This window comes from Falco punctatus (assembly GCF_963210335.1).
Source record: "Falco punctatus genome assembly, chromosome: Z".
In the NCBI taxonomy this organism is placed as follows: domain Eukaryota; kingdom Metazoa; phylum Chordata; class Aves; order Falconiformes; family Falconidae; genus Falco; species Falco punctatus.
The window spans coordinates 54,860,514-55,146,333 of record NC_137586.1 but is presented as its reverse complement, the minus strand read 5'-3'; the positions used below and the strand labels follow the sequence as shown (position 1 = coordinate 55,146,333).

At 42.5% G+C, this 285,820-nt stretch overlaps 3 protein-coding genes across 7 annotated transcripts; 1 reads left to right on the top strand and 2 right to left on the bottom strand.

Moving 5' to 3' along the window:
• Positions 1–4,692: 4,692 nt before the first annotated feature.
• Positions 4,693–74,983, top strand: LOC308056858 (neuronal acetylcholine receptor subunit alpha-7-like). Its single transcript, XM_080372731.1, has 10 exons — positions 4,693–5,772; positions 26,721–26,860; positions 42,225–42,269; positions 43,972–44,081; positions 46,521–46,600; positions 49,110–49,277; positions 51,316–51,510; positions 52,811–52,897; positions 66,560–66,669; positions 71,835–74,983. Exons 1-10 carry the CDS (start codon positions 5,694–5,696, stop codon positions 72,354–72,356), a joined length of 1,536 nt encoding a protein of 511 aa, XP_080228857.1. The 5' UTR covers positions 4,693–5,693; the 3' UTR covers positions 72,357–74,983.
• A 42,469-nt stretch (positions 74,984–117,452) lies between these two features.
• Positions 117,453–166,681, bottom strand: LOC308056864 (uncharacterized protein). Of its 2 annotated transcripts, none has more exons than XR_013925002.1 (6): positions 159,545–166,681; positions 157,746–157,849; positions 126,911–126,998; positions 126,276–126,448; positions 124,316–124,453; positions 117,453–122,993 (listed from the first exon to the last, which is right to left on the bottom strand). XR_013925002.1 is itself a non-coding variant. In XM_080372749.1 (6 exons), exons 1-6 carry the CDS (start codon positions 159,582–159,584, stop codon positions 124,430–124,432), a joined length of 507 nt encoding a protein of 168 aa, XP_080228875.1. In that variant the 5' UTR covers positions 159,585–166,681; the 3' UTR covers positions 117,453–124,429. The 2 variants fall into 2 exon arrangements, 1 of the variants encoding a protein (XP_080228875.1); XM_080372749.1 differs by adding an exon at positions 159,025–159,102 and having other exon boundaries at positions 117,453–124,453.
• Positions 166,682–169,867: 3,186 nt separating this feature from the next.
• On the bottom strand, positions 169,868–262,539 carry TRABD2A (TraB domain containing 2A). Of its 4 annotated transcripts, none has more exons than XM_080371747.1 (7): positions 262,168–262,539; positions 253,838–254,398; positions 209,913–210,059; positions 207,571–207,745; positions 192,643–192,733; positions 187,067–187,327; positions 169,868–183,539 (listed from the first exon to the last, which is right to left on the bottom strand). In XM_080371747.1, the coding sequence occupies exons 1-7, from the start codon at positions 262,270–262,272 to the stop codon at positions 183,359–183,361; spliced, it is 1,521 nt and encodes a 506-aa protein (XP_080227873.1). In that variant the 5' UTR covers positions 262,273–262,539; the 3' UTR covers positions 169,868–183,358. The 4 variants fall into 4 exon arrangements, 3 of the variants coding, with proteins under 3 accessions (XP_080227873.1, XP_080227874.1, XP_080227875.1); XM_080371748.1 differs by having other exon boundaries at positions 187,067–187,324; XR_013924818.1 differs by lacking the exon at positions 169,868–183,539 and having other exon boundaries at positions 187,195–187,324; positions 192,089–192,733.
• Between the last annotated feature and the right edge of the window lie 23,281 nt (positions 262,540–285,820).

The following is a 285,820-nucleotide window of genomic DNA, read 5'->3' as shown; positions in this document are numbered from 1 at the left end:
TGCAGCCCTTGGCCGGTGAGGCCAGGCAGCGTGGCGCCTGGGGCCACCGCGGCTGTGTGCTGCACTTTGGGACACTGTGTCCCTTTCCCGCAGGTCAGCGGAGAGCAGGGATGCTCCCGGGCGATGCCACGTGGGCAGGACAGCCAGGGCTGGACTCCCGGTGACAGAGCCCCTGCCGCCGCCTCGGCCGGGCACGGCGCCCTGTCCCTGAGAGCCCCCCGCGCGCCCCGCACCCACTGCGCGCCCACCAGCTGGCACCTACGTACCCTGCAGGCCTCGGGCCTTGGGATGGGGAGGAGAGTTGGAAAAAAAGGTAAAACCTGTTGGTTGGGGTAACAGTTTAATAGAAATTAAAATTATTATCAATAACAGTCATGAGAAGGGAGAAGAGAGAAATAAAACCCAATAAAAACAAGCGATGCACAGTACAATAGCTCACCACCCACTGACCAATGGCCAACCCGTCCCGGGCATCGATATGTGACACCTTCTGGCCAACTCCTCCCAGTTTATATACTGAGCATCACGTTCTGTGGTATGGAATACCTCTTGGCTACTTTGGGCTGCCTGTCCTTGCTCTGCTCCCTCCTGGCTTCTTAGCAGCTCCTTGCTACCAGAGCATGGGAAACTGAGCAGTCCTTAGCTTAGGGTAAGCACTACTTAACGACAACTAAAACTTCAGTGTTTTATCAGCGTTGTTCTACTAAACCCAAACCTCAGCATGGTACCAGCTACCAGGAAGAAAATTAACTCTAACCCAGGCAAAACCAAGACAGTGGGAAAGAACAAGATCGCCCCAGTCAGCTACCAAATGATGGCAGAATTCAACCTCAATTGCTTTTGTGACTTCTACCACGTTTCCTCTGTCAAATGTAGTAGTTCACCAAACATATTTTTTGGCTGCAGAAATTTGTTTAGAAAGCAAAACAGAACAAGCAAGTAGTCAAACACGCGACACCTCCCCTCCCTTCCAAATTTGGAAGAGTCTCTTGAAAGCTGTTGAACCAAATGAAGAAAGTGGTTTTCTGACATTGCAACATCTAGAAGTTGTTGCATTCTGTCATGTTAAGCAGGTAGGTTTTATCAAACCTTCTATATTTGATCAGCCTGTCAGTTTCCCAAGAAAGACAAGACCTTTGTGCCCGACCACCCTGCCTGCTCCCTGCGTTCTGACAGCCCACCGTATCGGAGGGTGATTCAACCAACCTGTGCAGGGACCCCTATGGACAGTGTCACCAAGTCAGATCCCTTACAACTACTCAAATCTCTGAAGATTTATACAAAGTGAACTTCAGCTGAAGATTTTTATTATACAAAATGCAAGTTTGTGGCAGAATAAGGTTCAAAGATTGCTGGTGATAATATACTGACTGCAAAGCAAGCTTAAAGCAATACAACTGGCATGAGTTAGTAACAGAATAAAGTTCTGACCCAGTAGGCATCCCTATGCGGGAGAAGACAGATTCACCCTGTTGACTGATTGCAGAAGTTACGATGGAGTTTTCCGTAACTTTTCCCCTCCTTTGCTTACTTCTTGTACTTCATAGTACCTTGCATACTCATTATCATACATAGGATCAGTTACCAGTTTCTCACTTCTAATGTAAATTAGTACGTATCCTCAGACAGCGCTACTGAAGTTTTTCACTACACATGCTCTCCAAGTGGGGTTTTGCCCTCTTTGGGGGGAGCTATTTGAGTTGGAGGTCACGATCTTCCACTACCACAATTACCTTTGTCCTATTTTCACCTTACCAGCTTGGCCAGAACTTTCTCACTTGGAGGCTTTTTTTCTGCATAATTTAGGTAACAATGTTCTTTTCCCCGCACCTATTCCTTGTCTCCCTTGATTAGAAGTCCTTTCATTCATCAATTTTCACGACTTTAGAGGGTAGGTCAGCTCTACCTAACCTTTGTGCAAGAAGTTTGATAATTCCGGAGTGTAGACAACAACCCCACTCCCATTTGGACTTATATCAGTCCAAAACCAGTTCATTTTCTTTTACATTTAGGTGAAGCTTGAGTGACTCTAGTGGTACATATTTTTGTTACTAATTGCTGTCATATGCTCAGTGAGGTGTGGGAGTACCTCGGAAGCAGGTAACTTTGGGATGCAGGTGTGCATTAGTATTGCAATGAGATCATCTCATCCAAGGAAAGCAATTTCTTCACAAGTGTTGGCTCAGGAGTGGACATTTTCTCATGTTATCAGCTGTGTGGTATCATCAAGTTCCCATTCCTACAGGGAGTACAACAGAGGCTGGCCACAGTGTCTCCACTCCACTGCACCCTCCATTACTCCTATCAGTATGTGCTAAGATGACAGGGCGTGTTGCTTAATGAGCCGTGGTAAAGTAGATTTTGTGCATGTCAACCATCCTGAAAGCGATAACTGTATTTTACCCTAAAAAGCTTTCTGTAATACTACACTTCTACTGTGTCCCAGTTTTCTCTAATTCCCCCCCCAAGTCATTTTCCTACACACACTTGGAAGCCTTTCCCACATTTCTCACTGGCAGCGCATTCTCTTCCTGGACTTCCCAGGGCACCCCTTCAGAGGCTTGTGACAGTCATGCTTAGGGTTGTGGCCACTCAGGTGGGCAGTGCTATCTCCAAGCGATGGACTGTGATGTCCCCGAGCGATGGACAGTGACTGATGGATTCCGATGTCAGCAAGGGATGGATTGTGACCATGTGTCCTTCAATGCTTATGTACGTGCTCTGAGTCTCACCCAGCTGGCTCATGCCTGCACTCCAGCTGAGCAAGTACAAAAGGTTTGGAATGTCATGGAAGGCTGATGTTTGGTGCTGGCGCTATATTTGGGCAGTTGTTCACTGCAACTCCCGGTGCCCGATCCCAGAGCCATCAGAGATTTCCCCTGGCCTTGCCAGGTTCAGGCAGCTGGGGCACCCAGGAGGCATGTTTGCAGCAGCTGTGTGGGTATGTCTCACCCTGGAGTGGGGAGCTGGACAGGTTTCCTTCTTGAGGGACCTGGGCATTTCTTCCATCCCTTCATTGGGCAAGCCAATAATTGTGGCCTCTTCCTTCTCTAGTGTGACACTGGCTGCTGCAGCAGCAGTGAAAGGGAGCAGCTTGTCATCCCCCGCTCCCCCCAGTCCTCTGCAATGCATGGAGAGCATGGCCACGGAGCTGGAGCACCACTGTTCAATATACCTGGACAGTTGGGAGGAAGCCTGCTACATGATGCCATGCCTCCAACAATTCTGCTACACCTGCATCCTGTGGTTGGCTGAGAGCAAGCCCAAGTGCTCCCTCTGCAAGGGGAGGGTGGACCTCCATCATACACTCAGTGCAGGAAGATGACGACTTTGAGGAGCACGTCATCTCATCACCTGTGGCACCATCAGTCATCATCCATCTGACACGAGTAGCTCCCAAACACACAGCTTCCCACAGCCTCCATCACACTGTAGCACCTTGCCCAGCAGCCATGGGACCACTGCCTGGGGCTCCAGTGGTTGACTTCCATGTCTATGTCTGGGCATCCCTCTTCTGTGACTACCTCGCTGTCCTCCATCCCCTGCTGCCCTGGTTGTGACAGGGGCTGGGGCAGCTCTTTGAGGATGCCCAGGAAGCAGCAGCAGCACAGAGCCTTGTCACATCCAGCCTGAAGAACTTTGGTCTGGATGGGGAGGCTCTGTTCTGGCTGCTGCGGGACACCCTAGGCAGACACATGAGGAGCTTCATGTGCCAGCTGATTGACACCTTTGTGGACTGGTGCAGTGGGGATGACCGACGTTTGATGGGCTGGGGGGCATGCCTGTGCTGCTGAGGAGTGGGAGGGCAGCCCTACAGCTTCCCCCAGCCCTGCTGCCTCTCAAGGGGGGTCTCCTGCCCCCAGCCCAGCCCTTCGTGGGGGTCTCCAGGCAGCCCCCAGTCTGCCCCCATTCCCACTCACAGGGAGGAAGAACTGTCACAGAAGAACCCAGAGGAAGATGTGCCAGGGCCCTCCATGCACAGCTGTGGCAGCAAACGTACACATGGGGGACCATGGCGAGCTCTGAAAAGGAGAGCCAGCAGCTCCAAAAACCCTTCCCAGCCCCTGAGGAAGCCACACCATCATCAGTGACACTGGGAGCATGCCTCAGGGGCCAGCTAAACCACGGCCAGGCTGCAGCTGGTGCATACACCAGCCCCTTGTGGTCCTGGCCCCTCAAAATTATTGTTTTATAAAAGAAAATGAGAACACAAAAATGCAGAAAAAACCTCAGTATTATTAATAATGCCAGTGGCATTGCTATTGCCACCTGTGTGACTTTCACCCCCTTTTTCTTCAAGCTACAGCTGCCTTTTCCTCACCATGTCTGTAGGGCCCCACAGCTGCTGGGGTGAGCCTGATGGGAGTGGGGTGTGGCGATGCAGCCCCTGGCCAGGAGGGTTGGGATGTTGATCCTGATGGGTCCTTCTGCATGTGCCATGTACTATATTTTGTTGTTCCCCCAAAAGCAAGTGCTGCCCAGCACCAGCTCTGCATCTCTGCAACGGGTCCCAGGGCTTGGTTCAGCTGGGGAGTCCCCAGGGCCAGTCCATGCCTCATCGCCCATCACCCCAAAGCTATCATCCTCCTCAGTGCACCCTCTGCTCCCATGTCCTGCGGCTCTGCCCTCCTACCACCCTGTACCGCTGGATGCAGCCTCGCTGTGGTGGTGTACAAATCCCTCCTGCACAGTCACAAGTTGGTGCTGCTCTGTGTGTCGCCCCTGGGTTGCACCCTGGCAAGGGAGGAGCCCCAGAAAGTTCAACAAGGGGAAGTGCAAAGTCCTGCACCTGTTTTCAGTGAAAGAGAAGTAGGTGAGTGTGCACAACAGGCAAAACAGTAAAAAAATGGCCTAGATGATCAATGTCATGAAATGTATTCAAGCCTTTGCCTTGCCTTTGTCTGGCTGGTGAATAAAATGAAGAGGAAGACGAGCTGTCCCGGGGGAGCCAGCGTGTGTGCAAAATCCCTCAGTGGGGTGCCAGCAGCCAGCCAGCCAGCAGCTGGGGAAGAGGGCACTCGGGGCGGTTCCCATCCCTCCGGTGGAAGCGACTGCGAGAAGGGGTGCATCGACAAGGATAGGAGACTGGCTAGTTTCACCTTCCCCAGCTTTTGCACTACCGAATCTCTCCAGCCACCTCTGCTGGAAGAGAGGGCAGGTGCGCGGCGGAGGGACCATGCCACAGGTGCTTGCTGCAAGTTGCGCTGGCAGTGGCAGCTGAGAGAGCAGAGAGGGACGCAGACTCGTTTTGCTGGGAAACAGCTCTAGAGGCACTAGAGTGCAAGCACTGGAAGCGCTGCAGACGTGCTGTCTCGAGTTAGGTACAATCTGTGGGGATGTGGAAATCATCTCCTAGGCAGTGCGCTCCCCCTCCTTGCAGTGCGCACACAACTGTGTGCAGGGATCTCTAGCATTTGCTTCTGACCAAGAAAAAGCTCAGAGTTCCTGTGAATGTGAGTCCCAATCAAAGTAACCAGCCCCTTAGTGTTTGGATTTACTGACCCAGCACTGAGCTGATTTGGCTCCTGGGGGCTGGAGAAGCACACGAGAAAATGCACATCACCTTCCTTGTGGGAAGCTGGTTTGATGCCTAATTACAGTAACTGCTAAATCCATCAGTTATTCCAGGTTGTCTCCAAGACTTCATCCTCTTTCACCCTCTGCTGAGGAAGGATAGCCAGCCTATTTTGAGAATGCTCACAGAAAAGTGCTTGGGATTTGTTTATTCTGGACTATACCTCTGGGCATCCTTGTTCCTGTCTTTCTTTAAAGGTAAGCTTATCTGTGGTTGTCCAGCTTTTTGGAGTTTTTATTTGATTTTATATTATTTTCTGTAAACACTAGTCACATTCTACCTCAACTCTTATTTTCAGAAGGACTTGTATGTGCTTGTAGTTTAAACTTTGTTAGAGGCCGGTGCCGGTCCCACTGAGTTTTGTGATCAATTTGAGTAAGTTTGTGGATCTTACAGTGCTGAGCACCTTCTTTTAAGAAATGAAAAGCTGCTATTTTTTTTTAAATAAAAAGTGAGACATTTGCACTTTCAGAAATGAATTGAAATGATTGTTTTTTTAAAAAAAAAAAAAGTTCTGGCATTCCTTTGAAAATTTAACCTATCCATGAATTTTCGTGAAATGGGAAATTATAACACCAGGCTGGAAAGGATGGCTGTGAGAACCCTGTAGGTGTGAGGGTGAAATGGTGTCGTTCTAAAAAGAGAAATAACCAGGAGATTCTTGACTTTCTATGCAACATCTGGGAAGATTTATAGCTGCATAAATTTATGGATTTACTATTACTGGTTTGGTTTTCTCTTCTAACTTTCAGTATGTTTAATAAGAATCCCTCCAGACAGTGATGTGTCTAAGTGGGAAAAATTTAATAGAAGTAATAATGGGCTTCTGTAGTCTCAGGTGTCACTTGTGACCAAGTTATCTTCTGAAGTTTCAGCATGTTACAAACAAGCGTAGGAACAGTGTGATTCTTCCAAAACATGGAGGATTGCAAGGCTAATAATAAATAATTTTTAAATGAGAAGGTAGGTTGAAATAGCCAGAGTTCTGAAAGATGTTCAGGATTCTACACAAAATGTACTTTTATTGGTCCCTAACAGCTGAAACACACATGCCTGCAGCAACTAAAAATTCTAAACCTGATATTGCAGGTGTGAGGGACCATGTCGTGTTACTCATTGTTTATGCATAGAGAAATAAGAATTGTCTTTTTAAAACAGGGGAAGCGGTCTGCATATTTCAGAAGCACAGAGGCATAGAAAACTTGCATGTAGGTGATGCTGCACTGGACTATTCATGCCATGCAGATAATTCCTCATTACTTTATCCGAATCTGCAAAACATCCATGCATTTCATTACTACAGCTCTACGTTTCAGCTGCCTAATGTAGCAATGGTATTGCAGAAAAATGTTTCCCCACCTTGCTAAATTAAGAACGTTGCTACCTTCTTTTGTAAGACGTTTCTGTGCTACCTCAGGAGCTGAATGAACAGGCAGCTGATGGCAGCTAGTTATAACTCACTTTGTGTGCGGTCCCATTTTGAGCAGTTGTGTGTCATGTAAATACTTCCTTTTAAATACAGAGTAATCACTAATTCGTCAGGGGGACACTTAGTTTCTCTGAGCTGCACCTGAAGACACAAACTGCTTTTGTAAATAATTCAGAGGATTTTTTTGTTAGGTGCTTTTACCAGCAGTGTAAAAGTATGCACTTTTATAGACAACTGCTAAAGCAGAATAAAATGAACATCTGATTAATGTGTTCTGTATTTGACCTCTGCTTTTTTGATAGGGTGGGTTTTTTTGTTTTCCTTTTTGAAGAAAAGGGGGAAAAAAAGAAAAGAAAAGGCTGGGAATTGTGCAGCTGGGGCAAAACAGAAAAAAGTCAAGATAATCTTAGCATGTTATCAGTAGCAGAATCTTTTAACAGTAAGCTCCACATGAACTCCCCCAGGATTCTTCAGTGCACCCACATGGAAGTCACAGCAAGTCCATCATAACTAACATCACTCTCACATAGTGCTGAGTTGTTTCAACAGAATTCATGGCAATTTCTCAACTACTTCATACTCATGCAGGCTGTTTGACAGGAAAGTTGTGACAAGGACTAGGCAAAAAAAAAAAAAAAAAAAAATTTAAAAACTTGGTCATTTTTTCCAGTCCTTTCCACAAAACAATTCTCTGGAAAGCTGCCGGGTGGAGAAGGATCTGGGGGTGCTGGTTGATGGCTGTCTGAACACAAGCCAGCAGTGTGCCCAGGTGACCAAGAAGACCACCAGCATCCTGGCTTGGATCCAAAACAGTGTGGCCAGCAGGACAAAGACAGTGATGGTCCCCCTGCAGTAGGCACTGATGAGGCTGCACCTCAAATACTGTGTTCAGTTTTGGGCCCCTCACTTCAACAGGGATGTAGAGGTGCTGGAGCGTGTCCAAAGAAGAGAAGGATGATGAAGCTGGTGAAGGGTCTGGAGCACAAGTCTTATGAGGGGCAGCTGAGGGGCCTGGGGTTGTCTATTCTGGAGAAAAGGAGCCTTGGGGGGGACCTTATTGCTCTCTACAGCTACCTGAAAGAAGGATGTAGGCAGGTGGGGGCTGGTCTCTTTTCCCAGATAACGAGTGACAGGACAAGAGGAAATGACCTCAAGTTACACCAGGGGAGGTTTAGATTGGATATTAAGAAAAATATTTTTCACTGAAAGAGTGTTGAAGGCTACCTAGGGAAGTGGTAGAGTCACCATCCCTGGAGGTGTTTAAAAAGTGCATAGATGCAGTACTTAGGGACATGGTTTATTGATGGACTTGGAAGTCCTGAGTTAGTGGTTGGACGTGATCTTAAAAGGTCTTTTCCAGCCTAAATGATTTTATGATTCTACAACTTTTTGCTTCAACTTGACTCCACTTACACTACTGCTAGGAGCTCTGATAGACATGGCATTCATGTTAAGTCATTGCAGCCCTCCTTCCTGAAAAGCCAGGAGCTAGTGATGCTTTCTTGAGACATGGGCCCTAGGGAAAATCAGGAAACTGGTTCTCAACCTCCTTGGATGCCAGATGAAATCCCTTAGAGCCAGATGTTGCTTCCCAGCCAAGTGCAATCCTTGAAGGAAAACCTGGAGGATGGAAGTACCCTACGAGTCCTAGCAGCTACATACCAGCCTCAGGTGGAGTGACTTGAAAACCCTGACCCAGGGAGAGGTTGGGAGGGAAGGATCAGACCCACCTCTGCTATTTTTTCCAAACATTGTGTAGCCTGGGAGCCAGGGTGAAGGTGACCCTGCAAGGGAGTTCTCCTCCTGAGAAACATGTCCCAGTGACCACATGGGCACCCAGACTGTCTGAGGCGTGTTACCTTCACCTCAGTGCACAACCATTGAAACCTGCTGAGGTTTGAACATCCAGGGAAGTTGAACATGCACTTTGCTAGTCTCCAGTCAACACATGCATTCTAATTACTGTGCTTTTGTGTCCTTTTTTTAAATGCCACATATACCACACAAAGCAGAGCTGTCAATTTCTTAGTTTCTTTGCTCTGTGCAGCTTGACATCAGGGAAATACTCTGGCCATTGGGCTTTGAAAAGCCCAGCAAAGGCAAAGGCAGGCTGAGGACAGAGCCCCTCCTCTGCAGTCCAGTGGAAATGTAAGTACTTTGCAGTATGGGCAAAATCCTATGGCAGGGGATGCTGTGAGCAAACTAACCAGCTAAAAGTTGTAAATTATGAAATAACTCAGCCTGACTTGGCATACCCAGCTGGTGCAAAGCAGCTTTTCTTTGGCTTACACACAATACAGAGTTGAATTCCTGCACTACATTAATTTCATGCTTTCTTGCAGCTTTGCTGATTTGGATGAGCTCTAGTGATCACATCAGAACACAACTGGTGATCTCTAGGAGCAAATTCTTACAAAGATGCTGCTCTTGGTTCACTTCCATGCAAGCAGGTGCTGTTTCAGCAGCAGCAGTAGCATTGGCAACACAGTCTCAAAAGGCCAAATTCTGCTGCCAAGCTACAGTTTCCCTAATGTGAGCTAGTTAGACTTGAGGTGACACAAATTTAGAGATCTGTGTAGCAGCAAGAATCAAAGTTGGTACTTAAATACCTACACATGGAGTCTAAACTTCAGGCCTCAGCTGTGTGGGACTGATGGAACTGCAGTGAGCTGTATTAATAAAACTGGTTTACTCCAAAGAGACACTGTTGAATTGATGTGACAAGTTCTGTGCCTTAATATGGTGCAATGTAGTGTCATTGGTAATTTAGGTGGTTGGTGACGGATTTCTACCTTAAGATCTCATAAATGTTACTGAACTAGAACCAGATGTTAAAGTCAGATCATTTAGAATCTTTCATACTCTTAATTTGAGGTCTGAAGGTTGCATTCACCTCAGTCCCCCACATTCTTTATGTTGATGCTCTGAGTTGTATCATCCCACTGAGCGATACACAGTTTCAAAGATAACAATGCAGCAGATTCAGGTTTAAAATAAAAAAGATACGAGGAAATCTTTTGATTGTACAAGTGGGTCTTTTCTTCCACATTGGCCAAAAAGATGTCACACATGTACCTTGCAGAGATGGGAAATTAGTGCCAGATCCCTGCCATTAGTATAATATCTGGTAACACAGACAACAGAGGCTGGTTACTCTGGATGCTGAGAGTACGTTAAGGCATCACATACACATGGAGTCAGATGGGACTGAATGTACTTGTCATAGTACATGTCTGTTTATAGATGTCACTCTGTTCTATGTTAAAGAACACTACTGTAGAAACATGTGTCTACACATTTAAGACATGCACGCAGAGTCCTAGGCAAATCTCTGAGATTATTTCCTGTGAATTGCTGTCTGCTGCAGTAACTTGCTGTACATGCTTGCCTCTTGAGATTGACTTTTCAGTTCAGTGAACCAGACCTCATGTTCACTAATCCATGTGCGTTCACTGGGCTGCGCTGTATCACCACAGGCACATCTGCAGCTGTGGAGCTGGCCCACGCTAGTGAAAAGTCACCAGGCCTCAGGAAAGCTGGAGGTATTTCCATGTACATTTGCTGATAGTGATCTGGGCTAATTCTTCTGTTAGCTCTCCTCAAATCTCACTAGAAAACATGGAAAGGTTCAGAAAGGGCACCTAGGCCCTGATGTCACCAAAGTCTATTATATGATCCTGTTGGTATAGCACTCTGCATGTAGGAAGGGATCCAGAAGCAGATAGAGTGCACAAGAAAACAGCATCCATCTGGTCCTTGGGATGATGCCAGATGGTGCTTTGGGAGCCTTCAGCTTTGCAGGGGGTCTTCTGATGGTCTCGGAGAAGAAGTTCCTGTTCCAGGCACAGGATTCATGTCCTAAAGACAGCTGCAGACCTTTTTTCTCCCTCTGGTTGATTTTCCTAAGACATGTAGAGGAGAACATGAGTTAACGATGGCAATGCGTATTGGACAATTTTGTTAGCAACTACAAACTTTTCCAAGCAGTGAAAAAGGTATTTTATGTCTCTGTGGTGCAGTGAGAACAGTGAACAGCAGCATTCCTTCTCACACCTGCATGATGAAGTAACTCTTTCCAGAGTCTTAAGAATGAGTTATGTGAGTCACAAACCAGGAAATGCTTCCACCTGAACATGATGGCTGTGATTTTCAAGGGAATGCATGTACCCAAATACCGTTCCATTTCACTGTACATCCTGAACAATGGGTTAGTGCAGAATTTTGTTTCTATGTCTCAACAAGGAGGGAGATATAAAGCCTCTCCAGCTCTAGGGTGTGATTAAAGTAGATCAAAACCCTTTGCAACACTCCAGACATGGTTGTTTGAGGATGCCTGCTGCCTAGAGATCCTGCATAATCTTGTTAAGAAAGAGAGCAAATCTGCCTGAGACAGGTAGAGCTAGCACTGGCAATCAGTAGCATCCATGGCAATGAAAAAGGTAGACAGGTGTTTATTGCTGTTTTGGGACACATGCCTGAGCAAATATGGCTTGAAGAGAGAATTTCGCTTATCAAGTCCTTTCTGCATTGAGCAAAGTAGCTGATAACAAGGCTGAGACCAGAACTAGATGATAAGTTATTTGGAAATAACAATCTTCCCACCTGGGGCTTGCAATTAAGTCAGTAAATTGCAAGGGAAAGAGATCTTGTAGTCAGCATGGGTACTTATGCATGTCAACAGTGATGTGCAGGTGACTCTGTCCTGCCTTACTCTCAGTTGGCTGTGCTCAGTTAGGGAAGCTGTGGTTACCAGAGTGCTGAAACAGATGTCTGCAATCCTTCTAACCTTCCAGAAATGCATGTCTTCAGTACATATTGCATTCCAGAATGTTGCAGAGAAAGCCACAGTCCTCATTTCTGTCCTTAATGCAACATAGATTTGGACAGAAAAAGGACTTAAAGGGAAGGGGCAGGCTTGAGGAGATCTCATTTCACATTAGCGCCTCAAACAGCCTAAAGCCATTTTGCAGATTGGGCTGACAAGACTGTACGCTGTGTTTGCTGAAGCTCAGCTGTGGCTACATGGTAAAGAATCTCTGGTCACTCCAGAGATTTCCAGATCAGAGATCTCCACCATGCCAAGAAAGAAAATTAAGTTGTAAACTGGCAAAGATACGTGTGTGGCAGCTGAGGCGAGAGAGACTATCTGATCCATACAGATTCATAGACTGATAGAATATTTTGGCTGTCAGGGACCTCCACAGTATGCCCAGTCCAACCCATCTTCTCAGAGCAGGGACAGCTCTATCAGGTTGCTGCTTGGGCAGTCAAGCTGGGATGATCTCCAAAGACAGTGGTCTCCCCTACAGTAAGTACCCCTCAGAGAAAAAAAGGCTCCCCTGATACCCTGGCAATACCCCATGGTGCAACTTGTATCTGGTTAGTGCTGTCCCTGCGCACCTCCCAGAAGAGTCTGGCTTCTTCATTACAGAACCCTTCCTCGTGGCAGCTGAAGGCAGCCAAAAGACCTCCCCCTTGCTTCCTTGTCACCAAGGTGATCAAAGGCATGTCTCTCCAACTCTCATCAGACATGCTGTGCTCCAGCAGCTTGCTGTCCTAGTGGCCCCCACTCGACTCACTCCACAGGGTCAGTGTACGTCTTGTGCCACACTGGGGAGGCTTTATTCGGAACAGAGCTGTGTGTCATGCGGTGAGTCTCACTGATGTTGAGAGTAGGCTGTTTGTAGAGAAGGATGCTGTTTAGTGTTTTCATTACCTCTGAGTCAGTACACTGGGGAAAAAAACCCGAAGTTGGAGGTCATATAATGATGCAGAAAATACGTTCCATAATTCTTAGCCATCTTGTGCTGTTTTTGAAGAACTTCCGCACCTTGAGTCTGAAAAGTGGCAGAGCAGGTCATGACAAATGATGGAGTACATTCCCTTGAATATTGTGCCAGTTTAGAAAAGTCGTTGACAAACTGAAGTCCAGCTTCAACAGCTATAACAATAGAAAGAGGAGATAAAAAATTAAACAAATAGATGTTAGATGGTTTGCAGTTGTCACTGTTTCAAGTGGCAAATAGGCAGCAACTTTGAATTAGCCGTTCTTGTTCAGGCTTCACACACAATTAATAAAAGGCAACTGGACAGTTTCAAGAGCTCTAAGCAAAAGATTTACCTTTCTAATATAGCCAAACAGCTATCCTGCAGTATACTTTCTTTGGCAGCATTTCATTCAAGGTATAAGCCTTCTAATGTGGTCTCCAAAGATATTAGGATTCCCAGTTTCCATTTACTTTAAAATTCAAATTTGTTGGATTGGTATCTCAGCCCAAGTGCTTCAGCCATCGTCAGGTCTACTTAGGTGATCGACATTGCCTGGCAATGATAGTGACAAGGCGGGATGATGGAGAAAGGCTAGATCGAATGGGAACAGGTCTGTGGGTAGAAGGGGAAACATCCTTCTCCAGAGGAGGCCTTTTTCCAAGTGGGCAAATCCTTTCCCCTTTGGGTCAAAATGTTCTAGCAACTCAGGAAGTCTATATGCTGGGGAATACAAGAGGGTCGGCCAGACAGCACAGGGCCACTTTCCGTTTTCAGGATAGCTTTGGTGTCTCTGAGACCAAGCACCCTGCATCTGCAGGCATTGCTACTGTATCACAAGATGACAGTCATACTCCACTTGGACACGCGGGGCACCGGTTTTGTTTTAATTTTGTTTTGTTTGCACTGACATAATTCAGGAGCATTAGACTGAAGTTACCAAAGCTTTAAATCAACAAAGTAAGACAAATCAGGCTCCCCAGATCACCATTGTCTGGAAGTACCTCATTTTCAATGCAGCTAATTTCTGCTCTTAGTCAGGATCAGTGACTCAGGCAATGCAGGTTTGGCTGGCAGGGTGCAGCAAGGAGAGCCGTTTATTTCATATCCCCACTAATCCAAACAAACGCAGGACTCGAGCCCTGTACCTGAGGGAAAGACAGTAGCATGTAGCATTCTGAAAACAGAGAGATCAAAGCTAACCAATGCTCAGGTGTCACTGAGACCTTGTGGTATTCGGTCTGGGGAAAAAACCCAGCTGTAAACTTCATGATACAGACCATGCTCAGCCACTTTATATGCACATAGGCAAATCCAGGCTGAATCAGCCAAAACAAAGCACTTCTTACAATTTCAAGTGTTCTAGGTCAGATCTCCACAGATCACAAGTCTGATTTGCTCAGAGCCAGTCGCTTGCCTCATCAAGACAGTATTAGAAGCAGGTTTTGTCTTCAGTGTGAAATAAATTCAGACTCTCTGCTGAGCATTTACAGTTCCTTTTGTCTTTGAAGACCTGGACCACCAAAGCCTCAGACTTCTCTCCCTTGGGAAAAGTACCTTAATACTAGCCACTTCTGTTGCCAAAACCTCCAAAATATCATCAGCTACCTAGCAGCAAAGCATTTTTCACAGAAACAGGCAGCAAGTTCTACCTGGCCTAGTGAAAGCTCAGCAGGGCTGAAACTCATCTATGGATGTTTTATGTAAGTTTTGCTTTTTGTGGAAGTTTTGCTTCTCAAGTGGGAAACTGTTTCAGATTCAGGAACATGTATGTTCATCTTGACACCCAACCTCAAGTCTTGAGACCCTGACAAGTGGCAGCTCTGATTCAGCGTTGGTGGGGCCAGGAGTGAAGGCAGACAAACCCTGACACGTACATAAGTAGTCCCCAGGGAGCGCAAGCAGCCTGAAGCATGGCAACCAGAGCAAGCAAACAGGGCATGGTGCGGCAGTTTGTGCAGGAAGGGCTGGTAGACTGGTGGAGACACTCTACCATCACTGAGACAAATGCACCAGATGGACACATCACAAGAAGCAGAGGCTTCCCTACCTGCTTGCCACCAGGCAGATGGAGAAGTCCTAAGTGATGGGGAAGAATGGAAACAGGTCCCTGCTCGGGGCAGTAGGTTCCCAACCTGCTTCACCTTCCCAGGTACCCCTATACAATAGGTGTATGGCTCTGGAACTTGAAAGCCAGGAAAATGATGACGTGGGTGAAAGCCTGTCCAGGTGGAAGGAGATGCCTCGGCAGAGTCAGTCAACCCCACAACAGCTCTGCTAAGAAGAAAAGCAAGGTAGTTGTCATCAGTGACTCCACACTGAGGGGAACTGAGGGCCCAATGTCCTGACCAGATCCAACCCACAGGGAAGTCTGCTGCCTCCCTGGGGACCAAGTTACTAGAAAACTCCCTTGTTTGGTGGAGCCCTCTGATTACTACCTATTGCTGGTCTTCCAAGTGGGCAATGATGAAGTCCAAACAAGAAGTCTGTGGGTAATCAAGAGAGACCTCAGGGACCTGGGGTGACTGGTTGGGGGATCAGGAACACACCTAGTGTTTTCTTCTGTCCTGCCAGTTGCAGGAATGATGGGGCACGTAATTGGAAGGTCACACAGATAAATACCTGGCTCTGGGCCTGATGTCAATGGTTAAATCTCAGTTTTTCTGATCATGGGTCAGTCTACATGGCACCAAGCCTGCTGGCAATAGATGGGGTTCACCTGTATCAGAGGTGGAAAAGGACCCTGGGTAAGGAATTAGCAGGGCTCTTTGAGAGAGCTTTAAACTAGGTTTGAAAGGGGAAGGAAATTAAAACCAAACTTGTTAGAGATGAGACTGAGGGTAGCATGCCAGGGTTGGAGGTGAGCTTGATAGCACAGCTGAAGAGCATTTATGCCAGTGCCTGAAGCACGGGCTACAAACAGGAGGAGCTGGAAGCCGTTGTGCAGCAGGAAGACTGTGATGTAGTCACCATCATGGTGGGGTAATTCGCATGACTGGCATACTGCAACGGAGGGCTACAAACCCTTCAGAAAGGATAGGCAAGGAAGGAGAAGTGGTGGGGTAGCCCTGTGTATCAGCGAGTGTTTCAACTGCCTAGAGCTGAATGATGGTGACAGCAGGTGAGTGTTTATGGGTGAGAATCAGGAGGAGGGCCAACAAGGCGAATATCCTGGTGGGAGTCTGTTATAGACCACCCAACTAGGATGAAGAGACAGATTAAGTACTCTGCAAGCAGTTGGGAGAAGTCTCAAGTTTGCTAGCCTGTGTGCTCATGGAAGACTTCAACCTACTGAATGTCTGCTGGAAATACAAGACAATGGAGGGGGAACAGTGTAGAAGGTTCCTGGAGTTTGTGGAAGATACCTTGCTGACACAGCTGGTCAGTGAGCTAACTAGAGGAGATGCCCTGCTGGACCTGCTGTTTACAAACAGGGAAGGTCTGATGGGTGATATAGTGGTTGGAGGATATCTTGGGCATAGCGATCATGAGATGATAAAGGTTTTGATTCTCAGAGGAATAAGGAGAGGGCCAGCAGAATCTGGAGGGGTGACTTTGGTCTGTTTAAGAGCCTGGTCAACAGACTCCCTTGGGAGATAGCTCTGAAGGAGTCCATGGAGGCTGGACATTCTTAAGGCAGGTAGTCTTAAATAAAGGCACAGGAGGAGGCTGTCCCCATGTGCTGAAACACAAGCTGGTGGGGTAGAAGAGTGGCCTGGCTGAACAGAGAGTTTTTGCTGGAGCTCATGGAAAAAAAGGAGAGTTTACCACCTTCGGAAAAAGGGGCAGGCAACTCAGGGGGACTATAAGGATGTCATGAGGATATGCAGGGAGAAGATTAGGGAGGTGAAAGCCCAGCTAGAATTCAAGCTGGCCATTGCCATAAGAGATAACAGACCCCCTGTTTTTACAAATACATAAGAAACAAAAGGAGGGCCGAGGATAATCTCCATCCTTTATTGGATGTGACAGGGAACGTTGCCACAAAGGATGAGGAGGAGTCTGAGGTACTTCCCTCTGGGTACTCAGCCCCCTGAGCTGGAAGACAGGGACAAGGAGCAGAATGAAGTTCCCACAGTCCAGAAGGAAACAGTCACTCACCTGCTGCTCCCATAGACATAGACAGAAGTCTATGGGGCTGGATGGGATCCACCTGAGGGTGCTGAGGGAGCTGGTGGAGGAGCTCACCAAGCTGGTTGCCATCATTCATCAATAGTCCTGGCCAAATGGAAAGGTCCCAGAAGCCTGGAGGTTGGTCAGTGTGCTGCCCATCTATGAGGAGACAGGGAGGAGGATCCAGGGAACTACAGGACTGTCAGTCTGACCTCAGTGCTGAGGAAGGTTATGGGGCAGATCATCCTGAGCACCATCATGCAGGACAACTGGGGGATCAGGCCCATCCAGTGTGGGTTCATGAAAGGCAGTTCCTGCTTGACAAACCTGATCTCCTTCTATGCAAGGTGACCTGCCTAGTGATCGAGGGAAACATTTGTGCCTTGCCTGTGCCTTGCAGCCCATGCTGCTCTCACTTTCTTCACAAGCAGCAGCTAAGGCTTGAGCACTGCAGAAAGAAGGCAGAAGGAGTCATCACTAGCCTTGCCTATTGTATCCTAGGTACATTTGTTGCTTAAGCATTGCTATGCAAGTACAGCTGGCAGGCTGACAAGGCAAAAGTCCATTGCTCAGGAAACTAGCCATCTCTGGGATCATAACAATTGCTACTGGCCAGCACTGCAGAAGGGGAAGGGGAAAGAATAACTGCAACATCTTTGGCCACACTGGGTGGTTCATTTCCACAATATTACTCTCTGTAACTTTTCCACTCCAGCATGTCCTCTGCATTGCCCAGAGAAGTTAAACAATATCACTGCTGCTTCGATAACCACACACTGAGGCAATGGTTTTGAGGCAAGATCCTTCCCTCGCATTTTTTCATAGTTCAAAGGAATGAGCTTTCTCTGCCTAGTAAAGGCATGTATGTGACTAAGGAATAGCACCTGGGAGGGCTAAGTTGGGGGTTTTGTCTTTGCTTTCTTCATGTCTTGGGGACAAAATTACTTCTCTTTCTCTTACTAGAAGATTCACATATCTTCCTTCTCTTCTAGGGTCCTGCTGATCCTGATGTGGGCTTCTTTCTAATTATATTATGACATTTCCAGGGTGGAAAATAGAGCCTGATGATTTTACTGCAGCCTCTATATCACTGCTATTTTCTGCACTGGGTTTAGGAAAAACACCTCCCTTCCCACCTATCATCTTCTCAGCCCTAACCAGACTTGCCTATCTGTTTCCACTGAAATTGTTATTACACCTGTCTGTTCATATATGGCTTTCTCAGATCTGAACTCTCCACATGTGCCTGGCATGATGTTGGGTGCACTTCTGGTGGGGAGGTGCAGATTGCCTGTGACCCTTTCCAGAGCCATCTGTGAATGCTGTGGAGACTGGCATGGCTACCTCACTGACAGCTCTTGGTTAGTCAAGTCCACAGTGCTTTCCCAGGTGATTTCCCTTAGTTTACTGGTTTGGGTGCTGAGACATGTAGAAGTGAAGGGATGTGACAAGCTGCTCTGCAAGCCAGTGGGAGCTGGGAGCCCAGAAGCCCAGTCTGGTACACTGATGACGATATATCGTCAAGGGCAACAGGTACAAACTGCAACACAAGAAGTTCCACCTGAATTTGAGGAACAATTTCTTTACTTTGAGAGTGACAGAGCACTGAAACAGGCTGCCCATAGAGGTTGTGGAGGCTCCTTCTCTGGTGACATTCAAAACCTGCCTGGACATGACTGTGGAAGCTGCTCAAGATGAACCTGGTTTAGCAGGAGGTTGGAAGTGACATCCTCCAGATGTCACTTCCCATCCTGACCAGTCTGTGATTCTGTGGTTGCCCATATCTGACATCTGTCATACAATTTTGTTTCTTTCCATTGGCTTCTGTTACTGCCTCTCCCCATAAATCCCAGGATGGCTGGCAAGGGTCACCTTCAGACAGCCACAGCTCTCTGTAACATAGGAGAGTCACCCTTTTCACCACTGCACCAACTCCCTCCTTCTGTGCTCCTTCCACATGTAGTATTACAGTAACTAAAGTTATATTGCATGGAGCTAATGTAAACTAGCATTACACTAAAAATACAGTCTTTTCCCTTTCTGCCTGTAGCCAGTTGTGTTTCTCACCAGCAGCAATGAGGCAGTTCAAAGAACTATCAAACATTTGAGAGATATCCCACTGTAAATATCTTAATGTGTGAGTCTTCACCTTGCACATATATCTCAGCTTCTGAAATATCTGCACCAAGCCAGCAGGACCAAAAATATAATCCCATCCTTTCATTATGTAATGGCCTATTTTAGCATGCTGTCATGTGCCTTAAATCTTTGAGATGAAACCTTTCCTAGCATACCCTTTAATACCCATCTTTGCTGGGAGCTCTTTATCTGCTATGAAAGAACAGAAATGACCGATATCAGGAAGATTAGATCCTTTTTGCCTAGGAAAACATGACAATTCTCACATTCTTCTGGGTATCTAATGAGTTTGGTGTGTAAGATGCAGAAACAATCTGCACAGTGAGAGCCAAAGATTAGAGTCAAAGTTTACCCGCAAGGGAAGTAGATTAAAAAGAGGTTTTAAATGAGAGCTATATTCAAATACACAACATGCAAACACACACACACAGTCACAGATGCACACAGTGTAGAGGCAGCTGATGTGGTTCCATTGTTTCTTATGTGAGTACTCTTCCCTGAAGATGTGACACCATGCACTTTAAATCAAAGGACATTGAAAGAAATAATGCATTTGCAGCCACAGATAAAAGCAACAGTGCTGCACGTAAGAAAACCAGATGGGACACATCTGTGTCTCTGGGGATTAAGTGACATATGGCAATGACATGCTATATGTTTCTCAGAAATCTGAAAAATATACAAAATAAGGTGTTTTGTTTTCTATATAGCTACCAATGCATCAGAACATGCCACATTTTTGTAAGTGTTCTTGCTGTTCCAATTCTTTATATTGATGAAGTTGCCTGTGAAACAACCTGCTTTTTTTCTGATACAATTCCTGTTACAACCCCTATAATGCCTAATTGCATATAGTGTGTGTGTTTGTCTTCCTGTGATCATTCTATTTGCTTTCCTAAATAAATAGCTAAAAATTCTTGTAAGAGTACAGTGATAAACTAAAAAGAAAATAAATTATAGAAGAGGTGCTCTGGCAGAAGAGTCTGCAAGCTGTCAGGAAAATACTTGGAAGTTCTAGGATTTAAGTTTGTTAGTCGTAGATTTTCCTGATGGTATTTTGCTCTGTAAATATTCCAATTGTAACTAGATTGTATACAATCATTACACAACAAAATACAACAATACCTCTCAGTGTAATGACACTGTTTTTCAAAACAATCCAGAACTCAAATCAATTTCTTTTAGGAAACAGTAAAACAAACAAACAAATGAAAAAATCAAAACAGAGGAAATGTGGCAAACAGTACAAAGAGAAAAAAATTACATAGGTGTGGTGGAAAACCTGTAGAAGGTACAAGGGGAGTGAATAAATACCACAACCACAATATCATGGCAGTTTAGGACTTTTTATGAACTAGCAGGGGGCAAAATATTTAAAAGCGATGTGATGAACGAGGAATATGCTGTTGATTTTAATTTACTCTGCTCTGCAAAGAAGTTGTATATGCAAGCAATTCTAGGAAATGTTTTTGAGAAGGGAAGAAAAAAAGGCATGCTTTGAAATTCAGAGACATTAGCATGCGTAAGTGTGAATATAAAGTGATAGGGGAAAAAGATGATACTTTGTCTGAAAAACATTGGTCCTTTGGGTACCATAATCTTGTGTGAATATAGTAATAACTTGTGAGTAAAGTCTCAGGCCTCTGCCAAAAGAAATGAGCAACAGCTAGAAAACATTCAGCTAGCAGCTGGCCCAACAGGAAGTTCAAATATTATGAAGATAAAACCAGGGAATGCTATGAATCAGAGGTGGAATGGTCAATAAATACAGGTACTGTGGCTGAAAACCTCATGGAAATCCATGTCCTTCCACCTATCCTCTTGCCAATATTTCATTATTATTCTTTACTGTGTACAGCAAGTCAGAATGTGGCCCACACCAGGGATGCTCCATCAAGGTGCTGACCACTTTTGGAGCAAAACTGGGGAACTGGCAAGGGCTGGACTCTTGCCTTGTAGCTGAAGGAGCTTTGTGTGCAAAACAGGGCAGGAGGATCAACAGCCAAGACGAGACATGGCAGCACAGCTCCTAGGAAAGGAGGGAGCATCTGGCCTTCCTGGGGATGGCATATGGACAGTATGGCCAGACCTAACTGCAGTTTTGACAGCCATTCCTACCAGAAAATGCTGAACAGCCTCCAGCCCCGTCAGGCACTTCCCCAGATCTTAAACCAAACCCACAGAAGAAACAGGGAGTATTATGGTGAAACAGTGGGGAGGATGGGATGACAAGCATGGAAGAGGCAATCCACGCCCAGAGGATCCCACCTGTACAGAGAAGGCGGATTTGCTGTCAGCCTGCAGCCATATGCCTAGAGGCCTATGTCTCCTCAACAGGCCAAGTAAAATTGTAAAGGAACAAACCAGTGCAACCAGGGAAACCATACACAGCACGCAAAGGAAGGAGGAAGGGCTTTGCTAGTTTTAGTCAGGTTTCTTTTTCTCCTTTTCCTTTTCCTTTTCCTTCTCCTTTTTTTCTTTTTTTCCCTTTTTCTTTTTCTCTTTTTTTTTCTTTCACTTTTGCTTTTGCTCTTGGTCTTTCAATTTATTTATATATTTGTTTCTTTATTTTTCTCTTTCGTTTTTTTCCTACCCAGAAGTTTGGAATATTTATTTTATTTTTAACTTTGCAGCCAGAGCAGAAATCTGAGTTACACCAAGATCAGTGTGACTTAGGTCACTGTGAAACATGCAAGCTGATGAGGCAGCTCTCCTTGCCATCACTGGCACTAGGACATGTCTAGGAGTTCAGTCTGAGCTTGAGCTTGGGCATGCATAGCTGCTGACTTGGACCTGACATCAGCCAGTATCAGCTTGATCTAATTTAATTGCAGTGTTGCAGAGAATTCAAACCCCTTTACAGATACCATGAAGGCTCACAGTCAGTATGAGACACCATCGGTGCAAGTTTCGTCAGAGGTGCCTCTCCCTCTAGCTGTGAATCCACACTTTGTTCATATACATGGATGCAGTTATTAACTTGCTTCTAGGCCTGGTCTGCAATTGCTTTTTTTAATACACAACCATCCCATGTTTCAGTCCTAGTCTCTCAGCCTAGCCTGTCTGGCTTTTGCAACATGTCTGTGTTTAATAAAAAGGATGAAATCTCACATGGAGACTACGTGTGAAAGACAGAGCTCAGACTGTCAGCTAGCAGCAAGATGACTTGCTTTATTTCTTGCTGAAATAATTCAAGGCAAGCATGTCGTAGGGGAATAAAGGAGGTAAAGGACAGCTCTTTAGATACATTTCAGAAGTAAGCTCATAGGGCAGCGGCTATCTTCTGTTTTCTTGCTACAGGTTCTTCCTTCACATCATGGGGCTCCCTGATCCAGCACAGAAGATACCATGCAGTATTGCCCTGCCAGAGGAGTTCCCTGGTCTCACAGCAATGCATTTGGAGGGACCCACATTTTCTTGTATCTCCTGTTAGAGGAGGTAGCGTTCTGCAATAGAGACATAGCTTGGCAGGTTACCTTGTTATGCAGTTCTCAGGAATTCCATCCTAGAAAGAAAGATTAAATTCAACTACAGCATGTATTCCCAAAAGATTGCTATCAGTTTCTAGGTCATGTTTAATCAGTGGACTTCTTGCTGACTTCTTTGCACATGCAGAACCATCGAGGAGATTCAGAGAGGTATTTAAAAGCTGAGTGTAGGCCATGGATACTCTGTTGTCCATAGGGTTCTTCACAAAACCACCAGGGGACTGGTTGCCTTGTGCCTCTCAGTTGCCTGTAAACTCCAGGAGCAGTTTGGGGAATCATTTCAGATTATTTGGTGAGTAAAGATTGAGGGATAGTCTAGCCTTTGGTTTAGTAACTCTATGCTCTCCTTTGTACCGAGGAGTCCAGAACTAGTCCCAGCACTCCAGGTGTGTCTCACTGGTGCTGAGTAGAGAGGAGGGATCACTTCTGACCTACTGGTAAGGCTCTGCCTGATGCAGCTGAGGATGCTGGTGGCCTTTGCTGCAAGGCTGCATTACTGGTTTATGGCCAGCTTGGTGTCTATAAGGACCCCCAGAGCTTTTGTGCCAGCCTGGTCTCCAGCCAGTGAGCCCCCAGCCTACCCTGGTGCCTTGGATTACTCCTCCTCAGGTGCAGGACTTTTCACTTCATTTCATTGAACTTCATGAGGCTCCTGTCTGCCATTTCTCCAGTTTCTCAAAATCCCTCTGAATGGCAAAAACCCAATGTGATATATCAGCAACTCCACCCAGTTTTGTACCATCAGAAAACTTGCTGAGGGTGCACTCTGTCCCATCATTCATAACAATCTTAAACAGCATTGGCCACAGTGCTGTAGCCCTGGAGTACTCCACCACTGGCTGACCTTCAGCTGGACTTTGTGCTGCTGACTGCAACCCTCTGAGCCTGACAGTTCAGCCACTTTTCATCCAATCCACCTTACTGTTCACTTATCTAGCCTGTAAGGCATAGACAAATGTCTATTAGGATGTTCTCAGAGATGGTGTCAAAAGCCTTGCTGAACTTGACATAAACACCATACACTGCTCTTCCCTCAAGTTTTAATGAGAGTGTATGTTTTCCTACTGCTTCAGAGATAATTCAGAAACAAGGGGGACACTGCCTAAGACAGTGGAAGGTAAGCGGCTGTCTGTTGCTCGAACATCCTTTATCTAGAAAGTTTCATACCCTTTGCCAGTTACTTGCACTTCCTGTAACATACACAGACAAGTAATTCTGGCATTGCTTTTGGGAGACTGACCTGGCAATCTTAAATATTGACAGCCAGCTTCCAGCCTAGTTTAAAAGATGAAACAGTGACACTGCTTTTGGTTAGATTTCTGTGACTCAGTTGTAGGCGATGGTAAAGCTTATTCTACCACTGCTCCTGAGAGTTCTAGGCTTCCCCATCACCAGCAAACACTCCATTTAGCAGACAGACATGTAGTGTCACAAAGCATTAGCACAAGCATTGGAGGGAAAAAAAGCAGAAACCTCTTTGGAGTATAAAGCATTAAGTATTTAAAGATTAGAATTTAAAGAAAAAGTCTATGAAACTACAAGCCTGATTTGTCACTCACCTCAGCACCTTCACCAAAGCACCTGTAGCAGAGAGATGGCAGTGTGATTAGATTAGCCAGGTCTTTGTGCTACCAACAGCTGCCATGATTATTTGCCAGGACACCCCAATGTCTCCACTGCTTCTGAATCTATGTAATTTTGCAAGAAAAACCATGAAGCACAAAAACATGTGGTCACCAGTGCCAACTCAGCAGGCTAAAAGTAGATCAGCTAAGGCTATGCTAACAAGTTGGGATACAAGAGGTTGCAAAGTAATAAGATTAAATCACAGAGGGGAAAGTTGAAGAAAGGATAGAAAAAACAGGTGCAAAATTGCTGTACTGGGCTACTTCAGCTCACAAAGTTTGTCAGGGAAAGGGGCCTGGCTTCAGCGTGGTTGGAGCACACAGTACAAAGATAGCTTTCTGAAGCATACAGCAAAGGGTTATGTTCACATCTCTGCAAGTCAGACCTCTCTTTGGGGGGCTGCTTTAATGCACCGTGACAGAGATGGTACCAGGGCACTCTAGCAGCCCAGCCAACTTTCAGAGACTGGTGAAGGGCACTTTTCCCTTGTAAAAGCTGAGGCAGCCAGTTTAAAAGAAAGGTTAAAGGCAAATATTACATAAGTACTCAAGATGAGACCAGTAGTGCAGGCAGTCATTCCTTCCCTAAAGCACAGGAACATGGGGAGATGCTGGTGGAAGGGTGGGTGGGTGAGTGAAAGGACAGAAAATTTGCTCAAAACACAGAAGCTCTCCCTGCAGAACAATGTGTAGTGATTTTTCACTGGTTTCCTTTCCACAGAAGGATCTTACAGGGGAGTCAGGGTCTGCCGAGGCACTGGAAAGCAAGTACTAAGACCATAACAGAGGATTAAGTCATTGCCTTACACAGAAGCTTACTTAAGATGGTGAAGGAGAGAAACTGTGGCCACAGCTTGTCTTTACTGATGGTGAAAACATAGCATCCAATATTGACATGTCATCAAGGGCTATTGGAGCAGCACATAGAGCAGCTGCTCCTCTGGATCCCCATGATCATGTAAGGTATTACACAAAGGCAGAGAGGGCAGAGAGGGCCCATGAAAAGGATGTGTTGGTGTAACTTACCAAAATAAAAAAGAATACTTCTCATTCACCAGGCACTGTGTACTGGAGAGCTACAAAGCTTCCTTTAGTATCAGGAAAAACGAAGATAACATGAATTAAACAGACTTATAAACTGTTTATAAACTAGATTTATTATTAGCTTTAAAAGGCATGGCTGCTCTGTTGGAGAACAGTTTGTTCCAGGCTTGCAAGGTTTGCTGAGCACTGGAAGAATGTCAGGAAGGCAGAGCTGGTTGTTATGATTTGTTTACGTTGTCAAAAAGATATTCATCATAACCACTGTCAAAGGAGTCCTCTTCTCAACGTGCAGAGCTCTACTCAAGAGTTAAAAAAAATCACACACAGAGACCGGGAGCTGCCATGGATAAAAAAATGCTTCAGTCCAAAGTAATAATAATTTAAAGTGCAGATTCCCTGCCAGGGACTGGATTTCTACAGTTCAGGGAATACGCACTCATGCTGACAGGACTGATTTGGCCTCAGGGAACCTGCAGCCCATGACCCTCTGTTAGATGCAGCCTTTAGGTAGAGCTTAGGCTGCCACTGGCCAGAACACCAACACCTACACTGTTAGGGGACACCTAAGTTCCTGGGCAGTGTGTCACAACAAAGTGCTCACCTTCCCATGGGAAGAGACCCAAGCCATCACTGCTGTCCTGCCTCATCTGTGGTTGTTGTGGCAAGAAAACCTGGTCATGCAGGTTAGATGGATGCTCTCCATACTCACCCCAAAGCTGGTGAACAGGGACATTTGGCAATTTAAGCATAGACTGAAATTCTGCTAGTCTTTAACATGCTCAAGTGTTCACATAACAGCTACTGTGTTAAGCTGTTCCCAGAGGAAGCTGAGTAAAGCATGTAACACGAGAAATTCAGTATCATTGTACATACCTGTGAAATACTCTGGCCTTCATATCACCACCTCATTAGGTGTTAACAAAGTGTGCTGCCATCAGAAGGAAAAAAGGCAAGGGAAGTAATCCAAAGCCTGGAAAGACTCTCACACAAAACTGAAGAGGGTATGAAGAAAGCTTGTTACTGTTTTGTGGGCACAGATAAGGGCCTGATACATCATCTTCAAGAATAAGAATAGCTGTTACTCATGCTGGGTAAACACACAGTATGTCCAAGTAATAGCAGTGCTGGCTTAGAGCAGCCAGTCTTTAGGAAATAAGAACAAGCAAATAAAAGTGCTCTGACTGGCTTCCAGGAAGCTGTCTGGTGGTTTTGGAGTCACATCTTCACTGACCATGAGCAGGAGAGATGCCAAGGGAGGGGGCACATTAGAGCCCCAAAGGTGGTGCAGTAGTTTTCTGAGTGTTAGTAATGAGAGTGTTAGTAGTTAATGTTTTTTTTTTAAGAGTTCATCACTCAGGTATGCAGAAAAGTTGTGTCTGTTGCACCCATGTGCAGAATTTTGGGGATTTTTTGGGGAACTACTTTTAAATTACAAGTAGTAATTTAGTTAAACCAGTTAAAAGGGGGTTTTCAACAAAACAGCAAGCAATGGGGACAGTGTGACCAGCCCAAATGACAGATGCCTTCTTTCTTTTCTCTAGTTTCTCAGCAGGGCGAAAGCCAGAGACGCTTGTACGGAGAACTACTGAGGAACTACAATCGTCTTGAACGACCAGTAGTGAATGATTCCCAGCCCATTGTAGTTGAGCTCCAGCTTTCTTTGCTGCAGATAATTGATGTGGTAAGTTACTTGCTGTTCTGTTCTCTGCCGTGCTCATTCAGCATAACAAATCTGATCTCTGTGTAGGGCCCATACTTTTCCTCTTAATCAAGCTATGAGAGATGAAAGCAGACTGTCTTTGGCTAAGGATCCTCCCTAATAGCTGGAGTACATACTTTGATACTTTGGAGGAGTCAATATCCTCCTAAAAGCACAGCCATCTCTGATACAAGATGAGCTGCAAGGAGATTAATTATGTACAGTTTTTTCCATTTGTTTTAAACAGAAAAAAGAATTCAATACCTTAGAAGCCATGTGTTACTACAAATTGTTAATGATACATTCTTCTCAGCTATGCAGAATGTAATAATTGAAGACCATGTGCAGCATTCAAGGCTAGTATCACTGCACTTATACTTTTTCATTAGACATTACAATGACATTGGCCTCTTCTCCCATCATGTCTTTACCATGCACTGCAGTTGAAGAAGCCTGCCCTGGGATGAGGTTAGAAACATATAAAAAGAAAATCTAGAGGCACAGCCCTCTGTCTTGACTGCAACATACTTTTTCAGAATTGGAGATTTGACCCATGGAACATTTTAACATAATAATCCAAATCTGTGGATTCTGTATGATAAACCATGATATATATATATATATATATAAATTCTTTCATCTACATGGGAAAAACAAACCAGGAGAACAATTATGACCACCTTCACGCTGTCCACACAGCAAACAGCTGAACCTGTTGGTGCTCCTTTCTTCATCTTCCCGTTTCTATAGTCACTATTATGAGCTGGTTTCCAATACACCATAACTGTCACGGAGGCAGCAAGGAGTAGAGACAGAAATGTACAAACTCTGTGCAGCTGTAAATCAATTTGACAGAGGCCTCAAATATCTGAACTTTCTAAAGCTCTCAATCTTTCTGAAGAGGAATAGTGCACCAGGTGCTCTCCCTGAAGGGGTAAGCAGGACCCTGAAAACCTAGTCCCCCAGCATCATGCTGTACATGTGGCAGGTCCAGCCAGTTGTGCTGCTGCTGAAGGCAGACAGCAGCCATTCAGGCAGGGTAAGCAGCTTTCTGTTTTGAAATGTTAACCACTGCATTGAGCTGTAAGAGAGGAGATCAGTGCTCTCAAATAAAGTCACTCATTCACGGCAGGAGTTCACAGTCTTCATGAATGAAAGAGCAGAGAAATCCTCCAGCTAATTTCAAGTAAATTTCAGCAAGCAATTCCAGGTTTAGTAGAGGCATCTTAGCTCTGAAGGTCTTGCTCCAGCTCTTCTTTTTCTGATGGTATTTTCTTGCAGTAGTCTGGAGGTTGAGGGTGGTAAAGGGGACTTTTAGCCTTAGGGCTGTGGCTGTACATTTTCAAAGTCAGTCAGTCAGGAGGAGTTACATAAAAGATTTTTCAGTTGGGAATATGAAACCCATCCTTTCAGGAAATCAGCATTTCTTTAAGCACTTTACCTACATTATGTCAATGTGTATTACAACGAATTTAATTCCAGTCTTCCCTTTTGATTGTTCACAATAGGAAATGATCATACATATGAGAAACAAAGCTTTGCTTCCCTCCATCCCTGCACACACTACAGATGCTAGAAGTTAATCAGCTCAGAGTGTTACTGACTTGTCCCAATCTCATGGTCTTGCAAACTGCAGTCATGGGGTTTTTAAAAAAGATCCAGAGTCACCTGAAGTGTTTATCTTGTGTGATATAAAAAGATGTTCGCCCATCTGGGGAGGGACAGAAGATCCCTTGGCAGCTGAGGCCCTGCAGTAGAGGGGTCACTGTGGCATCAACAAGTGGCTAAACCAACTGCCCTGAAAATCCACTAAACACAGCTCCCTCGAGTCCCTAAATCAGGAAGCAATGCAGGAATCTGCCAGCAGCAAGCAAGTCATGAGCATGGGCACAGCTCCTCTGCCTCCACGGCTGGCTGGACAGACTGCAGCATATGGATGCTCCAGCTGCTGAAGAAAATGTCTGTTTAAAAGGAGGGTGTTCTTAAACACACTGATAGCTCCAGTGATGTAAAGAGTAGCAGGCAAGGTAAAAAGAAGAAGTAACCTCTATTAGCTGACACACCATGAGGCAAATCAAACAGGTCTATCTCTGATCACTCAGAGGGAGGCTGGGGATGAGCAGATTCTGCCTTGTCAGCTGCCCTGCCTATACAAGACAAAGCAATTTGTGCACAATTGCTTCTTGCTCAGGGGAGAGAATAGACAGCATCACAGTCTTGGCAATGGTGTATGCACTAACAAAGCACAAAGCTGCTCTTTTCTAGGACTTGTGTGTCCAGCGTGCACCATTATGATAACAGAGCAGGGTGCTATGCAAGGTCCCAGCCTGAGGCAACTTCATGCACCATGCTCCCTGGGGAGGAAAGAAGGATGCTCTTCTCAGGGGATTATGATGTGCCAAGGCATACAACAGTGCTGCTGCACTCACTGGAATGCTTTGCAAGTAGCCACTGCAAAGAACATGGGACAGTGGACCCTGGACTGGTGTCCCTGGGGAGGAAATAATGTAAAGAAGATGAAAACAAGTCTCCTGTTCTATTGTTGCATGGAAAGAAGAAGGGATCTACCTCTGATACTCACAGAAACTCATTCCTTACCCTTGCCAAGACCTGGCATCATATCATATGATATCATTTCTACCTGGTACAGGTTCCATGACATGCCTCCATAAGGCTGTTCCTACACATACTGTATTATAACATAACGAAATTTAAACTCATCTTCCACAGCCAGCCCGGTGAGAACAGCTTTGATGACAATCTAGATTCACTTTGCTACATAAAGAGGAAAAGCCACTCTGATGTCCCTGTGGTTTGCCAAGTAGTAGTGACAAGTGACTACTTAAAATCTCACATCCATTCAAAGAAACTTTCAAAACATGACTACATTAGATTTGGTTTTCTGCTCGTATGAGCATGTATTTGCCTGCACAGGATATGTGTGGGTTTTAGAGCTCAAATACAGCCATCACACCCAAAGCCATGAAAAACATGTTCTCTGCTTGTTGCAGTAGTAGTAGACAAATATAAGTGAAGGCCTTCTTGTCATTAGGGTTAAGACTTTTTCCAGAATTATTCTACTTCATTACAGCCAAAGCAGGCCTCTTACATCCAGGAAATAAATGAGCAGAGAGAGGGATAGTTACACCCCCAGTTCAGCAGCAGGGCTCAGTTCGCTTTGTCTTGTCCTCTGTGTGCAAGGACATCTTCATGCTGGGCTGTTGTATGTGTGTGCAGTTTCTGAGGGTCCCTTTTGCCTGGAGCCTGTCCTCCACCCTTCCCTGGCAGAAGCCAAGTACTCCCCGTGCATCAGCAGGGCATCTGGATAGCGATCTCTCCCACAGAGCACTGTCAGGCCCTGCCAAGCCCTGCCAGCCCAAGCAAATCTTTAAGGGTCTTCATGTGGAAGCACTGGTGAGGTATTTAAAAGAAAAACCAACCCACAGTCTTTATTTTCCAGTTTTATTTCTGCTAGTGATACTATTTAACGTTATCTTTGGGTCAGTGTGTGAGAACCACTGCAACAATAGTGTCACTGCACTTGGTGGTCCACAGGAATAGCTTGTTTTATTAGCTTCCTAAGCTGAGTGTTCCTTCAAACTGCAGTTTTAAATGTATGACCAGAAAAAGAAACAAGCAGTCAATCGGTAGAAGAGTATGAAGAAGAAAATCAGACCAGAAATGTATCACACTTCAAAAAAAAAAAATAAAAAACAAACCTCTGAAGAGCCTAATTTCAAGCAGAGTGATACAAGATGGTCGCACAATGCTGCAAGAGATAATAAATGCCTCAAAATCCCCTTCCAAAAACTAACACACCTCTGAGATTTACAGTAACTACTGCATTGTTGGCTTTCAGAGGGTGTACGCTGCTAAGCACAGTCATTAGCCTTGTGCAAGAAGGAGGCTCTAGCTGCCACACTATCACTGACAATGTTGTCTTCTGCAAAGCCACCTCAGGGGTCTGGCTGTTCAGCTGTTTGCATGTGGTGAAGTCCCGTAGTGCTTTTCTCCTCCATGTTCACCCTTCCAGCTGCCACTGACCTAGAAAACCACCCCAGAACTGTCAGGTTGCCTGAGTACATAATGCCACATGGTTGTTCAGGTCCTCTTGTGGAAATTTCCTCCTGTTTCAGAGGGCATAATGACTAGAAAAAGGGGCTGTGAGTGCCTAGTGGGAAGCCACAAAAATGCTGAAAAAACTCCCAGCTACCCATGAGTCATTCTGCACTTCCAGGAGCCAAAAAATACCTGATTTTATTGTATTGAGGGCTGCAAACCCAAACCAAATGCTATATCTGGAAAATTCAGTGTGTACTGTTTTGATTTGATTGAACTGTATGTAAAATGATTGTACATCCTGGTGACAGCAAGATCATCCCAAACCTGATCCCATGATTGCAAACAGTCTCACTTCCACTGCAGATTTTGTGGCTGCAGTGTGTCTAAGCACTTGACATGTTTCGAAAGCAGCAAGACAAGGTAACTGAAGAGTTTAGTGGGGCAACAAAGAATGAGGATTCAGGCTTTCACCTGAAAACTGTCTGTGCCTTGCTGTGCAAGGAAACTAAGGGAAGAGCTTTTCACAGCTTTCTCTGAGCACTCAGATGCAGTCATTACCACTATAAGAAGCATAGTAGCTTAGCAGCACAGCAATATTTATCTTCTCTACCAGGAACTATCAAACTGTTGGAGTTAAGCTTTAGCTTGCACTGGTTTTCCCCTAAATCAGAAACTGCAGCCCTGAAGGTGCTGGGTTTGCTGGGTTGGGTTTTTTCTTTTTTTTCTTTTTTTTCTTTTTTTTTTTTTTTAAATTATTATTATTTTGGGTTTGTTTGGCCTGCTTTTTAGGAAGTATTTGGTGAGAGAACAACTTACAGATGTAGCCATCTCTTCAAATCAGAGATGCCCTCATCAGCCTACTCAGTTCCCAGGTGATCTGCTCCTCAGTTAGCAGGACGCTCAAATTCAATCCCCAAGAACTTGTGTGTGACAAGTCTTTCCTGGAGAGTTCTCAATTTGAGTGAGAATTACCAAAGCTAAAGGCTGGCTGTCAGTAGGCTTTGTGCCATAAGGTGAAGGTGAGAAGGCAGGAGGAAGGTGAGTGCCCAGCCCTGTGCTACCTTCTGTCTGACACAGCCCTCGTAGTATCAGTTTCTTCACAAAATCTGTCAGATGTGAATGCTTTTAGCGGTTGATTTCCTTGCTTTTAAGTGCTTTTGTTTCATTGGGTGCAATATAGAGAAGGGCTTTGTTAAACTCCATGAACTTGTGAAAACAAGTCTGCTTTCTCCTCTGAAAATGTGCTTATTCGTTCCAACAAACATTAATGTAGTGCAGGCACTGTTTCCCCCTTTGTGAGGTGTGACTGAAGGCAGGGCTGTGAGCAGGCTAGCCTGGCAGTGGTCCTGCTAGCCAGGCAGAGCAGGGTAGTAGCCAGCCACACTGGTCCTGGGTGCTGTCCCAGGGGCAAGCCAGGCCATTGGCCTCCTAACCAGTCCATCCCCTAGGAAAGAGGCTTTCTGAGGCTGGTTTTGCAGGTGAATTGAACAGCTAGAAAGTTCAAGGGTTAAATTTCTAGCTTTGACTCCCCTCTCCCTTCCTAAACTGACTTTACAGCGCTAGGTCACCCCCTCCCACCCTTCATCCCACCACCATCACATGTCCAAATCTCTGTACTGTGTGTTACGTAGCAAACCTAGATCAATAGACAAGTGCTTCAAGGAAACAAATATAAATACGCCAGTACATACAAGCACCTGTTCACGTATTATTCCCAATATAGTATTAGTATTCACTAGATTAAACCATAATCCTGATAGTACATCCTGTACAAATCTTTCATGGATAGATAACTTCAACAATGTAAGCATAAACATTCAAGACTGAAACAGAGTACACGAAAGCTAGAAAAGTAGTAAGGTTAGGATTATGAAGCAGATATTGTGAACTTTATTAAATTCTGAAACACTGACAAGTGCTAGAGAGAGAAAGTGACTCTTTGAACCCTTCCAGATTAAACTACCTTTCTTTTTCCTCTCCTAGTAATGTCTTAGCATTTATCTGTGGGCCTCCTGCACAGCCTTTGCAAGCTCTTTACTCTGTTTCTCCTTGAATAGACCTACACTACCAAACCATGTATCTTTCCAGAAGGTTTTTTATCCACCAGAAATTTCAGTCGCATCTTGCAAGAGCAAATTCAGTGAGACCAGAGCAGTAAGATTGATGCAAAATGGCGTAACTGAAAAGGAAAACAGACCGGACATAATTATAAAAGCTGAAAATCAGTAATAGGTGATTATGAATAATAGTCATTATAATTCCAGGCAGAAAAAGTTGCTAAAGCAACAGATTCCTTAAGGTTAAGTCCCAATCTCTCTCTCTCCTGGTCATAAAACTCACTTAAGTGTGACCAATTTTGAACTCTGGGAAGAAAAAAATAAATAAATTGGCCTCTTCATTAGCATGGAAGGAGCTTGAAAAGTGGGAAAGCCAGTGCTAATTGAGCAATGAATTATTATTTTGGCTGCCTTCTAAGTGCCAGTCATTATCAAAATGTAATTTGCACTATATCAGTTAAACAGGTGACACATGAGTTTGCTAGCACAATGAGGTTAGTCACCATGGGTATTCAGCTGCCTGTCTAATACTACTTTGTCCACACAGTTGCATGAAGCATTTTGATGAAATCTTAATTATCTGAATTTTACTTGCAGCTTTTATTCATTGGCTTTCACCTGGCTTCAGGCTAAGAGCAGAGAGGGCTCACTCAGTGAGCAGCAGTTCAGTAGTTTGTTTTCTCTCAGCATGGTTCCACAAGCTTTACTTGGTGGACGTGGCTCTTACAAAAGAATGGCTGCTTTTCTTCTGAGATTTTCAGTGTGGTCATCCAGCTTGGGTATTTCACGATGACTAAACAATTTTCTGCCTGCCTGGTGAAAAGACTGTACTATGCTGCTTGAAGATGTGGGAATTTAGGTCTTGAGCCTATGGATATTCCTTAATCTTGGGTAGTTAATTTGACCCATCAAGGATTTTTAAGAGCGTATAGTACTTTTACATCAGCTCCCCAAGGGGCACAGGAGCAAAATTTATGTAAAGTGAGATATTCCTGATTATCAGTCAGGAACTTAATAGCAGTGACAGGGAAAGAAAGTCATCCTTTCGGAGAAGCACTCAGCTGCTTGAAATTGAAAATATTTTCCACATCTCTTTTCAGGACAGTCAGCAGGGTCCCCAGAATTCAGAGTCTTCTCCTGGCCATGCCTCACTGTTGTCAGGGGACTGTGGAAGCCGGCATGAGGCAGGGGCACTGCAAATGGTCGTGTTCCTAAAGCCACCAGTTGTAATAAAGCAATTAAACAAAAGCCATTGTTGTGGCCTTGAACCTAGTATTTATTAGTTTCTCAGTGTTTGGAAGGTTAGCATTTTAACACTGTGTTCTCTGAGTGTAACTCCTGAGAGACGGTGTCTTCAGCTCCTCAGTAAAACCTTTCCCCCCATTTTCCATCCCTGATTACCAGCTCTAAGAGCATACTTGAGTTTTGGAACAGGCTATGTCCCCTTACTTTGCTGTGCTGTCACAGCAGCATGCAAACAGAGGAAGTAAAAGCAAAGGCAGCCTTGCAGATAGCCCGAGTATGAGTCTCTGATAAGTACTCAGGGTTGACCTGTTTGGGGCCTTTCTCAACCCTCCTCCCACAGCTTTCCCTGTGGTTTCAAATGCTGAAAAAGACAATGAATAATGAAAAGCCTGGAATAACAATTCCTGTCTTGTCCTGTTTATTGAAACGCCTGCTAACTGTGCACAAAACACATGGAAGGCTATTTCAGGATGAGGTATCCACCCTGGAGAATATACAGATCACCTACATACTATGTGTGGATGATTTGGGATTTTAATGGAGGACTGACTGCTTTTGGATGGTGACATAACATTCTTTCCCCCAGGAGCCAAGCATGCATGTCAGTTCATCCAAGCAGTCAGAGAGCAGTGCTGTGCTGGAGAGCCATGTGAGGCCCTCTGACCCTGCTCCTGGGGTTTCCATGAGAAGCATCTGTGAAACAGTTGGACAAAACTGGTGGCTTCACTACCGCCAGGACGCTGTAGCAGTGTGGGGACAGGGAGTACCTTGAATTCGCAGGTCTTTGTTGAAGGGCTTGAGGTCAAACAGCCTCCAAACCAGTGCTGGAGTCTATAATGTGACACACTTTGCAACACTCCTGATTTTCAGGCACTGCTGAGAAGCTGCATCTTGGGAAAAAAATAGTTTCCTAAGGCAGGTACCCACAGCCCTGGGCTGTAGTTGAAGGTCATGTCACATATGCAGGACAAGAACAAATCTGCCTTTTTTCTAGGCAGTGGCAGTGTAAATTGGAAAGTGTGGGCAGGTAAGGCACAAATCTGTAGGCTTGGCAGACGCTCAGTCACTGGTTGTGTGTGTGAGTAGGAAGGCTGCCTCTTCTGATACCATATTGGCAGCAGAAAATGTCATTTCTGCCCTTGTTCCTTCTTCCTGCTCTTGCCTTTGGGGACCGCAGGTGAAGTACTTCCTGCAGCGGCTTTTGCATCCAGGCCTTTGCATTTGACATCTGTACCAAAGCAGCTGGTTGGTCTCTGATGTACAGGGAGCCAAGGTCTTCACAAAAAACACCTTTCATGGACTTGCTGGCCATGCATTATGTTTTCTGAGGAACAGAACTGGTATCCCTGCATTTGCAGGCTGTTCTCACACACTCCTGTTTGAATGCTGTGCCTCTTCCAGTACAGGATTCCCTTAGGCTCTCCACTTTCAGCACGTGATTACTCCTGGCTCCAGGAATTTGCAAGAGGAAGAGTGTGATCTGACAGTGGTCAGACCCTCCAACTACACAGCTCCTGCTAAGAAAGCAAGTGTGCACAGGGCTGCTGTAGGCAGCAGGTAAGGGTGCAATGACACTCCACCCAGAATGCTTTTCTGGGGAGAAGAACACTGTGAGTGGTCAGAGGCTGTGGGACCAGGCAGCCTCATGCTGCTACCTAGTGCAAATACCAAAGGCAACTTGCACTGCTTGACCACAGTGAAAAGACACATGCATCTCCAAGACAGGAAAGGGACCAAGAAAAGCATGACAGAAGGAGAAGCCAGTGGCAACAGAGGAGAACGTGGCTCAACCTTAGGTGAAAAACACTTAGCAGACATCACCTCCAACCATCCATGGGAGAAAAAGCCCAAGAACAAAATGAGAAAAGCAGGAGGACTTGAGTGTTCAGCTATGAGCTAACAATATTCCTCTTGGCTTGACAATAGTGGGCTGACTGCTTCTCTGTCCTGATGGTCAAAGAAATGCTCAGCAGGCACTGGTGAATGTTTGTTCATCCTTTGTTATTCTAACGTGGTTTTGTATCTCTCCCCAACCAGTCACCTAGACTCTAGGCCATCCCCTCTTGATTCCCATCTTCCTCCTGAGGGTGCTTTGTTAAAGGTATTGAGATTAAGTACTTACACTTCAGGTATCACCTCAAAGTTGATATTACCATGGCAACATTTATTCCAACTTTTTAATGAGACCCCTGAAATATGCAGGCTGTCCAGCAATGCTTGCTGAATGTTGCCAAGGCAACCTGAATTTTCCTCAAAGTGGTTTTGTGAGACTTCAACCATACAGGGCATTTAAGCTGAGTTTTAGTTAATCAGCTGAAGGTTGTGGGCAGATGGGTGTTTCAGCGTTGGAAAGGATTGCCTGCTGCAGTTGTAGACTGAACGTACAAGCATTTGAAAGCCTCATGAGTTCCTTTTGATACCCTGGAGCAAAATCCTGTGTGGAGACCAATGCCTCAGGTAACAAAACCTTCCAAGCCTCCCTGTCAATGTCTCTTGACCACATCCCTCCTCCTGTTCAGGCATAAAAACAGTGAAAAAGAAAAAGAAGAAAAAAGAGAAAGAAGAAAAGAAAGGGGAAAAGAAAAGAAAAGAAAGGGGAAAAGAAAAAAGAAAAGAAAAGAGAAAAGAAAAGAAAAGAAAAGAAAAGAAAAGAAAAGAAAAGAAAAGAAAAGGAAAGTAAAAAGAAAAGAAAGAAAAGAAAAGAGAAAAGAAAAGAAAAGAATAAAATAAAATAACAGAAAAGAAAAGAAAGAAAAGAATAGAAAAGGAAAGAAAAGAAAAGGAAAAATAAAAGAAAAGAAAAAAGAAAGAAAAGAATAGAAAAGGAAAGAAAAGAAAAGGAAAAATAAAATAAAAGAAAAGAAAAGAAAAGGAAAGAAAAGAAAAGAGCAAAGGAAAAGAAAAGAAAAAAAAGAAATGAGAAAATAAATGAGTAGAAGTAGCTGTGTATGGCCTTTGGTGACCTCTAAGAGTTACCTGTTCAATTTGAGATTTTTCTAATCAGAGCCTTGCAATAAATCAATGGCTGACTCAACTCCCAGTTCTGTGGCAATGTGAGAGGGCAAGGATTAATGATACCTGCAAGTCACCTGTTAACAAATGCCTTGCTACAGAGATGACACGTTACCATGTGATGTGATTGCTGAACCAGGGAAGGGATTTGGTTTTTTTGTCCATGAGCTGTGACCCAGCTAATTATGTGGCTGAGGGCAGTTACATTTTATTTAGATGTTGGCCTGGCAAGGGAGAATCTACTGGTGAGCAGTGGTGCAAAAGGCAAGCAGACTTACCCACGTTTTGTAAATTTTGGATTGAGAGCAGGGAAAAGAAAACTAAACTAAAACATTCACATGTCACAGCATGTGCACTGGAACAAACCAAACTAACTCTGTTGCTCTCCATGGGTCAAAGGCGGCTGTAGGAATAAGCAGACAACCAGGGCAAAGGATTAACTGACGTCAGGCTGGAGTTAAGAGAAGGGAGAAAGTGACCCAGATAAAGACAGGAAGGATTTAGAGGACAATTGTTCACTAACTAGTGACCACAGCATTAGCTTTTCCAGCATTTTTTAATACCAGAAGCACACTCATTTGTCTGAGCTGAGCATTTGCAGGCCAGGGGAACTGCCAGGGCAGCGCTGGAGAAGTATTTCTAGGGGATGGTCATCTCCAGGCTCCCTTGGGACCTTAGCAGGACTGCTTTGGTTGCTTTACTGCAGGGAGAGCCAGAAGCTGAGGGCAAGCCAAACATGGAGGGAAGGTCATCCCCAAGGCTGACAGTGCCAGGTGAGATAGAAATCTTGCACAGGGAAAACAGTGTAATAGATTATTCAGTTGTTTTTTTTTTTCCTAGGAGGAAAGGAATCCTCCTTAAAAACCCTCTGCACAAACCAATGTCACACCATGAGGGAGCCACCTGCAGTACTTCCCAAGTCAAGAGTTAGCTTTTACTTGGGCAAAGCAGTACTGGCCAGTAACCTCTTGGGACACAATAAGGCACACACTCTCATGGTTGTCTGTAAATATCTTTGTAACAGACAAGTACATTCCCTCCTGTGCCCAGGTATCTCAGAGATGCACACAGTCCACAGGTCTTGGTGAAGACAGCAGGATCTGTGATTCCTCTGCAGTTCTGGCAACAAGTCCACTCCAAAGGCCAGACTGTTTCCTTACAGGTTACAAAGCTATACGGCTCAGTAAATCATCATACTTGCAGAGATGGAGAGCTCCATAAACACCTTTGTCCTTAAAAACCTCTTGCTCTAACAGGGTAAGGATCCAGGCTCTAGACTGCCACAGCCCTCACCTCCTGGGCAGCCCCAGCAGGCACTCTTCCCCGGTCAGGCTCCTCAGGGTCTTTCTTTAGAAGGGGCTTAGCAAGAGAGCTACACCTGGACCAATGCCTGCCTAGTGTAAAGTGAGCTTTGCTGCTTCTGTAAGCCAGGCAATTCTGGCAAACTTAGATCCTTGTTTGGGAAACTTTCTATTCCATCCTGTGATAAGAAGGACCCATCAGGCTGCATCTGTTGATCAATGCTGAATACAGAAATAACATTTTCTGCGCTTTGCTGTCATAAAGCCAAACACCCTTTGAAAGCTCAGCAGCCTGAAGGCAAGGATGAGAATAGACTGAATAGCCATGAAAACATCCTGAAGTGACACCCCCCCCCCCGCCCCAGGCAGAAAAAGGCATAAGTAGCCCAACACCCTAGTTAGACTCTGTGCTCTTGCTGACTGCTGTTATCAAAAGGCAAGACAAGGAAGACCATGCAGGGCATGATTACACTGTATATAAACTTGTGAAAACTCTATCAGACAAACTTTCCTCTGACTGCAAAAGAAATCTGAGAAGCTGCACAAACACAGTCAGTACAGTAGCTCTGTGAGGAGGAGGCAAAACATACCAAAGATAATAAATTTAATGCTACCTGAAATACATGGCTGATGAATGGCTTGGAGCCAAAGCTGATTACCAAGGTCATTGGCATCTGACTGAACCTGGAGCTCACAGAAGTGTGACAAGGGAGCAGGTAAGGGCAACAGACAGTTTTATGCAATACAGAAGTCAGCCCTAGATGTCTTCTTTTACAGTCTGTGAAGTACAAACTTGCTATGCCTGACAAAAGGGAGTTTCATTGTCAATCCAGAGCCACACATGAAAGGCATCTTACAGGAAGCATCTCCCCATGCAGCAAACCCATAGGCCTTCCAGATCTACATCACATTTTCATGCATCCCCCTGTGTCTCTCAGGTAGCCAACAAAAAGAGGAAGATCCTCTCCCTGCCTCCTGTAGGTGCAATGTAGATGGGGAAAATTATTCATTTTTGCACAGGAAAGGAATTGCCTAACTGTTGCAGCCCATTTTTGGTCATGGTGTTCAGGCTTCTATAGCAGTACGCAGAAAGACTTTGCAAGGAGGACATGTGCAACTAACAACTATAAAGCAATTATTGATTGGCTAGCAACACAAAATACTGCTAGGATTTAATGAGCAACTCAGACAAGCATCATGCTCACTGTCCCTAGAAGACACCTGAGGAGTCATTGGTGGCCAGAAAGGCATCAGTCAGATAGGGAAGGGCTGGCCTCTGAGGATCTCTGAGACACAGACTCCGTGTTGCTGGGTTGCTTTAATTTCCCAGGTCAGTTGATGGAGATAATTCTGATGACCCCGTCAATTACCAGCTCTGGTATTTTTCACTTAAGGATTTTATCTTTGTCCTACTTTCACCTTTCCAAGTTGGTGTTTATCCCTTTGAATCCTTCAGGATATAAATAAGTACTGAAAAAAAAAAATTAGGATCACAGTGAATCAGAAAGCCGATGCTATTTGAGGACTGTGGGTTACCTTGTGGTTTTGGAGACAAGGCTTTTTAGATGTTGAGCACCAATGAAAAGTAGAAGTGGCATGGACTCAAGTAAAGCAGACGAGGTGGCAGTGAGATAGATATTTGGCATGGAGGACAACAGTAAGCACACGCTAACTCATCTTCTACGTTAAGGCCATGCACAACCATAGAGGGCTGGCATGGCCAGGGTACTCCATAGGGTTTAAATGCCTACCATTTAAATAGACCATAGAGCAGTCTATGATTGCAACATTTCCCACCCCAAACGCTGCAGACAACCATACGCAATTCTTAGGACATGAACACACACAAAGACACATGAATAGGTACCTCAGCCATCCAGCGGAGCTGGGCACTGGCACCATGTGGTTGTCATCATGAGACTGGGTAGTACTTGATCAGGGGAGAGCCTGAGTCTGGACCTGTAAGTAGGCAGTAGAGATTCTCCTTAGAAATTCTCAGCCAACATATCATCTTGCATCCTGGTGAGGCTCCGTCTGGCTGTTCTTACAGCATACTCACCATGAGTGCACCCTGTTGCTGCCTCCACATTCTCACACTTCAGTGTCGTATCCTGAGGTTTGATCACTGCAGTCCAGCAGTGATGGATTGCAGCTCAAATGGTTTGCTGCAGAGTTTCACAGCAGCTTTGTGTGATGCTAAAACACACCTCTGTCCCTCAGAGATCTCTTTATCTTCCTTGTAATGTAGCTCATCTCTGGTCTCTGCATAGTTCTGTGTTTATCCTTGGCTATAGAAGAATGGAAAGAAAACAATCAAATAACATTTTTTCCTCTAGTTAAAGAAGAGTAGTGTTTCAGGAGTGCAAATCATAGTTTATTTCAACTTATCTGTAGGAAGGGGAGTCAAGTCAATACACCACAGGGTGGCAACCCAGGAGAAAACAGGTTGAAAGTATTTTCACTTTGCGGTGTACAAGTGAACCACCTGGGCCAGGCCATAGCTGTGCTTTCCACAATCTGCCCAAAAGAGCTGAGCTGAATCAGAACTGTTGCTTTGTGGTATGCCTCTTGGCCAAGAACGTGGTTTTCTCAGAGAGTGGCTGCATTGATCAGGCCTGTCCCCAGCTACAGCATCAAAACCGAACTTCAGGACACACCTCAGTGAGAGCTGGAGTGGTCTCTGGAGAGGTAAGGGTTGCACACAGGTCATGTTCTGAGAGGGAAGAAACACCTCCCCATGGTGTGGAGACAGCTGGGCATATGGTGAGCCAGCCCCACTGAGTACCCCAGCCTTAGCTCCAGGGGTGTGTGGAGCCTGTGGTGGTGTTTGGAGCTGTGCCAGGCAGGGGTGTGGGTCTGGGTCTCTGCATCACAGTAACTGCAGCCCTGCTTCTCCATCACCACTGTGGCAGCAGCACTGCAGGGTCTGCACCTGCAGGCTAATTGCAGCAAACTGGGCACCCTGTGGCTCCCCAATGCACTTGGGAAACCAGGTGGGTGACAGCCTTTTTGTTTCTGTTTCGAGCCAGAGCTGCTTCCCCCGGGGCCTCTATATGCAGGTGTCTGAACCTACGGACTCCTGCTCTGTGCAGGTGCCCCATGAGCTCCATCTCAGGCAGCATTTGTGTCCTTTTGCCGTGTTCTATCTTGTGCCCATTGCCAGCCCTTCCTTCCCTTTCAGCCTGAACTTGGCTAACACTGACACTCAGAGTAATAGCACTTCCAGCACCACTCCACCATTGTTTTGCAGTGGCAGCAAATACAAAATAAAATCTCTCTGACTGCTGCATGATGTGTGGGACTGAAAATCATCTTGTTTTGACCAGCTAACTAGAAAGAAAAACTTGTGCTTCTGGTAAGCAGTGTGATTGTCCCCAGCAAAATAAGAGCTATATATTACTTTTACTTCTATTGTTGATCAGGTATGATGAATGCAGGAGGTCTGTAGGTTTAAAAGATAGAAAAGAGCCATTATTATCTGGGCCATATAATGCAGTTCAGTGGTTTTGCACTGAGGTCACAATCTACTCCATAAAGTTTGTGTTTATTTAGCCCAAGGTTCTAAGTTTTCTAAAAGGAACAGAAACTCCCACCTGTAATCAAACTGTACTTTGAGTCTCATACTTTTTTTTTTTTCCTCCTCCCTTTGCTTTCCCCTTTTATTCAAAGGATGAGAAGAATCAGGTATTGATCACAAATGCTTGGCTGCAGATGGTGAGTAACCTGTGTCAATAAAGAAAAACCCCCTTTCTAATAGCAAACTATTGAATGTTATTTCTTAGCTGAAAAGCAAGATTAATGTCTTTTTACTTGTCTAAAATATGAAAAAGGCAGGCATTTTAAGTCCCTTGAAATTTCTCTAACATTGAAAATTAAATGCAGGAGACTACATTAGTCCTTTCGCAGACCTGTTGACCTTTGGATGGTGAAACCAACTGCATTGTTAGGTCAGTGGATGTAGGGATATAGTAACAATGGGCCAAAGTTAGGGTCCCACATAGCTGAAGGAGAGATTCTTTAGGGGGCTCAAGGCCCCCTCCAAAGCCAGTGAAGGGGACTTTTTGAGAAGGAGCCAGACACTCAGTAAGACCTGGGCACCCTGCACTCACAGCTTCTGGGAAAATCCCCACCTCTGTCTGAAATGGAGAGCCAGGGGTGCAGGACCATGTAGGGCAGGGCACAAAGATCTGCAGCACTTGACACCAAACAGAAGTGATGCAGTCGTGCTGGACCTTGTGGAAACTGCTTGGGTTGGGTGGTGGGGTAGCCGGGGACCACAAACAGCCCTCTGCTGGCAGTGCCCAGGCACATCATTGCCTTCCCTTGCACTTTCCAAACTTCACCCATAAATGTTCCTCCTCACTTTTCTGCAGCCTTCTCCACCTGAGGAGTGACCTGGGCATGCAGAATAAGCAAAACTGATCTCCACTGAGGGCTTTTGGGGGAGGAGTTTCCCATCAGGTCTGCTGCTGCCTGTGTATGCTGAGAGATATGGTCTTTTCTTAAGGCACATAAACCAATCTCCTTGATGGCTTGTGCTCAGTAAAGATGCAGCTCTGGAGGGAAAAACCTGTGAGACACTTGAACGATTGAACTGATTCTTCTCTGACTTTAAAGTAATCAAGCACTATCTCATATTAATGGGTGCAACTGAACAAGCTGCTTCTTCCTCAGCTACCCGCTACGATTTGCAGCAGAATGAGTTGTTTTTAATTGTAAAAACTAACCCAGACCCACCTATAGGACTACAGGATTGTTAAGTCAGAGCTTCTGGGTGTCATGACCCTTGCGGAAGTGTTCTTCAGTTACTGCACCATGAACTGTTCCCCTTGGAGCACTCCCATAGAGCTTTGCTGTATGCTGTATGCTGTGCCCACACCTTTCTTGAATTAACTGTTTTGTCTTGAGGTTGAGGAGTGGGGATCAGAAACAACCCCTTGGGATATAAAGTTCATTTACCTGCCTCTCATAGCAAGGTGATTATTAAAAGACTCACCCATCCTTGTAACAGATAAAATTATTTCCACCAAAGAGAGATTCTCAGACTATGGTCCTTGTTCCACTGATGATACTCAAGCCATTCAAACCACCTCAGATGAGAACCAGGGTGCCTCGTGGAGGTACCTATTGCCAGCCTTCTTGTCAGCCCACCAGAAAAGGTTTGAGATGCCTGGATTCAGGCCACAAGATGGAGAGGTTAAACACTACATTAAGATACAACTCACAGCATTCGGTTGTCATACTGTGGAATCCCCAGTACATATGCCAACCTTTCTTAAGAATAAAAGCCAAGCGCTAAACTACTATCATACTACTGCTATTGAATGGGCAAAATCCATTCTGTTCCCATAGTATTCCAGACAACTTAGGTGACTTTTACCAGCTCATTTAATCTGATGTATATGTTTGCCAACAGTACTGGGTTGATGTTTACTTGTCTTGGGACCAGTATGAATACCCAGGGGTGCAGAACCTGCGATTTCCAGCTGACCAGATTTGGGTACCAGACATTCTTCTGTATAACAGGTAAGCAAGATGTGCAACAGTCGTTGGGAGCCTAGAACTAAAGCATTAGATACTGGAAATCAGCCACACTTCACTGATATTCTGGGGCTATCGCTGCCATCTGAGGGTTTGGCTCTTACCCTTGAAACAATAACAATGAAGCAAACAAGTGCCAGCTAATAGATTTTTCTAACAGCCAATCTAAGTCTTCCTGGCTGTAGATCTGCAGATGTCTTATTTAACTTCTCCCAATGATGTAGAGGGAAAATAATCCATATCCTCATTACTGTTACCTTTGCTGTCCTGAAGAATTATTACCATGTCTCTGCCATAGTGTTCCTGCCTGAACTAAACAAATAGATTTTCTTCTCACTTTCTTTATCACTCATATTTTAGTGATATTTTAGACACTCTTTTCATCATTTCTCTGCTCTTCTCTCAGGGAAAGCTCTCTAAAATGTTTTCCTCTTCCAGAGCTGAATCCAGGTCTCTAGCCAGCACTTCTGCAATGTTAAATGGAGTGGAAACTCTCTAGACAGATGTTTGCTTAATGCTTTCCAGGAGGATGGTGGTTTGGTTTTACTCTGACTAACATCTTAGTTTTGGACTTATTTTTTGATCTATCACAAACCCTAGATGTTTTACTTCAGCCTTGCGGTCTTCCTAGGTCACTGATCCGTCTTTCTCTGACAGTTTTAAGGGTAATACTTTCTAATCAACCAAACTGAATTTCATTCTGTTGGTTTCCCCAGATCACCAAGATCCATTTTCCATTCCAAGACCTCACTACAAGATATCAAAAGGAGGCTTGGAGTGACCTGGATTGTCTAAGTGTTCTTTGCCTCAGCGTCAGTCTTCACAGTCTCTTTATTCCTTTTTCAGTCTCTAGAAAGCAGGCTTATAGCCTGGTCCATATTACTGTAGTTTGTTCATACGAACATGACGTGACAAAGGGTTTCTGATTTTCAGATGTATTACCTGCCTCCTATTATTCGGTCAGTAAGAAAATTAGACTGATTTGATGTAGTTGGCCCTTGACAAATCTGTGCCAGCTGTTCTTACCTCATTATCTTTGAAGTTAGGCTGATATGTCTATAATTTCACCTTTAAAAGAAAAAAAATCAGCATTCTCTTTGATCTTCCCCAATTCACTGAGCTCTTCCTGTTCTCCATGAGTGCTCTCAGATAATTGTTAATGCTTCAGAGGGTATTTCGGCCAGTTCCTTCAGTTCTCAAGAGTAAATTTCATCAGCCCTGCCAAGTGAAATCTGCCTTATCCACACTTCTTTAACCTGTTCCTCTCCTATTCTGTCCTGGGCTCCTGCCACTGTGGGAGAAATGGTTGTAGTGAGTTAATTGTTTGTGAAGAGTGAAGCACAGACAGTGTAGGATACTACAGCTCTCTGTACAGTGTTGTTTCTTTTCCTTCCACAGCAAGTAATGGATCTATCTGGTTCTTTGTCTTTTCCTTGTTTCCTCGCATTTATAAAAAAACTTTCTTGCTGCCTTTTATGTCTTCTGAGTTACTAGTCATTCTACATTTCTCCTTTTCAATTTTATCCCCTTTGTTTTGTGCTGAGGACAATACTGAGGACAGAAGACACAGACATGAATAAAGAACAGGTCCCAGGAGGAACAGACAGTCTGAATTTTCCACATCCGGTTGTGAAGCAGGGTGTCTAAGATGGTGTAGTCATGCAACATAGACCTGCACATATCCATACCAGGCAAAGCTCTACAGCATCTGCCAGGGGAACCCTCCATAGTTAATCTTTTCCCAAGACACCCTCTGGAGAAAGCTTCTGGGCCTGCTCCCTTGAAGAATTCTTGTTCTTACCTGCTTGTAACTCCCTTATTTTTCTCAGAATTGCTGAAATCCTAAAGAAATTATCTTTTTTTTTATCCTTTTCACCTAGTTTCTGCTCTTAGAGTTTCAATGAGTGCCCTTCTACAAGCCCCAAAATCTAAAACAGCTTCTCCTCAGTGCCTGCCTCCATTGCTTGAAGCAAACCTTTGGCCTCTCTACATCCTATGAGACTGCAGAACTGTTGCCTCAGGCCACCATTACTCTTACAACAGAGATTTGGGTAACAGATAACTTGATTTATACTGTGAGCTGCCTGATTCTGACAGCAGCCCCAGACTTTCTGGTCTTTGGGTACAGCTACTGTGACACTTGTTCTTTTCACTTCTGTCTTTACTCTGAGAGACCCAACAGCTCTGCCTCTCACTTCTTTGAGGACATTGCAGCATGCAACCGGCATGCCTGGGTGCAGGCCAACAGTGTCTATTGGAAGCTGAGATACCAGTCAAGGGTGGACTCTTCACCCAGGTGTAGGACCTTAACTCAGACGTTCTGTGCATTAAATTTAGACATAATTATTTTTATGTTGACAGTTACTACATCTTAACTCAAACATCAGCTTACTTTTTCTTTGTTTTGTTTATACTGTGTTATAGTGCGGATGAAAGATTTGATGCGACATTTCACACAAATGTGCTGGTGAATTACTCCGGATCCTGCCAATATATTCCTCCAGGTAGGGCACAGAGAACATATGTTTGCTTTAAGTCAAATAAGTCAAGCAGTTTTCCTTCATGAATGAAACCAAGGTGTTTAGAAGCAGTCTGTGGAAATTTTGCAAGCTGTGTAATTATGGTACAGAACCACTGAAATAATTTAGGTCCAGTCGTGTATTTCCACTTCCACTTCACAAACTAATACATTACTCTCCTGAGCAGTTTGCTCAGAATATTCAGAGGCCCAGCTGAGGTGTTGTCTAAAGCAAAGTGTCGTGTGCCCTCACATCATGTTTCATCTGCAATCCAATTAGCTCTTTCCTGAGGGTGGAGAGCTGTGTGGCTACAGCTGAGAAACCCTGAAACCCTGAGATCAGCATTCCCTCTGCAGTGAACCCTCCTTGCCAGGCTGAAGCCAGGTGGAAAGACAGAGACCAGTCTCAGACAGCCAGACCCAAGCCTCAGACAGTTCTCCATCTGTATGGCTGATTGTGTCTGTAGGGCCCAGCAGCCAGGACCTACCAGCAAATACACTGGCTATCCCCACAGTCACTCACTGTGGTGGACAAGAAATGCCCAAACTTTGTGTCATAGCTGCTGGCAGATTGACCCCAAGCAATTTCACAGGACCCACCAGGGAACAAATGGATCTTCCCTGGTGGCTGGTCCTCTGTTGAGACCCCTTAAAGCATCCCTGTGGTTTCACTGGGACAGAGCCATGGGTAGGTTGGTCTCCAGGGAGCAACATGGGACAGGAATAAAAATGGCATGTACCAGAGTAGAGCCTTCTCCATCCCTCCAGGTAGGGAGGAGATGCAGAGGGTGCCTATATGGACAGATCTGGTGTCACACCCATCTCTTGGTGAGCTATGAACTCCATGGTGAAGAACTGGTTACTTAAGAACCCAAGGAAAGAAGAAAGAGAGAAGAAGTAATAAGGGAAACCTGCTGTGTAAAGCACAGGAAGTCCTTTGTTACAGGGATATAACTGCTGCCAGACAACTTTTCAAAATTTTAGAAGGAAATGTTGATTATCAGACTACTGACTGGCAACAAAGGCTCGCAGAAGCAGCTAGATTAGTCAAGACACTGGAAAACATGAAAGAGTGGAAAAGGTGGTATTTCCAAAGCTTCATTAAAGTTTTATTTCCCATGACTCTGAGAGCAGGCTGTACTCAGTGCTGCTCTCCATTAGAAAAAAAAAAGATAGGTGGAGGCAGAGAGAAAAAGGACAAGCAGGGGACAGCTGTCTGCTGTTAAAGAAAACAGCAGAGCCAAGATTTAGGAGAAACTACGAGAAAAGCCTCCACATAGCCCATCCAGAAATGGCCATGACAGTGGGAATCAGACCTGCCAGAACATAATGGGACAACAAAGGGAACCCAGATGCCCCAGAGCAGCAGTTTGTGCAGGGGCATGGTCCTGCACCCATGGTTATGTGACAGTGCCCTTAGCCTTCGTAGTGGCTGGGAAAGGCAGTAATCAAGGATCTCCGTCTGGGGGATTCTATCTTCAAAAGGCATGGCTCAAGAACTTACTGGAAAACGTTAAACTCTTCTCAGTTAGGTGACTCAGAGCTGGGTTTCACATTAGCACACAGAAACTGTTACTGCAAACTGGTAGGCTAAGTGCACCACTGGAGATAATTTTCCAGTAAAGCAGAAGCTGTCCTGCTTCACATGGTGCCTCTGAACCGGCCAGCATGCAGTGAGCTGGCGAGGTAAGGTGAAGGCTGCAAAGCTGCAGACCCACAGGGGTGAGGGTTTGCAGGGATGACCTCTGTTCTTTGCCACCAGCTGCAGGTGACACAGCCTGTGCAGATCATCTTCCCTCCTCTCCAAGCCCTCCACGCTGCTGGACAGCTGGGGAAGAAAGTTTGGAGCATCCATTAATGTTGGTGGTTTTTTTTTTCTTCTCTCAGCAGAATAACAAAAAAATAATTAGTTTGCAACAACATACAAATGTTATGTGCCTAAAATGCTTAAAATGTCACATGAAATAATGATGGTGGACTAGACACATCCAGAGTAAAAATTCAAGGCCCCAGTTAACATGCAGAAGATAAAGGCAAGCACAGAGCGAGGTTTAGCATAACAACGTATTTTCAAAGGACGGCGGGTCTAATGCAGGGCCTGACAAGGAACTCCTTTCAGAGTGTGTCACAGTACTTCCAGCCACAGAGCATAGATATCTAAGTACTCTACGCTCCTGTCAGGCTCTGCAGCGCTGCATGTGATCTGCTAGGGCCAACCTAGGAGATGGGTTGGGCTGCTCCAGGATGGCCAGAGTGTCCTGGGAAACCTATCTCAAGGATGCAGTTAAAGAGAGAGGAATCTTCACTGGTGTCCCAGAAAGGGAGGTTACTCCACTCATAGCAGCATCTTCCACCTGCACTACTGACTTGTTTACACCATGACCACACCACACAGACTTTTGGAGAAGAAAGTTGGTTGCGATCAATTGGACAAATAAAGATAGAGATGAATTGCACTTTGCCCATGCTTGGTTCTCACTGATTTCTATCCACAGGCATTTTGAAGAGCACATGTTACATTGATGTCCGCTGGTTCCCCTTTGATGTGCAGAAGTGTGATTTGAAGTTTGGCTCCTGGACTCACAGTGGCTGGTTGATTGACCTGCAGATGCTCGAGGCTGATATTTCCAACTACATCTCAAATGGAGAATGGGATTTAGTGGGTAAATTGGCTGGCCTAAAAATTTTCACTACTCTAGTTTTCAAAGGCAAATCCCAAATATATAGAAATGATCAATCCTACTGGAACACAAAATACAGACATTTCCGATGTAAGGGGCAGAAAAAAGAATAAGAAAAGAAAGAAAAAAATTACACCTCAGAGACAATCTTTCAGCTGCATTCATTGAACTGTGTCTGAAAACACTGTGTTCTGAAGCAATTGCCTGCAATTGGGTACATAAATGAAATCTACTAGTCCTGATGCATCTGAGCGGTTTGTCAGTGCTAAACTTGGATGTGTCTCATGTAGGTGCATGGAACACCACTGTCACATCTCCTCTAACATGTCAGCCAACAATTGGTGTAAAACCCACTATTTCAGTAAAAGTGGAATGAGCTTTTACAGAGATTATTATCTCTCAACCCAGCAAACCATCTAAGTGTCTACCAGTTCATAATAACTGCAATTCAGTATGTTTCTATTCCCTTCTGTGCTTTGGAAAATGTATTTTTTAAAAAGGAATCTATGCTCAGAACCAGTTATCTGGAGTGGGCTTGTAGTGAGTTATTTTGAGCTTATGTAGCTGTAGCAGAAGCAATGCTATGAAACTTGATAGACCATCCTAAGGAGAGCTTGCAAAAGGAACATTTCATCTTCTAGTCTGGATATGCAGACAAGGAAATAACTCTCACTGACCAAGTGCATGCAGTGGTTTTATCATTCAGGGCATCTGAGAAAGAGTATAATAATAAACATAGTCAGTATTCAGTTCCATGAGAAGCTGAAGGACTCTATAGGGAAGTCCTCCTAAAGTCTGTCCATTTCAGAGCACTCTTGACTTTCCAGTGGTCCTTTATAGTAGTTTTTGCTGCCCAGTAACTTTGTATATCTGATTAAGAGCCTGGCCTGTGGTTTAACTGCCTTCAGCCCTGGCCAGAGGTGGGCAAAACAGGCCTTTATGTAGCTCATACAGCAGAGACCTGAAGTAACACCTCAGAAAAGTCACGGCCATATCCTTTATGGAGATTTTGAAGGCTCTTGTCAAAACATACACATTATCACATTTCTGTCATGTGCACAGAAAGAAATAAAGAGGTGAGCAATGGTGGCATGAAAAATACAAGGTGTTGAGTTCTTCTAGTTCCCCTGACATTTCCTGTGCTGCTGCAGTGCCTGCCACACAGCATCTCACGCAGTCTAGTGCAGCTGGGTCACCATGGGCAACCCTGCAGTACAGCTATATTGGGCAACTACGTCTCTTAACCTTCAGATATGACAAGCTTTAAGCTTAACTTGACATCCCTTTTGAAAATTAAGCCATATCCTGTTTGTTTTTCCTGACAAAACAAAGCAAATGTGTATAAGAGAATGACAGAAAGATAAGAACAGGTGGCACTTTCACACATAAAATCTGCTGTGTGGGCTAGTAAACATGACATCTGTTTGTCACCATTCCCTGGATGCAGGAAGGCAGAATACATGTTTTACTGAGTTAATCTTTGGCCACTGCCTGCAAATCTTTTCTTGTTGATGTTAGGATGCTCAGAACTGTTTTGATCTGGCCCAGATGAGCTTTTGTGGCTAAGCCAGGTTCTAATCACTCAGAAGGCATGAAAATAACCCCTAGAAAACACAGAAGATGGACTGGGAACAGCAGGCATCTTGCACTGCTGCCTCAGACCTCGCTGAAGACACTAGCACAGGAAGAGTTACCTTGCCTCTTTTAACCCTGTAGTGATGTATTTCAGGTTTCAGATGACACTGAACTGAGGCACATTGTCCTTTGTCCCCTTTAATCTATTAATCCACATGAGCATCATAGGTCACAAGTGCTAGAAAATGGCTTTTGCCTGGTAACTGATTTGGGGGTGTCTTTTCTCCTCTATCAATTGCCACAGGACACCTCAAAGCACTCTTCAAGGCACAGTATGTGGTGGAGACACCACACTGGCTCATAAACCATCAGTTCTTGGCCTATTCCAAGGGGGTACCTGGGAGTCCTGCACTTCTTCCCACTGCTCTGATCTCCTTCTCTGTAGGTGTCCCAGGAAAGAGAAATGAGATGTACTATGAATGCTGTAAAGAACCATACCCAGATGTGACATACACCATCACAATGCGCCGACGCACCCTCTATTATGGCTTGAACCTACTCATTCCCTGCGTTCTCATTTCTGGCTTGGCACTGCTTGTTTTCCTTTTGCCAGCTGATTCAGGGGAGAAGATTTCTTTAGGTAAGTGCTTAAAGAACTCATTTATTTTGAAAGCATTTCCTATAAAATGGAAAATAATCATCTTATAGTGCTTGATGAATAAGTACTTCCCTGGAGGAGCAATAGAAGACTTACTTGGTTGCAGAGACCAGAGTAACAGCTTTCTGTAAGGCATTCACACATCCTGTGCTAAACACGTCTAAAATCTTTTGGATTTTACCTGGGATGAGGCAGAACTTGTCACTGGCACAGGCGGCAGTGATAGTACTCTGTCACCCGTGTTCTGTTTTTCTAGTATGTCTTGATGATGTTCACAGCTGATTAACTCTGCTTTTTAGATAGGACATACTAAGACACAGAGAGTGAAAGGCTTGAGCACTATCAGCTGGACACTGGATTTGCACCTTCCAAATTCAGCTTCCAAACTACCAAACCATGAATCCCCCATGAACACAAAACAGTGACAGCCAAGGAAAGGCTAAATGAGAGTTACTGTTGTGGTGTCGATAAAGACAGCAGGGGTGCTTCCAAGAGAAGACAGGAGAGAACTGGAAGTACACAAGACTGTCCCAAGTGAGACTATAAGGGTGTGCACAATTTGCACAATTCCAATGACAATAGAGACCTTTAAGTCACATGGAGTGCCCTCAGTGTTAGCAAAACCATCGAGGATCTAAGGAGTCTGTCTTACAAGAAGTAAAACACAGGCTATGAGGGATACAATTGCTGTCTATGAAAGACAGGATGGAGACAAGGAAAGCAGTTATTTGAGCCGAAGTACAATGTTGACACAAAAGTAGAAGGTAATGCTCCTGCATTGACCGTGGTGATTCCTCAGCACCAGGGCAGTTAGGTTTGGTAACAGTCTTTCCAGATAGGACAAAGAGCTTCTTCTAAAACAGGCTGCAGGTCTGTAGAGGGTGTTACATAATATGCAATAGCCAAAAACTATACTTATGTGTCTGCAAGTCTGTCCTAGCCCTTAAGAACCATCTGGTCTTTGTTTGTGCTATGCTTTGGAAAAGGAATATAGTTCACCAGCTCTTCAAGCTTCATTTAACTCAGCAGGAATGATCTCTCCATTACTTTAAGAGGAGCAAGAGTCTGGGTGTAGTGGAGAAAAGTGAAAAGGCACCAGATAAAGTTGCATCCAAAAATGCTTTCGCTTCATGGAAGTTCTCATCTGCACTGGCAGACATGAAGTTATAGGTTTGGCTCAGCTGTAGACTAGGACAAGGTTATGTTGAACAGCAAAGAAATCAGAGAGGCAGCTGCAGAGTTCATGTTCCTCATCCTTGTCCTCAATGTTCACTCCCTGCAGGTATCACTGTCCTGCTTTCCCTGACAGTATTCATGCTGCTTGTGGCAGAGATCATGCCTGCAACCTCCGACTCAGTCCCACTAATAGGTAAGTTGATTTTCTCTGCTCTGTGCACAACGTATGATGTTCACAGCTGATTAACTCTGCTTTTCAGATAGGACGTACTAAGACACAGAGAGTGAAAGGCTTGAGCACTATCAGCTGGACACTGGATTTGCACCTTCCAAATTCAGCTTCCAAACTACCAAACCATGAATCCCCCATGAACACAAAGCGGTGACAGCCAAGGAAAGGCTAAATGAGAGTTACTGTTGTGGTGTCGATAAAGACAGCTGGTTGATTTTCTCTTCTCTATGCACAATGTATGAGGCTTCTCAAGAATTGTTCAAAGCTTATTTAAGGACTAACTCTCTTTGTTACTGTAGTTTCGCATTTCAGTGATGGCAGCAGTAAACCTCTGTCTGGAGTTTACTGTTTGCATATATGAAAAGAGCATACATGAGGGCTGGAAACTGGATAAGCTGGTAACTGCCATGATTGAGGGGACATGGAACAAACACAACATGGAGGTTTGAGTAGGCAAAGCACAAAGCCAACACCATCAGTGCACAGGCATGAGAGGCATACTGGAATAGTACTCAGCGCTGGCTCTGTATTCATTGAGTCTGTCCATAAAGCCCCTTCAACAGCACTTTGGGTGAAACTGCGCACAGAAAGCTTTTAAAGATCTCAGTGCTGCTGTCTGGAGAAAATTCATCTTCTTCTGCACCACTCACCCTCCCTGCTGTTATGCATCTCTTCCCCACTTGCCCCCTTTTCCTCCTCTTCTCTCTACCTGAACAGCAACTCAGGATACTACAGTCATAATTCAAACATATCACTAGAGCATTTTAACATGTGCTATGAGACAGATTATCATCTTGGGAACGTGGGCCAGACAAGCATTGTTACATCCTCTGTTTTCATAGGACCATCCATGTACCTTGATCATATGAGGCCTCAGTTTCTCAGCTGTGGACTAGAGAAATCTTTATTCCCTGACCTCACAGCAGGCTAGAGAAAACAAACCTGTTCTGGTTTACAAAATAAAGAGCTATGAACACCACAAGAAACCTCAGAACCTGTTTAATTATAATCTCCTGAGCTAAGGTCTATCTTTGAATACAAATCATGACTGAAGTACTCATAACAGACAGTAGAAACAAACACAATTTTCAACAATATATCTAGGTGCTGATGGAAGGTGTACCTCACCATTATGTATATAATTAAAACCTTGAACAAGTTGTATCATGAATAGGAAAAAAGAGCATTTACTCAGACAACCTCATTATCTCACTTCAAGGATTAAAACCTCAGACCTAACTCTGGGGTGACTATGCAGCAGTAAGGGCAACAACACCCATAGGCAAGAGTTTCTGAAAACCTCCAAATAACTTGGACATCTTGAAAGTCAACAGGACTCTTGCCTCTAAGTCATACAATTTCTACTTACTATAGCACAGCATAGTGAACATCACATATCAGAAGGTGAGGGGCAGTGGTGCTGGGGAACGCTGTTGCATTAGATCCTTCTTCTCCAGTTGAATATTGGCTCAACTATTAGGACCTCACAGATCTTTTCACTCTTTTTGGACCACAGACTCATGGAGGTGATAAAGGAGTCTTTTCTCACAAGTATGCCTCATTGACAGCATGTATTGTTGCAAGTTTTTTCCAAATGCCCAAATAATTAGAGCGTACCAAATGTATTAGAAATGCACCTCCCAAAGTTGTCATGTAGGTCAAACACAGTCTGTTTCTTTCATCTGTTCATTAGACAAATTTTATATTGTGAAACTGTAAAAGAATAATCCTTGCACATGGATGCTTTGTAACACCCTAGAGACTGGCTTCAGGTATCCAGATGAGGGATGTCTAAAACAGTCCTGTGGCTACTGTCATCTGACACTTCCCTGTTACAGCCCAAAACCAAACTGAACCGTGACAAACTGGGGTGCACTCAGGCTGCATGCTCTGAAACTCAACCATCCCCATGCAATGGAATCTCTTTTTTCACAGGATCACAAGACAGTCCAGGTTGGAAAACACCTCAGGAAAACTGCATCAAAAGCCTTGCCAAAGTTGGCATAAATGACATCTGCTGCTCTCCCTCTGTCTGCAAATAGTACTGTTTCATTATAGAAGGCAGTCATGTTGGTCAGACGTGATTTATCCCTGATAAATGTGGGCTGGCTGTTCCCAGTGCCCACCTTCTCCCTCATGTGTTCAGAAATGTTCCCCAAAGGCTTACTCCCTGATTTATGCAGGGACCAAAGTCAGAATGACAGGGCTGTAGTTCTTCAAACTGTCCTTTTGGACTTTCTTGAAGATGGGCACAATAACTGTCTTTCTCCAGTTGTACGGGTTCTTACCCCATCCCCACGGCTTTGCATGATTTCCTTGGAGCTCTTGGGGTCACCTGGCTGTCCCAAGGACTTGGTCAGGTTCAGATCTCACAGTCAATCCCTGACTCCACCCTCTTCCACTGCTCATTGTTTTCCTCCTCCTTGAATCATGTAAGCACAGACACATATGATGGCAAAAACTGAGGCAAAGAACACACTGTCTTGGCCTTATCTCTGTCCACTGTCACTAGTTCATCCTCCCCATTCAGCAGCAAAACCATCTTTTCCTTTTTCAGCTTTTTACTGTTCGTGTAAGTAGTAAAAACTCTTCCAGTTGCCCTTGTCTCCTTTGGCAGTCTCAAGAGCTTCAACATTCCCAACACCAACCCTAATGCCCAGGCAATGCTTCTGAATTTTCCTTTTGTGACCTGACCCTGCTTCCCACATCTCCCCATCTTTTGCATTGGAGATCCTGGCTTAGATGTGCTTATCTCATGTATTTGCTTATTTCTCTGAGTAACAGGAGGGACTTCTATTGCACTTGGAGGCTGCTGACTTTAAGCTCTTGCAGTTTTCTTGTGCAGCTTTATCTTTTGGAGCTTTCTCCAGTCAGATCCCAGCTACTACTTCCCTCAAATATGAGAAGTCTTTTCCCCTGCAGTCCAAGGTCTATACTCTGCTGTTCTCTTTCCTCACTCTCTTCATGGTCTTGAACACCGTAGTTTCATAATAACTATAGCCTAGGCTGCCACTGATTATCATGTTCCCAACCAGTTCTTCCTTGATAGTGAAGAGCAGAGCAAGCTGTGCACCACCCCTGGTTGGCCTGTACTGGTATCAAGAAGTTATCACTGACATCCTTCAGAAATCCCCTTGACTGCTTGCATTACTCTGTGTTGCCTTTTCAGCAGATATTAGGAGGTCCAAGTCCCCTGTGACAACCAGGATCTGTGATACAGAGGCTTCCCTGAGTTGCTTTAAGGCAACCCTTATCCACTCTGTTTGGGTGGTCTCTAAGGCACCCCCACCACAGCATCATTTTCATTGGCCTCTTCACTCAGCCTGTCCCACAAGCTCTCCAGGAGCTCTCATCCATCCCACAGAGAAGTCCCTCATATCCAAGCATCTCCTTCACATAAAGAGCAATGTTGTCTTTGCTGTCTGTTCCCCCTGGAGAACTTGTACCTATACATCAGAGTCTTTCAGTAGTGAGAGATGTCCCTTCACATCTCAGTTGTCCCAGCAACATTATTGTTTCATGACAACTTGTAGAGCTCCAGTTGCTCCTGCATATTTTCCAGACTTCATGCATTTGCTGACTCTGGAGGTGAGTCCCTCCACCTTGTTTCACTGTTCCTGAGGTCTGGCCACACAACATCACTTCCTTTCCACTCTTGTCCACCATTTCTCTGTTTAAATTTGGGTCATAATCTCCGTTAGACAGTATTCCTAGTTTAAAGCCTTGCTCCTAACTCCTTGCTCTGCTCTGAATAGGCAGGGAAAGACTGCTCACCCATCTGGCTTCTGCACCCAAACAGCCCTTGTTCAATAAGTGCTCAAAGCTAGGGTTGTGGTTTTACATGATCTTGAGGTCTGAAAACCTTACCCTTGCTCTAACAGGGTAGCACAGCATAATCTCTCCACAGTGATCTTATAGGTGATCCCAAATGGGATATTTTAGCTGCTGAACTGGATATACCACGTCATGATCACAGTTCAGTGTGATCTCTGATCCAGTTGAAAATCCTCAGAAATAAGCATGAGAAAAAGGAGGATGCTTAGACATCTTGTTCAACATTTGAAGAAGCAGCATGGTCAGTGCCAGGTTACATGAACAAACAAACCTTCTAAAGCATGTGGTTTGAGAAGGACACAAGTAATTTGATCTTGAAGAAGAAAGATCCATTGCTGGTCTGCAGAAAAGCCACTGTCACTGGTCTTCATGAATGTGGGAGCAAAGATGCTCTGAAAACATGACACACACTTTAAAAATCTACATTATATTGTTAGTGTCTTCATTTTTAAAAACAAACATGCATCCACACCTGCCTGGATCAAGATGAACACTCCCAGCCTTTGCTAGGACGAAACCACTAGCACTTAACATGCTGTACCCCCTACATTTCCCTGCCTTCTGACCACAGCTTTAACTACTGAACTGTAATAACATAGGAAATTCTCACAGCTGCTGTTTGAAGTGTCTTTGTTGAGGGATCAAAGGAAAGCTGGTCTAATATGACACCAAGAAAAGAACTATCTTCTGAGGTCTTGTATACTTGCAAAGAAGTACATGATTCTATGAAGAAATGTGGAATTCATATCTCAATTCTTGTTAGTTGATGTGACTCTCCTTTGACCTCAACTTATGTTTGCAATAAATGAAGCACCACTCAGCCTAAATAATCACAAGGAGGCAAGTGGAGCAAGACACTTACCTTTTTCTACCTCTCTGCAAAGTGACTCGCCACTTTCTTGGTATGTTCTCTGCATTCTCTGTCTGTCTGTAAAGCTGCTCAGAGCAGAGGATCTCTAACTCCACACATCCATCTTCCTCACACAATGGACTTCCATTTCTATGTAGCCTGCCTACCCATTGCTGTGTTAATACACATTAAAAACAAGAAGCCGACTTCTTTTATGTCAGAGCAAGTGTCAAAGCTTGGCCTAGAAATTAGCAGTAGGCTGCGCAGCATCTTTGAACATAAGGACCCAGCTGCTGCTTTACATTGTGGGGTGGTGGGTAGAGCTTTCCTTTCCACAGTGAGCCAGCTCCTTTCTGCATCAAGAATTGTGCCAGTTGGACAGGCTGGGTTACTACATTTGCCCTCTACTATTACTCAGATTTCTGGGGCTTGCATTCACACCAGTAACTAGCCACTCCTTGGCCAGCAGCGTGTCTCGTCCTGTCCTCCAGGGGGAACAAGGTATTTTCAAAGCCCATTTTTCAGCAGCATGCATATGTACAAAGCAAGGCACCACAGTCTTTCAGAAGCTGAATCCTGCCCTTCTGCAAACTCATCTGCAATGCCAAAGAAAGGAGAAGTCTGGGAACCAGAGCAAAGATGTTTGTGTTTCTGTTTAAAACATTAACCATCCATAGCAACAGAAACCAGCTCAGCCATTTAGATCGAAAGCATTAACATCCCATGACATCTACAAACACAACAGTTTGGCCAGAATCCAACACAATTTGACTGTATGAACAAGGCTTTTTTCACTACAGGGTCCTGGAGGTCCCTCCTGGCACTTAAAATCTCTTGGGTATAGCTCCTAAAAGACTTTCAGATCATGACTATACAGCCGTGTCCTAAACTTACCCTTCCTAGTATAGCTTAATCATGCCTCACAGGAAACGTGTCTGGCTGCACTTGTGATCTGACTTACTTTTAATTTCTGTCCTTAAAGATACTTTTATCAAGAGTCTATGTAAGTAGACAGCTGGAGTTTATTACTTGAGGAAAGGATATACAGAAGTGCAGAGAACTCCAGATGTGTTGCACACCTGAAATTACTGGTCTAAGTGCACTAATCACTGGCTAAAATCATAAAGTCTGTATGATACAGCTCAGGTAGATGACAAAAATTATTCTTTCTGCTTCTAAAATCCTATGCAATTTTGCACAGATTTGTCTTGCACTATAAATGCCAGTAATTTCATTGGAATTCCATGCACCTTCCTGTCCCTACCACATATCACCATCGCTCCCTGTCTAGTGCATTATGTGAGAAGGGGTGCCCATGTCCGTGATTTCCTGGTTCAGTGACCAAACTCAAATTAAACAAACACTGTTATTTCAGTTACAGCTTTTCCACAAGCTCAGGTCCTGCCTCTTGAAACTAAAGGCTTACGTAATTTATCTGAGAACTGCATTTGAGGATTGTAGATGTCAACTGGAAGCATTTTATTTTATTTCTGTAAAGACAATGTGATCCAAGTAAATGGCATTGGATAATAAGATCTGGTTTTGGTGAAGATTTTATGACCATTTCTGAAGAAAGGATGAGTTCCTTCCTTAGGCAATAGACATAAGCCTGAATTCTTTTTTTTAAAGAGCACTGTGCCTCCCTGTTTACAGTCTTCGTATCTCTGACCTGTTTCATTAAACTGTATTTTCCATTTGAAAGCAACCTTGTAATTAAGGCTAGGAAATCATGCATTAAGAAGTCACTAAGGAACAAGTTCCCCTAAGACAAAACAAATTCCGAACTGTAACTCTTCCTCTTCATGACTAACGTTTGACTAGAGACTCCTTAGGGTGGTTGTGCTTACCCATCCAGTGGTACCTGATAAAGCAGTGACCAGAATCTCATTCATCTTGCACTACTGTAGGAACGTCTGCAAAAATCAATGTCTCAGTACAAGCTGCTAGTTTGGACTCAGAGACTTAAAAAAAATTCAGTTCCTAATGCAAAGTTTGGTTACTACCGAAACCAGCTAGTTTTTCAGAAATACAGAGCAGTCCACAGCCCATGTTAAAGTCAGACATGGTCAAAAGCCATTGCTCTGGGAAATTGAGAGCAACACAGTTGTGAGCATAACCAGCATAGCTTCCTGAATTGTCTTTCTCCCTGCCTGCAATATCATCTCCAGAGGGGGAAATCATTAGGGGCCACATGGCACTGAAAAGTTTAGAGCTGTCCCCACTTTTCCCTCTCCTTCTGTGATCCCTGCTGCTTCCAGCACCAGATAGAAAACATCATTAAGGCCCCAGCTCCAGTAACCAGCAGGTTCACTTCTCGTTCCACTCTGCAGTGATACACAGGCTGTGGTGTAATTCCTCCCCCCAACTTCACCCACCTTATAGTTACCTCAGGTTTACTGTGCTGCAGTCCCACCGCTGTAAGAACAGGGTGATACCATGCAGAGACAGACCCTAAAAGGCTTACTTTGGAAACCCCACCCAGCTCTTTACTCTCATATTGGTCCAAACCTACTGCAGTCTTTAAGTTCACCCCCAGGTAGCATAAAAAATAGTCACACAGAGAAACTGCTAGGAGCACCTGCAGCAGAACGCTTTCAGCTTGAGATCAAAGCTGCAGTAAGCTCTGAGTTGGCTGCTGCTGCTCCACCCCAGCCAGCGCTCCGAGGAAGTATCACTTTCAAGGTACTTTGTCAAAGCAGAGAAGGCACACTTCTGCCCAAAATCCAAATCTTGAAACGGAATGTTCAGACCTTTCCAGACAGTCAGATGGTTTGTTTCTTCCATAAACATCTTTTACAGCTGGAAATTCAAGGCGTCCCTTTAATCATTTCTTACTTTTTCCCATGCCCAAATAACTGCAAAGTGCTGCAAATCATTATTTCGTTCCAGCTCTGTCCAAAATAACACTATTGGTTTTGGATCAAGAATCTGTATTTTGCTCTAGAAGGAGTTTTATAGTAGAAAGTCTGAAACACCTGGAAGCTGGCACGTGCAGAGTGTGTTTGAAAGGGGAACAAGGGGCTCATGAATATGAGGAGCTGTCACTTCCTATGATTAACATCTACATGGTGTTTGACACCTTGGCTGGATCTATCAAATCTGCACAATAAAAATGAAGTTATCTTCACCTCCAGAAAACAATATTGCATTTCTCCTTTTCTTCTTTTGCTGAGCTCCTCTGCTTACTTCTTTAAAAAACACTGCTTAGGGGTCTACTATTATGACTTATTTTCAGCTGTGCCCCTCCTTGCCAGTCTTTATCATGCCCACATTATTTCAGTACAAATGGTTTGACGCCGTGAGTAAGTATGTTTGCAGCAGATGCTTCAGGTGATTTCTTGCAGTTAGTTGTACAGCAAACAAAGCTGCAAACTACTAAGACAAGGAAGCAATGTGGTGCTTTGCCACCTCCAGGAGTTACAGATTGTTTTAAGTGATGAGCATTAGGCATTGTGGTTCTGACTAGAGAGAGAAAATGAGATTAATCTCCTGTTACATTTTCTATCATCTGCCAGTGTGTTCTCAGCTGCTGCCACTTCACTTTATCTTTCTTTTGATTTTGTGGAGTGCTTTTCCCACCTCCCTTTCATGGTCTGCCTAGTACCTTGTTGGTGCCAGAACCCTACTCAGCCTCTTCTATGAAACAGAAATTCTCATTCACAGCAGCTCTTACAGTTTCATGCCTTGTGATCAATGATGCTTTTACCAAAGCCACGAGTCTTGAATGTTTTTCTTTACTTAAAAAAAAAAAAAAAAAAAAGAGAACAGTTAGAACAGTTTTACTTTTCAAACACCCAGTTCTATTCTTCAAAAGCATATGGGAGAAGACTTTGAAAATGCTGCAAAAACACTGCTCCTGTGTCCTCTACAAGTACCATAACCAAAAGGTAGACACAGCAATTAATCCTAAAGTCTCTCTTTTTAAAGACATTTTGTGTTTATGAGGGACCAACTGGACTGAGATGGTCTTTGCTTTATACTGTCAGTAAAAGCTAATGAATGGCACGAGGTGTCCTAGCTACATCAAATCTTGGCAATGGTGGAAATTTTTTACCTTTCTATGTCCTCTTGGGTCTTTGTTTGCTGTCTGTGTACGACACTAAATCAATCAGCAAGGAAATCTTTCCTCCACCTTTTGGTTTCCCTGGTCTCTGAGAAACTCTGCCACCACCTGTGTAGACTGCAATAGTGTCTCTCCAGCACCAGCTCTGGTCCCTGCCACAGCAGAAAAGAAGAGGGTGGTTGAAAGCCCCTCCAGTCGTGTCCGAGGTTTTCAGCATCCTCCACAGGCTTCAGTTCATTGCCCTGGCCCATTTCCACAAGGAGGAGCAGTGAATATCTCATTCTGTGCGTGCTCTGAGACATTTCTCCCATTTTCTAAGAGCTCACCAGAAACGTAGCACTCAGAATGACTGAAATGACCTGACTTAGAACAGTTCTAAACTCGGTCATCACTTCACATGCAGAACCTGACATTTCTTACAAAGACGGAATACAAACAGGAACACCAATTGGAGTTACCCAACTTGATCACTATATGTCAGCATGACACTGTCCTCCTTCCCCCAGTATTTCATAGGAACAACAAGACCGTAACTGGTCACAATGGAGAAACTCTGCCTTTTCTACGATTAACTCTGTTGACAAATCTGGATAATACACTGCTTTCTCAGTCAGTGTTCAGTGATAAAATCGACAAGGCAAAACATCCATCTGGAATCATCTTGCTCCTCTCAGAGTTTCTGTTTCATTTACCCTGCTCCTAATCAGTCCATAAAGTTAATCCAGTTCCACAGAAACAGCAAATCTTCCAAAACATCTCTAGAATAATCCAAAGGTGCTCCTCTAACATCAGATAACAGTACAGAAGGTCCAAAAATGGTACTGGATGTGTCTCAAGTTATGAATTGCAAGTCATTGCCATCCTTTTGATATAGGTGACATTAAAGGATGCTTACAAGAAAATAATAGCTATTGTCACTGATGTTTAAAAAAATACTTTCTAGCTTTCTGTGGTTGTATTAAATCTATACTTGCTATGACAACAGCACCTGGTCATCTTCTGACAGTGCTGAGACAGAAGCTGACAACTCCCAGATGTTAAAACAGCTGCCAGGTACTGTGTTACATAATACCTCCTTTGGCAAAGAAAAGGAAGAAAATCTATTGTAGAAGCACAAATACTTCATACTACATGAAAGAGATCAACCAAGCATCCGAAACAGATTTTGCATTCACACACAACTGCTGAAGAAAGCAGAAAACAGGTCTGAAAAACATACGAGAGCACGTAGCGGTGAACTGTGCAGACCTCAGTATCCCTGGGGAATGTCACTGCGTCAGTCAGGGATACTGAGGGCTTCCAATCCAAACACATATCTTCTGCTCCCATTTCCTGGCCTGTGGCAGCTGTCCAGGGCAGAGTGCAAATAAGCCAGTTCCCCTCTGGAAGGGGTCATGTTGCTTCCAAGCTGTGCCCCAGAGCTGCTGACATACAGCAGCCAGGCCCCTGCTCTTCCAATTGCACGCCGTTTTGGGATTGCTCTTCCTGACACTGCCTGTGGTGAAGTGATTTGTTAAAGCCTCCAAGCTGACCCATCCACACCAGGGACCACGTAGTAACCAGGAGTTCTTGAGCAAGATACAGAGAGATGCTTAATGAGAGTTGCTGAGCATTTTCCTTCTGCAATGTAAGTGAAAGGGGCTGAGCTTCTTTGTAAAATCAGATTTGCATTTACTCCTGGCAACGGACACAGGTAGGGGTAGGACTCTGTGGGAGTCCTGTTTGCATAAGTGCTGTAGGCTTTAGGATAGACCCTAAAATACTGGCAAAACCAGTCTGGTGGCTGGGCTGTGACTGCCACCTGGGAGACCAAAACTCTGTTCTTACTCCACTGCTTGTCTCCCATGCCACATCCTGCAGGAGAGCTTGCTATTTCTGTGCTCAGCAGCATCAGGTTTAGATTGGATATTAGGAAAAACTTCTTCACTGAAAAGGTGGTCAAACATTGGAATGGGCTGCCCAGGGATGTGGTGGTATTGCCATCCCTACATCCCTGTTCAAAAAATGTGTAGATATGGTTAGAGGTATGGTTTAGTGATGAACTTGGCAATCCTAGGTTGACAGTTAGACTTGATTATCTTAAAGGTCTTTTCCAACCTAATTGATTCTTGATCAGTGGAGGCCCAGGAACAGAGCTCTCTAATTTAAGGCTGTGTGGACCTTGGGTAGGGTGAGTAAAGACTGCAGTCCCATGGCTTCAAGTGTCACCCTTTCAAGAATAGCAAGGAAAGCTTGATCCTACCAGCAGCTAGGCTCCTCTTCTCACAGGGTTCCTGAAGAAGGTCAAGTCATGGTCATATCAGAGCAGGTGCTAGAGGTGAAAAGGGACAGCATCCTTTGCAGCTTTCACCAGATGATGGGTTTGATCTGGCTGGTGTGAGGTCTGAAGACTGCCAGGAGCAGAGATGCAAGCCAGCAGACTGGAGGACTATTAAGCCATGCTTTTAGGGAGGTGCGTGGGAGACAGCACAGAAGTCTTCCCCACCAGTTCTCCTGGCTATTGCAGTAGGACCATGTTTTTCTGCTACTGGGAAAGACAGGATGTAGGATTATGTCCTGGAAGGAAAGATCAGAAAATACTGAGTGGGTATGGGTATTGTTTCAGAGCCAGGACCATTTTGCCTCATGAACGTACCTACTCAGTTTTGGGGCCTTTTCTTCCCTTACAAGTGAATCATGACTGAACCCCAGCCCAGCTAGTTCTTGGCCATCCCTGCCTGTGGCTCAGCCCCACTGCAGTGTCTGGATTGTGGCTCTGCCCCAGTGCAAGGTCTGGGTTGTAGGCAGAGTCATGTTCCCAATCAGAGACCTGCGGGCAGAAGATCTAGCAATTCCTTTTTGAACAATGGCTATTATACCTACCTTGCCTTGCTACAGGAAAGGAGGCGATAGCCTTTATCAAATCTCCAACCACAGATGTGAAGGCTAATGTGACAGATGTGCCAGCTGTTGCTACTTCCTTCCTCTCCTTTCACTCCTGGTTCCTTGGGGCTGGCAAAATTCAGCCCTAGAGCAGGTCCGGGCTGCACCAGGGCTTTGAGACTTTCTTACCCTGAAATGAATACAGCACCTGCACCTGCCTGGGCTGTGTACATCTACCTGCCAGTTCTCATTTCACAGATATCTTGTGACATTTGACTGCCTGACACTGACAATAGGGCTAACATACCATGCCCTATTTCCTCTATCATTACTTTCCAGCTGAAAACTTCACTGTATCTTAAACAGAAACCCCCTCATCCCTAAATGCAGGTGATGCACACCCAGCCATCTTCCTTGCCTGTCACCAAGTAAAAACATGAACCACATTTCTTTATGGGTCCACAGGTCCACTACCATTCCTGATCTGTTCCTGAGAGAACTGTTTTCCCTGTTTACTAGCAGGTCTCCACGGTCATTTCCTGACCTCTGTTCCTGGGTTTAAAGCATAAAAAACTGGGAGTGTGAATTCCCCTGCTAATCATTTGCTGGGATCTTGAGCCAGATAATACCAAGTTGTTTCCAAGTTCAACTGGGAGACTAAAATTCCAAGGATCTGTAAAAAATCCTAGCTAAAGCCATTTTAAATGGACCACTTCAGGCCTTTGAAGTCTGGTAGCATCAAAATGCATAGAATTTATGTAAGTTATTTAGTTACTTATGGCAATAATTAAATCAGTGATGTCAACACTGCTGTGTTTCTGTTACGTGGGGCATACATGAATCAGACCACCCGGCTTCCCTGAAACCTGAGTTCCTGGTTCACTCTGCTTCTGCCTGGCTTTTGGCTCTCTTCTCTCATGAGTAAGTGCAACAGAGGCCTTTCAAGTCACCTCACCCTCAGGACTCTTCTTTTAATCCAGCTGCATAATTCATTTTGCCACAGAAAGCCATGCCCACCCCTTGAAGCAATCGCAGCATTGGTTTCAGGGAGGCCTGAGAACCTCATTATTATGAACAAGCTTTTTGCCACTGAGGCAGTGGGAATTGGTATTAACAAACGGAGCCGGAACAAAACTTGCCTTGGAGCTTGCATTGTATTTTTGACTTAGCCTGCAAAATGCAGGAGGGAAGGCTGGGGATAGGAGGAGGCTGCAGCCTGGGGCAGTGTCACCTGCTCCCCCACACCACCCCATTGTATCAGCCAACAGCTCTGCTCCCTGGTATTTTGCCACAGCAGCCTTCAAATGTCATTAACCATGTGGATAATTCTGCTTTACACTCCAGTGCATCAACTACACTCCTGCCATGAGGAGGCTGTACTGCCACTTAGGAGATACCATTTCAAGTCTCAGTTCTGGCTTTGAAGATCTTGATTGCTTTCCTACATGGCAGGCTTAAATTTAGCACTCAGCAAGGATGTAGTGTGCTTTCATAGGAGTGAAAAGAAGTGGTCTTGAGGGCCAAGGAGGGTGCTGAAAAACATGCTTAACCCTTTGTGATTAGTGGAGAGGCGAGGGAGGGGATCTGCTGACACTTTCAGGGGGGGTCCAGTGACACCATGAAGACAGCATTTCCCTCCGGCACATCTGCTGGTACAGTAGGGCAGCCCAGGACTGGGGATGCTAGTGTTCAGTGAGTCTGGTTAGCTCATGTCTTTGCCATCCTGGCACCAGGCAGGGAGCTGATCCTTCGCAGTGGGGCCTACATTCCTTTCTGGGAACAAAAGCAAAGCAGGTTATGCCTTTCACTGGTTCTAGCCCTTCCCTCACTGGAGAAGAGGGAGCTGAGCAGATACACAGAAAACCTCAAAGGCCTTAAGTGCTCCAGAGCAGAAAAGAGAATGTTTGGATGTGATGTAGTCCTTCTCAAATGCAGATCTCAAGGCAAGGCCAAGGAATTTTATTTGCCTGTTTGTTTTTTTCTTCTTCTAACCAAGTCCTGCTTTTACTTGCAGCTCAGTATTTCGCTAGCATCATGGTCATCGTTGGTCTGTCAGTGGTGGTAACAGTGCTGGTTCTGCAGTTTCACCATCATGACCCGCAAGCTGGAAAGATGCCCAAATGGGTAAGCAGCTTTGGTGGTAAATATTCAACAGCCTACTGAAAGAAAAAAATAATCCAAAAGCTGTAGTAAGCTATTTATAGGTGAGGGACAGAAGTTGCTCTCCATTAATCTGAAGAGTCAGCTATGCACAGCACGTTTGATACTCACATATGCTTTTGGAGGGAAAGAACAAACATGCTACATTTGGTTGTCCATTAAAAACCGTATCTGTTACTTGGGTTTGGGGTGTTATTGGAGTAGTTTAGTCATGGCAGAGCAATCCTGCCCAGCACTCCCTTTGCAAGTGCTACTCCTGTGGGCATCACCTTTGATTTCTTTTCCTGCAGACACCAGTACTGATAAAATCTGACATTTCAGACCCCTAAACAAACACTGGTCTCTACTGGGCAGATTTTCTGCCTTGTTCCCTTACAGAGGTTCTCATTGCAGTTTGTGACAGAGCTATAATCTCCCAAAACAAAGACAGGAAGGGAACCCAATCTACTTCTGTCTTGCAACTATGAGCTGGCTCCCTGAGTTGCTGGAACATCAGGAACCCTAATACTTTAGTGTAGTAGGGGTGTTGCCTGCTGAACCCAGCTATGCTTGTCACAGCTTTGAGCTCACTGCTACTGCAGCACCAGCAGAAACAGAAAGGCAATGCTATTGGGCTCAGCGTGACTGTACTAAGGAGACTCCTGGAGTTCCCTGGCTTGGAATTCTGCCTTCTGCTAAAGCCACATCCACTTGCCTGTGAGGAAAACCAATCACGTCTACTGCCATCTGATCAGTTCTCAGTGCATTAGCATGTGGACCCTCTTTTCTCTGCAGCAGCAGCCTGTTAGCCCAGTGAGGTCTAGCACCAACACCAGCTGGCTTTCAGGAAGAATATGTTTTCAAGCTAAGAGAAAACAATGTTGTCTTTTCCTCTCCTTTTCCTAAGATCAGATTTTAGAATAGGCAAGGTATGTTTTGTATTTGCAAAAAGAAAAGGAATGAAAGCAGAAGCAGATACAAATAGTTACAGTCAAGTATCTACCTACTCTAGTTTCACAGAAGTCTGATTGTACAGCAACCTCTGGTATCTCATTCACCACATTTGTCATGATAGACAATTATCCTGACATGATATTGAATATCACATGGTTACCAATGTCAGCCTGAGTACAGAGCAGCTTTCTAATTTAACATCTCTACAAATAAACTGCAGCATAAATGCAAAAAAAAAAATAAATCCAGTAGCAATTAAGCATACTAACAATTATTTATAAAGTTCTGTATCATTTAAAATCATCTTACTTTTAAGCCAACAGAACACATGAGTTCTGAATGAATGTGCATGTAAGCAAGACCTGAGGCCACAGATCTGGGTAAATATGCTTCTCATATCTACATGGACAGGGTATGCAGCAGCATAACAGCCCCCATGGACAATTTTATCATTTTTTCTGCTTTTCAAGGAGCCTAGACACAATGGCTCACATTAAATCTGCTCACAGGCCCTGCAAGTCAGCTTTTGCTCTGATCGTCTCTCGCTCTCTTGGCTGGAAAAACAGCATGCAATGAATTGCACTGTTGAGGAACCTTGTTCAATGGCCTGGCAGCTGAACAGGCATACATTAAAAAAATTCCACCAGGAAGCAAAAAACTGTGGAAGCACAGATGATAGGCTGTGAAAGCTGTAGACAAGGCAAACTGACAGGGCTGAGAGATGTCAAGAGAAAAAGGGTGAATGCCAAGTGTGTAGAGGAGAGAATGACCCCACAAAAGCGGGCATTAGTTCTCTGCAAGGACAAGGCTCAGTCATTAGGATTCATGGCAAAGTCTCCATTTTTATTTCTTTTTCTTGTCTACCTATGACAGGCATTTCTTACAGAGACAACCTGAAAGGTTTTTGCACAATGAAACCCAGGAATCTAAGATGGCCATCTGCAGAAATAAAGACACGGCTTACCTGGAATTTGTTCTCTGCAGTTCCAGTCCCAGCAGATACTCCCTACGTCTGTCTACTTACTCCCCACACCCTCCTCATCCTGGCAGAGCCAGACATCAGTTAATTGCAAAGCTCTAACCCTGATTAATTGGATATCGTTAGAGGATTGTTCTCACCTCCTGCTTAAATGGATTTAGCTGCAGGAGATTGTTGTAGGGGAAGGTATTGGCTTGTGGGGGAGCAGCTCCAGACCTAGAAGATTTGACTGATCGTGTTGCCTAAATACCTGCTTCCTAAGCTATTTACAGTTGAGCAGCTTCTTTTCGCTCCCTGCCTCTCGAGGGATCTGTCCTTGGCTTTTGAACCAGAAAAGGGAGATGTGTATGTTAGTATTTAGCCTCTTTGTAGGTGCTTACTTCTCCCCTTTACTGCTCAGAATTGTGCCTTCCTTTCTATTAAACTTTGATGACTTACTAAAGCCAACTTTTTCCAAGAGAGGAGTCTAAGTACAAGGTGTTCAGTCAGGGCAATTGTTGGCTACTCAGCTGCTAAGTGAGAGTGCTGGTTACTCGACACATTTCATAATGTGTGCTGAGCTAGCATGGAAAAGAGTGCTACAGGGCACGCAGCTGAGGATCACTGGTACCTCTGCTGACAACTAAGACTGTTGTATAGGTGAGAGACATGGAGAGACCAAACACAGAGAGGAGAAAGGGTTTTGCAGGAAAAGGCAAGAGCACTCTGTCTCTTTGCTGTTCCTAGACCAGGTTTGTTAGGTTTCAGGCTTTTCTTTTGATATGCTTTAAACCTGGGCATGCACAGATTTGCTTGGGTGCTGGTGCCCCTCAGCAGGAGAGCTTTAGTTGGGAGACTCTCCCCTCTGGACTAGGCCAGGCAGGTGGCTGTGATGGGATCTAGAAATACAGCTGTATTATGGTTAGGGGAGGAACTTCATGGAGAGGGCCACAGCAAGTTTAGGCTGTTGGCCTCTGAGGACAGCTGTATCTGTGTCCTTCCTTCATAGAAAACTGTATATGATAATGGAGGTGAGAACATAGATTCATGCCATCGTGCCCAGGCTCTTATCCCACAGTCCTTATACAGCAGCTGTCTCCTAAATTAATTGGTGTGACAAGAACAGGTTGATGCCTCTGTGTCTGTGTTTTCAAGGAAATACGGCATTTGGAAGTACAAGCAAATTAAAAAGCTGTGTTGCTGACTTCTGCGTATTTATTTTTCAATGGGAAATGGGTTTGGCTCTGTTTATAAATGTAAGTCCCCTAAGGAGTAAACACTTTGTCTTGTAAGAAGAAGTAGCATTGCTATAGAATAGGACTTTTTCACCTCATATCTCCTTCTAAGGAGCTAAGGCAGACATACTAACATTTTCTAATAAGAAAGTTTGTCTGGCTTAGTATTTTGGAATTTCACAGTACTGGAGAGTTAATTTATCTCTTTCCTTTGCCACTGACACTGTGGAAACATTGCTAGCAATTAAGATCTTTATTTTGTTCCATGATGTTCCATTTTGTGTCCATAAGAAGTCAGACAACATTGTAATTAAGTAAGTTCAATTAAATGCAAGATTGATTTTTATTTAGGCTGCTACATTATAATTTTCTATTTGTCTGTGGTGACCATGGAGGAAATAATGAAATATTTAAAGACCCCAGTGGAAGCAGAATAATATGAATCACAGGAAAACAGTCTTTCAGGATGAACAATAAAAGATTCATTAGTGGGAGAAAAGCAGAAAGACTCACAGAAAATGGCATGGGGTTGTGACCCAGAAGAATTCATGCTGCAGAATTTAACAATTGTGTAACCATCTTCCGCTGGTCATTGTTGCTGGCTTTTACTATTATAATTCCCAATTGTGGTAATTAATGCCTCTCTTTTCTGAAATTATGCTTGTCATTACAGCAGCAACCCAAAGTGCTAGCTGTAATTTTCCCATCCCTGCATCTGTACTGTAAAAATACAGGAGAAAACTCATCCTTCCTCTGAAACAATTTTCGAGGCAAAGTGGGGTCCTGAGTCAAGCCTGACTGTGGCAGGATCACATAGGGAGTCCTGGGCCAAGGCTCAGAAGTGAAACCACAGGTCACATCTGTTCTCTCCTGGACATCAGATTATTTGACTTGCAAGCAGAATGATAAAATCATTAAGGACCCCACCTCTCTTCTGGAAGGAACTCTGAGAAGCATGTTGCAAATTTCCATTTTGTATACATAATACCTGAAGGACCTTATAATTACAAGATTTTACTGTTAGTTTGCTGCCCTTTAGACAAGATGTTACTGATTTTGCAGCCTTTTTACTGCCTTTCACAGCAAACAATGTTAGCAATAGGAGTCATAGCAGGCTTGGATTTCAGACAAGACATCTGAAGATCAATTCACCGGGAAGAAATGCTGGATGCAGTCTCTGGAATTAGCTCATTTGCTGATCTTGACAAGAAACATAAGGGGCACAATCTGCCATGTGCAGGTTAGAGCACTTTCATGATGCACCAGAGCAGTTGTACACCAGAGCACAGAGAAATGACAGCAGTCAATAGTAGCCTTTAGATTTGGAACTGCCCAATTTAATTTTTCACCATAATAATTCCATTTAATATATTCTATATAATAATTTACTATTCTTCTTTTGAAAAAAGGCCTGCTGTATTATGTGGCTGAACTCTTCAAAAAGTATTAAAATGGCTTTCAAATTAGAAAATAACCAGCAACCAAGGCTATTTAATTAGACTTAAACAACAGAAATGCAGATGGGGAATGCGCTAAAACCAGCTCTTTGTTGTATAGGTTTTTTGTCATCAGAATCTAAACATTGCCCCCCCCATATATTTGAGTCTATCTCTTTCCATACTATCTGAGATATAGTTGAAAACAATGCAGCAAATTTTGTGCCCTTTGCTCAATTGCAGAGATCTGGGTTTGTTTGCTAAAGATATGACTTCAAGAATAATTTTGTAAGATTTTACAATGCTTTTGCTTTTGCTTTCTAAGCTAAGTGGGCATTGAACACCTGTGTTCAAGACATATTCAAAAAAAGGTCATCCTTGGAAACAAGCCAGATGAAAAAAAAAAAAAAAAAAAGGAAAAAATTGAAAGACATAGCTGGTGAACACAGAAAGCAGTCAGTATTTCTAAAGAACCGTATAGAATAACTGTATTAGTCACACAAGTTTTCAAAAACTTTTTGAATGCAGTAAAGTTCCCTTTTTTCTATCATGATCACTTTCTTTCAGGTTCGTGTCATCCTGCTGAATTGGTGTGCTTGGTTCTTACGAATGAAAAAACCTGGGGAAAACATAAAGCCCCTTTCCTGCAAATATAGCTATCCCAAGCACCACCTGAGCATAAACAGCATGGAGATGAGTGTCCTGCCTGGGCACCAGTCCAGCAATGGCAACACGATCTATAGCTACCATGCGATGGATCATCCATGCTGCCCTCAGAAGAATGATCTGGGTAGCAAGAGCGGAAAGATTACTTGCCCTTTACCGGAAGATACTGAGCTTGTTCAAAAGACAGCTTTAATGGATACTGTTCCAGTTATTGTGAAGATCCTGGAGGAAGTTCAGTTCATAGCAATGCGCTTCAGGAAACAAGATGAGGGTGAAGAGGTCTGCAGTGAGTGGAAGTTTGCAGCTGCTGTCATAGACAGATTATGCCTGGTTGCGTTTACCCTTTTTGCCATCATTTGCACATTTACAATACTCATGTCTGCTCCAAATTTTATAGAAGCTGTTTCAAAGGATTTTGCATAAGGTTTTCAAAATGAGCATGATAATTTAAAAGTGAGTATTGCCAGTAATTTTGCTAGATAATTTAACTCAAATAGAGAAGTGTACTTATATGTGCTAACATACACAGAAGGGGATGAAAATAATTTCAGGAGGTAATTATTCCTGATGTTAGTGATTGTAGTTACTGAATAGTAAATATATTGAGCTCTGTTACTTACTTCATAGACTAGTACCACATGTGATTATGTCATGATCTGTGACAAGTGATAGACAAGAATTCAGATCTACAATATATTTATTACGTTAACACTAGTATTAATGTTACTATGAATTTGTGAATGTTTAGATATTGTTAATAATTTAAATGATCACTGATTACTATAAGCTTTACAGAATTCTGTTTTCAGTATATTTGTTTTCTCATTTTTATTTAGTGTGGCTGTGACATTCACTTCTCAGATTTGATGGACATATATTCACAGTCTTATGATTCTGTGTATTGTATTGACAAAAATAAACTATCATGATGTTAACTCTTACTAGTATGGTGACTGGAGTGTTTTCTCAGTAAATATATTAAAAGAATGAATTTTCCCCAGACTATTACTTCTTTTTTAATTTTTTTAATTAGAAAATGTTGGTTGTGAGGTTGGGGAGAAATTCATTCTCCATGCTGACAGTCATATAGATCATTAACAGTGCCTTCTTAGCTCTCCTGCTGCTTAACTGTTGCTGTCATCTTGAAACTCTACTTAATTTGAAATATCTCTGATCTCTTGGGACATGGTTACAACTTAATACTGTGTGTACTACTCTGTATAATCAGGGAAACAATTTCGGGTCTGCATAATCTGTAGGAAATTTGCACTGATTTCACTGGGCTCAGATTTCATATGTAGTCTACACCACCAAAGTAGTAGTTTTTGAAAATCCTGCGAGTACTGTCCCCTTTCCAACTTAGGCACTGTGGCTTTGTTAAAAGGAGTGTGTAACAGACGAATGTAATTTTGCTAAATTTCAATGTAGCAATGTTAACTATTAATTTGCTGTCCATACATGCTCTAATATATTATCTATATATTAGTGAAAAATAATCCAATTATACCACTTCCCTGGAAGATAAGGGGGAAGAAAGCATTATTCTCAATAGCAGATTCGTTCCAGTCACTACTGTGTGTAGGAATGACATCTCTGTTGGAGTGATTTGTTTTGCCTACTGGTCACAGCAGAGCTACAAAAGGATGTGGGCTGATGTAGACACCTTTCCTCTCTGGGATAACACAGCACTTCTCTAAGTGTTCACTGAAAGGGAACAACAACCTATTACCCTCTCTGCTTGACTTTCAACTTCCCATTCTTACAGTGTTAGTGTACCAAAATCAACATTTCCCACTTCTTTGAGATGGGACCCTTCCCACCATCACTGTTGGAGAGAAACAAGCATATCACAGCTCTATTACTTGACGGAAAGTGTTTCCATCTAAAAGGTGATGGTGAAACTGGTAGTTCTACAGACTGACGGAATATGCAACAATTTCTTTTAGGATAAGGTGCTTGAACTTTTCCAGTACTGTGCTTCATTAGGTGGTGATGGCTCCCTTTAAACAGATTATTTTATTGCATTTTATTACATTCACTGTAATGTGTGTTAGCTCTGTAGCTATAAGATTAGACCATCACACCAATGGATTTATGATACTGCTTGGAGTTATGTTCAACAAAACACTTAGAAGCTATTGGAGGTCATGACTACAGTGGCCTGTTTTGTATTTCACTTAGCTTTTGTGCTTCTTGCAGTTACTTCAGTTCTGGGTGCAGCTCAAAAGGGTAACTGGTTTATAGTAAAAGCCTCTACTGAAAATTCTGTACATATTTCTGAGAGATACTGTTTTCCTTCGCAGAAGCATTAGTGCTCTAAATGGCTTTTGCTGTGCCTGCAGGAGAAAACTCCCATGATCTCTACTTCTTTCTCCTGCTCATTTTGCTGCTTCTACTTTAAAAAATTGCCTTGCTGAGGTACAGCATGCAATGCCAGAGGGCTTTGTCTAATAGAAAAATCTAACTGAACAGCAGAACTGGTCTGGGGGTTTGGGTTAGTGATACTAGGCCCTGCTCTTGGACAGCAGCTGAAATGCTCATTGTATTTTATTGCTTTAGTTATGGGGACAACCAATAGATAAAAAAAAAAGTTTAAATACCCAGTTATTTTTGCAGCTTGTGAGGCAGGGTGCTGAATGAACTTCAGAACACTTTTTCAAAGACAAGTAATATTTTTGCTTGAAAATCTTCATTTTTGAAATTAATGTCCAGTGACAGGGTGGAAAAAGGTAAAAGCTAATGTTAAAGCACACAGTCACAATAACTTAGTATCCTAATGCAAAGCATGTATCCTTACATGTAACACAGAGTTGTTGTATAAGAGTATTTTTAACTGGTTGCATATATCTTAAGATCAAAAGGAGGATGGAAGCTACAGCAGAATATTATTTCAATCACTTTTTTATTTTATAACAGCCAGTGGAAATAAACCCCCTCCATTTATAGATTATTACCTTATACTGTTAGACTACCAGGTCAAGGTTGTCTCTTATAAAGATGACCTAAAACTCAAATTGTGTTAGTGGTATGTAGTTTACAAATCTTTAGACTGAAACTACTGGCTGCTTACTTTTTCAGATGACAAAGTAAGGCAGATCCTTTTGATATCCAGTTGCCACTTGATCTTTTGGAAGGTAATAACATTGTTACCACAAAATCTGTAGAATGACATAGTGTAAAATGGCACAGTCAAATGGTTACTGTACATGCAGAACACTGCAGAATAAAGTGTGAATGCATTTTTCGGAGAATTACATAAAGATTGATACATCATCTATATATTTTAATTCACAGCTCTTCATGGCATTACTAGTTAGTGTTTCAGAGTATCTGTAAAGGTATTACAGAATTCTAAAAGAAGGAAAAATTCCTAAATCAATTACAGAGGATAAATGGCAACAAGAAAGCAACACTTAATGTCCTTCACAAAATTCAGTTACTTAAACATGCATGAAGAGTCACTGTTGTACCTTCCATGGGTAATGCAGGAACATGGTAGTAAAGGTCCTTGTCCACTTGCTCTTGCTGAGGAGTACCTTATCTCCCAGAAGGCACAGTAGTTTTCTGATCTGGAGATATTTGGCATAAGAAGATGAGAGTCTGCCCTTATTTATTGATCAAACATGAAGAACTGTTGATATCATTAAACGTAACTTTAACTTTGACCCATGGGTTACCATTTCTTTTTGAAGCATCTTAACTATCTTGATTCAAATATCTAGATATACCTGAAAATATGTGTTTTCCATTCCAGTTAGAACATTTTAGTCACCCTTGAAAGTTTGCTATTTTATCTGCCACCATAAGAAGTACAGCTGTGTAACCTCCAAGAGTGAATATCAAGTGTGTATTTATTACAGTAAAGCTACACAGTTCTTTCATTCAACAGCGTTTTAGTAGTGGCTATAATAAAGAAGTAGAGGATCATGAGCTAAAACCATTTTATTCCTCTAAATTATCATGTGCCCTGGGTAAGCGAATGGTATAAAATCAGAAAAATGTTAATGAAGAACAGGACTAATCTGGGATTTTAGACAATAAAAGTGTAAAATACTGTGAAATCCCCACAGAAATAAAGAGGTGAAACCAGCTTAAATCCCTTTCTTTTTGTGAGGCTCCTCTTGGCAGAACTTGGAAGAAAAATTTGAAACTCTATAAAACACTTGGTGAGATTATATCTGGGTTAAGAGGCTGGGCTAAAGCGGTGATCATTTGGCTGGCAGACTTCCTTTTCCCAGAATTATATATCCAGTTTGGAATTATAAGCAAAACAAGGGTTTCTTAGTCTTTTTTTTTTTTTCTTTTTTTGTCTTTTTTTTTTTTTTTCCTTTGATGACATGCAGACTAAGGGAGAAAGGACACAAAACATATGAAACTCAAGATTTCAGTTTAATAAGAAAGAGTATGCTCAGAAAACTGGCTCCCTTCCTTTCTTGCTGAATGAACTGGAGGCTGCTAGGGATTTACTTACACAGATTTTGCACAGACAAGAGCAGAAGTGTCTTTTGACATTATTTGATACCGCAGCTGTAAAAGCTAGACTCCATCACAACTGTTTTCTGTCACCAGATAATGGTCTTCAGATTTCTAATCTCAGTTCCTTATCAAGTCTGTTGAATCATAGAAACCACACCATCTTTCCTCTGTCCCAGTATGGGAGGAAGAGCAACTGAGTCTTAAGTGTTTTGAACAGACGCTTAACCTTAAACATCCAATAACAGAGATTTCAGATTCCCTAATGTATCGTTGACATATTTTATCACTGCTTGTTAATCTCTAGCATATAAATGAATCTACTAGACTCAACCACTTAAAAAAACACCTTTCATATGAGAAGGCAAAATTTCAGGATCATTAGCTAACTCGGTATCTTTATTCTTTATGGTGATAATCGCGGTCATTTTCAGCAGTCGTAATGATCAGAAGTCCTAATGATCATCTGTTATGACACAGTTATTTTAATACTGGCAAGCTCTTGATCATGTCACAGATACAATTTTGGAAGAAAAAACTTCCTAGTACTTCAATACATAGCCAATTCCTTTTGTGAACAGAAACCTTGGAGTTGCTACACAGGCTATCAGCGTCTTGTCCCTGTAGATTTTCAGTTAATATAAGAAATCGGTGAAGACCTTCCCAAGTAAAATGTAGTTTTGACACAGACCAGACAGACTTGTCTGATTAAAGGAAAAGAATTGACAAGACAAGTGTGTTCAAACAAAAATAAATGTCAATACATTTAGAATGTAGGAAAAGGACAGAATACTAGCAAAAAACATGCAGTCATTCTGATGATAAACTCTAAAAAGAGCTATTATTGCAGGAAAGAGAACTGAAAAAGATTAGCATTTTCAGGGGCATGCTTATCTCATACAAGCATTATATTTTCCTGGGTTTTTAAATCCATTTATCAGAGAAAGGGAGATTTAAATTTCAGACTAAGGACAGGAATATGGCAGTGTGGCTTTAGGAGTATCTATTTTCTTATATAGAAAGTTATTTTTATTGAAATAATTCGATGGTTATACAACATCCAGAAAGGGAATGTATACACAACACAGTACAGTGAGATGTCCGCTGAGTTCTAAGGAAAATAAATTTTAAGATCATATTTGTGACGTTCTTGACATGACATTGCACTCCAGAATTTTCAAGCACAATCACTATTTGTACTCAGTGATAGAACATATTTAATAAGGGGAAGGTATGCTTAGGAATCCAAATACCCTTTGACTGTCTACAACCGTCAGAGTTACAGCTGTATATTCAGCTATTTTTTCAAGAACTGTATCTTTTTTAACTTTTAAAAAACCGACAAACAACATTTTTTTCATCACAAATTTCATGTCAAAAAAAGGCATGAAAAGGCCCTTTTTTCTAATTAAAAAAAGCATGAAAAGCAAAAGAAAAAAAAAAAAGAAAAGGTGATCTTGTAATGTTTTGTGAAACTTTTTTGGGAAAAAAAATTAGATTGAGGGTATTTCAGGTACAGCATTCTGAAATCTATGAAGTACAGATTATAGTGCACACTGATGTAACCTTAACTCTGCCTCCATGCAGCAAGGCCTGAAAGCAACTTTAACACTACTCCCATCCGTTTGTATTCTACCTGTCCTAATGCTCAAACCTGAATGCTGTACTAATGCATTCATACTTAGAAAAGCACTTCCTATAACGTGATGCAGTAAATTCTGAATTTCACTTATATCTCACCTTGTTGCTGACAAGACTTATGTGCAGCTCCCAGTACAGCTCACACAGGAGATGTCTTTAATGGAGAGGATGGGGGTTTCACATAGACTTTTGCCTTTTATCACATGCTTGGTGCTTGAAAAGATTCATGACCTCACAGATCACTTTGTATCCCATTGGTTCTGTTAAGCTATTGGGATCAATTTCTTCTCTATTTAATGTAGCTATACCACCAGCGTATGTAGTTAGTATACTTACAAATAATCCTTGTTAACTATCACCAACTCTAAAGCAGCACTGATAAGGTTTAACATATCTTAATAGTGTGCTTCTTTGATTTTACCCCTTTCAGTTTCATTAAAACCAGTACTACAAGAAAAGCATACAGCCCCAGTCCTTTCGCCAAGTTTGGATGATTTGCTTAGACTATCAGGGAAAACAGATCTTGAAACCAAATGATCTGCATCCTTCCCAGTGCTTCTGAAAAGCCTAACGAGTAGTCAGCTGATCCGAAGTGGACACTCCCAGCACCTTGGGCTCCTCAGAGCAGTGTACAGCAGTGACTTCTGTCACAATGCCCAGAGATGTAACACCAGTGAAACAGCTAACCTGTTTTGAGAGAGAGTTCTAGTATCTTTATTTCTACATAATAAAGACATTTCCTTTGGAAACACTTATAGCATGGTTTTCATTCAGCATCCTAGGAAAGGTTTGGATTTGATCTTCTGTGCATTCAAAAAGTTCATTTTACGGCTGAAATAACTAAATATTTTGAACAGAAAAATGGAATTTCAAAGAAATGTTTACCTGTCATTGACAGTGTGCCTGCTGTGGCCCCAGTTATAGAACACTGAATGGTATAGCTGTGGACTGGCTTCATAGTTCCTCTGTGGTTCAGAATGGATCCCTGGTATGCCTAGGCAAGGCATCTCCTGTAACCATTTCTTCATCATTCCAAGGACTTGCAGTCAAAATCATCCCATTAACCAATACACCATCTTCAGGACATGACCACTGACACAAATATCAAAAAGTAAAAACAATCAGTAAAATGTCACAGACCAAAACAAAACAAAACAAAAAAAAATCCACTCAGCATAAAATACTGAAGTTCATGAAGGAAGGAAAGAGGTCAAAACCACAGAAAACCTAAAAATAGATTAAATAGATTTACCAACATTATGCTAAATTTAATTTTCATTTGAAATTATTCTGATTAAAAACTTCCATCAGTTTTTATGAGCTCTAAAGAAGACATATGATCTGGAACTAAGAATTAATTTTTAATTGATTAGCACTGTCAGATTTATTTTATTAAGAAAAACTTTTCCTTAATAATTCTGGTAGCAAATGTCGAAAGTACCTCCAAAACCTGCAGATGCCTATTTTTCCTGAGAAAACACTCTTCTTGATTTCTATGCAAAAAGCCAAAATTTTTCATTTTAAAATCAATGGAAGAATGGTGCAGAATGGCCTTTACATCTGTGGAGTCTGTCAGGCCATGAGGACTATCAAAACGGCAGCTGCTGACTCCCTTTTTCCTCTTAGCCAGGGGCAGTGGAAAGGAGATGCCCTGTCAAAAGAATCATACAGACAGCTAGCACCCATGACCCAGAACTCTAAGGCAAACAAATATATTTCCATATAGGGTGCTGGGGTTTTTGTCTGGGTTTTTTTTTTTTTTTTCTCTTTTACCTGTCAAAAATCCTTATTGAAAAGAAAAGCTAGAGCACAAGAAAAAAATTGGGTGACCTTTTTTTTTGATCCAAGACTATAAAACCTGGGTGTTTTAGTTAATGTTAGTTGTGAAGTTTAACACTGTATACTTAAATCATACTTGCTAAATGTGGAAGTCCATGGGTAGGTTCAGCCCATCCGAAGCATTTTTGAAATAGCCATAGTGGGGTGGATGACAGACCCTTCTATCCCAGTATCCAGCTTCCAAGAGTACCAATAATGCCTATGATCTGACTATGCCTCCTAAATCGAAATTTGTTTCTACAGCTTTGCAGCGAATAGTCCTTAATGAATTAACAGGCCACATAGTGTGTGTTAAGAAGTATTGAGACTATAAAACATGTTTATGGCTAATGTGAACAGTTCTGCGTATGACCAGAGTATTTTAATAATGCATTTTCTCAGCACAACATTTTTTACCAGATCTGAAAGCTTCCAGTTTTATAATCATGTGCAAAAAAAACCTCATTGCAAAAGTGTGCCAGATCTTACATAGCCAAGGCACGTGATAATCAGAAAGAAGTGGAAGTGAGAAAAGGGAAATTTCTACATTAGTGATAAGGTGGGCAAGATCCCGAAGAGAAGCTGATGTTTTAGGATTGTGTAGCGTATGTAATCCCAAGCACTTGCCCAGCTCCAAATCTACCATTTGAAATGCCCTATCTGTCAAAGTCTCTTGGGTATCCTTTGAAGGTGTGTCCACTGCATACTACCACTCTAGAAAATCTCTCTGCTAAATTCTTGCTGCTGTTGAATTTAAAATTAATGTGCTCTGGGATTAAGTGACCCGGCATATATGTATCATCAGCAGAAAAGACTACAGGAGTTTCAGGTTCTCAGCAGGGGATGCTTGAAAGGCAAGTAGTGCTTGTGGTAATGAGGATGACAGCTAGAGACTTGGGTCTCTCTAAGGATCTTAAAGTGACATCAACGTAAACTGGGATGCTGATGCCAGAAACCTGCTAGACCATGTGCCTGGGAAAGCGCCATAAAGCCCATGTTACTGAAAGAGGAAAGGGCAGGTGAAGGGAACGACCTGGTCTCAGAGACTGGTGCAGTGCAATGACCTGGAAGGCTCAAGCTGTGGAGGTGAGGACTGCCACATGTGTCACAAAGGCTGTGCTTCAGTATGTTCTTCCCACTGCCTAGAGGTCTTTGCCTTGGAGTATAGCAGCAGATTGAAACCAAGTGTCCAGAAACAGACTTGGTAATAACATGGTAATAACAAACAGCAGAGTTTTCAGTGGGTGGACTGCATGAATTTTAGATTTTAATTCCAAATTACCTTTGAATAAATGACTACACAGCAAATTTGGGCCAGTGTCTTCTTTCCTATTTCTGAGCAGCTCTCATAGTTAAAGTAGAAAGAAATCAAATTCAGAATGAAATTCCTGTACCATCTAGAAACACTGTCCTGAGGACAAGATCTTGTACCCAGGTTCCTAAAGGCTTCAAAGGTTCTTCTGCACTGGCCCACAGATCAGGAACTCATTTTTTAGGAAATGACTGTAGATATTACCTGTCTTTTCTGACATAACCACAAAATCAGCAATAATTTTTTTGAGGGTTTCCAAAAAGCTTTAAAACCAAGATTTAGAAGCGTTGTCACAAAATCAGAAGTGGACCACTTATCATTTATTCATAGTTATGTTTTTGTAATGGTTGCTTCTACAGGGTAAGAATAACATGCTTTTTATGCAGAAAACAGTCTCAGCGTGTATTTGGGTACTTGTAGGAGGATGTCAGTAGCAAGAAGCAGCCAGATTTACACCATGGACAACTAAGATTGCCATGCGAAAATCTGATTTTTTTGAAAACTGAATCAATGATAAGCATCTGCAAAGCACTGAAGATTCCTCTGAAGTTGGCAGACTTCAGTAGTGAGAGAAATGGACACCTATTTTATAAGGAGAAATTTATTTTCCTCCGTTCCTGGGGATGTGTGTCAGGGCCTGTAGCTCATCTGCACATAAAAAAGACTAATTGATCTTCTAAAACTGGATGAGACAAAAAAATCAATGTACATTTGTTCATGCTTTTCTTTAATGGGTGAGCAGTAAGCACTGTGGTTGATTAGACAGCAACAAATAGGTTCTTTCATTTTAGACAAGTTTTGGTATAACAATACTATTTAGTGGCTTTCGTCACTACTTTTATTATTAATTTTGGACATGAGCTTCCTTCCCATAAGCACATCAAAACAGCTTGGCTTTTATCTCATTGACACAATAGTTATAGGTTTTTGCAGCTCAATGGCCATATGTTTTCTACCACATATTAGTAGAATCTTCTTGTCAAGATGAGAAAGGGCTTTGCTCTCAGACTGGCTGGGAGTTCATCTCTGTTGAGATATGTTTTTTCCAGATGGCACAACTGAAGTCCGTCTGATGGAATTCCCAAACAAAGAAATGTGACAAGTGAAACAGGAGATTTAGCCAGTGGCAGAACAAGCTGTTCAGGGTTCAGTGTTCATCATGGGCAGCATCTTGCTGTACTACTCACCTATTTTGAAGGGAAGAGGGCAAATAAGTTATTACACCTTTGCAGAAGTGCAACATATTAACTCCTTTATAGTAAGAACTCCCTGGTGTTCTCCTAACATTTTCCTCTGCAACAGGAAGAAATCTCACTTGGCACTCTGTTTTGGGCTCAGAGCTAAGATTATGGCAGGTACCTGACAAGGGAGTACTAATTTGCTGCACAATTAACATCTTAAGAATAGGGTGCATCTACTGAATATTTAGCAGTGGTTCACCGTGCTCACAAACCACTGCACCTACCAAGGCAGTGACAGGCTCCCCTGGCTGACATCAGAATTTATTCATAACCAAGTTCAACACTAGCATCACTGAGTATCTGTAAACCTTCTACGGACAAAAGGTGAATGTTTTCATCTGGGCAGCAAATTCTTCTCCCCACAACATACACAAAAGTAGAATATATTTCTTCTTCTCTGACTGCAGTGTAGGATTTGGTGCTGGCTTATGGGCTGCTCTGTTGAGACTTAGCATGGAGAAGGTAACTAAGAAAGACTCTACCATGGTGACCTGTGGTGAAGTTCTAATGGGGATGGACATTTCCTGATGGATGGACCCAGAGATGTCTGATACAGATGGACTGACAAAAAAGAAAAAAACCCACCAAAACATGAACATCCTCTCTCACACACACATACACACAGCTTTCTACACTGTGATAGACTTCACTAGAGAACTGCAGCTGTGAAATGTGTATGGAGACATAGGTGCCAAACTTTCAGCTGATCATGTACTTGTGATGACTGTAATTTCCAGGTAAAGACATGCAGACATGGGAGACTGTGCTGTCTATATGCAAGGCAGAATTAGACCTGCTTCAGTAAAACCACTGCGATTGTCAAGTTACTTTTGTCTACCGACTGAAGGAATGACAAAGGAGTGAGTGATTTGCACAGTGAGAAGCACTGAAGCTCACAATACCGGCCAGTTTATTCCTGTACTTTTATGTTCCAAGAAACATTAACGGCACATCTTCTTCTCTATGATTCTTACCAATTGCATGGATGTAATGAAATCCTGCTGGTTTTGTTGCTTACAAGCAGCATTGCTAAAATAGCTTTGAGATTAAGGAGGACTAGCCACCAAATTACAAACACACCTTGAGTGATATGTGGGTCATTGCTTTCCCTTCTCAAGGGCATCAGAAGGGTGGTTTCAATTACAGAGTTCCAGCCATGTGCCTACATTCACTCCTCAGTATTTAAATGCAGATTGTCTTTGTTTTGAATGGTTTTCAGAACCTTTGCTTTCCACAGATCTAAACTAATGGTTCAAGTGCTTGGACCTCCAAAAAAAAGTACTAGATCTAATGTACAGTTTTGTACAGAAAGACTCAACTTGAATTTGCAACTTATGCAAGCTCACATTAATAAAATTAACTCAGAACATTCAGTGAGTCATTGCAAAGCACAATTGAAAAGGTTGTGTAATATGCAAGCAGTAGACTGAAATCTTGCTGTACTTGCTATAGAAACTGGGAGCTCTTGGTATCTGTTGGACATTGAAGTTGCAAAGACAATGAGTTCAAATGACCACTGTCAGCAGCAAGCTCTGTATAATAGCAGAGTAATACAAAAGCATCTTCTACTTTCCATTTTGCTTTTCTTCTATTTCAGAGACACAGTAAAAATAAGAGATACCCTAAATATTCAAAGAGTACCCTTAAAGAAATAATCCCATAAACTTGAGTGCAATTCAGATTTTCATTATAGCAGTATATGGTAGTAAAAATTTCTAAGAAGTATTTAATGAAAATTATTAACCCTGTGGTGAAGGCTAGCTGGGAATAATCAAATCTAACAATCATTATTTGCAGCTCAAAACCCAAACTTACAGAGTCTCCAGAGTCTCCAAAGTATGACACCTATAGCAGCTGTCACCTGGTGCAAAATGAGCTACTTGAGTGCCATAATTGGAACAGTTCTTGTAGATTTTTGCACCAATCCAACCTCCTGGCCAAGCACAGTGGCTAGTAGCTCATAGGACCCTCCTTTCCACCATACAAGGAGAACAACTGATGGAATGCCAAACTATCTTCCTCCCAGCTTCACTGTGCCCCTGAATGTCTGCTCACTATCTGTGTGCAGAATCCCTGCAGGCAGCAGGGACCTGTTTCCCACGAGGCTGTTGAAAGCTATGTTGCTTTAGGGAGGAACAATCTTTGCTGAGAGATATTGATCTCTCTTGTATCATGTACAATAAGACAAAACCCCACCCAAACTAGATCTCTCATGCTGTGTCAGCCAATTAAGCAGCAGCCTATGGAATCATATCCATTTATTTCAGTGGAGGATCTGGCCACTCTTGTATTGCATTTAACACTTCACAAGTTACACAGTGACCAGAGAACTGGCTTTGAAAAAGTATTCTATAGCTAAAGGATAAAGCTGAGTGAAGTTTCCTAAAGGTGTTCTAAAATCAATGTTTTTCATAATTTCCTAAGCAGAAAACATTGAATGGTTAAGATTACACTCTTTCAAATGTATTACAAAACAGATACAAATTAAACCCCTTCAAAACTATGGTAAAGCAAATAATAGTATTCCTATAGGCAAACAGGTACAAGTGTTCATGAGAAAAACATGGAACGAGAATGACTGTATCTGACTTGTGCATTGACTGCATGACATTGACGGCAGTGCTTGCCTGGGAAAAGAAAGCAGTATTTTTAAATGGACTTGGCAGCCTTAATTAGTTAGAAAAATCATCTCTACTGCTCAAATAAATTTTCATTATGAGGTATTGTAGGAACAATATACATCTTTTGTTCCACTAGGGAAAATACCATTATTTTCTGGCAAACAGCTATTATTACACATTCACTTAGCTTTTACATTAATTAATTTTCTAAAAATTTTAACACATCACTGAAATGCGTAAGTCTCACAGCTGTTTATATGCTCACCCTGGAAGCATGAACTATCCTGGTGAAATGTTTTGCCTGCCTCCATTTACACTACAATACTGAAGAGGCCTGGTGGTTGCCAGCATCTAGTCCCACTGAATTCAGTGGAAATTGTTCCACTGGCTTGCCTGAATCCAGCACAGAGACTCTCACCATTGTACCATAAAATGTCCAGGGCTTGATCTGGCCCCAGGTGTCCATTCCCCTTCTGTCTTCCCATATAGTTCGTGAACCCATCAAAAAGTAGCTTCTGGAAAACAGAAGAGGGATGAGCTCAGCTAGAGAAGGGCTTGAACCTAATTTCATATACTTCTTTTTTCTAAGAACCATTTTCTCAAATGCAAGGAGGCTTTTCTGGTTAAAGAAACTGAAGAAACCCCAAAATTGGTGCTTAACAAACTGAATTTACCATGCATTGAAATTCTCTTCTGGTGCTTTTCTAAGTTGTGATCTGTTGCTGACTATGTATTCCCTGTTGTGCCCATATGAGCAGCAGGTTAGCAGGAACAACTTCCATGGATTAACCGTGAATTATGATCAGGAGGGGTTTTTCCCTCTTTGCATTCAAAGCACAGAAAATTTTCATGAGTATTAGAAGCTTTAGCTTTTTATGTTACATGTCTCTTTTGTATTTCATTCAGTAAGACTGGCATCACCACAAGTACGTGTTTGTTAAAAGTGAGTTTATTAAAGACTGAACCAACTTTCGCTCTTTTTAACCAACAATTTTTACATTACAGAACAGCAGCACTAGAGAAGGATAGAAGTGATGCTGTCATACTAGGAAGTTTAGACAAAATGGTGCTAGCAAGCAGTTGAAAAATTGTGTCACTGCTTTTTCCTGATCCTTTTGCTGTTGTTCATGGCTGCAACTCAAGGATTATTATAATTAAAGTATTTATATCTTTACACTGGATAGAGGCAGAGAAATAGAAAACAGGATCTTTCAGAGCACTTTTCATGAGAAGCCTCATCTCATCTTTTCTTTTTTTCTTTGTTCATAAGAAATACTTCCACGGAATACTTGGGATTATGATCTTATTTACATGGCTCACTTCAAAATTCAGTTCTGTTATTCTGCACCAACTTTCTACTTGCTCTCAGCTATTTAGTAAAAGAATAACTACACAAGAAAAATATACTTCTTAAACCTCATTCCTGGGAATTAATATACAATATATTTTTAATTCTGCACAGGATCTATTCCATTGAATTCTAGACTATGAATACTATTTAAATTCAAGATAGATGCTTAAAATTAGATTACAGTGTTTATTAATACTTTATGCTGATCATTCTAAAGACAATTTTCACTGTTTCAGACATAAAGAAGCTTATTCTTCTCAGTATGTTTCTAATTTTGCTATTAAAATCCTTACGTATATTCCTGAATAAGACTTTTAAACATAAGGAAATGAGTTAAAAATTTATTACTTTTACTTAATTTTCTTAGTACTAGATGTTATGAAATCCTTGTTTCAAGCCCAGAGGAACAAAGTTCATTAAGTATTGTGTTCTTTATCTTCCCTATTTTCTAGAGGAAGGGATTTCTTTTATTTTCCTAGTACTCCAGTTTATTGCTCCAGAAGTCTAAGTTTACAATTACGATTATACCACAGACACAAACTGGAGCTTTTCCCCAAACAGAGAGCTATGAGGCCAGTAAATTGACTTGGTTCAAAAACTGCTTCTAAAACTTGAAATTGATACCATTTTCATAAAGGGACCGATGTGTTTTGTTGTCTGATAGATTTAGAACAGAAATTTAAAGAAATGGAAATTTTGTAGAAACCGACAGATTTCTACACTTCTATACTAAAATTCTATACTACAATTCTATACTAAAAGTATGATTTACAGATAAATGGTATAGGAGGCATTCACATATACCTACTTCTAAACTCATGGGTTTTCATTATTGAAGACACAAAGGCACTCAGAGAAAACAATCTCAGTGTGCTTGGCTGTCTACAATCAATCTGAAGAGCTTTCAAATTGAATAGAACAGGTATAGGAAGAAGATATATCTCATTCTCTATTCAGATAAAGACAGCACAGATAAAAAGAGATCAAATGACTTACCCCAGGGATCTGTGGCACAATCAAGACTCATACAAAATCACTGCAGTTCTACACCAAAATATTAAACACAAAAGGACATTCTTTTCCTTCTTGTTTATGCATCCATTAGTTTTTGTTGAAAGTCTCAAACTTCCTTACCCTGAGTGTTTCTAAGCATATAATATTATTTAGGTTCAGCTGCTATAAATGTCCTGTTTAAGCAGATTTTAGAGGATTACTGGGGTCCCCCCTAGGAAAAAATGAATAAGATTTAACAAATACAACATTCAGAACATGGATCTGAACAGCTTCTTAGTATTCCTTTACAGTGTTCCTTTGTCAAAATCAGAGAGTATAAAACCACTACTCCATGAAAAGTGATTGTTTTCTGCAAAACCATGGATAACATATATGTTAGTATATAACACACAATGTATAAATAAGTAATTTATTAAAACTTGAATTAATAAGAAATGGGTTAAAAAGAACATCCAAGAATCCTTTGTGACATACCTACATGAAAGAAGCCAGATCTAATGAATAGTACAGTTATTCCTCCTAATTATTTCTGCTTAACAAACTGTGATTGTTAAAATAAATTTGGCCTTTAAGCTACAAAGTATAATTCATTTAACATATTTAGTTTACAAATGTATTTAAGAAAAACCTACAAAACTAAAACACTAAATTGGCATTCCCATGCATTCTGACAATTTCTGGATCAACAGTCAGAGGAAGATTTCAACATATTCTTTAAAATCTTGGAAAGTGTCATCCACATGAGCAAAACACACACCTCTTGCAGAAATGCATATTAAAATATTTTCTTGTGACTTAAATAAGTAAAAACGAAGTATCAGGCTATACATATAACATAACCAGTATAAACAAAGGATCACCTTTAAAGTATCTGAAGCTATACATAATTCACAATAAGAAAATATCTGTAGGAAGACAGTTGCATCTGCACACAGATGGCAAATTTTTTCACAGGCCGTGACAGCTTTTGACATCGTCAAATTAACATAAGCAATATATATATATATAAAAACAATTTTAAACTTTCACATTCACATGTCATATATTAATATACACTAGCATTTCAGGAAAAAGATGTTGAAACACAGTATTTCCTCCCTCTTTTTACACTTTGTAACAGAAAACCAAATTGAGGGAACAATGTAAAAATAACAGCTGGATGCAAGATGTAGCTTGTGATACAATTTACACAAAACAGATCACACACAAAATAAAAGAACAATAAAGCTTTCCAAAACCTGACTGCTGAGCTAAAAGACTGACAAAATCCAGCTTTTATATCTTTATCATTTGTCTGCCTTACCTTCCAGATGAGTTGAATTACTCTGAAGCATGGGTAGGGAAGTGTAGGGCACCTGTCCACTGGGAGACACAGATCTGAAACTACACTATCCCAGACATCCTGGAAAACTTCATTAACTCAGAAGACGTGATTTTCAGCAGCCATACCAGATAACAGAGTTACCTCCTCATCCATCTCCCACTGCTCATTTTTTTCCCTTTTGCTCCATCCTCCAGTAACACAGGATGATGTCTTATGTGTTGTGCTAGAACAACTGGATGTGTTACAGTTGCAAACTGTCAAATCAACGAAAAAACCAACCCACACTAGCTCATCGGACAGTAACCTGCAGTGGATTAGCAGCTGCCACCCTAGCACCTGGGCCACCCCTGTGTAGCAGGCACTCCTCTTAGACATCCTCCGTTGTCGCAGGATGGGTAGACAGCTGCTGGCAGGAACTACTACAACTGCTTGAAAACAAGCCGTCACCTTTATGATCCACAAGTCCCATTCTTCTGTTCTATGCATGTATTTCACATACAGAAAGTCGATGATGTGCAGTGACTGCAGCTCCAGTCTAGGTAGTGGGCTCCACCTCAGGCCACCTGCTGCATGTGGTGTTATATACCATGTCAGCGCTTTATGGGCTTCTGGTGCTTTAAGGGTATCATCTTCCTCTGAAGCTGGCCAAGTCAAAGAATGAATGCATCAAATGAATGTGCTGTAGTAGGATTCAGGGAATTCCTGAACCTTGTAGGAATATGTAATCTTTATAGTTGTGCTAAATCCAACAGAATCTCTAAGGATGAAAGAGGATGTGTAATATACAAGAATCTCTTTAGTATCTGTACAGCCTTAACTTTTTTCCTGATTTTCGCACTGGGTTCACTCTGATCTGGAATGTTGCTCTGTAAAACGATCAGTTACGTATCATAGCTGCTACATGCCTTTTCGAATTTTCTAGAGCAGGTATTCTCAGAATGCAGCCTGAAATGGAGGGTTTTCTCCCCCATTTCTCAGCACAGCTGTCATTCTGGAATACTCTGCCTTGACTGTGAAGTACAATATGAAATTTACCACTCTGTCACACACGCCAACTACTCTGCAGACAACATACAGGTACCATAAAAGATTTAGAAATCCTAGGATCTGTTTCAACTTTTAACACTAAAAATTAAATCCCACAGCACAGCTGAGTCAAATGAACCTTCTGCTGTCACTGTAAGGGAGGAGGGATTATTTATTCCCCTTCTACTCTCTGACATGAAGAAAGAATTAAGTAAAACAATTGAGTTAGTTTATCTGTTTGCAGATAATACTTTATAAAGTAATGCTCAAAGAATCCACAAGCAAGATTCATAACAGAAGATTACTAAATAATGCCAAGCCTGAGTCGGATGCCTCCTTTGCAACTCTTCCTTCTGATCAGAAAGCTTTGCGTGTGGGAATGGAGGGACACTGCCAATATCATTCACTATAGAAAAAACCAGTTTTTTCCATAAATATCTATATAGAATTCAGCTGAATTTTAACATATTGCTTAGATGCATGGAGTGAGCATGATCCCAGCTGAAGACTATCATTTCTGTATATCATATTAAAAAGACATATTTTTTTCAGTGTGATAAAATCAGACAAACACACAATCATTCACTTTCATGGAGCACACATACAACACCTGAGACTGAATGAATTCCTCTACACAGATACGCAGTCAACTGAAAAATTTTCATCCTTTCTTTGAAATGTATTTACCTGATTATGTGTATTTGTTGTCACTTTCAATGTGTCAGCAAAATAATAATCTTTTTAAGGCTGTACAAAGACATCTCTGATCCTAGCTCTCAATACTTTGCCCTCCTGAGGTAATCTCAGCTATGATATTGATAGATTTCTACTGAATATTAAAATGCATGTATAATACCATATATATACTATTATATAATATAAATAATACTTTATTTATTCTTATTAACAACATTATTTTAAAAAATGTTTATTATTATTATTAGCAATAAACAAATACAAGTATTTATATAATATAAATAATATAAATAATGCTTCCAAATCTCCTGTTTTCAAGAACCTAGGAGACGTTGATTTTTTTTGTCATGCATATAGAAATGCAAGTGCTTTCATATCATAACCAGTTCCTTCCAGTTGTTGAATTATAAACAAGTACTAATAGTACTAGAAAATACCTATATCAAGCATTAAAAATCATGTAAATATTGAACTTTCAACATCATACATAAGCAATTGCATACTTGATTTGACTGCAGTTATTGTTGAAGCTGCATATGTATACTGTATATCCTTTCTTTCCTTCATTAGCCATATAGATGAACAACTGCTTTTGCCCATCTACTTGCACAAGTGCCTGATTTCCTGTGTAAACAGAATCAATGCATGTGCAGAGCAAACACTTGTTCTCACTTTTTTCACCTTCCACCTCAAACTCTGGTCCTTAGTGTGATCATCAACATTCTTAAACTATTTTTGTCTTAACTTCAGATAATGACTGTATTAAAAAAAGCGTTTCAAGTTCTATACAAAATACTAGTTTATTAGTAAGAAATAAAACTGGGTAGACTTACAAACCTTGTACAAGTAATGTTATGTCATCACTGTTTAATTACATATGTGTATGCTAACAGACCCTAGCAAAGACATCACAAACCATTTTCATTTGGCTTGCCAAATTAAAAGCAGAAATATTTTCAAGAAAAATGAAGACAAGTGTTAATTATGTGTTCTGACTTATCTCACAGGGCATATACCTGTGACATGGTAAACAAGAAGTAACAGTTAATAAAGAAGTGACTATGAGAAGGCTAAACAAATGTTAAAACCCCTAAATTGATAGAATTAATCTGTTTTCAAAACCAGTCCTAGAAGCAGAAGGAAAACCAAGCCAAGAAAACTTCATATGGTTTGTAGTGAATCAATATGCAGATGTTTTGCAGAGTCTGTCTTCAAGGGCTGATACATCTGCTTCTTAGAGTTTAATTCTGTGTTTTTGGTTTTGCTTTTCCACACTGTTTTTTTCTGGCATTGGTAGCTTTTCTACTTTTCAAGATCTGGCAATTAACAAAAAACCTGATAAACAGAGTTGATATTCTCACGGATGTAGCATCTCTTTGAAATCCTTGGGTAATGCCTGGGAACAAAAGCTATCCTTTTTCTCTAGGCTAGTTTATAAACCGGGACTACAAAACCCCAAAGTAACATGGTTGCCTAGTCATATTTCAAAAAGGAAAGATACAGAAGAAAAGGAAATAAATAATAATAATAATAATAATAATAAACCCCTAAATTTTAAGATCTAAACTGAGGAGACAAATCATTCTGCACAAAAAGATATCATTAGAGGAATCAAATATTCATGCATATACCCTCTCTAATATAGTAAAAAGATTGTCAAAGGCATTCTAATCTTGATGTCAAAATAAAATCAGTCATCTGTAAACAAGCATTTACTTTCTGATGGTAAATGAACAAACCTTTTGAAACTCATATTGGCTACAATTTGCAAATCAAAAAGGATTTTGCTCAAGAGGGATGCTCTAAAGCACTTGTTTTCATTTCAACAAATATATAAGAATCTTAACCTTCAGCTTTGCAAAAGAGTTCAGAACAATATGCCCAGCTTTGGCTTATATTTCTTAGTGTATAGGGAAGGTAACTAACATAAAATATGTAAGACCAGACAGAAATACAATTTTTATTGTCATACTCAGGTATCTATCTTTTTAAATATTTGCTTTACAAAAAAAAAAAAAAAAAAAAAAAAAAGAAGAAGAAGCAACTTAGGTGTAATGGAAATCCAGAAAATTTCAGGGCTTTTGATAAATACAAGATTACATAAAAAGGTATAAAATACAACGAAGTAATCTGGAGAAAGCACTTTCATATTTCAACAGGAAATCCGGGAGATATATTTGAATAGAAGAACTATCTCATCAGATAAAAGTGAATTGACCTAAATCTTTACAACTATTTTTATATGTTACAGTAAATTCCTTTTATTCACATCCTACCCTCCTCTTATTATCATAAGTTGCCAAATTAGCTCCCTGTGTTTCACACACTGGAAAGTAAAATCTATTAATCACAACTAGTCAGGATCATACAAAGATTTTTTCACAATTAAATTTAATTACTTAAAGTTATAGTTAATTAAAATTGTAATTAATCTAGAATCTACAAAAGTCAAAGAAAGCATCTACAGCAGTGGATCTATGAGATCGACAACTATGAGAATGATGTAGTGATTCACGGGAGATTCAGAACTCTTGAATTACAGAAAACTTTTCATAACTAGAAAGAATGCAGCTTTTGTACCTGATGAAAGAGAAATAATCCTTTCATAGGCTTATCAAGGCAACATAATGAATAAAAAAGAAAGTGCAAAACGTTATTTCTGTTAGGAAAAGTGCTACATTCTTCAAACTAATGATGAATTGATCAATAACACCTGGAGGGATAATCTTGAAAGCATGTTAAATAATGAGAGGTGGTAGGGAAGTTAGGAACAAGAATATGCTGAAAAGAGGTATGCAGAACGGAGTTTGCAGGAACGCTTAGGAACATAAAAAGGCAGAACAGCCTTTGACTATGTAAGATGTCAGGACATGCATGGAAAATTAGGGAAAGAAATGTTCTCAGGTATCCTATAAATTCTGTATTTTTCAGATGTGAAAAATGGGGAATAAATGGAGCAAAGGTTTTGCAATGCCTGTTTTTAAATATACAGCGAGTATCACTCAGGGAAGGAACCATTTCAGACTCCAGAAATTAATAAAAATATTCTCAGTACAATTGCTGAAATCTTAAATGGATAAAGAATTTCATCCCGGGCAATCAGCACCTTGTATGTACTATGCACTCCTGTTGACAAAACTCACAGACAGGCTGCAGATGGTTAATGCTTTGACAGAATCTATTAAAGGCATACAGGTATGAACTTAGAAAGCTACAGAAATGCAATGGAAGAGTAAGACTGCCTTAGCCAGCTATATGTAAGAAAAAAAAGGAATACTCATATCAAAAGGAAATGGACTAGAGCAGAAAATATAGATTAAATGATGATAAATATTTGAACTCAACACTGAGTCCTTTCAGCATTTTCATGATGGTAGTAAGAGAGAAAATACAGTTGCCTTGGACTACAAGGTTCACTTATCATTATTATTGTAGATGGAAGCTATGAATCCAGTGGAATTTTGGGCAGAAAAATGCAGTCTTGGGGAGCTTGAATTTAGCATCAATGTTGGCAGTTACAAAGACTATGATAATTGAGGGGAGCAATACACCACCAATTCTAGAGCAGAATGTAGGACAAGTATATCTAAGAGTGAAAAACTGTAATAACCTTGCACAAGTGACTGCAGTACTGTGAGCGCTTTGCTCGGTAACTTCTCGTACCAGAAATAAATTGTGCAAATCTGTTCACTGACTCCTTCAATACACAGAAGAGATGCCTGGTCAGCCATAGGGGGAAAACTTCAGGCATATGAATAACCAGACAGCATTCCACTGCAAATGCAATGAAAGTATGAAGCTAAGTAGTTGTGGATTGCTCCTGTTGAAGGGGGTAAGGGTGCTGTCTGCTCTGCAAAGACATGAAGATTCTGCTACATGGTAGCTTGTTCAGTGCAAGCAAGAAGGAAACAAGCAGTTGGGTGATGGGTAACATACTTGGTGGACAAGATAATAGTAGAGTTCAAAGAGGACAGTAGTATGGACTGTGAATGAAAACTGTGAGCTATGAAAGCTCCTTATCATAAAAAAGAAAAGCCTCTGCATTTTGTGTTGGAAGATAAAAAATTGGAAATTTGCTTTTCATCTTGGAAAAGGGTGGATGAAGAAATGCTATCTGTTAATGTGAGAAAATTAATTTCTTTATATACTTATTTTTTAGATAGGAGACTTCAAGAAGAGTATCTATGAGTTGATACAAAGCATGTAAGAGTCTTGAACTGTTCTGTGTATGAGGTCTATATGCCTACACTGACAGGAGTCTTTAGATTAGAAAGCTCTTCATTTTCCTGAGGATGAAGAGGTTTAAAGAATCAAAAACCTTGAGTGATATTAAGAATATTTCAAAGCCTCACAACCTTTGCTCATTAATCTATGACTCTGAAATCAGCAGTGGTTGCAGCCCTTATACTTCACTCTACTATGTCCCTCATTTCACTGGGTGCTTCAGTCTCAGAGAGTAAATGGAATTCAGCTCACCTAACTTTAACCTTCAGCAAGTAAGGTGCCTTCTGTTAGCCTGCTACATTGAATCCTCCCTAGTCAATGGAGTGAGAAGGGCACTTTACTAAGATCATCATCAGCTAATAAAACTGGAAGAATATTTAAATCAGATGGAATAAACATGTAAAACAGAATAATGTTGTGCCTGACAGTACCTGTCTTTCCTCTTTCCCCTCCCTCTCCCTCCTATTACAATGGATCCAAGAGGCACAGCTCAGAGACTAGACCTCTAACTTTATGCCACAGTTAAGCGAAATAATCCTGCCTGTCACTAACACTCACACTACTCTTAGTTGGCCACGACAAGCCATGTTTCGAAGACAAAAAAGTCTTTGTCTTCTGCAAGTGCTTTACAGATTTAGCTGGAAGCCAGTTGGCTGTGTAGTTTCTGGGTCACGTTGTGTAACACACAGACTGCAGAACACTTCTTTTCTGAGAAATGCCAGAAGCAGACAGCTACGGACATGGCTGTGTGAGGGCATCCCATGGCATCTCCCTGCCTTGACAATAAAGGTTTCAGTAAAGCATCTCTGTCATTAAATTCACACCTCATGTTCCAAACAAGAGGTGCAAACTCCTTTCTCTCTTCCTACATTTAATGTAAAATGTAGTTAATTGCTCTGTGGATTTGTTTTCATGCAATTCTAAAAACATAAAATGACGGAAGCATAGATCATACCTTGTCCCCTAAGGCAGAAAAAGGTGTATCAGATGTTCTCTTTATGTGCTTTGGCTGAAAACACTAATGCTGAGAAAGATTCCTCTGAATTGCAATTTAATTTAGTCTTGAAAAAGCTGTAGTTAGCAGTTCAGCACTTGCAAAATTGTTAAAATGAGCCATTGAATTCTGGAACCCCTAAATCTCTACCTGAATGCTGGTCATTTAGATTGGATCCTGAGATAATTTTTCATGATTCTTAATAATATTTTTCTCACAAATTCTAAACATCGTTAATGGAAATTTTCTGTACATAAATATAACACTTTTTTCAAAATACAGTCTTTATGATTTTTTTCCCATGTGGAGTGAATGCAGATGATCATGCAAGCATTCATTAAATTTGACAGCAGCAACTTTCTCAAGGAGACATTAGAAAAAAAATTAGAAAGAAAACAGATTTCAGCTTCTAAAGAATTCATTATGCTGTGAGATAAGTAATGGGAAATGTTTAGGAAAACAGAATTTAAGCTGAAACCAAGGGCTTTTTAGTGTCTATGTTTTAAAATAAACATTTTAGTTTGGCACAAGCTTCATAGCATCACTGAAGAAATATATTTTTTAAACTATGGGAAATAATAAGAAAGAAAATCCTGCCAGTTTGGGATGAAACTTAGCAAAATTATGTTGGTTCTTTTACAAGAAAACTACTGCTGGCTCTAGTGGAAATTAGTATAAATAGTGCCTTACTGCACAACCGGTAAAGTAACATTAATGGTATTCTTATTGAAATACACTTTCAACAAAGTGGTTGTGACAGAAAATATAAATTGCACTTTGCGTTTGTATTTATAGAGGATGAGCTATGAGTAATTCCCACCTGAAACGTCTCTGATCTGTCTCAGATTTTAGTATTGGTAGAAGTGGTGTGGATAGAATACATCAATGCATCTGAGAGTTGTAAATAAAAAGGACACAGTTGCATTGAACCCAGAATTTTAGAGGAATTAAATAAGGAATACTTTTCCTCAGAAAATGGAGTATGGAGATCAAAATAAGCTAGCAGCTAACAAATTAAAAAAAATGTATCAGTGGAGCTCTAGCTTAAAATATTGTGAAGGCTGGAAGTTTACATGGTTTCAAAAAGCAGTTGGTTTTTTTTCCAGAGAAAAATGCCTGTTTACAGCTACTTTATGAAATCTGGAAAGCAGAGAAACCACCTCTAGCTTAGGGAAAAATAAGCCACAAAACATCGGTGCCTAGAAGAATATTATGAGGAACAAATTTTATACTCTGATTTTATACTCTCTTTTCACACTTACTGCACTTGTTTTACCTTTTTAATCAGCATTCTGGCCTGTTCTGGCTGGCCATTCTTTCTGCCCAGTAGTAGAGACATCTGTTGAACCAGCACTTGACAGTGGGATATTATAATAGCTAAAAAAACCCAGTTCAATTACCATAAGATGTACTCAGGCAACTTTCACCTAATCTATGGCATGGTTATACCCATTTCTGCAAGACCATTTCTTTTACACCTTTTCCTGCTCCAAATCTCTTCCATATTCAAATTTCACAAATGTTCACTTTTACTTGTGATCAGCATGTTTGTCTGACTAAACACTAAAACTCACTGTAGATAAATTCAGAAAATATAGTTTAGATATTGCTAGAGCCCATCTATTAACTTCACAGCAGTACAGTAAAAAACAGAAAGTAAATTTAAATATGTAGTCGGTGTTTTCTCTTTTAATTCAGCTAACCAATGAACCTGAAAAAGAACTTCATGCAGACATCAGGTGAGCATTCACAGAAATGACAGATACATTTTTTGAAGAAAATAACCTTGGAAAAGCAAAGAGAAAAATAATTTTTGGCATTTGTTTCTTTCATGCTCTTATCCGAGTACGCCTGATGGTACTGGAGCTCATAGGAAGAGGCAGTTATAGAAACCAGTTGTTCTGGTTTCTATATATGTCTTACATATTTATGATATTTCTTTAAACAGTATTTCAAAACCATAATTACATTTTCTGCAAAATTTATATAGTGACTAGTTTAAAGGAATCTGTACTGTATTTGTTTAGTTACTGCAAAGCCTTTCACCTGTTGGATTAATCATCATTCAGCAGAAAGGTCCACACAAAACTTGTTACAACTTAAAGATAACTTTGTAATACACAGTACAAAGGGAGGAAACAGTTAAGCACAAAGTAATTTCTGTGTTTCCAAGCAGTTCAAAGAACAACTACATATCTGAAGCTTAAGCTTACAGATTGTGAGTGTACATATGGATATATATGCTTCCATAATTAGTCTGTTTTCATCCTGATTTGTTCTTTGATAATTTACTTAACCAGAGATTTCCACTTCTGGCTTCTGACATAGTTGGAAAAGGAACTATTTGTGATTTTTTTATACCTTTGCAACTTCCTCTGTGGTACTTTGAGTCACATCCACAACACATTTTTGAAAAGCAAAGGAGGATGGGAATTTATCCTGCATTTCTTCAGAACCTACATTTCCATTCTGAAGACTTGATACAGGTACCTGCTTAATAGTCATATTTACAAGCACCACAATGTCAATAAACCACTAAATTTGGAAAATATTGTGATTTCTTGGAACTTTGGATTCTTCCAGCCTTTACTACCAGCAATGCTGCCAGTAAGTTCATCCCATTTCACATATTTATGAATTGGGTGTGTCTTACAACACAAAGGAAAGAACCAAAGACACAAATACACCAGTGTGTAAAATCATCAGCCACAAGTATATTCATTAGAAAACAACATAAATATTTTCTTTCAGGCATTTTATAAGGAAATTCTTTAATATTTTGTTGTGGATTTTCTGAACATATTACCTTGGCAGGATTTGGTAGCACAGGAGCAAGAAAGGTTTCACAAAGTATAGAGCTTAAACAGACCTGAAAATCAAATAATGTTGAATAGACTGCTTTCTCGATAACTTCAGTTTAGTGTAATAACCACATTTTAAGCAACATGGTATGACAAAATTAATTACATTATTAGAGTACTTTAGTAATACTTGGCAGTTTCTCTACCTATGATCTGGGAGACGGAATAAGCAATACTGTAATTGCCCTTTGAAAGCCCAGTTGGAAATGGGGAGTTTGGGATTGGTTGAAGGTCCAGGAGAAATAACAAAGAGTACAAAAAACATAGAAAACTTATGGGAGACAACAGTTAAGAATTAAGCTTAAAATTCAAAGATAATTATTGAGAATTGCAAAGACAGTAATTATGGGGTGTTTGTGCAATTGTGTCGTGGCACAATCTTTCTTTTGTGTATAACTGCATCACCACAGCTTGAATACAGACATTCCTTTCAGATGTCACTGATACCTATTTAAAAAAAAAGTACAAACATATGAAATTAATAAAAAACAAATCAGAGATTATGGATGTGTAAGCAAGGTGAGGTGGTGAGGGCAGGCAAAATTATCACCTGCTACATTACTGAAAGTTAATATTGGCAGAAAAGTGGATTTTGCAAAAATGACAGATTGCTATATGCCATGTAGGCCTTTCTGTAATTCAGTTCCCAGGCTTTAAAGTAGGATAAGAGTTCCCAGTTTTCCAGTGGATTGTCATTCATTCTTTGATGAAAGAACCATAGGTAAGTAACATGGAGTATGTTTAAAAACTGTAAAATGGCAATGATCTGAAGGCCACTAATGGCATAAGTTACATTTTGCATGACAATATAGCAAATAGCAAATGTTTTGATCCTAAACATCTTTCTACTTACACCATAATGTAAGTGAGAACTGTAAAAGCACAATTCTGATCTGGCACCAACTTTGTGAAAACATATTTTAATGCAGAATGAAAATTCTTGGCTCTGTTAAACTTTTTAGAAGCTCTCATAGAGCTGATATCCATGAAAAGGCAAGTTGACTGTTTCACAGAAATACTCAATTTCCCAGTTTTATTGCATTTTGCATCATCTTTTCTGCAGTGTATACTTAGCCTTATCCTAGTGAAATTGAATCCAGTCTGCAATAAAGAGTAAATTTTATGAGTGTTCATACTAAGTACAATTTCATATTTGGTCACTTTTAAAATAGTAGAGGCTTTGGGATTTGCCATTTTGAAAAACACTAACCATATTTTTGGGCTTGAGAGCTGATGTCAGGTTTCTCATTCTCATATGTAGACCTAAAATGAAGATGACTCAATTTTCTGAAGAGCTAGACACCACCAAATCTGTAAGCACATAATTTTGTGTATATTGGCTTAACAACCAGAAATCAAGTGAGCATTAGGCTTTTAATTGTTGTATATGAATTCAGGCACATGGTTTCAAAACCGTTACTGTTCTTACAAGTGTAAAGTACAGAGCATACATAAACTGGGTAGAAGTATATAGCTACACTTATATTATGCAGATGAAATCTCAGTTTCTTCTAAGTCAACAGCAAAATATTATTTGTTACAAGACTTAAGATTTCGTGCACAGGCAACGTAAAATTAAGTATTTTGCACAATATAGCACAATAAAGATGTTTTTATAAGAGACTGGTATTTCAAAGGGACCTACAGAAATTCTTTTCCAAATAAGCCTAAGGAATTGATTTCCTAAATATTACTAAAATATTTAGAAATTTGATATTGATATATGCAAATACATACTTAACAGCACATGAGATGAACTAGTGTAATCAATACCATTCTGAATGCCTTTGCTCTTCCTCAAATTGCTGAGAAGCTCCTACTGGGTCAGGCCCAGTGTAAGACAAGCAATAGTGCAGCTGAGGTAGACATGTCTTCATATAGAGATCCAAGTCCAGTCCGGGGATTCTTTATGAATTGTTTTCCAAGATTCTGTATTACAAACTCAGGAAGTACAAAGGCCACCAGAGGAAATAATGATGTAGTAGTATATAAATGTGGAAAAGCTAAGAGAAAAGAACTGTACCTTTACAGCTTCTTGTACAATACCTGACAAAACCAGATGTGTTTTATTTTGTCATCATGCTACAAATAATAAAAATTCAAGAATGAAAAGAAAAATCACTCATCTAGGCTACTAATCTGAAAATTCATCGTACCTAGAAACAACCTCCTCGGTGTATCCGTAAGCAGAAAAGAAGAGATCTCTGCAAGCTACTAATTCTAATAATACTACCTTTACACTATAAATGCTTCAAGAAATTTAGGTCAGCTTCTAGAATGTCCTTAACACAGGGCTGAACTACAAAAGAGCAGACATTCCAAGTAGTTTCACTAGGGCTACAATTCCCACTGCCTTCACAATAAAAGACTGTAAATGACACTGGTGGTATTCCAATCTGCAAAAAGCCCAATTATTCCTCTGTGCAGGAACTGCAGGCAGGAAGCATCCTGCAGATCTATGTTCCTCCTCAACAGCTATGAAACTACAAGCTAGTCTGGCCCCACCTTACACCCAGCTGGAACTGCCTCATAGGGACCCCATGTCCTCACTGTTGCAAAACTCTGATTTCATGATTCCTCTCACAGACAGTTATTTGAGTTCTGGAGCAGGTAGAATTCAGGAGAAACCATAACTTCTGTGCAATAAAGAACTTTACCACAATTAATTTCTGAAACATGATCAGTCTCAAGCCCCAGGAAGCTTTTGTCACATATTCAGTTTTTTCTTCCTCATGTTGTTCCATATGAAATGGTTCCAAATCATAGTGTCCCCAAGTTTCTATGTGAGCATGAATTTCAAGACACTCCACATACGAATTTACCTTTACCTGTGCCAGGAATTTCTAATCAATGCCATATCGGTGAACCAGCATGTCTAGGTCATACTTATGACACATATATAATAAACATATTTTTTGTGCATTTAAGCTAAAATACCTTTGAACTTTCTCAAGTTCAAAGTGAACACATACATTTTATTATGTTCACATGGGAACACACTAAGATGGGTTAAGGGATAAAATAATAATCAGAATCCACTTACTGCATAAAAATCAGTATATAAATGTATGGCCCTGCTCTGAGCAGGGAGGTTGAAGTTGGACTAGGTGATCTTTATCAGCCTATTCCAACTTCATTGATTCTATGATAACAAATAGGTCCTTCTCCCTGGAATCACAAAGGAGTGCTTGAAAGAGGGATCTGAGTGTAAATACTTCAAATAATATTACTGTAAGGGATAACATGCCCTACTGATTTACAAAGACATGAATTATACTGTCATCTGATTGACAGCCCTATGCAGCTTACCCCTAAAGAAAGTTTTGTATATGTGTGGAGAATACTGCCTCATGCCTCATCAGACCAGGGCACAAACAGTGACACCGGCTGAGGCTGCGAGGAGGAACAGGAAAGAGTGGGAAGAAGGGAGGAGGGGAGAAGGGCTCCCCGTATTCACTTCTGTACTGCGTAGAGGCAGAAAAGGAGTCTCAGCCTGTCCTATCAAAGTGTGTGGCAGTTTCCACCCAGGAAGTGGAAACACAGACAAGTAGCCTGTGGGAAACCACCTACCGACAGAGCTGAGCCGCTGCCTTTGAAATTGTTCAACAGTAGGTGAAATGAAGTGAGGCAGTGTCAGTACTGAAAAAAAAATCTACTCTAAAACATTGGATTGGCCAAGGATCTTTGTGATCTAACTTCTAGTTTCTTTTGTTACCTAATTTAATTAAGATAGGTCTACAAATCCCATCCCTTCAAATTCCATTGGGAGTGCTTCGTCTCAGCCATAGCACATAAATCCCCGTGGCGTTTTCAAGCTGTGGCACATCGAGTATAGCAAGGCATTGCTCTTGAGTAGAGAGAATAATCAGTGAGAATAAATTAAGAGAAGACAAAGGAAAATTTAGGAAGTGTTTGACTTTCAATAGGCAAAATACAAGTGTTATAAAACAAAGAGCATTCTAAATAACATCCTATTTCAAAAAGTCATTTACGTATGTTCTTAAATGAACTGCTAAACTGAAGATACCATTTAGCATATCTGTAAATGCGTTCTTAAACTCCACTGAAATGTTGAAGTGCTAATCAGAGTATACTTTCCTGGACTCAGGCCAGCAAATGGATAATAGCTTAAAATCATGTATGCCTTAGAGGACCCCATGTGTTGGAAAAATATTACTCATGGTCCTACATATCAATGTTTTTAAGTCTAAACACTAGAAAATGATCTTTCTGCCCTATCTGCAAATACCACTGTGAATTTCAAACATCTAATCATTGTTGATTTCTTTGACCCGAGCTTATGGCATGGTACCTTAACCCAAATCAGCAGGCGCCTGGAGACAGAATTCCATCCTGCACCCTAACTTCTCTCTGCCACAGCGTTTCGAGGCATAACATAAAGCTGGACAGGACTTCATGTTACTCAGAAAGACCTCAAGAATCATCAGCGTATGTCACACAGAAAGTCTGATTAAGCACTATTACCAGTGCTGCTCCAGATTATCATTCATTTCAAAAGCCTTAGTAGTTTTACTCAATAGTTGAAAGATGAACAGATTAGTTGTAGATGAGCTCATTAATTTAATATTAATTACAGCAGAATCCTGGATTAATTCACTAGAGTGTCTGGAACCATTATTCTTACTTGATCTCATACGTCAAATACAGTTTGAACTAAAAAGCTCATAGGTCCTCGCTTCTCACTAGTGACTCCCTTATTTTTTCTCTAGAATCCAAACTCATCTCTAATGCCAAACTCATGTAACAAGATCACTAGGGAGGCAAGATGACAAGAAAATTAACTTGTTTTAGTATGTGGACAGCTGCAAGATTACATATTCTTATTTTTGTTTTGATAGGGATAAACCACTGCCCCACTGGAGAGAAATGAAGTGAAATACTGGGGAAAACAGGAGCAGAAGAACCTGGTCTCTTCTAGGGATGCATGACCTTGGAAAAACTTGATTTAGTCAAATGTTGCTTGATAGTAAATCCACCCACCTCACTCACAGTAAAAATGACCTGATTTTAAAAGGTGATGAATATTAATTAGGCACGGCAATAGATGGTGTGAACAACTTGCAGAATTTCTGTCAGTGAAGATTGCTAATAAAAGCTTAAGAAAATGCCTGTAAGGAGGGTTCTAGGCATCTCCAGCCCTGCTTTGGGACAGATGTGCAATCAAGGTCCAAGAGCATTTTCTAAGTATTGTGACCTTAAAATTAATTTACATATATATATGTAGATAGATAGATAGATAGATAGATATGCGCACACACACACACACTTTGGAAATGAGGGGATTTTCATCTGTCACATAAAACAGGGCTCAATACAAAGCTGCACTTGGAGTAAAGCATGAACATTTTTATAACTGAAATTATTTTTATTAATTTCTTATGAAATATTTCAGAATAGAATGAATGCTCTCATGAAGTATAGAACAAAGAAGTTTTGTTTACATTTCAGGGTAAATTCAAAAGATCCATACTAATCCCATATTTTGAGAAACACATTTAACTTTTTTCTACAAATATTCTAGTTGTAAGTGTGGAATTTTTAGTGCAATTTAGTAAGTTACTATTTTAGGGCATTTTAAGCATGGGTAATGCAAAATGCAATTTTCTTAAAAGATACATTAAACTAACCTGCTTAAAATACTTCAAAGAAAACTGATAAATGGGATCTGTCTCTGACAAATGGGCAATTACAAAGTACATGACTGACCCTTGACCGTCGACAGCCCAGTATTTCTCAAGTGCAGCATTTAGTTTCTGTTACGTTGCTTCTGCCTCTCGCAGCCTTGCAGAAATGGCACTTGATATAACCTAAAAGAAGTACATTTTCCACAGCATTTTTGCAGTGTTTCTACAACTATTAACTGAATACTGGGGACAGTGGAGAAAACCTTCTTTTCTCAATGCTCCAGTGGTTATAGGGACAGTTCCTCTGGGCATAACCCTTTGGTGGCATGTAAATGTTACCTCATGCTGAAGGAGACCTGACTCCACTTCAAATGCTGCCTGACACTTCTGTTCACTACAGACAGAAGCTCAAGACCAAAAGATATTTCTGGCTTGGATACTGTGCACTTTTTTTTACAGAATAACAGCATAATCTTAAAAACAAGAGGACTCTAGCATTTTGTGGGAGCCACCCAAGTCAATCCCAAGAGAAGGCAGTAGTTAGTATTTGTTCTACAGGCACTATCCCAGCAGATCATGAAAACTGAGCCTGAATTCCTGATCAAAAATTCTGATTAGAAGACAAGAAAGTATGTAATATTTTCAGAATGTTTTAAAAGTAATCCATTGATGACTGTTAGTCAAGCAAAGAAATTTTTCAACTCTGTTTTCTAAGTGGTGTGGAGACCTCAAGGTTTTTTTTAACTGCAGAGTGGCAGCATAAATACTCAAAATGTCAATGAAATCATGCCAGATTACACCAGTTGAGGAATGCCTTCTATGGAGAAATCTATGCAAAGGTAAGTGATTTTCTGAGAAAGGTACTTATACACCTTAGGGTTCCCTTATTTATATGGAGGCTACACACAACCTATCTAACTTTCTTGGTTGGAATGACTTTATAGTGCAGACCTCGGTCTGTTAGGAGGTCAGCGTGACAGTTATATATCAAACAGCCAGCTATATATCCTAAATATCACAAAAATGTCATGTTTGCTCTTATTTTGCCAAAAGCCTCCTTTGACCAATAAAGTTAAGTTAATGATGAACAAGCATGGCAAGAATGACACTTACTGAGTTTAATAAAATAATTATTGGCATTAATATGAGTAAACAAATAATGTGAAACTGCAATTCAGATATACTTAAACTGGCTTTATGGAAAGTTTTCATTTCTGAACAGGCTTCAGAAAATTTGCAACTTTTCTCTGTTCTAAGGAGCATTCCTCTTACTGCATATCATAAGATGCTGTAGCCACAAACACTGGTTGTAATAACAACCATATCAGCATAATATTAAACACCTTAAATGTGAACATTTGAAAACAATAAAATACACTGTAAGGAAGCAGTGTGTGCAATTCATGTCAATTTTCAAAAAGACTTTTAATTCTAACTAGTGGTAGTAACAGGTCACATTTCCAAAAGCTGGATGGTACTTCCTCTGTAGAAATAATTCTATCCAGAAGAAACATGAAACCAAAAATCAGCAAATCACTGAGCTTTTCTGATTTCTGACCAGGAGCTGCAAGCACACCTCTTGCATTTGATTCCTGCAGGCGGGTTGCTGAGTTCTTCATTGTCCAGGGCATTTCCCTCAGAAACAGAACACTTTCTGAGAATTCTGTCTTCAATGGTCTTAATTTTTTGGTTTGGGTTGGGTTTTAAGTTTTTATTTGTCAGCACTGGGGCACGCATTGATTTGAGTTCTTTGATCTTGAAGCTCTGGCTCCTACAGATGCACAGCATCACTAGGGAAGATCTGAATTTCTGTTGGTTGCTCTGTTACTTGTGGTCATTGCTTTCCTTTTCCTCAGTTCAGGGCTCCAGCAGTTCTCACTCTTTCCCACAAAACCTAAATCAGATTCTTTTCTGTGTGTGCAACTCCTGAGTGTCACAAAAGGATCACAGCAGGGATATCTCACCATCATGGCTTGCTGCCTCATCCTGGTGTAGTTGCAGGGCTCAAGCTCAGCCTGAGTGGATGCTTCCATTGACAGAGCTGTCAGCCCGTGACAGCTGCCAAAGCACTGCACCTACTTCATATTAGCAAATCTGCAGACAGAACAGAAGCCACCCTCCTGATGCCAGAACCTCTTGCCATGACAGTGTCTATTTCCCAAACCAGGAAGTAGAAACTCCACCTGCACTGTATTCAACACACTTTTAAGTTCAGGCTCTTGAAGCTGCAAGGTCTTGGAGAAGACCTGCTCAATCTCTTTCTCATCATCTCTGATGCTGCAGAGTCCACTGAACTCCTCCTGCAGTGTCTTTAGTTCGTAACACTGTTTTTCAACACAGGCACACCTCCTGCAGCCTAGGAAGCCTTCTCCCACTGCCCCAGTCTCAGCCAGAGGCCTTAGGCTCTCATGGAAGGCCACCCTTCAGAGCTCCATCTGGGTCACCAGCTCGGATGTTACTGGGACCATTACTCCAACAGCTGTTGGGGACCATGCTCTGTGGTGCAGCAACACCATGGCTAAGGACACGTGTGCTTTTCTATGCCAAGTTGCTTACCCCTGTTTTGTGCAGCCTGCTGTGCAAAATGCCTCTTTTGTTGGCTGCCTCTCAACTGTTCCTCTGCTAGCTGGCCTCTCTTATGCATCATTTGTAAAGAAGTACATCAACTAAACAACAGCCTGGCAAGCAGCACCTCTGTGAACTGCATCAATCATATGCATAGGAAACTTATGTCAATTGTACTAAAAATCACTCAGCTTTAACAATAAAATTAAAAACAATTAAAATTTCATTTTAAAAATCAGAAATACGAAGCGTTAAGAATAATCCATAGCAATGGCATAGGAACAACCAATATGCAACATTTCTCAGTATTACAAATTAGGAAGTGATTTATGGACAAAGGCTGGGCATAAATGTGCTGTAAAATCTTCACATAGAATGGGCTCCAAAGAATAAACTTCATGACAGAAACTGCTTTACAGTAAAATAAATTTTCTAAGTAAAATAGATTTAATTTAATAAATAGGGAATAAACTTTGGTACTCATGTGTTAAAACTACCTAATCAAACAATAATAGTCTGGTTGACTTAGAACTTTTTGCACGTTTCCAAAAGAGCAGAAAATTTTATTTTGAAATTTTATTATATCACAGCAAATTTATTTTCATTTATTTTTCTCCTCTGGCATTAGTTAGATAGATAATTTAAAGCAGTTGGCTAATCCCAAACTGGGACATTATTCCATTCTAGATTCTGAATTTGCAAATGCAGCCTTTGCTACCAATTACATGTCTTTGTGAAAAAGTTAGCAATTACCAAAAAAAAAGTATTCCTCTGAGTACAGATTATTTCTTTCTGATTTAAGTTTGTCAGTTCTTGAGGCTGCATCTATGTATGGCAACTACCAGAAAAGGACAAAATCTGCATGGCCATTTTTTAAAAGTGAAAAACAGGTGCAGGTCCCTGAAGGGCAAGGCACAACAGTTGGCAAATGACAGCTTTGGCTTTAATGAAAGTCTAATGTTACCACAGTGGGAGCCCCGGGACACCACTGCTAATCAAATGGGGACCTGATGCAGTGGAGTCCTGCTGAGGAGTGAAGCTCAAAGGAAAGCACTGCGGGGGTGGATAATAAAACATATCATATATATTCAATGTCCTGTTTTGCTCATCAGCAAACCTACTGATGTGGTACAGGTTCTGTTGTCCAAATTCTGACATTCACAGCTGCCCACCATCATTGGTGAGGGTGCCAAAGTATGTGCAGGTGGGGGGTAGTAACCTAACGATCCTGGGTTATCTTGACAATGAGATAAGACATGTGTGGGATCTACATAATTGCACAGGTGTGGTGGTGCATTTCTTCCCCTTCTCTAAGCTGTTCTGCAACCCTGGGAACTACCAACTGGGCCTCGGCCCCTTGTGTCATGAGTTGGGCTGTTAAGCAACCCTTAACCATAACAGTGATTCTTACTTGGCTGAGGCAGAGAACGGCCCCAGTCTGTACTGGAACTCCTGTTGACTGGTAGAAGCAGGGAGCCAGAACGGAGACAATCAGTTTTCCCTGACAGCCCTGGAACGCTGCTGCCAGATCATAGCCTGAGTGGTAACTCGAGTGGAAAGGGGATTTTTGAGAAAATTACCAACTCAGGTTGCAGTCAGAACCAAAATTTGCTGATGACTACAGCCAATCATCTCACAGCCTTATAGACAGCAATTCTAAAGCGACACCCTTTTGAGCTCTCCTAGACTGCAAAGGGCTGCAACCAGCATCCCCCTCTGGGCAGGACACTGCTCAGAGCTTGCAAACCACTAAGTTTGTGATACTAGAGGGACCGTCATCGGTCGATGACAGGGCCTCTGCTGATATAGGGGTATGAGCCTCCTTGAGGCTCTACCCTTCTCCTGTTGAGGAATGCAAAGGCATTGTATGTAGCTATTTCACGGAACTCGAGGCCAAACTTTTAGAAGGTATTCCTTTGCTGTAGTGTACATTGCAAGCTTGAAGTAATTAGGTTAATTATGTATTTTTTTGTGATTTAAAAGAAATTTTATTTATTTGCTGCTAAAATCTCATGGATAATCTTGAATTGTGAACAAACCCTTTCCCTGTCTCTGTCCCTTTAGATTGAATCTATTGTCCAAGACTGAGACTAGGAATAGATCCAGCCGCATCTAAAGTCTATGAGAGTTTAGAAAGCAAAGGCATCTACCCTAAACCTTGTGACTCAGTGGGAGGGTCTCCTTTACCCTTTTATACCTTTGTTCTTTATAAACTATTTCCAACTCTATTCTGATTCCATTTCAGCTTGATTTATCTCTGTGTCTATACTCCAGGTAAAAAGTAACAAAGAGAACCTTGCCATCAAATCTTGCGTAGTTGCATTTTCACAAATTCATATTAAACTACTTCACTCAAACTCTTTAGTGGTAATTCTTTAAGCAACAAAATCAAACCACTCCTTTCGTGACAATAAGGGAGGCAAACTATCCTGAGTTACCATAACAAAGTCTTCTTGCACACTCCACCATGTACGATGCTTTTGGGGCTCTGGGGGATGTTTTTTATTTTTGAGCCCAACAGTGTTTTGTGAGGAAGTGCTTTTCTGCTGTACCACTACCACCCCACCAGTTGCAGGGTGAGCACTAGGATGCTCATTTGTATAATGTCAGTCCTAGTCCAGAGGATTTTTTTTTTCTTTTTGCTAACTGCTGTGGTACAGAGCAAGGTTACAGAGCAGACAGTCAACAGTTCAGTCGCAAAAGTGGATTCATCTGGCCTCAAGGAAGCAGGTAAAGACCAAAAATTGAAGAAGCTCGAAATTTGATGTTATTCGTGTCCTCCTGATGCCACCTGCTGGGTAGGCATTGAAAGAGTAAGAATTCACTGCAGCCTGTCCAACAGATAACACCAGGGTAGGGGCTGTCATATACTCTCCAGTTTCTCTCCAGTTACGTCAGTTCACTCACTGAGTCTTCTAAAAATTTGTCTCTCTGGCTTTCATAACTCTGGTTTCTGTAGTCTCTTTTCCTCTGCCTCTTTGTCTTCCTTAGAGGGTTTCAAGAGGCTTTGTCACTTTTCCTTTCTCTCTAGTCTTGTTTCTGTGGATTGCCATCAGCAGCATAAAATCAAACAGTGTGGCTATGCTGTCTTAAAATTAATCTCCTTCTTCCAAGCCAGTCTTAAGCTCTGGCACTTTCTTGTAGTTACCTCATCGTGCAAGTCTGCTGATGAAACAAAACTGGGAGCAGGGCTGATACATCAGAAGGCTGTGCTGCCATTCAGCGAGACCTGGACAGGCCAGAGAGCTGGTCGGAGAGGGACCTCATGGAGTTCAACAAAGGCAAGTGCAGGGTCCTGCCCCTGGGGAGGGACAGCCCCAGGCACCAGCACAGGCTGGGGGTGACCTGCTGGGAGGCAGCTCTGCGGAGAAGGACCTGGGAGTCCTGGTGGACAGCAAGTTGCCCATGGGCCAAGTGTGGGCCACACATGCAGTGTGCCCTGGTGGCCAAGAAGGCCAGCGGGATCCTGGGGGGCATTAGGAGGACCACGGCCAGCAGGCAGAGGGAGGTGATCCTCCCCCTCTGCTCTGCCCTGGTGAGGCCACATCGGGAGTGCTGTGTCCAGTGCTGGGCTCCCCAGTTCGAGAGAGACAGGGAACTGCTGGAGAGGGTCCAGCGGAGGGCTGCAGTGGGGACTGGAGCATCTCCTTTACGAGGAAAGGCTGAGAGAGCTGGGCCTGTTTAGCCTGGAGAAGAGAAAACTGCGAGGGGATCTTATCAATGTCTACAAATATCTGAAGGCTGAGTGTCAGGAAGATGGGGCCAGGCTCTTTTCAGTGGTGCCAAGTGAACAGGACAAGAGGCAACGGGCCGAACTGAAACACAAGAAGTTCCTTCTGAATTTCTTTACCTTGAGGGTGACAGAGAACTGGAACAGGTTGCCCAGAGAGGTTGTGGATCCTCCTTCTGTAGAGACATTCAAAACTTGCCTGGACATGACTATGAATACTAGATGAACCTGCTTTAGCTGGGGGTTGGGTTAGATGAGCTCCAGAGGTCCCTTCCAACCCTGACCATTCTGTGATTCTATGATCGGTTTGCTAAAGCAGCAGTTTTCACATTTTCTTTCCAAGTATCTCATCCCTGCTGCTCTTACTTTGCTGCTTCATGTGGGGACTACTTCCCTTAATGTGTATTAATTATTAATTAATAATTATTAATTAATTAACTATTCCCTTATTCAGGCCCTTAATGTGTATTTTCTCTTCAATATTAGACATTTCTGTAGATGCATATCTTGCAAGGTATGTTTAAGTCTTTCAGATTCTTTACCCTTAACAGCTCTAAAACAAAGGATTTTCTTCTGACCCACACATTGACTTTCTCATCCTTTGGTATCTCAGCATTCTTTTCATGAGCTTGATGAATATTATCTCTGAGGACAGCAAAGGAAATTAATGTGGCATTCCCTTGCAAAACCATGTAGAATTATGAAGAAAAAGTGGTAATATAATTTTTTAAAGAAATAACATGTTTTCTAATTTTTTTAAAACCACCTTGTCCTACTAACGACACTTCCTGTGCTTATTTCTCACCCATATCAAATTTCAAACGGAATATAATTTCCTAAAGGGAAAGCAGCACAAAACAGGTATTATTGAGTCTTGCTTGTGTCTAAGTTTTTCTTACACAAAATAACTGCTGTGCTTTTTAAATGTCAAAGGTTTTTTTCCTGCTTTTTTTTGAAACAGCTTCATTTAATTGTGTTTTTTGTTTCAGTCTGGTACATCTGAAAATAATAATACAGTTAAGACGAAGAAAACTTTATGTGATGGTTGTGGAATCATATATAAGAGAAACTGTCAACTGTAACATGCTATTACAAATTGAAATACAAGAACAGTAACCTGAACTTATGGATTAAAAAACTTTTCTGAAAGAACAAGCAAACCCAAATGAATTGAATTCTCATAGTACACAGAAAGCTAGAATAACTAAGATTAACTATCTTTAAGCCATTTTATTTTTTGGTTTTTTATCTAACAATTTGCCTTCATAGGAAATAGAAGAATCATCACTAAAATCAGGGAAATTACCATATTGCCACAATACTCCAAATTACAATTATTAAAATGAGGGTTTTTTTTTATCAGAAGAGTACATTAATTGCATCACTTCTCTGTTAAGCAGCCTCAGATGATAATGCCTCTTCTTGCCTCCATAAAATCTACAGGTTTTATCCTACACTTTGGGATCTTCAACTTCTTTTTATTGCATGTATCTTTCTCATTTACAGACTCAGGACATCCAAATGATGTAACTGATCTAATCTGAAAAGAGAATTGGTTTGAGGGGAGTTCCACTGAACCATGATTTTCAAAGCTAACACACTATGATAGTGGACATGCTAAATGATGCAGTTCATTCTTCAAATGGACATGATAGAAATGGGGATTTGAACATTTTTTTTGAATGATTTGTGCTTATGAACATACTAGCCTAAGGCAAATCTTGCCTTTCTGCGCATATGCAGAAATCCTAGCTTAATGTATTTTTCTGTTAATTTTAGACAACCTGTATATGGAACCTGGCAGAGAGGGGGAAGATAGTGTTTCAGAGTTCTTTGGCTGAAAGCATATACTATTCTTTTTCTAGGGCAGGCAATTTGATCCTGAGACAATTTATGTTAACTGGGTTTTGGAATGAATAAATAAAATGGAAAAGTTACAACATAGAATTTTGTTCAGTGTGAGTAACTTCGCCATGTTTGTTGAGCCACTTTTTTAATTCATCTAGTATTTTAAAAATACGGACTTGAAAATTCAGCTGCTATTAATATCCACAGTTGAGTTGGCTTCACTGGACCTCTCCATCATGTCACAACATCTAAAGATCTGGGATCACATGACTTTTAGAAACTCTCAGTACTCAGTGAAGGAGTCCAGCTTTCAATGAAATACATCAGTTGGGCTTGTTTATACATGCCGCCCACCTGATCTGGGAATTAATCGTCACGGGGCAGCACTGTCCCTGAATGACAAGGAATCTGTTCTCTGTAAATACATTTTCACATGTCAGTCTCTCTATTGAAGATCTTCCAATATGTTTATCAGACTGAAATCCAGACTTGGTGAAAGCTCTATATTTTGGCATTTCTTGATACAGCAATCTGTAGGCTGGAAAATATTAGTTGTTAAATAAGATGTTTAGATACTTCTTAGAGAGATTTGTAAGAACAAATGGTTGACTATGAGTACATAGTGACTTAAAACTGTTGCCATTGGAAGGCCATGAACTGAATTAGAAAATTACAAGCTTCACCTCATTTCAGAGAAGACATCTGGCTGAGACTGTATTATTAAGAACTAACAGCAGGCTGAGGAACATTAGGTAGATGGGTAGGACTGCTTAGTGGTGTACTGGGCTTGGATGGGATGGAGTTAATTTTCTTTATAGCAGCCCATATGGTACTGTTTTGGATTTCTGACTAAACCAGTGTCAATAATACACCAGTGTTTTGGCTATTGCTGAGAAGTGGTTGCACAGTGTGAAGGTTTTATTTTTGAAGGTTTTTTTTCCCCTACTCTGCCCCCACAGTGAGCAGGCTGGGGGAACTGGGAATGGATACAGCCAGGACAGCTGATCTCATCTGACCAAAGGGATATCCCATACTATATGAGCTCATGCTCAGCAATAAAAGGTGAGGGAAAGAAGAACAGAGGAGAATGTTTGTGGTTACGCCATTTGTCTTCCCAAGTAACCATCATGTGTGCCGAGTCCCTGCTTTCCAGAAAAATGTCTAAACATCTGCCTGCTGATGGGTAGTAGTGAATAAAGTCTTTGTTTTGCTTTGCTTGTACACTCATCTTTGCTTCGCCTATTAGACTGTTTTTATCTTGACCCATGAGTTTTCAGCTTCAGTTCTTTCAGTTCTCTCCCCCGTCCCACTCAAAGGTGGGAAATGAATGAGCAGCTACGTGGGGTTTAGCTGCTGTCTGGGTCAGCGCACCATGTATGGATATAGTAATTCATTTTAAATCAATACAAACTGATCTTGGATACCTTTCACAAGCACATTCTAGAAAGAAAGAAAAGAAAGATGATGTTTACTCACAAGCTTCCTCTATAGTGCTGTGAAAGCTCCATAGCAGGCCACATAAGTGGCTGCTCTGAACTCATTCTTTGTGATATTTGAAATCTCAACTTCAAAATTCTTGATGGTCTCCTCCCATCAAACCTGTTGACCTCCAGCACATCTATGAGCTCTCCATCTTAGGTCAGGTAAGCCATGGCTCTTGGTAACCAATTGAAAAATACAAGGTTTAGATTCTTTTCTAAGATTCCCCCCCCCCCCCTCACCCCTGCATACCTCCTGTTGCATTATCTGCTGTTATTTGTTTGTATTTATCCCCAGTCTCATTGGTAGGTTAGTAAAAGGCACTGTTGACGGGACATTTTCCTTACTTGTTATAGATAAGGAGAGACAGACTTGAGCTGATACGTACATTTCCTTTTCACATTCCTAGCAGTTTCTTTCAGTCCCTAATATACAACAACATTTGCTGACGACATCCAGAAGAAGCTGCAAAAATATTGGCTGTTGGATTTCCCAAATGCAGTAGTGTATGTTTTTAAAAAAAAAGCATAAGAGCCAATGAAGTATTACAGCAGTGAAGTCCTGGTGTCATGCATGAAGATATTTTGCTGTTGACTGTATATTTCATATGTCATAAGACTGCCTGATGCAAAGCTCTTACAGCCTTATATGAATATGGACAGCTAGCTCTATGCTGGCAGTATGAAAACCTAAGTTTCAGTTTGCTGACTTAAAGAAAAAAAATCACTAAGACTTTCTTCCTCTTCAAGTCTTTTCTCATACTGGCCTTGGAACACTTTTTTCTGGTCGTCCACCTGTCTCAGCTTCACCTCTTCATCTTCAAGTGTAGGCACTGTAGCACTAAGTTCAGCCTCAGATGGCAGAACAAACATTTGGGGTGAAATAGCCAAGACTGTTGGCTTGATACTTAGAAGCTGTTAACATGAGTGAGAGATCACATGCATAATCAGTAGATGTAATTATGAACCTACTGCTAAGCAGAATAAATCTGTCTTCAGTCACATGACTGTAATATAGAATGTTTCTGTCTGGCCTGTAAAACAGTGTTCTCATAACGGCAGATGTCTTTTCTCATGCTTGTATTTGTAAAGCTTCTGTTTTCAATAGCTTATTGAAACTTGGCATACAGGTAAGGGAGAAAGTCTCTTCTGGACTGCAGGTCTTCAGAAATTCATCCTGAGATCCTTTCTGACCACTCAACCTGGAAAAAACAGCTCACATCACTGCAAATACGCAGGTGAATCACTGTGGTGATTCTATCCTAGTAATAATGCTTCTCTGTGCCTCTTTGTGCAGGTTCCTACCCTGTGCATTGGAATACACAAGGCTTAGGACCAGAATTAGCTTCTCTAGCTGGAGAGGCCAGCAGCCCAGAGGCTGGGCCCAGGAGATGGAGGAAAAGCAGAGGTGAGATTGGCTGTATTTGGTTGTGACCTGCTTTGGTAAAAAATGACAGATCTGTATTTGCTCATACAGGCTTGAGTAAATGTTATCTTAGCTTCCAATGTGACCATGGCACTAGATTACATAACTAAATGTAATAATTCAGCTTTTCATGACTAAAAAGAAGTCATGAAAGAAATAAATAATGTGTAACATAAACTGAGTACCTGTGTAGCATAATTTTTTTCTCTTTTGTTTAACTTCTTTGAATATCTGACAGAAAAAAATCCATAGTTCTCACCTAAATGAACATGGAACTGCATGCTTTTGAAACCCTTTCTAATTTTTCAGGTGAAAATCTGGGTTATTGATGTATCTCTGCAGCTTTTGAGAATTTAGGCTTTACATTTTCTTTATCTTATTCTAAAAGCTTTCTAAGAAAACCACCATATCCAAGAAGTTGGATAAGAGGCTTAAGGGATTAAATTAAAAAAACAGTGGTATAAAATTAGCAAACAATGTTTTAACTAGCACAAATCGAGTGATTTGAACATGTGTAGTGTTTTGAAGTGATTTACCACAAGAAATGCTTGATAAAGACAATGGGCCTTTTTAAAAAATAAATTATTTTCCTGTAGATATAACCTAAATTTATTAAAATTGGGTCTCTGTTTTAAGACATCTGAAAGCTAAGGAACAGCCTTCCTCCTGAGGAAAATGAAAGGTACTATATGCAGCAAGAGAGCAGATGTGCAAGCAGGGAAACAGTTCAGATTACTGCTTCATAAAAGCATGAACTGAAGTAGGGTCATCACCCCTCTAGTTTTAATTGATCAGTGCAGACATTTCAAAGGCAAATTTCCAAAATTGCTTCTTCATTAGCAGAATGGGCCTTATGGTTTTCTGATACTGAAATTTTAGGCAAGACAGGTTTGAACTCTCAAGACAGTCTGCAAAGCAAAGAACTTGGCTTTTGTTTTAATTCCCAAAAATTTCATGAAAGGCTAATCATGCTTGCCACAGAGTAGAAAATAAACAAGACCTTTTTACTGAAAATTATGGAGTCAGCCTTTCTAATAAGCTTTTAAAGGCATTTTAGATTTTGTAACTTTTATAGTAAGTTTTTAAAGACATGTTAAAAACTGAACAGGTTTATGTGAAGACCAAAGGCCATCCTAGGCCTAGAGGCCTAGAGACTAAATCATGACAAATTGCTAATGCAATAAACAGCGTGAACAGGTAACTCAATCTTAAATTAAATATCACAGTTGTAGTATTCAAAAATACTTGGAGCATACAGTTTATAAACAGGTAACCTAAAAAAAAATATAGAAAGTTTCAAGAAGAAAAAAGCTCACTTACACATATTTACAAAAAGGCTCTTTTCTTGTCTGTGGTTTCTGTTCTTAGTTCTGTCAAATGTCTGGTTTTTTACCCTGTCATCAATTAAAAGTTATGCCTACCCTTTGTTTTTTAATGACACTTTCCTGGCAGAAAATGTTTGCTTACTTCTCAGATGCTGGTTGTAGTATTTTCTTAAAACATATCAGTACAGTCCCTAATGACTGCTAGTTTAGAGCAAGGAAGTGGAGCTGAGTGCAATTTTAAGACTATTTGAAAATGTTATGTGTGAAAATTAATAAAAAACTGACAAACCAAAATGTAACAAGCATCATTACATGTCATGCATATTTAATTTTTTTAGGTTACTCTATTTTCCTATTCCTATTTTCTCCTAGAAATTAGAGAGGAAGGTAGGCACAAAGCTGGCTGCTTGTTCTGAGTGTCTGTGAAGTTCAGAAGGTCTGCATATCTAAGTGAGGCCAGTCAGGTGTGCTAAATGTCAATACTGAATGTATTTTAAGTTCAAGGTATTCTTTACAGGGATTTTGGTCCAGGAAAATCCATTCATAAATGAACACAGCATGGTGAAAAAAAGATCTTTTGTTTAAAATGGCTAGTAGGTACTTTGATTGAGGAAAAATAAATACAGGGTAAGTAATGTTTTTGCTGTGAAAAGTGTTGATAGACACCAAGCAGCACACTAGATGTAAAGGTGATTGGCCAATGGGAAAGAAAAGAAAGCAGTAAGAAATGCTGAACCAGCTTACTCAGCATTTCAAAGAATATAAACAGTTTACATTACTGTCATGACAAGAACTGGGGGTTTCATAAAAGCTCCAATTTCAGAAATACACACTTTGGCTAAGGAGTCAAAAGCCTTATTTACAGCCTTTAAAACTGGAAGAACTTCAACCACGTTTCTCTGAGCATCTTTAGCTATTGCTTGAGTCTCTTCTGTTTTCACTTTAGCATTAGCTTCATCTTCCTGAACGACACAACAAACTTGAAATTGAATGTGCAGTCAAGGGTTTCAAAGAGTTAAAAGAGTTTATTCTTCACTGTTAATATTCACTAACTCCACTTCAGAGTGTACAGAGATGGGAAACAATAATTTACTTTCTTCCACAGGCACAGCAGCAGTTACCGGAGAATTACATAGAAAAGCATAGAACCATAGAACACTCTCAGTTGGAAGGGACCTCAGAAGATCATCTGGTTCATCCTTTCATGGCAAGGGGAGCCTAGATGAGATGATCTAGCACCCCAACCGGTCACATCTTGAGAACCTCCAGTGATGGGTTCTCTACCACATTCATGGGGAGTTTGTTCCAGTGATTAGTTGCTCTCACTGTAAAAATATTTCTTACATCAAGATGAAACCTCTCCCAGCGCAACTTCCACCCATTGCTCCTTGTCTTCTCCATGTGGCATGTTATGAAGTGTACCTTCTGGCACCTTCATCCTCTTTGTAGCTGCCCATTGAGTACTGAAAAACTGCAGTGAGGTTTAGGATAGAATGCTGTTATTTTGCAACATTAGTAGCTCTCATTGTTAGCTGCTGGGGAATATCCAAAGGAAATGTTGTAACACTATGTGAGCATGTGTCCATGCCTGTAAGACCATGGAAACAGAAGAGAACTATATTACACAAAGCAAAACAGGTGCATATTATGAATTGCAGGATATTAGCAAGCTGACAACACTTATTATACGCTGGACAACATAAAAGAATAACCCTCAGCTGGTCTTCTCCTATATGTCTTTTTTCATCTTCAACTTGACTCAACATAAGTGAATTTTTGTGAGTTTAGGAACAGCTAGTCAAATCCACACCACACAGGTGCACAAAAATAGGCGATGTAGGTAAGGGCTATTTGGAAAACAAACACAAAAAGATGGATTTTTAAAAAACAAAACTACATGTTCTGAATAGCTATTTCTTGTTGTAAGTTATTTCTTGTTTATGATTTGTCTGGTTACTTCCCAAATTCAGAGAGGCTAGCAGGCAGCAATCTGGGCTGAATGCAGAAAGAGGAATATATATAAGAAAGTTACAGGTTCCTTTACAGAAGAAAATTTCTGTATTTTGTTTTTCAATATGTAGCAATTATATATGCTCATCTTGTATTTTTATCTTGCTAATGAATAATCTATGCAATATCACTTCAAATGATCTTGTTCTTTTAAGTATCTGTGGTGTCCTGTCACCACTGCACATTGCAGCTAAGACTGTAATAAGCTTGAATGTCCCAGTTAGGAATGACCCCAGTGTTCCCAACATACAGCTGCGAAGGATATGCAGGCCAAGCCAAGTCCTGTGTACTGAGCTGCCTGTTCTACTCCAACAGCATTTCTTATATCTAAGAGATTTTTAATGAACATTTTATTTTTAAATGTTATAACATTAAAAAAAAAAAATTAAAAAAAATCAAAACCGATTAAATTTTAAATTATTTTTAAAATGAACATTTTTGAATGTTCAAGTGTTTGTATTAGCAGAGGGAATTTATACCAGTATACTGCATTTCAGTGCATTGCTGTGGTATTTTTTATTTTGTAGTATAAACTGTAAAGTTCTGACAGAATAGGAAATGGAAAGTTCCACTGAGTATTTCAGTGAGCCTAGCCTCTTAAATATTAAATAAGAGAATATTTATGTTTATGTGATGCTTCTGCTCTTAGTCTGAAAGTTTCACTAGTTTTTCAGCTTAAGCATGATAAAAAAGGTTTTAAATATGAAGACCAACAAATTTGGTAATGAGGTCCTCATTTTTCCTCCAAACTTTTTCCTGACATTTAAACCCCCAGAAAAAGAATCAAACAAATATGTTCATGGGGAGGATGCATATTAATTTGATTTATGAAGTAAAAGTTATTTCTCTGTTAAATAATGATTTTGGAGCTTAATTCCACACAAGAGTGACATGAATTGAGCTTGTCTAATAATTTTAACCTCTTTCAATGTGACATTTCCTAATAAATCTGCTTGTACAGGTTAGTTTCCTCTAAAGAAAAGTACTTTGATTCAGAACTTTTTCCTTTTGGATTTAAGGACAAACTATATTGAACTTCATTTAATTCAAAGGTTGTTTCTATCTTCTCTGCTATTCAAAATACACCATTGATGTGGAGTTTCAAGGAGAAAATTCTTGAGAAAGCTGAAGAAAAAAGAGAAATACAGAAAAGCAGATTGTTGTATATCAGCTTTGCTTTAGTACCGTTGAGATGTGGCTGGTTTTAGCTACTTCCCTATGTTTCTTAATCTTTCTATTGCAAAGTCTGCTGTGACAAAATTAGCAACGCTTCATGCCTTAGTAGGTCCAGATTTCTACACTATTTTTCCACACAAATTTTTCCCCTTCACCATGTCTACATGCCCTTTCCTAGGGATGCTGCATGTCCTTGAATCCACTACTCAGGGGTTAAGTTGTCTAGATCACACTGACTCCACCCAGGTTAACTCAGGTGTCTCTGCAACTCTGCTTTTGTGTCCAGAGAATCAAGAAATGTATATTAGATTCTTAGAGTGACCCTTCACTTACATTTTTTGGGCAGAGATTATTATCATTTGTTCCTTGTTTCATGTTACTTCCCAGCTGAGAACTCTTCTGTATGATAAGCAGTTAACAAGTTTTTGGGGTTGTTCCCTCCAGCTTTTTCAAATAGCACCTCTGGTCATCCAGGGTCAGCCTATGCACATTTAAGTTATTTGTTGCGCTATGTGTGATTAGCGTGTTTTGTTACCAGAAGGCTACTGAGAAAAGCTGCAAAGTTCCCAAACTTTGCATTTGGGTAAGCTGTTGACAGTAGCAAACATTTTTGGAGAATTTACAGTGTTTTAGGGACAAGATCTGTGATGAACTCTTGAAAGATTAGGCTGTGAAGAATGATCATTAGAAAAGTAAAACATTGACAATGGCACAATATTAGGGACCACGATCATGACTTTCCAGTTCCAAACTTCTTTCTTAAGTCCCTTGTTTTGAATTACTCACTGCTGATATAGATCGTAGCTTGTTTTTATCTGCACATTTTTACAAAGCATTTACCCACATTTACACACACACACAGACAGAGATATAAAGATGTATCTGATCTCTGAGCACTCTTTTGACTTTTTATCTTATTTTCCTTTGGTTTTCTTTAATTTTTCACTTTTTGAATTGCTGTGTGAAGAGAAGGATATCTGGATCTTGCACTTCCTTTTTCTTCTTCAATTAAGAATACTTGTTCTCACAAGGTAAAGTGAGTTAACTTGGCTCCGCCATTAGATTTCAGATGTTCGCTCTTTCCAAGTGATTAGTAGTAATCCTTCTGATGATGCCAGAAAAAAATCCATTTTTGAAGGTATACCTAGATGACTTTTCTGAAATACTTATTCACCTACTGAACTCCTCTCACTAGAAGAAGGTTATTAGTGTTCTGTCCAGACCTGATAGAGCACCTAATTAATCAGAAAACCTAGACAGTGGTCTTTTCAGTTATAAAGCAAATATAATATAGCAAATGTAATATCCCCTTCTTTTCAAATAAGATACATAGAAGATGCATAGAAGACACTTACCAGAATTTTGCCTTTGCTTCTTTCAAAATAAGTCTCTTGATTTCCATGGGAAATGCTATCTGCTATAATCCAGTCCTGGTGTTTCTGTTTCTCTTGCTTTAGGTCTGACAGCTGCCTATCTATTTAATCTTTTCAAAATATATTAGGGAATTCCACAGAATGAAGAAATTTACATCTTTCAATAACTCCTCTATAACAATGTACAGGCAAGGTTGTACATACATTTAATTGCCACTTGCAAAAATAGAAACAGAGAAAGCAATCATAAAATTTGGTATTAACAGCATAAATACTACACATTGCATAACATATGGAAGGCTGACTAAAAAAAAAAAGCTGTTTAACATTAGAAAAGCATTTCAAACTATTATAAAGGAGGAAAAAAAAACGCAACTACAAAAAACCTACAAACACACAAAGAATCACAAATACATTCTTCACAGTTTCCTTTTTATGTCTCCAGTTGTGAAGTCAGAAAGACTCATTACATAGCTTTCATATTAAGAGAGTATTGTTCATGGAGTACCTTCAGCATGCAAAAGAGCTGATAGGAGCCAAACATACAAAGGCATGGAATCTTTAAAATATGCATAAAAGGAAATACAGACTGGAAATGAAAAGACATTCTGGAAGACTTGAATAGAAGGATGGTTACTAAAACCTTACTGATTATATAAAAGATTAGAGAACTTGAAAGGACCTGTTGTCTTTGATATGAATAGCTAACCACTCCCCATAAAAATAATGTTATGGGTAGGTAGCATCCTGGGTTTACTTTTTAAACAAGGCAAAGCTCCTGGGAACGATGTGTACTTTCTATTGCAAGCCAGGGGTAGGCAGGTATGCAGCTTCCACATTCAGACTAGTTGCAACCAAGGCAAGCTATCCAGGTGGCTGTCAGTACAGCTCCTTGAGCTCTTGATCCCAGTGCTCAGTACGGGATGCTACTGTTTGCAGTAAATTACAACTGTCTCCTTCAATTTTAGGTTGCCATAGATTATGCTGGGTGACAGGACTAACATCATTTGTTTCCATATCAGCCAGATGCCCATACGGTCTACCAGCTTTTTCCATTCCAAACTGAGTGGAAATTCTCTGAACAAAATAAAACTGTGGAAAAAATATATAAAGCAGCACAATCCTAAAATATCCTACAATTTACTTGTTCATATTTTCAAAACCGGAAATTTAGTAACAGGCTTATAAATATACTTATTTTTACAAGCTGAAGAACTGTGTTTAAAATACATGCTTATTTTTTCTGCTGTTTACAACCTTATCTCCATTTTCAGTTTAGTTTTTCAGCTCATTAAAAGCTCCACCTCCACATCTTTCAATATAGGGCCAAAATAAGCAATTGACTTCTCTAATTACAATTAAGCTCTGTTTCATGCCTCATTTTCTGCCAAATCACCATTACAATGCAGCTGAAATGTTTCAGCTTGTACCCATACAACCTTTCTTATTCAGTTTTAACTTGCACACCAAATTGATTCTTTTTGCCTGCTACCTATATAATGAGGTCTTTTCTGGGACTAGGTATAAAAGGTATCCTAAAAAGTCTTGAGCATCCACTTACAGAAGTCTGTCAAAGCAAAACAAAAGCTTTGCCTGTGCAGAGAAGAGGAAGGAGAATGTACAGACAATTCCGTGAAAGGTGGTTGTCTCTGAAACGTCTTGTGATGGATAGTGAAGTGATCTGATCTAGTCAAGTGACAATAGTGCAGCTCAAATTCCTTTTCAGCAGAATCGTTTTGCTAAAATCCTTTGTTTTTTAAAAAAATTCAGGCTGGAATTTTTCTCTTGTATGGAACAAACAGTGTCAGTCACCAATTATTTTTTTCCCTTTTTGTTCTGTTGAAGCCCAATGATCAAAAAGTTTTGTGTAATCTACTTCTCACAGGACCTGAAAAGGGACAGAGAACATAATTAGCTCTTCTAATGATGTGGCCAGTATCATCCATGTATATCTGCTAATTAACTTACTCTTGAACTACCCTGTGACCTGACACGTTGTCTGTCCAAGAAACACTATTAAAGGGGAAATAAATTCAATTCAGCCATCTATTCTACAGTTAAGGTGTAAACTGTGCCTCTCTCAGTACCTCAATACTTCTCTAGTTACCTATAAAGCACCATGAGGAAATGCAATGTCTTTTGTTAAATCTGTTGACATGAAGAAGTTTCAGGTGCAGGAACCCAACTTTGGGCTCTCCATGCATGCCTGGAAGCATGCTTGTGGGTTTGCTATTTGGTGTAATAAAAGTTACCACCTTTTCCTATAAACTTTGCCTCATTTATATCCTTAGACATGCAGTACTGTCTAGTCAGCACATTATTTCTGTTTGTGGTGTTCCCCACACTTGCCCTGCTTCCTTTCTACTCTCAGGACTGATTGCAGACCACACTACAAGCCCAATCAGGAAACAAGCAGACTTAAAGAAAAGTGGAAAGATCGTGAATTTTTATGTTGCTTTATTACTGGTTTTGTGGGGAAGGGGGGCTGCTCAATGGGCTTACTGTGCAGCTTCACAAACATGTACCAAGGAAGAACACTGCTGTACCCTGGAACTGGTGAGAGCTGACAGGATGATGGGACATTTTAAGACAACATTGCTGCTGGAGAAGATGCACCACCAAACCCTTGCCATTGCTGCTACAAACTCATTACTATTAACAGCCTAAAAGCATTAGCCGCTTCCTCTACTGAAAAACAGAACAGCACCTTCTCTGACAAACAGACTTTCACACAGAAAATAAACTTGCACTTATCTCTTCATTTCCAGAATTTTTATGAGGTTTTTAGATCTCTAGGGCTACAGTGATTACAGTGTTATATGCAGTTCAGTCTGTTTACAAGGGGAAACTTGCTTTTTGACAGACCGAGACCACAGCTGGGCAAAACTCTGATTTTATTAATATAGACATTTCATAATATGTACTAAAAGGTAATTTCCCTGCTAAATGTAAAGGTTTGTGACCCATTGAACACATGCAGCTTCTTTTGCTTCCATTTTCCATAATTTCAGTTACATCAGACATTTTTTTAAAAATACTTTTATGGTATGCTTACATTAAGAAAGTCACAAAATATAATTGCCTTACACACAATATATTCTGGGATTCCAAACCATTTGGCTACAAATCAACATTCAAAGTTAAACAGGTTTATGTAAGACGTATTTGCATACCCAGTGCAATACAAATAAAGTAAGCTGATTTCCTTACTGGCTATTTTAGACGGCATAGGATGGAAATGCTGCTGGTCTCTGTTGTTGATGAGGTGGTTGTGGAAAAATCTTTGGCTTTCAGGACAACACAGCTGCATTTTGTCTCTTCCTACTACAGGCTCATAGTGGAGAAAATCTATGTAGAAAAGAGATGGAGTACTTTGTTGTTAAAATCAGAAAGTTTCATTTGATGTTAATATAACCTTTAAAAATCTTTACAAGTGGGAAAAGAATTGGTCAGGGCCATTCAGAAAGCCTTATTGGCAGTGAAAAGTGTTCAGCAATCTAACAGCATCAGATTATGAAAAAGAAGAAGCAGAAGAAAAAGTGAGACATTATACAAAATCATACAATGCCTGCAAATGTCTGTGGCAGAAAACACAGGAAGAATGATGCTAGAGGAAGAAGAAAAGTATATGAAAAATTCAAGTTCAGAAATGAAATGCTTAATCCTCCTTTACTATTTCTCCATCACTTGGAATGGAATTAAGAACTGAGATGGAATGTCACAGAAATTGTAACTGGACAGAGTGGCCTATTAAAAGTGAAAAGAAGAAAGAAGGAAAAGGAATGCTGATGTGTGTTTGTGGTGTTAATATTAATTTCAATACTACAGCATGCATATGTTATTGACCAATATTTTTAACTTGCCTCATAAGAAAAGCTGTTTAAAATATTTGTGAAGTTTAAAAAATAACATTCTCCGCACAAACTTAAGCAAGGAGGAAAAAACTGAAATCTTATATTTGGTTATGTAGAGTGGACGTCTAGGAAAATTTTTCATTTTTTAAATCCTGACAGGGACAGATGATTCAAAGGAGTATTTAAGTTCCCTTGACATATATATCAAGCCCATTTATATGTTACTTTAAGAAAAATGTCATGCTTTATTTCAGAAAAACCTCTTTAAGGGCCATGAAGCACAAATGGATTATTCTGCTTAGTTTAGCTTGGAGAACTATCCATGTTACTTAAAGTAATAAAACTGGTCTGTCACAATAGTGTCTGATGACTGACTGCACTATGAATTCCACTGGTAGATTATAATATACATGAAATATTATTAGTTACAAATTATTACCCAATTTGTTCTATATGTCCACTTTTCCTTCCACTATGGGAAAAGTAAAAGAAGGTCTGATCATTTTTCAGTGTCACTTGTAGAATTATGAGCATCTCGGCTGATTTACACTGACTCTTCTCTTTTATGAACAAAATAATAATTGTCCCTGCAAGCTAATGTACTGTATGTAAATTCAATCATACCACTTGTACTATTCATTGCTTTTCTCTGGCTTTTACCAATTGGAACCATATTTCTTTGCAAATAATGTTCTAAATCTGCTGGGACAAACTGCAGAGGCAGAATTAACTGAGAAAGCAAACAGAAGGCAGAATCAGAAAAGAAAGGTAGAAGCCTGTCTTCTCTTTATTCACTGTGTGTGCTCACGTATCTGTTTTAAAGTAAATGAGGGAAAGATAAATTAAAAGAGGTTGGTTAATTTGGTTTTCAGGCAACATATATTAGATACCTGAGCAGCTGAAGAAGAAAATGAGCTAGAGGGACGAAATGTGAATATGTATGCCCTATTACCTCTGCAAAGTGAAAGTATTTACACTAATTTATACACAATCCTTTCATGTTAAGTGTTTCCACTGCATTTGCCTTTTTTTTACACCTCTTGGGAAAAAAAAAAATATTGTGGGAAACCATAAGCTTCTTTCATCAAGTCTGCTAGCAGAGAAAGCAAGACGAAGGTATGAGAGTGATTAACTGAAAATCCTTTACCTTGCCTCAGAAAATCCAATTACAACACTGGGGAAGGAGGAAAACAAGAGGTTCTGAAGATGCAATTATGACAAAGTGGAGCACTGCAAAGGTCAGTGCTGGGTAGCATAGTGCCCTTAATTGTCCTGACCAACTTAATCTGAAGGTGTTAAAAACAGCTTTATCTTACCTTAGACACACTTGGACAAATCACATAAACTAAAAATGTATGGGATTTGTCTGGTGCTGCAAGAAGATCAGTACTGATGCTTTGATAAATTTCCACAGCAGCATCCACAAACTTTGTTGTGTTCTGCTTTACTGTTTGAGCAAATTCTGCCCAGAAGACCTTCAGGATAGCCTCTGTGAAAAGAAGAAGCAGAAGAATAAAGCACACCCAGAGTGCAACATGCAGGAAATTTGCTTTTACTTTGATCATCAGATACCTGCAGTCTCATTCTGTTACCATTTCAAGGAATCTCAGCTGAAAAGTTTAGCATAACAGAAGACACACTTGTACCACAAAACTGTAGTAAATGATTCTAATTTAAGAAAACTATCAGTTAAGTTGTAAATTTTACTGGAAGGTGCCTGCACTTAATGTTCTAATTCATAGCCAAACATCTACATATGAAAGAGACTGGGCTGTAGGGAACAAATTAATGTCTGTGTCAAGAGGTAAAGGGCCTTTGGAAATGGCCCTTGAGTATTTGGCACTCCATCTTCTCTGCGCTGAAAAGCTGTCTACCTCCAGATAATCTAGGCAAAACAGAGATGTAAGAGCACTCCAGGACAAAGCAAATACATGATGAGGTCTGCACTAACCAAATGGAGAGATGCAGGTCAATTTCTTAGCCTTCTTCCTTATGTCCAAAACTTTCTCGCACTGTTTGCTAGCACAGAATCTCCTTGGCTGAAAGATGCAACAAATTAGGAAAAAAGAAGAAATGTGGAAAGAAAGGTTGAGACAAGAATAAATGTGAAGGGAAATAGAGACAATTTAATTATATTGCAATATGACATAGTGCTTTCAAAACTATTTTCTCCTCCTTACAGAAAAATGTATATTGCTTCTGACCTGAAAAAAACTGGTTCAGGTTATGTTCTGAAGGTGTTAGAAGGCACAGCATGGCCAAGCATTGTAATAAAACATGCAGTTACAGGATTATGTCAAAACATATGAAAGAGTCAACATGGCTTCTCCAAGGGCAAATTATGCCTAGTGATCTAGTGACCTTCTATGATGGAGCGACTGCATCAGTGGACAAGGGAAGAGCTATGATTTATTTTCTACCTGGACTTCTGAAAGACCCTTTATAAGGTCCCCCACAACATTCTTGCTGATTAATTGGTGATACAGAGGTTTGATGAATGGACTGTTAAATGGATAAGGAATTGACTGAATGGCCAAATCCAAAGAGTTACAGTCAATGGCTTAGCGTCCAAGTGGAAAACCTTAATAAGTGGTGTCGCTCCCTTAAGGGTCCATACTAGGACCAGCACTGTTTAATTTCTTCATCAATAACATAAACAATGGGACTGAGTGTGCCTTCAGCGAGTTTGATGGATGACACCAGGGTGAGTGGTGCAGCTGACAGGCTTGAGGGAGGGAAGGGATGCCATCTAGATGGACCTTGACAGGCTTGAGAAGCAGGCTTATGTGAACATTACAAAGTTGAACGAATTGAGAGCAGTGCTACAGAGAAGGACTTGGGGATATTGGTGGATGAAAAACTGGATATTAGCCAGCAATGTCCCCTTGCAGCCCAGAAAGCCAATCATATCCTGGGCTGCCTAAACAGAAGCATGGCCAGCAGATCAAGGGAGGTGACTGGCCCCATCTACTCTGCTTTTGTGAGACCCCTACCTGGAGTACTGCATCCAGCTCTGGGGTCCCCCGCAAAAGAAAGACACAGACTTGTTTGAGTGGTTCCAGAGAGGGGCCACAAAAATTACCAGAGGGCTGGAAGACCTCTCCTATAAAGAAAGACTGAGAGATCTGGGATTCTTCAGCATGGAGAAGAGAAGGCTCTGAAGAGACCTTACTGGGGCCTTTCAGTACTTAAAGAGGGCTTATAAGAAAGTCAGAGAAAGTGGTTCTTACCAGGACCTGTAGTGACAGGACAAGGAACAATGGTTCTTAACTGAAAGAGGATAGTTTTAGATTGGGTACAAGGAAGAAATTTTTTATTGTGAGGATGGTGAGAATACGGGCAATGCAAACTGCAGCTGCCATCCTAAGAATGAAGATGAAGGCTAGTGGGACTTACAGATTACAGGCAAATTAATAAAAAATCAGTGTAGTTTACTGTACTTGTATATTTTTATTCAGACAGTTAAAATTGCATAAGGACTCTCGTAATGTTTCAGAACAATCTACTCTTTGCTTTCAATGGGTTAACAATATGCTAAAATTATAACTTACTGAATTAATGCCCACAATTAATAGCTGCACAAGCAGAAAGGCAATTGTTCACTAATTTGCATTAAAAATGAGACACGAACATGGGGCAAACCCCCTTGTTAATTATGTACTTCAGTCCTCAGTTTGGAAATGACAAGGTTACCCTATCTTAAAAATTAATTTCAAGCTTTACTCCACATCATGGTGAAATGAAACTCTCTCGCCAGAAGAAAATTCTTAAAAAACGGGCTCCTATACTTTAGATTTAGCCTTGCCACTGGTGCTTTATGAAGGAAGCACCAGGTAATTCATACTCCGCACAGCTCCATCGTTCTGTCCTTGAAATGTTTACAGTATTTTTTTATCAGCCTTCACAGGCATATTATAGATCCAGCATATTCATTTTAGTGCTACATATGGCATAAAATTTAAGTATCCATAGAGAAATACATAATGTATAGTATACTACCAGAATTATAGATTTAAGACCTTTATATCAAAGGCCTGAAAGATTAGATGAGGTTGTGTATGAACTTTTGCATCTCCTCCCTTGTATCTGTACAGATTACTGAGCATTCTTGCCAGCTAAATTGCTGCTAAGCCATGTGAAAATCACCGAAGAGTGAAACAGTTGAGGTTTACACAACTCTGTTTTTATCACATTCTTATAATTTATACTACTGCCCATTTGTAGTACAGAATGACCATTGACAGGCCATGGACCTCTCTTGGCAGTGGAGAACTTCCCATACTTCAGAGAGATTCTGGATGGGTTAGATCCACCCCTGACAGATCTGTGTCGTACATTACAGAGCACCCAGTGGAGTCTCCTTCAGTCAGTTGCAGGAAAGAGGCAGTTTTAAAACATGTTACCCCTGCCCTCTTCTTCTTTGTCATCAAACTCTAAGTCCTGTAGTGGCTTTGCCCCCCCAGCAATCATTTCTGCCATTTTTGGCATGCAGCAGATGACAAAAAGAGGACCAGAACCTTCATTCATAAAATTGTTTGTGGTGCAGACAGAGGAATAGACACTAAATAAGAAGCTAGTAAAAGCAAATAATTGCTGGATGATAATACTGGAATTACCATTTGAAGAGAAAGACCACATTCAGAAGCTGACTCCTTGATGTATACCATTAAGCACTGCTGAAAAGCAGTCCTGCTACCTCAGTCCCTGGGCTGGTAGAGGTCAGAAGGTTAAAATATGTAATTCATACTGTTGATACAGTGAGTGCTTCAAGGAACAGTGATAGCTAGTATCAGAAAGAAATGTGTCCTTCTCAAATGAAAGTGATACACAATATAGGTGCCGTTATGTAAAGTGCATGTCACAGAGTACTTGAGACCAAGTCCTTGCATACATTCAGACAAGGAAGAAAATCTCTGAATATATGCAAAGAATAGTAAAACCAAAATTCATGTTAAGAAACAGTAAAAAGCAGTAATCCCATAACTATACAAAAGTGTGGAATCCAAAAAACCTTACCAGATTCACCACATGAATAATTTAGAACCCAAGGTGACCCTATTTTCTTTACAAAAAAGTTTATTCCTGTGATAAAACACCTCCAAATCTGCTGAAGCAGCTCAGGAGGAGTCTGAGAGGCATAATGACCCAATTTATGCATGTTTAAAGCATCCACAGAAATAACAACTGTTTTGTTTCCTACTGCACCTAGGAAATAAACAAAAAATGAATGAATTAATAGAGAGACATGTTATTGCTTTATAATTTCCATTTATGAAATTAAAATTACAGTTTTGGAGTAACACTTTTTTGTCTGTGTGACAGAACTGTTTACAACCAAGAAAAAAAGATTTACTATTGTTGCTGTTGTTTAACTTCTAAGGTTAAGGACCTCTGAAGTTTCCACTACACAACAGGGTGTAATTTTAGATCAAAGGAATACCAGCCTACAGGTCTTGTCATGATGCAGACATCTAGGTAGCAGTTTTATTCACACCCCTGTGATATGAAACTCAAGAGTAAAACCTACCAGGTCAGTAGAAAAAAACTCAGGAGAAAAATGGCATGGAAGCAGGATGCATCTGAAAGATGCAATCTTTCAGATTTAACTGTAAATTAAGGACAGGTAGGAGGAAAAAAATCAGGTTTCCATGGCATTTCATTTAGAAGCTGAAAGAGTTGGTAAGTACTTACACCAGGCAAGCAATTTATATCCATCATTTTTAATCACAGATGCCCTCAAAATTAACAGGATTTTCCTCAGTGTTTGTTACATTCTCTAGTTCAAAGTCTTCATAAATGATGGCATGACTTTTCACTATTGCAGACTTACATGTTTTCTGTAATCTAGCAATGCCAAATAAAGCACACTTTAAAAAGAGTTTCAGCTTTCAGGAAAGTGCACAATGGTTAATTTCTGGAAAGAAAAATTCAAATCATTCAAAAAAGTATGTAGTGCTTCTTCAGTGCTATGGTTCAATATTTTGCCATCAGGGTTGGCAGAGGACAAGAATATATGGGACAAGAGGATCTGCCAAATTTTGAGAAGCAGTGCTGACCCATGAAATGTTTTGGTTAGTTCCATAAAGGAAGTAAATGGCTGTATACTTCTACTGCTTTCTAGTTGTATTCCTCAGGTTGCCCAAAATGTTACCTGTCTGTTGCTGTCACCATATTTTTATAGGTATTTGCTGTTTGGATTATGGGGTAAACACACTTTGTGAAGAAAAGGACATTTCCATTGCATACAAAAATATTGACATTAAAAGCCAATTTACAGCTCAACAGAAGAGTTTGTAGTTGTTCGGTTGTACTGGCAGGGGCTAAGTCTAGATGTGAATTAAATACGGATAGTGTTTATTTCTCTCTATGTTAGTAAGTTGGCTGACAAGTAATATATTACAAGTATAATCCTAAAATATGTTTTTAATGTCAGACCATGTGGGTATGATTGAACATCAAATTGTAAGTCATATTGGTAAAAATGTCTAATTTTTTTTCATATAAAAAGCTCTGTGTTAAAATAAATTTAAAGTATGAGATACCTCAATTTTGTGCTCAGCTGAAAAGTGAAAAAACTGAAAGAACTACATCTGTTAAATTATAGAGCTGAAGTTTCATTTACAATGTTACAGTTTAATAGTAACTTGACTGTGAAGCTAATTTTCAAAGTCACTGTGCTTCATAATATCTCATTAGAATCACTGAATCATAAAATTATAAAATAATTTAGGCCAGAAGGGACCCCCAGAGACCTTGAATTTCAAAGCTGGACCAAACAAATTAGGTTTCTTGCCCAATAGAGCACTTGTGTCTACTTGTCCAGTGAAGTGTTGAGCACCTCCAAGGATAGAGACTCAACAGTCCCTGTGAGTAAACTATTCCAGTATTTGCTCACCCACATGGCAATCTTTATATCCCCTGAGTCTTCTCCAGGCTAAACAACAAACCCTGTCCTCTCAGCCTTTGTTAATACGTCAGGTGTTGCAGCCCTCTAACTATGTTGGTGGCCTTCCACTGGACCTAACTATAGTATGTGAAGATCTGTGGCAGAAAGTATTTCAAAATGTTGTCATTCAAATAAAGAAATAATAAGGAAAACAGTAGCTCAAATATTTTTTTCTTCTCTACTTTCAATTCAATAATCTCTTGTGTTCTTGATGATATCTGAGCAAACAAATTTAGATAAATTGACATATAGACTGTTTATCTTGAACTTGTTTTAGTAGTTCCATTGCCACCACAGGCATCAGAAAGAATTAGTAACAACTATAGCATATTTCCAGCTACGTATAGTTACACGCATCCATTTTCTGCTTAATTATGCAATAGTGTACACAGTTCAATGAAATAATTCAAAGGAACAGGAGAAGTGAAACAGATGCCAACCCTTCCTTCTGCTTTCCAGTTCCCCTTGGAACATGTTGTTATGCTAATCCTCTCCGCTTCTGGAGAGACACACCACTGCAAACTGATGTGCCCAGGGTATTTCACATTGCACCTACAATACCTGTTACTTAGAAACAATGAATTACCATATAAACTCAGCAACCTTTTTTTGCCAAAGCCACGTATTCCAGAGGAAATAAAGCTGAGAAATACCTATAGAATAACTTGGTCCAGGTACATTTTCTTCTTAAAACTAAATTGCTGTTTCTACTTTCTTATTTTTTCTTCTTGATGTATCCTAAAATCATGTTTGGCCACGTGATGCCTAGGCCTGTATCTTGAACCAACAGTCAGGCTAGCATAGAATAAGATGCATGAACAGGGAAAAAATCATTATCCGTGAGACCACCACTTTGCATGTGCCAACACTAAATGTCTTCCACCATGATGTTTCACTTTCCTAGGAACTGTAAACTGTTGTAAATTCTTGATTATAACTCTCTGACATACTTGTCTTATTCTGTCCTCCCTAATTTTACTATCCAGAAATCCAGACAGATTTCTTCAGCTTTTAAGATTACTGATGTTTTAATGATTAATGCCTGATAATGTTGAAGCACTCCACTGTTAAATACTCTTTGCTATACTTCTTAGTCTTACAGCCAGTTTCCACCAAACAAAGATGCAGCCCTGGAATGGACATCAGATGGAACTCACTGTGCCAAGAAGAAATCTGGCTACTAGAAAGCAGCTCAGGGTCACCTGAAGGCTCACCGCTACGCATGTATTCCTGGGAAGTCTCAGACAGCATAAGAAATGCACAGCTGGCACCTGGCTCCCCTGAATATCAAGTCACTTTGATTTGGCAGAATGAAGATTTCTGTGCAGGATTCACTGGTGGCTCTTAAAGGTGACCCCCAAAAGCTGCAGTGCTGCCATGACTTGTTCTTTCACTTCTCTCTTATCATCATTGCTGAGACTAGTACTGTCAGGTTCTGCCCATAAGATAGATGAGGTGAAGATCAGGCTGGGATTCCTAATGTGAGTGGGGAACAGACGAACACTTCTGTACTATTAGGACTTGGGCAGCAGCTGTTTCAGTGCCCCAAAATAGCAACACACATCTGCAGACCTGCCTACAGCTACGAGATAAACTGAGCAGGGGTTTGAAAGAAAAGAAAGCAGTGTGTCCTAGGGAAGAGATATATTGCAGAGGGGCATAAGGATCCAGAAAAATACCATTTATTTTACTGGATAGAATCACCATTGTCACATTATGGCAGCTGTCTAGCAGTACAAGGATATACAAGCACAGAGAGAATTAAGGATAGATGCAAAACAATTGCACAGCAGGTGAATGTTCTCAAAAAGAAAAAAGTCATGATGAGCACAGCAGTATCCTGATATGCTACTGCTCTACATATTGATTAACCACTTAACACCTGAAATGTGAGGTTACAAATGTTGACATAAACTATGCCTTTATAAATTGATGGCTGTATAGGTGAAAATTAATGTACAGCATACAGCCAATAAATAACCAGTCTGTGAGGCTTAAAAACTCACATAAGACCCCTGATGACTACAGGTACCTGAGACATGGTATTTCAGTAAGTATCTTTCTCATTACTTCTACTTTCAAAATTAATACTTTGACCTCCCAGAGTTCCCCTCCAGTTAGTCACTGGGTTTCTTTATTTTGGCATCAGGGTTTTCCTCAAACATTAGTCTCACAGATACATCAAAATCATCACAATAATATTCAATTTAATTTTTACCCATTGATCATGAGAAGCAGAAAGCAAACATCAGGCAAAAGACGGTATGCAAACCTGAGTGCCCCAGTGAGGAATAAATATTGATTTAAAAGTATTTTCTACAGTATTTTTCTGCAGAGTACAATCTGCAAAAAGTCCAGCTGTCATGAATGAGGTGAAGTACTTCCTATTAACTACAAGGCAAGTACATCAAGTAAATCATCAAAGCCCAGGCCTAATGCAAGCAAAAGAAAAAATAACAGTTCCCCTGAATATTTTTAGTAAAATTGCATAAGATGGCATACAGATTTGCTCAGCAAGCTATACTTGGTTTCCCTGGTGCCTTGGAGGGAATTACACAGGACCAAGAGCCTGCCTGGAATGATGATTTAAAACTGACACAAACTGACAATCTGAATTTTATAAAGGATTTCACTGCTGTTATAACCCCTCTTCTTGTGATTGAAGCACACCAATTATAATTACAAATATAGTCTACCCTCCAATGATAAAATCAACAGGAAGGTGTTTCTTTGAAACACAGCAGGCAAAGTGAACAGCTTTTCCCCTGCAGGTCGCAAAGAAATGGAAGCTTCTGTTGGATCATCCTCCCCAACATATCAAGAGGTTTTGCCTCTGCTGACATGAAAGGACACCAAGAAACCACCACCAGGTAGCACAGTCATTCTGGTATCAGTTTCCTTGGCAGGAACACTTAGGTGAGGCACAAGAACTAAAGTTTCAAGCACCTTTGTCTAGTTTCTTCTGGAACTAAAAGAGTGGAATGTGCTATTAAAGGCAATAATTTCCAGCCCTGAGGGCACTTACTGTGGAGGAAGGCCTGGTGAGTGCAAAATCTGAAATCAGCTCTGACCTAAGGAGACACAACTGACACCACTCCGTGTGACAGTTTTTTGAAATTTTTGATCTGTCTGATACTAAGCTTACAATCTATAAATTAGGTCCTTAGGAAATGAGAAATTATTGATATTTCTGCTAAATGTAATTTGACCACAGGCTTTAGGAAGGAAATCTGCAAGCTAGAAACAGAATCTGAATCTCTGCAGACACAGACAAGAGGTTTAATCATATTTCTTCATCAGTGCTTTTTATACCTGCTACATGCCTTTCAGGTACTAAAGTGAATTAGGTATATCCTTTCTAAGCAACTGTTTTGTTTACAAAATAAATCTGACACTTTTATGAACACTGCAGACCTTCAAATCAGATTAAGTCAATGACGGAATTTGAGAAGCAGCGCCTAATAATGATTCCACAAAAGACTTATGAAATGCACGGGCAAATGTGATCAAAATTAAGTAACAAAACTAACACAGACATTTTGTTATCTTTTCAGGGTTTAAGTTAGTTACCCTCTCAATTTCTTTCACATGTTCTTGTACTGCAATAGGAATGTTTTGTGTGTGTTTTTAAAATAAAATGGAAAGAAACCAAATGCAATTGTGAAATTTCTGTCAATTTAGACAACATGCTAATGACTTCCAGACAGCAGTAAAATGCTTAATCTTGGAGGCAGCCAACACATGCATGACTATGAAGCTCCAAAGTGCTTATCGATGAGTTCAACTTTGTGGACAACACAGTCAACCACACAGACAGATGCAGCAAATTCATTGTGCTACTGAAACTCAACGCATATGTTAGTAAAGACCTAAGACCTCAGTCAGTTCCTGAATGAGGCTGAGTGAGGGAGAAATACAGCTATTTCTTCCCTTAATAGCACAAAGATGCCACAAATATTAACAATAAGAGCAGTGACTCGTTAATTATTATTATAATATAAAATATATTAATTATTATATAAGTGCATTAAATTATTAACATCCAATCAATAGAATAGATAAAAGGTAATCTTGCCCTTTACTACACTGTCTTTAAAAAAAAAAAAAAAAAAAAAAAAAGATGTTGCATTAAAAAAAATAAATAGCAGTGGTAGCTGCCTTGTACACATACGCAATTTTTAGAAAATTGCAATGTGAACAACTTGAACATATTATTTTTAACAGGCAGCAAAATGACACTTCTGTGACGTGACCTATATCTGTGCTGAATTTCAAAATTCTGTTCCAAAGTAATAAGCTTTGTGCTGAAAAAGTGTCGGAAAAGAATTCTAAAAGTACTTATTTTTGACAAAAATAATTTTTTTTATTCGAAGTTGCTAAACCAATAAAAAAATATCAAAGTCCAAACTTAAAAAACTAAACACCAAAAGGACTAGATGGATTTTCTCAAAGTTACCATGAACAGAAAACAGTGCAAGGCAAGGTAGTGTAAACAAAAATGTGACTCTTTTCCTATCAAACAAGTTAAGCTAAATTATGACACGTGATAAACTAGACTTAAGAGTAACAGGTGCACGAATGTTTTACTGTGGTATCATTTATAGCATGATTATGCAATAAGAAAGAAGTATTATATTAAAAAAAAATATGCCTGAACAATACTGCAACATCTGGAAAAGTCTTTTAAAAGTTGGAGATTCTTGAAGCCCTTACTAAAATCATGTCTTCATTCAGATCTGAATTTTCTCTGTTTTGTGATCTAGAGAAGTAGAACAAAAAATAATGAACATAGATGAATTTTCTTAATTGTTTAGACCTACACCCACTTTATTATATTATAAATATTTATTATTAATATAATATAATTATTAAATAATTATAATTATTTATAAATGTTTAATGGATTATTTACATAACTAGTGAATGGATTAAATGTCAAGATTATTATTTATTTGGATGTGACTTGATTTGATCTGATTTTATTCACATGCTCCACTAATAAAGCTGTGAACAACTAGAAAACCACTTCTTTTGTTCTGAATTCCCATTTTTGACTGGCTGGTGTTTATCTGTTATTTAATTCCCAATAGTGCTGAACAGGGAAACAAAGTTAGCTAACCTTGTCCCCAAAACCAATCAATGCTACCCAACAGAGTTCTGAGAGATCCATTAAGGTAAACACTGTTCATCTTTCCCTTGGTATCTAAATGTCTTCCTCTTTTGGATTGTAAAAAATTGTAGCTTTTAAAAAAATAATCAGTGGCTGAATTGAAACATTTTCAGAGATTTTCATAAGGTTATTGTAACCTGCAGTGTATGGAGAAACTTACTTGGACATTGTTAATACAAACTTGGCTGCTGCCGTTCCAGAGTCCTACTAGATTGTAGATTTGAGTCATCTTCTTTGCAAGAGGTTTGCAGTAATCAAATTCTTCAGAAAATAATAACACTGGGTGGGAGTGAGTGAGTGGTTGGGTGGGAGTGGGGAAGGCAGGCATGTATAATTCCTTTTACATTTGAAAGATTTTGTGCATATAGACTTTGAGCTTTTCACAGGATTTACTCTAAAGGGAACAAAATTTCACAAGACCAATGTACATGCAAACAGTAGAAATTTTGCAGTTATTCATTCTGTTGGCACCTTTAACCATTATATATTCTCACATCTATAAATACTAGAGTCAAAAATGAAAATAAATTTAATAATTTCTGAAAAAAAAACTGATTAAATTTAAATTTACAGGTCAGGATAAGAAGTTACATGCACATTTCAGGTTATCATGACTAAAAACTCTGGGTGTCTGAATTGTCAAAAGCAGAAGTAAATGTTTCATAGTGCAGCTGTAGAAGACAGCCTAGCAAAAGTACAATTAAAAGTCAACACAGGAAAAAGAATTAGACGTCTGGGTATGTCTACCTAAACGATATTTAGTACATTTTATATCCACAGACAAATACATTCTCTGAAGAATTAAGTTTATTTTAATAAGTAGTTTCAACTATTTATTTCTATTTCATAGAAAATAATTTAAAAAGATATCTAGGTGTATTTGTAAATTCATTGCCAACAATAGTAAATGTATAAAATTACACATATAGAAACAGGGGTCAGTTTCAAAACTTCTTGTAAATCATTAATATCAAACAATAACATCAACCAATCTTGTTTCTTTCTTTTTCCTATAGGATGGCACCCTAATACTCTGCATGGAACATATAGGATGAAGATAGGTTACAGCAAAGTATCTGGTAATCTTTGAAATGTGAACCTGCATCACTAAGCCTGGCCCTTGCCTTAAGCCAGAGCAAATGAGCAGCTTGTAGTGAAGGAACTGCTGGGTAACAGCATCCTTAACCAGGTACAAGCTGTCTGGCTCCCACGAAGACATTTCTCATGCACTGGTGTCTAAAGTCACACATGCTGGGGCATCACCACCCACACAAGTACACTGTATGTTCACATAAACTTGACGTATATGCAAACACTCCCCAGGACAATTTGCATTGCACAATTTGGTGATATGTAGACAAGCTGTAGCTTAATATCGCAGCGATGTTTAGGGGTACAAGTATGATTAGGGAATAATTTATCAGACTCTCTGGAAAATGGCTTTAAAAGTAGGAAATTGTAAGACTGCATGATCTACAAACAAAGCAACAATTAACTAAAATTGGTGACAGAAAGTTACCATAAAACCTGGTTGATTTCAATTCAGCACCAAGAAACACGCCATGACAGGTACAATTCTGGCAAAAGCAACCATTCCGGGTTTTTTTGTTTTTTTTTTTTTCAGTCCAGGCATTCTTGACTGCAGTATGTGCATCAGTAATAGCATAACTCCTACTTCCAAATGATATCTCACAAAAAGGAAAAAGATTACTCCCTTGTTCCTTGGGGGAATGACTGTTCAAGGACTAAATGCAGCTAAAACAGTCGAACTGTTGTTTCTTGAACAGATTGCTTACTGTCACAGTCTCCAGATGAGAAAAGGGCATGAACCTGAACTTATGTCTTGTCCTCACTTATGTACAGCCCACAGTTTTCTGCTGTGATGATCCCCAATGAAACTAGGCTCAAATACTCCTGGTTCTATGTATAATCCTGTAGGTTTCTTCAGGCCTACAAGGAGGGATAAAAGATAAGATCTACAAAGCTCACTGGATAAGATCCTTAATTACAAAGAATTAATATTTACATTGATAAAGTCACATTAAAACATAAGGTCTGAATGAGTACAGAGACTGGAGATTCAAGCCCTCAGGGTTGTGGCTTGGCTGTGGATGAGAACATTTCCCTCACACTTCCCCTAAGACATTTACTCTTCGGGTAAACAAAAAATAAAAAAATAAAATTTAAAAAAATCAGTTCACAGTGGTATCAGCAACCCTGATGGACTTACAAGTATGGAATACCTTTATGATGTACATAAAAACTTAATTGTTTTAATAGGAAATAGAAAAAAAAGTCCAACTTTTTAACTTTAGCATTCCTGAAGGTAATAGGCTGCTGCACAATCACAGAAATAACTTCAATATCAATACAATTAAATTCATCAAAGCAGCATTATGTCCCAGATAGAGCCAAGCCACTGAAGAAATCTCCCATTATCTAAGAAGAAGCACTTTCAGGGCTTATTTAGGAACTTAGTATTAGATTTTTCAACTAGCTTTACAGTAGGATCTCATTCAGTTTCAGAAAAAGAAAGCAGAAGAAACCTGGCAGATATGACAGCTCTCTTTTCTCCTCCAGCAAGCCCAAACTAAAAGTTTGGTTTCTGCAGACTTCCAACAATTTAGCAGCCATGATAGCCAGGATGGATATCTTGTGGCAAAAGATAGCATACTGCCATGCAATTAAAGCCTGAGGTTTTAAACTGGAGAGCCAGCCACAGAGGTTGCACTTGAGAACTACTGGTGTACATGGCATAGCAGGGAAGAAAGTTTTGCAGATAGGTACATTATTGTCACAGGTATTATGTCAAACTGCTTCTATGCAGACCCAGGTTATTCCACTGAGTGAATTCCACCATTTCCAATGTTACAGAATTCTGCTATTAAAGAACAGACCAGCTTTCCCAAAGAGTGGCAAGCTTGTGAAACCCATGGACAGGTGCGTATATTGGCAGTCTAAATACTACTGCCATTTTCTGGGGAAAACCAAAACAACAACAAAAAAAAATCCACTACACTCAGGTAGGTCCCAATCTGTCTGTTAAGGGATGCCTAACAGGTTGAGTTTGCACTCCCTATTTCATTCCTTCTGCGTTGTTGAAGAAGTTAAGAATGGGAATGATCTGGCCATCGCTATTTCTTCAGTAAAAAGGGAATGAAAGTGTTGGGCTGGTCCAGCACTTAGACACACCAAACCACAGGAATGGCATGCACAGGGATTCACACAGGTACAAAGCATATGTATATCTGAATAGTTATGAGAAAAGTTGTATGTATGCTCAAGAACATACCCACCTTGAAGTTAAAAGCCCATATGTACAAACATGACATTTTCTTACTGTACATGAGACTAGTTTTTACAAATGCAGTTTTGACTGGTTTAGTCTGAATGAAACAGTAAAAGTAATCTGAAGGTATTTATAAATTTTTCATCTAATATGACAATGATGCAGATGTTAAAGACTGGATGGACTACACATATCTATGTAAGCTTAGGACATTTTAAATTATTTAGTTAAAGGTGCAGCTAGCAAAAGTTAACAGCTACAATCTCACAATCTTTGATTACCCTGCACAGTTATCCCACTTTGTTCATGCTGCAAGTCAATGTCATACTAATAGGTCCAAACTATCAGACTAAATGGGTACAAATTATCTACAGCTGCATCCAATAAAAATCCAACACTGCATTAACAGAACACTAACAAAAACTATAACAAAATCCAAACAGTATCTGGGGTTATAACCAAACTTGGACATGCTTCCAGGTAATCATCACTATATATGTACTGAGATAAACCCATTCCAATGGCATGGTTATCCAGAGCTGAAACCCAGTAGTAATGCAGCTATTTTTGCCATTCAAATCTGTCATCAGAGTCTACTTGCAGAAACTGATCATGCGTTATCTTGGTCAGGTTTGTACAAGCAGAAACCTTTTCTGTCAAAAGCCCTGTAACAATGCCTTTGGTATGCTTGTCAATAGCTACCAGTGCTGTCATGATATTGCTGTGTAATTTAGGAAGATTACTAAGAACAAATCCAGCCAGTACATCTCTGGATATGAAGAAACACATTATAAGGTCATTTTCTTACAGCGTATAATACAGTTTTCTTAAGGTTGCACTAGTTTCAATGGAGAGTCAGCAGGAAACATTTGCTTAGTTCATGACTGAAAAATAAAAGTGGCACAGTCCTAATGATATCAGTAAAACTTAAAGAGCATAGTAAAATAAATCTGCTTGTAATTTTTATATATTTGGATTGGTTCTGAGTACAAAAAAGTAAAACCTACACATTTAAATGTAGTCCCTATAAAGTACAGAATCACTATAAGAAATACGACAAAACCAAATAGGCTATTACTATGCAGAGGATAGTTCTTAATACCTTCTTTATTAGGAAGCAAGTATTACCCAGTGGTATAGAAGAACAATTAACCTTGAACATCTGAGCACTTTTTTTCTGGTGCTCACACACTTAATTTTACTAGCCCTTCCCTAAAACGGCTTGTACATAATTTCTTCTCCATAGCTGTGGCCTAAAAGAAGCTTGCACTCCTGGTTGTGAGCAATGCTGGCCATCAGTGGCATTAACCACAATCTGAAGCTTGGCATTGTCAAGACCTATTCATTTCAGCTCTTCTTTTAAGACCAGCTAAGGGAGGAAATGTCCCCAATCTCTCCCTGTCTCCCTGTTGTTTCCTTGCCTTTTTTTTTTTTTTTTTCCTTTCTTTCCCCGCCCCCCCCCCCATCCCTTTTGAGCTCTTTGTTCCTAGTGCAGGAGCCTGATTCCAGGTTCTTAAACAGAGCAAGCATTACGCCATACATTGAGGGTGCCATACAAAACTGTAAGGCTATGATGTTGCAAGCAATGAACATCTTTAAATTCAATTGTTAGTACGCTTAAAATGTTTGCATGAGTTTTTGAAGGATCAAAGAGTAAGTTCATAACTTAAAATAAAAGGTTGTACAGAGAAACCAGGTCATGTTTTACCTGAGAGAGGTGTGCAGGAACAAACCATTCCCTTCTTAGCCTGGTCTGATAATCAGCAACAGCTCCATGTGTCAGGCATGCAGGAGAGCTGTGCATTGCTTCTTCCACTACAAAGAGCCAGTCTTCTGTGTTTCCTTGGGCCCCTCAGCCTTTGCCTAAGCTAACTTAAAATTAATTTCCAAGTGAGTTATAAAAAAGTGTATTTCTGCCTGCTTAAAACCTTGCGAATGTCATACCTTGTACCTGAAGGAGCACTGGAAGCACAGGAAGGATGTCAAAAATCTGCAATGTAGAAAGAAAAAGTGGTAGGAATGGGTGTAAAACAAGAGAGGAGACCTGAATATGCATGCAGGCATGCAGTAGCGATCAGAAAGAAGAGGAAAAAATCAAAATACCCTTAGGAAAAATAACTGTACCGTGAGATGGGTATGAAGCATAGCAAGTTTAGAAACAAAGTAACGAAAAATCTGGGTGAAAACAGGTGGTAACCAAATGCAAGTACCAATGAACAGCTTACATCCCCTATTCTCACTTGGAAAAGGAACTGTCACAAAGAAAATGCTCTGTGGATCTGTGGATTTTTCATCTCTGGCTCAGTTTGAAGGCTTGTATATTTTAAGTAAAGATAAACACAGCCCACAATACGTAGTGCAATCTGTTGGTATGTCAGGACAAATGGCAGCATGGAGAGCATTTGGTAGATGATTAACTGTTGTCGTTATTTACTTCCAGGACTTACCCATGTGTAAGAATATTTTTGCTTTGCCAGAAAAATATCTTCGAATATCAGGAGTATTTAAAATACTTTTTTTCTGACAGGTCTACTAATCTTCCTGAAGACAGATTAAAACAAGAGGGTGTGTGTATATGTGTGTGTGTGTGTGTGTGTGTGTGTGTGTGTGTGTATGGAAGTGGCGATTGTTTCCCAGGCTTGTCTTACAAAGAAGATAACTGGATACAGAACCTGATTTGTGTATTTCTACTATTAAGCATAAATTCTTTGCAGTATTTGTGACAGCTAGATAGCTAATATTGGTAGGAGAGTTTATAGTTTAAAAAGAATTATTTCCATTTTCCTGTATTTCAATGAATTTTATTATCCTTTTCATTGTTTATTTTGTCACTGTTATTTCCATGTGCAGCAAAGGGTGTTGTAAAATTCAGATTCCCAAAATTATTGTATTATTCCAACCACAAAGTCTTTGTATGCTGTCCCATTTGAGGAATTTCTTGCTGAGCATTTTTCTCCCACCAGATGTCTCACCTAACCACTCGTCTGTAAACGTCATCCATTCAAACCACTTCCCACGGACTTCACACTTGAGAAACGCCTGTACCATGAAGTATTTGTGTCTTCATAATACGAAGTATTTCATACAGTCCTGATCTCAACCATTTGTGCATTAAGAAACTGCATATTCAAAATACTTGCATACTGTTTCTAAGTAAGCAAGCAAGCCTATATATGAATTCCAGCATTTGAAGAGAACTACACAATATTTCCAAGCCTCTATAATCAGCACATAAGTGAGGTTTCCAGAGCCATTTTCTTACCAAGTGAAGAACCTTCTTAAGATAAAATTTAACTATAAGTAATCCCATCACTGCTTCATATAAAGGCAATTATATGTTTTAAATGATGATTTACTTTCCCCAGATAAAAAGGTTTCTTATGACGTAGAGCCCAGCTGCAGAACTGTATCAGAGAAGACAAAGCATTCTCTTTTCAGCCATCTCAATCCGGCTGATTTTGAACTAAGATGAACCAAAGAGCACAAATGTTTTGTGGGTTTTTTTTCTCTTTTCTTGGTTACTTGCTACTCACCAGTGATTGAAAAATAAAAGTTGTTTCTGCCATTCACCTACATGGGTTTTAAGAGGAACCATATATCTTGAGGAGGCTATAGTTGCTGTTTTAAGAGTGCTGCCATTAATTGTAACCTTAAGGAAGCAGTAAACAGTTCTCAATGCCATTCCAAGATCCTCAACCACTATCAGTAATCAACAAGAAAGGGAAAAAGCAGATCTGCACAGAGGCCTTTGAATGACTGCTGAGATGGAAGGAAGTATCTGCAGGTGGCCTCTGCCGGGGTCAGTCTGCACCAGACCGAACTCAAGATTTCTCAGACATGGCTCTGAGCCAGAAAACTGCTGATGCTTCTTCTTCTTAATGCAAACATTCCACTGTGTTTCTGTTTAACTGAGAAAAATGTCATATTGTGATAAGCACCATAACTTGTTAATGAAACAGTGGGAAAACTATTAAAATAAGTTTTGCCTTAAGAAAATATTTTGTCATTCATATGGTTATGAGGAACCTCATGAATTTAAATTTTTGATGTGACATTTTTCATTTAAGAACATTTTTGCTAATATGTTGTTACCAGATTATGTTATTATGTCAAAATTACTGCTGTTACTTTTATCTGTCCTACACTGAGTAACATTTTATAGTAAAAGCATTTACATGCTTGAATATTTTCTGTGGGACCAAAGATAAATACCTCTCCAAAATGATGGCGAGGATGAACAATAAATGCAGTTGCTTTTCAAGAGAATGTTCCACTTAGCTGAGAAAATTAGAGAATCTCTAAATCTAGTTAAAATCTTGAAATGTTTAGGTTTTACAAATCATGTATAAGTAACAAAATATTTTGATGACTGACACACCCTTTTTATCTAAACTGTCACTAAACAGATTGCTATTTTTTCCTTTTGTCAGAAAACACAGTGGAAAATTGCAGCTACTTTTGTTCTCTTTAACTGAGTAAGCACCACATTGTTTTCTTATTTGCAAAACAAAGAAACTGCATGCATCATGCCTTTGTCCACTTGCAAAAATGTCGATTCACATAGGAACTTTCCCTTCCAAAACACGACTGTGACTTAAAGACTTAGTCTGTGGCTCTAGGAACCGCAAAAAGCAGAGAAATTGCTCTAATTAGTAATTGCTAATTAGAGTAACACTGTGCAATTGTAGATTAAATCTGGACTGTAACAGTGCTCTGTGTAAATTTCACTCATAACACCTACAGGTACAACAACAGAAAGTATTCTTTTGCTTACTATTTTTTCAGCTATAATAACGACAATATCAATGTAGTATGAGTATCTTACGATCCAGAACCGTCAAAACCACAAAGATCAAAGCCAGAGATCTCTTTGCTAAAAGTACCTTTTTGAGAACTGACTCATAGAAGCTTTGCCAGATGCTTCCCCAGAAACATCCTGAATTTACTAAGCAAATTTGAAAGCATTGAGCTCAAGAAGTCAAGCTTTGCTTACAGCCTTGACCACCTAGACAATTCATCCCTTTAAAAAGGTATTGAGAACAGAGAGTAGTTCTAATTTTAAAAGATTATGTCTTTGGGGGAAAACGTACAAGGTGTGTGTTGTTGGAGGTCTCTTTACATTTGTTTTTGTGGGGTTGTTTTGTGGGGTTTTTTTGTTATGAGTAGCTAGTTTTCATTTGTTTGGAGGGTTTTTTTTTCATTTTGGAGAAAACTCTGAAAAATCTTTGTTTTCAAAATATGACAAGCAGCTTCACACAATTAATTCTCCATAAACAAACAAAAAACCCTCTTAGAAGTCCATGTATGTTATTATATTTAAAAATGCATATTATTGAAAACATTCAAATTTCTATTCTCAGTTTTACTTTTCTTGCCTCTTTTCTGCCTTTGCTTTGGCTGTGGCATTATGTAATTATATAGGCCTGTCAGTCTGACCTCAGTGCTGGGGAAGGTCTAAGATCTAAAAGATCTTTTCCAACCTAAATGATTTTATGAATCTGTGATTCTAGAAAGATATTGAGGTGCTGGAGCGTGTCTAAAGAAGAGCAAAGAAGCTGGTGAAGGGTCTTGAGAACAACTCTTATGATGAGTGGCTGAGGGAACTGGGGTTGTTTAGTCTGGAGGAAAGGAGACTGAAAGGAGTCCTTACTGGTTTCTACAACTATCTAAAAGGAGATTGTAGCGAGGTGGGTGTTGGTCTCTTCTCCCAAGTAGCAAGTGATAGGAGAAGGGGAAATGGCCTCCAATTGCACCAGAGAAGGTTTAGTTTGGCTATTAGGAAAAATTTCTTCACTGAAAGTGTTATCAAGCACTGGAACAGGCTACCCAGGGAAGTGGTTGAGTCACCATCCCCGCAGATATTAAAAGACGTGTAGATGTGGTTCTTTAGGGATGTGGTTTGGTGGTGGGTGTTAGGTTCATGGCTGGACTCAATGATCTGAACAGTCTTTCCCAACCGACATGATTCTATGAATCTATTAGGTGGCAACCATATTTGGCACCCTATTAGATGGTGTGGATCCAGATGATTCACAAACCTGGCATATTTGGAAACTAAGCAATTTAGTGGCTCTGCATCCAAGCTCTCAAACTTACACTCTAGAAAATCAAACACATACAAAAATGTATTCGTTAGTGATCATGGAATAAGACTTTGCCACACACTTTGAATGTAAACTTTATTCACCAGGATAAAATAGAAATCAATGTAATTATTCACAAATTGATGTATGACTGACCCAAAAAAGAGTACCAAAAGTTGAAGTAAAGTGAATACAATATTAATGGTTCTGAGCTAGAGCCTATAATTCCTGTGTATTCAAACATTTTTGTTTGAATATTGTATGTAACAACATATACTAATTAAATTGTGCATTTTTTCAGGAGCATCAGAAACAGCGCATGTTAAAGTAAATTATTACTTTATTATATATTAAAAATTGGTAACTACAAGTGGTTCAACAACACACTGCAATAGACTAGAAAAGGACAGACATTCCTGAACTGCTAAATTTCATAAACAAATGAAATTTCTGAGAGCTTATAGGCAAAGACTCTTCCTTTCATTTCTTCAGTTACAAATTATGGAAACATAGTTTTTATGTCAATGATAAATCACAGATAAGAAGACGTTTCAAAAAATCCAGGTCCCATGGCTGCATTTTTCATCTACTAGGTACATGTTTAGTCAAAAACTTTATATACCACATAGGGCAAGTCTAGGTAGCAATTAATAACTATAAGTAAACACACAATTATGTCAACTACTCCATACAACTGGATGACAAAGATCTTAGATTACACAGATATTTAATATCTCACAGATATTTAATATTTTTCTGAGATCTGAGCTCAGAAAGCTGGAGTGACTAACAGCAATGTAGAGACTGATGCAATACCACACTATTCTAAGAGATGTGTAAGGGAAATGAGTCAGAAAAATAATTACCTTCCCTCCTTTTGTATCAGCTGTTTCCACAGGCAGAATCAAAGTTAATTACATAAAAAAACATAAATTCTGAGGGAAAACTTGTAATAAATATCTTAAAGCAGATAAAATGCTGGGTAATCCAGGTGGATACAGCTGCAGGAAGTGATGGGGAACTTCTCTCACAGTCATTAGTGAAAAAGGGTCTGGGTGCTGAAGGACTACGGGCTTCTCCATGCCGCACCTAGAAGAGAGTGTCCTGTATGCTGGCAGATGGAGCAGTCTGTCACAGAAGTATAAAGTGAAGGCAGTTACTATTTTTAAGGAAGAAGGAGTATTCACGCAAAAATGAAGAATTACAACAATTAATGAGACTTCACAAGCTGTCACATTATAGTAATAAATTTCTGTATTGTAATAGTACCAGAGGTCTTACTTGAAAACAAGGACCTTATTGTGGTAGAGTCTTGCACATTCATGTGATCAGTACAACATACTGACCAGACACCAACCATATCTGTAAGTGGCCAGAAATGTCATTGCAGAGTAAAACAGGCATAGTAACTGCAGAATGGGTAACTTTATTTGGGAAAATTTAAAAGACAGGCAATAGTGCTTCTTTAGAAACCTGTGTAATCTATCTGCAAAACTCACTGCTGCAGAAGCTCGGATTGTCAAAGTGCACAGTGGGAGAAAAGGGAGACAGAAGATACTGTGGAATGTGGAAAATGGAACAACTCCTTACTTTGGAATATAAGTGAAAAGAAGATACCTTTAGGAAAGTGAAACAAACACTGCAGGTTTCATGCATTCCACCCCCCACCCACCCCCATCCCGTGAGTATGATGCACTGAAGTATCAAGAGACACTGGACTGACACACTGAACTTATAATTTAAACAGCTGGAATAAATATTACTTCTCTGCAACATTCAATTTACAGCAATCTGTGCATCTTAAAGTTTTATAGGGGGATGAATACAGTCTGATGTCTTTGTTAATGACTAGGATGATGGGAGAGTGAATCCAGTTTATAGATGGTAGCTAGTTGTAAGGAGAGTAGTTGATACTCTGGAAGGCTGGAAGGCACAGCCACATTTTAAAGGGATACTGACAGGCTAGACAGATGGACTGACAGCAATCTCTGAAGATCAACAAATGCAAATGGTAAATCCTGCATGTGGGACAGAATACCTCATGTAAAAGGACTGGCCATACACTGAGTTGTTAAAAAGAATATCTGCAGGAAAGTATCTATGGGTCTTGGCAGTCAACAAATTATGCACCAGTAAGCAATGTGCCCCTTCATCAGTAAGAATTAACTGCAGACTGGGCTGTATAAGCAAGGGTGCAGGCAGCTGTGCAAGGCAAGTGATTCTTATGCTCCATTAATGCTTGTTATACCATATCTGGATGACTGTTTCCAGTCTGGGGCTCCTCAACACAAGACAAATTTTGCATACTGGAAATATCTCAGTGGAGGCCAACCACATGATGGGGCTGGAACACCTGTGACACATAAGGAAGACCTGAGAAATTATTTTGTTTGGCCTGGAGAAGAAAAGGCAAAGGGGGGGTCTTCTGACTCTCTTCAGTCACCTAATGGGAAAGTACAGAGTCTCATTTTAGAGAACAGCTAAAGGACAAGGGTAAGAAGCACAACAAAGCAAGTTATAATTAGATATTAGATATAATTAAAATTAGGCAAAAAATCTTTCATGTTCAGAAATTGCAAACATTGAAATAGTGCCCCAGAGAGGCTGTGGACGCCACCCTGCAAAAGATTCAAAACTTGCAGAAATCCTTACTCTACCCTCAAAGTTGGCCCTGCTTGGAGTAGAGGGTTGAACACCCCCCACCCCCCGCAGAGTAACCTCTATTACTGAGGTCTGAAATATTGTGTGTTACTAACCATGCTTTAGGAACATCAGTTAGGTTGGAGAGAAATCTAAGCAGCATAATATGGAAAAGTAACCTCTATTTAGATCAGTGATGTAAAACTTTTAAGACCATTTTTGGAGAAAAAAGGTACCTGCTTTTAAATTTTATGCATATAACTGAACATAATTTCATACTACTGACTTCATTACATGTTTTTGCATGGTATTTCACTCAATAATCTGTGTATTAAATTGACCTAAGTCTTTCTATTTGGAGTGCTTCCCATTTAGCAATAGAATCCAAAAGCAGCTGTTTGAGTTTCAGCTCTGCACATTCTTTCTTTAATGCATCCCATTACCTCCTGATTCACGAAACAGGATGAAGTATCATCAGTTTGGGCAGGTCAGTTCCTTTGAGGCATGCTCAAAAGAACTCTGTGCTACTGAACATGCCACAGAGGTACAGAAATTGATTATTTATTTCATTGTCTTCACTTCTTATTTCTGAGTAACAAGTCACATCAAACTGGAGTTAGAGTAGAAAACAGGCACAAACAGATAATGATAAATCATATAAAAAGGTATTGTGACTTACTAAAAAAATGAACAAGTTTAAATAATTCAAGAAGCTTTAAGCTATGGAAAATGTGAAAGAAAATCACATAAATTTAAGCTTAAAAGCCCACAGCTATTGCACCCTTTGATTTAGAATATACACTACATTCTACCCAGCAACAACATCATACACAAAAGATGTCCAGCTTTCCTGTCCTTGTGTGTAGCATACCAAAACCTCCACAACACGTGCAAGAGACTTCAGCTGCAGGGCAGCCTCAGTGGTAAACCATAGAACAGTTTGTGTGGAAAGGGACCTTTAAAGGTCATGTAGTCCACGACTCACCACCACCACCCACAATGAGCAGGGGCATCTTCAACTAGATCAGGTTGCCCAGAGCCCTGTCCAACCTGACCTTGAATGTTTGCAGGGACGGGGCATATACCACTTCTCTGGGCACCCTATTGCTGTGTTTCACTACCCTCACTGTAAGAATGTCCTTTCTTATATCTAGTCTGAATCTACTCTCTTGTAGTTTAAAAGCATTACCCCTTGTCATATTGCAACAGGCCTTGCTAGAAAGCTTGTCTCCACTTTTCTTATAAGCCCCTTTACCAAAGGCTGCAGTAAGGTCTCCCTGGAGCACTCTCTTCTCCAGGCTGAACAATCCCAACTCTCTCAAACTTTCTTCATAAGACAGGTGTTCCATCACTGTTGTGGTTTAACCCCAGTCAGCAACTAAATACCATGCAGACAGATCAGGAGTAAGATCAGCCCTTCCACTCTGTCTGGGGAACTGCTGACTGGAGACTGGAGCCTCCTTGTCTCTCCAGGTCATTACTGACAATGAGTTGGCATACAATGATGGTGTGCTCTGTACAAATTTCTGCCACATGGGTCATATGCATTGGACTTCGTCTGGATCTGCGGGTAGCTGCATGCTGTTTGGGTCATAATAAATCATCTCTAGCACAGCTAATTCCCTCAGGTACTGGACACCCCTCTCCATGATGGTCCACATTCCTGGGTAACATATTACACCTTCCTTGAAGGAATATCTTTCCCTCATACTTGAAAGGAGTCACTTCCAGAGGCTGAGGAGTCGTGTCACTCTTCCAATCACTTTGAAAGTGATCCCAGCTGTTTGGCTTCCCTACCCTCTAGTTCCAGGCTACTAGCCCTGTAATCCAGGCATTGGACTGGCCAGGTGATAATGTGCTCACCTAGAAAACAGCTGAAATCTTTTTGTATATCCCATAGCTAACTCAGGGATAGGGATCGAGTGGCTACCTCTTGTTCTGCCTCTTCTCCTGTTCTGGTGATGGCCCTGTTTCATCCTCCTTTTAGCAAATGAGCTGACTTTCCTGTCCCTTTCTTCTTATGTATAGGGGTGATTGATCCTGGCATGGGTTGGTCCTCTGGTTCACCTGCAGTTCCTGCTGCCAGGGTTGGAGCAGCTGCAGTGTGCTGCTTTGCTGTCAGGCCCAGAGACCTTCTTTTCTCCTTGAAGGTACTGAATAGTGTTGAGCAGGTCTCAGCAGACATCAGCTAGGCTCCAGCATGTTGCAGTGATTTCTGCCTCTCTGGAATTACCAGGGTGACAACATACTTTTTCCAAATCTTTTACTAGTTTTTCCTAATTCTCCACTTGCTCAGGGGTGAAGTTCCAAAACACTGGAGGTGGCTGCAGTCCTAGGTACTTGCCCATACTATCCCACACACTCTACGACCCTTAACTACCCAACTTCAGGGCAGATCTCTGGGTAGTATTCCTAAATAGTTGTTTAACCTTAAACAAGACCTGGAATACATTCACCATTCCCAGCAATAGGACCATGCTGATTTCAACATCTCAAGGATATTCAGAATTTTCAGAATTCTCAAATGTTACTGTAATTAACCTGACAGGAAGGGGGGAGATATGGGAGGATGTTTCCTCCAGAGGTTGGCTCTCTAAAGAAAAAAAACAAAAGGTATGTGCTCATCTGATCTTGGCTGGATGCCAGGTGACCACCAAGGCATTCTATCACTCCCCTCCTCATCAAGACAGAGGGGGAGAAAATAAGGTGGGAAAAACACCTCATGGGTCAAGATAAAGGCAGTTTAATAAAGCAATAGCAAAGGTTTTACATGGAAGCAAAGGAAAACAAAAGATGTTATTCTCTGCTTCCCATCAGCAGCCAATATCTGGCCACTTCCTGGGAAGCAGGGCTTCAGTACCTGTAGGGGTTGCTCTGGAAGACAAACATTGTAAATAACAAATGCCTCCTCTTCCTCCTCCTTTCCCTTAGCTATTACTGCTGAGCAGATGTTGTATGGTATGGAATATTCCTTTGGTCAGTTTGGGTCAGCTGTCCTGGTATGTCCCCTCCCAAGATCTTGCCCACCAGCCTGCTGGTGAGGGGGAGGGATTGGAGATACAGCCACTGCTCAGCAGTAGCCAAAACGGTGTGTTGTCACCACCTTTCTAGCCACCAATAAGAAGCACAGCACTAGGAGGGCTGCTGTGGGGAAAATTAACTCCATCTCAGCCAGACCCAATACAAGGTGTAATTATTAGCAGTTCCCATCAGATGACTCCTGAAGTACAGAAGTGACAGCAATACTGAGTACACATTAGTTTCACCACCAGCAATTCTATCATATCACAAGCCAGTATTACAAGGTACAGCAAAATGAGAACCTTAGCCCAGGCCCCAAGGGTCATGAATACCGTGAACACGGTTGCAAGTAAGGTGTGACATAACACAACTCTGAGAACAAGCACAACAAATCTGAGAGCAATAAAATCAATACTATGACCAGTGACTATTAATGAATACAACAAATGCTTATAACAGGTTTATTTTAGAATCATAAAATCATAGAATCATTTAGTCTAGAAAAGACCTTTATGATCAAGTCCAACTGTTAACCTAGGGCTGCCAAGTCCACCACTAAAACATGTCCTTGAGCATCACATCTACACATTTTTTAAACAACACCAGGGATGGTGATTGCACCACCTCCCTGGGCAGCCTGTTCCAATGCTTTAACCCCTTTCAGGGAATAAATGTTTCCTGATATCCAATCTAAACCTGCCCTGGTGCAACTTGAGGCCATTTCCTCTTGTTCTGTCACTTGTTATCTGGGAGAGGAGACCTACCCACCTGCCTACAGCCTCCTCTCAGGTAGTTGTAGAGAGAAATATGGTCCACTCTGAGTCACCTCCAGAATAAAGAACCCCAGTTGCTTCAGCTGCTCCTTGTAAAACTTGTGCTCCAGACCCTTCACCAGCTTTGTTGCCCTTCTCTGGAAATGCTCCAGCACCTCTATGTCCACCCCTATGGAGTGGCCTAAAACTGAGCACAGGATTCGAGGTGTGGCCTCACCAGTGCTGAGTACAAGGGAAAAATCCCCCCTCTTGACCTGCTGGCCATACTGTTTCTGTTACAAGCCAGGGTGCTGTGCTTCTTGCCTTCTTGACCACTAGCCACCCCGGCACACTGTTGGCTCATGTTCAGCCAGCTGTCAGCCAACACGCCCAGGTCCTTTTCCACTATGCGGCTTTCCAGCCACTCTTCTCTAAGCATTGCATTGGGTTGTTGTGACCCAACTGCAGGATGCAGCACTTCTTGTTGAACCTGTCATCCAGATCCCCCTGCAGCGCCTTCCTACTATCAGGCAGATCAACACTCCTGCTCAACCTGGTGTCATCTGCAAACTGACTGAGGGTGCACTCAGTCTTCTCATCCAGATAGTTGATAAAAATACTAAACAGAACTGGCCCCAGTACTGAGTCCTGGGGCACACCACTTGTGACCGGTCACCAGCCCGATGTAACTCCATTCACCACCACCCTTTGGGCTCAGCCATCCAGGCAGCTTTTTACACAGTGTAAAGTCCACCCGTCCAAGCCATGAGCAGCCAGTTTCTCCAGGAGAATGCTGTGGGAGACAGTGTCAAAAGCTTTACTAAGGTCCAGGCAGACAATGTCCACAGCCTTTCCCTCATTCGCTAAGCAGGCCATCTTGTCACTGAAGGAGATCAGGTTTGTCAAGCAGGACCTGCCTTTCATGAACCCACGCTGGATGGGCCTGATCCCCCAGTAGCCCTGCGCATGCCATGTGATGGTGCTCAGGATGACCTGCTCCATAACCTTCCCTGGTACTGAGGTCAGGCTGACGGGCCTGTAGGTCCACAGATCCTCCTTCCTGCCCTCCTTGTAGAAGCGCATCACACTGGCCAACCTCCAGTCAACTTGGACCTCCCCAGTTGGCCAGGACTGTTGATAAATGATGGAAAGTGGCCTGGTGAGCTCCTCCACCAGCTCCCTCAGTACCCTCAGGCAGATCCCGTCTGGCCCCATAGACTTGGGCATGTCTAAGTGGAGCAGCAGGTCACTGATTGTTTCCTCCTGGACTATGGGGACTTCATTCTGCTCCTTGTCCCTGTCTTCCAGCTCAGGGGGCTGAGTACCCTGAAGAAAGCTGGTCTGGCTGTTAAAGACTGAGGCAAAGAAGGCATTAGGTACCTCTGTCTCTTCCTCACCCTTTGTGGCAATACTCCCCCATGCATCAAATAAAGGATTGAGATTATCCTTGGCCCTCCTTTTATTTCTCATGTATTTACAAAAACATTTTTTGCTGTCTTTTATAGCAGTGGCCAACCTGAGTTCTAGCTGGGCTTTTGCCTCTCTAATCTTTGCCCTGTATAACCTTGCAACATCCTTATAGTCCTTCCAAGTTCCCTGCCCCTTCTTCCAAAGGTGGTAAAGTCCCCTTTTCCCCCTGAGTTCCAGCAAAAGCTCTCTGATCATTTTAACATGCTTTGGTCAGTTCTGTCATTATCTTAACCCTTTGAGCCCCACGTTGGTACCAAAAAGGACTGTCACAGTTTAACCCCAGCTGGCAACTAAGTCCCATGCAGCTGCTCAATCACTGCCCCCATGCCCCAGAGGGTCAGGGAGGGGAATCAAAGGTAATATCTGTGGATTGAGATAAGAACAGTTTAACCACTGAAATAAAATTAAAATAATACTGATACTACTAATAATAATTATTATAAAGAAAGATAACAAAAAGGAAAAAGAAATTAAAAAAAAGAAAGAAATCGATGCACAATACAATTGCTCACCACTTGCTGATCAATGCTCAGCCAGTCCCCAAGCAGTGACCCATGGCCCCACTTGGCCAACTTTTATATATTTGTATTTATATATTTTTATATATTTATATTTATATATTTTATGTATATATCCCAGTTTATATACTCAGCAAGATTTTCTATGGTATGGAGTATCTCTTTTGACAGTTCAGGTCAGCTGCCCTGGTAGTGCCCCCTCCCAAGATCTGATGCCCCTCCAGCCTTCTTGCTAGCAGGGCATGAGAAGCTGAAAAGTCCTTGACTTAGTATAAACACTACTTAGCAACAACTAAAAACATCGGTGTGTTACTAACATAATTCTCCTACTAAATCTAAAACACAGCACTGTACCAGCTACTAAGAAGAAAATCAACTGTATGCCAGCCAAAACCAGGACAGCTGCAAGCACACACTGCTGGCTCATGTCCAGCTTTTCATTTACTAGTACCCCCAAGTCCTTCCCTGCAGGGCGGCTTTCAACCCCTTCATCCCCCAGCCTGTATTAATACTGAGGTTTGCCCCAACCCAGGTGCAGGACTTTGCACTTGGCCTTGTTGAACCTTCATGAGGTTCACATGGTCCCACTTCTCAAGGTTGTCCAGGTCTCCCTGGATGACATCCCTCAGGCAGCTTGGTGCTGTCTGCAAACTTGCTGAGGGTGCACTAGATCACGCTATGTCATTGATGAAGATATTAAACACTATTGGTCCCAATACGGACCCCTGAGGGACACCAGTTGTCACAGAACTCCATCTGGTTGTTGACCACTACTCTCTGCATGTGACCATATAACCAGTTCCTCATCCACCAAACAGTCCATCCATCAGATCCATATCAGATCTAATCTAGAGAGAAAGATGTTGTGGGGGACTATGTCAAAGGCCTTACAGAAGTCCATATAGATGGCATCTGTTTTTTTCTTTATACAGGCAGGGACTTGCATTACCTTACAACCACCCAGCACTGGCACAGGATTCATGTCAAACATCTTCAGAAACTTAATGTAGCTGGAGAATCCGAGCCTGCATACAGGCAAAAAAACTTCTGACTTACGTTTCCTGTGTAGCTAGAAAGAGAAGCACAGGGCTATAGAAACCACCCAGCAAAAACAAGCTCTGAGGAATGCTAACAAAAGCTAGACTTTCCGAACAGACATTTGTCTAATATGTTGTTGTTATTAATTATTGTTATTCATAACAATGACAACAGTCATTACTATTATTATAATAATTAATAACAATAACAACAACAAAAATAACAAAAAACTTAAGGAAAGGAAAATTCCACACTTTTCTGGGTGGAATTTCATCACCCTCTCCATAAAGACTTTTTCCCTAGTATTACAACTAACCATTTTTGCTAATCAAAATGATTTCTTCTTATCTTTTCCTTAATAATGCAAAGAATCATGTCTTAGCATCTTCTCAATATGAGAAGGTTGATTCAAGGAATGTCTGTTAGCTTGCATAATCTTGAATCAATATATCAATATATTTACAGGAAAAGAAAAATAAAGTATCTTCTCTCTTTTTCTCCCCTTCACAACAGCGTTACTGCAGTGGGCCTTTTTTCCTCAGAAGAGAGTCATGGCAGGGTACTGCAGGAACCAACATCAACAACACCCTTCCATGATAATGCATTAGGTTGGTGAGAATAGGAGAGCAAAGACTTCAAGAGTAGCTACAAAAGCATGAGGAAAGGAGCTCAGTTACACATCTTGCAGTTCTTTTTTGTTACTATAAGTTGCTTATATAATAAATGCTGGTGAAATGTCAGGCTGCATTTTTATTCTTTGTTATACAACACTGGTATACTTGGCATAAAGTAAATTTGTGCTTCTTGCAGTGTTAATAATTCATTCAGCCTGGTACTCCCTTGCAGCATGCAAACAAGCAAGCACACCAAAAAAAGTGATCACATCAACTCCCAAGTCCTGAGCAAGATAAAGCCATATCCAGAAAATTAATACAGGGAAAAAAAAGGAGTTACGTGATGTTGCATTATTTAATTGTTATGCCAGTAATGCATTAAATTCATGAGGAAATGTATCCTATTGTGAACAGATCTACCATGGCCTTTCATATGTGAGAGCCTGTTTGGAAGCTGATTTCTCACTGAGTGACTGAAGAGTACTACCCATTGAATTTTTATCATGAAATATAAAATGCATGAAGTAAAAACCAACTATATTATGTAAACACAACTCCAAAAAAGCAATTCCAGACACAATTTGGTTTCATATGGGTTTTATTATATTAGCATTAGCACATATAAGCCTGTCTTACCATTTCAGATTAGGGACTCATTTCTAACACCTTTTTTTTCTGCAGCACTGTTCTTTACCCTGTATTTGAAAATGGTGTAGGAGGCAAGTAGCAGTGAAAATATACTCTAGAGTAACTTACTCCTAAAGTAAGCTTCAGCACTACACAAGGAAATGAGTGTTTGGTTGAATTCTCAAAGTGTGAGAGCAGAGCTCTTTCTCTAAGTTTTTTTTACTGTTATTTATGAAATCTAAAAAATAAAAATTTTAGGTAAGAAAACCATGCTAAAAACCTGGGGACTAAAGTAGTGTATTTGTAAAAAACTACCAGTAATTGTCTAATGACATGATGAATTTAGATGGACAAGTAAACTTCAGACTGGGGATGTGTCATTATCATTTGTTTATTTAAAGCATCAAAACCGAGGAATTTCTAATAGTATACACAAAATCTTTACAACAAACAATCAAACAAACCAGAATTCATCCAAAACGGTTGTTATTGAAAGTATATGCCCCCAAATCTGAGAAACCGTTAACATAAGTGGAAATCTCTCACCAGCTCTCCAGTGACGGTATTACATGAGTTATTCTAATGCTCTGCCACTGTCTTCCAACCAGGTGTACTCACCAGGGGAATACGCCTGGGCTGAGCTCCAGCAAGCATTACTTCTTCCCCTTCAACAGGATAAAGAAGACAGCTGTCCCAGTAGGCCTCCATGTCCTTCTCAAACTCTAATAAGAGGAAGAAGAGTAGATCATGGGATCTGTTAAGACAACACATCCCAAGGAAGAAAATCTTGCATATTGTAAATAATAGCTCTTTGACAGTGCTTATGTGGATCCCTCTGGCTAGGAAGCCAAGAAGTGGGAAGTGAAAGTCACATTTAAAACATGGCTGTAAGATCCAAAAAGGGAAGATACTAAATAATAAATAGTTAATCCTTTATGAAAAATCACTATATTGTTTTGAGCATATTTTTAAGGTGTAAACAAAAAAATAAAAGCCTACTGCAAGCTAAATGCTGATGGCACGATACCACAGAAGCCAGAAGCAAAACTTTCACCTGCTTCTAAGTTTGTTTCTATGGACAAACTTTAGGAGATTTGTATCAGATGTCGGTTAAAGAGGAAGAATTAGAGAACAGCTCCACTGGGGACAAAATAATTACATGTGATTACCGCTGCACTACATCAGCTGAAAATCTTCAGGAGATTCTGCCAATGTCAGAGCAGCAATTTTGCTATGCTTTGCTGCCATCTAGAGACTTGTTTCTCACAAATGAGTACAAGTGAATCTTTTTGCTCCTCGGTACTATACAAACAAGGCGCCAAGCAAAATATTTAGAAGTGAGATTTCTTGGAAAAAAATGACATTTCAATCCAGGAACACAGGAAATGCTCCAGTTCTAGAAGCTTAAGCACACATTTCATAGCAGATCTGCATTAGGCACATATTGGCTTCAGGTGAGACAGCAGGATGGGGAGAGAAAGTAAAATTTTAAATGTGAATTAAGTCTCAAAGCTTGTACGCAGGCCAGCCAATCCTGTTCATTTGCTTTGGTGTCAGAATTGTAGCAAATACTCATGCAAGTGAACAATAGCTCTTAAGAGTAACATTTCAGCAACTGCACTTAGCAAGGTTTTTCTCTATAAGAATCCTAGTAAATACACCCTACTTCTTAGCAAGTTTCTGGGTTGTAAATTTTCATACCAAAGATTAACCTTCACATTAATTTTTGAAACTGGCAGTGTGAGAAGGTGAATATGTCCTACCTTGTCTAGACTAGCTTTGGTGATATGTGTACTTCTTGTGAGATTCAGCACTTTTGAAAGTCATGTTGTCTTCAAGATGCCTCATTATCAAACTAAGTCACTAAATTTAAATGCTCATATTTCAAAACATTTACCTTCAATTCTGCAGAAATTAAATGACCTTTTTTCCCCATCTATAATTTCTTCAGTGTTCCATGCTACAATGTCAGCAGCTGGTAGAAAGACAAATACTATATTTCTAATAGGGTGAATCCTGAAATACTCATTCAAATCTTGCTAAAGCAAACTGTTGTCCTATACTAGAAGGATTTTAGCTTCAGTAGGGACACAGTAGGATCTAGAATCTAAGGATTCTAGAACTAACGGCATCCATAAATGACATTAACCACATTCAGTTACCTGTCTTGTGAAAAATATATTTAACATATATGCCCATTCATTCTGTTCCAAAAAGGTCTATAACCCAAAAAAGTGTCCTTTGAACATCAGCCTCTTCATGTCTTTACATTCAGCTTTGGAACACTCCATTTTCTGTGTCTTACTATAAAAAGAAACAATTACACTGTTTGGTTGAGGCTAAATTAATGTCTACTATGAATTTCTATTTTAGCCTCTGTAATTAATCAAAATAGCAGTAAACTAATTTCTACCCACCTGTATGTCTGGCCTGGTCTATTTGGAGCCACAGGTCCATAAGGGGGGCAATGAGACAGAATAGTTATAAGCAGGACACTCACTCATTTTGGCCCCAGCCTGGACTTACATTGGCATAAGCTGTATGTGAAACTGAGTTGGGACAGTCCTGTCCTATTTCAAGCAATAGATTTGCATCTGTGCAGGTCCCCACCCTTCACAGGAAAGTCCTCTATTCAGCTGAGCAGTCATGCCCTTGCCTCTTCCACATTAATGGGTGCTCAAGCCCCTCCAAATGAAGAAAAAATTGAGTCTGTAACGGACCTTCACTGTCATGCAGTGATGTTTTCTTCAAACACTGGAAGACTTACATCTACAGTGAAAACGGGACACATAGTTTCATTTCCCTCTACTCCCTTCCATGACACTCTCTCAGACACTCTGAAGTGCTCATCCAAATGGGTACTGCTGACAAAAACAGACAGAAAAATGTGTCGTCTCTGCAGTCCAGCAAGGACAAGATGAGAGCTAAGTCCTTCATAGCACTATTTGGGATCATACAGCACTGAGCATCTCTGAAATCAGATAAATTAATTTTGTTCCCAAAAATAGATAATGGCAGTTTTAATGTATAACATGTGCGTAAAGAACCTTCAGAACTGAACTGCTAAATGTGCTTTTGAAAAAATTGTAGGCAGGGAAAGGTCTTCCAAACCTCCTGGAGTCAGGGAGGCATAAAGAAGGTATAAAAGGGGCATAAAATGTTCCCTGGTTCTCCCATTAGTCATTGTCCAGGTGTAAATGGTAAGCATAGAAGTCACTCACTATTTTGCTAAGGTAAATTAGGGTATTATCTCCAGCACTAAACACTCACGGATACAGAAGAAAACTGCAGGAAAGTTGTTTTTACTCTTCTGTGACATCCTCCCAATCCTTTGGACTTCCTGTACCAAAGACATAGCATCATCGTTATATTAAATCAATGGCAAATGACCTATCTTTCCCGAGCTTTGAATGACTTTCAATTTTTATAACTCAAAGGTACTACATTAACCTAATTACTACTATTTATAGTGGTAGCATAAGACCAAGAGAATGGTAGACAACCTGTATAGTCACAAACAGACATGAGACACAATGCTGGCATTGTTAAGAGCTGAATGATGAAAAGACTCAGGATCTCAGCAATGCTGAAATATATAGGATATTACAGGATTATTACAAGATTAATTAAATTAATTACAGGATACACAAAGCAAAGGCATTATGGGAAAACTATGACACTGCCCTCACATGGAGGATTACAAAAATGTCTAAGAGGATGAGGTAGAGAGAAATCCCCAGGAGGATTTTGAGAATGATAAATAGACTGACATAATAGAAAACAAAAGTAAATGACATGAAAATTAACATAATTAATTATGTACTCTGGGGCTAGAGGTACAAATGAAGAAAGAGAGGAAGCAAGGAAGCATGAGAACCCCCAAGATATTCAGGTGCTAGGACTACTTAATTTAGGCACCAGCCTCACATGCAATCATTGTTTTTCACTGACTATACACTTCATTCAGGTTGGTTCCAGGCTTCAGAAGTACTGGCATAGAAAATATCAGGCAAAGAGAAGATTCAGACTGTCTGAATCTCATCTTTGGAGTCTCAGCACTCTCATCAAATAATCATGGAGTAAGACTTTCAGCCTTATTCTAGTTGTTTCTGGTTTTTTCTGGTTGTTTCAGCCTTATTGTGGTTATTCTACCACAAGCAGAGGTTCTGAAAACTTCATCTCCAGGAAGAGAAGGATTCTCATCATTGGTACAGGCAGAAGACAGACATAATGCTACTTCTAGAGGACCTCCGCAATTCTGAGGGTGAGTTTGCACTGAGGACTCAGTGCTGTGTGGCTGTATAAACAAGGAATGTCATAGTCAAGGTCACGGCTCTGCCAAGTTTCCAGGCTATGCTGCCACTCGTAGGGCTGCCCGCCAAAAATGCTATTATTTAGATCCACAGTCAGGTTTAAGTCGTACCGTAAATGTCTTTGTCTTTTAGTGAAGATCAGAACAGAGGACCTGAAAGTCCTTGTTAGCCCAGACTATGACCATAAACTTTGTGAGTGAAGAACAGGATCTTACCACAGTTTTCACAAGACCACACAGAAATGCTTCTTAAAGAGACCTATTGCAGTCTTCAGTATATGTACAGACACATAACCATAGCAATCTTTAGTTTTCTTTCCCAGCTCTAATTAAACATAGAAGGGATCAAATTTAATTAAAAAACTAATTTTGACATTTAAAATTTAAAGTAAATAATACTACACATACAAAATGCTGCAGTAAAATGAAGGAAAAAAGCAAAAAACATGCCTTTGCAGCTATGAGCTCATCTAAAAACAGTGTTAACATATTTTAGGCTCTGTTTTCTCAGCTGAGGGGATCAGGATGTAGATTTCTCTCATCTACATCAGATTTGAAGAACTGGTTAAAAATATTATGCGAGAATCTTGTTGCTATTTGATTAATCTGAAACACACAGACAGACACTCTGAAGTATTTAATATTCAGTCCTTTCAGAAACTAAATTGGTGTGTCATTTGATCTACTATACAGGTTTTATTTAAATAGTTAATTAGCTCAGAATTTAGAGAATTCATCAGCTCAACAGTTACTATTGTGCAAGTTATTTGGAATTTATATGGCAATGAAATAATAGAGGAGAAAGCACAAAAATAGTTTTTTCTAGGAATAGCAGCAATCATTAACCAGGTTAACCTCCTGCAAAAAAGACCTTTTTGTGGCCTGCTCCACAAAATTAATTTTACAGCTGACTCCTTGCAATGTTTTTTTATACAATTGGGAGCATGGACATTCAGTCTAGATAACAGACTGTATGAGAATGTTGATGCCTGTTCAATGTGGGAAATAAAATAAAGTCTGTGAATAAAAATACCACAAATATTAAAATACACAAGTGCACCAATCAAACATTTCTGGCTTGAATTAGAAACAAACTGTCATTTTTGATATATGTAAAACCACAATATTAAAGGACCTTGAAGCGCCTACAAGAAATTTGATGGACAATCCCATTACATAGTTCCTAGCCCTTTATGACTCCTCCAGAGAACAGCAAGGCTTCAAATTGCTTAAGTTCTCTGACAGGTGTCAAGTGATCCTGCAGTGACTACAGACAGTCACAATTTATTTTGGAGAGGACTTCTGCCTTTCCCAAACAGTATATTTACAGAAAAATTTAAAATAGGAGACAGTTCGAAACCATAAAAACATGTATAGGCACAGAATCTGAAGTCTTTAGTAGAGACTTGAAGATAGCATTTGACAATGAGGTCAAAATAGCTCTAATTGAAAAATAGAGAGAGGAAATGAAGAAATGCAGCTTTATACCATTCCCACTTCCTAAACCTAACATACATAAGCCAGCAAAAGAACTTTCCCAACTTATCCCACAGCAGCAGTAATGCAGAACCTCTCTGATGAAAGAGAAGGGCAAAAGGAGCCTCTTCAAACAAGCATTCATAACTGCTATTATTATCTTCTCCAATAATTTATTATTCTTTGGGAATATTCAGCTAAATGTATTTCTTTACAAAATTATAAAATCACAAGCTGAGTAAATGGAATATTAAGACTTTCCAGAGAATGTTGAGTTAGCTGCAAAAAAGAAAAAGTTTACTGGAAAGCTGTATCTGAGTAGGAGCCACTTCCACCATGTTCAGCATGCTTTTACACCTGTAATACTCTGTTCTACACACGTAATCATCAGAAGCTAATCTGAATACAGCCTGAGTAGCCTCATGAGCATTTCCAACAATTAGTTTTGCAAGCTGTCTGAATTCCAGTAGACAGATTGTGACCTGAAAGCAGTAGTGCACTTCAGGAATTGAGATACCAAAACCCTAACAGAACCAACAAAAAGTGCCAGAGCTTTGAGCCAGTGACAATTAATTACCTCCTCCAGCTGCCTGAGGTGGGAAACTCCAAGTTCCTCCAGGCTGCACGTGTAACCTTTTTCAACATGACAAAGTCCCATGTCACTGATTTTGAATGTTACAGTGCTTGTTACAAGGGCTGGCAGTCAATAAATGCAATTTATCAAGATAAAGCTACACTTTCAGAAATACATTTTTTTTAGAATAGGGTGAATAAACTTGTGAGTGGAGACAAAGACAGAGAGATTGCTTACCATTTATCACTAAGGGCAAAACAGACTTGAACTGATAAAAATGAATTTGATTTACTTCCAAATAAAACAGATTTGGGTATTCAGAAACAAAGGCAAAGAAACTGAAGCAACCTGTTATCCTTTCCACAGGCTCAGCTTCACTCCTTTGTTGCCAACGCCGCTACCTACTCTCCCACGAGTGGTGCAGGAGGATGGGGAATGGGGGCTGTGATCAGTCTGTAAACTTGCCAAGAAACACAAGAAACCGAAAACTGGTTCAATACTCAGGGATGATATGCAGTACTTTAATTAAATCATTGTAGTAATAAAAATTAAATATTTGTTAAAAAAACATATAACCAAGGAAATACTATAAATGGAGGAAACAAATGTAACTGGAACTGATACTGTTCAACAATTCCATTATGAACTTTTGTTTTCAGTTATTTTATAACTGTACCATTACCGGTGTTTGACAAAACCTTTCCCTTGGAGGTATCTGAGCTGTGGTAGCACTGTATAAGTACTGCCATGAAAGTGATTTAAAAGTCAGACACTAGAAGCAGCACAGATCCAAGTTTAGAATGAAAAGTAAGTTAGGGCAAACACTTTCACAGCTAACCTTTGCTAACCTCTGACTTACTATAGCTGAATTTTTAATGCTACTCCATTAGGCTGTACTAGCAAGTGCAGTAATGTTTCCAAAGCTAATACAATATGCTGCTGTCAGAGCATATCCCACTTTGTCTCTTTGCCCACTGCGAAATTATTTGTTCAAATCTTAATTTGAAAACAGTTCAGCTATTTCCAAGGACATCTGAAGCTAGCAAAAGCCTGGTTAAAAATGAATGAAAGGATATGGTTCCTCACAGAGGAAGAAGAAGATCTTGGAAATGTTTGCCAAAACATATTGCAGATGCTAAGTTTACAGGGGTCCAAGGGGAGGTTGAACAAATTTATGGAAGAGAAATCTATAAGAGGTTACTAGGCACACAGAAATGACATCTGATTCAGACAAAAAGTGTTAAAGCTAAGAACTGTTGGCAACTGGGAGAGTATAAAATCCCAGGTCTGTTCTATGCCTCTGTGTATTCAACATTCTTACCATAAGAGCAGCTTTCGACACTAGTTGCAGAAGTCTTACAGGTTTCTGCACCACATAGGGCTACCAAGAGCAGAACAGTCTGATCACTGCCTTTTCTTCTACTTCACAGCCCTTTGACAATATTTTCCCTTTATTACCCAATACACAGCGTAATGGGTTTGCGTGGCAAGGTTTTGGTAGCAGTGGGGCTACAGGGGTGGCTTCCGTGAGAAGATGCCAGAAGCTTCCCCCATGTCCAATGGAACCAATGCCAGCTGGCTTTAAGGCAGACACACTGCTGGCCAAGGCTGAACAAATCAGCAATAGCGGTAGTGCCTCTGTAACAGCATATTAAGAAGGGGGGGAGCATGGTGGTGGTGGTGGTTAAATAAATAGATCTGTGTCAGCAGGAGAGAGGAGTGAGACTATGCGAGAACAACAACTCTGCAGACACCCAGGTCAGTGCAGGAGAGGCAGGAGGTGCTCCAGGTGCTGGAGCAGAGATTTCCCTGCAGTCCATGGTGAAGCCCACGGTGAGGCAGGCTGTGCCCCTGAAGCCCATGGAGGTCCATGGTGGAGCAGATATCCAGCTGTGGCCCATGGAGGACCCCACGCTGGACCAGGTGGATGCCCAAAGGAGGCTGTGGCCCATGGGAAGCCCACGCTGAAGCAGGTTTGCTGGCTGGACTTGTGAGCCCATGAGGGACCCACACTGGAGCAGCTTGTGAAGAACTGCAGCACATGGGAAGGACTCATGTTGGAGAAGTTAATGGAGAACTGTCTCCCACGGGAGGGACCCACACTGGAGCAGGGGAAGAGAGTGAGGAAGAAGCAACAGAAACAATGTGTGATAAACGGACTGTAAACCCCATTCCCCATTCCCCTGTATTGCTTGCAGGGAGAAGAAAGAGAAACCAGGAATTAAGTTAAGCCTGGGAAGAAGGGAAGGGTGTTTTTTCTGATTTGAATGGTGATAAATTAAACTAATTTCCCCAAGTCAAGTCTGGTTTGCCCACAACAGTAATTGCTGAGTGATCTCCCTGTCCTTATCAAGACCCATGATCCTTTTGTTATATTTTCTCTCCCCTGTCCATTTGATGAGGGGAGTGATGGAGTAGCTTTGGTGACCACCTGGCATCCAGCCAGGGTCAAACCACCACACACAGCCAAGTGCTATACATTCCTGAGCAGGCTGCTCTAGCCACTTCTCAACACATCAACACAGACAAAACACTTAATGTGTCAGTAACAAGAAACAGACCCTGGCAGAGGTCTATAATGTTGTGGACTTGAGATATGCTTATTTATTCATAATAACTTTCAGAATAAATAACATGATCAATTACTGTGGAAATCTGATCTCCTAATCCTCCAGACAGTACTGATTCAGGAATCAAGTTTTCCAGTTCTGAACATTATACCTACAAATACCTGGCACTATTCAAAGACAGGGTCACCTCCTCCTCTACTGCCTAGTGCACAAAGGGCAATAGCTTCTTCTCATATGCAACTATTACTTAGTATAAGCAGAAAATATTTGTGCTGTGATGTAAAGATTATTGGTCCAATGTCCCTTTATCAGGCACAACAACGATGGTTTTGCTTACATGAAACAGAAATGTAGAATTTCTGATTCATATAAACTATTATGAATCTTGAAATTGAGTGGCAACATTTCAGTCATTAAATACATTAGTAACACACTGCAATTGAAGAGTAGTATGTGAAATACGTTATTGTTGAGCATATGTGTGTATGGAAAATAAGCTCTTAGTATCCTGCAAAGTAAAAAAATAAAAAAAAATAAATATTATTTTGTGGCAGATAAGATAAAAAACTATTTAAATTGCAATACACTTTTTCCATCTGAGCATGGTAGGTCCAACTGAAGATTCCTACAAAATAAAAAATTCCTTAGCTAACACACGTTTGTTTTATGACTTCATTAAATACGTTCTGTTAAGAAATACTGAAGAAGACATCAGCATGTTGCTCAATATTATACACACAAAAAATAATTAGTTCTAGTGACCTTTGTTAGCAACTAGAGAAAAGCTCCCAGTAGGCAGCACCAGGTCATCCTCCCTCAGACCCAGCAGAGAATATTCCTCTAGTGGGTCACCATCAGTTCTGAAAGAACATTTCTGACAACATTTGTCCTATAGACTATAAATGCAGCAGGTCTCACTGCAGATCTTTCAAATTACATTAAAGCCTTTAACATCCAAGTGTTTCACACTCACAGCTTGCTGTCTCTTCCTTGTTCTGTTACACAGAAACCTCAAAGCACTTGGTTTTGTTGCTGTGTGTTTGGGAGCCATACAAAGCAGCCTTTCCCTTGGCTTGCTGGGATTACTAACAGTACTAACTAACTCCTCATTTGGATATTTGTCACTCCTGCTGTTCTCACTCATGGGTGACTAAGGGGAGAAGGATGACAGGGAGAGTTTCTTAGACACCATTGCCTACAAAGCAAGCACACACTATCTGTTAAGAAAAAAAAAAACAACCTAAAGGCTTGGCAACTTCAAATCTAACAGGTACAACTTTAAATGCCTAGATACTATCTTCCTCCGTACTTGTACTGGTTGTGATCGGATAATTTTCTTCATGGTAGCTTGTATGGTGGTATGTGTTTGATTTGTGCTGAAAACGGTGTTGACAGCATACATATGTTCAGGTATTGCTGAACAGTACTTGTGCAGCATCAATGTCTTCCCTGTCTCTCATGCTGCTCCACCAGTGAGCAGGTTGGAAGGGGATACAGCTGGGACAGCTGAACCCAAATGACCAAAGAGAATCCCATACCATATGACCCATACCATATGACATCATGCTTAGCAATATAAGCTGGGGGAAAGAAGGAGGAAGGGGGGACACATCTGGAGTTATGGTGTTTGTCTTCCCAAGTAACCCTCACATGTGATGAAGCCCTGCTTTCCTGTTTCTGGCAGAACATTTGCCTGCCAATGGGAAGTGGTGAATTAATTCCTTATTTTGCTTGGCTTGCACACACAGCTTTTGCTTTCCTACTAAACTGCTTTAACTCAACCCATGAGTTTTCTCACTTCTACCCTTGTGACTCTCTCCTCCATCCCACTGCAAGGGACTGAGCAAGTCAACTACCTGCCAGGGTTAACATACAACAATAGTTCTAACACTTTTTCTGTTCAAATTTGCAGTGGTTAAATCTCAGATCTTCTTTCTTCTCTCTTCAAGCAGACAAAGTCTATGACTGTAGATTTTCCAGTTCCATCTTTTCTGACAACAGGGAGCCCCTCACAGCCCTGTCCAGGGGAAACAGAATAACCTGGGGGAGATGACAGCACAGTCAGAGAGTCTTGATTAATAGATCATTGTTTTTACCTTTTTAAAGGCCTCTTTCTGTGGGCGAGGCGAATCACAATAGTCAGCAGGTGGGGCTTGGAAGTTAGAGAACTGGAGCATCCAAAAACTGGGGCAGGGGGAGTCGGGGGTGGAGGGCCTAGCTGCCTACATATGCAAGGCACAGGAGAAGAAAGCGGCAGGGTGACCACCCTCATCACCTTGGCCGCCTGCAGCCGAGGTGCAGCTGTCTCACTCGCCGCCGTGAGGGCGGAGGCTGAGCCTCGGGGTACCTGCACAGGAGTGGGAGGCTAGCTCTTCCCGGGGGCATTCCCCTGAGGGTATCGGCGGAGGTCTCTCACGACAGGACCACCGGCCACCTCCCCTGCGCAGCGGCTGTGCCCGGATGGAGGGAGGCGCCGGGACAGGGCTCCACGAACCGCCGCGCTGCCGTACAAGAGCTTCCCGAGCCCAGCCCCGAGCCCCGCCCAGCCCCGAGCCCAGCCCCGAGCCCGGAGCCCAGCCCAGCCCCGAGCCCAGCCCCGAGCCCAGCCCCGAGCCCGGAGCCCAGCCCAGCCCCGAGCCCAGCCCCGAGCCCAGCCCCGAGCCCAGCCCCGAGCCCAGCCCCGAGCCCCGAGCCCAGCCCCGAGCCCAGCCCAGCCCCGAGCCCAGCCCCGAGCCCCGAGCCCAGCCCAGCCCCGAGCCCAGCCCCGAGCCCCGAGCCCAGCCCCGAGCCCAGCCCAGCCCAGCCCCGAGCCCCGAGCCCAGCCCAGCCCCGAGCCCAGCCCCGAGCCCCGAGCCCAGCCCAGCCCCGAGCCCAGCCCCGAGCCCAGCCCAGCCCCGAGCCCAGCCCCGCCCCGAGCCCCGAGCCCAGCCCCGAGCCCAGCCCCGAGCCCCGAGCCCAGCCCCGAGCCCAGCCCAGCCCCGAGCCCAGCCCAGCCCCGAGCCCAGCCCCGAGCCCAGCCCAGCCCCGAGCCCAGCCCCGCCCCGAGCCCCGAGCCCAGCCCCGAGCCCAGCCCAGCCCCGAGCCCAGCCCAGCCCCGAGCCCAGCTCCGCCCCGAGGCAGCCCCGAGCCCAGCCCCGAGCCCCGAGCCCAGCCCCGAGCCCAGCCCCGAGCCCAGCCCCGAGCCCAGCCCCGCCCCGAGGCAGCCCCCAGCCCCGAGCCCAGCCCCGAGCCCAGCCCCGAGCCCCGAGCCCCGAGCCCAGCCCCGAGCCCCGAGCCCCGAGCCCAGCCCCGAGCCCCGAGCCCAGCCCCGAGCCCAGCCCCGAGCCCAGCCCCGAGCCCAGCCCCGAGCCCAGCCCCGAGCCCAGCCCAGCCCCGAGCCCCGAGCCCAGCCCCGAGCCCCGAGCCCAGCCCCGAGCCCAGCCCCGAGCCCCGAGCCCAGCCCCGAGCCCCGAGCCCAGCCCCGAGCCCAGCCCCGAGCCCCGAGCCCAGCCCCGAGCCCCGAGCCCAGCCCCGAGCCCCGAGCCCAGCCCCGAGCCCCGAGCCCAGCTCCGAGCCCAGCCCCGAGCCCCGAGCCCAGCCCAGCCCCGAGCCCAGCCCCGAGCCCAGCCCCGAGCCCAGCCCCGAGCCCAGCCCCGAGCCCAGCCCCGCCCCGAGGCAGCCCCGAGCCCCGAGCCCAGCCCAGCCCCGAGCCCCGAGCCCAGCCCCGAGCCCAGCCCCGAGCCCAGCCCCGCCCCGAGGCAGCCCCGAGCCCCGAGCCCAGCCCAGCCCCGAGCCCCGAGCCCAGCCCCGAGGCAACCCCGAGCCCAGCCCCGAGCCCCGAGCAGCCCCCAGCCGGCGGGGCGGGAGGCGGTGCCGCGGGCTGCGGCCTCGACCGTTGCGCTGGGGCGGCGGAAGCATGCAGCCTCACGGCGGGAACGGAGGAGCTCACCGGGCCCCAGAGCATTGAGACCGAAGGGACCTGGGGAAGGCGCAGCAGACTAGAAGGCAGCGCTGGGCAGGAGGACATGCGCTGGGCAGGCCTTCAGCCTTCCGGACTGTGTGCTTAGATTCATCACCCAGCCAGGCTGCGTCTGAAGTGCTGTGTGACACACACAGTGAAGATGCAGCATACGATTCCACTAGGTGAATAACTGGTACAAAACCCAGGAGTGATATTAAACCCAAGAAGAAAAGCAGTAAAATCAAAAAAACACAGCTGACACTTTTTGTTGGCACATCAGGAAGAAAGTGATTTATTGTCAAGAAAGGCAGTAGGGCTGGGAGGGGAAGTGGCTTGCTTTCACGGGGGGAGAGGCTGGAATAACCTGGGGTCTTCTAAGGTATGGTGATGAGTATACAGCCAGCCTGTTGCCTCCTTAGGTCATGACGGAATTCAGAGCACATGTGGTTTGTTTTTTTTCTGAAAGAGTGATGATAAAAGCATTTTGAAGGATTTGAGACGGACAAGACTTCACTTCAAGGTATCCCTCACCAGAAGAAGAGCAGTCATCTGGCCAGGATTCAGGGGAATTGGCTACGAAGACTGTACACTGGCCATTAATTCCCTGAAATACATGATACTCTGGAGAGCTGAATATTCAGAGATGGACTTCCATCATTAACACAGATGATGCTTTTACGTGTACTTTTCTCCCACATGATTTTATCACTCCCATCCAAGGTATATATTTAAGAATGTAACACTCCCATGTGGGAGGGAAGCACCCCTAGGTCTCTTGTTAAGAAAAGAGACAGCAAAGCACAAATAGAGGAAAATCACTCACCTAAAACAGTTAAAAGACGTGTCTGAGCAAGGATGTGAACAAAGTACTCCAACTAACCCTTCCAGTGCTTTAACCATGTGCATTTTCTTGCCTGAGAGAAAACATGACAAAGATGCTCTATAGGGTATAGAAATGGTGAGGACATTTTTGAGGCTTAGTAACAACTCTGACATATTCGTCTGAAGGGCACATACTTGCACCGTGGGTACCACTGCTTCTGACAGAGGTAACAAAAACCAGAGTGGATATTTTAAGAAGGCAGCCAAGAATTTCCTTCCAAATCACCATTCATATGGCACTAGCCAGGCCTAAAGAGTGGTGAGAAAAATAAGAAATAACTGCTAGATAAACTGCAGAAGATATATATATTTGTACTGCTGACTGAAACAGTTCTGGAATAAGAGGCCCATAGCTTGCAACCGGGTTAGCTGTCCTAAAGCCCTCCAGCTAGCTTTGCTCCCTTTTGCATGATGAGTGTCAGCTTCTAAAGCACATCCAGCAACATCTTAGTGTTAGCTGAGGGATACTGCATATTCCAGGATCTTCGTGGATGGCTAAACATCTGTCATTCATAATCAATGACTATAAAAGAGTTTCTACGAAAACCAGGTCTTCTTACCTCAAGTCAAGTTGGCATATCCCAGAGATCAGGCAGGCATTACCACAAAAGACACACATTATATATTTTCTTGCTTTTTCTCAATGCCTGTATGCTGTTAGTAGTCAGTTCTGTTGGTATCCTGTTTAGACTTAGTAATAAACAAACAGTCAGGAGCCATGGGAAAGCAGATTAAAGGAACAGTATCAACTCAGAAGTGATGTGTTTTAGATAAATTTCTTACCCACATGACTAATGCTATGCTGAACTAGCTAAAATGAATAGCAAAGGTCTCACCATCATTTGAGCTGCAAATCCTAGAAAATCTACATGGAGACATGCAGAGTTTCTGTCTCCAATATCAGCTAATGGTGATGACTACAGTCCAAGAAGCCAGAAACACGCTGGTCCTGCCAGACAGGAGGAGAGTTACTGACCTGCAGAACGAGGCAGGGCAGTAACTGAATGGGAATGGATGGATGTCTTGATTAAGCAAGCAAAGCCTGAATAGTGTGCTCAGAGCTTCAAGCAGGGAATGACGAGATCATAAGTGATGATGTGCATGCTCCAGACATGCTTTTTAGAATGATGAAGAATGGGAGGAGGCTGTGTTGCAGAGATCATTACAAAGTCATCTGATGCTGGCATGTAGAGGTCAACACAACTCAGATCCTTCTGCAGGAGCCTTTACTCCCTTTGGTGAGGTGCCAGTCAGCCCATTTTCTCCCCCGTTCCTCCCTCATCATCTGTCACCCACCTCCTCCAATGACCATCTTTCTTCCATAGTGCAACAGCAAGGCCCTAGGACCAGCAAATGTCTACAAACTTTCTGAATAGGTTTAGCATTGGCCAGATCACAATCAAGCTGTAGCCAAAATGGGTGTTTTTTACTGTGTGGGTCTAGCCTTCCTCTGGTGCTCCAGAACCATCTGTTGTCTAAGATGGTGAGAATCTTTCCCTTGCCCTGTCTGGGGAACAAGTTCTAAGACTTGGGGAGATATTTTGGACCCCAAAACTTTTATCCAGGCCTCAATACTAGACTAGAATCTGTTATCTCAGCAGCACGTTATACTGACATCTGCTGAATCCCAACAGTCTGGTCAGCCAAACACCGTATTCTCTAGTTTTACATCACAGCTCTGTATGACCTTTACCTTGTCATTTGTTTCAAAGAGAAAAATTGGTGGGGAGGGAGAAGGCAGGGTGTGCTCAGCTGGTATGTTTCCCCAGACAACAAATGTGGTGTTTTGGCCTGAGATTAACAGGTCCCAAAACCCAAGATATACAGGTAACTGCCTCCAGCAGGCACATCCCATGATGCAGTTCATGTGGTGGCTTCAGACCAAAACAGCAATTGCCTGCACGGCAAACCGTAGCTGTATGAGGCCCTGGGGAAAACACCTCAGCTTTTTTGACAGGATCAGAACTCACTCCCCGTCCCTGCAGAGACTTATCCCTGTATCTGCCAGTTAACAGCCACACTCCCAGCAAGCTATAGATGGTTCTTAAGCTACGAATAAGCTGCCAACAAAGATTCTGAGACGGTGTCATCAGCTTCCTGTTTCACACCACCTTGATTCAGCCCATTTGGCTCAGTGCAAGGTGCTAGTGGCTACAGCTGCATCAGGGGGTCACACAAGCTAACAGCTTCAAGCGCCATGCTAGACATGACTATAGCAGCACCTGCAGTTTGTCCTTCCATGCTGGATTTCCAAAGTCGGGGATACAGTTTTGTTTCTCAGTTTTAGCACCATGGACTTGGTTTCAGTGAAGGAAGCTTCAAGGTGGTATGAGTTTGGTACGTTGTGTGCCCTGGACTGTGCTCTTGCTGTGACACAAATAGAAGTTGTCAATAAATAAATAATAATAATAAAAAAATCACTTGTCTTTCCATCATTCTGCTAAAAGAATGTCCTGTGCAGTATGTATTGCCAGGTTATGTGGAAGGTAAGTGTGTCTGCCTCATGAAGGTTATCTGATCAAGAGCCTTTTCAGTGCAAAGGGGATAATAAATAAAAGGTGAAATGATAAGCAAGAACACATAAAGAGACAACAGATAAAAGAGACCATGCCAAGGATTAAGTGTCTCTAGTTACTAATTGATGGATGATTGAAAGAAACTCCCAGGCACAGCTTTGGAGATGGCCACCTGGACTTTGTAACTGATAAGAAAGGGGAAAAAAGATAATGTGAGGATTTGGGAATTCGAGGGGGGTCTGAGGGACTATGCAAAATTTACAAAGGAATGTTTAGTGAAAGGGGATTGGGAAGGAGCAAAGGGGAGGAATGGACAAAGTGGTGTAAAAGGGACTGGTTGCATGTAAAACTTTGCTCATCAGTATGCTTGTTTGACCACACCCTGTGCCTGATCACTGAAATTTGCCCTATTTTCTCATTAAATCTTTTCATAACTACAGCAGGTGGTGGTCTTGGCCACTAGGCACTGGCATGGGAACAGTGTGTGTCCTGAAAACCAGTAATTGTGAGGAAATGGGCAGAATGAAGCAGGTGAGGGTCAGCTCCAGCAGCTGCAGTGGGATCTCAGGTCACAGATGCATACCCAGCACGAGTTGCTGTGGGGCCGAAGAGGGTCTGTATCTTCCGCACACCTACTGTGTTCAGGGGTGGTGTGTACTTCCAACTGGCAGACCTCCAGCTGTACCAGCCAGCAAGTAGTAGGTGCTGGATCTGGGCAGGGGTACCAAGTAGACAGAGGGTCTGTGCTGGTAACCAAGGGGACCCGTGAGTGCGGATACCTGTCAGATGAGTGTGTAAGTTCTGGATTTTTAGCTGGACAAGATGGTGAGTAGGAGATCCATGAAGCATGTAAAAGTGTTCAGGATCTGGGTGGTGGTGGCAGGTGGACAGAGGAGTGGGCCATGCCCGTACAAGCCACAACGGTGTATGTGCTCATGAACTCCGGGTGAGGATGCAGACATTTTCAGTAGCAAATGTCTGTCTTTACCACTGAAGAGGAAGAGGGGTCTTGGCTGCCTGTGCTTATATTTTATGTGGGTGCTGTTGAAGGCAGTGTCTCATCTGTGTCAGTGTGGGTAACCAGCCATGTCAGTGTCTTCTGTCCATGTGTGTGTCTGCCTGTCTGTCTGTCTCTGGAGTACGTGCTCAGCTTTGCCGCTTTTATTTGCAGGTTGAACCTGCAAACAGGAAAGCAGCAGCTACATCCATCGGTCTGGCACAGAGACCTCTGGGTCCCTGGACCAGGCTCCAGCTACCAGGCAGGAGGAATCCTCAGGATCTGGAGCTGCTAGAGGTAGTGACCACTTATAAGACTGTTTAACATGTGTCTGTGCTTTTCAAGCCTAAATTCTAACTCACTTCTTGATCTCCCAGTTTGAAGACTAACCTCATCATATCAGAGTATGTAAAAATCACTGAAACTTCCTCATCCTCGATTTGCTCATCCACCAGTCAGTCTGGATTGAACCCTAATTCTTTTTGATATGACAGGTCATGAAGTAACAGATTCCTCAAAGAGTTCTGGCAGGATGTATGCAGCAAGACAGAGGTGCACAGAGACCTCTAATGAGCTATGGTTGTCCACACAAAGAACAGACTGGCTTTAAACACCTCTGGTTCTACAGCACAGTAACTCTGAATTAAAAAAAGAGAACTAATGCATCAAGAATTGCAGTCCCCGAATTGCAAGCATGGAGAAATTTCAAAACAAATTTGAGTTTTAATGAAATGCAGGTGCAGGAAATTCAAAGTCAGATCTTTGACACATTACCAGAGGAAGTTGCTGTGACTAAACAGATAACAAATTCAGTAAAGAATTGGGTACTTGAAGAATATTCAGCTTGCTATTAGCAGCTGCCACTGAAATCTTAGGAAGGGCATTTCTGTCATTTTTTAGGCAGTAAACCAGTCTCTGTACTGTAATTCATCACTGACACCTGGCTTCCTGAGCAAATTATTGTGTGTTTGTTCAGGGTGGTACACCTAAATGTTTCCTGGATTATCAGTTTCTATTCCTGCTGTCTAGGTGCTGAACTGTTGAGACAGAGGTTGCCAGCTCTTCTGTAAATTGCTTTATTTGCCTAATTTCCTTTCTAGCAATTGAGTTTTTGGGCTAACCGTAAGTGACATTTTCACGATTCTTCACACAACTGATTTTCCTCATATCTGGGTCTTGCCATGTAAAACAACTCCAGCATGACAGCTTTACCTCTGTCACGGGTTAAACCCAGCTAGTAACTAAGTACCATGCAGCTTCTCCAGCAGGTAATGGATAACTGTACCCACAATAATAAATAAATAAACAATGCCATAAATTCAGATGAGTGGAGTGTTTTTATTCTGTTTAAACTGCCACACATCAAGACGATTAAACACCAACCTTGAAAAAGCTTGAGCAAGCCTGAAAAGGTTCTCCTGCTAGCCTATGACCCTTCAGAAAAATATGAGTGGATCCTAGGCCATGTCTGGTGACTTCTGGTGCCAAGGACTTCATATTTTCTTGAATCATTATGAATATGAAGAAACTTCACCAGAGTAACACTGGTCCCTAGTGATCTTCTAGAGAAAAGTTCCTTTGCAAAGCACTATTTTCATTATTATATTCTAATGCTATAGGCAGCACAAATTTACTGGCGAGCAGCATAAGCTACATAGGAAGTACACAACACTGTGGAAAAGAAATAGTGCTGCGTGGCATTTAAGGATCTAACCTTTTGGCATAAGTCTAATGTGGGGAAAAGAGCCTGTGTACATGCATGTCTCACAGGAGCCTGGATACGGGTTTTCTGCTTAGTAATGGAAATGCCTAAGTTCTTCTGAATGGGTGGGGTGTGGCACAGTGCTTGGTAAGGTTAAAGCCCAAAGACAGCTGGTTTATATGGCCTGCTAAGTACAGATGTGTAACTGCTGTACTTAGGTTATGCATCTTTTTACCTTTCATGGTAGGAGCCTGATATTCAAGATTCTTGTTGCTTGTAGCAATATCTGCTCCAATTCTTTTAATAGCCTTTGTCCGTTTGATCTGAGTAGGTGTGAGTTTGTATCCTTGAAGCTATATTGGCAGGTAATTACCCAGTATGTCATAAAAGTCCAGCACAAAACTTCATGTGCCTTCCACACGGAACTGAGGCTTGGCACCCACTATTGGAAGGTCTCAGAAGATTGCCTTGCCTGCTAGCAAACTCTGGGGCGGGCCAGTGAGTTCATACTTATTTATAACATTCCACTATGTTCAAATCAGACATACAAAATGCATTTCCTGGGATGCTTTCAAAAGCTGCATACCAGATGGACAATCACAATAACATGAGATGTGAGGGCATGCAGCAGCACATCTATTGCAATGCAACCTGAAAAGACAGATTTATTTTCTTCTATGGCTAATTGGAACTTAATCAAAATACCTGATTTTGACCGTCTCTTTAGAAGGGGCCACCTCCTTCCACTCCTCCACAGACGAATGTTTATAAGCTTATAGTGAATACTCACTAAATTATTGAGGATAAAAAAAGGGGGGGTTTTATCTGAAGTGTTCAGTGCAGCTTTATTGACAGCTCTGTTTCCCTGTTAATCACAGGGTCAGAGCTGCTTTGTCTCTCTGAGACGTCTATACCACCAGGTGCTGCTCCACAAAAGGAGCACCAGCTCTCCTCAAAGACTCTAGTTCCACCAGCAGCTAATCAGACCAGCCTCAAACTGGCTCACTGTGCTGTACTGAGAAGACATACAGTAGGCAAAACCATCTTGGACAGGACTGGTATTCCCAGTATACATTCTGTCACGTGCACTAAGCCTGAACGATAAGTACTGCATGTATGCAAGGTTTGAATCATTCAGGGGGCTGATCATTAGTGTTGTGTCTTTTGTGATACACTGCCACCACTTGATCACCTCAAACATGTCCCAGGAATGTTTACATGTTGGATCCAATGAATATCAAATAGCCGGTACAGAAACGGCAGCAGGAAGGTGGGCTTTCAGTGGCTGATCACAGCTATCCCTGGTAGATGCTGGTAATCAGCTCTTAAACTTGTAAGTCATGTTCACCTATTGCTTAACAAACATTTATATATTCCATGCACCCTACACAGAGAGGAACTACCTCCCTCCAGTGAACTTCTCAGTGGATGCTAGACTGCACCTGGAGGAGCTGTGGCTTCAAATCTCCTCTAGCAAAGACAGAGCTGAAAACAGGTCTTACCCAGTACTTTAACCCCAGAGCTACCTGACAGCAAAAAGGCATTAGCTCTGCTCCTTGTTTTGTGGGGACCCTAGAGGCAGTTCCCACACTAGGTATCCACATGTAGAAAGCAGGTCCCCTGACCTTCTGCTGGTACTGCCTAAAATTGCACAGACTAATTTAGAGCCAGGGTGAGGTGTGAAGAGGAGAAGGGAGAGCTGAGACAATGCACGAATAGTAACATTTGTCAGGAAATGAAGTCAAAATACTGTTTCTTGTCTTCAGCTGCATGAAGCTAAAGCTACATGCATAGCTACATCCTTGAAGGGAGGTGTTAAAATTAACAGAATGGAAGAATGCACAAAAGACCTGTAGTCATTTGTCACAGGTATCAGAGAAAGAGCTGTGACAGTAACAGTATGTTTTATGCTGGGTATCAATTATTTATGCATCTACAAAAAAATAATATCAAGGCACATAGAAATGACATTTTAAAATCCAAAGCTTTCACTTGTTTGCAGTGTTGGAGGGAATAAACTCTCCATGGGTGTTGCAATCTGAATGATCAAATGACTCAAGACACAAGCTGTATAATCAGAGGTAAGTTTACCACGGTCAGAGTGTTTGCAGGGTGGAGGTTTTCTGAACTGTTTGATGCCCAGTTTCCCAGGTAGTACCTGGTTGCTTGAGCACTGGAAAACCTAGCTCTTGGGTAAGGTATAGCTGAACACTGCTGGCAATACCCATATAGAAAGACACACACCTCAGAAAGATTCAGAGGATCAAAGGCAGGGGCCTCAGTTCTCTGCCTAGACCACAAGTATCTTCAGAGCAGTCCTCAGAGTACAAATGCTGGGTGGCTGTTGCTATCCTGAAGCACAGGGAACACCCAGCAACACTGTGTGCTTCTAATTTTATGCCATTTAACCCACTGAGTATAGCTGTGACCTGCTTGTGTGCAAGAGTGTTAATACATTGTGATAGACACTTTTTCCAGCCTTTACTGATACACACAGTCTTTTTGATAAAAACAAACCTGCACCACAACAGGACTGTGATCTTGAAAGGTAAATTAATTTCAGCATCAGACCTGACCTGAATAAACCTCATGTGCATTCACTGGTGGTTACAGGGTAGCAGTCTGGATGAAGCAGAGTAGAAGGGTAGAAAATAGCAATCAGTTTCACCATGGATATAACAAGATCACCTTTTATTAATTTTCATGGCTTAGATTTTATTTTTTGTGTTAAAGGGTAAATGATATATTTTGTCCACGTTTTCTAGACAGCAAGCCACTGGAGAAATACATCTTCTAAAGCACATTTCTTGGTTATCTAAGAGGTTTCAGCCCGATTTCTACACACTGGCTGTGTCACAGTGTTTTAAATAGCTGATCAAAAGAGGCTATAACAACCCACTGAACTATATTAGCTTGTTATCATATTTACGGAGTAACTGTGCTTTCAACTCTACTGAGACAAGAAAGATCAGCCACAAGACTACCGTGGTGTTCAAAGAGAGGGATCTGCTCTTTCAGTGCCTGGCTGTTTTCCCTAGTTAAGGAGTGCCATATTTTCCCCTGAAGGGTTGTTGCAGAGAGTACAGATGGAACACAGAGGGAAAAAAAAAAAAGAAACAATATGTTTAGATTTCTTAATTTTTATTTATTTACCTGCCTCATGTAACTCCTGCAGTTCTTCCCTCTAATCTGTTTTAGAGTATAATTTTGCTATATGAATGGTTAAAAACAGGAAAAAACACCCACTTTCAAAAGTTTCAAAGTGAAAAGAAAGAAATACAAATCACTGAGCAAGGTTTTTTGCATTACTTTGTGTTCTTTTATGCTTCTGCACCTTTAAAATAACAAAACCATGCAAGGTCCTTAAGGCATGTCAGAAGTTAGAATGAGGTAATCCACAAAGTTTATTGATCCACTCTCACATTGTTGTAATTATTATTTTTAGACCATATCTAAACAACAAGAACATTATTTTTTTAAGTGTTTTTATTTTTCACATCCCAATCTGAAAGAGTTTGAAAGTAAACCAGCACTGCATCACCAGCTTGCTAAGGAGCATTCACAGTTCACAGAAACTCTGTGTCAGGTAGGAGCACATTACTGTGTATTAAAGCACACTGAGTGAAGTCATGCCTCCTGCAGTGCTTTGCAAGGAATCCCAGTTGCTAACCAAATACCATATCAGAAAATAAAGCTTCAATGCAGCAGCAGAAAGAAAAAGCTGTGAAATTGCAGGAGGTAGCTGTTGGAAGGTAAATAAGTTCAAAATAAATGGTGTCTAATGCCTGGTCCATTTCATCAGCAAGTAGAAATAAAGTGCAAGTGCTGACTATCTCAGGAAACAGGAAGCCCTTTTCCCAAGGAGGATGTTTGTCTGCCTTTTTTTTCCTTGCTATATACATAAATGTGAAGTTTTAACATAATTAAAAAGCATATATATCATAATACAGTAGTCCATTAGTCAAGCTTAGTCAAGCAACAAATATTCACAAGAATTCACAATACACTGCTGAAAATCAGCGATAGTTATAACATATACTCTCCAACATTACAATTTGATCGGGTGGTGTGTAGAATATATTATCAAACTAGTACATTTTGAAGCGAGTAGGTTTCTAATTTCTGCTAATAACTTTTCAAATAGGAGCCTCCCAACAGAGAAAGAGAAATCTTGACCACAAGGAACCCATGGCAAGAGTCCCAACCATCTCAAAACAGATCTGTTAACAGAGAACATTGGAGAGAGGATTTATGAGAACTATTTAAGCAAGAAGGGGAACAGCAAAGTGCACAGGTTAATCAGTAAGTACAAAGGAAAGAGAATGGAAAAGGGAGACCAGGATGTTCAGATGTAACAAACACTTTGTAATAGCAGTTAGAGAATGCAGAGGCACCTAGCTCAGGAGACAACATGAGATTTCAGCCCCTGCACTGACGAAAGGAGTACCTGCACCTTTCACAGTTATTTCTGAGTCAAGTCTGCTACTCATCACAAGCCTGACAGTATCTCACTTGCAAGGCCACAAAAACTATCTCAGCTGCTTGGGAGGGACAGACAGAGGGACAGTGAAGTCTTCCAGGCACACGATGGGACCGGTTGCTTTCCTGATGCTCTCCTGCTCAAAGAAGGGTGATACCTGAGCAGACCTTGGCCATTAGGATGGCTCCTCAGGCTGTTCCAGTCCTGGTAAACTTTTCTTATTCTGGAACTAAGGAGAAACAACTGGACCTCAGTGTAGCACTCCCCAGTGGTCACTGTAAACAGCTGAGTAGCACGTGCAGTTAAGTAAGGCTCTGCTCTCCATACCAGTCACAGTTTCAAGACTTTGGTGTCCTATGGCCAGTCGGCAAAGACTACTCTAGAAGAAAAAGTGAGGGGTAGGAACCACTTGGTTAGTTCACAGGTACCAAGCCAAGCTCATGAGACCCTCAAGAATACCTTGAAAGAATCTGATTACTTTGCAGAAAGACCCCCAGGATGGAGCTTCTGTGGGCACACAATCAATCACAGTTTAAGAACATCTTTATTTCCCTGACATAGTCAGGCACTTGGACACAGGCTACAAAATAAGTTATGCCACCAGAACTGAATTATCCATAGTGCTGCTTCAGGTCTCTGTTACTCCTGAGTGTTTTATAATTACTCTTCCCTCATGCCAACCTAAGAAAAACGTTCATGGCTGTTCCACTCAACTCAGCTCCTTTCACAGAGGTGACACTCAGGAGCAACCATGGAGGAGGGAACAAAGGGAAAAGTCAGTCTGGGGCTATTTTACACAGCAGCCTTTGTCTTGTAATGGAGAAAAGAAATGCCTCAGCCCCTTGTCCTAGCGCTTCCAGAGCCCCTTGGACCTGTGCCATACCTCTTCATGCACTTCTGAAGGACAGAGGAGAGGGGGTGGAGAAGCACTACCAATGCATAGAGTAGCAAGTGGCAGAACACACTTGGACATAATGTATCTGATGGCCCCTTCAGATGCACTGGGAAGTACACATGTGCTCAGTTTGTCAGGCCTGCAGTGCATCTTGTAACCACGCTATCTGCCATCTAATCTGCTCCCCTCAGGTCATATTCAGGCCAAGGAAAACAGCTCTGGACCCACCAGGTCTATGACAGTTTACACCAGTGAAAAATCAACCAGAAAGAGAGACAGGGGACGGCACATCACCAGCCCGGCTGCTGTGTAAAGCCAAGGAAGCCAGAACGCATTCAGGACCCTGAAGCCTTGTAGTAGTCCCTATAAGAAGGAACATACAATGAGATGGTTCCATCTTCTGCCTCAGCCTAGATATATTTCTTTCCCCACAGTGTGGCTGCAAACTGTGGTATTTAGCCTCTCCTTTCTCAGTTTTCCTCAGCAAATTGAGAATTTGTTCAGATTCAGTTCTTCCAAAGGGGGTCTGAAATCTGAGATTAAGAGATTAAAAAACTGTTAAGAAAGCTAGAACCATTTGCTCTTCCTCCTCCCGTGTGCAGTAGAAGAATGAGAAGAGGTAGTTTTTAGAGGCAATGAAAAAAGCAGCAAAGCATATGTACATGCACAGGAAGGAAAACCTGAGGGTTTGTTGTCTCGCTTGACCAGGTGACTGCTGTGTTTCCAAGGTACAAGGCTCAGCACATTGGCTCCAAGCCTTCCCATGGGTGAATCCTATGAGACCTTCCCAGGCAATGAAACCCTCCTAAGATGAGGGAGGGATACGTTGAGGGATACGTTGCTCACAAAACAAGTCAGTGTGATAATGAGGTTGTCCTGCACAAACACAGAAAACCATTCATCACCACTTCCAAGCCTCCTACATTCAACAGTCAACAGCATGTCCATTTTAAGTAGACAGCAAAGGACTTAAAACAATTTGGAAAGTCCGAGAATTTCCATTGAAATTGGTGGAAAACTTGCAAGGATTTCCTAGAATGAAGTCTAACTGTGCAGAAAAGGAAAAGAAAGCCCTTTATCCCCAAAAGTGATTCCATTTATAAAATAACTATGTATTTGTGATGTAGAAAGAGAGGGAAAACCTGCATCTGGATTTCTCAGATCAGCTCTTGAGAACTTCCTGTTTTGGAAGCATCCAACAGTATGATTGCGAAGCTCCCAGGTTATATTTTTTCTTAAACATATATTAGTTTGTGCTTATGAAACTTGTCTGGCCATTGGAGGTTCAGGTGTACCCATCTTACAACAGCACCAAACAGACGGCAGAAACATTCTGTGTTCAGAAGTCTTTAGTGGTTTATTCTATTGTAGAAGGTGTTGTCATGAACCTTTAAATGTAATCTGGAGCCCTAACGAGCAAGAATTAAAAGTATTACCCAGTAGAGACATAAAATACTAACCTCTCTTTCCCAGCTGTGCTTGTATGACCAAGATATTCTGGTCTAACAAACAAGTTAGTGTGTGTAAATCTTCTTACAAGGCACTGAAGGTGAAAAAAGTGTAATTTAGTTGGGCTCATACAGCTAAACAACAGCTATGTTATAGCAAACATTATAATCTCCCCAAAGCATTATGGGATAACATGAAATCATTCTTCTGCAAGAGAAGGATAACTAACACTTTCATTAAAATATCTTCTCCTGCTTTGGGCAGGTCAAACCAGTTAATAGTGTTAATGATCCAGATTCAGGAAAAGGAGGCAGTTTAAGAACACCTGAAAGAACAGGTGTCCCACTCAGTCTTCTATTTCTGTTTTTTTTTTTTCACGTAAGTTTCTTTTTTTTGCTTTTTAAGGTGAGTTCCCTGCAGTTTGTCTCCCCCTGTGTTTCAATGCAGCCTTATCATATGTAAAGTCAAAGTCAATAGTGGGAGGAAAATGGAACGGGAAAGCTGGTGAGCGCTGCCAGTGTCTGCACGAGCGTGACTAGACTGTCTGTGGCCCCGGGGCTGCGGTTCAACCGTGATGTAGCCATTAATGATGCGGATCCGGGGAGGAGGGTCCGTAGCACTGCAAGGCAAGAGAAGAACATCAGTCCAGACTCAGCCCAGAACCGCTCCATGGTCATCAGCCTCTGTGTCCCACCATCAGTCTCCTGGGCTCCTGGGAATGGTCTCTTGTACTGGTTCCATGCTCACCAGAGGACTGTCTCCTGGTGGCAGAGCACCGCCTCATCGCTTCCTCACAGGTGTGGGCAGCTCCCATGACAGCCCATATGGACCAGGGTGCTGCCCAGCTGAACTGCAAACCAGTCTTGAGGGGGAAGAGATTGAGGAGGGTGGAGGTAGCCCTTGAACACCTGCCCTGTACACAGGCCTACCCAGCCAGCCTGCCCGTTGCTCCCACACATTCAGATGGGCAGGACCACCATGTTCCTAGCACCTTTCAGCTAAGCAGAAAATATGCAAGAAGAAAACAAGCTTTCTTGCAGGGGACTGTAACTGTGGCAACATGCTGAGCACAGCAGGAGTGAGGCACCTGCTTTCAGCTGAATCCGTCTTCCCCTGCCATGTCTGTATGTGCATCTTAGCATGGACCAAACTTGTTCCTGTACTACAGAATTACAAAGGTTTTACATGACATGCTTTAAGGAGAGGAAGAGCTACTTCCAGAAATGCATCCTAGAGTCACCGGGAAAAGACCACCACATCCCAGAGTATCTCCCAGTGGTAGTGAGGACTTTGAGGTGGTGATGAACAAGAACTGAGTCAGAGGCTATGTGATGCAGAACTCCCATTATGGCAACATGTGATGGAGGAGAGAAATTTGTATGCTCCAGACTGAAAACACCAACCATTCCAAACTGAGGAAGCTCCCACACCATGGCAGGTCAAGAGTCAGAAGGGTCAGATACTGCACAGGTGTTGTTCTTTTTGTCAATGTATTGGAAACTATGATTGACCCCACAGCTGTAAGGCTGACGTACACCCCAGGGCCTCATGGGGCTCTGTGAAACCAGAAGACAAATTGGGACAAAATGAAATGCAAGTCTACCTGCCAAATAAAAAGGCATAGTAATTTTTCCTGCCGCCACTCCCCCCGCTGCTGTGCACCATTCTTGCCTTATTTTGGCCACCCCCATTAAGCAAAAATGGTTTGGGAAACTGAAGGCAATTAGTATCCTTGTTAGAGACACTTACCCTTCCATACCTGAAGGTCCCCACAGAAGGTTTGAACAGTAACTGGAGAGAAGCCAGCTGGCCACACATCAAAGAAATACACCTGACAGCTGATGCATACAGGAGCACAAATGAAAGCCACTCTGCCAAGCGCACTATAAGATTGCATTAAATCACTTGAGCTCTGCCTTTCACATTTTCAGGCTGACAGGAGGAAAGCTGTGAATGGCCCAGACATAAGAAACCTGACAGCGCTACCTGTGCCTGGGGACCCCAGGGAGTGCTTAGAGCAAGGGCTGAGGCTCGCAGCGAGCCGTGCCCTGCGCACCTGTGAGCCTGAGCCCAGGGGGCTGCGTTTCCGTGAGGACACGAGGTGGCGCTGTCGGCTCAGCCCAGCCCGCACGGCGCGGCCCGCTCGCGGCGCGGGGTGTCGGCGGGGCCGCGGGGCCGACGTTCCCCGCCTCGCACAGCCTAGACCCGGAGCAGGTGGGGGCTGTACGCGAATGGCAGCTGCCTCTCTGACACCCGCGGCTTTCCCTCTGTAGCAAGGGTGCAGCGATCTCCCAGGCAGCAATAAACATCACTTACCTGTCTTACCCAGTACTCCCAAGCAACAGCTCCACCTCTAGAAGTTCAAGCTCTCTCCTGCTAAGGACCCACACCCCTAAAAAGAATTTGTCACCTAGTACCTGGGTAAGTTTCTAGCACAAAGGATGACTTAATTAGCGGGAGAAAAAAGGAAACATTACAAAAGAAGGAAAGGAGGCATTCACTGCTCCCAGGCTTATGCAGTAGTTTCCTAAGGTTACCTTTGCTTTTTACCTCACTATTGCCTTGCAGTACTTGCAATCCAGTATGTACCTCCAATTTAGTCACAGTAGCATATCCTCCCATCTTCCCTCTTCCTCTGAAGGCACTGATGCTGCAAGTGCATGTGTATCTCACATCACTGTGTCCATTGAATTCCCTGAGTTTCATATGAACAACTGCATGTGAAAAACTGAACACGTCAGTGTGCTGGCAGGGAGGGATCTTGAGATCATAGAGACTCCAACTTCAACAGAAGCTCCAAAACCCCATTCACAAACAACTGGTATCAACTACATTAATAGAAATTAAATGATACACTAAATGACAAAATCAAATATGATGACTATAAGGATTTGCTGACTGGTGAATCTTGGACTCTTTGTAGGTCTGTCAGTGGGCATGCAAACCTCCATGCACATTTATTCGTCTTCCTTTCTCTCCAGACTACTCAGACTTGGGTTGGAAGGAAGAGCAGAGATAAGACCCAAAAACTACTGTAGAAACGAGGAAAAGGAGTCTGGTCTAAAAAGTCTGACAACGGCTGAATGCTTAGAGCAGAACAACAGCTGTTGCACCTGCTTGCATCCAGCCTGAGCAATGTATTACTCAAAGAAGTGGTACAGCTGAGACCCAGGGAAGTGATATAAGAGGCATAGAAGAACCATGATATACACAGTACCTCAGGGAGCTGGAAGAAATATTCTTCAGAGGAAAAAAAAATATTAATGTAGAAGCTTCATTTCAAGAACTGCAGGCTTTTCCCCATCATCCTGACCTGTCTTGTTATGTACAGTACCACAAAAATAAAGTGCTTTCAACCTGAGTATTAGATACCAGAGATACAGAGACATAGAGTACAAAAGTGAGTAGACTTAGGTCTGTGTGTTATTAGACAGGAGGGAAACATTAAGGTACACATTCAGCCACAGGCCTAAATATAGTTAGTGAGGGACAAGTTAGCTTTTTCTGCAGGCTGCTGTAGTTCTTGTAGTCGAGTAAGCTCTTCTGGTTGAAAACTAGGGGGTATGTGTGAACCTTTGCCCCTATATACAATACACTCAATTTTTAATATTAATTCCATCATCCATTAGGTTGTCATCTCCCTTTCCAGATCTCCAGTAATGCCACAGGGCTCACATGCTTTTTAAGACTGGAAGAATACAGAAACTGAAAATACTACACAAAAACTGTCCAAATGCAAGGAGTACACATGCCTGATACGGCAGTTTCCACATATGCAGCAGCTCTTGGAAAAAGGTCCAAGGCTTTTATCTATACCATCTACCACAGGACCCAGCCTTCTGTGATAGAGGACTACCACATGCTCACAATCCCTCAAGCCCAAAGGCAAAATGGTCTAGACAAGGCTTCTATTGTATTATGCCCAATATTCCACAAACCTAACCATGCAGCAGAAGCTATTTTGTCATTAAAAGCACAAGCAGCCTTGAGCAAATGTTTCAGCAGGAATCACGGTAAGGTAGAAAGTCACATCCTGCCCTCAGCATGTATCTAGCTCCTGTGGAAGTCTGGAGTACTGGATTAATCACTGCAAGTTAAAGTCCAGTTTACATGAAAAGCCCTCCACCCTTCCCAGCCCTTAGGTACCTTTCTTCAAGGCGAACCCAGAGGTCATTAAACTGTCGCAGTTTTTGCTTCTTCTGCTGCTTCTTTTTCTTCTTTTTGTACTTCCTGTCTACCTTCTCCAGCATGTCGATGCTGTCAGGGAGCAGCAGGTGAGGTAGGACTTCTTCCTCCTCCTCCTCCTTCCGGGCATGCAACGGCAGTGGGAGCTCTTGGGATGTGACATAGGCACTGTGTGCCGGTGATGATGATGAAAAGGCTAACAAGGTTTTGGGGGGGGTTCTGCTGGAAGGAGAAGGGAACACAGATAATATTTGAAAGGGCTTTGAGGGAGAATCCTGGTACAGATGCCATCAAGGCATACACACAAAACAAGTATTTCTCCCTGATGTATCAGCTGGATGCTTATTTCTCTATCTTGTGCTCCTGCCCTCCCTTCCTTAACTCAATATTCTGATGAAAACTGTTCTCTTTAATGAAAAAAAGCTTTGGAAAAGTGGTAAACTGGAACTGCAGAAAGAATGCAGTCTGGCTGATGGTAGAATAACTCTTGGCAATAATGTTGTGTATCTAGAAAGAGACAAAAAAGGAATCACTCTCTAAGTCATAAGAGGTCAAACCACATTCCTGTTGTCTGTTGTACTGCGGAACACAGACCAGATTATTCCTTTCAGCAATTCCTGCCCAGAGCCAACTAACTTGGAGGGCTAGGGGAAGGGGCAGGGACAGGACAGCTAAGGCACACTAGTTGAAGAAGCCAGTTCTAGACCAACAGGTCTCACTGGTGGAGAAGACAAGTAATGAGCTAGGGCACAGACTGCAGTCATAGCTGCAGAAATGCATCTTGCGAATTACCATCTTTGAAGGGAATGGGTCAATATACCATTAAGCAATTCTTTGGGCCATCTAGTCTGCAGCAACTGGAAGCAGACTAGCTGTGGTGCTGCCAAGTTCACTATCATCTAATTTTCTCTTTCATGAAGCCAGGCGGTCCAGAGCAGTGAATGCATAGCCTTTATAAAACGTCAGGTCAGGGGACATGTCTGACTCATAAGAGACCAGAGCTCAACTCACTGTTGCGGCATTCACTTCTAGCGTAAGCACTGATGACTTCATGCTGATCGAAAAAAGAAGATAATGCTGTCCTACCACTCAGATAAGCACACCAGGGAGCATGAAATTGTGGTTTTAAAGGGTTGTATCAGACAAGTATGGAGGTCAATGTGGAGAGGAGAATGCAGAGGAATCATAGCCCTTCCACAATGCAGGAGTGAGCTTTGCACACATTCATAGCAAGTAATGAGGGAGCAGGAGTCAGGACTTCAGCTTTCTGGCTGCACAGATCCTCTGTTAGGCTGGCACCACTATCTAGCACTACAAAGCAGCTCCAGCAAGTGAGATACTGCAGTGAGACTATGTGCATGCACAAACTCAAGGCAAATCTTGGAAGCCCAAAGGAGCACTCAGTCAAAGCCCTCAGAAAAAAACTATAAGGGCTACGCATACCCAACTTCATAGGAAGGTGAAATACTGAAGAAACAATCAATCAGCTCTACCTTGATTACTCAAGATCTGTTTCATTATACTTAAAGTAAGCAACATTTACTCATGTACACTCCAAGGCAGGCAGTCTGCAGTCTCCTGTCCATTCATCGCTCTGCTGGCCCACACTTATCCTCATTGGAACAAAGCAATTCCCCCTCGTCACTTGTTCATGAGCATTTTGGACAAACACACAAATTCAGTCCACTCTGTGGATACACAGAGCACAACACAAATATCTGTTTGATCTTTATGACTACTTCATAAAGAGAAGAGATGCAGCAGTCATCTGTAAGAAGACAAAATTGAAGACTGGCTTGGGCTGAAATTCAGAAAAGTGACAAGACCACACACCACTCTGCAGAAACCTGGCTTCAGTCAGTAAAACCTTTCCAGAATTATAGCGTGTTTCCTTTCTGCCCTGCAATAGCATCGCAAGGAGTAGGTCCCGAAGGAGACATGTTTCAGCATGACTGCCATTTTCAAGCTAGCCCATCACTGTGGGCACATCTCTTTGATGGAGAATAAAAAGGGTTCATCCTGAAACAGGTGAAATGAAGTCGTAGACTGTAACATGAGGAGGACAGTAGAGGGAAAACTAAGAGATTTTAGTCTTATTTCTTGCAAGGAAAATCACAGACGGATCACGTGGTGAACTTTATGTGACAGAGACTGGTGCAGAATGGGTCTTGGGCTATTGACCCCTTTCAAAATCCTTGTGATTGTCACACTCTCACTTTATCACCTGAAGTTTCACGACCCTTTCACTCTCCTCCACAACACCTTCACATCACCCACCCTTTTAACTCCACCTTACAGAGTGACCCCACCCAGTTGTCTCCAGAGACAACGGATTTGATCTCTCTGAAGGTCATCGGCTTATGGTTCCCTTTCCTGCAGTGTCTCTCCACTGTGTGCCTGTTCCTTAATTGTGAAAGTCACAGAGCAGGCACCAGCCCTCCCCTGTAGATTAGCGTGCCTTGCTGCCTGCAGCCTCCCCTGCCAAACTCGTGTCCATACCATGCTGGAGTTCAGCATTGCTACAGGCACAGACAGGATGACCTCTATCCTGCACGGCCAGTTATTTATTCTGATACTTGCAGCCTCATAACTCTAATAACAACAGACACTCATATACATAACCTCCTTTGCAACAATTCCTGCAGGCAATTCTTCCCAGGACTGACAGAGCAATCACAGGAAAAAGCACACAGATGCAAAAGCATGTCCTTCTTCCCCAAGGCCAGCTTCCTCTCCCAGCATAGCAGTTAACAGAGGAGTCAGGAAGCACCTTAATTAAGGCTGTGATTGTGTGATGAATATTTTACCATATATATGTATTCTAAAATCAGGATCAACAGTTAAAGCCCAAAATAAGACAGTAAGAGCTTGATTGAACTTGTGGCACTATTTATAAACTGTCCTTTGTGCTGCTGTGCAGTTGGAGCAGCCCTTTTGCCTTCCATGCTTTGGTGACACCACAAAGAAGGAGCCCTCCAGCACTCATTCCTCTCCCCCTGCAGACGGGCAGGATGGCAGCCCTGTCCGCAGGTGAAATTGTGTTACTGCATCCAGCAGTTTGCCTGTTACAGGAAAACATGCATGATTATTCCTGCATCTTTCTGTGTTCCTGCACGCAGGTATCTACAAGATACCTCAGGAGGGACTTTCTGCTTAGCCAGAGCACAAGAAGCAGCAGACTGTGCTGCTACTGTACAATGTCATGTTGTGGGGAATGGAGACAATTGCAGACTTCTCATCTTCTTGTTTCAGGACTGCTCAGCTAATATCCCCTACTGCATCAGACGGTAGAACAGCCATTTGAATGCTCTGTCTCAGTTCAAGCACTTGCTGGTTTTTTTTCCTCTCTCAATTTTGTCATTTGAAATAGTCCATGGGTATTGACTGAACTGTGTGCAGCACTGCTATCTAGGACAGTAGCTGGATATGTTTCCATATTTATGTGGGCTGGACTGTGTTTATTGACTCAGACTGCCCTGGACTTTGGTCCTTAGAACAAGCCCAGGATAGCAGTCAAGTGAAACCCTCCATTCAGTTCCCAGGACTCTGACGTACTCTTGCCGCAGGTCTTTTCCTCACCTCAAATGCTCTTCTCCTTCAGAACACACATTCTTCTTGAAACTTCATATTTTAGATCTGTTTCCAAGTCATCCAGGAATGTTAACATCTTTTCTCAAAGAAAATATTAAAGTGAAATTTTCTTCAGCTTCTTCACTCAGCTTTAAAATCAAGACACCATGAAAGATGTTCTGTCCAGTAGTTCTAATGAGAGGTTTGAGATGTAATCAATGCCAAACTGAGGGCTTTCAAAAGCACAAGAATCACTGGCGGGACAGTGAACTCCCATGATGTAGTCAGAGAAATGGGTGCCCAGCTACCCTGATGATGGTAGGTTGATACCTACCTTCCTGATGCATAGCCTGATGTGTGAAGATCTATCTCTCCTTTTCACAGTTGTCTGCCCTTGATTTCCTTACAGCTATACATTTAGAGATGGGGTTTATTTACTCTCAAGTATATATTAAGCATATTAAGCATTCTTTCTTTAAGCTTTAAGAAGCTGTTATGGTTGGGTTTAGGAATACCTAAGCTAATGATGTTCTGAGGGGGAAAATATCAATGCAGACAGGTTTCTGATTAACCCCATAAACACTGATACACTGAATTGTCTATCATGACTGAAGTGTTATAGGATCATTAAATCTTCTGCCTAAGCACAGAGAGCTTCTCCATGTCAGACTACCTGCCTATCAGGTGGCAACAGGTTTAGGGGTTGCATTCATGTTCTCATGGGGATGAATCTTTGCTCATTTTGTTTCACTGCATGTAGAGTTAGCGGTATATGTCCATGTCAAGAAACACAGCAAAAACATGACCTGCCAGAACTTGAATCTCATGGTCTGAAAAAGGCAGACATGCTGCAAAGAGAAAGATGAAGCAACCAGAGTATGAGAAAAACATCTGTTATTATTTTGCACCACTTCTGTGTAGCCCCAGGCACAAACCAAGACTTTGCACTAGGCCCCTTGTATAAAAGGTGATCATCCTGCCTGAAAGCCTCATATCAGTAATATGGGGGAAAAGGAACAGAGATGTAAGCACTGAGGGACAGCATGACTGACACAGAGGATAAGAGGGAAACAGTACCATAACTGGGATCAAACCTTTTTTCCACTGTGGTCTTTAAGCAGTGATATAAGGAAGAGTGGGAATGTCTGACAAGACACAGGAGCACATGTTTGGCAAGAGTCCAGAGAAGGGGAAGACAAGGATTGCAGACCCTAAGCTGGTGGCAAGAAGGCCAGGAAGAGGTGAGTCAAGAGCACATGTAATTCTCAGCAGAGCATGGAACAGTAGATTATTTGGCATTTTGTAGTTTCTGCAACCATAGAGATGGATACATGCATCCAGTAAGAAATAAAAAGAGGCAGTAAGGGTATATCCTGAAGGACAACTGCAAGATGAACAAAACCAACGAAGTACCTTGGCTTAAAAATGCAGAAGAGAACAGGGGACATGAGAGCCATCAGTCATGGGGACTGCTTGCAAAGAGGCTGGGTGGACTCTGGCAATCAGATTCCAGGCTGAGAGAGCAATCAGAAAGAATCAAAAATAGGAGTGAAAGAGAAGGGAGGCAGCACAGTCAAACACATAAAAGGGAGGAAGAAGGAGCCTGGAAGCCTATGTGGTATAAGAGAACATCCAGACCTGATGAACCAAGCATGCATACTGTATGGCTGTTAGTTTAAGAGTTAAAAACTTACAGGGGAAAAATATTTTCATTTTATCAAAAAGACCCCATAACAAAACAAACAAACAAACAAACAAAATCCCCCAAACAAAACACACAAAAACCCAAACCCAAACCAAATAAAATCCTGTTTCCAAACTGGCTCACGGAAGAGAAATGCAAACAGAGGAGGAGAGAGGGAGCCCGGCTCATCAGTAGGTATAGTCCCATCTTGCACTACCTCTTCTTGACTGTTTATAAACCCACCCTCCCAATGGCTGCTCAGCTAGATAGAAGCATGCATTACTTGTTGATGGCTTGTCCAGCTGGAGTGTGTTCTACCTCGTACCCTTCTTTCCTCAAAACATCAATCACTGTGTTGTTGCCCATGAAGTGACCTGCAGTTAAGAGAAAAATGACATCAGAACTCAACAAGCATAAGGAAAGAGAAAGAACGAAGTTCTTCCTCATCACAGGAGGAGTGCCACACTCAGGGCAGGCAGTGCTTTACCACTCCCCACCACCATGCACCAGAAGCACAGGATCTCTAACAAACAATAACTGAACTTTCTCAAGGTCACTTCAATAACACATTCTGCCTTTCTAAAAGGCAGAAGTGATTGAAATTACTCTGGACCCGCAGGCTGTTGCATTACCAAGATACTGTGGATTTCTTGGGGCAGTAAGAGATGAAGTCAGGAGACACTTGTTCAGGAGTAGCACTGAGTCTACAACTGGTGGTGGTGCAAACCAGGTCAGAATCTGGCTGCAGTGCATTCATCATTTTAATATCCTCTGGCATCATAAAGACACTATCTGAGATGTTGGTCAACATCACTAACAATTTATAAATGGTTAAGAATCATCCAACTGCAGAGAACTGAAAACAGCTCTGAAAGCCAATGACTTAAATCAATCCCTTTCATTCTTTCAGTATAAGCCACTGAGGACAGAAACTCCACTTCAGTCATGTTGACAAAAGTTTTGGGAGGACTTAGCTAGCTCTGCCCTAATTTTACCCCTCTTATTTATGTGTCCACTCCATTTCCATACAGTTGTGGTGGTTGGTCAGCCCATAATTTGGCATAATGAGTAAATGACTACTCAAAGGATGCAGGAGTATTCCTGAAGGACTGTATGCTCTGCACACTGACTGACTTCCACCATCACTAACACATCAGACAAGGCTGCTGAGAAGCAGATGGACAACAGAGGCTTTGTACAGTCCCTCATAGAACTAGCTTTCTTGAAAACATTTGTTCATTTAACAGCCTACATTAATTAAAATTAGGCTTGAGCAAATGACTTATTAGGGGGATCTCTTGCCTCTGTAGGTAGATGTAAGCAGTGCTAGAACTGATAATGAATTTCAGAAAATCTGTTTCCCACTAATATTATTCATAAATACATGACAATAAACCCACCAGAATTATTCTAGTAGCCAGGAAACGTAAGGACATAGAAAGAGAAGTTCAATGGCGATGAGATTAACATAGGACTAAACCCAAGGGATTTATGATTTTTCACTACAAAATGGATTCAATTAATTAGGAGCACAAAATTCCAGTTTCTTATGCCACAACAGCACAGGGCTTATTTGAGCACAGGTATTTATCAAGATGAAGTTTCCCCAAGAGTCTAAGAACACAAACGTATCTAGCTTAAATGAAATATTTTAACCAAACACTGCAACACACACACCCGTCAGGTACCATATTTTCTCACTTACTTAAGCAGATTTTTCCTCAGCTCCTTGGTCTATCTTTTGCCTTTAGAAAGAGTAAAGCTAACATGCCATTATATGGACCTAACCTAATACTATTGGTACCTGTCACTTGCCAATGGTTCAGCCCCACATATAGTTTGCTGAGGATTTCCACATGTCAGCAGAAAGACCAGATGCAGCAGGGAACGGGAATGACTGTAATTAAACATTGCAGCTGAGTAAAATTAGCCACTGGTAGGCTACTACTAGGTATATAAGGTGCTAGACCTAGTTGCTGTCTCCCACCTTTAACACAGAGGAGAGGTATGTGCAAAGGGAAGGGAAGAGCGGATTCACAACTCCTCCACCCCTACCTCCAGAAAGCAGAAGAAAGGGGTGCTTCCAAAGGGTGATCCACCCCTTGTGAGAGTGAAGCAGGACAACTCAGACTTTTAGAGAACTGACTTTATTGAGAAGGATAGGGGCAACGTATATAGAAAGTTCAGGCTAGGCGTCCATCACATGCAGGCAATGCTGGATGAGCTGAGCAATGAAAAGCACTGCCAAGACTCTGAACTCATGTTTTACTAATCCAAGTCCTTCAGGAGGAAAGGGACAAGACATAAAGATAAGGAATATATAGGGCAATCTATGCTGTGAAAATAATTTTCCTCATGCCAGTTTAAGAGCTTACAGTCACATGCATTCACATCACACCATCAAACACATTACCCCCATCGATCTTCAGTTACCCTTGCTCAGAGCAGCGATTTAGGTTGGTATGTAGGAAATTACCATAGCACATGGATTTCAGTCAACCTGCTCGTGCGATATCCTGAAGCTGGGCCATAATTTTCTTTTTAATTTGATGGATGATAAGAATACCTTTTATACCACAGTCACATGTGCAGGCCTTCACAGGAAGACTTTGCTCATTTGTTGCTGATGCAACAAGTTATATCTGCCTGTGAAAGAAAAATGGTGTGCCAATATTGTGCAAAAGAGAACAGATGAAATTAATAGATATGTGTAAAACAGAGGCATACACATACAAACAGGCACGTGACATTAGATTGTTCACAAGATGTGATCAATCGTGAGCCCCTCAGGCTAGGTACATAAAAGGATCAGGTGATGTCAGTGTTTGCTGTCCAAAAGGTGGGCTGCTGTGCTCCATGAGACAGAGCTGGTCTGGCGCCCAGAGGACCCAGCTCTACCCAAGATAGATGCAAATGAAGAAAAGACAGAAGGGTGAGGGTTTGAGGTACAGGACCCAACCAGGAGCCTCTCTAGCATCAGCACTTTTGCCTCTTTTCTGGGAATAGTCACAGAAAGAGCTTGGTGGTGTGTGAGAGACCTGATTACCAAAAACAACTGTAAGAAACATGAGAAATAATGACTCCAAGGTTTAAGATGAAGCAGCTACACTGCAAGTAAGACTTTGTCCAAAGTCACATGACGGGGAGTAGGCCTCTTTCACCTGTTTTCTGTTTTAGCCTAACACACTTGAATGCCCCCCAAAAGAAAAGCCCCGGGCCCTGTCCCATCAGAAAGCCTGCTCTTTTCTTTCTGTACACAGCCTTGCATTATCCTCATACCCCTAGGTGAAGAGATTCCTCTGAGAGGTCAGTTTACTCTGGTAGGGGGTTGGGGAGCCATGAATCTCTATTCTTCTGTATTCAAGCTCAAAGAGAAACTAAGAAGCTGTTGTGTGCACCAGTTCAGCCATGCACTCTACTGGAGAGTCAATAAGACTCCAGCCTTTAATCTGCATTGAAAGGAGATGGCATGCAGGGACCACAACAGGCAATACACTCAAACAACAATGCTCTTTGACTAATGTGCACTTGCAGACTAGTCCACACACTCCTGTGGACATGCATTGAGCTCTCCTGACCTTCCTCAGTAGCAATACCCAATCTTGCAGAACACAGGCTACAACTATTGCCATAAAATCCACTTTTCTTGCTTGCAGCTTTTACTGCTAGTGCATGCAGAGGTGTTTTCATCTAGGTAACTGTGCGAGGACTGTGGGTTTCAGCAGGGGGTCCTGAACCACAGTCTGAGCCATCATCAGGCTGAATGAACAAGGAGATACTGCACAACAGAAGTTCTGTTTCTTTTCCTGAATAGTTATTTTTTATCTAAAGCGAGATTGTAAGGCTGAAGAAAACTACATTCCTCTCTGAATTTCAACAAAATCCACAATTCCAGGCTGATACACAAATTTCCTTGGCCTTCTCGTGGAATCATGTAAAAGGAAACCCCCAAGCCCATGTAATTCTTTATGTCTGCTGTATTTTCCTTGGTAGAAAGACAGTGCTTTCCATGTGCCCCAGAAACATGCCAGGACCTCACCATCTACAAATATCCCAAGACAATGAATCACTGGATGTACACATAAAATAACAAAACTGTTTGTTAGGAAACCTGATCTGGATTGCTGGCCTCCAAGAAGTGGTGGCAACAGCTACAGCACATGATCATAATAGTGCAACCACAAAACGGCACAAACAGTTCTAGCCACTGGGGACATCGTAAAGTAGGATGTTTATCCCTGACTGGGCTGGGAGTGCTCAGATGGGCTTTTTGTGCCAGAGAGTCTATGGGTCACTGAAACAAGTATTTTCAATAATGTTTTAGAGGTACAGATCTTATTATTATTTAGAAGCTTCTTGCAAATACCCATGGCAACGATCATCTGCTATCATTCTTCTTAGATTGCTTCCAAGATTTGTATAGATAAATTCATATAACATGCCCCAGGAGGGTGAACAGAACACTTGGAGTGTCTGGATTAGAGATACTGACCTGTAAAAAGGGCATGACATGAGGCTGCTGACTATGCTATCCATGAACAAAAAAAGAGAAACTTAAGCAAAAATTACCACTTAACTGTAAGGCACAATGGACAGTTCATCCCTCTCTATGTCACACCTATGGCAGGATTCTTTTCCTACCCTTTCAGTAATCAAAGTATCCTCCAGTAACAGCCTGTGAGCCAATAAAGCCATGGAGAAGGGTTCAAGACTGCCAGTGCTCCCTCAAAGTATGCAAACCAAGCAAAGCAGAATTCCTGATGGTCTGGATAACAAAGAATCATAGAATCATTTAGGTTGGAAAAGACATTTAAGATCATCAAGTCCGACCAGGACTACCAAGTCTGTCACTAAACCACGTCACTAAGCACTGCATCTATGTGTTTTTTAAATACCTCCAGGGATGGTGATTCCACCACCTCTTGGGCAGCCTTTTCCAATGCTTTAACACCCCTTCAGTGAAAAAACTTTTCCTGGTATCCACTCTAAACCTCCCCTGGTGTAACTTGAAGCCATTTCCTCTTGTTCTGTCACTAGTCATCTGGGAGAAGAGACCCCACCTGCCTAAAGCCTCTTTTCAAGTAGTGGTAGAGAACAGTAAGATCCCCCCTGAATCTCCTCTTCTCCAGACTAAAGAACCCCAGTTCCCTCAGCTGCTCCTCATAAGACTTGTGCTCTAGACCCTTCACCAGCTTCATCACCCTTCTCTGGACATGCACGACCCAAGTCAGTCCCACAGGTATGTGCAGTCAAGAGCTGAAAGTTCACGTGTGGCAGATCCAGCCAATGACATAGAGGATGCAGAGTACTCTTAAACATTATTTCATTGGATGGAATTCAAACTGCAAAACAGACATCCTACTCCTCCCACGGGTACAGATCACTTTGTCCACCTTATGGGCTGATGAATGCTAAAGTGATCCTTACTGACATCAGGTACCTGGCAAAACTAAAATGAGCTCCTGAAAGACACAGCTCTTAGGACACAATGACTAAGAATGGAGACTCAAAAATCAGTCATGTGATATCACTACCCACAGCATCCCCACAGGCAAGAACCCATGGTCTGTTATCCCCTGAAAGGAGCTGAATGAGCGCGAAATAGAAGCAAACCTGTGGAAAGAAAAGGATGCTCCTCCCTATCCCCAAATCTCTACTTAGTTTAACCTTTTGGCACAAGGACAAGGGACCGCTTATGCTCTGTGAATAACAGGCAAAGTCCATTTTTCACACATACCACAAAGTGACCTCACTCTGCTTCCACAAAGTACTAAGTGACCAGAGAAAGATAACCCTAACCATGTCTTACTGGTGGAGCTTGGCAAGCCATATTGGAGGCAGTCATACCTTAGTCATACCATAGCAAGCACAGAGAGAGTCCTCAACTATCTGTAACCAAGTTACTACCAAACTTGATTGCAAAAATATCTGTGCACAACTGCAGAGAACTTCCTATACAGGCTGACAACGGCAGCAGTGGCAAACATTCCCAGCTGAGCACCCTTGAATAAGGCTGTACTTGGTGCTCAGAAATCCCTCATGCATACACATAGTTATACTTTTTAATTACATGTTGGGATGCAGAACATGGAGTCATTTTAATGCAGTTAGTAAAATTCTGGAGGAAAAAAAGATAAAGTATTTAATACGATCCAAAGCAAAAGAAGGAAAGCAGGTAATGTGATCAACTGTTACATTAGTTTCCTTTAAATGCATGCCTTTGTACACACTGTTCAAGAGAAAGACACTGCTTTCGAGCATGAGCACCATGCACCCAGGCGAGGTGAGCTCACACTTCACTTCTCCCAGCATCAGAGGGAGGAAGTCCTGTGCAGGAGGTAAACAGAGGTTATTGATAAAGTAGCTGGTATTCCTGATCTGCCACCTAAGTTAAAACAGTTTCTCAAAGAGAAAACATGTAACACTAAAAGTAATAAAACCTTCTTGCTTTCCAAGTCGGGAAAAGCTCAGGTACCAGAACACAAACCAAAGGACCAAGAGCACGGTACTCTCACAAATTTAGTGCTGCCAGGAGAAGGGAATGACAAAAATTGAAGGTGATGGAGGTGGCCCTAGGGGTATTGTACATCAACTTAAAGACTTCCCGAACTCACATTAAGTGAGGGACTACAAAGATGTTGCATTACAATACTTCTGCATGCATGTAGATCAAATCCCCAGCAAGCAGCCCTGCTGGGTCCTCCAATCCTTTTAAGACTGCAGACTTCCAAACATACTCCTTCCTGTGACTACCTGTAAGATTAAATACTACTCCATAAACACTGAAGTTCAGGTTTTACTCCACTGAGGCCAGGTCAAGTGTTTGTTTTCAAAAACCATGATTTCCTTCAAACCTCTTTTTTAGTACAAAATCTTGGTGGATTCAGCCACTCTCAATCCAAAGCGGAAAATCTGGTGGGCAAGACTGTGGAACATTGGTAATCTCTATGCCCCAGAAAAAAAATTTCACTAAAGATGGAGAGATTTAAAAAAGGTGCCTCAAACCTGCATTCACTCAGGAGGAAACAAAAAACAACCCACCATTTCTTTAAAACTTATGTGCTTTGCTAATTAACTCACCTATATGGAATTACTAAGATTCATTTTCCATATTTGTTTGTAGGAGAATCATGTAAACATTAAATCCTTCTCAGAATAGTTGAAGATGAAGGACTTGCACAACATGGGAAAAGTTGCCTAGTACCACAGAAAAGAACCATATGAAATTACAATTTGCATGAGCCAAAATGAAGGCATTTTTCTTGTGAAAGACACCAAGACACTCTTATCATCCAGGTTCTGTCAAAAACTAGGTCTCATAAACATATGACTTTTGGTCCTGAGGATTCCCATTTTTACCTTTGGGTAAAGTCAAACTTTCTGATAACTACTGATGGATAGTTGAAGCTAGAGAAGGGTTTTCCACTGATCATAAGGCCAAATTTACAGCAAAGTTAACATAAGGAAAAAGTTTACAGCTCCATATCACTTATTTTGTAAAAACTGAGTCAAAAGGAACAGCTTCTGTTTAGTCAGCCTTTGCCACTGAGGCTGCATCTGCACCGGCATTTACTCAGATTTTTCCACTGTTGAAGCTCTAGTCTGATTAGGCAAGCAGACCCTCATGTAGGCAATTATGCTAGCAGCCAGCATTTTGTTACCAGTAAGAGAACAAAATATGAATGCTATGTCTGAGCTGCAGTATTCATAGCCACCTCTGCAGTGGGACCTGCTCCCATTCCACCCCACTGCTTCCCACTATATTAAAACATACAATAAAAGATGAAAGTTTTCCTACTGTAGCTGCCCACTAAAGGTAGCTTGGATAAACCCTAGCACTGAGAAGCAGCTGATGGTCACCACACTGTCAGTACCTGAGCAGAAACAGCACACAGTTGTTTGAACCTGGCTGATTTTAACAGTTGTACTTACTAATACATTGGAACAGAGGTTTCTGCCTCTAATGCAGAAATGCAAAGCTTTCCTTATTTCATGTGTCAGACATGCCAGGAGGAGCGCCCTTCATGTGAACCCTGGGGCTTTGGATGTGGATCCTGCCTCCACACAACATTATCTATCCCCTTCAGGGGTTGTTGTTCTAATAAACCCTGTCATTAGCATTCTGCAGACTCAAAGAGGCTACTCAGGAAAACAGTCTCAAACTGCTGGGTTGTATCTGGCATTCTCAGATTACAGAGGTACAGGCACACCTTCAGGGACTCAGCCTTTCCTCCCAACCAAATAGGCTAAAGTGATGCTGCACTGCAGAGACATAAGAAGCAAGCAGGCAATCAGCAAGCCCTTTGTGCCCATGTAGAAGTGATGTAGCCCCAGAAGATTCATTTAATCTGTTTTATCATTATGTTATTGTCCTGCCCTCCCCTCCATTTCTGTCCTTTTCCAGGACCTGCCAAGATTCAGCTTCTTGTTCTCATGAACTTCCTTGGTTAAACATTTCAAATCCTTTATATAATGTACAGATAAATTTACATTCCCTGTGTACACCCACATCTCCCATCCTAAATGTGCTGATGGCAGGTTCAAGGGCAAACTAATGGCCCATTTACCTGGGCAACTTTCATATTCTCATGGCAGGTTTTTGTTTGGTTTTGTTTTACAGGTATAAACACCTACACAAAGTGGACAGAGACATCCTGGGCTTAGCACTGTTGATTATTTTTACAAACAGTGGTGACAGGTCCTTTCTCCGATTTTTTCTTTTCCAGAGACAATGTATCTTGTTCCTCTTGCATAATTTCCCATCCAAAAATGCTAGATGGAATAGCAGGTTTCAAGAAATAACAGTGAACAGCTCTACATGGAAACACTACCACCTAACACACCACTCAGGACAGAGACTCAAGGGAAACTGGAATTGTGCTGAAAATCTGATCTTTTCTTTTTGCTTTTTATGACAAAAGGGGAAAGAGGAAAGGCATCAGACATGCCTGTGGATCCAATGCACTTGTCACCAAAGACTGACACACAACTGACCAATCTCCCACATCCCAAGGGCTGCCTCAGAACCTAGAGAAGTTTGAAGAAGCCATTTGGTGGACTATGGCAGACTCTGCGGTAACTATACGTGGTAGCACATTCTTTCTTTTCCTTGTGCAGATGGCTAAGACAATAGGTTACACACCCATCTTCAGCTCAGACAGGGTCAATTACACTTCTATAATGATATCCAAATCCTTCTTCTGTGTGTTGTTGAATCACATGTCAACCATCCATGAGTTAATTTTAGTTTAGCAAGTATCAGTTGACTCAGCTGCTGGGAGGAAGACAGCTAAGATCTGGAGCTCTTAGCTGGATTGCTAATTCAGATACTGGTTCATCAGTCTGCTCACAACAATTCTTTCTGGGAGGTCTTGCAAAGGGCAGGGTAGTAAAGGCTGAGAAAAAAAGCAGCTAGTACCTGGAAGTTTGAATCCATACAGCCTTAGCAATGCTAAATAAGCACACGCATTATCTTCTTTAGTAATTAGAAGAAATAATAGCTGAAGAAATTTTCGCCACCATCCCCCTTTTGTTAGTGTTAGTGGTAGCTTGCCAACATCCACTATACTTTAAAGCCTCAGAAACATGCTTTTTTTTTCAGGAGCAGCAAAGAAAAAAGAGCTCTGAGAGAAAAAGGAATTTGCCAGTTTTTACAGCTTGAGAAGTTGGTCCTTTTAATCTTGTCACATCAACTAGCATCTCTCAGTGAAGTCAGTCATTTCATCCACAGGGATATAAGGCATCTTAGTTCCCCCTGTACTTTTTGTTCCCGAGCCGGAACTTCTGGAGTTTCTCAGCTGTTCAAAGTGGCAGGAGATACTGGAGGGAATTTAAACTTGGCTCCCAGAAACTCTGGCTTCACCTGAGGCCTTGTCTGTCACAATAAATTCAGGATCTCATGCCACTAAGTATGCTTCCTCCTGCATACAAAAAAAAAAAAAATCCCATGCTTCCCCCCCCCCTGCCCTTGTAGTAAGTAAGCTAAAGCAAACAAGCCATGCTCATCCTAGAATAAAAGTGACCATACAGAAGGAAAGCCCATCTAGAGTAGAATCTGGTGAGAAACATAAAGGGAAACATGGAATGCTTCTACCTCAACAGGAAAATGTAGGCTAGAAAAATATCTTCCCAGTGCTGAAGGGGGCAGGAAACATGATGGCAAAGAATATGGAAAAGGCCAAGGTACTCAGTGCAGCTGTCACTTTATTTACTGGTAAAACCAGCCTTCAGGAATCTCAGGTTTCTATGACTAGAGAGAAAGTACAGAGAAAAGGTTTACCCTGGGTGGAGGAGAATGAGTTTAAGGTACATTCAAACAGAAAAGACGTGCAAGTTCCAATAGGATACACCCAGAGGAACCTTGTGAGCTTGCCAATGTCACTGCAAGGCCACTCTCATTATCTTTAAAATCTTGTGGCAATTGGGGAAGGTCCCTGAGGACTGGAAAAAAGCAAGTATTACTCCTATCTTCAAGAAAGGCAAGAAGGAGGATCTGGGGAACTACAAACTGGTCAGCCACACCTCTGTTCTTGCAGAAGGTGATGGAACAAATTATCCTGCAAACCATTTCCAAATGTATTAGGGATAAGCAGATGACTGAGAGTGGTTGGTACGGATATATGATGAGGGTGTCCTGGCTCATGAAGCTCAGCAAATCAAGTCCTGCGCCTGAGCAGGAATAGCTCCAGGCACCAGGATAGGTTGGGCATCAACTGGCTGAAGAGCAGCTTGGCAGAAAAGGATGTAGTGTCCTGGTGGTCATCAAGTTGACCTTAAGCCAGCAATGTGCCCCTGTGGCAAAGAAGGCCAAAGGCCTCCTGGACTGCATTAGGAGAGGTGTTGCCAGGAGACCGAGGGAGGCAAACCTTCCCTGCTCCTCAGCCCCAGCAACATACATCTGGATCCAGTGTCTACCTCTGGGCTCCCCAGTTCAAAAGAGATGTGGACATATTGGATAGAGTCCAGCAAAGGGCCACAAAGATGATGAACAATTAGAACATCTGTCATACAAGGAGAAGCTGAGAGAGCTAGGACTGTTCAGCCTGGCAAAGGGAAGGTTCAGAGGGTGTAAGATGTATAAATACCTGATAGGAGGTTGTAAAATAGGTGGAGCAGAACCTTTCTCAGTGGTGCCCCATGAAAGGAAAAGAGGCAATGAACACAAACTGATATAAAGGAAATGCCAATTAAATGTAAGAAAAAGCTTCTTTAATGTGAGAGCGGATTACTTGCTTGCAGATACTCAAAATCTGACCAGGCTCAGTCCTAGGAAAACTGCTCTATATGATCCTGCTCTAAGCAGAAGAGTGGACCCCAAGATATCCAGAGATGCCTGTCAGCTTCAGCTATACTGTGATTCTGTGAAGGTTTAATCAGAAGGCAGCACCCTTGTAAGACCTGTACAACTGGTGAAGCAGCCTTCTCTATGTAATGTACACCTCTTAGACAAACCAGAAACCTATAGTGTTATCTAGCTGGCTGTCTATGAAGTCACATGTGACATCACTTACTTTGGCTTAGCGTTCAAATCCTGAATGTTCCACTTACAGTTCAGAGAAATTAAAAATGCACATGGAAGAAAGACTGCTTGTGAGAGATTATAGCTGGCTTTGCTTCACAGGTTCTTCCACTGGCAACAGGGAGTAGGTTTGGCTTGTAACTTTAGTGCCACCACACAAAAAAGCCTGTCTACAATTAAAATAAAATACTTACTGAACATGGTGGAATGCCGCTGGCATTACCATCTCTCTCTTCCCATACTTCCCTCTAATTCCCTCAAACAGAGTTATATTGGCTTGAAACTTTCCAGGTTTGCACTTTGGCCAGAAGCAAAGCTTTTTGGACAGTTGCAGCAAAATCTGTTATTTTTTAGCTCTCCAATTTTGTGCAAGCTTAAATTACTTCCAAACAAAAACAATTCCAGAAATGAGCTCTGACTGCGTAATGTTTTCAACAGAGTATAGGGGGTGTTTTTCTGATCTGTTAAAATGTAGTAAAAGCATAAAATATGCTGGATCTAATGATCAAATCTATCACATTCCAAATTACCACATGTAATTCCCTATAAGAAATCAACCTCTATAGCCTTGCAGCTGTATTAAGATCTGGAAAGAGATAGGAGCTTTATTTTGCACAATGTATTATGCATCTCTGAACTATATCAACCCATCTGAGATATAAAATTAATCATCAATCTTTTCTGATTTTTCCTCCATAAGAATAAAAATACAAAGAGTAGTTTAAATAACAAGAGGGGGTATTTGTAATACCACAGCCACCCACAAATCATGACCCTGCTTGGATGCAATTGATGATAAAAGTGTTTTTTTCAATGATGTTTGGTTAATGAAAAGAACAGAACTTTCCTTACAAAAAGTCTAGCCCTTTTAAAAATAAAAAGCACAGGGTGAAAAAAATCTGGGAAGAAGCAACTAAAAGTCTTCTCTCCCTTCTGATCTGGAGACCCTTCAGTATCCTACTACTATTTTAATTCAACCTTGTCCTGGAGTTTATCAGCCAGTGCTGGGAGATACTTTTTTCACTGTGGGCCAGAAGAGGGGAAGCCACGATGCAGTGATGATTTTGTCCCATTCCTATGGCCTTCCCTTTTCTCCTCTTCTGCAGCTCATTCTAACCTGCCTTCTGTGAGCACTTTCCCAGAACCCTAGTCCAGTAATTAACAACTGTACAATACTCAAGTAGTGCTCCAAATGGAACAGAAGACATTTGTTCATCTTCATTGCTGGCTAGCATAAAAATAAATCTTCTGCATAATTATCTATCACATACAGCAATCTTGATAAGCAAAAGGCTAAATTAGCTTGCTGGAAAATAATAAAAGCATGCACTCATATTTGTAATGTGCACTCAGAAAACCTCTAAACTGTGTAGAAATGCATCTGTTTTCTGCATTATATCCTGTGATGTTACTTGTCATTTAGAAAAATAATACAAAACAAATAATAAAAAAAAAAAGAAAAAAGAAATGCCCATGCAGTCAAAAAAAAAAAGGGATAATGAGGATAATATGCTGCTAAAAGTGGGAGGCTGGCACTTTGAGCAGAGCTATTTGGAAGGGCAGATGAGAACAGAGGCCAGACTGGTTATCAAAGCCAGACTGTAATCGGGGACAATTTCAAAGGTGATCTAGAGCCCCCAGAGAAGACAGAGAACCTGTCTGGATTCAAAAGTATGATGGAAAAGCACAAGAAGACCACACATGTTGCTTGGAAAACAAGCCATTTGCACATAAGCCACGGATCAAAGGTGTTCATATAGGCCCAAGGCTCCAGGCAGTGCTGCAGTACAGCAGTGTTGGGTGAATCCCAACTCTGTTCTACTGGAAGCGTCAATCAGGGGACAAAGAAGGGGACAACTGGGAAAAGGAAAATAAGATGAAGGAGGAAAGCAAGAATTCAGAAAGCCTGGGATGGTTTGTAGGACTGTCAATGAAGGTTGAAAACAAGAGAGATGGGGAAGGACAGGGATCTGTCCTGCTCCTGCAGTGTTTCTGGGCTCTGGGGCTGAGCTGTGCCCACTAGTGACAATGAAGACAGTCTGGGGCAGAAGAGTGGGAAGAGAAGGAAATTGATGGAATGAGACAAATGAGACAAAAGCATCTTAAAGACAGGTGACTTGTCCAACGCAGCTGCTGGGATTCAGGGGCTATGTGCAGGAAAAGGCTCTTTTCTCTCAAAGGATTCTGCTCCTGGAGTAGGGCATACTCAGAGTGACACTTGCACCCACAACTGTCTGTTTGCATGGGTCACTCATTGCACAGTTGTGACCCAGTTACTGCAGCCCCAACATCTGTGACCAGCCTCCTGATGGAAGACTAGCTACCTGCAACTGATGCAACTGGCAGTCAGGGCTGACATATATGCTGGTCAGGAATGCACATCAGTTCAGCAGCAGGGACAAGTGCAATCAAAACATCAGCAGCAAAGTACAGCAAAGCTCTGGTCTTAGCTTACAGACAGACATGACCAAAATCTACACAACCTGTGCCTGCTTCACTGTTCTTTGCGACGGCAAGTTGCACAGAACAACGATAGCGCAGGAAGATAGTGTGTTACAATCTTCATGCGTGCCTGAACAGACATTATCAGCCACCTTTCATTACCTCCCTGCTGTCACAGGACCCTTGTTATGGTAAGTTTGTAACCACAGCTCCCTGCTGCAAGTGAAGAGATTCTCACAGACTTCAAATACCAATGCTTTTTGAATGTTTAAGCAAATATTTTCCTTGCCTTGTCTAGATCTTCCATCCTCACTAAAGCAGTAGCCACTGAGACTGGAAAACATCACATGGAGCCTAACACCAGTTTCAGTTCTCCCCCCTTCTCAAGGCCCATATGGTTCATGGTGATGGGATGTGATACTCCTCTAGGAATTTCACACACCGATAGGTGTCTTTTCACACACTGATCCTCACTTCTTCCCTTCCCTGGAGCTAGAGCTAAGGACAGGAGTCACGGCAAACCAATCCTATTTACACCCTGCACCCAGCCCTAGTGTGAAGTATGGGTGTTAACCTCGCTGAGTTGAATGTGCCTGTAGACTCCTGCTGGCTGCTAAGAGGCAGAAAATGGAGTAGGTTTTCCCCAGCTGGGCCCAGTGGTCTCCTCCAAAATAGTGGCAGACACAATTTCCTTGTGGAAGCACAGTGAAAGACGTAAAGAGCTGCAGCACAAAGAGAAAGGTGAAAGTGTGTCTCACGTCTCCCCTTGCATTTATTGAGCCCCTTAAATTCATGCGATTTGGCATGTTACTCTTTTGGATATGTTCTTGAAAGTTTTATTCAAGCACTGGTGCAACATCTGACTTTCTACCTTCTATCTCAGCTCCATGTTTCTACTGCCCTTCCACCCTGGTTGGCCAGACCACAAGGACGTATACCCAAGAGCTGTTCCTTTTGTGTATGCACTGTAGTTCGTTCAGTATCTTTGGCTATGCATATAAAAAAAAGTCTATAATTATTGAATATTGGAATCAATGCATACACTCTGAGCTCTTTGCATACTAAATAAAAACAGTCTCCTACACTGAAAAAGTTTTCCTGCTGGAGTACAACTATCAGGGTAAAGCTGTGCTCTGTGTCCACCATGGCGGAAGTTCTAACCTTTCTTTAAACTAAGACAAGCATTTGTAAAACGCTTCTAGCAGACATGGGAAGAATGTGTTCAGGTTGAAGGGCACCTCGATCACATACCAGCTCCAAATGCAAAGAAGAAACTCTTGTCTGGGTACTCTTCCAGCAGATCCTTCACCCTCCTGCCCATTCGCTCATTTCGCTTGTAGATGAGCTCCTGACGGAAGTAGCTGTCTATCTCTTGGGCAGTAATGCGTTCATGGGCCAGAAGTGTAGCATTAATGAAATTTGGGACCTAGGGTAGGGGAAAAAAAAGTCTTCATGAAAGGGGCATTTATTTCACAGGCAGCCATCATACACAGGTATTTTGCTCCATCACTGAATGCAGCAATTGCCCAGTAAGACAAACCCCAAAGAAAGCTAAAAAATTACTCAGCAAATTTCTAATAATGCACAGAGCTTCAATTCTCTCAACATATTGTTTCATAAGTCAGCTGGCTGAATATTATTTTTTTTTTTACAAAGTCAAAAAATATCCTCCCTTTTCCACACTTTAGATCCCAAATCCTGATTGTTTGGCTGAAGAAAGTAAATATTTGCCATGGGCTATCTTTAGCTACATACCTCTTCCCTAAGTTGCCATAGGTATGACATAACTGTAACGATAATTACACTCTTCTAAGAGAGTTTGACTGGTATCAGAACCCTCAGGCTGTCAAAAAATAACTGCAATTTGAACTAGTTAACAAAACATCCCTAAACTTTCCAAAAGAAAGAGGGCCAGATTTTGTCAGGAAAGAAAGTATTACCACCTCCAGTTCACCTGTCCTCAAGGTATCTTTTAAATTACTGGCTTCCTCCCCTGGGGCCCCCAGGACAGCTGTGGCTGCACACTACCCTGACCTCTTGCTAGTAAACAGAAACATGGGTCTGGAGTTGCAGTCATCCTGACTTCTTGAGAAGTAGCTTCAGGCACTGCAGCTACAGGGACTACTAAGGAAAGGGCCTGCAAATGGTGGTTTCTGGGGAGCAAACACCAAACTAGATGCTTTCCCTTGCAAGGCTGCAGCAGCTAAAGAGTATCTGGAGGCAGTCAAAGACTATTATCGACTGTTTCCAAAGGGTTCTTAGCCCACAGAGGGTCATCTACTCAGATAGGATGAGGTCAAATACAATTTACAAAGAAGTTCTGCTTAAAAACATAAGCTGATACCGTTGCAGACTAGCTCCACTGTGAGGGAAACTGTCCTGCAGTAGGGCCCTTCAGGTAAGTAACGGGCATTTGCTTCCCTGGAGACATACATGTCTTGGCAAGAGCTGTTTTCTCCAAGGACCTCAATGCAACACCAGCTGTCTGCAGCTTGTAACACCTCAGCAGAATAGCGATGCAGCATCTGTATGCTCTTACAGTGCTGGCCTCCTTTAAGAAGCCCTTTGAAATCTACGAATCAAGTGCACTGTGTAAAAGCTAAGCAGTATTAATGACCAGGTTGCCTGCACTTGCAGGCTGAAGGGTGTGCAGAACAGAAAGGTGAGAACGCATGCACAAAGCTCAGCACTGGAGAAGTAAGGGTTCATATGACAGTATTTCCAGCTCTGCAGCACTGCACCATATATATTAAAAAGCCATAGGAAAATAGTTATTCAGCAGTGAAAACCCAGGTACCAACACTCGCTTGTTCAGCGCTGTGAGGCTAGAACCTATGTTTTCATTGATGTGCACAAATTGCTAGGCAGTACCTCACAGACAGGAATAGAAAGGCCTGATATCCCAGTCTGAGGTTAGCTAATCTAACAGCCCAAACAGGCGAAATTGGTCCCTGCTGGGCATTTTCTAGTGGTTTAAAGATCAGAGCATTACATTCCACTGTGCTGCTTAGGAAACAGTCTCCATAAACCAAGTCTATGAGACTTCAGAAGGTTTTCTTCTCCTTAAGATTCAGTCTCTATCTTTTCTTTGTTTCACTCCATTTCCCTTCTTTGGGCCTTGCCCACAGTACACAATCATACTGATAGGGGATATTAAAAAGCTTGCAGCTTGCCCAGCCTTACACAAGTGTCCAAGTCAAGAGTGCATTTCTCTGTTGCTGTCTGCACAAAAAGAGCCTGCTGCTTTTCTCTGTTGGCGATAAGTTTGCTCATACCTAAGCTAGCATAATGTCACAGGATCCTTAAGAAAATAAAGGATCAACTTATAGAGCTTTGATGCTACAGCAAACACAGCACTCATCCAAAAGGTAAAGCCAGGTGTGCCTTTACTTCTTGCATGCAGGAAAATGGGGTGAGGTGGTGCAGACTCCTGGGACAGGAGGCACAGGAAAGCCAACAGGCCAGGGAGCCAGCAATGTGCCCTTGGCCCTTGCCTGTAAAGGGCCTGCCTGAGGAAAGATGAGCATGAGTGAGACAGGGGTTACACTATGGGGACATGTACATGGTACAAGGGCTGCGGTGGCAAGACTCACTTGAGAAGTGTCATGGTTGAAGATGATGGAATTGAGGTCTCCACAGTTGTAATGCTTGATAAGATCTTCTGTCGTATAGGGGATCTGGAAACTGCCTGCTCGGAGGCTCTCCTGCTGCAAGAGAGTCTGATTCAAAGCAAAGACCACCTGAGGAAGGGGAAGAGGGAGGAAAAGACAGAGTTCCTGGTGAGTTCTCATCTTGCCCCTTGAGAAGGTCACAGACACACAGCGGCCTGCTGAGGGCTCTCTGAAGCTGCTCCCACTCTGAGCAAGTCAGTCCACATGTTGCCAACCCATGCCTCCTCCAGGTCCGCGGGTACTCAGGTCCCACAAGCCTGCTCACAGGGAACAGACTCACCACAAGTAACTCCAGGAGGTTTGCCCATGATGTGATTAATACAGAAGATACAAAGGGGCAGACTGAAACAGGGGCTGTCTTGCTCCCCTAGATGACAGTTTGCCTGACCACCATAGAGCCTCAGCACCCAGACGGGCTCCTACCCCCACAGCTCCTCAGCTACCTACCTAAATTAAGCACAGCTTCTCCTTGTTTGCCCTTTCTTTCTCATCCGCGAGGAACATCAGCGCTGTTGTTTCCTGCTTTGTGTCTCCTTCTCCTACACACCCCATTTGTTTCAGGCAGGAATGGCTCTCTGGAGCAGGCCAGGGAAGGTTGGTGGCTGCTGTCCCACAGCAGCCTAGCGGTCTCCCCCCAGTGATGGACTCTGCAGGCAGGGGGCTGCCACTGCCTGCGCTCCATCCTCCTCCTCCTCAGCATTCACCCAGAAATGCAAACACTCTCATTCCCTTCACCCCAAGCTGAACCAGCGTGGCTTCCACAGCTCCTAGCCACAGTGAGCCACTCCCTTGACCAGAAAACGAGGTCTTCTCCAGGTGTTGCTGCTTCCCCGGCTCCTCCACAGCATGGGTGTCCCAAGGCAGTGGCCTCAGCACCTGACCCAGAGGGAGCTGCCCCCCAGCTGCCTCCCACCCAGGGCAGCGCACACCTCACCAGGCTGACTGCCACTTCAAAGGCACGACACAGCCGTTTGGAGCAACACTTGACAGGGGCCTCTGGAGCCAAACAGACCATACAGGACCACTGTACACCTTGCTGCTCCAGCCACCACGGCAGGTGGCCACCAAGCCCTGGAGGGGCAGGGAGCCCATTCTGCCCCAAGTCCAGAACCCTCCAGGCTAAGCACAGGGTGCCAGCGGGCACACAGGTGGGGCGCAGGGCTGGCTACTCACCTGTGCAGACAGCAGCTCGATATCAGCATGGGGCAACTAAAATGCTGCCATCTCTCCCAAACAGCGCTTACTCAAGTACCACTGGTTTGCATGCTGAGACTAGACAACTGGAACACGCTTTCCTACTGCGTACTGGCATATTGCTTTTATTTCTAAAGGAGACATAAAGCTGAAAGATATCACTGAGGTCTAGAAACACATTTCACAAGCTACTCTTGGGAGGGCTGTTTTCCAAGCTCTCGTGACTCTCTGCAGCCTGACAAGGGCTCTGTGTAATTAATACCTCCTGGATATTTGCCTTGAACACCATCAAAAGCACTCTGGAGCTGGAGGTATTCGTCAACACCATGAAAGTCGAATGTTAGTAACATACTCATGATGTACTGAGATTATGTGCACCAAACCTTGGGATTACAGGACAGGGCAAATGCAGGAACAAACAGGTGCAATTTGCCCTCTCCCCACACAACAATCCATCTCCCACAGAAAGATGCAGGTCCCATCAAACCTGGAATCACACTGTCCCCACTACAGCTAGGGTTGCCTGTCTGGATCCAAACCACTGTGTATTTAACTGAATATGAAAGCACATAACTTCACATTAGTTCTGGAAGGGTGTTCTTGAATAGCAACATTAGCTCCCATCTCATGTTTTTAAAAAGGGCAAGAATTCACTTTGTTGGTACAAACTGTACCTGATTAAAAGAATACCTCCAGGCAGACACTCAGGAAAGTTATATTGAACTAACCAGTGGCCATCTTGCAAAGGACCCTTGTTTAATTTGGAAGTAAACAAAACTAATTGAAACCACTTCATATCTGAACAAGTTTGCATGCTGGCTGAGGCTCATTGCACTCAGAAGCCATCATTTTCCATTTGTTTGGCTTCACTTCCCACACAGAGATGCCCTAATGGATGTTAATGATCAGACAAGATTCACTGAGAGACAGGCCAAATCCATGCTGATAACACAGGATTTCTACAGCCAGGACTGCTAGGTCATGCCAGGAAAATCTCATACATACAATCAGTCCAGCCAAAGGCACTTCCATGGGAATGGCTTGGTTTGTAAGTTATGTGACTACCATCGCAGCATCTGCCTGGACAATTTACCATTAAAGCAATATGGCCCTTTCTAGACTCAGCAGCCTCTGAAACAATAACCAGGCAGTCCCTGACCACAGAGCAGGAATGAGACCTGTGATGGTCACCTGAGCGGGTCAGGTAGCTCTGCCTCCATTTACAGTAAGTACAACAAAGAGGCTTTACAATTTTTTACCTTTCGATTTTCATCAGAACACAGTGGAGGGTAACAGGCTTCTGTGCAGAAAACACCAGCCTGCTGGGTGAGACATGAGAACAAAGCAAACCTTCCTCTCTCTGCTGCACTCCCACAACCTGCACTCCTGCTGTCACTTGCTCCGCATGCTACCTTCTGCTCCACGCACATATCTTCCCTCCTCCCTTGCAGTGTGCTTCAGGTGGAACAGTTTCAGTCTCTTCTCTAAGCAGACCTGGCCTGGACCATAACAGTCAGGTCAAGCCACACAAGCATCTTCCTTCCTTGTGCCCACACACCGGCCACAATAAACTAGCACACAGTAAACTGCAAAAAGCTAAATAAACGTGTCTCAAGAGCACAGTTTAAAACTGTACTGACTACCTGCAGTTATGGAGGATTACCACACATGTTTACATAGGAATAGAGTCGACTCACATCCCGCCCCACTATTTCTACTGCTGGCATGACACAGAGCTGTCCTGGTAAGGCAGTTTTGGCAGTTCTCCAGTCTTTGCTAAGAGTACATCCTTCTGGTATGGAGGTGGGAGAGTTGATACTGGAAATGTGAAGAAATCTCAGGATGGCAGCAGCTGAAGGACTTGCCTTCCCAGCTGGGGAAACACAAAAGACCTTTCACAATGAGGTGCTTCATGTTTCACCTCAAAGAATAACAAGTGTCCAGGCTCACTGCCCAAGACTCCCACACTCCATTCTGACCAAACTGCCTGGGGACAGACCATCCAACAGGCTGCTAAGGACCCATAGCCCAGTCAGTGGGTTTGCATGACACTGCATGGGCTGTTTTTCTTTGGCACAGAGGATTACAAAGTGCTGTTCCCTGCCAGGTGAGACTTACCCATGAGCAACATCTTTGCCCGTTTGGATCTAGATCTGCATCCTATCACTGTACATAGCACCTGAGAGAGAAGTCACACAAGAACAACCCGAAGTCTACCCAGAGAGGGGATTTTCATCGTGACACTGTAAGGGACAGTGGTGGTCTCAGCTCCTTTGAAAACAGCTGCAGCAGCTCAAGTCCCTGCATACCATTGTCCACCACAGCCCGAGCACCGGGAGCCAGAAAAGTCAAGATATGATTAATGGTAGAAATCTAAAAAACATCAATGTCTTTGACAGTTAGCCCTCCCTAATGAGTTACAGTAATTCATGTCATCAGGCTTTGCACAGCTGGAGGGTAGGAGATGCTATTGCCAAAAGTACTCTCCACATCAGCTGGCCTGAACAGAATGGTGGCATCTGCTGGAGGGAGATCATGGCACCTACTGAGCAGTTACACAGGATTATGATTTGGTGTCTGTTTGTGTGTTGAGCCTCCCAAAGGAATGTGATAGTTTCTCTCCATTTCTGCATCACTCGTACATTCTTGGAGGAATTGTAACCAGCAGAAAGAATAGTGTGGGGTTAAAGAGGGAGGAGCTGTTTCCAGTACCAGGTGTTGCTTATAGCTGTGCCCTCGTGAGAAGGTTATCTTCAGTAAATAGTAATGGATAAACACTGTCAGGATCTCAAGAGAAAGAAGATTCTTGAACCTACTGTTCTGAAAATATTTAAAGACCCTGAGGTGGGTCTTACTCAGAGGTTGGTAACTCTTATCTGTCATTATTTCTCAAAGAAAACATTAGACTAGGTGCAAAGTAATAGTTAAGGAACACCACAGCCATCAGACTCGGTGGGTCAGATCCCAGTCTTGTTTACCAGATGTGAAAAGCTGAAGAAAGTCGATAAAGCGTGAGAAGCGGGGACCAGATCACCAGTTGATCTGCAGCTGCTATATGTGCTTGGCACAAATACTGCTTGCCTTCCTAGGTCTCCATTCAATCATGCAGTCCTTTCATTTCTAGGAAGTCCAAGGAGTTAAGACAACAACAGGAAAGAAGGGAAGGTTGAAGAGAAATTTTCAATTCTGCTTAGAAATCAAAACCAAGAATTTGTGCTGAGCTGAGCTCCTCCAACAGACGGTACAGAAAGCATGCATCTGATTCCCAGGTATCTCTTCCACTGCACTGTTTTACCAATTCCAAAATCTTTCCTGTGCTAGAATCCACAGAAATCACTCTACATTAATCCTCCTTGCAAAACTATTCTTCCTTACTTCACACCTCCCCGCCCCCCCAGCCCAGCAACTCTACCCTACTCTGCTCCATTAAGTGTATTCATACTAGCATCAAAGCATCTCCTGAAAAGATGTATTCTGAGAACAAAAGTAACAAGTTTATTAGAAAGGTTTTTTTTTCCTCCCACCTCCCATTTCTACTGTGATCTCTCTGTCTTTCCCCAACTCTCTCCCTTTTTGTACTGTGGAAAAAATCGATTAAGCTCTCTGGTATACATATTGCTGCAAGCCTCATTCTCCTCCTGGAGATTTCTTCAGCTGTCAGGAGACACTTGTCCCCTTTGCTAGCATTCTTGGAGTGGCCCGCTAGGCTAAGGGGGTGGGGAAAAGGGGGTTAGAGCCCAGCAGATGCCTTTTTTGTCAAAGACAAAAGACCCCCTGCCATCCTCTCCACTTTTCAGCACTTTCATCCACAGTGGATCAAAGTGCTATTCTGCATATGAAAGGAACCTGGCATTATGCGCCTCAAATTAGCCTATCGCCATCCCGCTAGCCTCCAAGTCTTCCCAACAAAAGCACTCACATCTGTTCCATCATTTGCCTCATCTTCTGGGGTTTTTTCTCTTTGCTCTCAGTTTTTGAGGGCCATTCAGCCCCTTGAATTATAGTCTGGGGGAGCATCTTCCTTGCTCTGGGATCGCTCAGCCGGACAATTTGCTTTTAATTGTCTTAAGGAATCATGGGTTGCTTTTGGGCCCTTCCCAGCGACTAACTGCATCTATTATGGCTTTCCATTCAGCCTCTTCAGCCAATTCTTTCCCTCTTCCTCCTCCTTCTCAAAAGTGTGTTTCTCTCCTTGCTCTTCACCTGGAGGAGACTATTGCTTCTCTGGGCCAGCAAACACTACTGCCCCAAATCAAAGCGAGCCTCAAATCAAAGACATTATCACTATGAAAGTCAATAGTCCTCCTTTGTCATGGTAATGGTCCAGCACACCAAGTGCTGAGAAGAAAGCAGGATTCCTTGCTCAAATGTAATGCAGCTCCTGAGATGTCTGGTGCCTGTGCCTCAGCTGCCTTCAAGGCAGAAAGTTTTGACTGGTATTCTCAGAGCCTGAAAAGTGAATCCACCTGCCATGAGAAGCCCTACAAACACCAGCCTGCACAAATAGGCAGGAGAAGTCTGATTTTGGCAGGGGCTGAGGTTGCCAACAGGAGATTTAACCCACCATCTGCACCTGTCAGAAGAACCTAAGTCACTTTAAGGGCTGTTGCATCAGATTAGATGCTCCTTGTGGCCCCTGCAATAAGCTTTTGTAAAGACAACAAAAAGGGAGCAACTTCCCAAACTTGGATCACTTCTGTGAGAAAGGTTGGATTCAGGTGACTAGAAAAGACAGGTTTTCTGAGGGACTCACCCAGAGGACAAGAGACAAACAAGTCATGAAACAAAAGGAAATGGGAACTGTTCTAGGTTACCTACGAGCTGCAAATTTCCCATGGACTTGGTTTTATTTATGACTTGTGTTCTCAAAAGCCAGCATGGCAAGCAGAGGGAACACTTCTCCTCTAGCACAATCATCCAAGGCACTTAGATGACACTGTCTCAAATCAGACACACAGATGCTGACAGAGGTAATGGCAGTGAAGGATTTGATCTTTGGTCTGCTGACAACAAAATCACCCTGGCACATCTGGTGCCAGATTCTTGTAGCGTGTCTTTCTAGAACTGAATAAAAAGACATGAAGTTTTTTGTTGCTATCTGAGACTTATATGGGAATACACAAGCCAACCTTTCTCCAACTAGGAGCTATGAAAACAAGGTACTTCCAATAATTTTCAAAATTAGGCACTTTTGAAGTAGTGAATGAATTTGTCATCTTTCTCTTGATGCAGAAGGATGGTAGATAATGCTGAATCAGAGAGGCGCTGCTTACAGCACTGCTAGAAGTGCAACTCATTTACTTGTAACAGATTACATTAATATGTAGTCTTTTGCCTGAGTAATTTACACTGACTTACAGGCTTTTATGTTTCCACTGAAAGCAGGAGAAATAAACATCCCACTATGTGCTGAATGTGGAATAAGACCAGCAGTGGAATAGATTGTTCCCATTTTCACAGGTCAGTTTGCAGTTCACAGCTAGACGCTTCCATAACCTTGCTGCAACTTGCTCCCGTCTTTCTGTAGGGTCATAGCGTGGCTATGAACCTGCCGCTACACCTCATCCCTGAGAGCTCTCCACCCAAGTGTTCACCGGTGTGCCTCCTTGTGCTGCAGGAGTGCCTGAAACTTTCATGAAGTTCGTGCTTGTGCAGAAAATCACTCTGTGCTAGAAATGAATGGGTGATGCATGTTTGCACGTTACTAGAGAAGTAACATTTTTTTTTTTTATTTCATCTTTGTTAAGGATTTTGTAAACATTAGAAAGTTTGCTTTTAAAACCTTCATCAGATACATTGTTACCTCATCAAACAGAACTAGGGACTAGCCCTCGAATAATTTTCAGGTTTCTACAATCCTGAACTGAAGTTCAAAGCAAAACAATGGACTTTCAACACATTACACTTAGCATACCTGCCTGTCTCCTACTCAGCATTTCTTCAGTTAGCAATGTCCAGCTTGTTTTGGAGTAGCATTGCTACGTAGCTGGTAAACTCTGGTCAAGAACAGGCATCAGAACAATTAACCAAATGAAAGAGAATTACTAGCAATCCAGATTTCTCTTTGGGTATGCCCGCTTTCCAATTTAGAGGACTGTTTAACCAGTATGCTAGTAGTAAGGGTATCTTTCTTTTGCATAATTATTTATTTTACAAGACACTTAACTCCAAACTGTATTAAAAGACCAACAGCTGGAAAGTGAAAAATCTTAAACTTGGTTTCCTTTGGCTGAGACTGGCTATACTTTTAAAATTCAAGATCTGCAAGGCTTTTTTTGCTTTGTTTGATTGTTTTGGTTTTGGTTTGCTTTTTTTAATCTTCTACTACAATAGGAGTTGCTTTACTCCACTTCCTTCTTCTTTTCCACTAGATACTCTTAAATTTAGTGGATGTAAAACTAAAATACCGAGGTTAACAAAAGAAACCAAACTTTTTTTTTCTTAACTTTTAAACAACTTTACAGGAAAATTCCCTTGGAAAGGAAACACATTGGCTTTCCAAACTGTAGAAATGATGAAGACATCACTGTGTTTGCCACTGCAAGAAGCAAGCTAGTAACATAGCTTACATAGCCCAGCCTATCTCCACACCTTCAAGGACAACATTTAGCAGTACTTTTTATCTTCCTAAAATGCGATTACTGAAACTAAACAAATTTGGTATTGATGACCTGGGATTTGGCTTCCAGTTAGTTCTTTTTCACAGATGCTCTTTGGAGTGCTGCTAGATGAAGAAAAATAGTCTTACAGGTCTGCTCTTGCCTGCATTATTTTTTCACTTGTTCTATGCATGGCCTGTGGTAAAGAGCTCAAGACTAAACCTGACAGCCATTTGGAAGACTGCTAGAAGTAGCGTGTCATAGAAATGCAGACTACTAACACAACTGTCCTCAGTTCTTGTGCACTGTTTTTTGTGGAATGGAGTAATTCAGAAAGGAAACTTTTCATTGGCTTCAGTGCTTCCCCCTTGTTCTGTAAAACTGATGTACATTACTTGCATAATTCATGTAAGCATGAGCAAATAAAGACTATAAAGTTAATAGAGTAAACAATCTAGCCTTGCAATATGAAGAACAAGCTCAGACCATTATCGTACGTCTTCTGGTAACCATGCAACAAAATACTTCGGGTTTTCTTGAAGTTCTGCCAGCTGGGAATGCATGTTCCATATAAAACACTCGGCATTGATAAAACATTTTTTCCACTCAAGAGAACAATTAGGCCAGGACTCTGGCTGCTGTTCTAAACAGAACAACAACTTTGACCAGTGTTTATGTCAAAAGCAACTCAGAGCATCTTCAAAAGAAGCTTCTGGCTTCCAAACGGAGCACAGCAGAGCAAGATGACTTCTTCAAGGTACAGGGGTGAAACAGAAAGTTTATATTAGCGGTAGACTTTGACTTGCCAAGAAAAACCTCATGCAAGAACTGTTAAAATGGTCCCTAGCTATTTTCAGGCAGATCAGAGGCTGGAAATTCTCAGTGCAAAAGCTTTCCAAGAAAAATAGTTGACAATTTTCACATAGTGAAACATAGGCCTAAAGCTGTGCTTCTTCATAGTAACTGTAAGCTCAGCCACATAGAAAAATTAGCGTATTCCAAGGTAGGATGGGAATTTACATGCCACCAGCTGTGCTGTGCAACCCCCCTGAGAAGATGTTCTTGGAATGAGCCAGCTGGCTCTGCTGCCAGATGGCACCTTCCGTCACCTCCCTGGCTGTCCACATTAGGACATGAGCAGTGGTCTCACTTCAGCCACCACATCAAACTGCTTTTGTGGAAAAATCTAAAATACTCTGATTTTCAGACCCATGAAAACCCACCTGCTGCCAATGCAATCAGGGAACTGCTGGGCATTTGGCACTTCTGAAAGATAGGCTGTTTATTATTAAAAAGTATCTGGGGTTTTTATTTTGTTTTTCTCTTTCAGGTTTTTTCTTTTTCTTGAGAGGGACTGCTGCATGCCAACAAAGACCCATCAGGAATTTTAAGCGACTGTCTAAGTTCAATGGATTTGCAAGCAATCTTACAGATCAGGTAAGCTATTGCTCTCAAAGTTTGTAAGATTTTAACCTGTGGACTTTAACTCTGTGCCAGTTTTAATACATCCAACGCCAGAAGAAAAGATTCTTATTTCCCTTGCTAACGCCAATACTTATCTGCTGTACAACAGGCCTTTATTATTTTCCTTACCCTGCTGACTACATGTTAAAGTGAGATGTGTTGTGACACCAGATTAAGGATAAAAGAGTTCAGAGATTACCTCACTCTGTTTTGTGACACAGAATAAATAACAAAAAGAAGCTATCCAACCCTTGAAATACACTACCTAACCCCCCTATAAAGCTCCTCAGGGTTTGTTGCTTTTTTTTTTTTAATATTCATATATATGAAAGGATTAAAATGCTAGCCCAAACTCATAATCAAGGAAAATAAAGTTGGCATTAAGAAATGTCCCAAAATCCAACAGATGGAAGAAACAATCTCATATATTAACTCCTCTAAATTTTATCATCTTGGGAAAAGTGCTGCCCTGTTGGTACTTCTGATCAGTCTTCATCTTCAACCTTTCTAACTAGAAACAATTCTTGAGAAAAAGTTGCCTCCTTAGAACAGGAGATCTGGTATTTGCTGTTGTGCAAATTTCCCCAAATAGGAAAGTGACATTATTTTAACGCAGACATGAACAGTGAGGGACCCTACTGGACTAGCTCATGTCACAGCTCAGTGGCAGCTCAGCCCTTCTTGAAAACTACACAGACCAGTATGCCACAATACACAATGCATCCTTATGTTGATGTATTTTTCCACCAGACCTTATCAGGATTCTGTTTCCATTTTGGTGCTCATTCACCTCCAAAGCAGCCCTAGGTCCAAACCTTCCCTTCATTTTTTAGTTGCTACCCTTCTCCCAGGGTCATTAGCTTGCTTTTTCACTCGAGCTTATCTTTGGGTTCTTTTGCTTCCTTACACATGAGCAGGACAGGGAACTTAAAGACAGAGAAATGTCAATATTACCTCTTCCCTATTTTTTTTCCAGACACAGCAATATTTCATCTTGGAAGAAAAGCCCACAACAGCCCTCCTGGTGCAGGAACCTTCCTAGACATTGCCCTTGGAACGCTGCTCCAAAACCACTCATCAACTAGAACAACTCATGCATGGTACTATGTTATGCCAGTTCTCCAAGTTCTGCACTGTTCATGATTAAATACAACCAAACAAAAACCTACCAGGACAACAGAGTTTTCCTGTTCAGAATATGTCATACTGAACATGTTGTTAAACATTTTTGGTGTTTAAAAGAAAATTCACAGCAAACAAGCATTTCATTAGGGAACTTTACATAGAAGAACATCTGTTTGAAAGACAAAAAAGGGAATTAAATCACTATCCCTCAGAACAGCATTTCAAGCTTTTGTATAAATCCAAAAAACCTGAAATGAGGTCAAGCCTCCAGAACTTGCTGACCCATTTGGAATTAATGCAAAAAGGAAATTTAAGTTTCCCAAGAGGTTTCAGAACCCCTGGAAAGTCTTGCACATCAATCCCATTGTGATCTCTGTGAGCCCACTGGTGATCTATAAACTACACTGGGGAGACACGTGAATACCAAGGATAGAGGACATTAAAGTCTTTTGTCACCTGCATCCACACTGCTGTCTAAAAACTTCGGTCCTAACCAGCTACAGTCTTGCAGCTGAACAGTGCTGCAAATTAAGTGTAACGCTCTTGCTAGAATCTCACTTGACTGTTTCTACTCTTCTTCTTGCACTCAGAAATAGGATTTCACACTACATAAGCACATTGAGTAGGTTCTGATACATTGGATGAAGCACCTCTTCCTACTGCACAAACCTGAGCTGTATATAAATTCCCTTCCTTTACCATTCCAAGCCCCCTCTTCCAGACTTAGTCTTCCCTTTTGGCCTGCTTATTTGCGACCTGCTGGCATTCAGCTTGATTGCATGATTATTCAAATAACCCCCAGAGTCACTGAAAGTGCCCTTGGTGGGCTTGAAACCAGACAAGCTCAGCCAGAACTCACTCAATGCAACACTCCTGGGCTTCTTTGCTGCTACAAAGGTGGACAGGAGAAGGGTAGGTTCCATTCCTGATGGTCACATGCTCAGTGCTCAACCTCAAATGCTAACTGCCATCACATTTGCTTTTTATGATCAGGCTGTCCATGCCTCCCAGAGTCCATGGCAATAGGTTTCAGTATCAAATTCTAGTTGCAATGTTGATGTATCAGATTCTTCTAACATGACAGTATTGATGCTTTGCCAGGTGAAAAGAAGCGTTAGAGGAAGGAAGTGCTTCAACACTTATCCTTAAATGGTGAGAGTGAGATCCAAGGGAGGAAACTCACCCCCTTGGTATGTCCTCTGGTCAGCATCAAAGTGTAGTACCAAACCCGGAACCCCAGTCTTTTGCAGCCTCTACTGCAACCCCCTTGTATAGTGCCTTCCAGGAGACCTTTCACACGAAGCAGAGAGCACTGCTACCTGACAAGCGGCTTGCTTGTCTAATGTGCACATGACGAAAGTGCAAGTTTACGAACATAAAAATAGCAGCACCACTGGTTAAGGAGTGTAAACCTGAGTCATACACCAGGCTCACAGCTAGTGTGTCTAATTGCATATATGTTTCCAAACACTTCAAACCAAGTAAAACAAAACTTGAAACTGTGCACTTTGGCAAATAACTCTCACTATCCTCAGGTATGGGAACTGACAAGCCAGCCCAGCTTTGGGACACAGGACTTCTGCCAAGTTCTCTTTCTGCAAGAAAGACAATCAAATATTTATTTGATCATTTATTTGATCAATCCAAATCATAATTCCCTTCTGTGTCTGTCCACTAGAGATAGCCAGCTTCTGCTGGGACTATATCACCCCTCTGCAGAGGCCCTTAAAAATATTAGTAGTACCTTTATTTTGCTCCAGAAAGGAACATAAAATTTTACTCATGGTCCAGTTAATTCAGGCCCATGTTTTCAGCTTACTCAGTGATCACATAATTCTGCTCCAGAGGCCATCAAAGTTTTGTCAGCACAATCTTTCACCTTGAATGACCTCATGATACTCGAAAGCCACTGGGCCAGCCCTTGTGTCAAGGATGTATTTCGTGCAGCTCAGTGATTACTTAAATTGTGGTCAGTCAGACCAGTTATCCAAGGACATCAGCCCATGAGATGACTGCACATTTTAAAAGCCGTCAAAAACCAGACCCATGCAATCATGAAATAAAAATAATTAACACCTTAAGCCTAGCATGATTGTTCTCTGCTGATGGAATTGTTGCAACAGCACTACACAAGATGGCCTGCAATTCTCCACCACCAGAAAGGGCTAATTAAATTTAAACTTAAAATAGCTGAAAAGCACTGCTTGATGCAAGTGCTGCCATGTTTGATGTTTTGTCACATTTCAAAATGGTTTTAATTCACATTTTCTGTTTAACAACTTCCAAGGACATGCTTTTGTCTTGTTAAAGGCTGTTACTATGTTTTCCTAGTCCAGTTGTCTCGGATCTCACTTGGTCTCCATGAATGTTCAAAAAGGCTGGCTAGCAGTTCATGGTATCCTCTGCTAGTTCCTTTCGAAGCCTTGGCACTGTGTCATCTGGTCCTGCTGGTTTTGAAATGGTTAGTTTTACCAGGTTTCCTCTCACCTTTCCCTCATCAATAACTTGCTGGCTAAACCAACAGATTAGTTCCATTCCTTACAAGATGTTCCATAACAGCACTAGTAAATATTTGCTTGCTTCAGCCCTTCTGCCATCCTCAGACACTCCAAAGCTGTTCCTTCAAGAGTTTCTCTCTTTATATTTTCCTTTCCTACTTCCACAACTTTTGCTCCCCTGATGCAAAATGATGTCATGAATATTTCTGCAGCACAAGGGACTTTCCACCAGTGCAGACCTGCTGGTGGAGAGTTCTCAAAAAATCTGGCCAGCAAAAAATCCATTTTAAGACACTTCTTGCTTCTGCCTACACCATTTTCTTATCACACTCATTGGACTGCATGGCTTTATCTACCCTAGAAGCAAATTCTTCATTTAACAACTCAAGTAAAAAGTGCTGAATTTAAATGAGCACAAATTTGTACAGTTAATTTACTTCATTTAGAAGGGAACATAAGCAACAAAGCATCAGCTGCAGTAATAGCTCCTTTGGTTGAACCCAGAAAGCCCTCTGAAACTTTTCCATGGTTTTGAGTGGCAGCTAGACATTTACAGGCTACTTGAGGAGGGCAGGAGGGGGCAGCAGAAGCCCCACGTCTGCTTCTGTAAAGTTTTCTTGGCGTCTTTTAAATTCCTAACTGCTGACATAAGAAAATACCTCTGCTTTTGTCATGAGGACCTCATCCTCAGTCCTGATCTTTTTAAAAAAACCATGATGGACCAAGGGATGTATTTCAAAGGTGTTGGCAAGCACTACAGCTAACACACAAAAGAAGCTTTTGCAGAAAGCACACGCTCTAGAAGGGCAAAAAACCCCAAACAGCCCAAATGCTACCTACCATCAGGTTCCCTTTTCACAAAGAGCGACCAGACAGATGCACCAAGCCTGCCAAAACAGCTCATTGGGAACTACTAAGAACTTGGACCCTGGGGTGGCTGCTGGCACTAACACTTCTGACTGCAAAAGTCCTCCTCCTCCTCTGCAGATGTGAAATACCATGATCTCACACACACTGCTACTGTTGTTTAGGACAGATCTCCCAAAACTTTTGCTGCTCCTCTTTCCATATAGCAATGCACATCCAACACAGACTTTAGCTGGAGCACACATACCACCCTGCGCTACTAGCCACGGCTGTACTATGGCTTGGGGAATCCGTAGTCACACATGGCTTGTGACCTGTGTACAGCACTGCAAAAAGTCAGATGCTGTGATCCAATAACTCGTCCAGGACCACTGCACAAACTAGTACAGCTAAGTATACTAAATCTTATATTTATAAGATTTATAATAATGAAACTTACTCATTCCACATTCCATTTTATTCTTGATACTTTCTAACACTATTTACGTATTTCCTATCCAGCAAAAGCTTATGGGATTTACTACATTAATGGAATGAATGAATAATTACAATTCATTTGTAACATTTCTGACAAAATTTGGTCTCAAGTCTGTCACATCTTTTGAGCTTCCAAACTGAAAGGGTACTGAAATCAAAGGATTTTTCATACCTACAAACAGGCAAATATGCGCAAGCAAGCTAATTCATGAGGTCTGCTCAGGACAGGGGCTTTCACTGCAAACTAAATGAGTCTTTCTGTAACAGGCTAAGGAGCTCAAAGTAACAAAATTGATTGTGAACTCCTGGCTCTCTATCTTAGTACAGGGAGATTTACTATGACAAATCCATCTTCTGTTTTTTGTTGCTGTTTTTAATTTCAAGGTCAAAATGGTCCTCAGAACTTCTTTGGAGCCACAGCAATATTTCACAGCAACCGTGGTAAAATTAATAAATAATCTCAGATGGATCAAATAGAAATATGGGAGGAAAAAACAAAAATCAATACACAAGTAAATGTGAGGATTCACACAGGATCTGTGGGTGGCACGGCACAAAAACATTTGAGTCAACAACATGATGCTTTTGCAAAAGACATTTTCCAAGAGTGTAACATGCAAACATTGGGAAGTAGTTATCCTGTCTTATCCATCCCTGTCGAGGCCTCTGCCAGACTCTTGCATCCAGTTTTGAACACTGCTGAGACAGAAACAAATTCAGAGTCCAGAAGGGAAAAGGAAGACTGTTCAAAGGTTTGGAAACATAAGCTACAGGAAAGGACGAAGAAGCTGGCTTAATCAGTCAGGAAAAGGAAGCCCAAGGAAGGAGACAGGCATCACTACAGTTCACCCTGACTACAAAAGGTGATTAACAAAGGAAAAGGCCATCAAGTTGCGGTCCACAGCTTGGGGACAACAAGAAGACACCAGTTCAGCTTGCAACAGCAAGTGTTTTAGGTACAGAGGGAAGCTAAGATGGGAAGGAATGAAGTAAGGATGGATTCTCCAGGGTCACTGTACAGTCTCCACCACAGGATCTAAGACATCATTGGCCTCATTTGCCAGGCACAATTTTGTTGTACTTCTCTGGCCTGGACAAGAAGATTAATTAGGTTTCTAGACCTTCAGCAAGTCTCTAGCTGTCATAGCCAAATGCTCACATGCTACAAGTAACTGCTTTTTCAAGTAAGAAAACATTAACTGGAGACAGAGAGACACACTGCTGTTAGGAAAGGCTGAGTGTGCTCAGCAGAGCCTGGGTGCAGAGCACACCTGGTCCTCCTGTCACCGAGCTCCCACCACACGTTGTAACTCACTGTGAACCACTCAGACAGCTTCCCTGAAAGCCGTGAGTTTAGAACTCCTGGCTGTCTCCTGTCTTTAGGGTCCAGCGCATAGGGGATGCTTTGAAGTGGCCTGCTAATGTTTCCCACTGTATGTTTCTGCGTTGCAAGGCACGTGTGATAGTTTTGCAGCCTCTGACACCTAAACCATCATTTACTTACCATCCTCCTAGGGCTATATTGTTAAGGAATGGACGCTCAAAAAATGGCTCGTTTTGGACAGTAAACTAAGTAAAATACTAAGTTACTAACTGTGTCCAGCAAATCAAAGACAAAAAGGAAGCAAGCTCTGCTTTTATAAACTGTATTATAAAACGCAGACAAAACCAAGCAAGGTGCCTCAAAGTGGCATTTCCTACTGTAGTAGTATCAACTGAATTGTTCAAGTCCATCTCCATTTTGAACTGATATAACACTTGAGGATTTTATCTTAAGATGTTTGTAGTCTTGTTTTCCCAGTTATCTCTGCAATGTTCCCCATCTTCTAGGCCTAGCTACTTTGCCCAGAACCTTCTTGTTTCAAGTGACACCAGAATACTGGATCTTTCTAGCACTGGAAAACAGCACTAAAATGAAGCCAAGAGATGTATTGACTGACAGGTTGCTCCAATCTCAAGTCTTTTTTGTATGTTTGTGTGTCCCTATTTAAAAAGTTCCAGATGCTACTGTAATACAAAACTGAAATTGGCTAAAGAACAGAATATTGTACACACAACAATTGAAGAGGCATCTAGTATAAGGAAAATAAACGTATGCAGAAAGTCAGTGTCCAAACTAATAAGATACTTACCTGGTAAATTCATTAAACATGGTAAACCCACAAAATCTGAAATGTTTCTGTTTGTTACATGACAGAATAATTTCATCATGGAGACTGTCTACATAGTGGTGGTTAGAACTTTCTCTGGATCATGGCACCTGATGACAATAAAATCACCCACATCATATGAGCTCAGTACCCACAGAAGTGGTCTGCAAATCAGCTCAGTCAGGAATTTTAATAACTGCCAACTTGCAGGCGCTTACTTGGTCCTTCAATTTCTATTTTATTAAATTAATTAAATAAAACAGTTTATTTTATAAACCAACCTAACATACCAAGTGTCATTAAATTAGCTGTTAATTTAGTTACTCAACAGAAATCATTCATGCATATCCACAGAGCTCACAGGCCACTCAATTTGTTTGTACAGCACAGGCAGCTTCACAATGTATTTCTGCAACCAGAAAATGTTGCCGAAAGTGTGACTGCAGCCAAGGGACTGGATGGCATACATGGGTCCCATCCACAAGTCTTTATGGCAGAGGGAAAAAAAAAACCCTAAAACAACTTTCACAAGAAAAGTCATGATTTCCCAGCACTCCAGTCCTTCCTGATAAATCAGTTTCTGCTAAACCCTGCCCCTCAACCCTATGTCTTTCTCAGATCCTCTTCACACATCTGACCTCCCATCGTACTGCTGCTTCACCTTAATATGCTCGCATGCTCCAGGAACACCAACACATTCACCGAGAGAAGTCTGAATGCCATTTCAGAGCAGTGTGATGGAGCGGCTGAGGCTGCTCCCCAGCACAGGACAGCTCCAAGAGAGATGGATCCAGTGCATTCACCTTCCTTCTGAGACTCAGGCATGGTAGGCAATGCACCCAGCATTGATGACCAGTCCTAAGGCTGATGAGACAACAGCAGCTGCAAGACTTCGCCCACAATAGCAAGCTTACACTTACATGCATACACAGAAAAAGCCACAACTGCAGCAGCATCAGCAGCGCCTAAAGCTGCATCCCTAGCACTGGCTGCTCAAGGTTTTTACTTGGAGGCAGCACCACACAACCACCTGGATGCAAGTGTTGCCACGCAGCATGGAACCTGGGCAGCATGTTGAACAGCAGAAGGAATAACGATAACTAGCAGTTTGCCCATATTTTGCCATGCTGCCACAAAGCCAGCTCCCACATATGAGAAGCTTGGTACTGTCAGCAGCAATCAGCAGGCTGCAGGAGGAAAAGCTCCTGCAGGAGAGGACTGGCAGAGGAAGCTGCAGAGCAGAAGCAAAAGCCAAGTTTAAATCTTGGTAGCAGATAGGTGTTGCAGCATGCCTAGTATTACCACATGTGCATGTTTCCCTTGACTGGAATGGTACCAGCTGCTCTTACCTCCCCATGAATTATAAAAGTTCACATAATTGTGGGAGACAAAAGCAGACAAAAAAGGATTCTGTGACATAGCATTTACACAGACCTCTTAATTCTCCACAAAATTGCTTGCAACATCCAAATATAAACAGAAGTCTTTCAGTGTAGATTATAAACTTCATGTTGCCTTCATCAGTCAGAGCAATTCACAGGTAGACACTTCTAATCTTTCCCTGATGCCTTACATGCCAGTGACTTGAAAGCCCAGAAGAAATTTGCATACAACAGCTGGATCTTTTAGTGACTGCCAAGATAGCAAGCGCACAGGTGCTCTTGGAGTTGAAGACGGAAATCAAAGCTATCAGAGTTGCAGAACAAGCCCAGGAAGTCTGTACAAGGCATATCCAGCCAGCTTTCCAGAAGTCATAGTAAGGTTTTTCAAAACTGGTTCTCCAAAGTCAACTTATGATTAAGTTTCTCTATATAATGAGACTGCATTTCAAAAATCCTGTGCCTCTTTCACCTCAACTGAAATCATTGGGAGTTAGAACCTCTAAAACAAAATTTAACTTTTACAAACAAATGTAATGAGATAACAATTTAGAAATACGTAATTTTGGAGCTACCAAAAAGATTTTCAGCTAAGTTAAAGTCCTTCTATGTCTCCAGTTCTTGTAAATTTGAGATTAGAGCCACACATTATAATTAAAAACAGAGGGAACTTTTTGTAGCCTGGACAATTCTAATGGAAAAAGAAACCCTTTCCCACCCACTTTTACTTGTAACATTAACAGCCATAGCTGAGAAAATATGATTCCTTGACCTGGGGCCATGATCAGTCCAGTGAGGACAGAGAATAAGCATCAGCTACCAGGACTGTGCTGAAGGACTGTTTAAGCTGCAGAACTCAAGGGCATGGCTTTTCTTCTCCAATTCAGGCTCCCTCCTGTTTTATTCATTTTAAAAATAAAATATTTTTTTACAGAGTGTGAACTGTGTCTGTAAAAGGTTCAAATTTCCCTTGATCTGAGTTACACCAAGCACACATTTTCAAAAAGCCAAAAAAACCCACCACCCAGCTTCACTAGATGTTTGTTTGCACCTGTCTTTGCCTATCCTGCTGTCTCTGCTATAAGCATAATCCATGGAAAAGATACTCAGCAAAGCACTTTACTTGGAAAGCAACGTTCACCTCTGCTTTAGGCCAAAAAGCATGCTGACACTTCTTTGCATCTTTGTTACAAAGCAACACAGCTGACAGCAAAGCCAAACCACCAAGAAGCAAAGAGTCTTCTCAACGCCAGAAATCTGAGCAGATACATGCACTTTCTTAACAGCTGGAAAAATCACTGGTTCACAGCTCCTTCTGCAGTAACACTGATGATGGGACTGTCACAACACAAAGTAACTGTGACAAGATTCAGACCCAACATCCTCTTACAAACCGTGTCACTAAAAAGAACAAGGGTGCTTTAAAGAACTCCTTCAACAATCCAAAACTATACAGATTTTGGTCTATCTCAGACAGCCCTAATGAGCAAAGATTTTCAGATGCAGAAAGAGGACATAGGAGCCCCAATCCCACTGAGACTAACAGGACTTGTTCTTCTAATCCACTTAGCACTTTCCAAAATCTGCTTCAGCAAATAAATATTTACTTATGTGGCAAACATCAGATCCAGGAGCAGTGTGTTCTGCCTTCACTCTGCAAGAAATCTACAGAAAAACATACAGGGATTTCAGAAGCACTTTCAAGTTACTTCTTAGGTGACTTCTGCACTGATTTGCCAGCTATGTTCAGCACACATTGTCTGATGCTCCTCTCTTCAGCTCTGCATCTTCTACAGCACCAGCAGTCACTGGGCATCACTCCCTGCACTAAGCACAAACTCACCAACATAAGCCATAGGCTTGAACTAAAAGTTAACCACAACACAGTGTCACTCATTTAACCATGGGAGACATAGTAACATTAGGTTGACCACATAGCACAATCTGCCAGAACCTCCCTATCTTAAGGGATTTACCCTCCTGCTATTTTTCAACATGCCCATTGGCAACAGAGTGTGAAATACTGTTCCAGTCTCCAAAATAGTTCAATTTATGCTGATCAGAGCCCTGAAAATAGAGAAATCTTGAGACTTCACCTACCTTCCTCCCCTAGAAGCATGTAGAGAGAGAGTCACTGGTGCAGCACTATGCTCTAATTATGTTTTAGAAGATAATCTTCTCAAACATGACAATCTAATTCCTGTAGAGGAACAGAGATGTATTAAGAGGCAAAACACAATAAATACACGCTACAGCTGGGACTCTGCAATGCTAGGCCACTGTCAATCCTAATAAAATCTGGGCTAAAATTAAACTAAGATAAATTAACAAAATCCACCTTCACCAAATCATTTAACAGAAAAACATTTTTTGAAATAGAAACAATCAAAACAAGAACAGCATCACCTGAGGTTAACAGACACATTAAGGGAATAGTGGAGAAAGGAAGAAAAACAACTCTATTCTGGTACTTCCTTTTCTGCTAGGCAATTATTTGTTTGTTGCTTACAGAACAAATTTTGTACCCATCCACGAACGAACTGTAATTACAATTATCCATTGTAATCCTAATGCATGTTTTCTACCTTTCACCATTCCAAAAAGACATTCTTAGCTCCTGAAAGAAAACATTTGAAATCTACTTTATTAACATAGTTTCACTGCATGTGAAAAATCTAGACTTACTGGGGAGCTAAATCCACTTTCATTCAAAGCAGTCAGGCTACCTTACACATCTCCTCAGCTTCCTTTGCACTAAAAACCACACTTCCAGCTCTCTAACAGGCCACTGAAATGGCTTGCTGCTACTCAGGAAACTAGATTCTCAAGCTAGGAAAGGATCAGCTCCTCAGGAGTCCTTAAAAAACTGAACCTAGAGTATGACTAAAGCATGTGGACAGGCTATATCCATTTTGGAGAACCAACAGCAGAAGCAGCATGCTACCCACTCTGTTCCTGTGAACTGTTCTGATACTGTTGTAGCAATAGCAAAACAGTGTATTGATTGCAACATCTTCACAACAGCCATGCACAGCACTGTTAAACCTGATGTTGTACAAGTAACAGAAGGCAAAGAAGGGGCAGGAAGACAGAAGCAGGGCTGGGAATTGAAGTGAGGTCTTCCAATTATAAGGTTTCAGCCTGGAGACACCAGGCTCTTTTTTCATCACATACCATGCCACAGCATCCTTCAAAGGGAAGGAATGTTCCTGAAAGAAGAAAAAAAAAAAAAAACCAACAAACAAAACCCAAATAACAGTCTTAGAAATTTTCTTTTCCAAACCACCATCAAGACTACATTTGACGGGTTTGGGTTTTTGGTTTTGGTTTTGTTTTTTTCTTCCTCCAAACTGAAGACTCCCTGCGCTTTTGACAAAACTTTTGGTAGAAAAGAGTCTACCTTAAATCCTCAGACCAAACCTAGTCAAAGCCCTCTATAGAACTGCCAATGAGGGATTACAGTGCTGCCACAGAGCTGGCCCAGAAAACAGGCATAGGTGAGATGTGGCGGGCACTACACTGTGTTGTCATCCTGAACAAGACACATGGAAGTTCACAGAAGCACAACAGCATTTACTTCCCCTCTAGCCCACAGGACCTGTTTGCAGAAACTTTCCTCCAGCCACCACTTGCAAGTAAGGCTCTCTATCTCTTTCTCCTGGTTACCAAAGCCTGCCTCAACTCTGGAACTTGTCTTGCAAGCTCTGCTTGGTGTTCTTGTACATGAACCCTGGGCACAGCCTACGTCAACTTTTATCTGGTGAGATCTCTCTGGTATGTGTCCTGGTATGTGTCAGAACTAATCACTCTGAGGAGACAAATACAGAGAGGTAAGGGAGAAGAGACCATGCAGCTGGGTGTCCTCACACATAGACTATGTTTTTGTAGCATCCTCTCTCACTTCACATACCCCAGTCCTACAACAGCAGAGGTGTCTTGTGCTCTTCTCTTTTCAAGGGAAGACAAATTTTGTACAGGTAGGGTATTAGCAAAACATGCTACACTACACCACAGGGCCCAGGCCAGTCTAGATTATATGTGAACAATTAAGATGGATATATCAGCATGCTGTTCCTCTGAACCTATTACAGTGAGGTAATTATCCTATAGCATTTGTTAAACTCCAATCCACTCCTTTATAGGACTGCACCTTGTTCAGCTTTCCCTCCCACCTAAACCAGGACAAGATGCTAACCAGGCCTCAGATGGATGCACTAGCTGTGCTACCAGCTCACCTGCTGCTGGGAGTTCAAAGCCTGCTTGCTGGTTTTGTGCCACCACGTTGCGTCCCAGCTCCCCAGTGAACTGCTACACTGCTTGCCTGCAGCAGACAAAGTAAAATCTAGAAAAGAGCAACGTTACAGGATACTAAACCTGAAAGACATTTAAGAAGAGGCCAACACTTACTCAGTTCAGCTGATATGATGCACATGCTTTGACCTGTTTGAACAGGTCACACTGTTTATCCACAGGTCCAGATCAGCAGCCACAAAAAAAAAAAAAAAAAAAACCAAAACCAAACCAAAAAACCCCAACAAAACAAAAAAAACCCACTATAAGGAAGATGGTTGAAGGCCAATTCTTTTCTTGTAGACAGAGTCCCAAACTAGCCCCTTTTCCTGGGCTGGTTTCTCATTTCTAGTGAAGTTTTCCACTTCAAATTACAAATACCAATGGAGACAACAGATGAAGCGTTCAGTCTTTCACACACCTCGTTCTACAGTAGAAGACACAATGATCTATTTTAACAGTACATCACTGATAATAGCATGTATGGCTCTTCCTCGCAGCCCTTCTTCCCTCCTTGCTCCCAACCGCATTTTCCTGAATACACTTTCCACAATGCTGTCTCTGTCACCAATGGACCTTTCTCTGGTTTGTAAGCCACTGAAGTATCATTCTTTACAACAGCAGCAACAGGCCTGGATGGTTGAAAGGTTTTCTGGGTAATGAAATCCCTAGACTTGGAAATGACAAACCAGCAAGGTCTTCAAGGCCATAACTGTTAGACTACCTTGCAACACAATGGTATGCTGCATCCCACAGTTACCTGCTGCACCCACATACTGTCTTCTGCCCACGACCTCCTCTCAGGAATTCTTCTCCAGCTAAACAAATCCAGTACGTATTGTATCTCCAAACCCATAATGCTTTTGATATGTGGCTCTGGAAAAGTTATCTAGTCCTGCCTGGCTAATGTAGGCTAACTTTCTCTAAATCTTATTACAAGGTAGTGAAACAAAACAATTCCTTCATGTCTGTGCCTGCCTGGACAGCATCTCTGTGCTAGCCAAGTTCAGCAGAGCAGCTGTAATGTCTTCATCATCCCTCAGCCATAATGTATCTGTAGCTCAGGAAGCCCCCATGCCTCTGATAGCCACAAACTGAAAGATCACACGGGGGAAGTAAATTTATGCATGGCATATTTCTTACGCTCATTCCTTAAGTACCCTGTGGGTGAAATCTAGCTGGAACCATGACTCCTAATTTTTATAGCTAAGCAGCTAATGTAAAGCTGTTGTTAAAGAGTCAGGCTGAGCTGGGACAGTGGGAACTGCTATGTTCACTCTCTGTCCAGGAATTTCCCATTTCACTGCTCACTGGAAAGAACCTAAGTGAATAAAATTTGCCTTATTGCACAATTTGCAGTTGTAAACACTCCTAGCCCAGAGGAGGTGAACGGATCTGCAAAGCAGAACAGAAGCATTCCTTGCCACATCTGATTAGACGGAGCACAGAACTGTACATTAAATTCAGCACAGTCTATAGAATAGCAGGCTGCAAATCAGGTACAGCCAGATGAGTTGTTTCAGCACAAAACAAGAGAATGAGAAGGTGAGAAAGACTTTCACCAACTACAAAGTAAGAGGACTCTCTGCTGCCATAGGCTACACCACTAATAATTATTGATGTAATGTTAGGCAATCCTCTCCAGCCAGCTTGCTGTACAGCATTATAATCTTGCACTCCAATAAATACCATAACAGGCTTCCCCTGTGGCTGCTTCTGTCTCTCAATGCCACAACCGGACTGCTTCTTCTGAACACACCCTTCTCTTGATGCACTGAACCTACAAAGCCTAGCCTAGCTACAAATTAGCACAAGGAGTATTGGCTAGCAAAGCCACGTGGTGTCCTCACTGTCTCAGTAGGACCAGTTGTGATGCTCTCCACAGAGGCTCTCAAAAGACCTGGACATCTGAAACTTTAAAGGATATATAAAGAGTGAAAACATCAAGCACCGATCTCATAAACTGTCTTTAACTCTGCAGTTGAGCATTGCTTTCTCCAGTTGCCGCTCCATTTGCCCAGTGATGTGCAGCACAAATGACTCACCTCTACGACATTTCAGTGGTAGAGCCTGGTGTAAGCCAAGACCAGGCACCTTGAAAAGCTTTGGAGCCAAACTCTGCAAGGTTACACGTTGTTTGAAAATCAGATAAAACCAGTATGAGCAGATATGTGCAAAGTGCAAACTCTTAAGAGCAACCAGACCTCTACAGGACATGCTGAGCGACAGCCAGCCTGGCATAGCCTGGGGAGGTAGAGGGGAAAGCAGCGATGCCAAAACCAGAATCCGGTCTCTTGTGCTATATTCCTTGCACACTCTCTCACTTTCTTTATGACTCTGTAATATCCCCGAGGCTTAAGTAGTCTCTGTCCTTGAGAAATTTGATTTCAGCCATCTCCAATCCTGGACCAACTATTTCACAACCCATCTTCCCATGGCTGCTCATGCTGTGCAGTTTTGAAGCCAAATCCAGCAATCCCTTTGCTATTTGACTCATGCTGGGACAAAGCCATTTCCTACCATAGTTCTGCCCCTCCTCAACAAATAAGATGGCACGTGACTGAAAAGAAAACCACCTTCCTGGTAGGAGCTAAGGCTGAGAAACGGATTGTCTTCAGGCACCATTATCTGGGCCCTAGAGACTTTACCCCATTTAAATTCCTATGATTCTTAGCAACAAGACAGTACCTTAATTTTCCTCTCCCACTCTTTTTAAAAATCATAGCAAAGATAAGGGACAACTGCTTCTACTCAAATCAGTCTGAGTAAGTACAGTTTCTGCCCTCATCAAAAGTAAATGCATCACAGCTTCCAGAAAGATGCTTTCCCAACAGCATTAAGTCTAAGCTATGAAAGTCCATCAATAAAATCCTCTGCTGGACTCTTATGTGGCCAAGATAAAGTTCTCGTTATCAGCTAACTAATCTGCAATTACTCTTCTCTAGGGACCGAAGTGGATGGAAAAAAATACCTTGGCCAGGGCAAATGCAATTAGAAACAGTAAGTTATCTACAGGATGTTTGAAATCTCCACATAATACTTACAATATGTAAGGTGAAGATTCATACATTGGTGGGTCTCCAGGTTTCCATTACACGACCTGTGGCTAGACCCTGGATGATACATTGACTAGTTTCTCGGGGAGCCAGGGTGGATTAAAAAGCAGTGGGAACAGAGAAAAAAAACAGGAGTTCAAGCAGACCAGCAGTGCTGAAGTGCACATACATGCTCTGGAAGCCTAGAGACAGGCATTTGCAGGCAGAGATGCTGGGGATTAAGAGGATCTTGCTCAATCAGGTGTGTGATCCCAGCTTCAAAGCAGATGTTCCTCCTAATTCAGCAGTGCTGCACCTCTGCCTGGCACAGGTGACACAAGAAGAAAGGAAGGAAGGGAAATGCTCTTTATTAAAAGCCTACAGACAGGCTCCGGACAGAAGGACTGCATTGTCCCCTGGGACAAAAAGGCAATGTGGACAACCTCTGGCTCATTGTGGAAGTCCCTGAGGAAGGTAGGTAAGCACAGAGACCAGGAAACTCAGCTGGGAAGGAAATGCAGAGGAAATGCAGCAGCACCCATCAGAGCAACTGCCTTGTTCCCAGCCTTCCAACAAGTTGCATGTTTTACTCCCTCTGCCAGGTAGAAATTGATAGGTGTCCGCGCAGCAAACACCACCGCAGTCCCTGGGAAGCTATTTAACCCTCTGTGGGATGGCACGGTCTATGTACACCACGTGCCCTGGTAAACCCATTTCACCTGCTCTCACCCCGTCCTTTGTTTCCCAGCTGGAGGAAAGACCATTTCTTTTTACCTCACAAGAGGCTGTAAGTGACTGGAAACCTAAGCCTTATCGCACCCCTCTCAGCATCCTCCTGATGTCTCCCTGCAGCTCTGGCTGTGCAACCTGCAGACTGTGCAGATGTATGAATCCAGCCAGAAATACAATCCTGCCCAGAGGGCACTTTCTGTGTTGGGTGTAACAAGGTCGTGGGAGACAGGCAGTTTGACTGCCAGGAATCTGGGCTTCCTTCTCACTCACCTCCTGGCAGGTAGGGCCACCACCTGGTGTGCACACACTAAGGGCAGGAGCACAGCTGGAAGACCTGCTGCCCCCAGCTCTGCACTCATCTTCCAGAATGTCACACGTGCTTGCACCCAATGCTGGGGAAGAAAACTTCCAGCAGACACTGACTCCCAGGAGGCCTGCAGCACTTCAGCAAGGAGCTGAAGTGTCTTGGGGCAAGCAGTGATGCTCTTGCAGAGCTGATGCCTGTCACCCACCAGTCCAGGAAAGTTTGCTTAACAGTTGCCTTTGTTTTTAAACACAAACCCTGGTGGAGTCCAAAGTGTTTGCTTGCTTAGAGTCAGTCCTCAGGCACTCCACTGGTTCATGCTAGACCTGTCTGACTGTCTTGGGAATAAATGTGTCTCTGTATTCCATGAAAAAAGAAATAAAAGGAAAAAACAAAATTCTCGCCAAATGTTGATATTAAACTGGAAAAAGGAGCCAGGCAGAAATGTAGTTAAAGCTCAGTTCTAGTTCTGCCCCTTTACTCTTACTCCGGAAAAGGGCATAAGGTCAGTATCCGGAGGGGGGGGAAAAAAGTTAAAAAAAAAAGTCAGTTCACACTGAAGTGGAACAGGAGTGTATTTCCCAATGCCTGTGTTGTTCAGAGGCAGCGGGGAAAGTGACAGCAGCACTATAGTACATAGTGCCACAGTACCAGGGTGTCAAGCAAGCCAGATCTGACTAAAGAGTTTCTAGAAAACCAAGCCCTGGATGTGGGATGAAGTGCAGAATGACAGCCCAAGGCAGAAACTGAGACTAACTCAAGTCCCGGTCCCCTTGACCTCTCCCCTTCTCCTGCTGCACACACACCTTGGGGGCTGTTGCTGTGCCTGCAACCATGTGAGTGCGAAGTGACATTTTGTTTAGCTTCTGCATCACCAGCAGTCTGACCTCAGCTGCATTTATGTCAAGAGGTGGTGAGAAGAATGAGAAAACACAAGCCAAGGGAAAGTAGAACTGAGCAAAGAATGTTTTTCGTAACGCTATGTGTAAGGCTCTTTACCGCATGAACTGGAGGAGTGACGTTTTAGGGACAGCAAGGAAAAGCTGATTGACCTGAAACAGCAGGAAGACAGGAGGGTCACTTGCAACAGTTTCCTAATGAGCTGAGATCATTTGTGCTGGTTCTAGCCCATGTAACACATTGGTCTCCATTGAAAATTCAAGCACTGAGTGCACAGGTACCCATACAAAGACTAAAAAGAGAGCGATGAGTGTAAAAACCTTGTCTATTTCTAGTAAAATCAATGCTGATTTGCAGCCACTGAGCATTTTAATGAGTAGGCAGTTTTCAGGATGTAAACCAGTGTGACTAAGGCATGTGACTGCAGAACTAGCACCCTGCAATGTTACACCACAAAAACGTGTATAACATTCTTGATACAGGGAATTGCTGCTTTCCTTGGCTGGGACACGTCTTAGGAAAGCAGTGTGCAAGGAGGGATTAAAAAATGAAGGTCAGCAGCACCCCTGACCCAGAGGAGCAGCTGTAAATTCAGCATATACCATGTGTTTTCCAGAGAGGTACTCTCCATAAAGACCCATAAAGGTCCCATGTTTGTATAAAGAGATCTAACATCAGAATTTACTCCTAGGACTTTTCCCATTTCTTCTAAAAGGACTGAAGCAGAAATCCACTGATGTCTGCAGGAGATCCTTTCCTGACTTTCACGAGCTTTGCATCAAGAAACAGCAGCTGACTTTTCACAAATATCCTTAAGACAAGGCTATTGTTACCTTTCCAGTTTCCACAGTCTACCTGCTCCACCATTGACCAACTTGATCTGCATGCAGAAGTAGGTCTTTGCCAGGCTCTGAGCTTCACCAAAGCTAGGAGAACAAGGAAAATGGCACTACAAGCTAGGGCAGAGCTTCCCTGCAAAATTTAGATTTGATCTGAAGCAGCTCACCTTCTGTTTGGCTACACAGGACTCTCTAACAGCCTGAGAGCTGCAGGATTCCTTTTCACAGTCTTTCCTAAGCCAAGCCTATTCTGGCTTGGGGGACACATTCCAGATCCACCACTCTGGTTCTACATCACATGGTGAGACACCTTATTTAGGGAGGTCTAGCATCATGCAGCAGCTCTACAACTGCTTGATCTCTAGACATGGACAATCTCTCAAGAGATCTCCATCCTCTATTTTAAGAGCAAGAACAGAAGAGCACGTGGCACATGGGATCACAACGGTGGAGGCTAGGCAGATACCATCGAGCCACTACCATCACTTCACCACATTGCCTGGGAACCTGCTTTATGCCAGCATACTGTCCTGCACACTCCCTTCCAAACAAAAGCCACCAGCATGGAGCTCAGCAAGAAGCCTGCAGGGTGGCTCCTTCCAGAGGGACATAGCTGGCAGAAGGATATATAGAAACATCAATTATGGACCAGCACACATCTCTTAAAAGCAACAGTATCTGGGAATACCTGTTTCTCCTGTCTCACAGTCACACAGCCTTTGATTCACTTAAGGTTCCTGAGCTGCCAAAGGATGCAATTCCTCTAAATTTTGGGTGTCTGCTTAGCTATTGCATATGCACAATCACACATGATGGCACTGGAAAAAGAGGACAGTGCCTTCTCTCAAGGACTTTCCCCAGTGACCCCACGACTTCTGGAAGTTACAAAAACATTACACTCCAGCAGTCACAGACAATGGGTTGCTATGCAGGTGACCCAGTTTCCCTAATCCACCACAACAAGGAATGGACGGATACATACAAGACAGGTCTTCAAAACACTGTAATGGCCTTGAAACACTACCAGCCTGAAAACTGCCTAAGCAAGGCAATTAATGCATTTGGCCAGGTTCCCAGTCCTCACTGAACATGGGAAGGACAGAAAAGACATCCCCACCTATCCACGATGCTATCTGTAACAGTGACACCACTATGACATTTTGCAAACAGTTTTGCACCAGCAGTAATGAGCTCAAACTCTTGCTTTGGCCAGATGGCCAGAATTCAGTAAAGTCTGAAGAATCCAGCCTGGAAATTTTAGCTCTTAATGTCAAAGTGGACTAGCCTAAAACAACAACCAAATTTTAGGCAAAGGAAACAGGATTATACCCTGAGGATCCATTACAATGCTACCGTACAGACATGCTGTAGGTTTCCCAGACAGTATGAGCAAGAGGAGCAACTTCTGCTACTTACCAGCATCACTGATGCCTCAGTTTCCCACCTGCATGCATCACAGGCTCCCCACCACTGTTGCTGTCCCAGTAACTACCAAAAAGCACTGTTCTGAGGACCAGCTCAAGCCATCTTCACAGAAGGGCCCAGGAAAGTGTCTTGCATTCCAGGATAGCATCCAACTAAAGGGACCTGGCAACACAAGTGCTTTTTAAACGACTTTTCATCTGGCTGGTGCTCCCTGTGCTTAGTGCCACAAATCAAGGGCAAGCCAATGGAACCAATGGCAAGGGCTGTTGCCACTTGCCAAAATCCCAGCCCTCTACTTGACAGCACAAGGTATGGCAAGGGCTTTTGTGAACATAAAGGGAGCAGTGCGATACCGAACAATTGCAGGGCAGGGCACTCAGAGCCCACATGCCATGCATCTCTGCAGCATCCATGTCCTGCACCAGGCAGGGACAGGCCCTTTACAGTCTCGTAAGCCACGAGTTTAATGTGGGAGCTTAGTGAGATGAAGGGGGCATTGAACTCTAACCACTCACCCGTGACTAGCCTGAGCAGGAATGTGGCTTACAGGCAGCATTATGTCTTTATGGTCACACATCATTCCTTGTTAAGCAGGTAAACAGATCCCAGAAGAACTGGCGCCTGTTCCTTAGGGATCTTCCTCTGCAGGTACTGCAGCACTGAATGCAGCCCTACAAGTATTTGGTCCCTCTCACTCACACACATCTGTATGATGCCTGAGGGCATTTGGAACTGGCTAGCAAAGGCCTTCAGTACCACAAGCACACAATAGACCCCTCTGCTTGGTGGCGGTGTACCACTGCTCCTGAAAGCTCAAGCCCATTTGCAGTGGATGTGCAGCAGAAAGCACACAGCTTTGACCTGCAGCTGCCTCCCACTCCTGCCTGCCTCCATGCTAAAAAAGTCACAGTACCTCAGTAACTCTGTTTTAGAATAATTTCTTGTCCTATGTCTCACTGTCAGAAAAAAAAAAAAAAGAAAAAAAAAAAGGTCTGGTTTCAGATCAGCATTAAGGAAGTCACGCTGGCACTGACAACAAACTTATGAAGCTTCAATCTACAGGAAAGATCTTAAAAAAAAATATCTGGAAGCTGCTTGAAACTGCTTGTCTAGCCTTAAATACAGATGTCTACATGCCCCAAAGTGGTATTTTATAAGACAAAACAAAATGTACATTGATCCTATGCGTGAATCAGCAGCTCTTGAACACTACCTAGAAATCTTTTCCATTTCAGAGAACAATTTGGTTGTGATTTAAAGCTTGAACAACAGCAATTCCACCAGGAATGAAGGAAATTTGTTCAGCCGGCTACTTTCAGAAACCAATTGTATTGATTCTGATAGTGTGTATCCTCAGCAGCCAGACGACTGGACTTAGGGGTTTTGCTGCATTGTCCCTCTTCTTCAGACAGATACCCAAGCATGCTCATGAAATGACTCAGTTTCTCTACACACAACTTTGTAGAATAATTTTCATCACTCTCCTGTTGTGCAGCATGGTCTTCAGGTCCCAGATTAACTGCATAGCTCTTCTCTAACCTTGCTCCAATTCTTCAACATTCTCTGAAGTGTTGACACCAGGACTACACAGTGTTTCTGCACTGGGCTCCTCAGCACATTTCTGCCATCCTCAGGTGAGTGGTAGGAGCAGGGAAATCTCCCTCTCAACTGCAGTACTGGGCTTGGCAGTCATGTTAGCAAGTTATCTTTCAAGCCTTTTGCACCTTTAATGTATTCCAGATAAGGCCTCCTCCAGCCTCGCTAGCTTGACCTCCGCGCTCTGCTCCAAGATGTACGGCCCTGCATTTAACAGCAGATCAGCCCAGTTTTCCAGGTGACTCAGCTCCGCTCCCACAGCTGATCCGTTGTTCACGTCCCATCCATCTGCAGGATCTCCATGTTTGTGCTAACATTTATTTGGTACTTGCATCACTTACAAAGCCACTGATACTTTCAGTACTTCTTTACAAGCACCTTCTAGCTTTCCTCCTCCCTGGTGGAGGATGACTCTCCATCTGCAGCCATTTTATGAGAATGATCACTCCCCCATAGGTATTTACAATAAGCCACTTTGATTTTGTCTAGTGTGTACTCCTGTATCAGAGTATCCCCAGGAACAAAATCAGAAGCCTTCAAATCTATGTATAATTAATCAGCACAATGATTTTTATCACCAAAAAGTCATACTCTTATCAAGAAGTGGAATCATGTTTGTTTGACAAGGCCAGATTCCCATTCAAGGGAAACTGGCTAGCATCATCCTGCCTTCTCTCAGCTCTTCACCAGCTGCAGAGTTTATCAGCCTTTTTATGCTTTGAGCAAACTGAAGTTTGGGGAGCTTGACAAGCTACCCACTCATTGTCCCAGAATAATGCTGATACAGTAAGTTTTTTCCACTCCCCTGAAGCTTTTCAAGTGCCTATATTAATGATTCAAAGAGTTCCTTGGCTTAGTCTCTAAATATTCTGGACTGTAAGTTAACCATCGTTAATGTTTCGTACATTCAAAAACACTGACATTTAACATTTTTCCTAATTACTGGAAGTAATTTCTTACTGGAGCAGAAAATATTCCCTTATGACCAAGCTATGAATACCCAGTGTTCCCCTTTCCAAACACCAAGAAATAGTTACTAGTTATTTCTGCCTTTCTTTTTCATAAGCAACAATTTTGCAACCCTGTTCAGTATGGAGCCTGTACCACTGCTAGGATTTCATGAATCCCCGATACATTTAAAGAATCCTGTCTTATTGTTCCAAACCCACTGCCCAAAGGCTATTCATTGGTACCCTTCAGTTCTTTCATCAATTGTCTGCATTTCCTTGCAGATTACTTGTCCACGCCGCTTCCTCTATTTTTCCTTTCATTGTATTTTGGGTTTTTTATTGCTGCTTTCATCTCCTCTGTTAACTAAAACAGCTTTTTTTTTACTAAAGAATTCATCTTTGCAAATGCAGGATTGTGGTTTCTCAGGGACCTAACATAGGATTCTTGAACAACTCCCAATTATCATTCACATTTTTATGCTTAAGTTCTTCCTCCCACTTTATTTGGCCTATAATTATCTTCAGTTTGGGGAAGTTAAGCCCCCTAAAAGCACCCATCATACATATTATTAGTTGGGACTATATATTCCCTTTTCACGTACCGAATGAAGTTCAGTCACAACTACTTGTACCTAAGCAAACTTCCTTTTCAGTTCAGTGATTATTTCATTTTCATTAACCTGGATGAGGGCTGAAATTGCATTACTCCAAGCCAGCTGTGATACCTTCTAGACAGAGTGTTATTCACGTATGTGTTTTAAGTGAACAGGTTTCTTCCAGAGCTGCAAAACCATACCTCAGATACCTAAATGGAATTTTTTCTCTTTCTTCTCCTCTAGCAGAGTTTCAAGGAGCTGCTCACCCAGGCATTATGCAACACTGCTAAGAAGTTATTTCCATCCTCTATGTTGCTGTTGATCACCTACAACCTTGAGCTTTCCAAGCCTTCTTCCTTTGACCTACCAACAGCTTCACAGCAAATAAAAAAAGATATGGTGTCACTCCATCTTCCTTCTCCATTTCATCCTTCCTAGAAAGCAGGGTTGTAGCTACTTTATTTTTAAACATTCCAAACATGCAACTCACCCCACCGGACTCCAGCTGTAACAATAGCCCATTTATCTTAATAAACAGGCCTTATAAATTCATACAAAGAAGAAACGTGATCAAAACACCCCAGCTTAACAAGTCACTGTATGCTGGCTAAGCAGCAGAGACTGTCCAGACTTTGGCCATACTGTATGAACTGTTTCAGCATTAATGCCTCCATGAGCAGCTCCCAACCACTCCTTATATGTCTGCATTTTGCAGGGTCAAGCCTTTTTTCAGGCATATGGAAAACTAGAAATACAGGGTCCAGTGCAATTTATTTTTAAACGCTCAATCTGTCACAGAGCACAGACTGGTGAGCCGTTGGGAGCACACAGCCAGACTGGGCAGAATGGATCTGCTTAGTCATCTCTTACCAATGCAAGACTGAAAAGGTACACTATCTGGCTACCAGGTACCCACCATGGTCTCAAAGACAGTATACATATACCTCACCTCAGGATGTCTGCAACTGCTCGAGTACAGAAATCTCAGCCCTAAATATCCCTAGAGACCATTTTACCAGACTTACCAACAGTGACAGGACTTCAGATCCTGTCTCAAAGAGCTATAGAGGAATATGGTATGTTTGCATTTTGGGGGATACCCTGAAAACTCCATGGGCAGGAATTTCCCACAGCATACAGGGAAGTTAGGGAGATTCTTATGATATAGGCATGGGATATCACAAAGCTGAGTTAATCAATACACTCAGGTAGTCAAACTGCTGCACAATCCCAGCAGAACAGGTTGCTTTGGCCAGAATATCGTAAGAGCTTCAAAACTGAGCTCAGAACATCAGCAGCAAACCTCTGTCTGTCTAGCGCGGGCTAAGGACAGGTCTTCCCTCCTGGGACAGCCCTGTCAAGTGGGCTAGCAACCACACTGTCAAGCCTTCCCAAAGCTGTGCAGCCCTGAGATGCCTAGTGAAAGACCTGTGAGAGTTAGTTTTGTGCTGATCCTGTGCAACTGTGGAAAGCTAACCTGCTTTAGCCTTCTTTACATTGGATTCTGACACAACTTACCTGTCTTTCTGGGTGCACAGCAGAGGGATAGAACTGTGGGAAGAGACCAGTGGATTTCGAGCACCTGAGTGATCTAGTCAGCTCCCCACTACAGAAGAAGTACAAGAGAAGCCCAAAGCAATAATAAAACCTGCTTTTCACCCTGTTTCTTCAGATGTACCAGTGAGCCAAGACTCCATGATCTGGTGAAAGGTTTGCAGGTGGAGAGGCAGGAAGATGTTTAGGAAAATGTCCAGAAGAAAGGTCAAATTTTCTCAGCACTTAAAATCTTTAAGCAGTTAATCCAGGAGCCTCAGAAAAGGTAAAGCCTTTAGCTGAAATAACTGAAAATCTAGCTTACACTGAATGAGAGGAATCCAGGGCTGTAGTGTCAGTAGAGGGACTTCAACAACACCCTGCATTGGGACACATCCAGCAGCACGCCACTGCAGGGCTGCAGCTTTCCTGCTGGTTCAGAGCTTCTGGTGTTTTATTTATATAATTGGTTCCCACAAGAAGTCCAAACACTTTCTCTGAGCTTGCAGGAAACTCTTCAAAGTGCCACAAGGTGCCACAAAAGGAAAGCCAAGGACCCTAGTGATGCAGTCCTCTGCTGCCCTGCCTCAAGCATGAGTGAAAATAAGCTTGAGCCATGCCTGGAGCAGGTTCATTGCTTAGCCAAGTGGAACACACCATGAAACCTGTCTCCCTGGTGCAGGTTAAGTGGCTCATCCTGTGTGACATCACAGTAAGCCAACAACTGCCACTTCTGACAGGTGGAGGGTGCTAACTGTATTTGGGACACTCTCAAGACAGCAACAAGGCAGGACGCTCTCCCAGAGCCACACATCTCAGTGGGGTCTCTCAGCTACTGCAAGTGGCGAGTGTGACAACACCTCACCACCAGACATACACAGAAAAGGTAGCCAACACCTCAGCTTATATCTTCGAGAGAGAGGATCATCCATGGGATGATGCTTGCTGTCTGGATCAAGTAGTATGGTTTACTTGCAGCAAAAAAAAAAAATCGCAGCAAGATTTGATGCACAGTTGCAAACAGTTCATTTGAGCTTTGACAGCCTGATGGTCCATAAAGATGTAGAAATATTTTTCTCACATGGTACAGTTTGTGGGACACACTGATAAATTATAAGTAATCCACATAGAAATTAAGGGTTTGAGTAAATAAGATGAAAGTCAGACAGGAGCACTGAGTACGTTGATGATGCAGCCTCTGTGCAAAAAGAACGACACTCAGAAACCAAAATAGAGCAACACAAAACCACATAAAAGCTACCATTTAAAAAATATACATATTTGCTAGAACATTCCTATACTGCATTTACCAGGCACTTCATGTAGGTCAAGTCTGAAACAGCCTATCTTTTTTTGCCAAAGGTTAATTTGAGTTCTGGCCAAAACCAGCAATCCTGCTAATCTTGTTAGAGCAAAGAGACTGAGAAAAGCACAAGGCCAGCTAACCTAAATCTTCCCTTACACGGTTCTATGACAGGATTGTGATCACAGTAAGTGGCAGACTAAACACTGTTACACATTTGTTTTTAATTGACAGGACCGGTCTTAAGTTGCATGGATGGACCCCTTCATAAACCTCTCCCTGCTTTCAGACTGCACAGCCAACTGCTCCTCACACGCTTGTCTGTTTGACCTTTGCACGCTCAATAAAGATAAGCTTCATGAAAAGGAAGGAAATGTGGAAGTCTGAGTGCTCCAGCCAAGACACCGCCAAGGTTAGGTCTGCTGACCTGTTCCTTATCAACTTCCAAGACCACTTTCTGTTCCCGGTGAGCCAATGGAGCTTGAAAGCTGTTGTGTCTGAGCACCAACTTTTACTGCCACTTGTCTCAGGTTGAGTCTCCAAGCATCTGCCCACACAGACTGCATGCTCCAAGAGACTGGACAGATGTAGCATGACCCAGAGCACAACCTGGACTGCAGGCACTGCATGCAGGACCATCACACGTGCCAGGGCTAGGCTTTGGAAGGAAAAGGGCTGTTGCACCCCTGGGAACACCATCTCACCTGAAAACCAGCAGGAAAGGTTGTTGTTTTCCGAGGGCACAGCACATGCAGGGGTGACAGGAACACTAACCCAGACACCCAGCCTACCCTGGCATCTCTCTTCCAAAAGCAAACAGGCTGACCTGGAGGAAGCACTCAGCTGAGCCTGGCACCAGGCGACTCCCACACAGGACACCTAGCCAGGCCCATGTGGATGCACAGGCTCTGTCCCCACTGGCACTGCTGGCATAGCTCAGCATCTCCAGAGACAAGTCATGCCCTTTGTTTCAGCTGCTCACTTCAGCCAACCCTCTGGAAAATGCAGCCCCAGTTACATTTTGGGAATGATGTTCCCACACCTGCCCAGTGAGGCAGAAGCCCAGCACCCTATCTCCAATGTCAGCAGAGCACCTACAGAGTGGCTCTTTCCCTAGCACTTGCCCTCAATTCAAGCTGTCAGGGGCTGAGGGATGTCTTGAGCCAAAGATGCCACGTGGGACACACATGAGACTCCCTGGTGTGACTATATATCTGTCTAATTCTTTCAAAACTGTTCACACATTGTGTTCAAGCACCCTTCACCCAAGCACGCTGGAAATTAATGATGCCTTGTGCGGATGTGCATCTACCTGCTAAGATTTCTGCCTGGTAATAGTTTTATTGAGGGTCCCAATCTTTCCTAGGTTATCAAAAGCAATGAAGAAATGTTCCTGCTGCTCCCTTTCTGCATTAGGCCAGATAAAGCAGTAGACATCTTAAACTGTTTTTCAGCTTCCTCGTCCTACTTGAAATCAACCTTTCTAACTAATAAAATCCTTCATGAAGATTATTGGAAATACTTACAAGATTATAGAAAACTGCGGAACAACAAGGATAACGGAAAACATACCCTTTCCAAAATCCTGATAGCTTTTTGTGAGCTTTCAAGTTTACTTGGTAAAGGCAATGGCATCAGTGAACAGAATTCTGAATAAAGCATACGGGCAGCAGGAATTTAGAGAAACACAAACCCAACACATCACACACTGAAGACGTGGAGGAAAGAAATGGTAGTTAGTAGACCTGAATATGTAACTGCAGATGAGAAACACTATGTAAGCTACTAAGCACCTCTGCAGGGGAAATTCTTTGCCATACAGCATTCAATATACATGTCAACAACCTAGAGAGCAAAAAACACCCAGCAAACCCCAACTCTATCATTAATGGATTTTACAGGTAAAACAAAGGTCAGAGGAGCAAAATAATAAGGGGAAGAGAGCAGAGGTGCTGTGAAAGCTGGATCTTCTGTTACAACAAATATTGTCTGCTGGTTTGCAGTTCATCTTGGCCACAGAGCAGGCAGAGACTGGACCACACCACCACAGGTTACACTCTCCCTTTCCTGGGAAGCAGTGAAGAGTAAAAAAGACTGAGTCGCTCAGGCATGAGCTCTGAGAAAACCACTGTGCCTGAAAGAACCACAGACAAACTCCGATGCATAAACAAGGAAAGATGAGGGTAGTGACAACAGCACTGCACGGAGCACACGCTTGAGTGCCATGACACAAGACAGATTCTGCTAGGCCTGGGAAAAGCTGAGGAATAGTTAACACATAGAAAACATGCCCTGCTGGCCAAGGCTCAAGGGGTTCCACTTGCTTCATTTAACAAAACGAACATTCAAGGGCAAACTGATTACAGTTGCGGCACCCGCACAAGGTAGAGAAATTTGATAGTAGAGGCTTTTCAGTGAATCACAAACCCTCACAAATTCCACTAGTTGAGAGCTGAAGCTGGGCTGTATTTTTGGTCTGAATATGTCTAGGTTTGTTGAAGAAAACTAAAAATTAGTCTTCAGAACCACTGCCATGGGACAGAAACCATGTCACTGGGATGCAGGAGCCAAGTGGTATACCCATGGACCTGGCAATGCAGTCTGGGCCAAATAGGAACTGTTCTACAGCTGTTGGACTGGAAGGTGACAGCAGTGCAGACCAGCTCTTCGATCAGAAAGGAAGTTGGTCTTCTACAACTCTGCAGGCATGTGCCTTTAGGTTGTCCTGACAGCTTGCAACCTTCCTGTCCAAGGGAAAAGTTGGCAGCTACAGTCCCACAGTCTGGGTTCAGTAATTGGCAATAAGCAGTGAGCGCTCAGGATCAGGTGTCAGACAGAGCCACAGCATCAGGCCACTGTGACTGGTCACCATAAGTCTGCACCAGGACCTAAAGGTGTGCAGACCAAAGCTTAGTATGGACACACCTGACTACCTGACCAGCTGAATGAGCCAAGCCCACATCCCCTTCCTGCTCCACACTCCTTACTGTTGGTTAAGCTGCTCCAAAAAGCATCTAGTCCAGAGCTTCTGTGCACTCCCTTGAGTGGCCCCCAATGCCCAGGACCCCTCAGCCCACTGACAGGGCTGTGCTCCTCTGCAGCAGCAGTACTCTCAACCCAAGCTAGAGGATATCAAGTGTCATTGGAGTGTGTCTGCCGACCAGCTCACCAGCCTAGTGCTGACTTGTCAGAGGAGAGCAGGATAACCTAGTTACGAGCACACTCACAGCAGTGTACACACAACTCATCACCCAGCCCTCACAAACTGGGAAAAGGGGAAAGGTATTGGCATGCTCACATCGTAACACTGGGAGCCAGCCACAGGCAAGGGGCCATCTGTGGGAGCTGCAAGGAGAGACAAAGCCACATTTACCACCTGACGTCTTCTGTTTCTGCTGTGTAGTATGCTGAACAAAGGGCATTTTTAATAGGCAAATCCAGCTGGTTGACAGGCACACAGAGTACAAATGCTAGAAGCTTATAGTGGCACATGTAAACCAGTGCCACAGCAAAATGCAGTTTGGGATTTCAAAGCCCTACCGCAGAGTCCAGGCTGTTTGAAACAAAGTCTCCACCCTTCTGAATGCAGAGACAGCAGATCAGTAACTGAATTCCCCTTTCACTCTCAGTAAAGAAAGAACTCTGAACTCTTCAGGTATTTAATAAGATCTTAATTAAACTCTAATTATGACAATGGAAATGCGAAGCCTTAGCTATTTTGGTTCCCACCAGCCAGCCCATTCCCCTTGCCTGATGTCTAGACGTGGAGGCTGCAGGTGTGTCTACATACAAACTGAAAACAAAAACAAATGTAGGTCATAGACTCAAGCAGCCAAAGATGCAAATAGGATCAATGCAGTTGTTTCAGCTCCAGTTCATGTGCAGAAAACCCTGATGTTCCCATCACCTGAGAAGGGAGGGCTGTTCCTGATGCATACATCTTGAAGTTACACCCTCAGGGCAGAAGATGCAATCAGGTTACCACAAGTAGTGTCCTGTCCAACTTGTTCAGCAGTGAGTGCTCTGCTCCTCTGTCAGCTCTTTCATCAAGCAATTGCTCTTCACTTTGCTCCAAGTTTGGATCTGAACTACTCTTTGCAGAGCTCCCACCGCATGCCTCTCCTTGCTCTTTCTTTCTCAAGATTCTCAGTTACTGCTGTTGGCAAAAGTGAACCTGAACCAGGGTCTCATGCATGGAAGCACTGCCAGATCTGACCTCATCACCCCAGAAATTAAAGACGAATGTTATAAATGATCAATTCAATGTAGAAAAAAGGCCCTTTGTTTGAAATGAGAAGACTAGCACAATTCCCTTTAACTTCATGCCTTTTGGGCCTAATTGCAGGCCATCGCTGCTGTTCCTCTAACTTTCTTAGGGAAAAAACAAATCAACCAGCTCCCCCTTCCACACCTAACAAGGCAGTGGGTGCCTTGGCTTCCTACTTTGCCCCACAGATGTGCTCCAGTTTTATTCCAGGGGCAATCAAGGCTAGTCCTTTCACCCAAGTGGGTACATAGATTAAGCAAGAAAAACTATACTGGTAAGTCAGAAGGGTTGTATTTGCTAAGCAGGAGTCTACAGCTCTCACAGTCTTCTTAGTGATCCAGAAATTGGAATACCTGAGAACCCTTTAGAGAAAAGCAGGAATCTCTCACCACTTTGTTGCTTGCAGGGGTTGCCCTTCAAGTAAAAACATGAAAAACTGATGTCCTAATTAATGCAAAATGATCAATCCTAGAAGTGTTTGCTTCATCTTCTATCTACAACTGACTCTTTGGGGAAGTGGCTGAAAGATGCAAAAGATAAGACTTTCAAGTGCTCTGTCTCAGAGCTGGAGCAAGGATTTCAAGAGCAGTCAGTCCTTAGTGGCTCCCTGCTTTCTACTGACACCCCAGCAGCTTTGAAGACTACTTTTAAAGATGTAGGCATGTATTCAGATGCTTAGGTAGGAACAGAGCGCAGTGGCAAGGGTCTGGACACAGGAAAGCCACATGGCGAAAACAATTCTCAAATCAAGAACAGCTAACAGGTAGTCTTCCATCAAGCATCCCAAGCTTGGAGAAGCTAAATAGGTTATGGTCTTGGCTAGGAACTAGCGATGGCTCAAGCCTGGGTCCCATGCAGAGGGTAGTCACAAGCCTAAACTTTCTGTGTTCAAGCTCAAACGAGTCTGTCAGAAACACAGCCTGGACACCACCTGAGTGTGCCAAAGCGCAGTCAATTCAAGTGTGTGGCACCGCAAGGGCCAAGGCCAGCTCATTTTGTGAGTCAATACCAAACTGATGTTCAAGATGCTACAGCTAGAGCCAACAGCAAAGTTGCACGGGCTTTAGGCTGGAGCACTAATGCCTCCAACACTGCAAACATCTAAGCACATGCGTAACTTGAAAGGAACAGTCGTGAGGTCTGAGGTATTGACTCCAGTGCTGGAAGTCAGCAGTGGTAGATTGTGTATAGCTACAAAGCCTTTTATCTTCTAGAAGCCCAGCTGCTGCTAGGAATGAGACCAGCATCCTTATACGGTATTGCAACAAGAAAGGCACTACCCATGAAAAAAGGTGGGGTGGGATAAAGTCTTCAAGACAAACTAGGACAGAAACAGTTGCGAAACAGGAAAATAAACACCATGGTCCTGGCATGGAGACAGACTAATCTTTCCATACTCCCTACAGTTACATAGATCTTTGAACAAGAGAGGAGGATTTAGGAGGCAGTAAGGTATTTCACAGATTGTTTACACATCATTGTGTACCATATAGAAATGATACTTTTATGGCCTGGCTATGTGGGCAGCCAGCCTGAGCTGAGCAAGAACAAGACAGATTTGGCAGGTAAAATAAGAGAGTCATAAAACAAAAGATAAAGAGGAAACTGGAACAAATACAGTCAAAGAAAAAGAGCCCCATGACAGGCAGTGTTAGCTGTTGTATGTGTGTGGGTTTTTGTATATTTTCTCCTCTTTCTCCTCACAAGGAGGAGGAGGAAGTCTCTAGCCTGGGTTTGTCTGCACTTTTCAGCTACTGAGCATTGTAAAACCCCATCAACACAATCAATAACAAACTGTTGCAGACTTCACCTGCAATAACCACTACCCACACCAAACGGGCCTTGTTCAACAGTATGGATCAAAAGTGGGACCTAGCCAGTAATAGCGTATTGCTTCTAACTGGCCTGGGAGTCCTCCTCATCAAGTAGTACAACCATGCCATAAATGAAAGAAAGAACAAACCCTATGCAGAAGCATAAACTGAAAGTACTGAACTTGCTTCTCTGGCAAGGAAATCATCTCTGTGCAACAAAAAACATTCATTGTACAGGATTAGACCATTCCTTCTGGTTTTGTGTCCCCATTTTCCCCAGCAGAAGTTTATAAGCTGTCCCTGTGTATTCACCCACTTGAAAGACAGACACAGAAGTAGTCTGATACTGGAAGTTCCCAGATAGCAGCACAATACCACGGAAAATCGTTTTCAAAGAGCTTATTTCAAAGTATTTGTTTGGTTTAATATAAACACATAATTAAATCAACTGCCTCAACAAACTGAGAAGAAAGCTCTGAAATCAAAGATTTCAAGAATTGCTAGCCATGAGAGTTCACAAGTCAGACTCTGAAATGCCTTGGCTTGGAACTGAAATTAATTGGCTTAGAAACACAAAAAGCATCTGCCTGTGGTTCTCCTTTTCCTTGAGCTGCCCATATTGGAAATCTAGTTGTGGGCAGAAGTGAGGGTGTGAATTTGCGGTGCAAGAGCTGCTCCAGACCTGCTCCCACATGGGACAACATGCCTCTTCCCTATGGAAGTGAGCAGGTGTGAGAGCAGCCACAGCTCACATGGTGCACGTGCACACTTCGACCCACTATGGGGTAATCACGGGCTGTGATTTTCCCAACCAGAGCTAAGTTTCTCCTGCAGTTCTGGTTACCCTGACTTCCTCAGCTGGGCTCTGACAGTCAATGTCACCAGGCTGGGCAGCTGTATGTTGCGGGTCTGTGTTCCCACCCATGCAGTTTGCCAGCTCACTTGGCATTTACTCCGCCTGCAAAACAGTACAGCAACAGCCACTCTGAAGAAAGCTGTGCGACAGCCTAAAGCAAGTGTCAACAGTTGCATAAGCTTGCAACCTGTATTTCTCAGCCTTCCTACTACTTTCTTACAAGGCAGTGGAGGAAGCACACGCCCCTGCCCTCCCACTTCTATCATACTAAACCAAAGGGGCAGTTTCAGCAAAATAAAAACATAGGCAATAATGTTAATAACAATGTTAATAAAGCCTTAACCAGGTAAGAGGTGGTGGAGATGAAGCTTCCCAGCCCATTTTTAGGGCGGCTGCGAGCAAACAGCGACAGCACAAGTATTCAAAGCACAGTTAAGCAAAAGACTGGAGATGCAAATGAGACTGCCCAGCTCCAGACAAGGGAAGAGTGCAGATATCCTGCATGCAATTAAGGACAGCATAAGTAATGCAGTGTGGGCTGCAGTGCCATTCCCTGCATTGTGGTCCCTGCCAAGATTGGCCAGGGTAGCAGCATTTCTGACATCTGCCCCAAACTGCCGTCCCTGCCTTTGCTGGGCTGCAGGTCCCTTCAGCACGGGAGACTGCATCAACACAGGGGAAAGGGTCGGGCATCAGTTGAAACTCCTCAGCCCCACGACCAAAGGTCCCCCCACTGTGGGCTACAAGGGCACACTGCAACAGGCGGTCTTGCCTATTCCTAAGCAAACACCACTTTCTCTCCCCAGACTAGCACCTCCCTGCAGCAAAGTTACCCCACGCCAGAGAGCTGCCTTATGCCGGCTTGTAATCCCACTGGGCAGGCAGGGACAGCAACAGATGCAGCTCCCTGGTGTATTTAGTTCAGAAAGCAGAGCCCATAACTGCCCCATCCAACTCATGGGCAAGAGAGGTCAGTCTTCTTGCCTGATGTGATACTGCATGAACAACCGTGCTAAACTCCAGCTGGTCTGAAAATATAAAGGCATTTGCACAAGGGCCCACAGTAGCCTGTGGAGCTCCCTGCAGGAAGCTGTGCTGTGCTGACGCTCATCTGGTCTTAAAGGAAGCAAAAAACCAAAACCACCAAACCCAAAACTGAAACACGCTTTTCCCCAATGCAAAGGATGGGCCCTTATTTCTGAAGGCACTAAGAGGTCCACTGGCATACTTTCCCAATCAGCACTTACTTCTCAGCTTTACTCGCAGCACCTCTGCTTCCCACAAGTGCTTTCTTCTTAACTAGCTTTTACAAAATCAAGCTTAGACAGTGAGCCCCAGCCTGCCCTGGGCTCCAGCAGGGCAGCCCACTCAATGTCAGTGAACAGCCATCCAAAGGTCTGGTGCCTCTTGGGGTGGAGCCTGCCCAAGGCGGCCCAGGGAAGAGGACAGGGGTCTCTCCAGGGCAGGTCTAAATAAATTTAGGATGTGGCCTGAACTCCTACAGCTAGCAAGCTTTCCTGGGGGCACAGGTAAAGGCAGGGACTACAGGGAGCAAACACAAGTCTCACACTTACCCCACACCCCAGCCCGTGCTCTTGCTGCTGCGACATCCACCCAAGCAGCCAGCCTGGCACCCAGCACACCACTGTCTCACCTGGGAGAAGTTCAGCCCATTGAGCGGGTGGCACTGCTCCTCCACTTTTTCCACAGCCCCAGTCTGCTTCTTCAACCGCTCCGCTTCCTGGGCCAGGTACAGATCCAGGACAGGCACGCCTCGCGACTTGATGTCTACCTCCGTCAGAGAGTTCACCATCAGCATCACCCACACCGGCCTCTTCCGCTCCCAGTTGCCTGCAATGGCGTTGAAGAGGTAGTCTGCATACAGCCCTTTGCCCCGCTGGTCTGGGGTCATCCAGGATGGCATCATGAGCTTGACATACTCCAGGTGCCGCTTGAGCCGGTGGTAGATGTCATGGGGCAGCACATCCTGGAGGTTCTCCCCCTGTGGCAGGAGCTGGCAGCTGGTGAGAGCCGAGATGGTGTAGGGGTCAGTGAGGTCCAGCTCAAAGTACACAATGTGGCTGTGCTGGAAGGCCTTCTTGGAGTTCTCTGGGATGAAATCCCAGACACGTGTGTACGGAACATGGATAGTGCCAAAGAAGTAAGATGGGGGATCTCTCTTGATGGTCCACAGGAAGGAGTTCAGCTCGCTTTGCTGGGGGAGAGGGAGACACAGCTGAGTAAGTACAAACATTTACACCACAGCACTGCAGTCCAGGGCTTAAGTAAAGCATGATGCCAAGCCAGCAGGTCATCTGTCTCAGCAGCTTGCCAGCGGTGGTTCTGCTCACACAGAGTCAGTACTCTCTGACCATACTTTCTCTCAGCTCCTGAGGTCAAAATTCTAATTTCACTAATTAAAAACACAAGAAGATTGGCCTTGGCTTTCTCCTCCTGAAACTTAACACTGGGTCTTCTCAACAGTAACACCACCCTGGCTTGTCACCCAAGCATCTGGCAAAACCAGCTGCAGAGCACAGCCCAAGCAGGCCATGCTCCAGACATTCCCACCTTTTAACAAGTCAAAAGCTGGCATCACTTTGCTGAAGCACTTCAGCATAGCAAGGCACCTTTCAAAGAAACTGATGTGACACTTAGAGAATGCCACAGCATCTTAGAAGAACTTTCCGCTCTGAGTGAGACACCAAACAAATGAGAAACACACAACACTGCTGGCAGGCAGACTTGCTGGAGCAGGCAGAAATATGGGGCAGAAATTTTACAGGGATGTACAGGACCTCTTACAGCTGAGTTACCTTTTTTAAGTAGCAGAGACATGCATGCAATATCTTGGAAAGTGAGGGAAAAAATTCTGCAGACCAAACTCGGCCTGTGGTTCCAGGGCATACTATTTCAAACACAAAGGAGGAAAAAGCTTCCTTCTTTCTTAATTTAGCTTTTAAAGTCTCTCAATAAACCACAGCCATCAGGAAGTCAGAATCAGACTAAGATTGTTCCATTGCAAAATGTGCCTCATAGCATCCCCAGGAATACCAGAGCACAGGGCTGTGTTCAAGCCCTAAGCAATCCTGTGGGACAGGAAAGCAGATGGGGCAAAATGGATCTTGCCAAGTCACTTTACACCAACAGCAGACATGACCTCCATCACCTACCATGTGCACCCTGCTGGTGCAGTTGTCCTTACTGGTGCAATGGACACAGTCTCTATCTTTCTGTGCAGACAGGAAGAGGTAGCCTTTGCATGTCTAAGTAAGAGAACAGGCTTCCAGATGCACTCAAACATCTGGTCAGCCTTTAGCCAGCAGATAGCCTCAGAGCTGAGGTTAGCATTAAGTGTGCATGTGTGCTGATCTAAGCAGCCTGCCTGCCTGCCAAATGCAGAACAGGCTGCTTAGAGGAATTTATTGGAAGCACATTGCCTATAAATTTCTGATACTAAAGACCCAGGGTCAGAAAGGTTAATCTTAAGGACTGCTCTGCAATGGCTCATCCTGGACAACCTTCTCCAGCAGCTCTCTATGTCAAACTCAGGCCATGGATCAGGCAGCACTTCAGTGAAGTGCTACAACCAGTCCAGTTTACCCACATAGATCCGCAAACCAACTATACTCCAAAGAGCTCCTCACACACTTCTGCAGCACGTAAAGAGTCTGAAGGATACTTCAGACCTTGGTAACACCATGCTACAACTCCAGATCCCATAGGACAGTCTTGGAGTTCACTCCTGACTTAGAGAGCATAAAAACTCTCCTGAAGACCATGGGAAGAAGGGAGAAAAAACATGATGCAGCACAGAGAGGTAATTAAGATACAGGGCAATAGGTGAGTATGAGTATGACATAGACCCAGGAAGAACACAGGAAAATAAATATGCAAAGTAAAACAAGAAGGAGAACACCACAGGGTTCCCTCCTGTTGTTATTCAGGAGGGAAAACTGGAAGGACACACCACTACAGTGAGAAATTAATGGGAAGTAGTCATCAGCCAGCAACAAAGACGGACCAGAAGTGCTACTTTTTATCTATAAGCAAGCAAAAAGACAGAAGAGGCACCTAGGACAGGCACGAGGTCAAGAGGTCAACACTCCTTCACTTCACACAAGTCTGATCATGTACATGGCAGTGCACAAGAGCAGTCACAACTGCAAGGAATCATAAGGAACTAGTGGTCACCAGCCAGCTTAAAACTTTAATTCAGCTCCTGAACAAAGCCAGAAGGTTCAAGTCCAGATAGATGGTACCAGGCTTTAATGCCCATCATCAGTGCTGCTCTGGACAATTCACACAGCCCAGCCAGAAAGATGTTTGGCATTTCACTTTCACTTTTTTTTTTTGCTCTGCAAATCACTCCAGCTTTCACAATCAGATACTGAAAGCAGAGTAATACTGCCAACTATTAGTAGTACTACCAAGGAAATCACACAGGCCATCAGGCACACAGTAAATAGTCTTCCTTTGAAGAGCCTGCAGCGCAGGCAGAAGATAGCAGGCTTCAACCTAATGAAACTTCTCACACAGTCCTAGAGACTGAGACCTTGAAAAGGGGAGCAGCTGGGCACTCTTGTTGATACTTCTATGCCACCAGGAGCTATCACGAACTTTGCAACCCACCCCAAGCACCATTCAGACCTCCCTTCTCAGAACTGCTAGAAGCCAGTGTGAGGGGCTGGAGAACAGTCCTGTTTCTTACAGGAAACATGAGAAGCCTCATGAGAAACCTCCCCAGACCCTGCATAGACAGTTTCCAGGCACTAGCAGTTGGTTATCCTTACCAGGTGATGCTACGACAGGAGCTCACAAAGCTCACTTTCCCTCCAAAAGGTAGCATTACAGCTGCCCGGGACATGCTAGTGCTTCACACTCTTTTGGCATCTCCTTTTCCTGCAGAAGGTGGAGATTGGAGTTCCAGCTTTGCTCTGCCTCTATGCCAGACCCCTGCAAAAAGCTTTCTACTGCCTTATGTGAGACAGGATGGAGCAAAGTCGTTGGTGTGCCTGAGCAGGTCTGTGCTTCCCCTGCTATACCTTCTGGCACCCTCACATCCCCCTTCCCAGAGCTCACACGTGTTTCACTACAGCTTCTTCAGAGAACAAAAAGCAAGGGTATAATCTCTCCCCAAGACCATAAAAGGGAAGCCATTAAAACAATGCTTTAGGTGGCTGTGAGACAGCACAGGAGTAGTGCCGAGGCTTGCTCAGCATCACAGTATACGCCGTCACTGGCACTGCCTTTCCCTCACCTCACTTCCCTGACAGCGTTCAGTAGATAAAGGTGCTACAACCCAATTTTCCTTTGCAGTAGGATCCTTCTACACAGCTGTTACATCAGAGAGGGGTGCTTTAAAACCAGCATAAATTACAGTCAAAGTGGTGTCCTGGAGGCTTAAGAGAGCTGCATTGTATAACTCTAGGAATTTCACTTTCAGCTGCATAACAACAAAAGTCAGGTTCATGCATTACATCAAGACACATATTTCTGTCTCCGCTCTCCAATTTACAGGTGGTACTCAACACATTACTCATGACAGGAGAAAGTAGAAACAAGGGTTAAAAAAAAATGAGGGGCAGCCTAATGAAGAGAGCAGCAGTCCCACAAGAGAACACAGGTCTCCCCATCTGCGGGCACATCAAGACCTGAAGCAGCATCGCAGTAGCCATACCACACCACCTCCATGCCTCAAGTTTGACCTCCAACTACATAATCCCAAATCAAGGTATTTCTGAATGCTCAGCACTATGGCACAGTGCCTTCTCCCCTACCTCACCTCCCCAGATGAAAAACAGCTGGCTATGAACTAATTCAAGGTATCAGCCCAGCCAAAAAATGGCTTGGAACAAAAAAAGGAAAAAGAGAAAGTCTTTTCCCTAGCCAGCAGGGGAATGAGGGAGAACAAAAAGGAGCTGCTTAAGCTGACACTGTCAACAGAGACAACACACTGGGAGCTACAGGATCCACTCCCTACCAAAAGACTGAGGATGTCTCCCTCCCCAGCCAGGGCTGCACAAAGGACAAACTCCACTGCCTCCCATGAGATGCACTGGGGGCATGTAAGGCCAGACAATGCTTCCTAAAATGTATGGACAAGAGCGTCAGGCACTGCAAAAATCCTGGAAAAGCATGGTACACATCAAGGGGTTTTCCTCAGGAGCTGAGGAGGGGTCTAGGCAAGAACAACAAAAAACTTAAAGAAAGGGACAGCGAAATGATGCATTGCAGATTGCTAGCTGAAACCAGAGCGTGCTCATCCCATATCACATCTGCCCTCTAATCACATAGCTGGTTGTCCACAGGTGGCACTGGAAAGTGCCATGACCTCCTGCCTTTCTTCTATCTGCTTCAGCAGAACACAGGCTCTGACTGAGAAGTATTTTCATTATCTTTCCAATAGGTTGTTTCTTTTAAGATTTGGGGAAAAAAACACCCACACAACAAAAACAAACCAAAAAAACCCCAAACCCCAAGCCTCAGATTCTGTTTATTTTAACTACCCCAGCAGCTTGCTTTTCTAGCGGTATTTATAGTCCACCATAGGATGCAACCTGTAGTCTTCAAATACACAAATACTGTGTTTGTCAGACATCATGCACCACTTCAGCTAAGGCAGCAATGATTCTGCTGGAAGAGAGGTGCCAAAGAGGATCAGAGAAAGTGTCATCTTTCTTCTGAGAAAATAGCTCAAATCGGGCCAAATGACATACTGACTGTCAAGAGTAAAATTATGGTAAACTTCCAGAAAATAATTCAGCAAGAAACAGGAGGAACAAAGAATGCACCTAGTGGCAGCACTTTCAGTGTCTAGAAGAGCATGGGAGTTCAAAAGCCAAAAAAAATTTAATAATGACAGTTGTAGTGATACAGGAACAGAGGTTCAGAGGGAAAGAAAAACTGCTGTCCAAAGACTGAGGAACCAGATGCAAACTCCAGACATGGGAAACCTATACGTCGTCTGCTTCCTTCTACATCACTTCTGCTTCCTTCCATCTCCTGCCTGTTTCATCTATGTAGATGATAGATTTTCCAGCACAATGTGTGTAGCTCGCCGTGCAGGTTGGTGCCCTCTGTGGCTTCAGTGTCTTTCAGGACCCTTAACACTCATACTCACCACTTGGCGCCACAGCCACATCTTCCAAACCTCAGCCCAGGATTGCACTGTTTCTCAACCCATAATACTCCCTTAACATTTTTTTGCTTGCTACAGGAGCCAAAGCATGTGATATGCAATATCTTACCCAGGCAGGCAGCCCTATCACCCTCCCTATATGGCTTGCTCCCTCCCTTTTACCTATATTGGTGTTGTATCTTGTCATCTTCATTTATACCTAATTGGGGCAAAGACTGTGCCTTTACTCGCCATGTAAAGTGCCCCATGCATCTGTGGCAATGCACACAGAAATGCTAGGGACACTTTCAAAGGTCACCGTCTTGAGCTTTTGCTCACCTGCATTACTGAGGCTTTCAAACTCAGCTTAAGACTGTAAGTAGAATTCACATGGGGATAAACACCACAGTGGCTGCAACTATTAAAAGAACACACATTCAGTCTTTGTTTGATATAGATTAAAAATAAAAATAAAACTTTTAACAAAAAAGTCAAGGGTTGAGAGCAGACAGATCACTTGCCCTGCTGAAGGGCATGGGGAAGTAGCCATTCCAATGAACTACCCCTCTGTAAGGTACAACGCAGCACAAAATACTAACCAGCTACAACCATAAGCACTCCGCTGTTAATCTCTGGATTCTGGCTTTAAATTTACCAATACACTCCAATGTTAAGCAAAAAGAAAACATCACCAGACTACACCACTTATTAACTGGAACATAACCCAAAGGATTCCAGCATACTTTATTTTAGATTAACTGTTTTCAAAGTCTTTCCTTTTTCCTTTTAGAAGAAGGAGGATGGTGCACATTATTGGTTGCAGATTTAACTATAATTTGGAATGATGATGAGAAAATCCTCTCAAGTATTGTACGTTCATTCCTTAAAGTAGCAGCTTCTCTCTTTCAGGCACTGATGTACATATTTCTTTCAAGACAGAAGCTTTAGGCAACCTGACAAAAAGAAGAAAGGTATACTTGTAATCTAGAGAAGTAAGAAAAGAGGTGCCATAAAGAATTATGATAAAAACAAGCAAAAAAGCCTTCCCTGATGACACAGGGACAAGGAGGAATATTTTTCCCCAAGGGGTTGGTGTAAGGGTAAGAATACACTCAGCTTCACAAATAAGGCAGATGCTGCCATTCCTAGACAGTGTGGTTACCACCACTGTTCTAATGACCCTAGGAAGCAACCTGCCAATACCAGAACTACAGGTGGTCTCACATTTTAATGACAGAGTAATCAGCAGATAATGAGATACCATTAACACATTTCACCTCTAGTTTTGCTGGTAACTGGCAGAAGTCTAGTCAATGGCTCCTGAGAAAAACTCCCTTCATGTCCCACCAAACTAGTGGAAATGAGTAATTCACAAGTATGCTTAGGCTCTCAGGGGCTGTCCCCTTTCTTCTTGCTCTCACTAGCTCCTTGCAATAGATTAATGCCAGCCCACAACTTTTGCATTTCATGCCCTCAAGAGGAAAGGGGCACCCACCCCAGAGGCTTGAGCTGACTTCAGGGCAATGTCACAGCTGGCCACCTATAAATCCACTTGACAAACTGGTTCCAGGCACAAGCAAACTGTTAAGGCACCATCCCCCAAGGTAAGGTTAAGCTCTAGCCCAAGGTCAGGCAGACAGGTCCAGTGAGGCACACGCAGCTTGGCATATGTTTGAACTGGCAGTGCTCTGTGTCTGGGAGGAGACAGACGCCTCAGCCTCCACAGCTGCAGGGAGGCTGGCATGCTTAGCTGGAAGCAGTGAGGCCCCTAGACCAGCAGCTATATGTAGGTGCACCTCCAAGTGAGAGAAAGAGAAGAAAGGTCACAGAACAGACCTTCTTCATAGTTGTGAAGCTTTCTCACACCTACCCTGCAGTGAGCCCACTGTGGCTTTGGCACCTCCCCAGTGCAGTGCTCCTGCACTTACTCCTAAGGGCTTCCAGCTGTGCTGGATGAGGTAACCCTGCCTGGTGCAGATGAACACAAATGGCAAGGCACATGTCCCAGGGAAATCTCGGTGCACAGCACCTCTGGTCAGGCTGCTTCCAGGTGCAAGCATATGCCAACAGACAGCATGGATGGTCTGTTAACACCAACAGACACATTAACACAAAGTTCAGGAAGTCTTTCCCTACATGGTATTTGGTCCTTTCATCCCAGAAACTTCAGCGAGACCTGCTTTTTCTCAGTGTCCGATTTATAACAGAAATCACACCCTTCCCTCGAGCTTCACGCTGGACGGAACATCACTCCTAATTCGCAGCAGGGTCCCTCAGCTGCGCTCACTACCTTCCAGCCCGTGTTGCCCCTGGTCGCTACAGTCAAGCTGAGGATGTTAGAGGACGCACAAAACCGAACACAACTTACAGCCGTGCTTCCACCTCAGGGGCACGGCCGCTTGCCGGCCCGAGCCCGCCCCGCCCCGCTCGGCGCCCAGCCGCCGGGCAAGGGCCGCCGCCGGGCAGGGGTGCTGGGGCAAGGCGCTGCCGGCGGCCCGTCCCGCTGCGAGCGGCGCAGCCCCGCCCGCACGGCGCAGGGAAATGTCCTGCCAGGGCCCGTCCCGGGGCTTCCCCCTCCGTCACGCTGCCCCGTCGGCACCGGCGGTGGTCGCCCCACCTGGCCGCAGCCCCGCGCACCGCCCTCCCCGCCCCGCTCCCGCCAGCCGCCCCCGCCCCGGCCGCTGCCCGAGCTCCGCAGCCCAGCGCACCCCGTCCCCGCGCCACCGCCCCCGAGGGAAGGGCCGCCGCGCCGGGACCCGGGACCCCCGCCGCTCCTGCGGGACCGCGGCAGCGCCCGGCGGCCGGGGCGGCGCGGGGCGGTGCGGGGCGGGGGGCGGCCGTGCCCCCCACGCGTCGGCGCTTACCTTTCCGTGGGACGGGCAGGCGCCGGCGGGGCCGCGGCTCTGCCGCGCTCTGGCCAGCAGGAGGAGGGAGCCCTGCAGCAGGCAGAGCCAGCCGGGGTGCACCATCCCTGCTCGCTCCCAGGCTTGGCACAATTTGAGGACGGCTTCCTTTTTTCTATTTTTTTCCCCCTCTTGTCCTGCTTCCACACCTCCCCCCCCCCTCCCTTTTTTTTTTTAATTCCCCCTCTTTTGCCTTCACCACCCACCTCTCTTTTTTTTTTTTTTAATTATTTTTTTTCGGCCGGTCGACCCAATCCCAGAGCCCTCAGAGAAGCGGCCCCGTCCCCTAGCCAAGCCCTCCAGCCGCTGCCCCCTCCTCTTAAAGGGTCCCGTGCCGGGCGGGGGGGAGCGCGGGGGGAGGAAGGGGAGGGCGCGGGGCCCGCTGCACCGGGGGCGGGTGACAGGGCAGCAGCGGGGGGGTCTCGCCGCCGCCTGGTTGAGGCAGACGGCGGCGGGGCCGGGGGGCGCCCCGCATAGGGCGAGACTCTGGCCTGGCCCTGGGGGCTGGGGCAGCTGCGCCCCCCCCACCCCCCGGCAGCCCCCGCCCCCCCGCCGCGTCCGGAGCCCGCAGGGAGCGCAGCGGCCCCGGACCTGCCCGTCCCCTGCCCGCCCGCTGCCCTGGCCCGCTGCCCGCTGCCTTGCCGGGCCCTACCTTCCCCTCCGCATCCCGGCCCGGCCCTGCCTGCCGCTGCATCCCGGCTCCTGCCTGCCCCCTGCCCTGCCTGCCAGTCTGTGCCCAGCCTGCCCCTCCTGAAGTGAGTGTGACATCCAATACTGTGATTCTCCCCAGTCTCGTTTACTGTCCGCCAGCTTCGCATCGGGGAACTGCTTTGACTCGCTCTCGTTTTCCTGTTCCAGGACGCCTGTGCCAATACTGTGTGTCCGGCGTGCTTTGCACAAACAGTGTGATCTACTTCAGATCAAAAATGCACTGAAGGATGTATCAGCATCTTTAATTGTAAAATTTAGCCATATCTGCTGAGGAGAGTCATATTTAAAGCCTCATAGAAGCACATATTGCTATTAATCACAGTCTAAAAGTACTGAGCAAAGCCAGAAATATGCCAGTTTTTAGTTTGGCGCAAATTAAAAGAGTGAACTTCCATAGCTCTCAAAATATTCACAATAGGATCTTCCTGATGATTTTAATACAGCTTGTGTGATTCACGTATAGCAAAACTGTCAATGCTTTTAGGGCTTAAGCTAAGAAAACCTTTAAAGTTAAAATATTAACTCTCCATTAACCATGATGGTGTGTGGTGCTACTGTATGGTACATTCCCTCCTGCACCACCCCCAGTTATTTTAATTAAGTATATTCAAACACAAAAGAAGCCAAAATCTGTTGAAGCCATAAACAGAGTCAAGAGAGGTCAAATGAAGACAAAAAAGTGATGCCACTTTATGAACCAGTGTCTGCTTGTTTAGCAGAAAAAGGTGTTGCTTTTATGCAGACCTTTCTCCACAGTTAATTTCTCCACCTTTTCTCAGCATGCAGTAACAGCATTTTTATGACTTCTACTTCAGTAGTCACTGCTATGCTCACTGTCCTACGGGGATGAATGGAGATCCTTCTGCGTTTTTGTGGGTTTTTTTTTGTAATAGCTAGTGGACCTGACCTACCCGTGGGCTGGGTACACTGGATACACAAAGATGGTCTTGGAAGACTACTGTAATTTCTTTACAGTGTTGACCGTTCCTTCTGAAGTTGTGTGTTTGAAAATACCACGCGCAAAGCAACAGGCGAGCTGCAGAACAACTGTTTCAGGCTCTTTGCAGACTCAGATAGTAACTTCTTTAGCTTTATTCTATTCTTACTTTTTTTCAATCCCAGAGATCCACATCTCTGTCCCTAAGGTTAAATTCTGGTTTTGAGTAAACAGCAAACTTCCCACAACCTTAAATAAAGATGCCATTCTTTACTTTTACTGGGAGAACCTAATTTTCTGTGAAGTAACTGCCTCCAGAAGAAGGTAGCCAGAGCCAAAACTCTTCATTCTTTTGACTTCTGTTATGTGCATTACTCTATTTCTGAATACTGTGGATTTTGATGAGGAGAATGATACTGGTAATATATGCAATGCGTCTTTTTTTGCTAGGTCATGCCAACCATTTATAACAAAAATCATTATCTGACAAAGAATATGGCTTATATGCAATATATAGTATAGTAATTATAATCCCTAACTATTTCAATTATTATTCCCTTTTTACATTGGGGGAAATAGCACCTTGCAATTTTCCAGCACTTTAGATATTTCTGTATCTATCAGAGCAAGAAGTGAGGATGAGACATCATCATCACTTCCAAAAAAAAAACCCTGATTCCACAATGGGGGTTCAAATAGTGAGTTTGCCCACCAGTCAGAGACAGGTAAGCAGCTTTTCCAGACACCACTCTTAGCAGCCAGGTATAAAACATAGCAACAAAATTTTTCCGCCCTGTAATGCAGTAAGCCAGACCCGTATTTGGTTGTATGTATTTCTGGGCATGGAAGCTAGACAGCATTCATACAATACCTAGATCAAGCTATAGAGAATAAGAATAAATCTTTCATGGAACAGAGATTTGCTGCCAGACTGCTTGGGTACCTTCTGTGTGACAATTTTAGTTGCTTTTCATTCTAAAATAACAAAATACATAACACTCTCAGAGACACGCAGCTTGCAGGCATACAGGCAATGCAGATTAAGATGCTGCTTGGCCTTATTTTTGAATTGGTGAGAAATACGTTCTTTGTGTTGAATTGCTAGTGAAAAATAGGGAACGAAGGAAGGACAAAGGGAATGTTTTATAGACACTTTTGAAGGAATTTATACTTTCACTGCAACATTTCAGTAGAAAGCCACATCCTAGACCTATTAACAGAAACTGAAGAGATAAACCCAACATTTTCATTTAATAAAGTTCTCCCTGTTGAGTGGCTGGGATTTGTTTATCCCAGTCCCTTGCAAAATGATTTCAATAGGACTTCAGCATGTGTTTAAGGCTAAGCATTGCTTACGTACATTGTACAGAAAGAGTAAACTGAAGCATGCACTTAAATGGTTTTCTGAATCAGGGCCTTAAAAGACAGTCTGTGACCTGAGCTGTCTGGTTGGTAGTTAATTCAAGGTAACCAAAGGGGCAGGCTCCACAGTTGTGTCTCTCAGAACAACAGAGTTTAAGCAGCTAGTTTAAGTAGCTGTCATGCACAGGCAGTTGCTCACACTCACATCCCACACTTTCAGGTGTGCGTAAAGGTGGGTCCAGTAGTGACCTGGGCTGTGTGTAAAAAGTAGCAACTCTCTTTTTGTGTGTGTGTGTGTCAGCTGATGTTTACCTTGAGTCAGTTTCCCAGACCATAGGAGCAGTTACATGGAAATGGCTGAGAGGCTGTCAGAAGCCTAAGTCTCCTTAAGTGGGTGTTACTGCGGACAGATCTGCAGAGGATCACAGTCCAAAACCTGTGCATGCTAATTCAGACGGCATACATCCATGTGCATATGGCACAGTGTGCGTACAGTACACACACTCCTGACAGACCTCTGGCTTGTGCATGTGCCTTTGCTACCCAACATTAACCCACAATGGGAAAGAAAGCCAAACACAGCAAGCCCTGACTGAAAGAAGCTGCCACAAAAGAGATTTGCACAGACTTCAGGACAGAATTATATTCACACTCCCTTAACAGGCAGGTCAGCTGTGATTCACCCACTATCAAACATGACTCATCTGGTTTTGCATTCAACATAGATTTTAAACACCATGAAAATGAAGCGTGAGGATTTCTTACCATCTAAAATTATGAAACAGATATCATAAAGCAGATAATAAAGGAGGCAAAGGAGCTTTCTTCATCAAGTTGAGAAAAAGTACTCTATCTGCATTTGAAAGGAAGTTTGCTTAGAAGGATTGATGTGGACTTCAGAGATTCAGGAACACAGAGCCCCAATTATGCCTCTAGATAAAAAGGGTTAGTGAACTTTGCAGTATGTTACTGTATGAAAGTGTTAGGTCAGGTGGAAGGGAAATATGGGGAATATATTACAAAGTGAAGTGGTTACATGTAATTATCAAGCATAGTCAGCCAGAAGCCAAAAATAAAGAGTGGAATTCTGTTCTCTAAATGCAACTTAATAATAGTAATCTCAATCTGAATGGAGAGAGAAATCTCTTAGGCATTGAAAGGGGGTGAAGGGAAAGTACATGACCAGAACAGGGAGCTCTGAATTGCACTAGGCCCCAGCACTTCAGAAATAAAGGAGAGGATCTTTTGAAGCCAGGCTAGAAAGAGTTAAAGAACAGCTTACAAACACCTTTCCCTAAACTGAAAGTATTCTTTATAAGAGAGCAATCAAACCCCAAACTGTTTAAAAGGTGAGAATAAAGTGCTAACAAAATAGTAAGAAAAGTGTGAATTATTCAGCTATTAATTTGTAATAAGGAAAATAGGAGGAAAAAATGCAAAGCATTGCCAAAATAAATACAATTAATGTGTTATTTTACTACATTCAGTAAATAGGGACCCCATATCTCGTGCACACAGAAAATACTGTATTTCTTGAGGTTTTTTAAAGGCATGGCTGAGTTGCACTGTCATCATACAGCAACTGGAGAAGCAGAAACAGACCACAGCTCCACAGTGAAGCGCAAGTAGTCTGAGCAAAATTAACTGATTTTCTCCACCAAAAGGCATGTTCCACCCTAATCAGCCCATGGCTTATGCTCTCAACTGATGCTTTGGTGCTCCTCGATGTTGAGCATGGCTGTGTCATGAAATCACATGCTGGACAATAACACGTTTGCCAAAACTGCTGTGCAGGGCTGGAAGGGAAATGCAGGTCCCTGAAGGCTAGTCCATCTCTCTCTTTCTGGGAACTGTAGCTCCACCACTAACCTATACATGGCCTTCAGCCCCACTAGCTGAAAAACAGCTGCTTAGGCACTGGAAGAGAAGGATGCAACCGTCCCGCTTCTCACTCCTTCTTGAGCCCTTCACTGGATTGAGGGAAAGATGCAGTCCTGGAAACCTAGGTAGATCCTGGTCCTGTGCAGATAGCCATCCACCTGGGAAGCAGCTGAAAAGTCTGAGGCCCCAGGAGGGATCCACAAAACCTTCAGTTTGCATGGGTAGATTTCTGATGGCTTCCAGGAAATACCAGGACAACTTCACTGCAGCACAACCGAAGAGGATCTGAGATGGGTAGAAATGCATTGAATTAGCATGATTTTTTTCAGGATGTCTTTGGTGGAGAAAAGCTATCCTGATTTTTTAGCAGTTTTAATTAAAGATTTCCACAAAGGGGAGGAATTTTCCAAGAGAAAACACTTAATCTTGTCCTGGTTTTCTAACTGGCTCTAAAAAAATACTAGCAAAGCTGTCAGGTTTGAAAACAGTGTAGGTGACACTCTTAACTTGTTGCAAAATGTTGTCTTAGCAGTGTGTAAGGTGCCTCGTTTTTGGAAAAACAGATAAATACGCAGTGAGCACCTCCCTGAAGTTATTAAGGCAGAAACAGACACACGGAGTGCATCATGAGGTGAAGGTCCAGCACAAGAGGAACCACATAGTTTCGATACTGATTTCAGGGGGTGGGATTTTTCCTCGGGGTGGTGGACCTCAGGTCAGGCATTTGTGGCACCACAGAATGGCTCTGCATGTGCCAACCCATTCAGACCTGACTTCTCAGCAGCACTTGAATGTGTCCTTGAACGGCAGTAAGCCAATGGTGGTCCTGCTGGGTTATTTGCTATACAGACATGCACAGCAGATGACCGTCCCTGCCTCAAGGGGTTTAAAGCTCAGACCCTGTGAAGATTTACAAAGATGGTTTGCTTCACACACTGCAAAATGCCCCAGGAAAATTAAAGAAACAGCATACTGAAAATGTTCCATACAATTTTGTATTAGCCTTGTGCTCTCTCAAGAGACCACATAGCTGGGTATGAGCCTGCCAGTGATTATGCTTTACTCGACTGTAGAAATTCTTCTTTCTTGTCAGCCCATCAGTGCAGCAGAGCTGAAATTAAGTTTCTATTCTAGTTCTATTTTCATTGGTAATTTTCTTTTAGTCAGCACTTTCTTTGCTTTCAGTCAATGTGGAATTTTCTTTCTCCCCACTAAATATTCGGGAAAATTACTTCAGTTTCTCATAAGGATTTAAAAAAAAAAAAAAGCCAATAAATGTGCTTTCTACTTGTTCCAAAAAATGGCACAACTCTAGCCTGATGATTTTTAATGCTGAATTTCTTCACTGAAACAGTATTTTGGGGTGTCGAGGGGGGGGGGCTAATAACTGCCCTTTAGTCATGGCTATTAAGAACAGTTAATTTCAAGGAGCTAGAAGAATATCCAACCCTTATCAGGTGGGGTGTCTATTTCTACTGGAAATGCTGTATAACTTTCCTGGCCAGTCTGGATCTGATTTGCACTCTCTCCACTGAGAGCTCTATCCAGGACTTCAGCAACCACAGGATTACCCCCTAAGTCCTGTGTTAAAGATGTGCTACAAACAGAGGCCAAATTACCTCCTTTGCACCCACTGTGGTGACATAAAACAACTTTTCATCATTATGGTGTCTTTTAAGTAAGTGAGTTGCCAGAGACTTGAAAGCAGCAGGAGCATGTTCAAGCTGCAGACCAGGAGGGTTATGGGATGCATGCTTAACTTGAAGCAGATGGACAGTACCACAGCTTAACCAGATCTCTACTTCGAGACTGAGATCTAGTCAAACACCCCGTTGCGCAGAAAATAAAACCAAACCAAGGACAATCAAATGTAGCTGAACCCTCCATTGCTCTATGTGGCTAATACTGAATACAAGTAAAACCATTTAGGATGGAGGTTCCTGGGGAGACAGTTCTTCCCCAAGGATATCTCCCCATCATGTGAAGGTGAAAGACTTGGTACCAAGCCATCAGTACCACACCACTAGCAAACCAGGACCTGGTACCAAGCCATTAGCAAGCCAGCCCATTCTTCCCTAGACCCCAGACCCATACACTAAAGCTACTCCACCCTGTTTCTTTGCTTTTCAATGAAGGACAGGACTCCTACATAGTTGCCATGACTATCTTCAACTCTTTTAAGCCAAAGCCTCATTTTTTAAACCTCAGAGGCATTTGCTAGGATGAGCCATGGGCTTTCACACTTCATGGTGAAATTCTGGATGGAAAAAAGTAATTCTAACATATGAAGCAGAAGCAGAAGGACCTGTGGACCTCATCTAGCCTCCCTTCAGCAAGACCAGGACACTTTTCCCATAGCTGGAAAATGCAAAGTCCAAAGCAGGACTTCCATGAATCTCCCAGGCTCTTCATCTCCACAGCTCAGTAGTAGTTGAGCTAGCTGCTACCCCCTAATTCTTCCCAGGCCATGGGGTTGACTTTTATCAGTGACAGGAGCCCACCCACAGACTTATCTCATCTGCTTTCTTGAAACTGCACACAAAGGGTCAGAGCTATTTTCCCGCTTGGACAGCACAGGATTGCAGCCCAAGTGCACACCCATGCACAAGCAAGATCTGCACTAGATACTGAGGGGGATTTTAAAATGCATTCAGCATAGACTCAAATCTTCCTTCTCTGCAGATAAAGGGATTTGGGATGTTTTGTTCTTTGCCTGTACTTCTCTTCTGACCCACAGAGGTATTCTGACCAGAAGATGACATGATTTATGTGGATGCATTCTAAAGCATAGGGTTGTATTTTTCCTCAGCCAGTCTTCCTCCTTATCCATCTTCAGGCCACTTTAGTAGGCTTCAGACCTCACTAGGAGCCCAAATATCTTTTAGCCATTATGAACCATCTGCCCCAGGGTCCTCCTGCTCATCAGCTGCCAACATCAGAGCCAAAAAGAAGGGCAATATATAGACTCCACACAAAGCATGCTGACTGGTACCAAGCATTCAAGTGTCGTGGTGAGCCAGCTCTCACAGCTCTGCACAGAAGGTAGGAGAACCATACACACAAATAAAACCATCTGGGTTCATCACAGGCAGCAGTCTTGCCCAGTTCTACTAGAAGGAATAAGGGAGGTACTAGTTTTTTCTGGACTTTCACTTCCTGGTACTATTTGACTGATCTATAAATGCCAGACAGTTCAGTATAGAGAACTGAGAAAGGTTACAGACAGCTTTTTAAATCCAGTTTGAGAATGTTTCTTTCCACTGCTCTCTTCTTGAATGTGGTTCTTTCCATTTTCAAGCAATATGACAACAAAGCAAGAATGGTCATTATATAGATGTGTCAGGCTGTTTCTGGACAGGTACAGCAATGAGATGGAGTAACACTCATGTAAGTGAAGTGGACAGAAAATGTTTTCTAAAGATAGCAAGATTTTTGGGAGAGATAACATCAAAAGCAGTTGCATTTCCTTAATGTCTAACAATTTAATGAAATATTTTCAGCTGAATGTCAAGTCTTGCAGAATATATCATTCTCAAGTCAGAAGGTCAGATGGATGGGGAACTGAGGGCAGGAAGAGGTTTCTCCAAATGTTTGACAGTGAGTAACTCATGAAAACCAAACAACATTTTCGTTACCTATCCTGCAAAGCTGGGCCTCTAAAAGCCGTATACAAGCTGGAGCAGGGAACCAGCCTGGATGATTCCTTACTCCAGCCTATATATATTTTTTGCCTGAATTAGAATCCAGGCAAATGCACCCTAGCAGCTTTTCAGTTCCTTATCAGGAACATACCCATCATACGTTTTGGGACCAGGGTGCAAGAGATTTTCTGCAGCTGCGTGGTTTACTGGTGGACTTGGCAGTGCTAGGTTATGGTTGGATCTGTTGATCTTAAAAGTAATTTCCAACCTAAATGATTCTACAATTCTGTCACAAACCCCATTGCTCCAGAACATGGCTTTGTTCACCACCTCTTTTACACACTGACTATGGTGCACAGCAGTTCAGCAGCCTTGCTGCATCTGCTGCACCTCCAGTCTTTGTATTGCCCTGTTATCTTTTGCACCACCCGCATGATTGCTTTCCTGGACCTATCTGGCAAAGGAGTAGTTTTCTGCCTGTTTGCACTTACCACACCCCCAAGACACTGCTAATAATGACTTCTTTCTCTCAACCTCTCACTCCTTCATCCTGCCTTGCAATGCTGCCAGAACACCAACTCATGCCTGGCATGACTTGTGAATTTGGGCTTAATGCTTTGCACAGACAGTAAAATCACTTCTAGTCCCAGGCTGGCTGTGTGGGGGGCCTTGAAGTGAGCATCCAGTGGTAGGGTTTAGGTGCAGACTGACTAAACTGCAGTGGATACTGAAGCATCAGTTATGTATGGAAGGGGTTTTCCTTACCATATGCTTATATAATGTCAACTTTTATATCTAAGATAAGCACTTGAAAAACATTATCACTTAAAGGACAGACCTCTGATGGGGGTGGCAGGTAGGGCACATAGGGTGAGGCCAATGCCTTGGGAGGGGAGCAAGGAAGAGGCCACTGCTCTGGTTTTGATGGTGAATCCTGATTGTGTCAGAATAGCAAAAGGTGACTGTATACCTCCTCATCACCCATGATGAATTCATCTGCAAGATGGTGATGTTAGAAACACAAGGGCTAACTCTCCAGTAACAATTCTAGGGCTGTAGTGAAGGTCATCCTACAAGGAAATTCCCTCCACATGCTCATCATCAGCAGCTAATATTCCTATACTGGAGACCACAACAAGGCTCAGTTTTGCCAGGACATGTTCTTCCTGTGCTGGCACAGGACAAACTCCTGGCGGGTTCTAAAAATGGCCTGCAGGCTGTAACCCTAAACGAAGGGAGGAGATCACACTTCCTCATGAAGCGTGCCCCTGGGCCCCCATAAATTATAGAGAGACCCTCAGTAAAGGCTGGAGGGCCGGCTATTTGTTTTTCCTGTGGAGCCTGGGCTGGTGTTGATTCATGACGATTGCTCAGAAGTGCTCTTTCAGCACATTTGCGTGAGACAGCAGCAGCGTGTGGGCCCTTGCAGATGTTAAAAGCACCGCAGGACCTCTCCTAAGCAAACAGGGGTGTTAATCCTTGGCCAGACCCCAGCAGAGGAAGCAGGATAATTTACACCCCACTTCCTGGGATTCTCCCTGTCCTGGGGACACGATTATACCTTGTCACTTCCTGCCTGGCAGTCAAGTCCTCCTGGCTTTAATGTACTCTTCTCACTACCCAGCACCTACCCAGAGGTCTGTTTCTTGCCAGACTCCAGCAGATTTTCATGGGCCTGCTACCTCTGATCCTCTTCAAGGAAATTTTTAATGTAGAGATGGAGACGTAGTGTGAGTTTGCCCCTTGTCTGCCAACAATAAGGTAGTGCCTGCACACCCCAGAGGAGGCTCTGGCCTCCAGAAGCACTTTCACCATAACTTAGCCCACTCACCTGTCCTCAGACACCTGTTCTGGCATCTGAAGGTGGGTCTTGTTGCAGACAGTGAAAAGCTGAAGCACTGAGTATTTGCAAACTGCCTGCTGTCACGTAAATCTAACCAGCTTTTGGGACGGGTCACCTTGCTCTAACCAACACAGCTTACCCTGTGAAAGAAATTGTACCATAATTTTACAGTACAGTTTGTGTTCAGAATAGTTGAGGGATGCAGCTCAATGCACTGGTGTTCAAATTTACTTGAAAGCTATAGGAGTTTAGGGTCCTTGATACATAGCGGGATGAATATGCTATTATATGTAGTGTTACGCTGAGAAAACAAAGTTCAAAGGCTAGGAGGGTTGCAAAACTCAACAGTATAGCCTATGCAGGGGCCAGGTTGTGTGGTGCATTCATGTAGCACTGTGCTGAAGCAGCTATGCCTCTTCTGGATTTCTTTGTGTGATCCATGCTCTGCTTTGGTGGCCAGAGACATGGAGCCATGCTAAATGAGGATGAAAAGTACCTCAAGGTAAACCATTGCAATCAAGCATGCTGATACATCTATGGCAGCCACCCCTGTCACAAATGTTATTATTCAGTGTTGGAAACAGCAGAACAGAGTTTAGAACTGAGACGTTCTTACAGTAGGTGCCTTAGAGAACTAACAGAGACAAGCTGCCCTCAAAACCGGGAAGCCTGACAGAAAGGATAGTAATGTTTCCTCGGAGCTTTAGGACTGGATCCAAGACCTGTCTCTGTTTATATGACGACCTACTTTCTCTATTATAGCCTCACTAAAATATTACAAGGGAGAGAATGTTCCAGTTACAGCTGACAGTACTAGTTTCCTCTTATGTTCCGGTAAAGAAGCAGTGTTTACTCAGCTCTCTAGCTCAAAAGCCTATACACCTAAACATTTGCCTTCTACCCTAGCTGCACCACCACACGTGATAGAAGAGATCACCTCTTCCTGCAAATACTGCACTTGAAATCAACATTGCTGAATTACTGCCTGATCCAAATCTATATTGATGTCTTTCTCACAAACAGATGAGCTTCAGCTTACATTAACATGTCCTCTTAAACTGATTACACAAAGAAGTGAGGGCAACTCAGAAACCTGTTTTGGCTTGGCTTAAATAAAGCAAAAGTAAATCCGTTTAGTCTGACTTGAACACTCTTCTGTTCCTTCATACAGAAATTCCCACTGCTACATTCAGTATTCTGGCTGTGTTATACCTTGTTTGCCAGATGAATTACTTCTTGCCTCTAAAGGCACATCATTCCTCTGTCCTGCAAGTAGACAGGCCAGTGCTACTGGAAATCTAATGGTAATTGCTCTTTCTCAGCTGTTCATGGCACATTGTGCACTGCAGTAGTGGAAGGCACATGGACCCATGCATGTCTATAGTTTTCTTGAGTCTTTTCCCAAAGGAACTGCAGAAAACGGCTGCTTTCAACATCCTTGAGGACAGATGCCTACCACTTCCCTTTCTGTGACAACTGCTTCAGAAAAAGGATTGTGGATTTTTGGATACTTTTTCATTCAGGAGAGATACTGTGCAGGGCTGCTTGCAGATTGCACGTTTGCTTTCTCTGAAGCTAGACTTCACTACTGAGCAGAAAGCCTTCTACCGTCCCTGGTCCCAATTCAGAGAACATATACATACAGAGAAGTTAGGCCATTTTTTCCCCCTCATTATTTTTTCCCACCTATGTGAGAGAAGTCTCTGCCCTAATCTAAGCAGTTCTTCAAGCAAACCTAGCTAGGAAGAGGATGTGGAAGGCTTGTTGGAGCTCACATAGTTTTCATTGGAGCTAGTAATGCCTAAATTTCATGTAGCAAAGACAAGGACTGAGAAGAAATTCCTTTGGTTTCAGGGATAAATCTCTGGCTGAGAGGAATCATCTTCTGGCACTCTCTCTGTCTGTGCTTTGTACAAAGCAGCCCAGGATCTTGCAGTAGCTCACATGAGAAGATGGACTTTATTGGTAAAGGCTAGGCAAGACAAACTCTCTGCCTTATGTTGCTAAATATTCCAGTGCCTTCCCAGCATTCCCCCAGGGGAACTGAAATTTTTTAGCAGCAGAATTACTGGGTGATAACTATAGCACCAAATATTTTCCCACTTAACTTAAAAACTATGGCTGCACCTCCACAAGCATGAAAAACACAGGTGAGTGCAGTAGAGGTCAGTCACCACAGAAACCACTGGAGACATAGGACATTCATGCTGCAGTGGTCAGCTCAGCAGTCAGGACATCTTTTCTTCAGCCAAAGTCACCACACTGCAACATGAGCACATTTTCTTGTCTTCTAGCCATAAAACCTTTGCTAACTGTGGGCCATGGTTGCCTTAAAGGTAGTCTGTAAATACCAACACTGAGAACACAGGATCTTGTGTAGAGACCTGCTATGCAACTTGTTTTGCACAGGCTAGGTTGACCCTGCCGCCAGAATCACAAACTAGCTCTGCTGTGGCAGCAGAAGGGAGAAGACCCCTTCAGAATGCCCTTGGCATCTTACATAGTGTGTGCTGAGGCCAAATTCTCTTTTGGTTCAGCTTCAGAAACTCCACGTCTCTAGATGCTTTGCCCTGTTCTTCTCAGTGCCTGTGTTCTTTCTCAAGACTAGATTATTGTTGCTGGAGAAGATCCCAAAAGCTCTCACAGACCCAAGGTTGACTTCCACAGGCAGCCAACTGTCTCAGCAGTAATGTTGCTCTTCTTCATTTCCAGTGCTGCATGCTCAAAATAGCGACTAGGATTTAGACCTGACAGGCATTGGAAAATTGCCTCTTTTTCTATCAGTACATCAAGAGAATGAATCATTCAACATTAGGGGCTGTTTCTGAGTCTGGCTTCTAAAAATTGCCCCAGTGAAGCACAGAGAAAGCCCTTTCTGAGGCCTGGATTACAATCTTCCATTTGTTATTTCCACCTAGCTGGACATTTTATCATTGCATATTTGTTAAATCAGTTAGAGGCATCATTTCAAAATCCATCTGGTACATCATACAGCTGTTTGTTACCAACAGACTGCAAGTGTCTAGAGCACATTTCCCCCACATAGTGGAAGAAAACATTCTTGCAGGCTTTTCATTTTGTTCATACTGCAGTATTAGTTAGTTCTGAAACAAAACTGACCAAGCCTTTGCTTGTGTTTCAAGTTTAATAGATGGTAACAGGTTGTTACTAGTGCTTATTGTCTGGGGACTTTTCCAGTTCTGCTCCTCTTCCATTTTTATGTGACTTCTTAGATCTGAGCTGGGCACACTTTCAGCAGTCTCACCTTTGTCAGGTACCAGTCAAATTGTCCCCAGGCATAAAGGGAGAAGCAAAAGGAATATGTCTCCGAGTTTTCCTGGCAGAAAATGCTGAAATGCTTTGCTTCTTTGTTCCCAAGGATGGCACTGCAAAACTTCATGCACTAAGTGGTATTGCCTAGTACACTGGCCTGTGAAGCTGTCTTGCATCTAGATGATATCATATCAACTTCCCACTGCTACTTTTTCCCCTGGTTGTTAAATGTGGGTAGTTGTTAATGTGCTTCCATGTTTCTAACAGAGAGGAGCTGCACAGGAGTTAGCACTGCTACTAACACAGCATCATGGCTAAAGCATTTCACTATCAGGTACCAGACCCTGCTCCCAGTACCTGGGTGAAGAGCATGCTCACATCAGACTGGTCTGAAGAGATGGTCTCACTCACTGGCACGGAATCACAGAATGACTGAGGTTGGAAGGACCTCTGGAGGTCATCTGGTCCAACCCCTCTGGTCTAGCAGAGCCACTTACAGCCAGTTGCCCAGGCTTTTGTGTCCTGATGGCTTTACCTCCAAGGAGGGAGGTCCACCACCTCTCTGGGCAACTTGTGCCAGTGCTTGGTCACCTTTACAGTGAGAAAATGTTTTCTGATGTTCAGAGGCAGCCTCCTGTGTTTCAGTTTGTGCCCACTGCCTCTGGTCCTTGGCGCCACTGAAAAGAGACTAGCTGCAACTTATTTGCGCTCTCCCTTCAGGTCTTTATACAGATCGATGAGTTACACACTTTTCTCCCAATTTGTGTTGTCCTGTTTGTTTGGGGTTTTTTTTTTGATACAGCCTGCAAAGATTTCTTCCTCCAACTGACATGATACAAATAAAACAGCTCATGCACACTTATCTGAGCCACAGCCTTTGATGAAAAGATTTCCTTTCCCATGTAGACATCTGTGATCTCATGCAGAAGGTGCCTACAGAAGAGGGGATTCATCTGCTAGGCCAGCCAGCTGCTGAATGACTGCTCTGCTCCTACCAGGATTAAAAGGCAGTCTGCAAAGAACTTACCCAGACATCACAGTCATTTGAACAAACAAAACAGAAGTTTGAACTACTGTGCTAACAAGCTATCATTGAGTTGCAGAGGGAAAATAATTAAAAGGATGGTGGCTCTGATTTTAAACCGTATGGCAGATCCCCTCTGCCAGCTATAATAGCCACAGAATCCCATGAGGCTGTTAAAGCAAGCCTTGAACTATCTGTCTTAGAAATGTTGGGGTTTTACCAATACTGCCTGTGCAGAAAGACTTTTTTCCTCTTGCTCTCAGAGCAGCATAAGGAACTGGAGCATGACATGATCTCAGCAGAGGATTTGGTTGCTGGATCTCCAGATTAGCACATCAACAGCAGTTAGAGTCAGAAAGCTGTCTGTATAAGATGTCACCTTCTAACTCACTGCCTGCTGTCTCTATCATGTCTTGATGATCGCATTTGCCCAGAGACCACACAGCAACATGCTGCTATCACTTCCCACATTGTTGCAGAAACAATGTAAAGGTAAGTGAGTAAGACAGATATTTTGTCTTCTCAAGCACTGTTAGGAGACCTGCTGCTGAAGTGGGAGTGGCTGAATCCTTCACTGATTTCTGGAAGGGCAGAGACAAGCCCCAGATCCAGGCTAACTTTGCAGTAATCACTGATACAGTGGTTGCTATGACAGATATTCAAAGTCATAAGCCAGGCTGCATTGCCTTGCACATGATATTAAAAAACGAACAATGAAAGTCTTGTAAATCATCATCATGCCTGTTTGCACCCCCACAGGTCACAAAAGAAGCACCCAGAACAGCAAAAGTATTTCTGATGAAGACCTCAACAACTGCATGTGCATGTGACCTAGGGAAGCAGGCAGTAGGAAGCAATGAGGAGTAGGGGTGACCAGCATAAATGTGATCAGGTGGTTAGCAAGACAGAAAATATGACATCAACTTCAAACAACAAACTCCAGTATCACAACTGTGTTTGAGTCAATGTGATTTAAAAGTCAAAGGAGAAGATGACCAAAAGTGTTCAAATCTTTGTTACAGAAATACACCCAAAACTCTCCCCAGTATTCCTGCTGAGATCCCAAAGCAGTTTCTGGAAGATTTCATTACATGTTTCATTTATGCTTTTGGTGATGGTAGTCACAGATACACTTGCTTTTGCCAGGGACAGCTGTGTTCCCACCTTCTCGAAATGTGGGCTTTCACTGTCCTATCCATATTCAACACCATAACTGTACCATGTAAGAAAAAGAACTGCAAAAATGCGTGCAGAGGAACAAAAATGTAGAGCTAAAAAGAAAGAAGGGTGAGGGGAAATTACTCTTACTGTGCTATGTAGTTTCTCTTTTCCTGCTGGTTGGTTACCCAGCCCAGTCAAGTGCAAATCAATCAACTGACTTCTGATGTGTTTTGCAGATGGATCAGCAGCGATGCAGTATCTGACACAGATGTTTTAACTTGGATTTGCTAGCTATCCAGCAATCAGACAGAATCCTGATGCTGATCATTCACAGATGCTGCAAAAAGAAAGAAATTCCTCCATCCACTGCAAATAAGTTTATACTTTTTACTTTTGGTCAGCCAGCATCGTTCTCCTATGGAAAACAAATTAGGATTCTCAGCTAGGATGGTGGGGTTTTGTAGCTGGCTGCATTGTAGGTGTTGCTCCTTTGAAAGGAAAACTGCTGAAGCCATTTCTGAAGCATGGAGAACTTTGTTTTAGCTGTTCAAAAGGTACCTTTGATTACTGCCAGTACTGAGGACTGTGTGGCTGCATATGAAATTAAAGTCACAGCTGCTAAACTGGCTGCTTCATTCAGTGGGGAGATTCAGCCAGCCCATTGGAGATCGTGTCCAAGAGTCTGCGTAGTTAAGGGGCAGCTACACTCAGAGCTGCAGCTGCGGTGACACACACCATCAGCCTGGCAGCAGTACTGAAAACACTAAACTCTTCAGCTTAGCATTGACAATATCTGCACCATCAGTTCTGGTTCCTGAAAAATCATGGCACAGGCCTGAAAACATCAGATAGAAAAATAAATAGAGGTTCAATTTGTTTTGTGTTGTTTTGAGTACTCAATGTATCCAGTTTTCACTTTCTTTTTTGTGAATCTCAGCTGTTACAAATGCCTGCTTCATGAAAACTGTGTTTGTCACCAAGGTCTATGTGACTCTCAGCTTGGGAGGACAGTATGTAGACTAAGTATGCAAAGTCCCATTCACCTCCATGGGAGCCATCAAATCCTGCACCAAAAAATTCTGAAGGCAGGAAAACCTCATGAAAACTATTTGCCTGTGGCAGGGAGCAGGGATACTCCATAGCTGTGGGGATGGTGACTGTCTCAGGAGCCTCAAACAACATGCCTCCTACACCATTTGTGCTTTCCGAGTGGTAGGCTGCAGACTCAGAAAGATGTACATTCAACTCTTGCCCTCTCTGGCTTGCAAAGGTCAAAAGCAGGCAGCATTGCTCCTCACTGAAATAGCCAGTCTGTCATTCAAAGAAGTGATCTATCTTGCCCTTTCTCCTTCAAACATGCTGTATATCCATTTCAGACAGATACCTCTTAAAGACAAACCTGCCCTTTCTGGCTCAACAGGGCATAGCTAAAGGCTATTATCAGCTCAAGTGCAGCTAATCTTCAGCCCTGCATAACCTGCATTCATGCTACCGTGTAGAAATTAAACCATTTCAAGGAACTGTTGGAAAACATTTTGGCAAAGACCAAGTCATCTGATTCCTTTTTCCTGGACTTCCAATAGCATTTGAATACTTGTTGATCATCAGACTTCACCTGCTCATCACAGAGATGTCCTAGAGGACAAGCTAAAGCATTCAGAGTCCTTCCTTATGGAACATACTCAATGCACGATGATGACCGACCAGGTCTCCACGCTTGGACCTTTTATGCAATTCCTGTTTAGTGATTCCCATTTAGAGGCTCCTTTTCAGGTCTGACCTGTGACAATGTACCCACAGAGAAAAGGATCACAAGAAGTACATGAGGGACCAAAGGCACATGGTACCAGAGTGAAACAGGAAGGGACTTAATATAGGAGGGGATTTCTTAGTCCCCCTGGTTTTCACACACACCTATGACCTGACAGCAGGAGATGAAAACACCAAATAAGTGTTCATACTGTGTGGTGCTCTCAGCTTGACAAACCTTAAGACAATGCATCCAATGCATCCAATCCACCCCTGTAGGACTGTCCCCACCAGGTCCTTCCAGGCTGTGCCACTTCCACAAACCTCTGGAGAAGTCAAATAGTAGGGCTTAGTGACTGAGGGAGTGTCACCACCACAATAACCTTTAAAACAGATCCATTTCCAAATTGTTGTACCTAGTAGCCTGGGTTGGTGGCAGGAATCAGTCTGCAAGCATGGAGCTGTCATCCCAGAATGGAAATGGGCACTCTTTACTATCAGGTTACAGGGAACCCTTTGGTTTTACCCTGCCTTGGCCCTTGTTTGCTGCAATCCTTAAATATGCAGAGTAGCCAACCAGCATCTTCATGTGCTGAAAAGTTAGGCATGGGTGCCAGAGCTTCGCTGAGGCAGAGCTGGAAGCTTGACCCCACAATACTGTGGTCTCACATCCCTGGTTCCTCAGGACTCCTACAACCAACCTAGACTGCTAATCCCTACAGGGCGAGGGCAAGGGAACAAGGACAAACAGCTGGTTTGCCCTGTTTAAGACACAGACTGCCCACAGAGAAACTCTTTCCCAGAAGGTGGAGGTGCTGCAGGCCGTAGCAACTGCAGGTAGGAAGTGTGGGACATGTCAGGGGCCTGGGCAACAGCCAGGTGTGCAGTGACAGGTAGAGCTGCCCTCGCTAGCAAGGAGGGAGGATGGGAAAGATCCTTGAAGTTATTTTGCAGTTACCAGAGGGAATTACTGCATCTTTACAACAGTGTCGAGCTCCCCCTTGCCTGCAGCAACACTGGAGGTCATGAAGGATCACCAGCTGGCCTGATGATGACGGATGAGGTAGAGACATTGGTGGATGGGGAATGCTACAGGGAGACAGGACCAAGCATTCAGTGGGAGAAGCTTCACATGAGGGTGGAGTTTCATAGCCAGGTATCTTCACAGCCAAAGGAGGCCGTAAGCCACTGTATTTAGAGATAAGGCTTATTTGCCACTTGAACACACTACTTACAAATTCGTCCCGTGACACTGCTAGCCTGAATTTCACTTTCCAAAGTGCCTGGCTCACCCAGTCCTGCCAGAAATCACACCCCACGGTCTCCAAGCATGGCCAACTGAGGAATGGGCAGAACTGTGTGGGGCTCCACCAAAACATGTCATGTGGAGAAGAAGGGGCTTTAGGGTGGAAACTCCCCATTTCTCTATAAATTATGCAAATACTTAGTGTGCAGAGTTGTCAAAAGGCACAGCATGATTTACACGTACAGCATGGAATTGTTGCTAGTCTGACACAGCTTCACGTAGGCTTGCTGAGAGGTGTTTCTGGTTCCAAGAAAGTGTACTTGGGGAAGAAGAGCAGGTACATGTCACGAGTCTCCTTTCCCCTCTGTTGTACTATATCCAGTATGCTGAGTTACTCACTAGCTAAAGGGGGGAACACTTCTGAAGTGTGTATTATATTACTGTCAGCCTACTGCTCCTTTGATCGCATGAGTTCTGCATGTCCTTGAAACCAATACAAGTATCTCCATTGCCCCTAACAGCCTATACCATGTTTTTCAGACTTGATCCACTCCCCTCCAGCAACATTTAGTAAAAGTTGTTCCTCACAGAGGGGAAGGAGGAGGCAATATCTACCTCTGCCCCCAGAAAATCTTCCAGGGATACATAGGAACAAACCAGTGTTAGTGGGTAAATATTACCACTGCCTCTGTGAGGCAACTCAGACAAGGCCAGCTCTTCTCTCCTTGGATCACAAAAAGAGAACAAAATCTCAGCTGCTTATTCCATCTGGTACTAGAAGAGCGTTTGACTTCTCCCATCCCAAAGCACTATTTCAAGGGCTATTTGTAAAGAAAGCTCCATGGTTATAAATCTTCCTGGAGCCACTTGCATGCACAGCCTTTATGTTAATGTACCATGACAATCTTTTCCCTTTCCTTTTAGCAAACAAAGGGTGAAGGTGTATAAACCAGAGTTTCTGAGGTCACGGGCTCGCAAGGCAAGGGATATGATATATGCTTTATATTGCTTTAAGCTCCAACTCTGAAGCTTGTGGGGACATTCTTGTTTGGTGTGGGGCTCCCTCCTGCTCCTCCCCCCTAAGTCTTCTTACTGTCCTTTGGATGTCATGCTGGACACTGGTGCAAATCAGGAGCAACTTGGTTAGAGCCAGTGAAACTATTTTCAGGAATGTGAAAACTACATAAACAACAATGGCATCGTGCCTCACAGTTTGAAAATAAACCATTTCTAGCAGAAAAAAACAGTGGGTTGTTTTTTTTTTTTTCTGAGACTACTTATTATCTTGGAAGAGAGCACACAAATTATTCAGACATGTTTTCACTTAAAATTCTGTCGAAAGAGGCTTTGTGACACAGGCTGGCATCATGGCTAAGCAGGAAATAATTTTAAGTATCACGTCGCCACTTCCCCTCCTCTGCCGTCTCATACCCTTGCTTCTTTGCACCCCTGTCCCCTCTCCTTCATGCATAATTTTCAGAAGAGCAGTATATTTCCACTTCCTAAGGCTAGAAGCATTAAGTTTCTTCTCCAAATCAATAATTTTTCCTGCTCTTCCTTTTAAGGGGGCACTTAAACCTTCTCAAAGTCAAGGATTAAGCATGGGAAGAACATTAAAGGAGTTTATGCACACAGAAGTATGCATCTGAGCATTCCTAAAAGGGGGGCTACGAGTTTCAGTATTTTTGAAGAAAACCAATCTTACACATAAAAATCTCTAAAGTTCTCAGAATGACCAGGCAGCATGGGAATTGGGACAATATTGCCTTCTTTCAGCAGGCTTTCACATCCAGCAGTTGCAAGAGATCCAAAGGCAGTTTCCCTGTAGATGCTTTTGGCTTCTTCCAGAAACTGTAGTATTTCAGGCTGGGATTTCAAGGTAAAGTTTTGAAAGGGTTTTTCTTCCACCTGTACATAAAAAAGTCACAAGACTGAAAGATTTACAGACCAGGAGGCTGCTCAGTTTTTATCTGGGCTGTTGAATGTGTGAGGCTTGTCTCACAGAGAATAAAGAAACCACTCCTGGAGTCAAAGAAATTTCATGTGGTTTTTTATTTTGTTTTTCCTACCCAAACACAAAACAGCCTCTTTGATATCAGACAGCTATTTCAGGCACATGGAAGAGCAGCAAGGACAGACAGCTGGATTAATAAATAAATAAATAAATAAAATCCTAACAAACCCTGCAAAGCAGAGAACAGAAGGATTAATCATCCGTCTTTAGACAAGAACCCATTGATGAAGAAATCCAGCTTCCAGGTCCTCTTCTGGTGAAGGAACACTGACCATGGCAAGAAGCCTGCCCATCTCAGCAAAGCCTGTTGGAAAAGGCTGCTCTCAAGTCCCTCCATTAACAGGACTGCATTTCACTTAAACAGAAGTTTGTTAGACTATGGTTTGGGGTGCACCTTCATACCTCTGTGCTGTACCCGCTTTGAAGATTCTGTCAGGATCCAAACCATATATTAATCTGTTGTTCTGATAATGTCTCAGGTCTGTTTGACAGTGTTTATATGGCTCTGATGAATTCCTGTGTCTAGGCCAACCTGATTAATTTGCAACATTTAAAATAAAGCAATACGGAGGGCTGAAGCTCTAATACAGCAAATAGCTCACCTAAAATAACTTCTGGAGACAGCATTTAAAATAGTACGAATTAACTGCTTTCTTGCTTGTTAGACAAAAGCTGCTAGCAATACATAGAAGCAGGGAGGGAGGCTTCAAACATTTACAAAGAAGAGAAAGTTACAGTTCAGAAGGGATTTTTCTGAGGTATTCTTCCACAGAAATCAGAGATGAAACTCCCACTGAATTAAATGGAGGGCAGTCACAGGCAGGCAGCAAATGGTTTAGTAAAGTTTCTGTCTACCTAGTGGTCTGACTAAATGGCACTTTGCTGCAGCAAAGCCTGACTTAGTGCTTGACTGTGTGTATTACGGACTAGCAAAGATGTATCTCATCAATCAGCAAAGAGAAATTGCTGCTCAGAAGGACACAGGGGCTGCTGAGCAGTCTGAACCAATCTGTTTCATTACCAGAACTACGGTCACATCCAGTTTCCCAGATGCTTAGATGGGGGCACTCCAAAAGGTCACTCCCCAGGTTCCAGAGCTCTCTGATCCTTGGACACTTCAGGCACTGAGGCAGAGGTTAGTGACAAAATTATACCTTGTTTTATGAAGGTGTTCTATCAGGTTTTTTGGGAAACACCTTGGGTAAAAACACAGCAGAAAATCTCTCCAAAAACTCTTTTGCAAGCTCAATGCTTTCCCCTGTTATCAGCCTTCCACAATACCCTGCACCTGTCTGTCACAGCTGCAGGGCATTTAATCTACATTCTGCCACAGCAGGATGAATATTTTCTCTGACCAGGTCAAAAAAACAGAAGCAGTTCTTCCTGGCCCTTTCATGTACTCTTGCATCAGTAATTTGTGGTGGGGAAAAGCCACACCAGAGCCCCACAGAAATTTCTACACAGACAGACTGAATTCAGATCCTGACTCGTAATGGTGCTACTGGGAAAGGTTTTTGCCTCCTGCCCACGAACATCTTGCTGCAAAGATGCTAGATGAAGTCGGGAGGGAGTCTGACTGATGGCAGTAGATTAGATTCCACGGTCTTGTCTGTGAATCAGAGTAAAAATCTCGATTCCCAGTAGATGGCACCACCTGTTTCACTGATTTTTTTTTGTTAATGCGACAGCAGCTCACAGTCAACTGAGCCTGCAGAGCAAGAGCTCAGCGGTCACAAAAGCCATCAGCTCTGGCCTTCACTGGAGAGTGGCGTAAGAGCACAGCAAACCGGGATCAACACAGGGGTACCACATCTTCCAATGAATGCCGATGCACCAGCTTTTAGAACAGCATAGCCATAAAGAGGGTAACACCATGGAAGGGCAGCTGTCCTCTGTGTACCACAGGGATGGCTGCATGGACAGGGCTCTGTCCTGTGCTCTTCAAATCCACTTTTTGCAGACCAGTTCCTTGCCTGAGGGCACCGTAGGCTGCATTGCCCCTGCCCACGGGAGGACGAGATTATGGACCCGGGCAGTGCAAGACAGCAAACTCCATAGCAGAATTTCCTCACCCACAAGGTGGTGCAAGGCACCAGCAGCCCTGCCTCTCACTGCCTGGAAGTCCAGTGCCTGTTCGGGCCTAACAGGCCTCATCTTCCTTGGGGAGCTGTTGAGTTAATAAACACACACTCACATAAAAACTGTAATGGTTATTTTCCATAAGGATTTATAAATTCACTATAGTTATTAAATCAATTTATTCATGAGACTGACAGTTGTCTAAACACACAGCAGGCTGAGAAAGACATTTTTTCTCTCATAAAATAACATTTCTTGCTAATTAATTTCTTGCTAAGGGAAATGGGAACATGCGCTAGTATTTAAGCAGACAGAGAAGAGTCAGGCTAAGGGTAGAAGGAGGCTGGTATTGTTGAGATGTGGTATCGCAGGGGACTACAGCACCAATTCCAGCTCAGACACATGTCCTGTGTGACCTTGGGCAATGCACATAGCTTCTCTGAGCTTATGCCAGTGCCATTTTACACCACAGGGGTCAGAGGTGGGAGTACATGACATGCCACAGCAGGTCTGTGCATGTGCTGATTTGCACGTGCTGTGTCTAGTGCCTCCCAAACAATTGCAACAGTCTGGCCTCACGTCCCTTTTCCACAGCAGGACTGAAATGAGAATGGCTGCAGCCCATCTCCTTAACAGTACTGGCCAAAATAAGCATACATTGGCTCTTCTCTTGACACAAACTCCAGCTCAGAG

Bases quoted from the DNA above. Each gene is read 5' to 3' on its own strand.
- LOC308056864 (XM_080372749.1), bottom strand. From the start codon at position 159,584: ATGGACCTGTGGCTCCAAATAGACCAGGCCAGACATACAG. The intron at 159,103-159,544 runs GTGGGTAGAAAT...TCTTTCTACCAG, and splicing joins AGACCAGGCCAGACATACAG to CTGCTGACATTGTAGCATGG. The intron at 126,449-126,910 runs GTTAGTGCAGAC...TTCTTTTCACAG, and splicing joins GACCTGCATCTCTCCATTTG to AGGCTATCCTGAAGGTCTTC.
- LOC308056858 (XM_080372731.1), top strand. From the start codon at position 5,694: ATGCTCACAGAAAAGTGCTTGGGATTTGTTTATTCTGGACTATACCTC. The intron at 44,082-46,520 runs GTAAGCAAGATG...ACTGTGTTATAG, and splicing joins GACATTCTTCTGTATAACAG to TGCGGATGAAAGATTTGATG. The intron at 51,511-52,810 runs GTAAGTGCTTAA...CACTCCCTGCAG, and splicing joins AGGGGAGAAGATTTCTTTAG to GTATCACTGTCCTGCTTTCC.
- TRABD2A (XM_080371747.1), bottom strand. From the start codon at position 262,272: ATGGTGCACCCCGGCTGGCTCTGCCTGCTGCAGGGCTCCCTCCTCCTG. The intron at 210,060-253,837 runs GTGAGACAGTGG...CCCCTTCCTCAG, and splicing joins ATGGGCTGAACTTCTCCCAG to GTGGTCTTTGCTTTGAATCA. The intron at 183,540-187,066 runs GTACCTAAGGGC...CTTGCCTTGCAG, and splicing joins TGGGTTCGCCTTGAAGAAAG to TGCTACGGACCCTCCTCCCC.